Below are 288,358 nucleotides of genomic sequence, written 5' to 3' on the forward strand. Positions count from 1 at the left end.
TGATGAGGCAGTTAGCTCGCTTATTAAACACAAGCAAGCAGGGACTTTGAAAATGCATGGGCATTTGCATAGAGAGTTATTTTAAAATGATTTGGTCAAATTGACCTAATCATTCTATAAAAAAAATATTTGGAATAGGGAAACAAAATAGTGTTCAAAAGAATAGTATCATGTAAATCAACTCCAAATTAAATTAAAGACCAAGTAAAAAAGAACAAAATTACACCTCCAATTGGATGATTCTTATGCTGCTCAAAATTATGAGATCATTCCGTGATATTCTGGAAAAGCTTTCAATCTAAGGACTTCACAAAAATTAACGCAGCTGTATTTATATCAGCTGTGTTACTTTTTGTAATGTCTTTATTTAGTTTCACTTTTGTTTGAATTGATGAAATAGAAATATACCAAAACGATTGTTATCTGATCTGAATTGACATTGTTAACAAATGGGTCAATCAGTTACCAGGTTCTTTGGAAATGCTAGAACATATTACCCTAGCTGAGTTTGACCATTGCTGCTAAACCTTGGACAATTCAAACATCTGCAGGTTAAGTGTCTTTGTCTAATCCATAAAAAAATCCACAATTAAAACAGTGAAATTGTGAGAGGTCGGTTTATTAGATTGTAAAACATGTCTGAACATCTAGTTGTTGTAGTTAGAAATGTCTACAGCAGTAAGAACACTGCACACTGATTTCCTCTGACATGCCTGCAGTGTGACTTCTGTTTGTAAGTGAAAAACTGTATCTAGTTGAGTAAATGGAAAGCTTAGTGAAAATGGGCTAAGCCATCAAGCTGCCCACTGGACAGAGCCACAGGCAGGCAGAAGAAATAATGGGTGCAGTCAATAAATATGTGAAGTGTAGGTTTCACAAGTAAGTAGATAGATGGATGTGCAGAGAAGATAAATTGGGTTCTAAAAGAACATACATTCATAAAAAAAAAAGTTGGAATGTTTGCTTTCAACTTTAAGTAGGGTAATGCTTGTTAATAGTACTTCAGGGTGTGATTGAAGGTATATAAACATATTCAGATTACAATCTACAGAACATGCATAATTTCCCACTAGAACATAAAGCATACTTCAAAACTGAACTGCTTCATATAATGTTACTTTTACTCTGGTACTGTGCTCAATCAAAATTATTTTAGTTTACGGATCTTTATCAATCACAACTTACTTCTATAACTTTAATGCAATTTCAATCATTATTAAAAGTTGAGATTATCAGGCATTGATTTGATGCTGCAGATTTGTGAGATTGGAATGAAGTGTCAACATTGAATCTGTATGCCTGTTTCAAGAACATTATCTTAAAATATATCTATTATAAGAGCAATTCTAAGACCCATGCTGGAATTGTTCCATCAATTGATAGCAGTATAAGTAATCTTGCTGCGTATAATGAGTATATGTTAGAGAAACTTTGTCAGTCATCGGGAAAACGTTGAGTGGGTAAATTGTATTGGGCATAGATTTTAAACTTGCCATTAATGTTCAGCAATTCATGTGTCTATTAAAGTTAACCCTTGAAAGATATTTTCAAAATGTTAAAATGTAGTAAAATTGTACATCTCACATATGTAATAGATTGCCAAAGTTATCCATCACTATGTCTTGCGCAATTTGTTTGAGAGCTCAACATCCGTCACTATGGATTTTACCGTAAAATGCAGATCCGTCACTATTTAAAATCTACGATCTAATGCACCCGACCAAATGTACAAAAGTACAAAAGTACATGTTGCTCAAAATCCATGTGAAATGAATTATAGTCCATTTCAGTTGCTGAGGCAAGAGATGAATTGTGATTATTTGAAGAAAGGATGCATCAGTAATAGATTTATCTTATGACTTGGGGTAGTTCTGTCAATAGATGGTCAACTAGATAGTAGTCCTGCTTTTACATTTGGTGTTCCAAATACAATTTCTTAATGGAGCTGGATGCTTTGCAGGTTTTTCTTCTGCTGTTTTGTATATTTTATTTTTGTCCTTCTTGTTTTGTGTTTGTTTTAAGACAAAGAAACAACCTACTGATAACAGGAGCATTATATTGTTTTGTTACCATGACCTAAACACTCTTCCAAGTAGATATTGAGTTGAATCATTTCATTCAACTGTAGAGCAAGCAACTGCAAGTGCCACAATCCATAGCTAGTGAGGCAGTAGTATCTGGTTGTAACTTGTTGGTTGGTATTCCAACAACTTCTGTATATAAGAATTGTCACACTGGTCTCCATTTGCCATGTGATGGCAAATAAAGAGCACATCTTCTGCAGGCTCCTCCTCTCGCATCTTCAGGATGTGTCTGAAGAAGCGAAGTTGATCTTGTCATACTAGGATGATGAATCCTACATGTTCTGCAGCACCTACTGTTCTGGTCAATGTTTAATAAAAAATGCTTTAATACTTTTGATCTAAACTGATTTGTTATTGTGATTGTTAGCTATTCTTTCAAGATTTTTCAAGTCTGTGGTCTTTATTACTTTATTACTATCCTGATCCAAAAATGCTTGTTCTAAAGTATTGATTAGTCTCGTTCCCAGCCGGTTTGTGCACCTTTGTCACGAAATAAACCATCTGATAAGAAGCTGTAAGTACATCTTTTATGATTGGCCCAAACCGAACTCCAATTGATTTGGGTTGAATTGGCTGTCAATCAACCATGAAGGTCCTATTGCATATATTTCAAATTTAGTTGCAAATCTGGCGGTATATTGTTGAGAATGACTTATACACAAGTCACATCCTAATTCCACAGTTACATTAAGATAGATCCATAGCCAGTTGTAAACATTTTTATATGGATATTCATAAACCAATCAGTGATATTTATTTTGAGCTTGTTGCAAGATGGTTTGTTTTGTGACTTTTATCCTTCTATTTATTGCATTATTGTATTTCTTCCATCTCTCATTTATTTTGTCTGTACCAATTTGTTTTCCTCTGGGAGTTGTTCAAGTGTTTTAGCAATTGATTCATTTTTTTGCTCATCAGTATTGGATTCTGATAGGAAATATTTACTAACAGGTTAATAACTAGGCATCTGTTATTGGAGGGCATTGTAATGGTTACGGTTCGCTATTTCTAAGGACCGCTATCTCTAAGTTTCGCTATCTCTAAGGTTCGTTATCACTAATTACGAAAAAGGTCCACTATACCTAAGGTTCGATATCAAAAAATTGAACAGGCCAATATGGACTTACCAATTACAGTTCAAAATCATGCCATGTGCAAATATAGTGGTGGTGTGTGTGTGGGGGTGGGGGGGTGGGGGTGTGTGGGGGTTGTGTATATGATGTTTGTATGCGAAAGATGTCAATAACCTCCAACCCTGTGAACATATATCATCTAACAAACAATTTGATTGGGGCGCACATATGGGGTGAGACTTTTGATACCATAAAACGTGCAATATCTTTTGAAATTAATAGCTATCAAATTTATTTTCAAATATTTATACTAAGTAAACTTGCATAGTTAGGGCCACTTAGTTCAACTAGTAATAGGTCTGTCACACTACGACGGACTGGATTAACGTACATCGCCGAATACAAAAATATTTTATTCGGTGGAAAAATCACCAGTCCGCAGAAGATTCGTGGGATTTTGGGTCCGATTCGTTCGTCTCTCTATGCGTTGTGGCGCTAATAACCCTGCAGGCGTCTTATATCCGATCGTTCAACGTCCGACAAATGACCGGATATGGGGTCCGATTCCGTTCGTTTCTCTATGCGTTGTGGCGCTAATAATCCTGCAGGCGTCTTATATTCGATCGTTCAACGTCCGACAAATGACCGGATTTGGGGGTCAACGTCCGACAAATGTCCGGATTTTGGGATCCGATTCCCGTTCGTCTCTCTATGCGTTGTGGCCGCTAATAATCCTGCAGGCGTTTTATATTCAATCGTTCAACGTCCGACAAATAACGGCGAATCCGTGGCATGTGGCACCAACAGGGACGTCCACACTATCAGAAAAGTGGGGAGGAGAGGGTGTTTGAGAGGGTTTTTGACCCCTTAGAGGCAGTGACGTAGCAAGCACTTTTTCAGAGGGTGAACAAAGTGGGGAAAGACAACTTTAAGGGGAAAACTTTGTGAAAATGGCCAAATATTGGCTAATAAGTACAAAAGGGCTACAAATCTGATATATCAGGGCAACCAGCGTCATGGGGCAATAGAGGTGAAATACCTTTGGACAATGAGGGCCCAATTGAAGCCATTTGTCATTTTTTGGATCAATTTTAGCACTATTATTGGGTACTATTTTAGTTTGAAACAGCCACAAATTGGTGAAACGAAAGCCTAATTGAAGCCATTGAAAAGTTTTCACAATTATTGTATAATATAAACAATTGTTTTAAAAATAACACGTGGATGTCCATAGCAGAAGCAAAAAGGAAGACTTGTCCATTTTTCAAAATAAAGTCAGTAATTGACCTAAGTCCGTCTTAAATACTGATTTTGGTGACAAAATGTCACGGGCCCTACATATCGACAGGCCGGCAGTAATTTTCACAGGCTTTTGGGCCAAGGAACGACATTTAAAGCACTGCCTATAATAATCACAGGCCTATACTAGGCTTACTATATACTATCCTGGGCCTACTCAATAACGTACAATTTAACCTTTTCCATGTTTTCTCTTCTTTTTTCTTTCTTGTCAATCACTAAAACTGGTAGGAATTTGATATTGCGTCCTCTACCCTTCAGAAAGTGCCCCTCCCTCAACATGCTCAATACTACTTACATGCATAGACCTACTAAATTACGTGCAATTTAACTTTTCTCTTCTCTTCTCTCTTCAATTTTTCTCACTTTCTTTTCTTTTTCTCTCCTTTCCCCTTTTTTCTACTTGTCAGTCACTAAAGTACTGGGGAAATATGATATTGCGTCACACACCCTTCAGAAAATCCCCCACCCCATGATTGATGCACATGTTCGCCATAGGCCTACATCGGCACAAGCGCCTGCGAAACATTGCAAACACCTGCGGTAAATAAACAAAAGAATAACGAACAAACCCAGGGTATATATACAGAACTGTACGAACACACATCGGACAACTTCCGAACATGTGTATTCGGCACAGTCCATTTCAAAACTTGAAACGTATTGTCGACGGACTAAACAAACATCGCCTAACGCGAAACGCATTTGGCGGATAATAGCAGGACATATGAAGAACATAAAACGAACATTGACGAACACTAACGGATTTGCTAAAATACCACCCGTTTCTTATACGGAAGACCGATCCGTGTAGTGTGACACTAACACGGTCTGGGTCAGCGTACATCACCGAATGGAAAAATTTGCTTTCCGGTGGTGAATGCCTCACAGGAACGTATTTGCAGCGAACACGGGCGAGTGCAGCGAACAAAGAACGAACATGAGCGAAAGGAGAGCGAACAAACTCCGGCAATATTCAGCACCATACGAGCACACATCGGATAAATACCGAACATGTGTATTCGGTACACTCCGTTTCAAGTTTTGTGCATGCCGACGGACTTAACGAACATCACCTAACACGAAACGCATTTGGCGGATGATAGCAGGACATAAAAAGAACATAAAGCGATCATTGACGAACAACAACGGATTTACTAAAATACCATCCGTTTCTTGTACGGAAGACCTATTCGGTGTAGTGTGACAGAAGCATAAAGCATTACAGGTATGGTGTTTTAGATAGATATGAGTGACAATTTCTTAATGGGATTGTATTGATTAGATTTGCCTTATATGATTCCCAGTGCATGTTCATACACACACCTTGAAATCAGTTTGCAATTATTGAGGAATCATATATGTGGTTGAATTAACACAAATATTATAGCAGGTATCAAATCAATTGTCATCCAGGGTTGTCATATTCACCCACTATGCATGTAATGGAAAATAAAGTGCCTTAAAGCCTTATGCTATTTAGTCATATGGCTATTTTGTTTTAGTTTATTTTGAAGTTGTATGGGTTGTACAGTGTAAGGGCATTTATTATACTACTACAGTGATTCAGCACCATTTGATTTTCAACTAAGCTGTAAAGAAAGAATAAATTTTCACTAAAGATTTGTTCACTTGACAGTTCTTAGATCAAAATGCCAATCTTGGTATACTTAGTAGCTGGCAAAGCATTCTAGGCAAGTCATATTGAACTTGACACATACATGTTCTTGGTTATTACAGAGAGATTCTGCCTGCCTTGAAAAAAGGAATTGAACTGATGTCCTCTTCCTTTTATAATCCTTGTCATTTATGTTGTATGGAATCTTTCCAACCTTGAATAGAGGCTGTCAGCGTGGCGTCATATGCCGCCATCTTGTGGGTACTGCGCTGCGATGGTCGATTCGATCTTCATGCGTGAACAGCAAAATCACCGCATTGGTGCGTGATAACAGCTGCGTGGCAAGCTGCGCGTAGTGTCCGACGCATGAACACGCAGATCATTTATTTGTACCCACAAGATGGCGAAAGGCTGACGGCCTCTATACCTCAGCTTTGTGCCGTGGCTGCATTCTGGACTAAAGGTAGAGCTATTATGGATTCATAATCATCAGATTGTGAGTTCAAGATAAATACATAACTACATCCAGTATTATAAGCAATATGTCATTTGCAATTAATAATTGCCATTTCCCAAGCAAACACATGGACTCTGTATATCCTACTTTGAAATATTGAGCTTTTTTTTTAAATAGAAATAATTAAATGCTAATCTAATCTGATAAGGTGAATGAATATGTGTGCTATCAACAGTTCAAAGATTTAAGTTTGTCTTGAAGCAAGTATGTTGTTTTCATGTGTTGAGTCTGCTGTTCATGAAATTTCAAGTTCATCAGGTCATCATCCCACAGAAATACTAGCGTCTATAGTGTGATTAATAAAGGGTGCCTTGAAGTCTCTGATTTTATCTCTATTGTATGCAATGTGCGATTGCTATGGCAGTAGGTAAGGGGTGATTTAGTGTTAATGACAAAAATGCCAATCTTGATGCTTTCTATAATGGGCTGCTTATTACACGAGAGACTTAATCAAGAGACCTAATGATAGTTTTGGTAGGTGCAGACATATTGGAACAAATAATGGATTAATATGATTGATGTTAAATAACCTTTTTTTTCATAGAAAAATGTTTTTACATGTCCTTCACTCGATCTCATAACTCCAATGTCATACAAAATCATACATCCTTACTAGGATAGGAAATGACTCATAGTCATGTGCAGCTTTTGACAAAATAACTGAGCTTTTTCATCCACTATTTCTTACATTGTTGTTGCTGTTTTTAAGAAGCCAATTATGTGTCAGTATCATTTACTTTTTTATGTATAATATATATTTGTAAGTGAATTTTGGTAAAGCCCATGTAAAGATTGAATGTTTGTAATCAGCAGTTTCAAAGTGATTTATTTCAGTGTCAAAAACAATCAATCATTATTCATGATAGAAAATTTAATCTTCATAATTATTTGAATATTTATGTTTTATCTAAAAAACAATCACGTATATACCATGCCTGTAAGCAGTGAGAAATCGATTGAGTCTGCTTGGATTTAATCAAAAGTGTGTGGAGATGATATTATTGGGACGACGCTTGTAATTACACAAGTATGAATTGAAATCAATTAGTTGTTGTAAACACTGATATCACTCTTGCATTATTAATTTCATTTCATAATTTTACATTTGTGACCGTCACGGCGAATGAGCCGTAAATTCCTCCCCCGGTCAATTTTGTTTTATTTCGTGTTTAAAAAATAAACATCATAAACTTAATAATGGTATATCATTTGACTTCAAACGATATCCAGAAGCGGGGTTATGGTTTGTTAAACTTTGCTCCTTCAACAAAATTATAGCTTTTTACGTTTTTACATGTGTCTCTTTTTCCACATTGTGGGCAATAAATATGAAACAGTCATAATTGGCGGTCATTTCAAATCATCCCCAAGTCAACGAGGTTTAAGAAAGTTCTCTCATTGTTAATTGTTGGTTATGCATACCTGTACAAAATACACTGCCTGGTAACCCACCACTTGAACAGGATTTAGCAATATAAGCAAACAAAGACCAGAGCTATTAAAAGTTCTATAGCCATCTAAGGTAGAAGCTTATTATCCACTTCAACAATAGGATTATTGATTAGTTTTTGACTATCGAAATGAGACGGATGTCGGGCCAGCTTAAGTTACCGATGAATATGACCTTCGTACACATTTTACACCGTAACTGAGAATACAATTTAGGGAATTTACGGCTCATTTGTGCTGCCGGGTCACATTTCAAAGAGCAAGCTTTATAGCCATCAAGGAATATATTAAGCAGATTTCAACAATTGCCGTGAAAATACCTTGTCAATGCAAGGATGTTTCAAAAATTGACAGGCACTTGATATAAAGGCTTTAGTTTGGCTTGTGTGCAGACATCATCTCGACAATGGGATATAGGCCTACTAATTATATTGGGTATATTTACAGGTGATTGTGGGTATAACACCAAAATAAGAGAAGGATATCTTATTTGCACTTTAATTAGAGAATAAAGGATAGGAAATGTTGTTTTTACTATCCTCTACCATGTGATAGATGACAGGCAGGTCCAATATTTTGAGTAGTGGATACTGGTGCTGACAACAACTCATTCTTAGTCAATTAAATATTATTTTAATAACTAAAACACTGTTTTATTTAGCCAAAAATAAGTCATGAAAACTTCCTTATTCTGAAATGAACGAAACTTGTTTACCGTTTTAGTTACATACTCGCCCTTCGACAAGTGTCTTCCGCAAAGATGTGGTTGCTGCCGTCTACCATGTGATAGACGGCATGCAGAAACCAATGAAATTCAGTGCTAACAAGAGCCACAGAGTTGCCCAGAATTTATTTATATCGTAAATATATTGGTGTATTTTTTAAATAGCTTTCACAGAAAAATCAATGATTGTCCCCCAGACACAACAGGAAGCATAATTACATGCCATGGAGTTGATAGAAATCAATATTGGGACTATAATTGAAAAATTGGTCTTGAATATTGAATGATATTTAAAACATTCTGGTAATATAATTTTTATCACTCCTAATTACCGTATATGCATGTGAGAGGGTCATAGGCATTTATAGTTATTTCAACATGTAGATGGGTTGGAATAGTTTCATGTGGTCTAAAGAATTTAATGTCTGACAATTTTGCTAAAGTCTTTCTGTGGAAGTCAAGTGGTATGTTAACTTTACAAACATTACATTTAAGAGGTTTCTGTTTTGGAAGTGTCAAGGTAACTACATAAGGTGGTTTCAGGTGGTTTCTGCAAGTGTCTTGGTTGCAACTGTATCATTCCAGCCACAAGGATGCTATTCAAGATGTTTCTGCAAGTGTAAAGTAACATTCCAGCCACAAAGTTCCATTCAAGATTGTGACTAAAATTGAAAATTTGGTCTTGAATATTGAATGATATTTAAAGCATTCTGGTAATATAATTTTTATCACTCCTAATTACCGTATATGCATGTGAGAGGGTCATAGGCACTTACAGTTATTTCAACATGTAGATGGGTTTGAATAGTTTCATGTTGTCAAAAGAATTGTATTTTAATGTCTGACAATTTTGCTAAAGTCTTTCTGTGTACAAAAAAGTCTTTCATCAACTGTGGCATCCTATTAAACATTGATAAATAAAAATGCTAATAGAGAATGGCAACTTTGTAGCAACAAATGTGTTCATTAAAGAATTATCTCTAAAATCTTGGAAACAAAGATGCCCTTTGAAAGGGTGTTTAAAACAGTGTGGTCAAATTGACCTGGTTATTGGTTGAAAACATCCTAGCTAGAAGCAATATTCATCTTCATTCAAGACATCATTGGAAGTCAAGTGGTATGTTAACTTTACAAACATTACATTTAAGAGGTTTCTGTTTTGGAAGTGTCAAGGTAACTACATAAGGTAGTTTCAGGTGGTTTCTGGAAGTGTCAAGGTTGCAATAGTAACATTCCAGCCACAAGGATGATGTTGAAGTTGTTTCTGCAAGTGTAAAGTAACATTCCAGCCACAAAGCTCCATTCAAGAGGCTTCTGCAAGTATCGAGGTAACTACAGAGGTTTCTCTTCTGGAAGTGTCAAGGTTGCAATAGTAACATTCCAGCCACAAGGATGATGTTGAAGTTGTTTCTGCAAGTGTAAAGTAACATTCCAGCCACAAAGCTCCATTCAAGAGGTTTCTGCAAGTGTCAAGGTTGCAATAGTAACATTCCAGCCACAAGGATGATGTTGAAGTTGTTTCTGCAAGTGTAAAGTAACATTCCAACCACAAAGCTCCATTCAAGAGGTTTCTGCAAGTGTCAAGGTCGCAATAGTAACATTCCAGCCACAAGGATGATGTTGAAGTTGTTTCTGCAAGTGTAAAGTAGCATTTCAACCACAAAGCTCCATTCAAGAGGTTTCTGCAAGTGTCAAGGTCGCAATAGTAACATTCCAGCCACAAGGATGATGTTGAAGTTGTTTCTGCATGTGTAAAGTAACATTTCAACCACAAAACTCCATTCAAGAGGTTTCTGCAAGTGTCAAGGTCATAATAGTAACATTCCAGCCACAAGGATGATGTTGAAGTTGTTTCTGCAAGTGTGAAGTAACATTCCAGCTACAAAGCTCCATTCAAGAGGTTTCTGCAAGTATCGAGGTAACTACAGAGGTTTCTCTTCTGGAAGTGTCAAGGTTGCAATAGTAACATTCCAGCCACAAGGATGATGTTGAAGTTGTTTCTGCAAGTGTAAAGTAACATTCCAACCACAAAGCTCCATTCAAGAGGTTTCTGGAAGTGTCAAGGTCGCAATAGTAACATTCCAGCCACAAGGATGATGTTGAAGTTGTTTCTGCAAGTGTAAAGTAACATTCCAACCACAAAGCTCCATTCAAGAGGTTTCTGCAAGTGTCAAGGTCATAATAGTAACATTCCAGCCACAAGGATGATGTTGAAGTTGTTTCTGCATGTGTAAAGTAGCATTTCAACCACAAAACTCCATTCAAGAGGTTTCTGCAAGTGTCAAGGTCGCAATAGTAACATTCCAGCCACAAGGATGATGTTGAAGTTGTTTCTGCAAGTGTGAAGTAACATTTCAGCTACAAAGCTCCATTCAAGAGGTTTCTGCAAGTATCGAGGTAGCTACAGTAACATTCTAGCTACACGGATGCTATACAAGATGTTTCTTCAAGTGTAAAGTAATATTCCATCCACAAAACTGCATTCAAAGTAACTACAGTAACATTCTAGCCACAAGATACATCCAAGATGTTTCTTCAGGTGTAAAATAATATTCAAACCACAAAGATCCATTCAAGAGGTTTCTGTAAGTGTCAAGGAAACTATAGTAACTTACCAACCCCAAGTATGCAGCTGTAGTATTTTTTTGCAAAAACATTTCAGCAATCAAAATTCTTATTAATGGGACTGTGCACTCTCAGAAATACATTAATTATTCATATAATCAATATATATATAAAAGTATACATTTTGGGAAAGAAAATTAGTCAAGGAATCTAAATATAAACACAGATTTGGTGATTTTCTCCAAAATGTGTTTTTACACCAAATCTGTGTTTTAGATTGATTTTCCGACTAATTTCAATTCCAAATATGTATACTTTTATATATCTTACATGAAGAAGTTACAGCACTTTTAATAACACATTTCTGAGGGTGCACAGCCATGTTAAGTGGTTTACATTAGTAAAAATCATTGCAAGACACTATTCAGCACATAAATGTTCCAAATGTTTCCAGCATGTTGAAAGTAAATTTATAAACATTTAACAACAAGAATGCTCATTCAAGTGGCTTGTTGTGATTGTGGCATGTTGAAAGTCTACTTAATCATGTTTCAGCAATGAATGTGCTCATTAATGAGGTTGTTCTAAGTGACATGTTCTTAAATGAAACATTCCAGTAACACACATTGTAGCTTAAAGGGTTTGCTGGAATTTGAAAAGTCGGCTATTCTAGTTGAAATGCATACACAATGTATGGAGGACATAACCTTCATCTTCCACATAGGGAGTATAAATTTCAAATGGGTTACCTGAATGAGTGACTCCATTTGAAATCTACACCCCTTGTTTTTGGAGATTAATGTAATGTCTTCCTAAGGGATTATGGAATTGCATCTTGAGTGGAAATTCAATTCTTTCAAAGCATTTCAGTAACGAAGGTGCTCATTAAGAAATCATGTGGTTATCTTTAATATGAAACATTTCATCTACAAAGGTGGTCATTTAATGGTTTGCTGGATATTATCAAATTAATTGTAAATATGTTTAAGGGGGTACTACACCCCTGGCCAATTTTGTGCATATTTTTGCATTTTTTCTCAAAAATTATAACAGATTGGTGACAAGTAAGATATGTATATTATTGGGGCAAGGACTACAACTACTGCACTGAAAATTCAGCAACTTAAGGCAAGCAGTTATTGATTTATTGATCAAATAATGGTTTTCCCTCATTTTTGACTGTAACTCCACAACTGTTGTCAGTGCTGAAATAAAATTTCCAGTGCAGTAGTTGTAGTTCTTGCCCTTATAATATACATATCTTACTTGTCACGAATGCGCTATAATTTTTGAGAAAAATGCAAAAATAGGCACAAAATTGGGCAGGGGTGTAGTACCCCCTTAACTCATTTAAAATGTGAACAACCCAGAAATGGAAAATCTGCTTTAAGCATCAAAACTGCCCATAAGGCGATGAAAAAAAATCACCCTGTTCTATTGGGCCAGACTGACTCAGAGTTTCTGTTTTTGAGTTTAAAAAATAATTGCTATATGCATGTAAAATCAGCCTTTTTTGGCCAAAAAGTTTTGGCCAAATGGAATATTCCTGTGTAACATCAGCTGTTTTGGGCAAAAAGGAGATTTATTTTGACTGGAAGAAAATGTGTGCAAGGTGACAGAATTTTTTAGTTTTTTTAAATGCAATTATTTATTTACAGATTTTGGTGATTCTTAGAGTCACTTGCTACAAAAAAACCCCCAAAACTAACTGACCCTACTTCAAAGGTCCATTTGCCAGTAGAACAGGTTTTTTTTTCATTGCCGTAAAGCCATTTGTAACATTTGCTGAGGTGGATGCCCTCAATATTTTTCACAATTCTTTTTTACACGATTGTTATGTACTTTATTACACTAACATACCCTGCAAAAATCAAGACTTTCGGTGCTGTAGTTTTGTTAAAATCCGAGATTTTGAATAAAGCACAGGAACTGATGTTTAATTATTACGATGGAAATATAAGATGGAACACATGCACAATGTTCATAATACAGTGCATACATGGTGTGTGGGATGGTCATACACACATCAAGGGACCATGCATTGCATAACCCACAGAGTGACATGCATTGGCAATTGGCGCTGGTAGTAAACTCTAATTTTCTTTGCATTACCTCAGTTGTTCAGCTAAAAATTAAAAGGGGACATATCTGACAGTAAAAGCTAACATTTTATTGAAAAGAAATACAGCAAATGGGAAAATAAGTCATAGTGTTAGGTGAAATGAATCAATTACTATTGTAAAAGAATTCAAGTTGTTGGTTTTTATATTTGAAGCAACTCAACAGTCATTAAAAACATGATAATTTCCCCCTGAGCTATTAACAAACTGCAATTTAACAGTGGCACCAGTTATTGACTACACCATCTTCAAGTAAGGGAATTAGGTCAATATTATTTTTGAAAATAGTTGACAGAAATTAGGTTATGGTAATATATATATGCCATATATTCCATCATAAATGGTATCACACCTGATTGATACCCATATGTAATGTTGACACAGATTCCTAACTTTGTTTGTGGACCTGTTTGATTCAATTATGTACTAAGCATCAGCACATCTGTAGATTGAGGGCATGCATGTTGAAGCTCACTGTATCAAAACTGGTGCAATGATTTTGCCATGACTACATTAAGATTGTGTAAAAAGAAGTTAACAGTGGGATGGTCTGCCTGCAGTGTGACAGCAAAGGCAGCTGATAAGACATTCCAGGATGGGACTATACTATTTTGAAAGAAGAAGGAGAACTACTTTGATTTCTTCTTTTGGAAGAAAAAGAAAAAATACTTTGATTTCTTCTCTTTCCTAAAAAGAAACCCCTATGCAAATAATTGTTACAGCTTATCGATTTTGTTTGATGGTGGCAAACCAATAACAAATACGTTCTTTTTTATTAAAGGAGGATTTCGTTATCATAGCATCTTCTTTTTATGACATGTTTCAGTAGATATCCACAAAAAAAGCTTACTCCCAAAATTTCAGTTGATTCCGATTTATCGTTTGTGAGTTATGAATGATTGTGTGTATTACACTGCTCCATAGACAATGTGCTGTAATTTCGTTCTGGTATACCAGAACAAAATTCAAATTTTTGCTAAACGAATTAATCTGCAAGAAATTATGTAGCCAGAGCTTTCCAGTGGTATAAAAATCTCAACTTTTTTTGAGAAAAGTGGGGGGATGAGGCTGTGGATCATGAAATGCCCTTTTAAAAAGGTGCATTGAAGTTTGTAATCAGATCTGAGAACAATATGAAACAACCATGACAAATTTTGCACAGAGAAATGTAAATAATAATGAAATCCAATAATGTTTTTTGTTCAAAGGTAGTGACATTTAGGGTTTTGTTATCAATCTCAAATGCCACTTCTTTTCTCCCCCAATTCAATTCTTTCCCACAAATGCCCTGACACATGCTGACTTTTTGTTAATCACTATTGTGGGACAGATATTAGTCATATTAGAGTATGCTCACCTATCAAATTACAAATATCCTGATAAGAACACCTCCATACATGCGTGTCCACACGCTTTGAAAAGAAGGCCATTTCCTGCTCCCTGTCAAGACACCCCATTCATTGATCAACCTGGTTGAAGGCAATTTTTTTTTTTTCTAACCGGTTCAATTAAGAATGTGGAGTAGAACGATTTGTTATACAAAGGTAGAATCTACATTGTATATTGTAATATTGTATTCTGATGCAAATGTCATTTTATAAAGTTTTGGAAACCTTTTCCCTTGTACCTTAACATCAAGTGTAAAATCTTCAAATCTGTTGGTGCTAATTGTGTCAACTATGCACAATGATACCATTTATATGCTTTTTAATAACACATCTCTTTTTCAAAATAAGATATGTGTTCTGATTGTATGGATTGACTTATTCCACTGTTTCCATGCATTATTCAATCAAATTACCATTTTACTAACGAGTATTCTCATGTGATATGACTAGACGGATTAACAAACTAATTACAATGCACCTGCTTTGTCTTACACCATGCTTCATCTACTATTTCAGTATAATTTGTGTTTTTTCTATGACTTCAAAATATTGACACTGTCTCTGTATTATATGTTTTTTGTTTGAATGCTAAATAGCATATTAATTGAATATTCATACTGGAGCTGTGTATTGTGTTCCTGAATCTGTGTTAATATTTATAGATTAACGATTGGGTGATACTTGCTGTATGTACTTTGTCGAACAACTGAAAGAGGAGCATAATCCAGCATTGTTTGTACTCAAATATTGAGACAAATAAAGGCGAAACACTTGAGAACTGATATTGGTTCTAAAATGGAGATCCCAAGGCTTGATTTAAGCGATATCATTTCCATCCAATGCATGATTTTTCTCGGGAGTGGGAAGACACCCCATTGTTATTGTTGCTTACAGGTGAAATATACTCATACATACTTACAAGGTTAGAAATGAATGTGTCACTTCATATAATATTGTGATTTATTTTGGCTCCTTCATAGACTTTCTGGTTGGCTACTCATTGTATTCTCAGTACAAGCTGTGGGTCCTGTCTTTTGCTTCTGTTTTGTCATTTCACCAGTGCAGCTACAATCATAAAAAAATACCAGCACACTTTGTCTGATCCTAATCCTAACCCTAAAACCTAACTAAAGTCCCACATCACTATCTCTTAATCCTAACCATAATCTCAACCCAAATCCCAATCCTAACCCTAAAACCTAACCAAAGTCTTACATCACTATCTCTTAATCCTAACCATAATCTCAACCCAAATCCTAATCCTAACCCTAAAACCTAACTAAAGTCTTTCATCACTATCTCTTAATCCTAACCATAATATCAACCCAACCATAATCTAAACTCTGATCCTAACCCTAACACTAAACCCTAACCCAAGTCTTATATCACAATATCTTAATCCCAACCATTATCTCAACCATAATCCTAATGCTAAACCCTAACCCAAGTACCACAGTACAATATCTTAATCCCAACCATAATAATCTCAACCCAAATCATAATCCTAATGCTAAACCCTAACCCAAGTCCCACATCACAATATCTTAATCCCAACCATATTCTCAACCCAAATCCTAATCCTAACACTAAACCCTAACCCAAGTCCCACATCACAATATCTTAATCCTAACCATAATCTCAACCCAACCGTGATTATTTCAATCACAAAATATGTGTTTGTCTTATATTGAATGTGGCTTTAGAAGTGTATATGAAATATTGCTTTTTTTTTGGTAGATATGATTGATGTGTTTCCACTCTGCAAATATTTTGAACCATTATTTACCTGATGTAAGGGTTTGTTCCGATTGAATCGTTTGGCTTCATTTTCAGTTGTTTTAAAAACATTCTAATGAGAAATGAATAATCATGTCTCAAAGTAATCAGAAATTTACCCGTTTGTTGTCTAGTATTCTCAAGTAGCTTGAGACATCAACAGGATGCTATTATAAGTGTGTTTTACAGTCATCTACTGCAAGTAGATTTTACTTATTTCAATGTATAATCGTGTCAATTGTATAAAGTGCTTGCATGCTTAAACTCTTTTATTCTTAGTTTTGAATTAAATCAAGTTGAATTTTAAATCTGTTTGATATCAATTAAAATGTAAATTTGGATTGTTCCATAACCGCAGTCCTTTTATAAAGTCATGAATGATAAATGTGTTTTGTTTTGAAATTACTTGGTACTCTAGGACAGTAAACAAGGGCAGGATTTAGTATTTTCCTAGAGAAGTCCTTGTGTCAAAGTAAAAAATAAACATATTATAAAGTGCAAGTAAATATAGTAGGGTGTGACAAGAAGTTTGATTGAAAACCATGAACATGATGGAACAGGACAATGCACGTGAGCTTTGAGACCAAATGAGACAATTGAGCAAAATACAAACACAATGGATTTGGTCGTTTGCAATTAACTTTAATTTGGGACATGTGTAAACATTACTTTAGAAGCTCTTTGCAAATCATGCATGTATACTAATACATTCATCAGCTAAGAAGAAAAGGAAATGATATCAGTATAGTTCATAGGCATTGATCCCAGGGGGGATGGGGGATAAATCCCCCAATATTTTGCCAGGGGGGGATGGTCCATATAATCATCCCCCCCAATGTTGATGCCTGAATGTGGGTTTTTGACTAAATTAACCTCATTTTTGGCCATTTTAGCCCAAAAAGTGCCCATTTTTGTGTGCTACGCGCGAATATATTCAACTTTTGCACCATATTTCATCGTTTTAGCTCGAATATATCATTTTCAGTCCCACAGCATATACTGATATCATTTCCTTGTCATTTCTTCTTAGCTGATGAATGTATTATTAGTATACATGCATGATTTGCAAAGAGCTTCTAAAGTAACGTTTACACATGTCCCAAAGTGCTGGATTCACTATACTTCAAGAAAAATTTTCCACACCCCCCCCCCCTCATGTCAAAAAGAAATCTACGCCACTGGGTATAGCTGTCTTTTTACAGCTCTAGTGCCTTCTAATCTGAGATAAACCTTTGCAACTTATGTCCAATTGTGTCTATTGGGTTTTATTGTTTTGTCAACATTAAAATCTGACAGATTTAGACTAGTAAACAAGAATGAAAGCAATACATATGATAACTTGTTTCTTTTCATTTAGATGTTTTCATTTGTCTTCTTCAGTTTCGTTGCATAACTGTGGCAAGATTGCAGATGTAAAGGGACATAAAGAGATTGATTGATTAGGGCTGGTATATACATCAATCATAAATCCTATGTCAAATTTCATTGTCATCAACATCAATATTTGATTTCAAATTAATGGAAGGTCTATAGAAAAACTATATCTAATTAATACGATGATTTTGAATATTAGACACAATATCAAATATTGACAAAGGAAGTCATATTTAAGGAACAGAGTGTGTACACTATTAATAGGACTGGGTGATGCATGCAAAGGCATGGAACTACTTGTTTGTAGGCCATTTAAAACACCTGCCTTAAAATCACAGAATAATACCAGCAAAAAGTATGCATTTTAGTGATTAATGCTCTGAAATGGTATGTTTTTTCTTATCACTTTTCATCCTCACTGCATCGGGTTTGCACCCATGCCCCTTTTCTCCCCTGAAATTGAGGGCATACAGCCATTTTAAGGTAGTTAAGGTCCAGCTTTTTTTAACAAGAAAATTGTCAGGTTAAGAAATATTCAAGAAGTGAATATGATATGAAGTATTATGTCATGCAAAATTAATTCAAGAGAATATCTGAATTACAATATTATTTGTATACCAATGTAACGGGTATCATTACATGGAAGTTGTCCAGTTTAATGTTGGGCTCAAATCAATCCTGCTCATTGAATGACCATTAGTTTATTTCATTCAACAAGCTGTATGCATGTACTTGAATATGCTTGTACACATTATGCTGCACCCCAGACCGGATGGCAAACATGAAAAAGCTAAACAGTCCACTATATGCAAGGTTTAGAGCAGGCAATAACCCAAGGATACATAAGCCAGAGGTACCATGTTGTCTCTTTTGTAGTTCTGGCTTAAAAGCTCTTTGCAAATCATGTTACATGTCTGCTTCATGTTGCTGCATTAAGGTGTAGAAGTCTCATATAGCATTCGCTAGGATTCTGTCATCTTTAGGGGATGTATGTAAGCATTACATGCACCAGGTAGAAAAAAAGGGAATGATACCAGTATATAGCTGTCTTTGATTGAGCAAGAAGCAACACTAGCTCTGCCTTCCGAATATAAGTATAGCTCACATATTGGCATTTCCCATTTAAAGGAGTATTTTGTGATCCTAGCATCCTCTTTTTATGACATTTTTCAGTAGACATCCATGTAAAAAGCTTATTCCCAAAGTTTCAGTTGATTCTGATTTTGCATTTACGAGTTATTCATGATTATGTGTATTACACTGCTCCATATACAATGTGTTGTAATTGCATTCTGGTGTTCAAGAACGTAACGCAAATTTGTATATGCAAAAAACAAGTTAGACCAGTTTAGACCTGGTCTAATTATGGAGATCAGTTCTATGGAGAAAAAACTTTTGGTATTTACACACTTATTGTAGATTATTTTATATTTGATAGATATATTTGACAACATAGATTGTATGTTACTGTAGATCAGGCCTTCTCAAAGGGCGGCCCGTGGGCCAAATCCGGCGGCCCGCGGCGCCTTAAAATTGGCCCGCGGCAGGGCACTGATTTAAAAAAAATAATTTAAAAAAAAATGTATATGTTTTTTCATGCAAAATTTGTGTTAAAAATAAGTTCAACCTCTCAGCTCTGGACCCCCGCCTTCGCTATACTCTATTGATTTTTTTGGCTCTTCAGCATTCTTGTTCAACACAATTTGGCCCTTGAAACAAATTAATTGAGAACCCCTGTTGTAGATCCTACTAAGGGTAAGTACATGTAGCTTAATATTAGATGACTGCAATTTAATTTGTGGACCTTGCTTGGAGTAAAGAAGGGAAAGAAAATATTAAAGAAAGGGAAAGGTATACCAGGTCTAAAGTTAGACCTGGTCTAATTTGTTATGTACATACAGACCTTTAATAGTTGGTTCATCTGTCAAATGGGTATGCCTTATCTAAAATTGATTTATTCTAATAGTTCAAAAGGTTCATTTTACCAAATCCGGAATATTATTTTTAAACCTCTGATAAGAACAGTTTTGCACTTAATCCAAGTACTTCTTCATGCTGAATAACCAGCTTTTCTGCTGCTCAGAGGCTTCTTTCCACTAATATATTGGCAACATCAAATCATTCTCAGTATGTTAATTATGGTTTCTATAAAGAAAGTAGGCAGAACAGGGCAAGATGAATTGAAAAAAAAACCAGTGGATTTGTATATAGGGGTGAAAAAAAAGAAAACATTTCATATGATAACTATTTTGTTCCATATGGTTGTTTTCATTTGCCTTGTAAAGATTAATTTTTGACTGTGTTCAGATTGCAAGGCAGATGTAAAGAGACGTAAAGAGATTGATTGATTGGCTCTGATGTAAATATCAATCATTTTTATGCATTGCCATCAACATCAATATTTGATATCAATTGGCAGGCTTGGAAAAGTTTGTTTAATTAATATGATGTTTTTAAACATTTAGATAACATATAAAACACTGACATTGCATAAGCATTTCAGCTATGTTACAAATATTCAATATTTGATATCACAAGTATTTACTTTTTATTAATGCAGTTTTATTTAGCTTGTCTAAATAAACTGGCTTCAAAAAGAAACTTATAATTTTTCACAAGGTCATATCTTAAAATCCTATCTATAAAAATGAACAAAAATTACACACAGGATTACTTCAATACTCTAAATACATGTCAGTAACCAAACAGTTGTCCAACTGACACAACAGCAAAATGCACTGACATGGAACACCTTCCTGGACCACATTCACAGCCAAACAGATTTCTTTTGCTGTGTTCCAATTATTCGCCTGTGAATGTGGTCCCGGAAGCTGTTCCGTGTCAGTGCATTTTACTGTTGTGTCAGTTGGACAACTGCTTGGTTACTGACTTGTGTTTAGAGTAGAGTATTGAAGTAATCCTGTGTGTAATTTTTGTTCATGTACAGGCGAATCATTGTAACCCAGCCAAAGAAATCTGTTGGGCTGTGAATGTGGTCCCGGAAGCTGTTCCGTGTCAGTGCATTTTACTGTTGTGCCAGTTGGACAACTGTTTGGTTACTGACCAGTGTTTAGAGTAGAGTATTGCAGTAATCCAGTGTGCAATTTTTGTTCATTTTTATAGACAGGATTTTAAGATATGACTTGTGAAAAATTATAAGTTTCTTTTTGAAGCCAGTTTAGAACCAATTTACATCAGCAGAGAATGGTTGAGCCCATTGTTATGGTATTGTTTTCAATGCCAAATTGGCCTCATCTGTTCATCCAATGGGAGTTCTCCTCTTTGTTGGTGCACTGTGATGTTGGTTGTCGGGTTCATTTGAATTGTCACTTGTTTGTCTGCAATTGCTCAGAGTGGATCGAGATGAATTTTCCCTCCCACTCAACCCTAAGGTAAAAAATTTACTTCCTTAAAGGCGGTTTATTTATCTTTATACTATTTCTTAATCATGTTAATGATATCAATTCTGATCAAATGGCCTAATAATAAATATTAGGTTAACTTAATAGATATTATGTTTTGGTAAATTAGCATTCAGTGGTAGTTTTAGTGGAATGTAGTTGCTATGGGTATGGTTTGCTCTCCAATTTACTCGGGTCCAAATATATTTTATATACAGTTAATTAGCTTTTAATGGTATGTTTACCGGGAAGTGGTGGCTATGGGTATGGTTTGCTCTCCAATTTACTTAGGCCCTAATATTATATATTATTATATATTATATATATTTAATTAGCTTCTAGTGGTAGGTTTACCAGGAAGTAATCTCTACGGGTATTGTTACTAGGGCCTATGTTATACGCACAGGCACAACGCCTAGACGTTGATCCACAAGCCTCAGCACACTTTACAGGGTGTCGCTGATCACTATAGCCCCACATCATTCCATAAACCATTAAACAACAATTCAGGAACTTTGTTGCTTCAAGAGTGCACACCCTAGACATTCCACAATTCCACAAATTAGCAGTGAGTTCCTTGTCCAGGGGAATTTCAAGCATACTAGGCACGGCCAGGGTTTGAACTTGCAACCTCTCACACCATAGTTGAATGCCTTCGATTGAGCTAACTTGACTGCTAACCTAATGGGTATGTTTGATTTTGTTTATTTTTGATACAGACATTGATGAGTGTGCAAGTTTCCCTTGTAATAATGGAGGGCGATGTATCAATCTGGAGGACATGTACCTGTGTGAGTGTCCCATCAGCTGGATTGGTGCCCATTGTGAAACAAGTAAGTCACTTATCTTTTGTCATTATTAACATGATCAATTGGAAAATAAAAGTACAATATTTCTGTATCTTGTAATAAAGAATATCAACTAACAAACTCAGTGGACTTTATAGCACAATAATGTAAGATTATCATGCTTTACAAAAAGGTAAAATGAACAAACTAAATTTAAACAACATGGATAAAAAATGAATACTAAAGAGAAGCGCAAGATAAAACTACCAAGGAATATGTGACACAATCTGGTCCATGGAGACCAAAGGAGGCATTGAGTTACTATAATTATTACCTTATACAAACATTAAGCTATCATATACTGAAAACACCAAAGGTCTTCTGAAGTTCTGTGATATCTATTTTCTTATGTATTTTATTGTTTTGTTACTCCATATTTTTGCCTTTATCCTCCATGGACCAGATTGTGTCGCATATATAAACTGGTAGTAGGATATGAGTAAAATGAAATAAAAATAACACATGGTGTGCTGCAAGAACTCGAAAAGATAATAGCATTTTTGCTTCAAAGTGGGATGAAAATCCACATATCCTATTAGCATGAATCCTTAAAAAATTCACATGTAAAATATAGGAGAAGGATTTAGAAATGCATACTTTTTGTCAAATTTCAAGGTGTATTTACTATATCATAGGTTGGCTTCAAATTTGATTTGGCACTTTTGGAGATATCTTGTTGACCTCTCCTCTATGTTGTTGATGATGCCCTCTAGACCACCTTCACCAAGTTTCTGACTAAGAGTAAAAACACTTGCTAGGGTCTGCATTCTCCCTCTCTCTGTTCAATAGAGCTTTGCAAGCAATACAATCAGCGCAAGGCCAGGGCTCTGTTTTGAAATACAGAGTGAGTAAAAAAAGTGCAATACACAATTGTTGAAAGTGTCTTTAAATGCTACACTCCACTCAATAGCCACCTTGTGTGAAAAATAAAGAGAATCACATCTACCATTTTAGTTTCACAAGTCTTTATTTCTTTGTTACCGGCGACGGCCTAGTGGTTAGAGCGTCCGCCTCACGATAGGGAGGTCGCGCGTTCGAATCCCGGCCGGTCCATACCAGAGGCTTTAAAAATGGTACCTACTGCCTTCTTGCCAGGCGTTCGGCATTGAAAGAATGGAGTAGGGAAAGTTAAACACATGGCTACCAGTGAACTAACCCCCTGCTGTAGCTTTTCTGCTTGCAGACATATGGCCTAGGGTTATGAAACGGAGATAGGCGCCGCCCAATGGGCTGAAAGGCTTGGGAAGGATTTAACTTTTTTAACTTTTTTATACTGCTATACCCAATTAAAATTTTGTCCACAAGGTACCATGTATTTTTGATGAGAGCACACAATGTGCAATAAAGACACAAGATCTGAAACTGACTATAACTTTGATTTTGATTAACATTGATATTTTCATTTGTTCTGTTCTTGTTTTGGTTCAAACAAACCTTCTAACGTTACTTAAGTCATTCATACGTCACATGATTCCAAATCCGTTTTCTATGCCCAATATAAATGTCCAACTTGCTGGATATTTTGTAATGCACTCTACTTCAATTTGCTCACATTTCCTTTCAACATTTAAAAAAAAACACCCACCAAAATGTATGTTTCTTCACTCAGTTATTTCAACTTCATAGAGAATAAACAGCTTAAAAACAAAGGTAGGTGTGAAAAAACAACAACAAGCAATGTTGCTTCCACTTAAACAAAAGCAGGGGCAATAACACTGGGAGTATTTTCATTCCACTTCAGTGCCAATATGGCACTTACTCCAAATCTACATTACATAAAGTGTGTTACACATTAAAATTTAAGATGCCTTGTGGACAAAAATTTAAATTGGGTATTGCTTTAAAATGCATCATAAAACAAAATGGTAAATGCTAATTACTTTTTTTTCACACAAGGTCACTAATGAATGTAGCATTTGAAAATAATTTTAAATATAAAAAATTAACCTGGTTAAAAAAACCAACATGGATTCTTGACCGTATTGCACTTATTTGACTCACCCTGTATATCCAACTTCTCATTTAATGTTTATTCAGTTACTTGCTTATCTTGATACTGAAAAACATGTTTTTATTCAGTCTCAAGGTAGTAAACCATACAAAGCAGTGTGTCCAAGCTCAACAAAAGAAGTAACCCATTGGATGCATTTTCTAGAAATAAGGAAATGCTTTGAGCATGTTTTACACAGTTTAATTGAGTAGGGTAAAGTACACTGATCAATATGCCTTTTGTTTGAAGCAAATCGGACATACGGTTTCTATACTACATCAAATTATATTTTCTGTGTATCTTATTGTTTTTATCAATAATCAATATAGTTAATGAGCTAAAAGGACTGTAAAGGCTCATTAATATGTAATTTTTGCCAATATTTTGCTAAAAATCAATGCATAAATGTTCATGGTACTTTTATTTTGCATACTTTTGCCCTGAAACTTGGTCAAAGTGTTTCTAATATGTTCTAATGTATTATATAGTGAAGCCGCCCCCTCATTTGCATATTTGCATAATTAATGAGCTAATTTGCATAAATGCTAATGAATTATGCAAATTAGGGCGGCTAGCTCATTAATTATGCATAAATTATCTGGAAGTCATTAGGAACACTTTGACCAAGTTTGAAACCAATATTCTGTTAAATAAAAATGTTATGAACATTTATGCATTGATTTTAGCAAAATATTGGCAAAATTACATATTAATGAGCACTTTCAAGTCATATTAGCTCATTAACTGTATTGATTATTGATAAAAACAATACAATACAAAGACATTTAAAATGTATGTATTATGAAAACCGTATGTCCGATTAGCTTCAAACAAAAGGCATATGGATCAGTGTTCTCTGCCCTACTCAATTAATATGTTTAAAACATAAATAGAGCACTTCCAAAATGGGTCCAGAACCACCTTAATGGTTCAAGAATGACATTTGCTTAGAATCATCACTTTGTTTGAAATAACAAGACATCTTTGGTATGAGTTCCTTCTAACACCTGCTAACTTCTTACCAAAGGAAGTGACATTCTCATCATGTAGGATAGGCGGCCATTATGCTTTGACCATCTCATCTAATGTATAGACCTTCATGACACTTTAATGTTTACTTATATTCAACACCTGCATGTTCAAAATCTTGTGGTTGTTTAGTTAACCGCAATATTCTACAAAAGTGTTGAACACTTTGTATTCTAGGGTAATGACCCACCATTCTCATGGTTAATGTTGAGGTCCTGCACACTTAGTAGTAACTAACATTGATTGGTGGGGAAGGTTAGGAGGTAGGGAAGTGTTTAGGCATGCGGCATTTCAGTAGTTTAAAATAACAGAAAATAAGGTCATAATATAGTGCAATTTTCCATGGACCCTAGTGTGTGTGTGTTCCTTATGGACCAACTTAGGTAAATTTACTGTATCAAACAATTTTTGTTTAGTATTGTAGATAATTTCCATGTTATATTTATTCCAGTAGCAGATGTTCCATAACTTTTATAAGCTATTGTGTATAGTAGCCATTTTGTTTAATTTAATATCTTTAGCATTGTATAGTCATCCCAAAAAGGGATTTTTTTAAATTTGTTTCTTGAAAATCCATCTAATTTCTCTTGTTGAATTATGGTGTATAGGATTTTCCATTTGTCAATTGGTATGTTGTTGTTTTCACACAATTAATCTCATTATAATATACCATTGCATATTACCTGTAACTCAAAAATAGATGGGCAATAATTGAATTTGTTGCAATTAAGGGGGAAACTACTTGATGAATAAAGATCAGCTGCACAATTAAAAGGGCATTTCGTGATCCACAGCCTCATCCCCCCACTTTTATACCACTGGAAACCTCTGGCTACGTAATGTTTATGTACCAAAGATTTCTTGCAGATTAATTCTTTAGCAAAAATATCGTCAAATTTGAATTTCGTTCTGGTATACCAGAACGAAATTACAACAGTGGTATATGGAGCAGTGTAATACACATAATCATGCATATTTTGCAAACGCAAAATCGGAATCAACTGAAATTTTGGGAATAAGCTTTTTTCGTGGATATCTTCTGAACAGTGCCATAAAAAGGGGATTCTAGGATCACAAAATCCTCCTTTAACATATTTTGTTTTAATTTTGGCATATACAAATTCAATTTGAATCAATTAAGATAAATATCAATGTTGCATTCTACTGCAAATTGTTTGAATACACTGTCCCACCCAGTACTTTCATCCATGCATTGGATATGAACAAGACGGGAAATTGGCACTCACATTTTATGGAAGTGAACATTGAATTGAGAATCCATTGTTTTTGTTTGGTGATTAATTGTATCATTGCAACATTTTGTAATTTGTAAAATTTGCAATAAAAATTGGTAATGAAGATTAAATATTTTGATAATGATCTCAGAAATTCATAATATCCTCTTGAGTCACAAATTATTTGGAAATGATATTTTAATTCTTTAAATGGTATTGATAGAAGCAGCTGTCTCTTTGTATCATATTATTCTCACATAATATGCAATATTACCTTTGTAGCTCTCTCCTGAGTTACTAGGAATTATTATGGAATATGTACATGTCAGTTTTACTTAGGGAACCCCCAACTGATGTAACATACTCTTAATAAGGGAATGTGGCTTGGGTGTAAGATAGCCTCATTTGTGTGTAATGGAGAACCGTTTTCATCTAAATCAGTTTTTATTTTGGAATTTATTGAAATACCTACAGGAAATAGATGGAATGTGTATAAATATATAAAATCTCATCAACCAGGATATTTAGAAAGTGGTATATTAAATCAAATACACACAAATCTCATTAACCTAATCTAATTAAAATGCTAATTAAATATTTGTGTGTGGGCATGCTTATAATAATTAAGTAAGCTTTTTACTAGATATCATCATGAGTTATTTAGCTGCCAATGTTTGGGTTTTTCTCTAACATGTAATTTGTATAATTATCTTTAGTTTGTACTGCCAAAAGTGTAGATTATGAGAAAATTGATCTGCCATGATGATTAATTTTGCAATATTAGCTTCTGTTTTCTTGTTAAACACCTGTGAGCAACACAGGAGGCAATGACTATAGAAGTTTCCTCAGTATCATGAGTATGGGTTAAGAGTATGCAACTTTCTAAATGAGTTAAATACTGCTTGCTTTTATGGTCATAAGTTTTAACCCAATTAATACCAATAGAATAGATGTGGAAGTATGCTAATGTTTAATACTAAAGAATATTGTTAACGTTAGATTGATACCTCATTTTAAGAAATTATCAAATATAGGAATGAAATTTGATGGCTGCTTTCTTCTTCTCCTTGCTTTCAATCTCCACGAGGTCTTCACCACATCAGCAGTGGCGTAGCCAGTGGGTGGGGGGCAGGGGGCCGGTGCCCACCTCGTCATGGCTGTCGGTTCATGTAAGGTAGACAGAAGGCGATGGTGAAAAAAAAATTGGGTTAACAGGGCTGCCAACTAGTACGGATTTTCCGTATTTCAAACGGAAATTGGTAAAGAATACGGGAGTCACGGATTTTTGTCCTAAAATACGTTTTTCAAAAAGTTTGTTATATGTATTAAAAGTAAGGCCATTTGTTATGTGAAAATAAAATACATTAAAAATTGTTTGTGTTTCGTGTTTCAGAAAATCAATCTATTCCCCTGCTATTAAGGTCCTGATGAGGTATCATTTACATTGACCTCGCTTATGTGAGCGTATAATTGTGTTTTGTTGAAGAGGTGATTGATTTATACCACGGGCTATAATATATCACGGACTGTTATTAGCCATGATTGCCAGACGTACCGCGTGCAAATGAAAACTTTTCGGTGGACTATTTTGAGTTTTGCGACAGAAAGATAATTTGAAGTGCAGTTTTCACCCGATTTTTTTATGTTTGAAATATAAATATGGCATCGATTGGAAAGAAAATTAGCAGCAGCAGTGCCAGGAAGCAAGAATTTAGGCCTGACTACATCAAAAGATGGAACTTCGTGATTCCAAGCGGGAGGGATAAACACCATGCACGGTCACGGTGTACGGTTTGCAACACACGAACAGCGATTTCAGCATGGGGCACGGGGGTGCAAATGATATCACATCGCATCTTAAATCGAAGAAACACAAGGGAAGCATGGATGCCAAGTCTAGCACTCGGCCAATAACAAGTTTTGCACAACCAACGGATTATTCGATGATAAAAGCCGAGACTCTAATGACTCAGTTTTTCATCGAACATAACATACCCTTACTAGCATGCTAGCTTTGCAGCAGCAGATCATTTCACAAATTTGGTGAAACAGATTATCAAAATGCATTGGCTTTTGATATACATGTATCAGCTGTGTTGAATGCAAAAAGCAACAATCAAAGGTAATTCCTTATGTAGTGAGCATCTACGATTATATATATTATTTGTGATAGTACTTTAGTTAAAACATTACATTTACCTCTTCAAAATAAGACGTGACTATACACATATTTTAGGGCGTCGGCGTCTTTTCAAAATACTGATTTTGTAAGGAAAATACTGATTTTGAGGTCTAAGAATACTGAAAAGTGTTTTTCAAAGTTGGCAGCCCTGGGTTAACAAAATAATAGACTATTTTTTACCCAGGGTGACGGTGACAGAAGAAAGGTTAGAATTGTAAAACAAAATGATGAAAAATTGTGAATGAAATTGAATTTTACATAAATATTTGTGTTTTTATGATGGTACCGCCTATAATTTTTTTTTTTTTTTTTTTGCTCTTCACTTTTTCAAACCATGCAAAAAATTTTGGGTCAACAAATCACAACTTCCGTCAGCAAAAAATATTTCCGTTGGTATATTTACAAATTGTGCCCCCTCGGTTCCAAAATCCTGGCTACGCCACTGCACATCAGTGTTACATAGAGGCAACCTATACATCTTCAGCTACATGGGGTGGATTTGCTTAAAACAAGTGTTTTTCAAACATATTTTGTACTCATAAATGGAATATTTTATACAACATGATCTGATCCCATCAGACCAAAGTCAGCAATAATGCAATTGAGATAGTGAAAAGTTTTTAAGACCCTCATATAGTGAATTTTTTGTTGAAATGTTGACTATTCCACTCTGTTGCTACACATTTCCTTGATTGCTATGTAAGAAATGTTGTCTAGAGACCCAGAGATCTCATATATCATATTATTGGTACAATGTCTGATATTGGATGAAATTAAACTGAACTGAGTTGAGGATGATTTTTTTCATTTTGCATCCAAGATGAAAAAGGTTGAATGTTTCTTTTTAGGACAGTTTCTGACTCAAACAGTGTGGTATAACTTGTCAGAGGAGCTCAGACACTCACAGAAATTTGTTTCCATTATGTAAGCAAATAAATTAGCTTGAATCACTTCGCTAATGTGTGTAAGTACATACATTTAACTTATATTATCGGTGATCATTTTGATATATTTGACAAAGAGCCCTATAAGTTATCTCTTGATTGATTATATTGTCATTTGGTACTTCATTCATCACTAGAGGATACAAAAACAACCAGGACTAAGTCTGAATTAGCAAAGTTAGATTAGGTTATAAATCTTTTCAACTGGACTTACTGTTTTTGTTGACTACAGTATCACGTCATATCTCTGACGCTTCATCAGGCCTAGTGATGTGAATTGGCTCTGTGTTATTGACCTGTGACGTCACGGTGGTATGAGTGACGTCACACTGGAGTCGCTGAGGAATTTTCCTGATGGTTGGTTCATAGCTGTGAGACAAGTTATGGCGTAGTCCCACTCCGCTGTACGTTCAATGTTGGTTCCTCCCTGTGAACATATATTGCTTCCTTGACCCCTCTTTCGAGCCACCTATGTTCTTTGTCGAGCACAATAATGTCTTTATCCTCAAAAGTATGCTTGGCTGCTTTGAGGTGCGTATAAACAGACACATCGTTTAACCCTGTTGAGCTGGGGCAACTATGTTGGTACATGTAGCGTCAGAGATATGACGTGATACTGTAGTCAACAAAAGCAGTAAGTCCAGTTGAAAAGATTTATAACCTAATCTAACTTTATTCAACTACCTGGATGATTGAGAATATTCATAGATATATCTGAATTAGCAAGCATGATTTGATGTGCAATATGCGTAGGAGATATCCTGCACCCTATCTTGCCCTAATTACTTGTTTGGATACATTACAGAAATCACAACTACTAAAGATGAACTAATGCAGGCTATAATATATTTCACATTCATTTGGAATTGGGAACCTGTATTTTTGTGCAGGTTGTCTTTTTAATTGAGGAGTTCCTTAACTTCACATTAAGCAGGTATGATGTGGAGTGATCAATAATAATTTTAAATAAGTAATGGTAGAGGTCCAATGCCCAAAACTCCAATATAATATGGAATTTATCATAGATGCAAGTATAAATCATAAAGCCAAAGAGACAAGACTCCACCATATTTGGGTGTGACTTATGGAGGGGGAATAGTGAACCTCCAGATTATTCTCCATGCACCCAGTAAACTTAGATTTAAAGTGTATAGGGATGTTTTCAATCTGTGTAAACAGTTAACATGCGTTAAGCACTACATGCACAAACCTTTAAACTCATAAGCTTTAGGATGCCAGTAATCATTTTGATTTTGGGCTTTAGCCAGAGGTGCACTATGTTGTCCTGCATTGTTGACAACCAGTATGGCGGATTTACCATAGCCTTACATGTGGGGCTATTTTGAGTTGGTACTCTCAGGTCTAATCTCTTAAATAAATCTGGATATGGAACTCAAGGAAGAACAGATGATTAATTGTGTTTTCAACTGATTGAGTGTCCCAGGTTAAAGAAGAAATAAAACAAACAAAACAAAACAAACAAACATTGTGTAGATTACCTGATTGTTACTTGCATTTAAGGCAAAGATTAACCTACATCGATTACTTGGGAGAAACAGGAAACTGTTTTTTACATCCTTGAAATAGATGGCAAACATTTGTACTGCTAACTATACATAATATGAGACGTGTATCCTCAAAATGAGAGGAAAGTTGCAAACTTTCATCTTGAGTTATGTCCTGATTCATATTTTCATAAGCTTTAGAATGATATACAACTTGTCAGGGTTGCTCCCTCACTTGGTCTTCAAAAGATAATAGTTTCATGTGAATCAGAATCAGATCTGATCATGTCTGTACTTATTTGTGTATACCCAAACATCACCAGGTGTGACAGCAACAGATTAACACACTCTTCTCTTTCAAAATTGAATGTGAGATATATGTAGAGTACAGGTGTGGCACTATGGGACCACAGGCTTAACATCCCCTCTGAAGGTTGGCATACTCTCATTGTTTATTGTGGAAGAGCAAATATCTTAATTTAATCTACAGAATTAAATTAAATTAATTCTATTTTCCCAAGTCAATATCTGAGCAAGTAAATTTCCACTGCTTGTAATTGAACCCAGGACCTCATGTAGCAGAAGCGAATATTCTAATTACTGAGTCACACTCTCATTATACCACAAATACCTCGAATCATTCATTATGAGACCTGTTTTCACAATATGAGCAGAAAGTTACCAGGGAAGAAAGTGAGAAATGGATTGTCAGAAAACAATAGAAAACATAAGATTTCTTAATTGAAATATTGTCTTTTGAAGACCAAGTGAGGGAACAATCCTGACAAGTAATATATGTATATCATGACTGGGCGCTGGCTTTGTGGCTACAGTGTATGGTGCATGTTGGTGAAAGGTGTTGCCCAATATTCACTTTTGCCACCCACCTAACACTAAAAGTTAGATGAAAAACTGTGACATTTTACTGCATTTGTGTTCAAAAATACCCATTGCTTTTAGATAAAACACTAAAAGTCCTCAAACATCAGTCAACTATGTGAGGGCGGAACCCTGACAAGTTATATGACTTGGCTATGTGGCTACAGTGTATGGTGCATGGTGGTGAAAGGTGTTGCCCAATATTCACTTTTGCCACCTACGTAACACTGAAAAGTTAGATGATAAAGTGTGCCATTTTACTGCATTTGGGCAAAAATACCCATTGCTTTTCGATAAAACACTAAAAGTCCTCAAACATCAGTCAACTATGTGAGGGTACAACCCTGACAAGTTATATGACTGGGCTATGTGGCTACAGTGTATGGTGGGTGTTGCCCACTATTCACTTTTGCCACCCACCTAACACTAAAAGTTAGATGAAAACCGTGACATTTTACTGTATTTGTGTTCAAAAATTCCCATTGCTTTTGGATAAAATACTAAAAGTGTTCAAACATCAACCAACTATACATCTTAGAATGCATTTCATCATGATTATATACTAACATGTATAAAGAGCAAAGAACATTTCTATTTCAATATCCTACAAGGTCACCAGTTTTCTAAAGCTACATTGAAACTTTGGCCCTTGGCTGGTTGCACTAGCTGTGAAGATTTTCTTTCAAAAGAAGGATCAGAAATCAATCATCATTGTGGCGATGCAATAAAATATTTCTAAGAATTCTATCCACCTCTCTGCCGATCCAGTAATTGCTTCAAGAATTTTGTGCACTATGATATGTTTGCCCTTGTGGTATCCAAATCTTATATTAAATATTGTCAAAACATACAGTTGACTTAGAAAAAGTTTGTGAGAGGTATCGCAAATCACCTCAAATACATCTGACTTTTTGTGAGTTGTTTGCAAACCATGCGGGTAGGGAAATCATCTGCACAAGGGAGTTGATGATCTTCATTCACACCTAGACTTTAACATGTTACAGAAAAGGCAAAATCGCTGTAATCCAGCAGGGGACACTAAACCTTGAAATTGACAGGGATCTGCAGCCAGCAATAAGCCGATTTGGTAAATCAGAACTTATAGTGCATTGTGGGAAAATATGAGATGCGTTACAGGATACAATAGCACAATCTTCCCATAGATGCCTGTGTGAATGAACTATTGACTGATATTGACTGTGAAAAGAAAGATACTCTTCACATGATTCTTAAAAGAAGTAAAAGAAGAGAAGAAAACAGATGCAGTGGTTGCCTATATGTCTGAACATACACCAAGTGTTAAACAGTACTTGGCAGCCATATTGCATTGAGAAACCCAAACAAAAACATAATATTAATAATACAATATCAAGAAGATCTGGAGTCACATATTATTTGTGAAGAGTATTTCAAATCTTTAAGTTAATTGATAGGTGGCAATGTCTGTAGAAGTTTTCTCGCATGTTTAAAGTATACAACTTTCTAAATACTGCTTGCTTTTATGGTCATAAGTTTTAACCCAATTAATTCCAACAGAATAGATGTGGAAGTATGCTCAAGTTTAATAGTGAAGAATATTGTTAACTGTAGATTGATACCTCACTAAAACAAAGAAATTATGAGATTTAAGCATGAAAGTTGATGGCTGCTTTCTTTTTCTTCCTGCCTTTGTACTTTAAGTATGCTTCTTGATTTTGTATTATTAATATTATGTTTTTGTTCAGGTTTCTCAATGCTATATGGCTGCCAAGCATTGAGAAACCCGAACAAAAATATAATAAACTGAGCTCAAAAAGAAACTTATAATTTTTCACAAGGTCATATCTTGAAATCCTGTCCATCCAATTGAACCAAAATTACACACAGATTTACTTCAATACTCTACTCTTAACACATGTCAGTAACCAAGCAGTTATCAAACTGACACAACAGCAAAATGCACTGACATGGGACAGCTTCCTGGACCACATTCACAGCCCAGCCCTGTTTCAAAAAAAAAGTGTATGAAAAGCAGAAAGCAGCACCGTTTTATCATCTGTGCAAGGATCTTGTGTGCATTCTCACAGATTTTTTGTCCTGGGTGCCAAATGTTGGGCTGTGAAAGTGAAGGAAGTCCAGGAAGCTGTCCCATGACAGTGCATTTTGCTGTTGTGTCAGTTGGACAACTGCTTGGTTACTGACATGTGTTTTGAGTAGAGTATTCAGGTAATCCTGTGTGTAATTTTGGTTCATTTTGATTGACAGTATTTTAAGATATGACCTTGTGATTCACAAGTTGTAAAAAATTATAAGTTTCTTTTTGAGCTCAGTTTTTTAATAATACAAAATGAAGAAGATCATACACCATGAATGTATTTGTCTTGCAAGCATACAGGTTCACACTATGTGGCACTTTGTATAATGTGCACTCAGATTACATGAAAGTCAATTATGGTGTGCTATTGCAGTATACAAGTAATCTCTTAGCTAATGACGAATTAGATGTTGCACAATCTGTTATGATGGTAACAATTCAACAATTACTACTACCATACTGTTGAATTACCTGTTGAAAAAAGTATACTTCTATTACATAACACATCATTCAAACAGGATTAATATTTCAAGCAGCATTTTTATGGTTCATGGAGGATATGCCAATTTCAGCAAACCCATAGGCCTATCTTAAAGACAGACTTCATGCCACAAAAATCATAAGCATTACTTAAGCACTGTTTCTCAAACATTTGGAAAAATGGAATGCAGGAAGCTGATTCAGCTGTATAAGACACATAAGCTGTATAAGGTTTGGTGTCATATTGTATGATTTATTGTAATGCCTGTTGTAAATTGTGGGATAGGCTTTTACGACGGGAATTAGTGGGTTTTTAGCGGGTTCGCCGTCGGACAAGTTTAGACAAGCTTGACAGTTGTCCGACGGCGAACCCGCTAAAAACCCACTAATTGTAATGCCTGTATCATAGATATGTTAACTGTACCAAAAATATGGAAGTTATGCACACAGTTCTTAGATATTTACCAAGCAAACAAACTTATAAGACATCAATACCGCATAAGGTTCTAATGAGATGTGGGAAGTGAAGAAAAATATCTCAAATGTCACTGGAACTGTGACCTGATCACACACTCTCTTAACTTTTTCCATGGTGACTATAAGCAAGTTGTGGGGATTTTGGAATAAAGTTGTTTGAAGACACCCATCCATCCGGACACACATACCCTGTACTTGTAACCGCCAACAGCTGTGGACAGGAACACTAAGTTTTATTGCCTTACCATGAACATTCATAGTTGAGAGGGGTTTTGTTACTTTACAGCAGATCAAAATTGAAATTACACACTCTGGCACACCTTACCCTTTTCCGCTCACTTCCAGAAATGGAGAGAGAACACGTCAAACAGGTTCCTTGACATTGAGTGATGAACTTGGGGTAGTCTTATCTGTTACACATATTCATTTCATTTCATAACAACTTAAATCAATGCAATATTGATCAATATGATCTTTACAATTATGTTGTAAGATTCAGGCAACAGGTTGTAAGAATGCACTCTGTAGGAGGAAATGTGTGATATTGTGGAATTTGTCCTCTAAGCATACCAATCACTTTCATCAAATGTAATAAAAAAGTTTGTGAGATCAGTCCACTCTACAGATATTTGGGTTGGCAAATTTTGCGCAAAATTGCGGAAAAAAGTGGCAATTTTTATACTTTTAGGTTTTTACTGGGGGGGGCAACAGTGGGGGGCAAGAGTTCTGACTGGAGAGGGCATTTGCCACTGTTGAAAAACATAGGCCATGTACTACTGGAGAAACAAATCATTTGCAGTAAGGAATCATGCTTTTCATATTCTTAATCCTTTATCATTATCATAAGTAAAAAGAAAAAGGAAAGTAAAAAAGTTAGGAAGGAATTGGGATCTGTTAGTATGATCTGAAAGTGATGTTTTTTTACACCTTAGGCAGATTCTGTTTTGTGTCATGAGCGTTTCTTGTCACCATATGGGTTTATAAACCAAGCTTGCAGTTAATATCAGTGTCTGACCACTCAAACCACCTGGCTTATTAGGTGGCACAGGTCAAGCAGAGGTCAGGTAAAAAATACAGTATTATGCTGCTTCTACAAATTACTCCGCATTCCCACTTAATTAGTGCATATATATTGGCTATAATAGCTATTATACACAGGTTGAATATGAAAGAGTTCTATTCCCAGAAACAATGATTTAGGATTCTAAACGGGCCTGCACAAGAAAACTTGTTTGCTTTACTAAAGTAACTGAATAGTCTGTTTCACATGCTATTTGAATTTGATTGAAGCAAACAAGACACTTTTCGATTCATACCACTGATTGTAATAGCTCTATAAGTATATCAGTATCAATAACTGTAGACACCTCTGCATGTTACAATTATAATTATGTTGAATGTTTATTAAAGTTATGTTGGCTTGGTAGTTGAAATTCCTGTCTGCCATTTCTGTACTTTAAAAGATGACAATGCCTGAAAATATTATATACAATTCCAGTTATGGCTTAAAAGAGTATTTGCATTCCAATTAAGTCCTCCCCCCTCTATTCAAAATGTGTTACATAATATCCAGGAGTAGATAGTAGTTACTTATCAGTGTTGGACACCTTTATGCCCATCTACCTGCATGGATAAGCACAAGTAGCCTCAATGGACATCTAGAAGAATGACATGTTGATAGGAGCAAAGTCTCTAAGTGAATTTAATTGCATAGATAAATGCATTAGTTGTTAACAAATGACATCAATTCTAAAGGTTAAAGACATGAGGGATTTGATGTAAATTTGGTTCATGTCTGTCAATGTTAAATCCTATGAAGACATTCGTGTTGTCCATTAAGTAAAAATTTGATTGTGTTTTATATGGAATGCTTAGATTTGTTTTGTAAAGATCTAGGGATTAGGATGATAAGACAAGGTATGATTAAAGTATTAAAAGAATCTCCAAACATGGGACTAAAATTTGAGGTACTTTTCTGCCCTCAAAGAGGATCGTTTAATCATATACCAATAATAATAACACATATAACAGGACCTGAGTAACTGTACCCATAGTCACAACCTTCAGGTAAAAAGACATACCTACTTACGAAGGCTAATTTAACATAATGTAATTTATAATATATATATTAGAACTACAGTAAACCATTCCTTAGAGATTACTTCCTGGTAAACCTGCCACTAAAAGCTAATTAACAGTACAAAATATATATTAGGACCTGAGTAACTCGGAGAGCAAACCATACCCATAGCCACTACTTCCTGGTAAACATACCACTGAAAGCTAGTTAATTGTGCATATAATATCTATATTAGGGTCAGAGTAAAATTGGAGAGCAAACCATACCCATAGCCACTACTTCCTGGTAAACATACCACTGAAAGCTAGTTAATTGCATTATAATATCTATATTAGGGTCAGAGTAAAATCGGAGAGCAAACCATACCCATAGCCACTACTTCCTGGTAAATTTACCACTGAAAGCTAGTTAATTGTACATATAATATCTATATTAGGGTCAGAGTAAAATCGGAGAGCAAACCATACCCTTAGCCACTACTTCCTGGTAAACTTACCACTGAAAGCTAATTACTGTACATAATAAATATTAGGACCAGAATAAATCGGAAAGCAAACCATATATACCCTTATCCACTACTTTCCGGTATAAACTATCACTGATTAAAGCTAATTCAACATATTTATTATTAAGCCATATGATCAGAATTTATATGGGGAAAAACGATTGGCATTGTAAACAACACCTTAAAAACCAAAGGACCAACCATTTTCTGCTGAGGTAAATTGGTTCTATTTAGACAAGCTAAATAAAACCTTATTTGAAGTTATGAATAGTAAATTGCGTTTTTCCAGTTAAGTAAAATTTATATACAACATGTAATGTGCTTTACTCATAACTAGAGACATCTTCAGCAGGAAATGAACACATTTGTCTGAAAATTGGCATATCGAATAAATTAAATTAAATGAGACAAATGGAAGTGTTCATATCACTATTCACCCATTGCACGGTTCCACCATATGCAAGGAGAGCCTCGATCTGGCAGCATGCATGAATGGGAATTGAACCAGTCATATAACATTGCGTAAAGTGACGTAATACTTCCTTTCATGTCTATTGCCAGTTTGAGGCTCTCCTCGCATATGGCGGAACCGTGCAATAGGCGAATTGTATTACTATTATTATACATTTGCCCTTTTATAAACCATGCATTGTTTATTTCTTATCAACATACACTGAACCATTTATTAAATTTCACACTGTTCTTACATCAATAATAAAATCTTGTGATCGGTTTGACAGTATATTCATGCATGTCAGTCGATATTTAATAACATTTAATATGTGAAAACCTCTATTCTATTGTCAACATTACAACCTTAAATGTACATTTATTTGCCTTTCTTTGTTTTTTCTTTATTTCACTCTCTCTCTTCTTTCTTTTTCTTTGTCTCTTTCTTTCTTTTTCCTTTTTATTTCTTTCTTTTCTTTTGTTTGTGAAAACTTTTGGGTCTGTCGGGCCTGTAAAATAGGCGGTGGGGTTTGGTCATTATGGTATTATTCTTACATTTAGAACAATTATGGTCATTATTTAAATTGTATAATTGAATAAAAAAGAGCTAAGATACGGAAATCTAATTATTTATTGAAATGTGAACCTATAATCAAGAAAAAAATATTTTGTACAACAAATAAAAATCCCTGTTCTATGGATGGACAAACTTGCCAAGTAGGATGGATTAAGTCCGATCTTCAGTTAAAAATCAGCTGTTGAATTGCATATAGCTAAAAAGATAATCCAAAATCTGGGTCAGGCAGGCCTGTAGAACAGTGTTTGTCTCCTTATTGCAAATTTGCATTTACATTTGCAGACATGTATCGCATTTGGCTGTGTTGAATAACATATCAGTATTGGTTAACAGTTGAGGTGCTAAGTAACACCAATATGATTTCATATTCACTAATCAACCTTAACCATTAGCAGGGGTCGCATTTAAGGAGTTTGCGCGTCCAGGGACTCCTTATTTTTTTATTTTGGCCATTTTGGACTCCTTAAATCACAAGTTGAAAGCGACCAAAGGGTCCGATAAAAACTGTATGGACTCCTTAGTTTTACGATGCACGGAGGCGTAAATCAGTATAAGAATCGTCGATAAAAGTATAAAAATAACAAGATCAGTAAATCTTCCAAATCACCATAGGCCAACGACACTAATAATTTCACTGTAATATTTGACAAGTTGCAAAGTTTAGAATTTCGGACAGGTCGACTCCTTAAATTCTCATTGGACCCCTTAAATGTTGGTTTTGCAGGTACCAAAGGGTCCAGAAAAATTAAATTTGACCCGTTGATTTTTTGTGCTCGCACTACCCCTGACCATTAGGATTTATTTCCTGTGCATATTTCACATTACAACAAAATCATCTGCTGTAAATTGTTTTGGATGTTCATTGTTCACCTGTATTTTTACCCTCTTATACACAAGATGCTATTTTATGTGGGGAAATTGTCACTCAAGTTGATGGAAATAAACCATTGAATTCAAACCAAACAACTAACAAAAATGAAAAGTATAGTTCGTGTTAGGTAAGTAATTGTATCAAAGTCTAATTGTTAACATTTTCGGTAAAAATTGGTTCTGAAAATAAAGCACTTGATAGTTATCATAGAAATTCACAATATCCTCTGGAGTCACATATTATTTGGGAAGAGTATTTCAAATCTTTAAATTAATTGATAGAATTCACCTGTCTCCTTGTATCAGAATTTCTACATATAAAGCAATATTACCTTTGTGGCTCTCTCCTAAGTAATGTTGTATATCCTTAGGTCTGGGAATTATTATAGAATATGTACATGTCAGTTTTACTTATGGAACTCAAGCTGATGTAACATACTACTTAATAAGGGATTATGGCTTCGGTGTAAGGTAGCCTCATTTGTGTGTGATTCAGAAGCGTTTTCATGTAATTCACATGTGATTGAGAAGAGATTTCATCGAAATCAGTTTTTATGTTGGAATTTATTGAAATACCTACAGGAAAAAGATGGAATGGTATAAATATATAAAGTTTCATCAACCAGGATATTTTGAAACTGGTATATTAAATCAAATACACGCAAATCTCATTAGTCTATATCAAATAATCTAATTAAAATGCAAATTAAATAATGTGTGTAGGGTGCATATAATGAGTTAAGTAAGCTTATTGCTATATAGATTTCATGAGTTATTTCGCTGCCAATGTTTAAGTTTTTCTGTAGCATGTCATTTGTGTAATTATCTTTAGTTTGTACTGCCAAAAGAGTATATTATGAGGAAATTGATCTGCCAAGATGATTAATTTTGCAATATTAGGTTCTGTTTCCATGTTAAATAGCTGTGAGCAACACAGGAGGCAATGTCTGTAGAAGTTTCCTCGGTATGTGTTTAAAGTATACAACTTTCTAAAATGTGACACGATCAAGGGGAATGAGTCGGATGTCGCTAACATTGATTTTGAGATATTGGCAAAGAAAATTCTTTTCTTTTCTTTTCTTTTCAGCGATTAATAATGTGATGTAACTTCGCAAAGAAAAGTTGTATCAACTTGGGGTTTTCAGTGTCTGAAAGCTCTAAATATCCTCTTTAGAAACATGTGTAAAACTCATTTTCGACCAGGGTCGACATGTGACTCATTCCCCTTGATCATGTCACAAATGAGGCTGCTTGCTTTTATGGTCATAAGTTTTAACCCAATTAATTCCAACAGAATAGATGTGGAAGTATGCTAAAGTTTAATAGTGAAGAATAGAGTTAACTGTAGATTGATACCTCACTAAAACAAAGAAATGTTTTAAAGTAATTATCAGATGTAACTCTCTCCACGCGGGTGTCGACTGTAGATGACAAGTTTCAAATTTTATTTGAATTTTTCAAAATTTCAGAATTGTAAATTTTCATGACCATATTTGAAATCAGGATGAAAAATGCATTAAAATGAGTACAAACAAGCCTAGTATTGGTTCAGTGGTTCTTAAAATAGCTCTTGATATTTTGAGAAAATTTCTCAAAACTTGGTCTTTTTATGTTGAAGCTTATGACTAGCACGCAGAGCATTAAGCATGAAAGTTATTGGCTGCTTTCTTCTTTCCTTTCCACCAGCAGCAGCACATTGATGCAAAGTAATTCCATCTTCAGCTACATTCACCCACTAAACAGGGATTTTATTGCACCATATCCCATAATGCAAATTATTAATTCAGGTGATCTTCAGGAGCAGGTGGTATAAACTTTATGCAGAGTAAGTGCAAAGTCCTAGTGCATGTATGATGGGATATTATCTGAGATTGAGATTTCTTGCTATGTTGTAGGTATGATGTTACAACTATGCCACAGACTTTGTCCATTATTATGTTTTGATAAATCCAAGTGTGTGAAAATCTTGGATCCAAAACATTATAACACGAAATACAAAATTACAAAATCATACAAAACAACAATGATTATGGTGGAGTGACTGTCTCTGAAAATAAAACTAAACATTACTTTGTGAAACTTGGGAAGTTCCAGTCACCGTTGAATGTAGCTCTCCAATAAAGGCAATACAAAACTTGCATGTAAGAGATTGGGGGGACTGAATGAACAAATGGCTAGGAAATGCAAGCTGGTTACATACCATAATTCCACCATCATACAAGGCACTAAAACAGCGCTCATCTACATGTGATTTACATTTAATGAGTTAGTATTAATCTAGATGTCAGAATATACATATCTTTTTATCTTCCATTTCTTTTTCAAAACAAATAATGTTTAAATATCAGACCTTGTCTTCAGTAATTCTTTAATATTTTTTAATAAAACAAGAAACACCGAATTTCATCAAATGTATAGTTTCTATATCCAGCTATTTTTAATATATTTTGCTCAAGGCTTTCTTTGTTAAATTGACTGGACAGACCTATTGATAGCACTGGTAGATTGTTGTAATATTCTGGAGATGATAGAAATAAGCTTTGAACTAAGTGTGTCACATTGATGTAATTGCAAATGTTACAATGCAGGATCTAACAATAAAAGTTATTTAAGGTCCTCCTATAGAGAGAACAGTTGAAAGAGACAATTTTGATATGTTGACTATTCTACTCTGATGCCGCACATTTGTTTTGTTGCTTGGTTTGTTTAGAGCTGTTGTCTAGATACCCTGAAGTCCCAGGTTAAAATCCCAGTTCAGGATGTTTTTTCATTCCGTTGCCAACACAAGGAAAACATAATTTGGATATTTTACCTTTAACCACATAGTAACCAATTTGAAAAAAAAAAAGTCTAATGTTTCTATCTAAGGACAGATTCACACACTCAAAGACATTTGTTTCCATTATATAAGCAAATAAAATAGCTTGAATCACTTCACTAATGTTTGTAAGTACATACATTAACTTATACTATCAGTGATAATGTTGATATATTTGACAAGAGCCCTACAAGTTATCTCTTGATTGATGATCTTGTCATTTGGCACTTAATTCATTACTAGAGGATACGAACCAAGCCAAAATAAATAGATAAATAGATAAATAGATAAATAAATAAATGAATAAATGAATAAATGAATAAATGAATAAATGAATAAATAAATCTGAATTAACAAGTGTGATATGATGTGCAATCTAATTGTTCTCAGCACTACTTGTTTGGATGAATTACAGAAACCAGGCAAACATTAAAAGTTTTAAACATTTTAAAATTTTGGTTTTGGTAAAAAATTATGTTTAAATAACATTTAATGTTGGGTTATGTGAATGTAATAAAAATATTAAAAACATGTTAAAGGAGAGAAAACGGCAATAATATTTCGAAAATGTCAGAATGTTATTGAATGATATTTTTAGCCATTATTTCATTTTTTCAAGACTAAAATAGCATGTTAGAAAGTTTTACAGGAAATTTTCACTAATGTTTTTGAATGTTGTTATTAAAATGTTTTACAACCTTTAGATGAATTGACATTTAATTGTTTGTTTTTCTTTCTTTCATAGTTTATTCCCTGTACTTGGGTTTGATGTGGGAAAAACATACAAAATAAACCATCAAACCCTACACACATAACAAGCAAGATACGTACATACATGTAATCAGTAAAGCACTTTATAATATAAAGGAAACAAACTTTAACTATAGACTGTATTCATAAAATATAATTACAAATCAAGAGTTTCATAATTCATACAACATACGAGGGGCTGTCAGTATGTTTTAAGAGTTGACTCGTGACATCATTTGTGGATCGTTTTCATGGCATTTCTCAATGATTACATAAACACTGTACCTTTGTCTTTCAAACAACACATGTAAAAATTCTATCACACACATGATTACGTAACAGCATTAGCATAAAATCAATGGTCTAGAGTCACCTGGTGAAATTGAGGCGTTTTTGTTAAGGGAAATAAGAGGCTGAAATGAGGTATTGTTGTATTTTCTATATTTTCACGGGAATTAAAGAATGGAGAATGCTGCCTTTTGGAACAGTAATAGAACACAAACTACCAGTTCATTAAACCATGTTTGTTGGGCTGTAAAGGTTTTAGTTTATTTAAAATGTGTGGTCAAATATGTCTTATTTTGACAAAAACAAGGCTTTTCTTTCTTTAAAAATCTTGATATTGCCAAAAATAGCAAACGTGGAAATATAATTTTTTTTGCCAGTTCTGTTGACATTAAAACGGGAGTTTCCCTAGAAAATATTTGAAACCGTGATTAAAAATATAACTGTTATTGTACCATTGTTACATTTATACAAAAAGTAGTGGTACAAAAGAGAGGCCATCGTTTGAATGAGAAATTTATTTTAAAACTTTTCTGTTCATTTCAGGTTGAGATCATCCATAAAAATTCATATGAATATTTAAATTACAATTTTCATAGCATTTTGTAATATTTTAGGCCCTATTTACATGGAATTTAGCAATATTTATGCATTTCCACCGTGTTGTATCGGTCATCCCACCTGCGCATGCGCAGATTGTTGTTTCATTTGCACCAGTTATCATCGCACTGAGTACCAGCTCTCACACGTGACCAGTCATTATATTTTAGTCTGTTTCATTTTGGAGATAATTAATGTCATTTGTAATAACTGCTTTTTCATTTTCGCCATTTTGCAGAATAATTTTGCTTCCATTCAAGCCCTAAAGTTGTTGAAGTTTCCAGACGTCCCATTTCCACCAAAGTTAAATGGCAAGTCTCATATTTTACCAAATGCAAACGGAGGACCTAGTGTTTATTCCTGCCCAAAACTAGCCATATGCACCTTGTACTTTTGCTGTGTTCGGACATTGTAAACATGTGTTTTTTCTGTAATTTAAAAGGCCCGCCTTTTTGCGTGATTTGTCAGTGTCCCTAGTATATTGATTTTATGCTAATGATGTTACGTAATCATGTGTATGATATAATTTTTACATGTGTTGTTTGAAAGACAAAGGTACAGTGTTTATGTAATCATTGAGAAATGCCATGAAAACAATCCACATATGACGTCACGAGTCAACTCTTAAAACATACTGACTGCCCCTCTTACAAACGTACATGTACCTTGCAACAAAAAAAACACAACACATGAAAAAAAAAAAAAATAATAATTTTAATTGTTTTTGACCATCTTCCTAATCATTTGGAAATGTTTTCTAAAATGTTTGAGTTTGCTGTGACAACTTGTTAACCATGAATAGACAGAAGCAGAAGGGAATGAATCTGGATTTAGAGCATTGTGTAGATTGTCTCATTGTTACTTGCATAGGGCATGGATTAACCCACTTAGATTACTTGGGAGAAACAGGAAAATGTTTTGTACAAACATCCTATAATCATGTGACAAATATTTGTACTGCTAATTATACATAATATGGTAAAACAGGGATTCTGTAAAAACTGATATTTGTAAAAACATTGTTATAAACCAGAGGCCATCCACAACATTTATTTAATGCCCCAATTATTTTTACAAAATGTAGGAACATTATTCTTTATCTATGCTGAAAATAAATGGAAGGAAGGGGCTGTTACATCACTTGGCTTTTTTAATGGTTATGGTGTGTGGTGCAATTTGGTGAATGGTTTTGCCACCCAACTAACACTCAAAATCAGATGAAAATGTGTGACATTTGATTGTATTTTGACAAAAATACCAATTTCTTCTTGAATACTAAATATCTTGAAATTGCACCCAGTACACAAACATTAGCTAACTATACAACTCAGATTGTATTTCATACACACATGAAGCACAAAGCACATTTGTATTCCATTTTGGCAACAATTCTTCAATATCACCAGTTTCCTATAGCTATGTTGATACTTTGCCCCAGAAATCAATCATCAACATGGAGATGATATAAAATATTTCCAAATATTCTAACCACCTCTCTGCCGATCCAGTAATTGCTTCAAGAATTTTGTGTACTATGGTATGTTTGCCCTTCTGGTATCCAAATCTTATAGGAAATATTGTCAAAACATACAGTTGACTTAGAAAAAGTTTGTGAGAGGTATCTCAAATCACCTCAAATACATCTGACTTTCTTCATTGAGTTTTAGCAGACAATGTGGTAAGGGTAAAATCTTATACACATGGGGTTGTATGATCTTTAAATTCAGACATAGACTTACAGCAATTTGAATGTTCTACACAACTCCTCTAGAATGGATGGAGGGTTAAATGGTGAGACTCATACAATTTTGATGGCATTTACAGTGCATAATGTTAACAATTTCATTTTGAGAAAGAAGTATCTAAAAGAAAAATTTAACTGTTAAAATTTGACTAAAATAATTTGGAAGTTATCAATTTAAGCAACTAATGGGATCATTCAGTTCAGATTAATTTAGTCAAGGTTTATAAACAGTACAGTTATAATTGTTAACTTAATGTTATTCTAAGCTAAGGTAAACTTCCTCCTTGATTAAAGAAGTGTTAGGACCTGATAAGATTTCCTTTTCAATTGTATGTCTAACTTGCAAGAAATGTCCAGTGGCAAAGCATTCTGGATCATGAATTGCATGAAGGACATTTCTCTGGAGATGTTAATACCTTCATAGGATTACAAGATTAAAAGCAATTGCTGCCACATGTATTTTGTTCATTTTGTGACAAACCTGTATCAACAAGATTGCAAAGAGACTAGCAAAAACACTGATTTAAAATAACACAAGTAATATGTTTAGAAGAAGTGTAAGTTATTGACAAAAAAAAAAAAGAAGGTTTTATTTCAAACTCTAATGGCGACCCGCAGGTCAAATTGCTAGAATTGTACATTAAACACACCTAAACAGAAACAATGCAATTTGCAGGCAGCAGCTTAATCAGCGCCAATATTGCAACATTGAAACAAACAACTATACAAACATCCAATCCAACCCAACCCCATCCCTCAGTATAGGCAATGAGGATAAAGTGCCTTGCCCAAGGACATAACACGTTGGCACGAGCGGGGCTCGAACTCCACAAAGGAAGAAGGAAGATCATGTTGGAACTTAAAGATCAGGGAAGCCATATTGATCAAGACACACAAACCTACACTCAACTAGGATGACAACCTGCCTGCTATTCTGGAAAGAAGGATACTCTTCATGCGATTCTTAAAAGAATTGAAATAAGAGAAGAAAACAAACATAATTGTTGTCTACATTTCAACAACAAAATTCTAAACAGTACTTGGCAGCCATTGCATTGAGAAATCTGAACAAAAACACATTAATACATAATCAAGAAGATCATACACCATGAATGTATTTGTCTTGCAGGCATACAGGTTCACACTATGTGACACTTTGTATAATGTGCACTCAGATTACATGAAAGTCAATTGCTGCCACATGTATTTTGTTCATTTTGTGACAAACCTGTATCAAAAAAGATTGCAAAGAGACTAGCAAAACACTGATTTAAAATAACACAAGTAATATGTTTAGAAGAAGTGTAAGTTATTGACAAAAAAAAAAAAAAAAAAAGAAGGTTTTATTTCAAACTCTAATGGCGACCGCAGGTCAAATTGCTAGAATTGTACATTAAACACACCTAAACAGAAACAATGCAATTTGCAGGCAGCAGCTTAATCAGCGCCAATATTGCAACATTGAAACAAACAACTATACAAACATCCAATCCAACCCAACCCCATCCCTCAGTATAGGCAATGAGGATAAAGTGCCTTGCCCAAGGACATAACACGTTGGCACGAGCGGGGCTCGAACTCCACAAAGGAAGAAGGAAGATCATGTTGGAACTTAAAGATCAAGGAAGCCATATTGATCAAGACACACAAACCTACACTCAACTAGGATGACAACCTGCCTGCTATTCTGGAAAGAAGGATACTCTTCATGCGATTCTTAAAAGAATTGAAATAAGAGAAGAAAACAAACATAATTGTTGTCTGCATTTCAACAACAAAATTCTAAACAGTACTTGGCAGCCATTGCATTGAGAAATCTGAACAAAAACACATTAATACATAATCAAGAAGATCATACACCATGAATGTATTTGTCTTGCAGGCATACAGGTTCACACTATGTGACACTTTGTATAATGTGCACTCAGATTACATGAAAGTCAAAGAAGTATCTAAAAGAAAAATTTAACTGTTAAAATTGGACTAAAATAATTTGGAAGTTATCAATTTAAGCAACTAATGGGATCATTCAGTTCAGATTAATTTAGTCAAGGTTTATAAACAGTACAGTTATAATTGTTAACTTAATGTTATTCTAAGCTAAGGTAAACTTCCTCCTTGATTAAAGAAGTGTTAGGACCTGATAAGATTTCCTTTTCAATTGTATGTCTAACTTGCAAGAAATGTCCAGTGGCAAAGCATTCTGGATAATGAATTGCATGAAGGACATTTCTCTGGAGATGTTAATACCTTCATAGGATTACAAGATTAAAAGCAATTGCTGCCACATGTATTTTGTTCATTTTGTGACAAACCTGTATCAAAAAGATTGCAAAGAGACTAGCTAAAACACTGATTTAAAATAACACAAGTAATATGTTTAGAAGAAGTGTAAGTTATTGACAAAAAAAAAAAAAAAAGAAGGTTTTATTTCAAACTCTAATGGCGACCCGCAGGTCAAATTGCTAGAATTGTACATTAAACACACCTAAACAGAAACAATGCAATTTGCAGGCAGCAGCTTAATCAGCGCCAATATTGCAACATTGAAACAAACAACTATACAAACATCCAATCCAACCCAACCCCATCCCTCAGTATAGGCAATGAGGATAAAGTGCCTTGCCCAAGGACATAACACGTTGGCACGAGCGGGGCTCGAACTCCACAAAGGAAGAAGGAAGATCATGTTGGAACTTAAAGATCAGGGAAGCCATATTGATCAAGACACACAAACCTACACTCAACTAGGATGACAACCTGCCTGCTATTCTGGAAAGAAGGATACTCTTCATGCGATTCTTAAAAGAATTGAAATAAGAGAAGAAAACAAACATAATTGTTGTCTACATTTCAACAACAAAATTCTAAACAGTACTTGGCAGCCATTGCATTGAGAAATCTGAACAAAAACACATTAATACATAATCAAGAAGATCATACACCATGAATGTATTTGTCTTGCAGGCATACAGGTTCACACTATGTGACACTTTGTATAATGTGCACTCAGATTACATGAAAGTCAATTGCTGCCACATGTATTTTGTTCATTTTGTGACAAACCTGTATCAAAAAGATTGCAAAGAGACTAGCAAAAACACTGATTTAAAATAACACAAGTAATATGTTTAGAAGAAGTGTAAGTTATTGACAAAAAAAGAAAAAAGAAGGTTTTATTTCAAACTCTAATGGCGACCCGCAGGTCAAATTGCTAGAATTGTACATTAAACACACCTAAACAGAAACAATGCAATTTGCAGGCAGCAGCTTAATCAGCGCCAATATTGCAACATTGAAACAAACAACTATACAAACATCCAATCCAACCCAACCCCATCCCTCAGTATAGGCAATGAGGATAAAGTGCCTTGCCGAAGGACATAACACGTTGGCACGAAAGCGGGGCTCGAACTCCACAAAGGAAGAAGGAAGATCATGTTGGAACTTAAAGATCAAGGAAGCCATATTGATCAAGACACACAAACCTACACTCAACTAGGATGACAACCTGCCTGCTATTCTGGAAAGAAGGATACTCTTCATGCGATTCTTAAAAGAATTGAAATAAGAGAAGAAAACAAACATAATTGTTGTCTACATTTCAACAACAAAATTCTAAACAGTACTTGGCAGCCATTGCATTGAGAAATCTGAACAAAAACACATTAATACATAATCAAGAAGATCATACACCATGAATGTATTTGTCTTGCAGGCATACAGGTTCACACTATGTGACACTTTGTATAATGTGCACTCAGATTACATGAAAGTCAAAGAAGTATCTAAAAGAAAAATTTAACTGTTAAAATTGGACTAAAATAATTTGGAAGTTATCAATTTAAGCAACTAATGGGATCATTCAGTTCAGATTAATTTAGTCAAGGTTTATAAACAGTACAGTTATAATTGTTAACTTAATGTTATTCTAAGCTAAGGTAAACTTCCTCCTTGATTAAAGAAGTGTTAGGACCTGATAAGATTTCCTTTTCAATTGTATGTCTAACTTGCAAGAAATGTCCAGTGGCAAAGCATTCTGGATAATGAATTGCATCAAATGTACAAAGAGATTTTCCATACAGTCAAGAGTGTCAGATATTGTGAGGACATTTCTCTGGAGATGTTAATACCTTCATAGGATTACAAGATTAAAAGCAATTGCTGCCACATGTATTTTGTTCATTTTGTGACAAACCTGTATCAAAAAGATTGCAAAGAGACTAGCAAAAACACTGATTTAAAATAACACAAGTAATATGTTTAGAAGAAGTGTAAGTTATTGACAAAAAAAAAAAAAAAGAAGGTTTTATTTCAAACTCTAATGGCGATGCAATTTGCAGGCAGCAGCTTAATCAGCGCCAATATTGCAACATTGAAACAAACAACTATACAAACATCCAATCCAACCCAACCCCATCCCTCAGTATAGGCAATGAGGATAAAGTGCCTTGCCCAAGGACATAACACGTTGGCACGAGCGGGGCTCGAACTCCACAAAGGAAGAAGGAAGATCATGTTGGAACTTAAAGATCAGGGAAGCCATATTGATCAAGACACACAAACCTACACTCAACTAGGATGACAACCTGCCTGCTATTCTGGAAAGAAGGATACTCTTCATGCGATTCTTAAAAGAATTGAAATAAGAGAAGAAAACAAACATAATTGTTGTCTACATTTCAACAACAAAATTCTAAACAGTACTTGGCAGCCATTGCATTGAGAAATCTGAACAAAAACACATTAATACATAATCAAGAAGATCATACACCATGAATGTATTTGTCTTGCAGGCATACAGGTTCACACTATGTGACACTTTGTATAATGTGCACTCAGATTACATGAAAGTCAATAATAGTGTGCTATTGCAGTATACAAGTAATCTTGAAGTTCATAATGAATTCGATGTTACACAAGCTGTTATTGAAGACTATAGACAATAATGAATAGTGATTGATATTAATACGGGTATGGTGGTAACAATTCATCCTACTGAATTACTCCCATAATAGTTATGCACGTTGAATTACCTGTTGAAAAAGCATACTTCTATTACGTGACACATCTTTTAAACAGGATCAAAATTTCAAACAACAATATTTATAGTGGTTCATTCCAAGTAGGATGTGACAATTTCAACAACCTATGTTTAAAGACAATCTTCAAGGCCAATACGTTTTCTTTGCTTTTTCATGGAGTCTTACACAAGCATTGCTTTTAAAATCACTTTTTGTATGCGTTTTGGTAAAATATAAGCAGGAAACTGATTCAATGGAGTAAGACATTGTGTCTGTATGATATGTTGACATTACCAATATACTTTTCATCTTGCAAATTATGCATAGTTTTTAGCTATTCACCAAGCAGTTATAAGTCTACATTTCAACAACAAAATTCTAAACAGTACTTGGCAGCCATTGCATTGAGAAATCTGAACAAAAACACATTAATACATAATCAAGAAGATCATACACCATGAATGTATTTGTCTTGCAGGCATACAGGTTCACACACTATGTGCCACTTTGTATAATGTGCACTCAGATTACATGAAAGTCAATTATGGTGTGCTATTGCAGTATATCTTGAAGTTAATAATGAATTTGATGTTTCACAAGCTGTTATTGTAGACTATAGACAATAATGAATAGTGATTGATATTAATACGGGTATGGTGGTAACAATTCATACTACTGAATTACTCCCATAATAGTTATGCATGTTGAATTACCTGTTGAAAAAGCATACTTCTATACATGATCTTTTAAACAGGATTAAAATTTCAAACAACAATTTTTATAGTGGTTCATTTTAAGGCGGATATGACAAATTCAACAAGCATATGGTTCTTTTTATCTTTTCAGTTTTCATAAGGCCTAAAAAAGAAAATTGTTTGATTGGCGTAACATGAAAAAAAAAAAAAAAATAGGTAGGTCGATCGGCAATTTTTTTTTTTTTTAAATTTTTTTTACGTGCATTTTAAGCTAAAAATCATGAATTTTTTTTTTTTTTTTTAATTTAAATCTTTTTTGATTTTTTTATTAATTTTTTGCAAAAAAATAAGAAAAAAAGTCTAGGGTCGGGCCTATTTTTAGGGTCGGTCGGGTTACGCCAATCAAACAATTTTTTTTAGGCCTAAGTCTATTGTTTTTTGTCTAGATTAGCACCAACCCTCTCATCACAGGTTTTCATGTTAGAAATTAACATAACTTACCAAAGCGAAAACAGAAATTCACTTGCTTCAAATTATTAGTAACTAACAAAAGGCTAGAATAAAAGAATGGTCACACCTAGCAGGCTAACACTTCAGAATAACAATGACTTACGAAAATGAATACGGAAACAGAAACTAAACAGATAAAAGGACCCTATGTAAAAAATATACATGTAACCACCAGCAATTGGGGACAGGAACACTGAGGTTTATTGCCTTACCGTGAACATACATTACTTGAGAGGGCTTTTGTTACAGCAAAACAGCAAAGATCGAAATTGAAATTGCACACTGTGGCACACCTTATCCTTTTCTGCCTACTTCCACAAATTGAGAGAGGACACGTCAAACAGGTCCCTCGACATTGACTGATGAACTCGAGGTAGTCTTATCTTTTAGCTAAATTACACATATTCATTTCCTTTCATAACAACTAAAATCTGTATTTCAGGTGTCAAATCAATGCAATATTGATCAATATGATCTTTCCAATTGTTTTGTAAGAATGAAATCTTCAGGCAACAGGTTGTCAGAATGAACTCTAACGGCAGCAGGTACTAGTTGTATGAGATAAATCTGTATGTGGAAATGTATAATATTGTGGAATTTTACTCAAGATAGTTTTGTCTGTTAACTAAATTGCACATATTAAATTCCTTTCATAACAATTTAAATCTGCATTGCACATGTCAAATCAATGCAATATTGATTGATATAATCTTTAAAATTGTGTTGTAAAGATGACTCTTTAGGCAGCAGGTTGTAATAATGAACTCTTACAGCTGCAGGTATACTAGTTGTAGGAGATAAATCTGTAGGTGGAAATGTGTGATATTGTGGAATTTTATCTCTAAGCATACCAATCAATATTATCAAATGTAATCAAAAATGTTGTTTGTCATTGCAAATCTTGCTGAAAATCATAGGCTATCAGAGGCGGATCCAGGAATTTTCGGCCCACACAAAGTAAAAAAAAAAAAAAAAAGGAAGGTTTTATTTCAAACTCTAATGGTGACCCGCAGGTCAAATTGCTAGAATTGTACATTAAACACACCTAAACAGACAATGCAATTTGCAGGCAGTAGCTTAATCAGCGCCAATATTGCAACATTGAAACAAACAACAATACAAACATCCAATCCAACCCAACCCCATCCCCCAGTAGGCAATGAGGATAAAGTGCCTTGCCCAAGGACACAACACGTTGGCATGGCTTATGGATTATGAGTCGGGCGCCTTATCCACTCAGCCACACGTGCTCCCACAAAGTCAGGCGCCGCTCTGCAAAAATACACATAGTCAGCGCCGCACTGCAAAAATTACAGGGGCGCGTGCCGGGTGCGCCCCCCTCTCTAAATCCGCCCCTGGCTATGTCCCAATGGAGAAACAATTTCCTCTATTTTTTAATCATGTAAAGTCACGGTACTTTGGTAATCTTATCATCAGCACAATGAAATAAAAAGGAAAGAAGGGGCAAAAAGGTTCAAATCATATTATGTTCTGCACAAGTCACACTCAATGTATGTTTACCTTGGTCATCAGGCATCGTGGGGAAAATTTTGTTTTGTATCAATTCTTTTCTTCCAGCCACAGATGTCTTCAAATTTTGACAAAGCTTGCAAATAAATATCAGTGTTAATGATCGATGAGCTGTATCCGCATATGATGATGCTTTGATGAGTTCTTTTGCACTTTCTCAAATTGACTAATTAATTTCTGCACCTCAATGGCCAATTCTGGTTGGAGCTGATGTAGATGGCCCTGTAAGGTGTTGGTCATAAATATACAGAAGAAGATTTAACCCCTAGAACCCCCCGAATGGCCAATAGAGTCACATTTCTTTTTTTTTTATGATCAAGCAAACCCAGTGGGACCATTTGTACTTGTAAGTTGTAAGCATATTGCTATCTAGTCAAGATATATACACATTGCTATCTACTGAAGATAGCAAACTTAAGACCCTGTTATCTTAGCCATTTGTTTAAAAGCTTTTAAACTTTTATGTTGAGAAACCCACTACCTGAGCACACTTTGCACCAAACATCAAGCTCAACTATGCCATGTGATACCCAACAATTTAAATTCATGCCAGGCTGCTTCAATGTACCTGATTTTATTCAACACTGTTTGAGGTTAGGTAATTGTTGGATGTGACTGATGGATACAAAGGATTAGTCACAAACCCTTCAAGTATCAGTAAACAGGTGTGCAAGTATGTTGATGTAAATACTTTATGTAGTAATTCACTTTAACAGGTGCTTGTATGTTGACTATTATATGTCATCCTGGTGCCAGTCCTTCTGTTGAAGCACATTGGGCTATTGCAGTTGAAATCCATACATCCCCTATGGAAGACATGACCTTAATCTCCCACACAGGGGTGTAGATTTTAATTACAGCCACCCATTTTGGTAACCCCATTTTAAATTAATACTCCCTCTATGGAAGATTAAGGTCATGTCTTCCTTAGGAGATGTGTGGATTTCAACTAGAAGAGCTCATTGCGTAAGGCAAAGATTGATTGACATTAGATGACAAATTAGTCATTACTCGGCAAAGTGTATAGATTTTTTTTCCACAAGTTTCTTTCTTTAAACATGTCCATATCAGTGTGTGTTTATGGTCATTAACCTAGGAATATTGCTTCTTGTTTCTTTGCCTCTAGTAGCCTGCATGCTGCTACCTGCATTCACAGCAAACCATTATCTATTATGCCAAAAATTGCCTCCACTCAAGCAAGTTATTTAAGAAAGTGCTGAAAATGAGTGAATTAGTCGAGTCAGTTGCAAATTGATGCTTTAGCTTATATCTATTGATGGGCCTAGCTCCCTTAGGCCAAACATCGCATTAGGTTTCCTCTCATTTAACTTAAGTGTTCTATGAATACCGGCATGTGGTTGATTTCCATATCTAGCAGGGGGTATTCTAACCTTTTTAATCTAACCTCTGATGCCCATTTAGCACTTCCCTCCCTGTATCATTTTGATTGGTAAATCAACTCTTTCAGTATCATTTATATCCTTGGAGCTGTGTTTGGAGCCAGATTGCTTCAATATGTGCTTTTACCATCTATTAGTACACAAATAAGTTGCTTTTTTATTTTGTCATTGTTTCAGCAGTCAGAATTGATTTGAAGTAATAAATTTCACAGAACAGTCAACTGAACACATTTGATATCGCATTACTTTGTCTGTTGTTTAATTTCCTAGGGGTATATATTATCTTTCTTTTTAAACTATTTTTTCAAACAGTAAGCTGTAGATTATTTTATGTAAATCCTGATGGTAGGTACAAAATATATATTTGGTTAGCATCAGCTTTGATGTAGGTGGCAGATTTGAGTTGGAAATATTTTTTCTGAAGATAAACTTCTTTTTCTTGCCTTTAACAATGAATGTGTTTTTGTAGTTCAGTGTCATGCGCAGTCAGCTAAAGCTTTTAGATCATTGCAGATTGGCATAGAAGATTTCTTGATTGTTTTTTATTCTTCATAATGATTACAGTTATCATCAGTGGCATAGCCAGTGGGGGCAGTGCCCCCATCATTGCCGCCGGTTCATCTTAGGCCGTCGGTAGACAACAGGCCTTGGCTACAAAAAATTGGGGGTCAACAATAGACATTTATGTGTACACATGGTGAAGAAACCAAGAACATGTCACTCAAATACTTGAAATTTTTGATATGACTCTTCCTTTTTGGCTGTTAACATTAGCACATTGAATGATATTGATATATAACATAAACAGATAAAAACGCTGTGAAATTTTTTTGCACAATTTTGCCCTAACCTCCCACTTTTTAGATTTTCGAGGACCGCACTCGCCCAAAAAAATTGGGGTCAACAATTCACAACTTTGGTCGGCAAAAATATTTCCATCAGTACATTTACAAGTTGTGCCCCCTCGGTTTCGAAAACCTGGCTACGCCACTGGTTATTATTAGTTGAATTTGTTAATTATTATTAAAGTATCAAAGAAATAAATGTGCTAATATCAATGTGAATAAAATAAGCAGCATTGCTTGTTGGAATTACAGTGAAGTTGAATGTTCATAATTATACATGTGTTGCATATACATTTTGGACTTGTCCTTGAAACATGGAGAATATTAAAGTTATTCCAGTTATTTTGTAATAAAAGATTATAATTTTAATTGCATTCCATTGCAAAAACTCTCTACTGAAAATATTGTTGCATAACTTTCAGGAATTGAGAGTAGTTAAAGTAGGTACAGCCATGCCTAGTCTTCAGAGGTATGTGAGTGTGATCATCAGATGCCTATAATGATCACATGGAGTGTAATTTACATCAGTGTTGGACACCTTTATGCCAATCTACCTGCATGGATAAGCATAAGTAGCCTCAATGGACATCTAGAAGAATGACATGTTGATAGGAGCAAAGTCTCTAAGTGAATTTAATTGCATAGATAAATACATTAGTTGTCTACAAATGGCATCAATTCCAAAGGTTAAAGACATGAGGGATTTGATGTAAATTTGGTTCATGTCTGTCAATGTTAAATCCTATGAAGACAATCGTGTTGTCTTTTAAGTAAAAATTTGATTGTGTTTTATATGGAATGCTTAGATTTGTTTTGTAAAGATCTAGGGATTAGGACGGAATGCAAGGTATGATTAAAGTATAATAGCTTTCATCCTATTTACAGTTGATCTCAAATGGCCTTTGACCTCATTGTGTGATGACCTTGAACACCACCATTACATGAAAGTTCCTATAGTGTTACTATGGCCAAAGTTGGATTGCAATTGGATTTGAACTGCTCATGTGAAACTAGATGTGTCATTTCCAACCTATTTTATAAGTTGAACTCAAATGATTTTAAATCTTAGTATGCTACATTGATTGCCACCAATATATAAAGGTACCCATAATGCAGGTATGACACATGTTTGGTTGCAATAGGATTTTAACTGGTCACTAGAGCAAATTATAACCAAAAGCCTTACCTAAATGTTCACTTACAGACAGACAGACAGACAGACAGACAGACAGACTGACTGACACACAACTCATGATGCCATAAGGTCTTGTTCTTCGGATGACCTAAAATTGACTCTACCTTGTGAGGCTTGCACAAAATTGCAAGTTAACACTATTTTGCCCATAATTAAGTTGAATTTTTGTTTCAAATGGGCCAAAAACAAGATGCACATTGCAGTATTGGTGTAATTTCTGCCCGGTAGATCGAGCTGGCCAACCTGGTAAATGCCTGGTAACACTACTTTACACACCTTAATTAATGGGTGGCTATGTCTTTCCATATTATGGATAGTTTCTTTATCATGAATGGTGATGAAATTAAATTAAGATCCACTTAGTGTTTCTAGAAGTACTTTTTTCAAGATTCCTACTACTACGACTTAAAGGCCCTTTCAGTGATTTCACAGGAACATTAAAAAAAATGGAAATTTGTCAGAGTTGCTTAGAAATAAAGAATAAGTCTACAGAATTTCATTAAACCACTTTTTCCCTGAATACATCGACAAATTAGTCAAAAACAGAAGTTTTAGAAAGGTTTTCTACTTCAACTCAGATCGACTCGAGAAAATCGAGATTTTCGTACAGTCGCCACCAATCGACTGGAAAACTTCCTAGTCCAGTGTTTCTAACACGGGGAAGTAGAGTCTAAATTGATTTAAAACAGGCGCTTAATTTTTGTAGTAGAAAACAAAACCGAAACAAAATAAGCAATTAAACATGTTAAAGGTCACGAGGCAAACTAACGGTCAATTCAAATATGAAAAACAGTTAAAATTGTGTATTTTGTTTAAAATAGTAGCTACTGATGTAATAAGTAGTAGAAACAATACATAGCGCGTGTTAGTGCGATGGAAGTGAGCTTCTTTCGATCTCGAGTCGGACTTTTTGTACTGTCAGTATCAAAAGTCCAGAATCATGCAAATGCTTTATTTTGTCTAAAATACACGGCTTTCGACCGAACCACTAGCAGGCTATGTTAGCACATCTATGCCAATTACAAAGGTACCAAAATCTGAATTTTGATGATTTTTACGATCGTCCGGATGAGCAAATCACTGAATGGGCCTTTAAATACCATGCCCCTGGTTGTTCATGGGTTTCTATTGTGTCTTAATCCAATGGTCTCTGTTTGTTAAAACCAGAAAGAAAGGTTTGAAAATGGTAGTCACTCCCAATTCTAAAATTTTATAATAATTATTATGCTTGATGATTTTACAACTTTGCATTTTGTAAGAAATTCTTGAAATGTTTTTAATGATCTGCTCTTTCAAAAACCCTAACCCAAGTTAATAGTATAACATGCACAACCCATATACTGTTAGTGCAAAAGTCCCAACAACATCATGCTTTTGATCATTTATATGAGCACTTTAGCATGCTGAATAAAACACCAAGGATATTACATTCACTCTCACTCACAATTATTTATAAGCAGATAGTTTAGGTAGGCTTTTAGTTTGCATTAAAAACGTTACTTATTTATTGGAAGTCTAGACATTGACATAGCAGATAAGTGCATATTTTGTTTATCCAAGATCAGTTTTCTCTTTTCTTTATGATCAGTTTTCTCTTGTTTTATGATAACGAATGTGATTGAATTGCTTCCAAAGGAGAAGAAAAACACAAACTTAATTAGATAATAATGAAACAAAGTCATTATATTGCACAACATTACAAAATGCTTGAATGATCTACATCAATTCTGACAAAGAGGAGAACACATTGTTATTTTATTACCTTAGGAAAGGAAGAGAGAAACAGTTCAAGTTTTCAAGGAACTTGAAGAGTAATAATCTAATTTTTTGTCTTTTACTAGCTTTACTTAATTTATTTCTTTTACTTTTATTACCTTAGGAAAGGAAGAGAAACAGTTCAAGTTTTCAAGGATTTTGAAGAGTAACAATCTTAATTTTTGTCTTTTACTAGCTTTATTTAATATTTGTCTTTTACTTTTATTACCTTAGGAAAGGAAGAAAGAAACAGTTCAAGTTTTCAAGGAACTTGAAGAGTAACAATCTGAATTTTTGTCTTTTACTAACTTTACTTAATTTTTGTCTTTTACTTTTATTACCTTAGGAAAGGAAAAGAGAAACAGTTCAAGTTTTCAAGGAACTTGAAGAGTAACAATCTTAATTTGTGTCTTTTACTAGGTATTATACAATAACAACTGGAGGGAAATGTGGAAGTGTGGGAAGCAGCTAGCCACATTCTCTAGGACATGTTTGTGTAAGATGATTTTGATATAAACTTGAATTAGCAGCAAAGCCCTTGAAGGCATTATTTGTATCTATTACACGGAGATAAACAGTGTGAAAATAAGAGGTAAAAAGATCCAACTAGCTGCACAAAGCTAAGATAAATGTAGCACAATGTTTTAATGGCTCATCTGCTTGATAGCTCTTACTTCCTGTCAAAGGAACACACTTGTATTTTATCCTAAATTAGAAATCATTGAAGTGGTGTCATTCACTCCTACTGATCAACTCTTACTGTTACTGTAGTGTTGAGTTACTGCTAATGCTTAGCAATTAATGGTAAGACACGTTTGAAACATAGTCAAAAGACAGCTGTTACTTTGAATTAGATAATGACCATTCCATGTAACCAGACATTTGAGTTATACTTTTATCATTCAGTAGACATGAATAACGACATTTCATTGGTTAATAGCCAAATTATATAATTTCGTATTGTTCAGCGTTCATAAATTACCGTACAATATATAGCCGTATTATTCAGCTCTTAATCAGTACCGGCAATTAACGGGCCTACATACTCGCGTTGTATTGTACACTGTGCTGATCGCGTATGCGTGTAGAGCGTCAATTACGCGATACCTCGGCGTCGCGTGCTAAGTGTCGCGTGGCGTTGGCAATGGCGCTGTATTACACGGCCTGGTGGTAGTTGCATGACAGAAAAATGTAAAGCATGCATGGAAGAGTTTGGTGTAGGCCTATATTTTGATCATTTTATGATTGTGGTATTATTTATTATTATTTATTTATTTATTTATTTATTTATTTATTTATTTATTTATTTCTTTGTTTGTTTGTTTGTTTGTTTGTTTGTTTGTTTGTTTGTTTGTTTGTTTGTTTGTTTGTTTGTTTGTTTGTTCATTTAATATTTATTTAAATTCATGTCTACTGAATGATAAATTCGTAACCCCCTGTCTGTTCATATGCAATACGAAAAATATCACTGGTTTTGAGGTCGTATCACACTCGGCCTTGCCTCGTGTGATCGACCTCAAAGCCAATGATATTTAAATATTGCATGAACAAACAGAGGATAACTAATAGTATTTTGTCTATGTATTTGTTAGATGAACATGATGTGGAGCTTGGTTCTGATACAAAACAGCAAAAGCTTAATTGCTGTTGCTAATTCCCCAGTTTCTATCCATGCACACTCTTATAATAAAAATGCTCTATGGGTTCTACATGCAGGACAGCATAAGGCAAAAGGTTCTAACTCCGTAAAGGTTCTTTCTGGCCTTTCCAGAACATTTTTTCAGGTCTAACTAGTTCATTCTAGCCTTTCCATAACCATTTTTGGTTCTTCATAGAACCGTTTAAAGTTACAGATGCAGGCCAGCTCAATTACTTTAAACATAACATGCTGTGACTGCTAAAATCAAAGAGTGCTCTATATGTAATATATTATGTGAGAGCAAAACATTTGATACATATATTTTTCCCTGTTTGAGACCTTGTTATCATGCTAGTCTTTCTAACTGTAATGATCCAGGAGTTATTCAGGAAGAGGGGAAACCATGCCTTGGTGTGGACCTGTCTGTTAAAGGGGTTCTTCGGAAAAAAATTACGGGGATGTGCCATGCTGACTTTCGGTTGCTGACTTTCTCTATACCATATCCCAAAACCGTGGCACATCCCCATATACCTTCAACCAGGGAGAACCCCCTCCGGGGTTAAAGATAGGAAAGAGAGGCTGCAAAAAAAGGAGAAACTTTGTCTCCTTACATATTTAAACTGTACTTACCAAAATATTGTACACTTTTTATCAATATATTTATTAGTTCCATACTCTTACCCTCTTCTTTGTAAATTGTTGTTAAAATGATTTTATAACAGCAATTTGTGTTAGTTCACTTTATAACCCTGAACCAAAACATTAACAAAACATTGCAATCATTGATTTCATCTCTTTGCCTTTGTGTCATTCAATGTAGTAATTGCAAAATCAGACATCTTTTGTGTATTTGAGGCATGAAGTTAATCATGTATGAATATTTGAGTATATTAAAAACTAACTCATTAAGAAGATATATTTACACTTATGTATGAAGCAACCCAATTATCACAGACAACACCTGTTCTCAGAAGATGACATGTATGAAAAGAAAATATATATTTCAAAAAGAATGAGGTTAATCATACAAGTAATCTATTAAAACAAATATGTACTTTGTAATACCAAGTATTTATGAGTTGAGTTGTAATGATGTGCTACAGTAAAGAGCCATCAGTTTCAATTCTTAATCTAATCATTACCTTGATTTGTTATTGATTGCTTACATTATACACTGGTGTAATTCTTTGCAACACTTAGTGTATATTCATTTCAACACTAGGATGGAAAGTGCCAGATGGAATTTGAATTGTCTTTGGTTTGCCTAGCACAATTCTGTCATGGTACTGCATGTACCAGGTATGTTTCGTTAATGCTCATCCACACCCCTGTTGCAGCCTGTGACAGGTAACTTTCATGTCATTGGGTAGATAAATTTCGAAAAGTACCCATCCATGTGATAGACAGTATTAGACAAACCTGAATAATTCAAATGTCAGGCCCTAGTAATTTGTTAGTTGGACTGGTAACTTTGTAGAATTACTGAACAGCTGTTAGCAAATGTTTAGTACATCCCCGGGTACTTATAACCAGGATTGCTGATGAATTACTGGACAAATCAGCTAGTGTCAGCAAATATTAACCAGGATTGCCAATAAATTACTGGACAGATCAGCTAGTATCAGAATAATGTTATGGTATGTTCAGGGGTACATGTGATCAGGATTGCAGATGTATTATTAGACAGATCAACTAGCATCAGCAAAGTACTTTCAGAGGTACATGCAACCAGGATTGCAGATGAATTCTCGCTATTAGCATAATAAAGGCGCCGCCAGCGGATTTGCGATGTAATCGTGATGTATCATGGGAAAAGTCGACATCAAGTCCGCATAATCTGAATATTACCATGCTATTACATAGGAACACGTGACAATATTTTTTAGTTTGTCAAAATAAAGGTGTTACACGCGAATCGATACTCAATAATACTTAATAATGTGATTTGAAATGTGCACAATTAATTTTTTCTCTATCGATTTGCGTGTAATACCGATTATTTGACAAACTAAAAATATTGTCACATGTTCCTATGTAATAGCATGGTAATATGCGCGGACTTGATGTCGACCTTTTCCCATGATACATCACGATTTTCCCATGATACATCACGATTACATCGCTGGCCGCTGGCGGCCCTATTATTGCGAATAGCGAGAATTGCTTGACAGATCAGCTGGTGTCAACACATGTTATGGGTTCATTTACGGGTATTGGATAGATCAGCTAGTGTCAGCAAATGTTTAGGTACATTTAGCAGTACATGTTACCAGGATTTGTAAATGAAAATGTGGAACTAGAGCAACAAACGAAAAAGTGTATATTTTTTGTTCAATAGTGGAATCTCTGCAGAGTGCAGAAACTCCAAAGGTGAGTGTGTCCAAACATGCACCTTTTGGCAGTTCATTTTGCTTCTCTAAATTCTTAAACTTAACTCTAAAACTGGTTATGTGAAACTTCTGATTTTACATAGTGTTTGCTATATTATGCCTTTGGCCTGACAATGACAGCAATCCTGGCTGTTGTGCAGCCCTGTTGTGTACTAGTAGACTATAGCCGTGTTAATACCTCAATGCTGTATATGGCCATAACCCCTTTCAACACAAAATTAGAAACAATCCCCACCACTGAGCTATTGATAACTTGTTGTTCGTCTTTAGAATCAAAATATATGTAACTGTTACAACAAACTCTGAAAGGATGCTTACACAACATCTGGAAGCATCTTAAAGTCTTACCGGGGTTTTTCAGAGATTTTCTACTTAAATATTTTGTCCGACTGCATCACCAAATGATCAACAATAATAACTCTTGTTGGTCATAATATGTCTATTTTATAAAACTTTGCATAACTCAAGATGTAAAGTTTAAATTGCTCTCTCAGTGTCACTTGCTAGGATACAAATTTCCCTGATACAAAAAGTATGAGAGTACATTTATTTTGATGTCAGATTTTGTTGTTCACATTTGTCATTTGTCCACTTTATTAGCACATCTATGCTTGTTCCAAATTGCAAAAATCTTACTTTTGATGAATTTTAGGGTGGGCGAGTCTTTTTGATAATCCCTTTAAATTGATGTGATTTACTAGAACCACCTGCTATGTTTTATAAATAATGCTGTTCCCAAATCTATAGGCGGAAGTAAAAGTAAAAAAGAAAAAGGACAGTCATACCAGAAGCATAGCTTACACAGAAGTGCCCATCAATACTTCCATCTTATTGGGGATGAATTCTGAGTATAACTTAGAAGTGCATGGGGCTACTCCTCCCACACATTATACCTTATTTTCTGCACCTGGGTGGAGAGAGACAACATGGGAAAAGGGGTGTGTCTTAGGGCACAATACAACGGCATAACTACAATCTTGGAATCAGGAATCATACCCCTGTTCCACCACATAGGGAGACTATTATGTTGCTTAAGTATGATCAAAGAACATGTTGAGATACTGTGTCCTTCTTGGCATCAGTATAGACTGCTTTGCATTCCCTTTGTTAAACAATTCACACCAGTTGTGCCATTCTATAAAACACAGCACATCCCCAGTGACTGCTCTGCCCAGAGAAAAAGGGACTGCTGACTTTATGACCTTGTGACCCACCATATCTTAAAGCCTTATTCTTTATTCAAAATGTTGAAATAATATTAGTAATAACTGACGGTAAGGGTTGATGTCCATTTTAGGTCGAACTAACAAGGTAAAGTGAAAGCAACCCCACTGGTAATTTTGCTCTGTTGACCAACAATCCAGCAAACACAAAAACGTTTTAAAATCATTTTAAATAAGTTATATTTTGGCTTTTGGTTTAGGTAAAAACGTTTTAATAACATTAAAATGTCGGGTTATATAAAGGTCATGATAATGTTTTAAAACGTTTTTTATGAACACACACTACAACAATATTTTTAAATGTTTTCAAAAAATGTTATTGTAAATTATTTTTGCAAACATTTTTGCCAAATATTGTGTCAATACTTAAATAACATTATGTTAAAATATTTGAACCCAGCAAACACAGAAATGTTCTTAAAATGTTTTTTCAAAACCTTTTAATAACATTTAAATGTCGGAGTTATATAAAGGTCATGAAAACGTTTTTAAAAGCGTTATTGAAAATATTTTGGGCAAACATTTTTCTTAAAATATTTTTCAACCCCAAAATAACATTCTGTTTAGAATGTTTTGTATCAAGTTTTCAAGAATGTTTTTGGAATGTTATTAAAACATTTTTATACCCTTTATATAACCCGACATTTAAACGTTTTCTGTAAAACATTTTTGTTTGCTGAGCAGTAGATTATCAAAAAATGTTTTTTGAGGTTATTAAAACGTTTTATACTCTTAATATACCTTTTATATAACCCGACATTTAAACGTTTTCTGACAACCTTTTATAACCTTTTGCGAATGATGTCGAAAACGTTTTGTGTTTGCTGGGAAATTTGGCTGATTCCATTTAGGTGCAAGTTGGGACATGTGTAAACATTACAAATATGTAAAAAAGCAGGTTTGAAAAATTTAACCAATTTCATATTATAAGATCGTACATTATAGGTTTAAAGCCACACATAAAAATAATAGATGTGGAAATAAGAGTATAAACTGACCAGTAGATACCAGTTAGGTGATCTGTCACTGGGAAAAATGACATTCCAATATTCCCCTTTAACACATAGGCCAACCCCTGTTTTAGTTATTTTTAAGCACATTGAATGTGATGTTAAAAAAATATTGTAAACTGGAAGTATAAAACTGCTGAGAAATAGCTGGTTAGTTTAATCATCTAAATTAATCCAAACTAGTCCAAAATGTTAAGTCAACATCTGGCACAGCAGACATGTTCTAAACTTGCATTTGACTGTGCAAAGTCTGTCCATTAAATCACAACCACCTACCTAGAGTAACCAAAGTAGATTGCTATTTACTGACTCATTCCTGAAAATGTTTCATGATATGGATACAACAGCTTGTGCGGCTGTGTTCACATGAGCTAACAACTTGCGGTGTCATCACCAGACACGCAACACCCCAGGTGTGTCCAGTTTCAGCCACTGAATTTCAACCTCCTCCAAGTCATTGCTGCACTACTTGCAGGGATATAACTTATCGGGAAGTGTCCGGAATTTAGGAAATTGAGATACTTTTCCGGAAATCTTTTTTTTTTCAATTCAGGGCAATGATAATTTGAAATGTGGATTGTCAATTTGAACATTGTCTGTCATAGAATATAACAGTTTTGATTAATAAAATGTGCTGTTTATACAGAATTTGACCTTATCAGCACCCCTCCTCTAATAAGAATCTCCCTGCAGAATTTTTTGGGTGACATCTAACCCTCTTTTCTTCAATGCCATAAAATGTCTGAATAGCATTGTCTTTTAAACTTTATAGTTTAGGATTATGCTGATTTCATAATATTAATAAGTGCCCCCTTAAAATCACTAACTTAAGCACAGGTTGAGTAGTACATGTGGGATGTTTCTTACTTAACTCCTGCTGAATGCTCAATTGCCATAGATTTTCAGGAAATGGTCAAACAACTCAGTTACATGTATCATTGTACTTGGAGTGTGCACCGGAAGGAGACATACTGAAGTGCTGACCAGGCAAGTTGTAACAAATACTGCACATGTATACATTTTATAGATATTTTTGTTGATTTTGAATGAATCACTGCCATAGTTTTGATCATTTTGTGATTTAATTGACCGAGAAAAAAAACAACATATTAATTCGACCCAGGTCATCAGGTGGTGCTATATTGGTGTGCTGACAACGCAAGTAAAATGAAATGGGATGTCTGCACAGCACAAACCCAAGTGTTTCACTTCTGCAGTGAATTCTGAGTTTCCAGCTGACATGCCTCCAATTATGTTATGACACCCCAAATTTTCTTCGCAGATAGCAATTTTTTTGGTGGTGGTACTACACCTCTAATTTTCTTAGACAAATGACACTCCAAGTGTGTCCACATGGTTATAAACCTGAAATGACACCTCAAATGTTTTGTCAACCTAAATGTTCACTTTTGTGTGGACACAACTAATGTTACTAAAATTAGTCATGTTGTATGATAAAAAGGACCTGCTAGAATGACAGGTGCCTTTTGCAATCTTGCTTTTTTTAGTGTTATTAACTTGTCTTATTTGATGAAGTAACTCATTTGTATAATTGGTAAATCCATTTTCTTAATACCGTACTAGAAGTACACTATAAGAAAAAAAACTCATCAGTGGGCAATGTGCAAGTCACTAGGGCATGATTGTTGGATTTATTCTCAGATGGATGTTTTTGTGTCCCGATTCTCCTTTGTTCTTTGCCCTCTTAAGAGTTATTTGAGTAATTAATCTATCAAGCACCAGTTGCTTCACATAATTTTCTACAGTTCTTACAGATGAAAAAAACAAACAAACATGCAGATAATAAGTATGGTGACGGATGTGATCAGTGACCAACATTTCATGATAGATATTGTTTTTACAACCTTTACTTCTGGATTTGCAGGTTTAAGAGCTATTTTGAATGTTCTTTTCTGAGAATTGAAATATGTTATGTTATGTTTGTTAGATCAGTGTGAGTGCTTGTCCAGCCCTCGGCAGGATAGTACAAAGGCTTCTCATGCGGGATGTTTGAATCTAGTTCAATGTGGACTAGCTGTTAAGATGACCACACCATATGTGATTCATGCTCTATGTCCTGATTTTCATTGGATATACTCTGAACTTGTCCGCGTTTGTTTCTTGTTTAATAGAGGGTATGCAATACGACGTCACTCATGACAGAGTCATCCTAATTTAAATAAAATTCTGTCCTCCATTAAGGTACCACAGGGCAATTCGCATGATACTGCAATAAAACAGGTGATAGGTATGAATGGTTGTGGAATCGATCTAGAGACCTGTCCCTCTGCCATCTTAAGCTATCAAAGAACTGTCCTCCAGCATGGCTGCCATTTCAATTGTTATACCGGTCCGGTTGATTTATTGCATACACTCTATACTGTCTGTATGTATTGAGTGTGCAGAACCTTTATTCATGTAGAAATTGGTTCTTCAGTTGTTATGTCAGGTTTTTAAAAGGAACTTGTTCGCTACAAAAGGCTGCAGATCCTGTAATGGTTCTCTAAAAGGGTTGCAAATTTTCAGGAATGGATTTCCCCCAGAGGACACTTTAGAACACCATTTGAACCCTTTCTTCTTATACTGTTGACTTTTTAACATATGAAACATAAAGAGTGAGTGTTAAAAGAAATCTAAAATCTTTGGTTTCTTTTTCTTTCTTTTTTAACTATAGGGCTGTCAGGAACTATCAGGGAAGTATTTTAACAACACAAACTAAGGAGTGTTCAGAAATACTTTGGTGGGGGGGCTGGTAAAAAGGGAGGGGCCAAAAAGTTTTGGACCTTAAAAAAGGGGACCAAAAAGTTTTAGGTGGTAGGAAAGGGGGCCAAAAAGTTTTCCACTTTAAAACCAAAATATTTTTGCGTGCTTCTCGCGCATTGAGACCCTCTATATCACTTTTAACATGGGCAAGTTTTGCTTTTTAGTGCTTTTGTTTGAAAAAAGGATGGCACTTAGTGTACACATATATATATATTAATTAATAGAATTTTATATCTCTTCAAAGTAGGCTACAAACATGATTATGTACCATCTGATCAAAATACAACTAAATCAAGAAAATATTGCAAATAAATTGGATTTCTTTGCACGTAAACTGCACACTTCAGTTTACTATTTCTCATTGCAAATTTATTTGGTACACATATGCCCATGGATAGATTTACCGTGGCATAGGGCAGAGTGGGCATGGTCTTTGGGGGCCAAAACTGATGTGTACATTTGTGTGACCAAATTAATCTCATATTTGACCATTTTAGCTTTTTGCATAAATTAGTTCCAATTTTAACAATATTTGACCATTCAAGCTTCCATATGGCAAATTTTTTTTGAACGGTTTGCACGCATTTGTACTATCATAATAGCCATCCAAATTATATGCTGATGTGCCTATGAACCTCCAAATAAATCTTATATTTCATTTATCCCTGTAAAATCAGATAAACACCCTGATCATGCTGATTTTGGACAAATCTGAATTAAGTATAAAAAAATGAAAATTTTCTTGTGCTTGTATTTCATGCGCAACTGTCCCAACGGGAATGTTTCAAAAATTTGCCTCCCTCAATGACATGTGACCCAGATACCACACCACTGGAAACAACATTATTAAATATAATGTTTGTTATATATACGATAATGGGGGGGTCAAAAAGTTTTGTCTGTCAAAAAATCGAGGGGGGGTCAAAAAAAGTTTTTAAGCGAAAAATGTGAGGCAGACCAGCCCCCCTATCAAAGTATTAATGAACACTCCCTAACAATACTATCATTACACATGATTTTCCCCTTTCTCAAAATCATAGGGAGGGAGACCTGTACTGCAGATCCTGCCTATTATGAATTTGTGATGAAAAATATTAATGTTCATAGGTCAGAATCAATCTTGATTCAAAACACGGCATAATTATTGTAGCTTCACACACTTACAGTGTAGATGCAATAGAAAGAAAGTTTCCAACAAAATATAGATCAACCTTTTTACCGACCCATCCTATGGGAAGCTGTGAATGCTCTATTTGAAATCATTTAGCCTTGTATCAGCAAAACAGCTTTCAGGGATTGATTTGTAAAGATAAGTGGCTTTAAAGATGTGTCAATGTGAATTGTTTTAGCTACGGGCTACATGAACAACTGTAATAATTTATTGAAGGATAGTTTGGTCAGCTTTATGCTCTGTTTAACCTGTAAAAGTCAATTTGCTGCATGCCTGCTCACATGTTTTTCTAACTGAAGTGATAATTCCTGTTTTTGTTTTTACTACAACAACTAAAACATGCATTGTAATGAATTTTCAAACAACAAATCTTGTACTCACTGAAGGTTCTCAAACTTTAATAAAGACCAGCTAAAGAAGCGCTAATGGCAAATGGCATTAAAAGAGTTACTATTTGTAAACAATAGGCAGCCGTGCATAATACTTTTCTTCGTGCTGTATGATATTATTGCAAAGGAATAATCCGAGGCTGACTGACTGCAGTGGATCTATATTAAATTGTGTCAAGTAGACAGGTTTATGCTGATTGTGATTGATATGGAGACTTTCATGTGGATACAATACAAATATGACTTTTCAAATGGATTGATGTAATGTATTACAATCTCAAGATGCATTTGCTTGCAGTTTTACATATATCAGTATAACAATTGTAATTTTGTACGAGGGTCATTCAAAAAGTTCTCCTCCACTCTCATATATCAGCTGCTGCAAATAGCAGCCCGTTCATATTTTCCATGATGGTAACCTATGGTCTTATCTAGCCGATAAGAACGTTTTGTTGTAATATCTTTTTCCGTTTGTTGTAAATGAAGTAAAAATGAAAGCAGGATTCAGCATTGTGAAAAACTGCAAAAATCTGTACATACAAGGGTCAGTCAGTATGTTTTAAGAGTTGACTTGTGACGTCATATGTGGATTATTTTCATGGCATTTCTCAATGATTACATAAACACTTTACCTTTGTCTTTCAAACAACACATGTAAAAATTATATCACACACATAATTACGTAACAGCATTAGCATAAAATCAATGGTCTAGAGTCACCTACTGAAATTGAGTCGTTTTTGTTAAGGGAAATAAGAGGCTGAAATGAGGTATTGTTGTATTTTTTATATTTTCTCGGGAATTAAAGTATGGAGAATGCTGCCTTTTGGAACAGTAATAGAACACAAACTGCCAGTTCATTAAACCATGCTTGTTGGGCTGTAAAGGTTTTAGTTTATTTAAAATGCGTGGTCAAATATGTCTTAAAATGAGGCTTTTCTTTCTATAAAAATCTTGATATTGCCAAAAATAGCAAACATGGAACTTTAAGTTTTTTTGCCAGTTCTGTTGACTAATCTCCAAACATTAAAACGGGAGTCTCCCTAGAAAATATTTGAATCCGTGATTAAAATATAACTGTTATTCTACTATTGTTACATTTATACAAAAAGTAGTGGAACATAGAGAGAGGCCATCGTTTGAATGAGAAATTTATTTTTAAAACTTTTCTGTTCATTTCAGGTTGAGATCATCCATAAAATTTCATATGAATATTGAAATTAAAATTTTCATAGCATTTTGTAATATTTTAGGCCCTATTTACATGGAATTTTGCAATTTTCGTACATTTCCAGCATGTTGTATCGGTCATCCTACCTACGTATGCGCAGATTGTTGTTTGATTTGCACCAGTTGTCATCGCACTGCGTACCAGCTCTCACACGTGACCAGTCATTTTATTTTAATCTATTTCATTTTGGAGATAATTAATGTCATTTGTAATAACTGCTTTTTCATTTTCGCCATTTTTGCAGAATAATTTTGCTTCCATTCAAGCCCTAAAGTTGTTGAAGTTTCCAAACGTCCCATTTCCACCCAAGTTTAATGGCAAGTCCGATATTTTACCAAAAGCAAACTGAGGACCTAGTGTTTATTTCTGCCCAAAACTAGCCATATGTACCTTGTACTTTTGCTATTCTCTGACATTTTAAACATGTGTCTTTGCTGTAATTTAAAAGGACCGCCTTTTTGGCAGTGTCCCTAGTCTATTGATTTTACGCTAATGCTGTTACGTAATCATGTGTGTGATAAAATTTTTACATGTGTTGTTTGAAAGACAAAGGTACAGTGTTTATGTAATCATTGAGAAATGCCATGAAAACAATCCACATATGACGTCACATGTCAACTCTTAAAACATACTGACTGACCCTCGTATATCCACAAAAACACAAGCAGACCAAATTGAAGTTACCATAAAATATGATTTAGTCCCTTCAGATGGCTAAAATTGAAGCTAACATAAGGAAAATGATGTAAAAATGACAACAAATCTGCACCACTCCAACAAAAACTGTTGTTTTTTAGCAAAGAAAAGATAAGAGCAGATACGAACTGTAATAAAATTTATTGTTTTTCTTAAAAATGCCCAAAAGACATTTATGCAGAAATTGTCTGTAGGGCGGGCTGTAGGGCTAACTGGAATATTCAAATGTTAAAACCTGCTATGGAAATGGATGGCAATGTGGTCAAGGAAACTAATTTGAAAATAGCAAATGAAAAAAGTGGTTGGGTGTCTTTATTTTTAACTTTCAGCTCTCAGACAGAACTTAAAAGTCATTTCATACAGATAGTTGCTCTGAGAGACCATTAGATATAACAGTAGTAATTGGATGTTTTTAAAGATAAAAATGCAGTTTTATAACTGGTTATCTTGATATTTGGTTACACATTTGATGTTGTTTCAGTTATAATTTGCTAGCATAACACTTGCATATCGAGCTAATCTCGTAAGAGGGATACACACATATTTCCATTACAATATTTTACCGTTTCCAGTATATCAAATCTTATTTTGGTTCTGAGGTCACCTACAAATATCTGGAAGATATCAATGTACATTTGCAACCAAGTATAGGTGACATTCCATATATAATTATGCCAAGTTTGAAGAAGCTACCATTTGCAGAACCAATGTTAAAAGAGTGGAGGTAGAACTTTTTGAATGACACTGGATTCACATATGTGTAATCTGCCATGTGGTATAGAACAATGTCCAGGTAGAAGTGCTATGGGTGCAGTGATTAGATGGATTGGTTCCTGGTGACAAATATAAGCTTCTATTTTGTAAAAAAAAGGTCTGTAAAGAATACTGGCACTGACATATTTTTGAATTAATGAGATTCTGATTCTGTTTACTTTGTAATGTATTTCCATACATGCATTTAGGTATAGGCAAACATGAAACTTTAAACAAGCTTCATATGTACTTTGCTGGTAATAATTCTGACAAACAAGCCATTTTCAAGTAGAATGACATACATGTATATTGTATTATGTATGATTGAAATTTCAGACAACTGTGACAATTGTTTGCTTGATGTTCTATTAAGTATTAGATGTGAAATACTTTTTGTTTTTTCTTCAGTACATATCTCTTGGTTATGATTATGTGCATTAATGAATAAGTATCAGTTAGACATGTAAAGATAAAGGTAGATTTTCACTTATTGTAAGATGTCAACAGAATTGAAGAATTTCCGAAGTAGTTCTACAGATATGGGTCAAAATATCATTTAAAATATAACATTTTGATGTCAAATCAGTGAGTGTGACTGTAACATTATTCCACTGAATAGAATTTTTTTTTTAAACAAGTTTAAAAAACTTTCAATGGAAATATTAAGAAGTGCCTATTTCAAATATTGTGTGTAGGATTGGTGATTGACAAGAAATTTTTATGACTAAAACAGTGTTGTTTTTCTTGTTTTTGTGTGATTGAGATTAACATTATTTTTTGTGTGTAATTCAGTTCACTTACATTTAATGATGTTACAATATAAATATAAACCAATATAATATAAACTAATGAATTGAGATTACTAGTGGTCACCCATGTTTCGCGGTCACCGTCTTTCATGGTTGGTAAATGGTACTGATATGTTAGGTACAGGGTGTCCCAGAATGATCTATACCGGGAAAGTTGAATTTGTCTAGGTATGAAGGGCATTGTTAATGGTGGTATTGTTTTACATTCTAAAATCTACAAATATTTAGTTTTCTTGGAAATTTTAGATTTTTGAAATTGGATGTTTCTCATAGAAGTTACAGGACATTGCATAAAAATGGTGAATTTAGGGTGTTCACAAAACAACCTATTTAAAAAATCTGTAAAATTATTAACTGTTCAGCAAAATGTAATTGTAAAATGTTATACAGGTACTTTTGTCCTAAATTGCCTGAATAGTCGATATCTATCGATTATTTATGATGTTACGAAGTAATCCTTGTATGAAATAAAGGATTTGTTACGCATGAGCGACCTTATACTATATTGTTTCTTTGTTGGCAGTTTTGAAGATAATTATTGCAGTGTCTGAGTTTTATCATTTTAAATGCCGGCGAACATGGATTTGTCATGAAAGTATGGAGGATGTTTGTCCTTAGTGTCGTAGAATTTATTTATGTCCACAGTATATTGGCAAACCGACAACTACGTAATGGAGAAGATTAATATTGACTGTAGGGATCCTTGCGGAACTTATATTCTCTGTAATAATGACATTTTTGGGTAAAAATTGTGGTAAAAATTACATAAAAAGTATGTTTTTTAACCTAAATATCTGAAGTCATATTGAAATGTTTCACTATTCCATATCAAGAATTGTTCAGCTTTGTACGCTCTACATCTGTGCCAAATTTGATATTTCCTATAATAAAATGTAGGATTTCTACAACGGTTGGACGATGGTGATAAAGCATCCATGTGTTATGATGCCTTTGCACTGTAAATCACACAACTGTAGTTTTCGTCCATTTTCAGTAATATCAATGTCACGCCAAAATGCATCAAGCTATTTCCATGAAAATCACAGAATAAGTAGGCGACACATGTGTCATTGTATTGCACTCATCAAAATTAGATACACTGTTGACTATATATTTTAAAGATTTTTTTCAAACACGGTATAGATCATTCTGGGACACCCTGTATGTAAATGTTTTATTTCATGTGATTAGTGCTTTGAGAGGAGATAGAGAAGAAGGGGATTGTACTCATGTTGCAGATGAACTCAACTGTAATCCACATTTCCAAGCACCCAATTTGGAAACCTTAAATGAAGCTCACTTCAGGTGATATATTTGTTTCAATTTGTTTGCTTTAAAGGGAAAACAACACATCTGGATTATTTCATAAAGTGTTTTTAAAGCTCAACATTTTATGCCGAAACATAATCTGTGATAATGGAAGTGCCCAACTGTTCATGCTCTATACCAGTGTAAAAGAACATTGTGATCATGTAAGGACATGGTTATTGGTTATACCTGCCAAAATCTAGTCATTGCTGGTAATAGATACTGCACAAAAACAAATATTGGCTACAGAGTTGGCCTGGTCAACCATGCTTCCTTGTTAAGGGCTATCTCTGACCGCAGTCTATCAATTTGAAGAACATTACGCATGTATCATTTTACACAGTAAATTGATGTTGCAACTTTTTGAATAACACCATACTCCATTCAAACATCAATTTCTCGATTAGTCCGATATCATGTTACCCAAGTTACGTATCATACCACAGGTATGCAAAATTCTCCATATGTTCATATTTACTTTGCTGTTTTTAGCTTGTGCTTAAAGTTATACACCCTCAAAGTAGTAAGGAATTTCTTTGTAATCAAGTAAGTTGAATTTCTGCAAAAATAATCTTATGTATTTGGAATAGACATTCTACCATTAGTAGAAGCATTTGTTTGTCAAACAAGCCCTGAAAACTTGCACATGGCCAATGCATACCAATGATCATTTAGTGAACACCTTTGGGCCAATGCAGCATTCATTGAAAGACAATAGTTGATAAAGTAATAGATAACAACGATCTGGAGCATCGATCAATTTAACCATATGCCCAGCTACAGTACAAGTGTTAGCTAGCTAGCACCGAATACCAGAACAAGGTTACGTTAACAAGGTTTTCAAAATATTTAAAACGTTATTTCTTGGTTTCATATTTAAATAGTATTTGTAACTGAAAACAATGAATCAAATGTGACATAGATTTTGCAGCTATGATTACAAGGCATTGATAAAAAAGTGACATCTTTGGAAGTTGGTAAACTTGATAACCATGATAACCCCAAGCAGTATTTGATGCACAGGCAAAGAAATATAAAAGCTAGGGAAATGATGATTTCCGAAGCAATCCAGTGAAAGTGATGTGCTAACACTGATTACGATGGAAATCACAGAGTGCTATTTACAATACTCCATATTTAATCAATAGTGATTGCTTCAAGATCATGAAGTGAATTCATCACCATCAGTTGTACAAATAACGCTTGTGTAATCAACGTGATAATAAGTCGTGTATAGTCACACACAACTTGTAATCAGAGTATTAGATTCTTATCGGCTCATGGCATATTCATATGATCATGATCATATCTTTGTGGCCTAGTTATTAGATACATTTTAGTCATGTTCACACAGCAGTTACCCCTAGGTATAAAGCAAAGTGGAATTATAGAAAGTAGACCTAAACCTGTGAATTACACTTATTCTGATGATAACTGATTATGGTAATGATGAATATAGCTTGTAGATTACCTAGGGTTTTCTTTTTCTCTTTAGAGTATATTTGTTGAAGCGGTATTATATTGTAATCAATATTGCCAGAATTGAGGCAAGATTGAGGTAAAATGTATGTGGGTATTAATATAAATTACTGATTATAATTTGTTTCATTTTTGTACATTTTAAAAATTTTCATCCTATTTTACTAATAGTCAAGGAAAGGTAAACCTCACCAGTTTTTGCCTTGTGCCCAGCAAAAAATCATTCACACGATCAGCTATTCCTATGGACTAAGTACTCCTACCTAGATACTCGGAATTCAGGGTGGTGTAACTTCAATAAACTTACCCCAACCATCATTCAACCAACCATCAGAGTTATTCTGACCAGAGTTACTCTGACCAGAGGTACTCCAACATTTACACCTACCTCTATTCCTACTGTGTGAACACAACTGTTATTAAGCAAGAAATGATCATTTAAATTTGTTTTAGTAATTCATGTTTGCTCAAATAACATCTGAATTAAAGATTTTGCAATTTCTTACAAGCTTATCTCATGATCACAATGTCTTAGCATTAAAGATTTGTCAGTACACTATAAAAATTAATTACCTAATGTAACACCAATTTTATTAATTCCCCATTTACAAAGAAAAACAAAGTGTTCAAGGTAAATTATGACTAATGCAAAAGATGAAATGTACAAAATTACCTTACCTTACAATTATGAAATACTAAATAATGAATTAAAGACAAGGTTAACTTTTAAATATGTAAACACACAATCAGAGAACAAAAACATGCACTGCTAGTTTATTATAATATGTGACGTGTCATGTCAAAAGAAGACACTTTTGGGCAGGATCGTAAATGGAGAAATAGCCAAAAATCTGCCCGGGTGATTTTTTCACAATTTGGGTTTGTTGCGAATATGTGATGTTATTAATGTTAAATATATTGTCTGATAGTTTCACACCGGAATATAACTGGCATCTTGTATTTTTTGAGACATTTTTCAAGGTAATTCCTACTCTCAACATTGTTAATAATATTTTTAGAGGCCGATATCTCAATTTCCAATTTTATAATACCATAACTTACGAACTCATTATCTTCGCTTAGGAATGTCAGATTTCATTGGGGAAAATGGCGTTATGGAGTAAAATATCTCTATATTTAAGATATGTAAAAACCTCTAAATTTATAACCTGCCCAAAAGTGTCTGATTTTGACATGACACGTCACATATATTTTCACTTATTTATTAAAGCGGTAATCACAAAATCCTTCCTTCCAACATTCCAACAAGCTCTTTTCAAACAGATCTTACCACAAGTTTTTGAAGAAAAAATTACAGTGTTTTTTCTTACAACAAAGTTTGTAACCCACCTTTTTGTTTTCATGCAACATAAGAATCCCTAATAGAAAACTTCTGAAAGTAGAAGCATAGAAGTTTGTTACTGGGAAACAATTGTTGCTTTTCATTTGGGGAAAGTAAATTAATAGAGCTCAAATATCATTTGCTTTATGAAAACCAGGAAAGCTAAAGTTTACAAAGTAATTTTAAGATAAGTTTCAATTAAGTCAATTTTCATCAAGACAATTCATTCCCTAACTCTTCCAAGTACACACTAGACATCAGACATTCTGGTATATAATATTTAGTGTGGACAGTGGACATATGAAGTGGTGTTATTCTAAGCATAGACTCTTACTTTCTAGAGTCTATGTTCTAAGAATCATTGGTGCAACCTATTCCCTGCTTTGAAATGATTGTGCTTTAAGTAACAATCAATCAAAGTAATGCCTCAAGCAAGTAGAATGTTTGTAGAATGTTCAAAAAGCTGTGTCAAGTAAAGATATCATATCATAGTGTTTTGATAGGAAATATATAGATGGATTTGTAATTTTGGAAATGTATATACTGGTCTGCTAACAATAATAGGAAATCAAAACAAGTGAGATTTTGTTCTTGAATCTTTGTGTTACCGGGGAATATCTTGCTAGTTATATTCAAGATAAAAAAAAACCACTAGTGTTCATGTTGTGGATTCAATTCATTGTTAATAAGAATAAATTGGAAAAAGATAGTTTCTTTTTAATTTGGTTGGCATATTTTCAATATTCCAAGCACAACAAATCCTTCTCAAAGGAAATCATAAGAATTATTTACTGTCCTTTTTTGAACTCTATTTTTGTGTACTACGTTTTGTATTTGTATTTATTTAAGTAATTCTGTTTCAAACAAGAAAGTTCAACTGTTATTTTTTTAATTTAGATCAAAACCAAAATCAGAATAACAATACTGAAATTGTATTTGGCCTAATTTTAAGACAAATTTCTGACAATTCCTGACAATACTGATCTAGGTTTAACTAACTATATGCATATGGGAATACATACAAAGACCTGATGATAGCCCCATGATCCCAGGCATGATCCTCAAGAATGACATGATAACACTTCCAATGAAAGTGTTATACAATCCTAGACAGACTGTTTGAGGATACCTTCTGCTTGGAAATAGCTGATGAGTTATCTAAATATTGACAAAGGATTTGTATCTGTCTAGCCACTGTACATACTGATGATACTCAATTTTATTACCTTTATAAAGTGATAGCAAACTCACGTGACGGAGTACATTTTTGGAATTAAAAAAGTATTATTCTGTTTTGCCAGGATGAAATGTACCTGAAAATGTGGCTCAATCATAATCTGAAGTTTGATATAATTGGAAGTAAAACATAAAATGTTAATAATTAATATTTGCGTAGATTTATGAAAAAAGGGGCTAAAACATGTAATAGATAGGATTATTTCTATGCTGGAACGATCAAGTTCAAGGACATGTACTCATGTATATAATGCTAATTTCAGTCTTCAGGATTCTTATTTTTGTAAACATGTTTTCTATTATCTTTTTTGTGACCAATAATCAAACAATACATTCCAGCGCTGAAGTGTATGCAAATTGATATTAAAAATAGTAAATCCTACCTGATTGGTTGATTGATTGATCAATAGATCGATCGATGGATTGATTGATTGATTGATCGATTCAATGGAGATCATTGATCTGCTACAATCCTCTGAGAAATACATACATTTCCAATTGGTGATATTGGCTACACCTACATAATTATATATTCATTACCTCATCCAATGTTATTAAATTTCTATGAAGAAAAACAAGTTATTGTGTAGTTAGATGCTGTATATTGCAAAATGAAATACCAAAACTCAACAAAATTGTTTTACAGCAGCCTCTAACATTTCTTTTATACATAAGCTATTGGTTATACCTATTGTTGAAGTGCATGGCTATAAGGCAGAATAAAGTAAGACGTACAATTAAGAGACAATTAAGACAAAAGAATTCAAAGTTATAGGTTTGCCAATACTCTAGATTCTGTATGCTGGTGTCTTTGAATTTTGTAAGAAAACATGCAAAGATAATTTATTTATTTATTTATAACATTCGGCCGAAGCCAGGTTAATCCCAATAGTGCTCAGAGGCTACTAAATTCAAGGGATGTCATCCGGATATGACGGGACAGGGATATGGAAAGAGGTCCGATTTTAGATGCAGGAGGAAAACCGGAGCACCCGGAGAAAAACCTGCGAGGACGAGCATGGATCGGCAACCAAACTCACATGTGGCACCGCTGAGGAATTGAACCCGGCCACAGTGGTGAGAAGCAGTGAGAAGACCACTACACTAACCCGCCCTCCCATAATTGCATTGCTTGTTCATCCCCCAAAAAAAATCCAACAACAACAAATAATAATAAAATTACTATTACTGAGCTGGCCAAAACCAAAGAATAATTTTGATAATTAAGAAATTACTCTGTAAAAATCGGCTGGAATCAGGAGTATAGTACCATAGCTTGCAAAACTCGAGTAACACAATCAATGAAAAAAACCCATCTAGGTCATTTATTAAACCCCTCTATTAATTGCACAAGCAGTTGTTCTATTGCTGTCTACTTGGCAAGACTGCCCACCATCCGTTTTGTTAGATAACATCTATATTTTTGAAATTATACACCGTTGAGGATCCATGGTTAAAAATAACAATGTAACTTTTGCCTTTTGCATAATCTCAATAATACATCTAAAGATTAATATTTTATCTAGTGTATCAGGTCTCCAATATATTCTGTAATATTTTGTTAGTGGCATTAAGTGCAGTCTCCAATGTTTTATTTACGTCATTTGAGTAGAAACTTAGATCTCTTAATACATGTACATCTTGCCGCTGTGGAGCACAATGGGAAGGGCCTGTTAATCCCACAGTGCGTACCTGATGGTATTTAAATTCCAAATGTGATCGACAGAGATTTCCTTAACAATTTCCACAATTAGACAGCACCACTCATTGGGGAAACTCAACTAGTTTGGCGGATGATGTAAAATAGTCAATGCAGGGTTCTTGTGTTATTGTAGTCTTGTGAATGTGTTTATGTAAATAGAGACAAGCCCAGTTCAAGTGGGATCCTTATTATCAGCTTTGGTTGAACAAGGTTACATTATGTGAACTCTGGTGGAGAGCTGTTACTTTAAAGTTGAGATGATAATCCATTGTAGATGTATGTCAGGAATTCCCACTTGATATTTATCACACAGGGAACAGTATTTTGGTACTTTATATCAGCTGCAGGATTTTGTAGCGAATATTCATTATGTCCAGTATTAGGACATACAATTTACAAATGTTGATTGATGAGTGATATATTCACAGAAGATTTCGTCACTGGGCGGGAAAAACCTCATATGTACTTATGCCCTTGAACATGGATAAAGTAGGTGTAGACTTTATATTGAAGAGGTTGCTTCATCCATGTTCATAAAAGGGCCCAAAGTATACATGCAGACAACACCTCATTATTTACTTTTGGCCCTTGATCATGTTGATAATGGATAAAGCCATAGGCGTAGACTTTATATTGAATGGTTTGCTGCATCCATGTTCAAGGGCCAAAAGTACATGCAGACAACACCTCATTATTTGCTTTTGGCCCTTGATAATGGATAAAGCCTGGTAGGTGTAGACTTTATATTGAATGGTTTGCTGCATCCATGTTCAAGGGCAAAAAGTACATATGTGCCCATTCATTACAAACTGGTCGTAAAGTCGGCATTTTCCATTTTGAGATACAATCAAAAACACTAATTGGATTTCTATGTTGAATATACTAGGAATTTGACCTTTGATGAACTATAACTTCACTTCCAGATGTCCGATGAAGCTGGTTGAGGTGTCATTTTGAAGCTGAAAGTGAATTCTTTCAAAATCTGCAATAAACAGAAAATGGTCTAGAGCCGACTTTACTACGAAGTGGTAGATGGTCACATATGAGGTTTTCCCGCCCAGTGACGATTTACAATATAGCCCCAATAACAATAGTCGTGTTCAGACAGACTCATAGAATTCTTGAGGATAGACATACTCAAGGAATACGATTCCTAAGTCAATCCCTGAGTGTGTTCTTATACAGTTCAATATCCCTGGTGGGGAAGATGAACCGGGTAATTGAGTGCTCATAGATGCTAAGTTATTGGTAGTTTGTGTCTTGTGCTTTGAATTGTTTTGGATCTGCAATACTGACTCTGGAAACCTGTTCCACTCCTTTAAAGAGTTCTAGGCAGAAATGAGTTCTTTAGACTTGAAAATTCAATAAATGATTTACTGTGTGGGCAATGAGAAGTAGGGGTGACCAGGCATGTGTGTCCACATTACTCATTTGAAGCCTGGAATCATCGAGTTTCACAATACCTGATAACATCAGCTCTGGAATTACAACCAGAAGCTTACTGTGACCCATCTAGTGGCACGCCAAATTGAGCTGTATTGAATGTAATTAAACCAAGATCAGCTCAGCCGTTGAGAATCGCAAAATGTACCAAATGTTCACACAGTGGGGCCACTCAAGAATCACACAGGGAAAATGATATTGAAACATGTTAACAAACTACTGGAAAGAGGTTTGATTTCAGACAAATATGGATGTGTGTCCGGGATGTGTGTGTACTTCATCAACAATGCCTCATTTCAAATATATAGTTTTAGTTTTGGTTTTGGTTTTGGTCACGTGGTTTCCTATTGTCCTGCCTAACCACTTGAATCACAAGATATCGAACTCTTTGTTTCTACCTTTTGTTTAAAACTAAACATTTGTGACAGGTAGTTTCGGTTTTGGTTTCAGTTTCTTATAAGTGGTGTGACGAATAAAATTACAGGATTTTCGAGTTACCTGATCTAAGTATACAAAAGAAATGTTTAAATTTCGCAGTGCAATATTCACGAGCAGAGAAGTCGAACAAAACAGTCTACATTTGAAAGCATTGATTTAGTTTGAAAGCATTGGCTTGAGACTACGAAATAGCCTAAGCTGATTTCACTGTGAAAATATATAGCCCATCGAAATATTTGCATTCGACATTACAAAAGGGCCACTACTGTAATTGTATAGGTGCTATAAACAAAATCGATTCATGTCCTTAATCCCATGTACCAGAATCGATGGAAGGCCATTATATGACCTCTAATAACCTAATGACTTTTACTGAAGCAATTTTTACTGCAAAAAGTAGAAGATAGAGGGGAGAAGATTGGGGTGTGTGTGTGTGGGGGGGGTTGGAGGGCAAGGGGATATGGGCCGGAGAGAGAGAAACATATGAGAGAGAGCATTGGAAGTGAAAGAGAAGGGGAGGAGAGCTCGTGATGAAGATATCGAATGTAGGGGAGGAGGAGGGGGAAAGGGGTAATTTAGGAAAAAGGTGGTTATATAGGGAGGGGAGCCCCCTCTTAAAGAGGTATGGGTTGTGCTTCCGGGGATAATAAACTAATTCATAATCAAATCATCTCCATGCATCGTTTATGTTTCATACAAACAAACAAATTCCCCACCCCACCCCATCCTTCAGTATCTGCGCATGTATATGATTTCTAGGCCTAGAACTCGTGAGTGTAATATGCCACCTATACCTTCGACAGAGAGCATCAACTGTCGTCCGCGGGATAGATTTCCGATATCAATCATGATAATAATTATGTTAGCACAATAGGCTATTGTATACTTCTGGTTATATACTGTGTCCTCCCAGCATAATAGTGTTATGATTGCAGATCAGATCAGCTCTACTTTTTAATCCCTTGATTTTTGGTTTCTGAACAAAAGAGAAACCAAAACTATATATTTGAAATGAGGGAGAGATGAAGCAAGCTGCCAGACTTAGTTTTATGCCAGATTCATCTAATAGTACATCCCAGGGGGTACTCAATTTTTTTTTAGGTAGGGGTGTGCCTCCGAAGATTTTGAAGTAGGACCCATGTCTATACCACTTCAAACCTGATTTTTACTACCGATGCATATACCAAAATAGAATAGACACCCATGACTATACCAGTTGAAAAGACAAAAATACCACCCATTGATATACCAACCCCATGATAATGACCCATCCATATACCACTATCATGACTATACGTTTTAGAATACCGTAAAAAAATTTCAGATCATATTTTTTATTTCTTGTTTACTGTATTTTGTATTTTTTTATTTTAATTCATCAAGGGTCTATCATTTATTAATTATTTTGTTTGTTAGGGGCGTTAATTATGTGTACCCCGGGGTGGTGAATTATAGGGGGGACAAAGATTTTTTGGCAGGCCAAAAGGGGGGGGGGGGCGATTTTTGGCAAAACATTTTGAGAATTCACCACCCCGGGGACACCACCCCTTTTTACAAATCCAAAATATATTTATTGTTGTTTTGTTTTCTCAGTTTCCAAATTTATGTTCATTTGTCTTGTAGGGGCCAATATCTTGCCTAGTTTGTAAGTATTGTGTAGGGAAAGATGATTCTTGCACTTATTTCAATTTTATTTAACAACATAAAAACCACGAAAACAGTGGCGCAGCCAGTGTTCGACCCTCCCCGCTCATCATGGCCTTTGGTTCATGCAAGGCAGTCGATTGACGGAAGATGTCTTGTGAAAAAAAAATTGGATGAGCAATCATAATATTTGTACCCTGCATGGTGAAAGAATAACGAAAAAAAAAATGAAAAATTAATAGAAATTTTGAACATGAATTTTTATTTTTATTTTTTTGTACGGTACCTTTTTTCTTTCTGCTCATGATTTATTGAAATTTTAAACAAATTTAATATTCATGCATTTCTGTTCAATGCAATTATCATTGAATTATCGAACCAAAACAACATCAATTTGATCCATCTTGGCAGTGCTGTCGCGTGTCATGTCAGCTGAATTCGGCACCAAAAATAAAACTCAACTTTACACTAAAAACTTACCCGATTGTTGAAAAAACCTATTTATATGATTCGATGCATTTAAAAATCGGCAGTTAATTTACTTTAGTTTTGCGATCCCGAGTTCTGAGAGGCAAAACTGACTTAAAAAACAGCGATGAAAAAATTGCTGTTGCAACTTCGCTACCGATGTATTTCAGTGATTTATCAAAATTGGCCGGTGTAAACAGAAGTAGTGCTGGGCTCGCATATACTACACCGGAAGAGTGTCGCCATCTGTTTGCAATGACAACTAAACGTTTGCTAATCGGACTATCAATTGATTTGCCCAGCTCTGAATTTATGGTTCTAATTTGCCTTATTTGGATAGCGATGTACCTTTTTTGGACACGATCAGACAATTTATTTTCGTGAAATTTATGCAAGTGAGTTTAAAGATTTTCGACCCATTGATATACCAAAATCTGATTTAGACCCCATTTGAATACCAATTTCAACTTACTACCCATGCGTATACCACAAAAACGGAAAAAATAAGGGGTCATTGATATACCAGCCGGTCGAAAATGCGACCCATGTTTGTGGCACGTCCCCGTATGGTCATTTGTACTGAGTACCCCCCCCCGGGTAGTACATACATTTGTGCAAAATATATGTGTAGCAAACTCAAGGAGTGGAAATAACACCTGGTTGAATGTTGGCACTTTGCCAAGAATGAAGACTGTTACTCTTTCTGTGGAGTACTTGTGAAAGCCCCTGTACCAACAAATAAATAGGAAACTTTTTATAGTTTTTCATTGATTGATTAATAGACTTTTTAATTTATTATATGCCTAAGCTTTACATTTTAATTTTCTTAGACACAAAATTATAATAATATGAAGTTTATGGATATATCTATGATAATGGAGAAGTAATAGTCTTGAATTGTCTCAGCTTATTTGTACATTATAAACCCCAATTCGTCGTCCGTATTCCATAGTGGCGTATAGTGGGGCGCCGCGAATAAGCAACTTTTCGAGAAAATCGGGTTTGAAGAAATGCCAATTTAAAATCGAGTTGTGTAAATCAGACATTCATTATATTTTGTAAATGATGTGAAATTTCTGTAGTAAACTAAATAGATTTTATTGTCATATATTTTTCAAAAGAAATAAATACATACTATTGCTGGCAAACTGAAAATAAAACTATACGTCACTATGGAAAACAAACAAAACGCAATACCCTAACCTAACGTTAACCGCACGCCACCTCGGTCGCCGTGTAATCCCTATGGCGTTACTTTTCGTCGTTAAGTATTCCATAGTGGCGTATAGGTCCGATACGTGTACGCCGGCCCACTATGACATACGATGTTTTTCATTTTTGCCGATCGATATTTCATAATTATAAAATGTGTATAAAAAGTGGCGTATGGTCGATACGCCACAAAAAAAAAAAAAAAATGTCACTTTGTAACTATACGCCACATTTAATTAATTAATTACTAATTAATTAGCTAATTATGACTGATGAGACTTAGAAAAATGAAAGAGAACATCATTAAAAACATATGTGTCAATTTTCAAAAAAATGACCAAAAATCACTATACGCCACTATGGAATACAGCCGACGAATTACCATATCATTCTCACCATTCATGATAAGCCAATTATGTCCACACCCTTCCATAAAGTCTGTTATTAATGTACTCCGAAAGAAAGATATCCATTTATACATGTAGGCAGTTATTAAATAAAAATCAACAGTGTTACTGTTACTTATTTACTTGTAAACAACATTGATCTTACAATGATATAAAGATTTCATGTCCAAATTGCCTAGATTACAATCTTATATAAGATGTGTGTCTTCAATAATAAGTTCAATCTCAAGGACAATTAATAGAACCATTAGCTTAATATCTATTGATATGTACCTGACATAATGATGCTTGAGCATAATGAGCATGTGTCATTCTGGAATGATCAGAAATTATGTAAAGTGGTCATCTTAGGCCTCACATGATTAACATGGTGCATAATTATTTGATTTATGTGTCCCAAACTCTCTTCAAAGTTCAATGTTGATTAAAGCATATAAGTTAAATCAAATTCTGGAAATCAAATTTGCAACCTACATGCGACAGTTGCGTCCCAGCATGTTAAATTCAACATTACACTATTTTTCGCTTGCCTGGATTTTTGATCACCTGGTGTTTTTAGCTAACTTGACTAGAATTTTCGTTCAGCAGATAATGATGCTTTGATGCTATTTTCTTGTCTTCAGTCAGGATAGTCCTTTCTGTTTTCAATGTTCTTAAAGAAAATTATGTGTTGCTTCACACTCGCTATAGATAAGTCAGAGTTGTTTATTTGAAATTTTGAAAAACATCTCCTTCTTTAGCAATAAATGAGGAATTATAGAGATGGACTTCCTGTTAGATCTCTTAGATCTGATTGTCTTTGGCAAATTCTGTATTATTTCAATCATAACTGTGCAGGACATTCATTGCATTTCATTTCATTTTCAATTCAACAATCATAAAATTGAAAGTCTTGCTAAAGCGAGAATGAAAGAATATGGTCCACTTGTGGCTGGTGCTTTTCAGTACCAGTGTAGTACCATTGCTGGTATGTCATGTGCAGTAACAGCATTGGTACTGTGTAGGTACTCTCTGTGTACCAGTCATGTACCTTGGCGATGGTGTACCTGTGCAGGCGGCAAAAATAGGAATCCTGCAGTGTATGTGTAGGTACATATAACTATTTTCCATAAATTAGTAGGGGTAAGGGGCCAAAACAATATATAGATATGTTATTTGTGATTTTTTTTTATTCTTTCAAGAAGAGTATGAATACAATGCAGCAATTTTCAACATATTATTTCATTATTTGAGTAGCCAACTAGATGCTAATCTTAAGGTGTTCCCATGAACAAACAACCAGGACAGATTTGGACAGCTGGGATAAATACTCTTCTCTTTTTTTGAAATGACTGTGGTTACATGTATAGCTATACAGATGACTGATGGCTTAACATCCTCTCTGAAGGACGGAGCACTCGCATGATTCATTTACCAAAGTGCCAGCTGGTCACTGCTGGTAGGGGTTGAATCCATTTCCATGTGCACTAAAGGGAGTATCGAGCATAAAGACTGAAGACTGAATGTGCCACACTGTCATCATTTCATCAGCAGAATGAAAGAAAATCAGAAATTACAATGAAATACAGTGACACTTACTTTTTTTTTTTCTCATTTGACCAAAAAGATATTTGTTACTTTAAAGTCCCTATATATCTTACTTCCCAAGTCCCTGTAGCCCTCTTAATACATACAGGTACAGGTACAACTCTATCTCTAAATACAGCTTCGAATTTATACATTATTAAACTTCTTTCCTGAATGTATTATTAATCCATTCATAAATCTCTTAATCTTTTCTATAATATTGAAACATACAATTTTGCAATGTAGACCATATTGCCATTAATATTCTGATACAATTTTGGAATAACAATCCCTCTTGATCAGTGGTCATGATTAATAAAAATGGTTAATTTTAGTTTACAGGATGTGTTTGTATTCTCTGCAGAATCTTCTCATTGATATTCATTTATCAATGCGGCAACTGCGACTTAGTTCCTGGTAATTTCTGTAATAAGTTTATCATACTTCCATGGCTAAACATAAACTCAGCATTTGACAAAATGAGTTGAATTTTCTTTTAAGTGTGAAGAGAATTGAGGTTAAATTATCTTTGTGTATTTTATGTATTTTTTTAAAAGAGGGTAATTTAGTAATTTTAACAATATAGCCAAATACCTGGAGTCAAAAATCGAAACTTCTTCATTTTAAACTTTGCCATATTTTTATCCATGTTGATCGCCACAAGACACTAATATTATTTGATCTCAATCAGTAAAAAGATGATGTTGATATTAGGGAGTCATTGTTGTTACCTGGTGGTCTATTTTATATGTGTGTCCAATTTATTTCTGAAGTGGGTCACCTTAGATTGATGTTACTACAGATTGCATCCAATATAACCTATATGGACAAGTTGATTTGGTCATAATGTATTGCCTTTGATTCAAAATCACAACAAATCTGTTTTAAGATATGAGTTGTTGTATTTTTGTAATAAACATGACTATATAGTCTGACAGCCTAAAATAAGCTTCCGGTTGGAAAGCACTTAGTGCTTTCTGCGTCATTACAATACATGTGATCACTTCAGACCTCCTTCTGGCACTTTAAATAAAATGTGCCAACATTTCACGCACAAAATTGTAATGCTACGGCACATTTAAGTTGAATTTGTATGTTTTGAAATATTGCTTTGTTTGTATCAAGACTGGACTGTGCAACAATTTTGTTTTAAGGTGTATATTATTGGGCCATTCCAGCTGAAAGCTTAATCTTCCACACAGGGAGTGTGAATTTCAAATGGGGTTACCTGATTCAACTTTGTATATTTTAAGAAATCAATATCACTTTCACAAATATAAATTTCATTAAATCAATGAGTTTTTATCCAGCAATCTGTTGATAGCTTCAAAATAGGATTTGTGAGCACTTAAGCTATCAAGTTGTGCTACACCAAAGGGGAAAAGAAAACGTGGTCTTACTCCTGCAGATTAAGGTGAGAATGAAGATAATAGCAAGATGTAACATTACATCAGATACCTTAGCCACCAGGGAAATGGTTATTGGAGGCTTTATTTTCACATTACCTTAGGTCCCAATTTATTTGATAAAACAAGAATAATATGAACTGAATTTGAAATGTGTTGTAGCCTAAAGCTGGAAATTACTCATTGTGTTAGAATAATTGTGATTGCTAGAACTTAGGAGTTGGTGGCTACAATGGTATTCCCTGCAATCATTAAGTTTAAAAGCATGATTTGCCTTTTTAAGGAATACATATCATCACCATTTTCTGAGTGGGACTTAATCATGTAAATACTGCTGCTGACATGACATGATTGCATGAAAAGCCAATCAGCAAAATGGTGTCATATGATATAATTGCATTATGTTGCAGTTGCTTATGACCTTTGCAAATCAAAGTAGATCAAATCAGAGCATATCTTGTTTACCATGCAAGAAATACAAGGCATATCCTGTAAACATCAAGATATTTGCTATATATATACATATCAAGAAATAAATGGGAAATTGGATTTCAGTCAGAAATAAAGTTTTCTCTTTTGATTTTAATCTTTATTGAAGGGAATTATGGTCACTCTTCTTCTGACGTAGAAACTACTTAACTTAATACCTATCAAAATTTGGTTTGAGGTTTATTATGTGGCTGTGTCTATTTTGGTATGAATAAGCAAACAATATTACACAACCAATCACAGTGTATTACATCTGGAGAGTGCTGCCTTTGGGAAGGATTGTCCCAAACAAATTTAAAGCTCTGATGTACGAAAGTTTTAAGATGTTGTTTTGAAAAGCTGTCTCGTCAGCTTAAGATATTTGACAGTATGTTAGATGTGCTGCATTTAGCAATTGACAAACCATCCGTTTTCTTTTGTGGTACTTTGCAAAACAATGTAGGCCTAATGTTTGAAAATGCTACTTTGGAGACATACATGTGTACAGTACTTGGGCTTGGGCCAGTAAGTTTCACTGTCGGGCTACTAAACTTTCTGCCTCAATGTATTTCACCAGGCCAGTAGCTATTTGCACAACCAACTGCATAGTTTATGCTCTATTCCACTCTACAACCATGGCCAAAATGTGTTGGGACACTTATGGAAAACGTACACTATATTATGGCCTTATTTCTGTTATTTTTAACGTGATAAAGTGGTGTCAAGCCAAAACCCTTTCCTAACACCTCAACCCTCCCCCTTCCCACCAATCAATGTTGGGTGCCACCAGGCGCATGTCACTAAAAAGTAGGATTCAACATTGATCGGGGGGGGGGGGGGCTTTTTACATTTCACTATCAAAACCATCCCAACACTTTGGCCAGCATTATAGTTATAGAATTCAGTGCACATTTGCGACTACTGGTAAACAATATCCAATCCCGACATTGGTCTTGTGACCTTGTTGGTCACAGCAGTGAAGATGGTCACAGTAAATATTGAACTTGTCATATTTCAATATGGGATTAAGTAAACAATGGCCACTAAGGTGAATAATGATTTTTTATTGATTATCACATGCTCTTACTGTCTCAAAATTTATGAAACAAAAAGAATAATCCACCCAGCCTACCAATTTTCCTTCCATAGCTACTGAATGCTAGGCAACTGGATTTTTCTACAACTTTCAAATCTTGGGTTACTCTCATTTAAATGTGTGCTGCAACATCAATATTGCAACCATTGCAACAAATGAGGTGTTATAATGTGCAAATATAAATTCTGCTTCCAATGCTTTTCACAAATTTGGTACATGAGGACCCGTTTTGGAATAATAGTCATTAATTAAAGATGAAGTTACTTTTTTGATGAATTTATTTGTAAGCCATTGAATGTCTTTTTGTTGTCTTGGACTTTTATTTATAGAACATAAGATACTCTTGGCAAGGTCAATCTCCTGAAACTTCCTGACAATAGTCTTAAGGTAATGTAATAAAATGTCAAGAGAGACATGGTACAGGTTTTCATGAAATTCTAAAAATATCTATAGAGAAAGTGGAAGAAGTTTGTATATTTGAAATTTTCACCAGTACCAGGACATGCTAGCACGATTGAATCTGATGAAAATCTGTCATATAGAACTCTCTTTAATGCAGGTACGCTTCTTCAGTAGCACACCAAACCAATTTATTTTATACCTTACCCCAGGCACTGTAGTTCTCAGAAATTGACTTGACACATCATGTGAAATCTAAATAAATGACCACTGCTTTAACAGCACAGACACATTATTAAGTTCATGACTAGTCAGAATTCTACAACATGTAAATCAATATAATTCTAGAGTCTGTCTATAGATTGCCCAGACATTTGAACTTTTTATTACTTTTAATTTCCTATCGTAATACATGACCTAGTTTACAGGAAGTGGACAGGAAAAGGGAAATCCCTGTGTTCATCAGTTAAGACAAATTTGAATTTTTTATTATGGTATTTTGTCTTTTAATTTCCTTTATTGTTTGATAATAATAATTACAACATTCTAGGATATAGCATTTCCAGAAGTACCACAAAGATTTCAAAAGTTTGAAAATGTTGGTGTTCAAATAAAGTTATAAGAATGAAGGCATATGTTGTGATACAAATAAAATCTTCTTGCTGCACTTTATGCAATATTCTCATCGTATAGTAGCTAAAGTCAATAAAGTGTGAGGAACATCTTGTTTGACAACCTCTATCTGTGATTTTATAGAAAAAAAATTTATATTTATATCAGTTAAAATATAATAAAAGTGAGGTACTTTTCGCATAGTGCTATATATGTGTGATTTGAATACAATGAACTACTATAAAAGGAGAGTAGAAGCAACAAAGAGGACACAAAAACATGCAAAGAAAACAGTTTGAAGCTGATAGTGTTTTTGTACAGAACCTTTCAACAAAATGGTTCTGGCAAGCTAATAGCCTTTTTGTTACATATCCTTTTCACAAAATGGTTCTGACAAGTAGGCTTTGCAATAAGTTCTATAAAATGCATTTTGTGATCATTAAAGAACTTTTTAGTCTTCATAAAGAACCCAATTTGGCAGCTCAAGAATCTTTTGGTTTGTATAACCCCCCCCCCCAAAAAAAGCTCCTGAAAACAGAAGGAAAGATGCATTAAAAATGTTTTAACATTAGTTACATGAACTATCTTAAAATATAGTTCATGTAACTAAATTTATTTCATATAAATTAGTGTGTAAGGTTAAATTATCTACAGGGTGTAACAATAAAATTTGTACAATTGCATTTTGACTTCTCAGGCAAAAACTAAAAGAGTTATGGCACCAATTTTATATGCAATTTGATCAGTGATATCTTGGCTAAAAGAAGACGTTTAGTTGGTTTCTTTACTAGCTTGGGTTCAAAAGTTATGTCCAATTAATTAAATCATCCAGAAAACGTGTTGGGCCACTTTTGCTATGTTTGGGCATATCAAGTACAAAACAATGAAATTTTGAAATTAAGTTCAGCTGGGCTTTTAGCTGTTCTGGGGCGACCACTATTGCCAGCATTTTTGTTAACAAATTCTACATACTTCTCACAGTTATAATTGTAAGCCTTGATGGAAGATGTGAGTTTGGAAAATGAGCTATAAACAATCTTATGGCTTCTGCTTGACTCCATGTGCTACCGAATGTCACAACCATAAAAATACGGTCTTCTGACGTGAATTGGGGTTGAAGTTGCTTTTCTAGTAAATGAGGTTGTTATGTCAGTGCTTAGTTGTGACTTATGTAATCATTTTTACCACTTCGAATACCCCATTGTTTGAAACTACCTAAGATCACCGTCCAACTGGTCTATGGTTCAACTCTATTCAGTCACTTTTGTAACACTTAGACAAAAGTGGCCCAAGCGGTTTTAAGACTAGGTTACATAATTGGCGATATCTTCACTTGTATACCATGGATTTTATTGGAACAAAGCTTATCTGGTGGCTAAAGAAATGATCTTGATAGACATATAAATATCAAACCAAAAATTAAGCGGCATACTTGTGTCATTCTATTTTCAAAACTGTACAAATTTTATTGTTACACCCTGTATATGTTTTGAAGATTTAGTCATTTTAGCTGTACAGCAACATACTGTGAACCAGAATAAATAAACATGGTATCTTAAATGGTAATTCACCAAAAATATTTTTGAAACTACTAGCATAACTCCTCTTTCAAACCAATACACATAGCTTGCCATACAACATCCTATGTTTTTACACCTTGAACTTAAAGAGTAAAAATGTTAAAATTCAGGACTTTACACATCCTTGAACAAGAAGCAACCTACAAAACAAGAAGTGGAATGTTGAAATGTTACATACATGCATAGGCAAGGGACACATTCCCTCTTAATTTTGCCATGGGGAGTTGTCCTCCTAAAATCAGAATAAAATAAAACCAATTGTGCTGTTTTTAAATCGATTATGTGCATAAGGGTCGGTTCATAGTGAATATTCAAGGCGAATATTCGGCTTCAATACTTTTGTGACGTCAAAATATATACGCAACGAATAAAATATGATGACACGCCGAGTTGAATCGGATTAAATATCGCGCAACTGATAGCGAGATACTATTGATTTATATGAAATGCTCGAGGTCACCTGAATATCGTTCGACGAAAGATGATTTAAAAAATCCCCAATGAAAATTAACCTGCCCAGTTGTCAAATACGCCTGGATAGTTCCAAAATGGCTGATAACGAACTGAAAGAAAATGTTATGGGCGCAAGACTGCAAACCCGATTCTGCCATTTTTTAATTCATGGACCTATTTTCTCAATAATTATAAAATGCGACTTTTTGGTGACTCAAATTTATGTATAGGCTTTCCACTTTTATTTAAGCTATAATTCGTCACTCTTTCTGATTAATAAGTCTAAAGACCAGCCCAAAATACCTCAAATAGTTTCTGTATTTTACCGAACTCATTAGGGTTACACAAATGGCGCATTGATTTAGTGGTGTGCCCCCTTATTAGTGCGGTACAAGCGTACCCATTTTTATATGATATGAAAGTAAGGGACTATTAAGACGTCCAGGAAAAGGAAAATTCAGATTTATGCCTCCACCCCGGTTTTACATAAATAATGTTTGGCCCCAGTTCTAGGTCCCCATATGCATCTGCCCCTGGCAGAGGATGTGTGAGGGCCTGGGGTTATTGATATAAAAAAAACGGAGGTTCACCCATTTTTGTCATCTTTTCTGCACTAGCGGAATTCTTGACGTTTTTGGCACCTATAAACGATGTTATTTTGGACAGAATAAAGATGTAATGCGTTGTTATCAGTCAAATTCATAATTGAATACCTGAGTGGAAGAAGGGCCCAACTCCAATTTTTTTACAAAAATGAGTTAGACCCAGCATTTTATTGACTGTAGACTGTTCTTCCTTGTGTGTGAAAGATGAGCCAAAATCCACTCTCAAAATAGTCTTCCATGTACACTTAATCATGGTTTTCATGGAAGAAAGGCCCAACTCCATGGAGTTGGGCCCTTCTTCCACAAATATTGGGTTAAAGAGGAATTTTGTTCATCCGTGAAATCTGCTTTTCACTGCGATAAACTTTCTTGCTAAGGGTGAAATCAAAACTCGACCGGCGGTTGACCGCCGGTTCCGCTCGGTTCCGTCCGGTTACCTATGTTTAGAACAATAGCAACCGGGCGGAACGATTTGAGCCGGGCGGTCAACCGCCGTCGAAGTTTTGAATCTAACATATTACATGCTTCTACTTGTGCAATTAATGGATAATTATCAAATTTCTGTAGCTATTTTTAACATATCTGCTTACGGAACTGGCACTTGCAGTATGTTAGTGGAAGAAGGGCCCAACTCCAGCTCGTATTAAGACCTGTACCGTTGCCATGTAAACATTATATATAATTTCGAATGTATGTAATATTGTATGTTCATGTACTAAAGGTCCCCTGAAAATGAAAACATTCTGTCTATAAAACTTGTCCAAATATTAAGTTTTTCTTAATATCTCAAAAACAGTTTTGATGGAGTTGGGCCCTTCTTCCACTCAGATATTCAATTATAAGTAATAATTAAGAGGGCAAAATAAGTAACATGTAGGAATGGCTATATAGCGCTTTGCAATGAATATCTTCATAAACTATGCAGAACAACCAAAACCACGAGCGTTGGTACCCTATCATTGCGTGTTGTTTTAAAAAAAATTCTTGTTTATTTCTCAGGCATTAAAACACACTTAGGCCCTAGCAATGTAGGCCTACACAAGTTCGGAACGAGACTTTTTATCTTTTGACGCGTATTTCGGTGGAATGCCAAAATTGATTGCTCAATGAATCATGAAATGAGATCAATACTACTTTGATGATACCGATCTCAAGTGGATATCAGCCAATGAAAAAAGTATTCACCGGAAATATATTTGTGGGAGTTGAATTTTGTTGAACTCGACAGATATATATTTGGTGGGTCACCGTGGGTGGTCTCATATATAACACTTGTGAGGGCTGTCATATTTGTCGTCGCTTCAATCATATGTTATGATATTTTTATATTTATTTATTTATTTATTTATTTATTTATTTATTTATTTATTTATTTATTTATTTATTTATTTATTTATTTATTTATTTATTTATTTATTTATTTATTTATTTATTTATTTATTTATTTATTTATTTATTTATTTAATTAATTATGTATTTATTGACTTATTTTTTGACTTTATTTATTTTTTATTTATTTATTTATCTATTGACTCATTCATTTCTTGATTTGCTTTGCAGTTGAAACCTGCAAGAAGGTATGGGTCAACCTCCGCGCCCAGTTACAGGCAGGTCGTAAATGCCCTAAAAGCAAATCTTTTTGACTCCTATTCAGGTCAGGGCGTAACCAGACCTGACCTTCCGAGGGCAAGATTGAAAAGTTTCCCAATTTCTGATCAAAAGTTTTAGTATTTATGTTCGAGAGAAAGCTCGCTTGCCAGCAAGCGTTAAACGGGTGGAGTCGGTGGGGTCCAGGCGGGGGTCAAGGGGGCTGAGCGCCATGAAACTCCTGGTTTTTGGCATATTAGAAAATATCAGTTCAGAGTACAAATTTCACAATGAAAGTAATAGGCCTATTAGATCTTCTTCTCTCTTTCTTTCCTTTTCTCTTCTCCTTGAGTCCCTTCTCCTTTTATCTTCTCCTTCCCCCTTTTCTTCCCTCTTTTTTCGTTTCTTCTTTCCCTTTTCTCTTCCTCTTTCTTTCCCTTTTTCTCTTCTCCTTCCCCTTTTTCTCTTCTTTCCCTTTCTCTTCCCTCTTTTTCTTCCTTCTTTTCTCTCTTCCCCTTCCCAATTTTTACTCTTCTTCCAGGTTTTTGTGTCCGGGGGCAGCTTGCACCCCCGGCCCCCACTGGTTACGCCACTGCTCCTATTTAGATCCACAATACAGACATTAAATCATGACTAGTTCAATGGAGTTTACCTATTATGATTTTATTAACTCCGTTAAAAGAAATTCTCTAAATTTTGCTTACCTTGGTCAACGGGCAATACTTGTTAACAGTCGGGCAACACTGTGAATTGTAGAAATATATCTTTCTCCGGTTCATAGTTTTATATTCGAAGCCGCATATATTTTGGACTTAAAAGCGTATTGAAGTCGAATATTCGCCTTGAATATTCACTTTGAACCAGCCTTAAGAAATACAATTTTTAATGGTTTGAATTTTTATAGCAATTGTTCAAGTTGTCTCATGAATGCATCTAATAAGGTTTCTTCAATCTTACAATCTGGTTTATAATACTTCATTACTGTATGATTACAAGCAAGTGCATCTCTTTCATTAGTGACCATAAATATTAATATAATGTGACCCATCACATCAACACAATGTCTCCAAAATTAACTTTCAGATTTCTTAACAAAGTATTTGAGGCACAAAACTGATAATACTTTGTTAGTAGATAACTTTTCACAAAACTGTATGGAAAGTATGATAATTTTGTTGATAGGTTTTACCCATCTGTATACCAACAGTCCCCACAATGTTTTTCTCTTCCTCCAACTTGGAAGCATGTATTATTTCTTTTAACAAAAAACGTGACAAGACAAGCTTATAAAACGTTGAGAGCTTGATAATAGAATATTACTCTTACAACCTTCACTTCTGTAAAAATATAATTGCTGAATTAAATTCACATTTTTGTTATTGGAAATATGGTTAGCTGTCAGTTTTACTTATGATCAAGGCACTTCAGGTAAGTTTCACAATTGTATGTGATACATTGGCTATTGTGTTATTAAAGCAGTCATATAATTGATGTCAGATCTGAGAGTATTATGTCTTCTGGCAAGTTCCTGTAAATGTTACCCACTTATATTAGTTTCATTTCAAGGTCAGGGGTTTTGAGAAGCTTTGAATTTCTGTTGCTCCTTATAATAGACACCTGTTTTTTGTTACTTCCTTATTCTCTAGTTTTACCTCTTTCTCTCTCTCTCTCTCTCTATATATATATATTTCTGGAAAGTGTGAGTGGTTTGAGCACTCCCATCTGGTTCATGGGGGACCAGGTTCAATTCCTAGTAATGGTGTTTTTCTAGGGTATTGATTGCAAAAAGGTGTGAACATTTGATTATTTCTTTTGTTAATAAACCATGAATATAATATGGCAAGGAGCATTTTTGACAGCCATGAATGATTTGTATTAATGTACCAAAGTCACTGTTAAAGCCATGTATCCTTGCCTTATTTCACAGTGAATATTGAAAATAAGTATACATCTAACAGAAGCTGATGGGTTATTCATCTGCACTAGCACATGTATAGGTGACTTTTAGCGGCTGTATTTTATCTGTAGCTTGTCACTCTCTGCTACTGATGTTCTTCTAATCCTAAACCATTTTAGTGAATTAAAAAGTCTTGTTTTAATATTATTGTGAATGCTTAAAAGATGTTAAATTTGTGTGTCAATGTGGCCCTTTCACATTGATCAACTCAGTTGATGTTAAAGCCCTTGGGTAAAGCTTATGGTAGCTATCACACTTTGAACCATCTGGAATTCAGAATAAAATATCTGTACTTTTGTGTATCTAGAGGGCTTGCCTAGACAGCTTGATCTGATGTCATATCTTTGCTATTGTGTATCTCCAGGGTAAGTCAGATGTCTTATGTATATATTGTGTTGTGCCCCGTAGATGAATTTGAATGTGACAAAAGAACATTGTCATATTGAATTATCTCTGATAAGATTTCTAATGTGTTGTTTTCATAAGGCAAAGTTGTATTTAGGAAATGGAAATTTGAGGAGGAAGTGAAGAAAATGTGTCATTTTGTCATCCGAATGATTCTTTTCACATTTTGCAAACAGGCAAAACATGTAGATAAAGTAGTGGTGGGCTACTATAAAACTGTTTTTTTTCTGTTGAAATAGTCTTAGAAGCCACATTGGTATTAAAAAGATACGGATTTGATTTTATCATATGCTGTCATGATGTTTAGTGTGTTTCACAGGTGATAAGTAGCAAAGTTAGAGATCTAAGGAAAATCTGATGTTACAAAATGTATCTTTATCTCACCAGGACAATACTTGAAGCAGTTACTAGATATGAAATATGATATTCTCAACTGAATTGGTTGACAAATTTTAACACCTTTGACAGATGATTATTGACTTCTTTTCAATGACATACACAGTGGACTCAAGGTTTTATTCATCTATTGTGTCCAATTTGAGCGCTGATATGTTGGAAAATGTTACCAATCAATATTCATAAAGTTCACAAACCACTTTGGTTGCTGCCTTGGAATTACAAAGAAAGTTTGTGTGCTGGAGACCAAATTGGGTTAACTCAAGCACACCCATAGGCTGTGGTGTTCAAATAAACAATTTGAACAATTGTACCACTTTTCTCAATTGGTGCGATTACACATGACTTTGTTGTGGTCACATATTGATACTCGCCTACTGTGTAAAAAGCATTAACATGCCGCCGGATCAGTTACAAATTTAATGGCCGAAGCCTTTTGTTTGAAACGATGGTACCACTTTTATGAATAGCCTGTCGGTAAATCAATTTGCCATCAAATGTACAATGTGTGAGCTATTGTTTCCCCATGTTTATATAACCTCATTGGATGTACATACAAGATTAATTGCATTTTATACCTAAAATACAACACATTAAAACAATAAATTCACTGTGGTACGATCAGAAAGACAAACAGTATGTCACCTAGCTGTTATTGACTTCTTAATTTCTCCTCAATGTTTTAGTGACAGATGTTGTTGATGATAAAGAATATGAAAACCAAAAGTGCAGTTTATATCTTGTAATCAACAATGATGAATATTCACATCAATAAGTTACAAACATATTGCAACTGTCATGAACAGTTCTCACTGTTTGTTATACTGTGACACATGATGAAAGCCATACAGGTGTGTTAATTGATTTGGTGTGTAAGCTATAATGCTGTACCTCACCTGTAGTGAGCAGGTGGATTCAGTGAAATAAAGAGATAATGATGAGCTGGAGGTAGTGTATGTACTGATGGTGTGGCAGGTGCAGATTCAATGCTTCTAGGAGACAACTAAATTCAAGCAGTATTCATACTGCAATGAGAAAGATATGTATTAAAAAGACATGTCCTTCCAGTCTGTCTTGAACTTCCGAAGGTATTGAATGGATAGTTGTTGTTTTTTATTTCCATTAATGCAGATATATTGCTTCTTATTGATAATGAATGACAAATTACATATTTTGGCAGAGTATTTCTTATGGCCCCAAGTTTAGTATTTTCTTTTTTTCTATTTGTTTTCATCAAATCATGACTGATATTAAAATATTATATTTGCATAGACATTTCACTTGATAGCTATCCTTCTAGTGTACACCTCTCAGGTCAACCCATTCTGACTGCCTCCTGCCTTTCCGTCCTCTTGCACAGATCTCATACTTGGCCAGTTTTTTTCTTCTTAATCATTTCCAGAAGTCTTTCCTTCTCTGGCACTCCAATGGTTTCCCTAACTGTCTGCAGCTCACTCTCAGAACTCTTCTCCACAGCCTCAGTTCCAAGACTTGGCATCATTCTCTCTTTCTTCTTTCTCAGTGCCCAACTTTCACATCTGTATCACATTGCTAATTTCCCCTACAAATACAAACTCAAATCTTTGGACTTCCATACTTCCACAAGATCTGTTGTTGCTCATTCTCCTATTCCCAACCTGATCTTATTATCTGTCTGACCATCTCCCGCTGGTGTGATATAAGATCCAAGGAAGTTAAACTTTCCCTTTGAAGCAAGCTTCACAATTATAGAGCCTCCTTTTAATTAAAAAGTATATTGTTGATTGATTTTGAAACTTCATGTAATCAAGTAAAGAAGAGAATGAGAAAAAGTTCACATAAACTTTTTCTGATCATATTTCAAGAGGCAAACCATGTTATTAATTGGAACAATGCAAAGATACAGGACATGATGGAGTTCAGAAAGATGGGACAATGACCATGAATAGAGAAGAAGGCAGTTATTTCCTAAGGCATGTACAGGGTGTCCCAAAAAAGAGGCCCCTCATTTGCGCCCTCTTTTTCTCCTATTTCTGAAAAGTTGATCAAATATATATTGGTATGTAAAGAAACCTTGAGTCGTTAGCTTTAATAAACCAAAACAATTATATCAATCGGCTCACAACTTTTGAAGATATGCTCTTTTAAAGAAATGTACCCGTTTTTCACTCTGTCCACGGAGAAGGTTTGGCTACTTCAAATATTGAAAAGGAGTACACATACCATACATGAATATCAAACATTCCTCATGATAACTTTATAAAATAACTTTATTTATGGAATGGGCTTTACTGGTGGGCTTATGAGCAAAGGATTTTGTTAATAGTGTGGGTGAAATGGATGCCGAATGACTTCTTTTGCTTTACTTGCAATTACTTGTTTTTTCTTGGTTATTTATGCCTTTTTGTTTTATTATATTTCTTACTTTCTTACTTTGTTGTTTTTTTTTTTTTTATTTACAACATAAGTCATTTCTCTCCTTAGGATAAAAGGTAGCCCTAAAAGGCTGTTTGGTTTGTCTTTGGTTCTCCTGAAGTGAGTTTACTGTGCTGCTCTGCCCTCTACCTGGTTGCCTCCTTGGCGAATACAGGTTTCAGCTCTGGTCCTCATTGCATCAATTGCATTGCGTTCCATCCTTGTGCGCCGGATACTAGCGAATGCATTCAGTAATACTTTTGTGAAGATCTTGGATTTTGCCATAAAGGAAAAAATCAAGTGGTGTGAGGTCTGGTGATCGTGCAGGCCACTCCACAGCATGAGCCATCCCAACCACTCTGTTTGCTATCCGTGGACAGAGTGAAAAACGGGTACTTTTATTCAAAAGGGCATATCTTCAAAAGTTGTGAGCCGATTGAAATAATTGTTTTGGTTTATTAAAGCTAACGATTAAATGTTTCTTTACATACCAAAATATATTTAATCAACTTTTCAGAAATAGGAGAAAAAGAGGGCTCAATGAGGGGCCTCTTTTTTTTTGGACACCCTGCATATTACCCAATTTTGTAGACTGGAGAAAACACTACACACAACCACAAGCCATTTGGCTGGGAAAGTCACTCACTTACTCAGGTACCGTCCTTATTATGGGGGTGGGTTGCAGCCAGTCCAATTGCATCTCTCTCGTGCAGATTGGGTTGCAGTGTATGTGGTCATTCCTGTTCACGATCTCATGTTTGATTCGCACGATGTTCGTGGATATTATTTGCCTGAATATAAACATAATAACAAGAGAAATGAAAGGACAGTTCAGCCAAATCCCCAGAACCAAAAACAAAAATGTTCCACTTCAACATTTAATTCTAATTGAATGTACACCATTATTTTTATTGTAGTCAACTTTGGCATATATTTCTCATGTTGATCACCACAAGACTGACACACACTTGATTCCAATATTTGATCTCAATCAGTTAAAATCACTCTTGTTACCCAGTGGCCTATATTTTATTCTGTCCAATTTATTTCAGAGAACTGGGTCACCTCAGATTGTCAAAGCTCATAATTGGTGGGTCTTATTAAATATTGCACCCAATATAACCTATATCTACAAGCTATTATGCAATGTCTTTGATTGAAAATGACAACAAATCTGTTTTGAGATCGTTGTTGTTGTATTTTTGTAATAAACAGGATTCTAAGCATGAGTGTCTGACAGCCTAAAATAAGCTTCTGATCCCAAAGCACTTAGTGCTATCTGCATCATTACTGTCCATGACAACATGTGTGATCACTTCTGACCCCCTGGCACTTTCAATCAAATATGCCAACATTTCACACAATATTACAGCACATTTAAGATAAAAAGCAAGTTTTGAATTTGTTTTAAAATATTGTTTTGTTTGTTGGATTGTGCTTTGTTTGTTGGATTGTGCAGCGATTAGCAGATATACTGCCAACGGATGCTAAAGTGTATGTTAATCTCTGTGTTGCTTGTTGTTCTCAACATGAATAGGTTTGTTGGTAGAAGTGGTGTGAAAGGACCAGGCTTTAAACTATCTCTATAATCATGATGAAAAAAAACCCAGAAGATAAATAAAATAAGAAAAATAGGCTGCTCTCAACAATTGCGGTGGACTTCCTAGTTAGTTTTAATCTCAGCTGTTGCATAAAAAAATAGAAGAAATGCCAACCAAATTCACTTGCTACCCTTAAACACATGATTATTAAAAGTGTGTGCATCTGACCTAATGTGTAATCTTAATATCTCATAAAACACTTACTCTTTGTCATATGAAAGACACTACATACCTTCATTTTGACTGCTTTGTTAGTTCAATTTGACTTGCACACCTATACACAGGCCAATGTATTTATATTGCGGTGATCATGGTTCAAAGAGGATGTAATCTTAAACTAGGTTGCTAACGACTTTGTAAACAAGCTACTATTATAGCTGACAATCTATAATTTTTGACACAGCAGTAATCTGTCCACCATTCCTACTGTTATTGTGTCATTATGTACCACCCGTTATATCCATCACTATCATAGATTCAACTTTGTCTTGAAAGAAATCAATATCACTTCCACTGTTGCTAGCTTTAAACAAGAGTTGGTCAGCACTTAAGCTATCAAGTTGTGCTAGCCAAAGGGTGAGAAGAAAACATGGCCTTCTGCCGATTATTAAAGGTTAGAATAAAGAGTATAATGATCTTATATTACACTGTAACACATAATATATCTATTTGATAAAGAAATTGTGAACATAATTTGAAATGTGTTGTAGCTTAAAGCTGCACATTATTCACTTGAATGTGTGTGTGTGTGGGGGAGTGGGGGTGTGTGTGTGGAAAGTTGTGACTAATTGTAATTGTTATAATGAGTTTGTGACAAGGAATTGTACTTTCACTTTGCAGAGGTGCATATATGGTTCAAGTTCTACTAGTATGCTGTGATTGTTTATTCCCTTATATCTAAGACACATTGAAGTAAACTTACCTTTTCAACCTTATCTCATTTTGATACCAAGTGGGGTATCTACAGGCTCTACCTCGCAATCGGAGGGTTGCAAGTTCGAGCCCCGGCCGTGTGCCTGTGCACTTGGGCAAGGCACTTTACCTCACTTGCCTCTATCTACCCAGGGGTGAAATGGGGAGCTGTTAGGAATATGTCCACTGAGTGCTGCCCAAAGGTATGAGCATGCCTTGGGCATTGTATGGCAGCTGACATATTCTAATGATAGGCGAATAAATGTAAAGCACTTTGATACATGTGAAAGGCACTATATAAATGTCAACATTTTTTTTACTTTGGTTTAGGTGGCTACAATGGTATTCAAGCAATCATAAAGCTAAACCACATGATTTGTTTGTTTTTTGATGAATACATACTTGTCATCACCATATACCATCTAGGCAGGGCTAATATACTGCTGATGACATCAGTAGAGTGCATGAATAACCAATCAGCATGTCATATACTTGAATTATGCTTAGCCTGTAACAGAAAAAATGCCCCTTAGGATATGGACAAATCATATTTCACATAATATGTAGACCTAATGTTTGATAATGCTGTTGCAGAAACCATTTTCTTATGCATAAAAGTCAATGCATTAACTCATTCTGATCAGTGGCTGTGCCAAAATTTCCACTTTTTGCGCAAAATTTGTTGATTTTGCTCCCCCTGAAATTCACTTTTCCCCCCTAATTCCCCCCGATATAAGTTCTTGTAACATAATGTTGCAAATGACTGGCTTTCACATTTTGGCAGACAGACTGGTTGGTAGCAGATAATTTGATATGCCAATATTGTCATCATAATCTGCTTAAATTGACAGGTCCTGATTTGTGCCTTACATTAGGGAATCAAGTTCTGTTTATATTGAACATTCTAAAAAGGAGCCTTATGAAGATATTGGGAATTCCATCGAGCAGGAATTTGGATGTATCATATATGCTATAATTTTGTAGGAAGATAAATGCTAAATGACAGGTTATACAATGTGATAAATTTGGATTAATACAATATCATGATACATATTTTGTAAGGGGGAAATCTGCTTCAATTGGAGATGTATGGCAGCTGATTCAACTGAAAAGTGCCATCTACTCTTGATGAGTGTCTCATTGGGCTTGATCTCATCAAAGTATAATCAATTTACAGACTTAATTAACGTTGCTTCTAATTCAGAATTAAGTTATGTACACTATGGTATCATTTATGTTCAGTTTAATGTAGTAGTGTGGGATGACTATTAAATAATAATAAATATAAGTAATCAAATTTTATGTCATCATGGGAGTGATAGCATCTCAAATTAAATTTGTAAATGTATGATTCAATTTATTTTTTAAGCAGGCTTTCAAAATTATGGTGCCACAAAATAAATTCCTCAGACAAATCAAATTTTCTCATGAAATAATTTACAATTCTTTTGAGGAACTTGTGTTTCTTTCTTTATTTAAACACAAGTCTGTAGAGGACCATCATTGCGTCATAGTGGTATCTTATTATGGAAGCCGTGGGTTTTTAAGAAACACTTGAACCAAGACATTTTGACAAGTAACACAACAGTTTAAAGTTGTTTCTTGTCACTCCAAAATCATGAGCAATGAAGCAGTAATGAAGATATGATATAAAGATTATACTGGTATAGGTGGGTGTTATTTGTAATGATGCAATTATATTGTGGCATGTCTCTTTTATCTATTTGAGTCTGCATAATGTGCCCAGTGACCAAAGTAAGAACCACCAATTTCATAGCAAAGTTTCTTTGTTTTAGACAATGTCCATGGCAATAGATGTTATAATAGCTTCTGACACAGTTAATGATAAATTTCTTTATATACTTTTTAGAGGAAATACTAAGGGAAAGTGTGCAAGTTAAAACAATTTATTTATTTTATAACTATTTGTAAGCTATTCTATGTCTTTTTATTGTGTTGGACTATATAGAACATAAGAAACTGTTAGCAAGGTCAATCTCCTAATAATAGTCTTAAAGCCTTAATGTACGATTTCTGTCAAATTTTAATTTTGTTATTCTTTATTCAAAATGTTAAAATAATATATATATTTTTAAATATATATATCAGTAATAAATGATGGGAAGGGTTGATGTCCATTTGGAGTTGAAATAACAAGGTAAAGTGAAAGACACCCCACTGGTTATTTTGTCCATTTAACATGCAGTTCTATGGGAGGAAATATTATCATTTTTTAAATTATGATAATATGTCGAACTTTGCTCTGTTGACCTACAAAGATAACACATTTGGCCGATTCCATTTAGGTGCAAGTTGGGACATGTGTAAACATTACAAATATGCAAAAAAAAATCAGGTTTGAAAAAAAAAAAAAAAAAAATTTCATATTATAAGATCGTACATTATGACTTTAAGGTAATGCAATGAAACTTCCAATAGAGACATGGTACAATTATTAAATAAGGTCCGCTATCTATAAGGTTCGCTATCTCTAAGGTTCGCTATCACTAATTTGAAATAAGGTTCGCTATCTCTAATTTGAAATAAGGTTCGCTATCTCTAATTTCAAATAAGGTTCGCTATAGCGGTCCTTATTTAAAATTAGAGATAGCGGACCTTATTTAAGATTAGTGATAACGAACCTTAGGTATAGCGAACCTTAATCGAAATTAGTGATAACGAACCTTAGAGATAGCGAACCTTAATTAATTAGGGATAGCGAACCTGAAACAAAATTAGTGATAGCGAACCTTAGGTATAGCGGACCTTTATTGGAATTAGTGATAACGAACCTTAGAGATAGCGAACCTTCAATAAATTAGTGATAGCGGACCTTATTCAAAATTAGTGATAGTGAATCTTATTTTAAATTAGTGATAGCGAACCTTATTTATAATTAGTGATATCGAACCTTAGAACTAGCGAACCTTATTCTAAATTAGTGATATCGAACCTTAGAAGTAGCGGACCTTTTGTAAGGTATAGCGAGCCCTTTTCTCTATTAGAGATAGCAGGATTCTGATCTCCATAGACTTTACACGTTAGTGATAGCGAACCTTAGAGATAGCGAACCTTAGAGATAGCGAACCTTAGAGATAGCGGACCTTAGAGATAGCGGGATGTCACCTCATCAATAGGGTTCCAACTCAATTTATACCTTACCCCAGGCACTGTAGTTCACAGGAATTGACTTGACTTGACACATTGCAAGAGATGTGAAATCTAAATAAAATGACCATGCTTAAAAAAACACAGACACATTATTAAGTTCATGACTAGTAAGAATTCTACAACATATAAATCAATATAATTCTAGAGTCTGTCTATAGATTGCCCAGACATTTGAACTTTTATTACATTTAATTTCCTATCCTAATACATGACCTAGTTTACAGGAAGTCTAGAGATCCCTTGTGTTCAGTAAAGACAAACTCAACATTTTTATTTATGATGTTTTGTCTTTTAATTTCCTTTATTGTTTAATAATAAGAAATGCACCATGCTGTGACATAGTATTTCCAGAAATACCACACAAATGATCAAGTTAGACAATTTTGGTGTTCAAATAAAGTGGCAAGAATGAAGGTATTGTTGTGATACAAATATAATCTTCTTGCTACACTTCATGAAATCATATGGTATCAAAAAATGGAAAAAATGTCTTGTTTAACAACCCCTGTCTGTGATTTTATACAAAATATTTGTATTTAAATCAGTCACAATGGAGTGAGGAAGTACTATAAAAAGACATGTGATTTGAATAAAAAGAACTTCTATAAAATGAGAGTTGAAGCAACAAAGACATAACTTTCAAAGAAAAAAGTATTAAGCCAATAGTCTTTTTGGTGCAGAACCTTCTAAAAAATGGTTCTGCAAACAAGTTTGGCAAACAATTGAATACATGAATACAAAAGCCACCCAAGTCCATGGGAAGTGATTTTGAGAGAAAAACCGGTGTATCATTTTAATTCCTTCAGTTAGATTTACCTGGTCAATATGGTAAGTTTTACGTGCAAATGAGTGGATTAACCTGTATTAGCATTTCAGGGACTTTGTGGGGTTCATTTTAAATTTTGGACTTGGGTGTTTTTTTAATCATATACAAAGACAACAATGTTAGAATGAGATTACCACTAGTAAGATAATACAAAATAAAGCACACAGGTATGTATAATGTTGATAAGCATTCTACCATGTAATATAAACCACATACTTTCCTTTATTAAACCCTTTTTGTTTTTCAAAAGTCACTCACTGTTCTTTCATACATATGACAGGCCTATGTATAGCAACAATTTCCCATGCTTAACTCAATTTGGCCAAAGTATGGACTTGGGTGGCTTTTGTATTCATATATTCAATAATATAAAATGTGTTTTCTGAACATTTAAGAACTTTTTTTATTCTTTATATAGAGCACAATTTTAGCAGCTCAAGAGACTTTTGGTTTATATAACACCCTCCAAGATGTTCTCATGAGAACAGAAGAAAAAATGTTTTGTGACAAGAATAAAAGGAGCAACCAGGATCAGCTCACCAAGTTTCATATGGGTTATGATGAGACAATTAGCAGTAAGTTCATTGTCCAGGGGAATTTCAAGCTAACTCAATTTTTCCACAAAAGCGTACTAAACCATCGCCAGGGTTCAAACCATCAACCCACTACCTCTCGCACCATAGTCAAACACCTTATCGCTTGCGCTTGACTTGACATACATTGCCATATAATATCCTATGTTTTTATACTTTGAACACCCTTTGGTTCTGTACATGATAGTTTCTTTAAACTCAGCATGATTATACCTTGTAATGTCACCTACAAATGAGGCCAAATGTATATTGATACCTGTTCCAGAATTTTGTTGGTGACCTAAGGACCAAAATAAGATTTGAGACACCGGAAATGGCAAAAAAAAGTATGTGATCAACGAGATTCACTTGATATACAAGTGTTATGATTATGTTTTTTTGAGAGACCTTGAATACCTGTTGCTCCTTACAATAGACATTTTTCTAGTTCCTTCTTAGTCTCTCATTTTACCTCTCTAAATATATAAATACCGGTATATATAAACTCACCAAAAAGTTTGGTGCAGTGGTTAGAGAGGGACCAGGTTCATCCCTAGTATTGGTGACTTTCTGGGGTATTAATTGTAAAAAAGAGTGAACATTTTGATTACTTTTTTTTTCAATAAACCATGAAAGGAGCATTAGCCATGATTTGTGTTAATGTATCAAAATAATTTTAAGCCCTGTATCCTTGCCTTTAAGATATACGATACTCTCACAATGTGCAAGTCCACATTTTGCAGTGAATATTGAAAATAAATATGATGGTTGATGGTTTATTCATCTGCACTATAGCATAGGTATCGTAAAAAGTGACTTTTACCGGCTGTATTTTATCTTTAGTTTGCCTTGCCTTTACTGATGTTGGTCTAATCCTAAACCATATTAGTGAATTAAAAAGTCTTGTTTTAATATTACCGTGAATGCTTAAAAGGATTTAAATTTGTGTGTCAATGTGGCCCTTTCACATTCTTCTCAGTTGATGTTAAAGCCTTGGGGTAAAGCTTATATCACACTTTGAACCATCTGGAATTCAGAAGAAAATATCTGTACTTTTGTGTGTCTAGAGGGCTTGCCTAGACAGCTTGATCTGATGTCATATCTTTGCTATTGTGTATCTCCAGAGTAAGTCAGATGTCTTATGTATATATTGTGTTGTGCCCCGTAGATGTTTCTGTCTTAAAATCAATGAATTTGAATGTGACAAAAGAACATTGTCATATTGAATTTTCTCTGATAAGATTTCTAATGTGTTGTTGTCATTAGGCAGGAAGGTATTTTTAGGAAATGGAAATTTTGAGGAAGTGAAGAAAATCTGTCATTTTGTTATCTGAAGGATTCTTTTCACATCTTCTACATGTGCAAAATATGTGGATAAGATAAGAAATCACACTGCTATTAAAGGAGTATGATCCAATTTAATCATATACTGTTGTCACTTTCAGCGTGTTTCTATGGAACACCAGTTGATGAATGGTATATGATTAGAAGTTAGAGATATAAGGAAAATGAGGTGTTACAAATATATCGTATCTCACCAGGACAATACTACAAATGAGATTTGATATTATAAATTGAATTTCTTGACAACTTTGAATACATGTAACAGATGATTATTATTGACTTATTTTTGATAATAATGTACATGATTAATTGTATTCTATACATCAAATACAACCATTAAAAGAATAACTCTATAGGCAGGTGAAAAATCAGTGGTATGATAAGAAAGACAAGCAGTGAAAGACATTACTGAGATGTTATTGACTTCTGAAAAACTTTCTCCTTGACACTTAAACTGTCAGATATTGAACTGACAGATATTGTTGATGATGAAGAATTTGAAAACAAAAAGTGCATTTTATATCTTGAAATCAATGTTTCACAAATGGAGAGGTTTGTTTCAAAACCTCTTTCAACAAGGGCAGTTTTTGGCGGGATCGTATCCTACCCAAGCATCCGCCAAAAACTGCTTTTTTGCTAAACCCCATATGTCAGTGATTTTTTGATGATTTTTTTTATGTGTTCTCAAAAATGGGCAAGTGGATGTAAGGGTTCCTTTTTTCTACTTTCCAAGTTTTTTTTATCAAATCATGTCTGAAATTAAATAAATTCATTCTCTTAAGGGATCTAAAATGAGCGTTTATTGCGTTTCGACAGTATTATTTGTGGGACATGAGAGCACCTCAGACCTATCGAATTGCATTCTGACTACGAAGCATGTCTTTCTGATATCAAATAATTTTCATTTTTTGAAAATCACAATGTAATACAAATTTTATGACAAATTATAAAAATTTGATATTTTTCAAATTTTGATATATAACAGTCCTCGAAGTAAATTATATAAATCTAATGATATATTCTTAAAGTGTATGTAGCAGGGAGGAAAAGCCGACGGTCAATTGAAAATTTTGACCTTTCATATTGAAGATATGGATTTTTTCCCAAAAAGACATAATTTTTTTTGGTGTTTTGGGGAAAAAAATCCATATCTTCAATACGAAAGGTCAAAATTTTCAATTGATCGTCGCTTTTCATCCCACCTACATACACTTTAAGTATAAATCATCAGATTTACAAAGTTTACTCAAGTACTGTTAAATATCAAAATATCAATTTTAATGATTTGCCATAAAATGTGTATTAAATTGCGAATTTCAAAAATCAAAAATATTTGATATCAGAATGACATTCTTCGTATTCAGAATGCAATTCGATATGTCTGATGTGCTCTAGTGTCCCAAAATAAATACTGTCCAAACGTTCATACCCCAGCCCTTAAGCTACAATATTTAGTTTGCGAGAACTGTTATCAAGGTAATATTTTCATCACAAAGTTTGGTGTTTTTTTTCTCTGTTATACAAATCCCTGTACCTGTCAGAACATTGTCAGATGTTTTGACTTGCACGTTTCTCATATCAAATCATACTAATTGATCATTTCTCTGAAGTTTCAATATATTAATATGACTTGATGGTAACCAACACCTCACACAAGGCAGGTGCTTCACATATGAGACCAAGTCCTTAATTTTGGTCAGGTTTGTCCAAATAGATGCCTGTAGGAAGACCTTTACATGAATTTCTGGTTGAGTATCTGTAGCAATCAGTGAATTGTATTATATAATATGAGAGATAACTAGAGCGGTTCTCGGGTTGCGCGGTTTTCGGCATACGCGGTTGGTGTGTAAGGTTGTTGGGTGATGGTATGGTAGTGGTTGTGTTTAGATGTGAGTTTCTTTTCAGAACCCTGTATGGGCGAAGCCTGGATGGTGGATGGGGAGTGTGGGGTGATTAAAGAAGGAAATAATATGGAAATGTAATAGGCCGCACAGCTGTGTAATGTTTATGTTTTACAAGATGCCCAGAGCACGGGTTGGGATATGGGATATCCCCTCGTGGTGTCGAGTTCACAACAGGTGTTGTTATTGCTTTACCAAAACAACCCGAGCCGTGTGTTGGAAGTTTTTGTATGTATAGACAGTTTCCTAGCAATGTTGACTGTACCCACCAAGTTTCATGCCCATACGACAGATTTTAGTCATTTGACCTCAGATGACCCCTAAGTGACCTTGGATTACCCCCAAAATGACCTTCCAAACATTTGACTCTTAATGTTGACTGTACCCACCAAGTTTCGTGCCCATATAACAGTTTTAGTAATTTGACCTCAGATGCCCTGGGTGACCTCGGATGACCCCGAAATGACCTTCCAAAAATTTTACTCTTAAGTGTTGACTATACCCACCAAGTTTCGTGCCCATATGACAGTTTTTAGTTATTTGACCTCAGATGAACCATGGGTGACCTTGGATGACCCCGAAATCTATTCAGCTCTGTAAGAACATCAACTACAAATACAACTGACCAAGTTTAGGCGATACACCATGTTGTTAAAACCCCTGTAGACCCTATAAGGAACAAACCAAAAGATCGATGGCGTCCTATAAGCGTAACTAGTTTCATTTCTCAGCCGACCCCCTCCTCCCTGCCAGAAGCGTAATAATGAAATGTTGAAAATTTTGACATAATAATAATAATGACACATTCTTCAGACCGATGGTTTTGTACAAGCGTAATCCAGTATTTTTACCCCTAAGCCCTAAGCGAAACTTCGTTTATAGGGCGTCATTGATCTTTTGGTTTGTTCCCTAATACTCGGCATCATCGCACATGTTGACTTCCAAACTTCATCACAACATAAACTTCGACAATGATCCATTCATACTGTCCCATTTATTGATACCTTCTGTTTGTATCAATTGCCAGTGAGCAAAATACACGTGCTCTGTTCACTATACAGAGTGCACACCAGTAAATACAAGTCTCCTACACCCTGGGAGAAAAAAATCAAACGAGGAAACGTGCAATACGACTGAATTAAATCCATTAGAAAAGGCTTAAAACCCAACTATTAGGCCCCGATTCATATTTAATCCTCATTTAGGCCTGGGAAATAGATTGTCTGTGAAAAATGAGCAGGATCTGACTTTTTATTACAATTTGGCTAAACTTCCAAAATGTGTTACATTTCAGAAACACCAAGCTATTTGTAAGGTGGCGTACGCTGTATGGGCTATAGGGTGATCTAGTCGGCATTTTTCTGGAAAAAAATGCTGGACTCCGTATATAATTTCTACAATAGATGACTTCATCTGACCTTTGACTTGCAGAAAGGGTAAGTTTTGAAGAACTGAGTCGCTCTGAAGTCAAGAAAATGACGTTTTCCTGGACCCTGTTTGTACAGAAAGTCAATGGGAGCTATTTACTGGTGTGCACCCTACACAGCAAGGTATATGTAGCTATGTGCACGATATTACAACCTCTACCTTGCTGCATTTGATTTGCAGTTCTGACATCTGGCCTGCGCCGGTTTAACAACCAGGTCAAACCTTATAATAATTTATTACTTTTGGTAAACAAGGGTTGTCTGAGAAGAAAAAATGTGGAAAGGTGAAAAGCAAAATGAAAAAAAAGAGAAGAAAAACAGAAGGGGAAAATGGGGAGAAACAGGAGGAAATTATGATTTCCTTTCTCCATGCTCAAAATTAAATGTTGAGATTAAAGTTTTAATTTTTCGTTGGAAAGGGTGTGCCCGAGTGATTGCGTATTAAAACAAATGTTAACAAACAAAAACAAAATTCCCTAAATTGTTATGCCAAAATACAAAATTTAATCTTGTAAATTTTTGGCTCTATGTAAAGTTTGGAAGGATTTTTGTTTCTCAAAAAAGAAAAAAAATCTGGTGTCATAATGAGTCAAAAAATGTATGTTTTATACAGTAAATGAAGTAAAAATTATGATGCGCAGTGATTATGCCACGTTATTAAATTTCTAATCTTAATATTTCGTCTTTTTGTCAAAATTCAAAAAGTATGTGATAGCTGATTTATTGCTCAACCACACCAAGTATTTAGTTTTGTTTAGTTGTGGCGTTAAAATACCCAAACAATTAAGTTTCTGACGATACAGTTCTTTCAGGGACACCCTGTATATAGCATGTTTGTACTACAGTATCGATTTTATTGAAGGTCACTGGTAAACAAACACTTGATAGTCTGTGCCTCGGGCCAGACTGTATGTAACTATCACGATGTTTGTTTGGATCGCCCGACACAAATTGGCTGTGTAGGAGACTAGGTCTGTGCAAACAAATTAACGACTTTATAGCTTAACGAGTGTTTCCAAAAAGCAGCACAAAAGCAAACAAAAAAATACACCCATTGCCGCTATTTACCGCATCGAAATGAACGACTCTAATCATGTACCGCACGAAATGAACGACTCTAATCAGCTGCGGCAATTCCCCAATGGTGGATAGGCCTATACTATACACGTATTCTTATTCGTGCATTTGACGGACTTTTTGTTAAATAATCTCCTCTCCTGAACACATATTATTATAGAAAATCTATCTACTTCTTCATTCGATTACATACTATATACCCTGCAACTTTCAATCTACACAGTGGCTAGATAAACCCTTAAACGTGCGAACAAATATTGCAAAACAAAATTAAAGTATGGCTCTCCGCCTATGGCTCCGCCCATACAATCAATAATTCTTTAAGAGTTGGGGTGAATTGCATTTAATAGTATTGTAATGTGGAAACATAATGTTTACAAGATGTAGAGTGGTGCTTGAATTTGGTTATCTGAATCAGTAATATGATCTTTTATGATATTTTACAGGCCTTGCCATCTTTCCCCTAATTGGTATTGTATCCATTGGTGGAGGAATTTAGTGGGGGGGGGGAGCATATTTTGTCCCAGTTTAACTGGCCGCATGGGATTTTTTTTGCACACAAAAATTTTTAAAATTCAGACTATTTTAGCTCAAAATGAAGGTGGTTGGTATCCGATGGGACAATGTGTGCAAATTTTATGATACTTTTGACCAAAACATTGAGTTTGTTGGCTAAAAAAAACGGAAGATGCAGAGGTCAATTATTGTTTAACTAATTATTGCTTTTGCAAGAATTTGTTGGGGCTGGCCCTCCATGGAAAAATTTAGTGGGCTGAAGGTCTCCGTTCCCGCACTTCCGCTATACTTATGATATCCAATCCAGGTGTCTACTGTCTATCTTTTCCAGTATTTACGTTTGGAGTTGCACACTGAGCCGGTTACTCGCCATATGATCAAAATAGTATTTGGTGAACTTCAAATATATATTTTCGCTTTATTAAATCTCAGTCAAGTCCCGGCTGAATCGTGGTGCAAAAAGTAATGCAAGCAATTTGTAATAACGTGCCATGCATAAAGGCCTCAACGACTCGCAACAGCCGAGTGAAGAAAAAACCCAAAAACAGCTAACATATACATTATTCGTAATACTAGTTCTTGTTTTCAAAATACAATGGTTTTAAATTTTGTTGTTCTCGTATTTGATCAGTTTAAAGGTAGGTAGTCAGAATTTTTCATATTGTGTTTTGTACCTCGCATGGAGGCCTGTACCAAAATAATCCAATTCCCAAGTTTTGAGGTAAATTGCACTAGCCAATTTGATATTTTGATACATGTTTTAGAATGGCTCATATAACGGTGTGTGGTATACCACAATTGAGGAAGAGGCTAATACTTTTTCGTTCATAACATCTAAATGGAATATATTTTTCGGCCTACAATTTCACCAGGGTTATGAGAAAAATATGAGTTTACTTCTGATTCCAAAATCTCTATTTTGATAGGAAAAAGTGGGGGATGAGGCTGTCGATCAGGTCACCCATCTTTAAGTCTAGAAACTCTTCAAGCTGAAACACAATGAAGTCTTGAAAAAAATCGACACACAATTCATGAATTTAGGCTCTCAAATTGACACAGACTGGATGTGATCACATCTAAATCTCAAAGATTATTCATACCAGTATGAAACACAATAGCATTGTTGACACCTTCTCTTGTGTTTCTCGTGGTGAGGTTAACTTATTAGGATAAATCCAATGCATTTAATAAAAGTGCTGAAACTTGAATGTAAATTGGATTCATTATTGGGCGACTCGCAGGAAACAATATTAAGCATCTATGGCGAGTGGAAAATCACTCACTCTATTTATGTAATGGCTAGAAATTACTGTTTGGGTCAGTTTCATGTCTGGAGTTTTAGCATTACCTGGATTATCAGATATTTTATTAGATATGATTTAAGTTTAAGAGTGGCTGTAAGGTTAACAGTCTGGTCATCCAATGGTGTGTTTTGAAGTGGCAAGCTTTCTAAAAAGACACAAAAAGCAAATGGATGGGAAACAATAATTTTGATACAGCCAGTATAGATTAAACTCTATCAATTCTAATCCAATCTCTCTTCAATGAAGATAATATCCTAAACCAACCAAGTTGCTATAAAAAAGTGTAAATATAAAGATGAAAAGCAATTTTGAATTTGTTTTGAAATATTGTTTTCTTTTGTGTTTATCAATATTGGATTGTGTCGCAATTACCCGAGAATGATAAGGTGTATGTTAAGCTCTGTGTTGCTTGTTCTGAAGATGAATGGGTTTGCTGCTAGAATGGTGTGAAAGGACCAGGCTTGAAACTACCTCTATAATCATGATGGCCAAACTGGAAAGAAAATAAATGGAACAAGAAAAAGAGGCCATTCCCAACAACTGCAGTGAACTAGATTATTTTAATCTCAGTATTTGCATCGAAAGAAATGAAATACCTAACCAAATTCACTTTCTACCAGTGCAGTGTGTCTTTGTTTTTTAGACACATCTATGTATATTTGAAGAATATCAAAAGTGTGTACATCTGTTCTTGTTTTAAATCTTATATCTCTTAAAACAATCCAGTGTTATACTCTTTGTCATATGAAAGACACTAAATACCCTCATTGAACTGACTTGCTAGATCTATATGGTGAATCAACGAAAAGTGTACACGGCATGTTCAGGGCCATAACTTAAAAGTATTAATCAATTGGCATTCGTTTTTTGTATTGTGTTTATTCGCCTTGATCATATGCTTCACGCCATATATAATAAGACCCCCTTCTGTGAAAAACTTAGACACAGAGACACCAAAACATGCTATTTTTACCCATTTTTTCAAAATATTTCTTAAAGTATTTTTAAAACCATCTAAATCAGTTATGAAAAGAGGTCATTGGATTGAATCTAAATTGATTTCCTGAAAGGTGTGTATTCAAAGATTGCCTGTTCAATTTTTCACATATTTGTACATAATTATGAATTTTTGTGATAATTTTTTGAGTGGTATTTTTTTACATTACCTCTGAATACAATTTTTCATAGCACTAGATATATCTTTAAAAATGGAAATCACTAATAAATGCATAATTGATACAAGCTTTGATATGTCCAATACTGAAATGCATTGCATTCGGACATCTTTATTATTGTGTTTAGCTGCGAGAAATTGTAAATGGCACAAAGGTAGGTTTGGTAAAAAATATGCATTATATACCTCCGAATACATGTTAAAAGCTGTGTCATTTCCACAAAGTGAGAGAATAGTAAACAATAGTTAAGCAATAGGTGCAGGGTAATACACTCTTTATTTCTACCAAGTTTCAATAGCCTGCGTTTAAATATTTCTGAGATGTCAACAATAAAAGCAAGTATTCAGTAGGTAAATTTCGGTAACCGAATGAATTACCTACGAATACAATTTGACATCATGACAGTATTGTGAAACAACGCCATTCATGCCAATGCCCATATTGGTACATAACGAAGGCCTGTATGTTTGCTATCAAATCATATGTCAATGAAAGTTGCGAATTCACATACATGCCCATCATGCAAAAGTGAATATGGCTTAATTGTTGAAAAATATGTACTGAAATAGACGACGGTCTGCTCATTTGAAAGAAAAATCAGATTCAAAGAAGATTAGAAGGGATAAATACTTGGATTTGTCAACTATCATGTGTGCTTCATTTTAAATGTTTACCGACCTTCTGGATTCTGAGTAATTTGTGTCCAAATTGATTTATTCGAAGGTAACTTTTGACGTTTTCGCTAAGGTTACCTACGAATACCATGGAAAAACGACTGTTCTCATTGTCTTATGATCTAGACAACACAGTGATGGACCCTGGTATAAAGCTAATTGTAGTTGCCCTCAAACGAAAAGGCCACAAGACGTAACCTACTCAAAGATGGACTTCACAAGTCTGCAATAACGGTTTTAAGCGATTTGTGTGCAATTAAGCAAATTAAAGTCACTTTAGTGCCTTTGTTTCTTACTTCAATCCTCTTTCAACCGCTGTGAACCGACATTATTAATACATGATAGGGTCTAAAGTATCAATAAACGCACATAAAGATAATAATACATTCAAAGTGCTTTATAAAATGAAGTTTTGAATGCGATATCCACCAAAAGTCTAATTCTTACCTACAAATACTGAAATGTTACTTACGAATACAGCATAATACATGACATGTGTAATGAAGTGTCCCTACCAATGGAAATTAATTGTCAAAAACTTTAAGCGGTACCCCAGGACACTATTATTACCCATATAGGGATTCATTCAACAATTATTTAATTTGTAAAATTGCTGATTAACTACTTGTATATCAAAATGAAGTGGTCAAAATCTTGCTAAAAGCATCAAAAATTTTTGATCTAAGGTAATAGCATTTATTCATTTGGACGTACCATCTGAAAGAGATCTAAAAACTACCATTTTATTAATTCATTACCATAATAGCAAAATTTAAACCTCTAAACTCAATATAGATATTGTTAAATCGCTCATGTTACCTCTGAATACCGGGTTTCTTCACCTTTTCATTGTATAAAGCGTTAGGTGTATGCGTATAATTCCTAATATTCTTGAAAACATATATCCTACTCGTTCTTATACAATGTGTTAATTGATTCATACTCATTTGATAAATAAAATACAGAAACTGACCTAAACTTCATTTTCAAAAATAAACTAGCATAAATTGACTAAGATCATATTGATCGCGTTATAAAAATAAAAACAAATATTTTCTGGTTGAGTTAGCATTTTCCTGACACCCTGTGGTCTACATTACACGAAAAAAGCGTTAATGGGAATATTCCATTTGTTTTAGGTTGATTAGTATTGCGATAGTGAAAGCATCCTAGTGGTATTCAGTAGGTAACATTGGGTTTTGATATCACATTTACTATCACACGTCCTGGATTTATTTTTCAAGATTAGTAATGGCACTTTTGGTTCCTATAAGGCCAATATGTCATCAATCAATGGGCAAAAGGAAAAAATTGTGGAGACATTTTTATTTGGACTTTTATTTTTGGCCCGTGGACACTTTTGGTTGGATTCGACCATATACACTGTCATAGTGATTATGTAATACCTTAGTAGCTGCTTTGTTAAATCATGCTTTGACTTGCATATCTGTGCACAGGCCAATGCATTTGTGTTGTGGTGATTATTTTGAATACCGACGCGGACATACACATTGTGCCGACTTTGAAGGTACGCATACCTGCAGAAGAGACACAGTACTGCGCACTGTTTACGCAGCTGTATACGAGCGCGTTGTCACTTTGTGGACAAACTGTAAGTGGTGAAAGGCTCATCAGATGTTACCATGTAATTTCAAAAGCAAGCTACTATTATGGCTGGCAATCTATATTTTTGGACACAAGGAAAAGAGGCCATTCAGCAGTAATCTGACCTGTAATCTGTCCACCATTCCTGTTCTTATTGTGTCATGATGTACCACCTGTTACATCCATCACTGTCATAAATTCAGAGTGGTCTTTTTAAGAAATCAATATCACTCTCATTGAATCAATGAGTTTTATCCAACAATCTGTTGCTTACTTTAAAATAGAGTTGGTCAGCACTTAAGCTATCAAGTTGTGCTAGCCAAAGGGTGAGAAGAAAACATGGCCTTCTGCCGATTATTAAAGGTTTGAATGAAGATTGTACTGATCTTATAACATATTGTAACATATATCAGATGTCTTAGCAAGCCACCAGGGAAATAGTTAAGTCACATTGCTCTCAATTTATTTGATAACATAAGAATAAAATGAACATAATTTGGTAGCCAGGGAGATGTGCTTTTACATGGCTAAACATATTTCAACCTTATCTCATTCTGATATCAAATACTTAGGTTTTGGTGGCTACAATGAATTCAAGCGATCATTAAGTTAAGAAGCATGGTTTGCTTTTTTAAGGAATACACACTTGTCATTACCATTTACCAACTGAGTGGGGCTTAATCATGCAAATTCTGCTGCTGACATCAGCAGATTGCATGAATAGCCAATCAGCAGCACAAACAAGAATTATGACTAACAAGATTGTATCCTTCTGTAGTTGATGATGGCATTTGCAAATCAAAGATCAAATATAGGTACATCCTGTTTATCATGCAACAAACAATAGGCTAATTCTGTGAAGACTAAGATGTTCGCTACATGACATGGATATATAGAAACATAGCAAATTGGATTTCAGTCAGTTTTCTCTTTTGATTTTATCTGATTTTAATCTGGGTTGAAGGGAATTATCTTCATTCAGATAAAAAAAACTACTTAACTTAATAGCTATCAAAATTAAGTTTTGGGTTTATCATAGAAATCTGTGTCTATTTCAGTAAGAATAAGCAAACAATATTACACAACTAATTATGGTGTACTCACAAGGGTGCAGCCTCTGGGAAGTATTGTCCCAACCAAATTTGATGTACAAAAGTTCAAAGATGTTGTTTAGCTTTGAAGGGATGTCTTAAGTGCTTTGGATATTTGACATTATGTTGGATGTGCTGCAGCATTGGGTAATTGACAAACCATCTCTTTTGTTTTTGTGGTATTTTGCTGTTGCTATTTTTTGCTTATTTTGTTGTTGGTTTTTACAAATACTTAGTTTGTTGTATATAATTCATCCTTCTTTTTATTAGTTAAGTGAAATGATAACAGGTGTGCAAAAGTGAGGATAATTGAAGGTAAGAAGTTGATGGCATTTCCCATGTTATGTTTCTCAATATAAAGGGAAAACAGAAATTGTCTATGGCTTGTGTCTTTATCCCCAAAACACATCAATGATTGGGCCCCATGCACATCTCCACAGATGATAAGTGAACAAAAAAGGGCTCATGGTTTTCTTGTGTGAGGTAAATGTTTTTGCCTCTTTATTCCAAACAAACTCAACCCTCCTAGTATGGTATGTACCACTTCTTAGGGCTTAGTTAGAGCATGCATTACATTAGTAAACTGTCACTTACCAATTAACAAATATGTGTATGCCTCATGTTTGCAAAGTAATCAATGAATGAATATATATTCTGGTATAATTAATACCTTGTAACTTTAATAGGCGTGACATCCCGCTATCTCTAAGGACCGCTATCTCTAAGGTTCGCTATCTCTAAGGTTCACTATCACTAACGTGTAAAGTCTATGGAGATGAGAATCCCGCTATCTCTAATAGAGAAAAGGGTTCGCTATACCTAAAAAAAGGTCCGCTACTTCTAAGGTTTGATATCGCTAATTTGGAATAAGGTTCGCTAGTTCTAAGGTTCGATATCACTAATTTTAAATAAGGTTCGCTATCACTAATTTAAAATAAGGTTCGCTATCACTAATTTTGAATAAGGTCCGCTATCACTAATTTATCGAAGGTTCGCTATCTCTAAGGTTCGCTATCACTAATTGCAATAAAGGTCCGCTATACCTAAGGTTCGTTATCACTAATTTTGTTTAAGGTTCGCTATCCCTAATTAATCAAGATTCGCTATCTCTAAGGTTCGCTATCACTAATTTCGATTAAGGTTCGCTATACCCAAGGTTCGTTATCACTAATCTTAAATAAGGTCCACTATCTCTAATTTTAAATAAGGTCCGCTATCTCTAATTTCAAATAAGGTCCGCTATCTCTAATTTTAAATAAGGACCGCTATAGCGAACCTCATTTGAAATTAGAGATAGCGAACCTTATTTAAAATTAGAGATAGTGAACCTTATTTTAAATTAGTGATAGCGAACCTTAGAGATAGCGAACCTTCAATAAATTAGTGATAGTGGACCTTTTTTTAAATTAGAGATAGCGGTCCTTATTTAAAATTAGTGATATCGAACCTTAGAAATACCGAACCTTATTAAAAATTAGTGATATCTAACCTTAGGTATAGTGGACCTTTTTCGTAATTAGTGATAACGAACCTTAGGGATAGCGAACATTAGAGATAGCGGTCCTTAGAGATAGCGAACCGTCGCCTTAATAGGTGGCATCTTGACTTGGTCATATCGCGGCCTGAAGACAGTCTAGTCGGCAAATGGCAAACGCTGCCAAGTCTTGGATCAGACCATCTGTTGATTGACATTATTGTAAATTGTGCTAAACCTGTTCCTTCCAAAATTGTTTCCACTGTTAGGAACCTTAAATGCATGAATAGTGTTGCTGTCAAAGATGATCTTAAATCAAAGATTAATGATCTTGACCTCCATGAGGGCTGTGTTGATGAGGTGCTTGAGCGATTTGACACTTGCTTGAAAACTGTGTTAGATACTCATGCACCTTCTCAACAGCGTTCCGTAGTGTCAGATCTCGTTCACCTTGGTCTAGTGAAGAAATTAATGATGCCAGGCGTGACCGTGAGGCGTTATGAGCGTAAATGGCGTAAAACAAGATCTAATGATGATCATGATGCTTATGTTGAGCAATGTAGTGTTCTGAATAAACTCATTCATACTGCTAAGGAATTATACTACAAAGAAAAACTTGAGTCAGCAAATAGCAGGAACATGTATGTCATTTTTAACAAATTGTTGAACACAAATAATGTACATTTACCAGACTGTGATTCGTTAAATGACTTGAGTAATTCATTTGCCAAGTTTTTCACTGAGAAGGTTGCTAAAATCAGACGTGAGCTGGAAATGAATGGTAATGATAATGGTAATTTAAGTAGTAATGTATATATGTCCAACTCCGTTCCTCCGATGAGTAAGTTTTCCTTAGTCACTGCAACTGAAGTTCAAAAAATGATTGCTTCTGCTGCTAATAAGTTCTGTTCTCTGGACACGATTCCAATGAGTGTTTTAAAAGACAACCGTGATATCTTGGTTAATTCACTTACAGCTGTCATTAACAAGTCACTTGACAGTGGTGTTTTTCCCCTCTAAACTCAAGGAGGCGGTGGTTAGCCCCATTATTAAGAAACCAACTCTGGACAAAAACATCCTCAAGAACTTTCGTCCGGTATCTAACATCAACTACTGGTCCAAGTTCATTGAAAAAATTGTTTGCGCTCAAATTAAAGACCACCTTGAGTCAAATTGTCTGGTTGAAGATTTCCAGTCCGCTTACAGAGCATTACACAGCACGGAATCGGCCTTGCTCTGTGTTAAGTCTGACATCTTGAAAGCACTTGATGAAAACCTGGCGCTGTCGCGTTTGTCATGCTTTCGATCTATCAGCCGCATTCGACACCGTTGACCACGAAATTTTGTCGAATCGGCTGTTGACCACTTTCAGAATAACTGGTTCTGCCTTGAAGTGGATTAACTTTTCGTACCTCAGCAACCGTTCTTTTTCGTGTGTGTATTGGAAATGGTTCATCTATGTACAAAGCCTCAGCTATGGTCTTCCACAGGGTTCGGTCATCGGCCCGTTGTTCTTTGTTCTGTATACTTATGAAATTGGTGCTATTATTAAGTAAACATGACATTAGTTACCACATGTATGCTGACGACATACAACTTTATTTAACATTTGACCCGAAGGTTGATGGGGATAGAGTGAGAGTTGTGGCGAAGTTAGCATCGTGTATCAAAGAAATAAGTGACTGGATGTCTCGTAACAAGTTGAAACTTAATGATGATAAATCGGAATTTTTTATCGCGGCGTCGCCATATAACATGAAGTTAGTTGAAGACATCTATTTGGAAATTGGTGATACCCGTATTTTACGCTCTGACAAAATCAAAAACCTAGGTGTTACGTTTGACGCCACCATGTCTATGACGGACCATGTAAAAGCTACCATTAAATCTGTGAATTTCCATCTCAGGAATGTGTACCGTATTCGCCGCTTCATCACCATTGACAGCTGTCACCACCTTGTACGCACACTTATTTTGTCTAGACTCGATTCATAAATTCTCTTATGTTCGGTATTTCTTGAAGGACAGGAAAAAGCTTCAGCAACTTCAAAATCGTGCTGCGAGAATTGTCTTCAGGACTGATAGATACCATCCTTCAGCACCTCTCTTAGACAGACTCCATTGGCTTCCCGTTGAAAGCGAGTTGTTTACAAGGTGTTGTTACTCACTTTTAAGTGCCTCAATGGACTCGGCCCTTCATACCTCACTAACACTCTAGCATATTACTCACCTATCAGAACAAATCTCCGCTCTGAAAATAAACACCTCCTCCAAGTTCAGCGCACCCGTCGCACCTATGGCGACAATGCTTTTCGGGTAGCTGCACCCAGACTATGGAACTCTATCCCAACATCATTGCGCAAATGTAACTCTGTGTATGCTTTTAAAAACAACTCAAAACTTACTTATATCCATCTAAGTAATTCACCGCCTCCTTGCTGATATTTTATAGTGTTTTTGCCTAATTTTAGAAATGGTTTTTAGTGTATATCAGTTATGTTTCATAATAGTTTTTTTACTTCTGTACATTATATAAGGTTTATGTTTTAATGTTGGTATTATACATGTATCATGTTTTTAACTGTTTCTTTAATTATGCTATGTGTGTATTTTTAAGGTTTTGATTGTTTAAAAAAATGTTTTTTTTGTATTTCTTAAGGTTGTTTTGTTTTGTACAGCGCTTTGTCCTTTTGTAAAGGCGCTTTATAAATGCCGTTAATAATAATAATAATAATAATAATCTATATGTTAGAAATGACTGGCTTTCAAATGTTGGTAGGCAGACTGGTTGGTAGTAAATAATTTGATATGCCCATTATTGTCATCATAATCGGCTTATTGACAGGTTCTGATTTGCGTCTTACATTAGGGAATAGAGTTCTGTTTATACTGATAATTATACAAAACAAGCCTAATGAAGATATTGGGAATTCTCTAGAGTAGGTTAATTTTCAATTTGAAATCCAGCAGGAAATTGGATGTATCATATATGCTATGATTTGGTTCGAAGATGAATGCTAAATGACAGTTAATACAATGTGATAAATGGGGAGTAATACAATATTGCTGTACCTATTATTATGTAAGGGGAAAATCTGCTTCAATTGGAGATGTATTGCAGCTGATTCAACTGAAAAGTGCAATCTACTCTTGATGAATGTCTCATTGGGCTTGATCTCATCAAAGTATAATCAATTTACAGACTTAATTAATGTTGTTTCTAATTCGCAATTAAGTTATGTGCACTATGGTATCATTTATGTTCAGTTTAATGTAGTAGCGTGGGATGACTATAAAAATAATGATCCACTTAAGTGATCAAATGTTACTAATTTTGAGGTGTGTCATCATGGGAGTGATTGCATCTGAAATGTGTCAATGTAAATATTTGTCAAATTAGGCATTCAAGATGATGATGCTACAAAATAAATTCCTCAGACAAATCAAATTTTCTCTTGACGTAATTTACAATTCTTCTGACAAACTTGTGTTTGTTTGTTTAAACACAAATTTGTAGAGGGACCATTGCCTTATAGTGGTATCCAAAAGGTTTTTGATTTGATGAGTACTTGAACTAAGACATTTTGACAAGTTAACCACAGTTTATAGTTAAATCTGTTATTACAAATTCATGAGCAAGGGAGCATCAACGAAGATATGTTGTATATAAAATTTATTCTAGGCTGGGTGGGTGTAATTTTTTTTAATGATGCAATTACATTGTAACAGTTGTATGTACATGTAGTTTTAAGCTGGGTGGGTGTAATTTTTTTTAATGATGCAATTACATTGTAACAGTTGTATGTACATGTAGTTTTAAGTCTGCATATGTACGGTTTTCCTAATGACCAAAGATTTGTATTAGACAAAAACAGCAAAAACACACCAGAAAAGGAATTGGACTACAGACTGCCATTGGTAATAGAAGTTACTTAGTATCCTAAATAGGCAATGGTAAAATTATTACTTCAAAATCACACTGTGTAAGTTATTATTATTATTATTATTAAAACATTTCTATGGTGCTTTACAAAGCACAGAGCACCTTACAAGGAAACATACATAAAAGCAAAAATACAAAAACAAGTTAAAACCATAGTTGATAACTATTTGTAAGCCATTAAATCTATTTTTACTGTCTCTATATAGAACATACAAAACTATTAGCAAGGTCAACCTCCTGAAAATAGGCAAAGGTAATGCAATAAAACGTCCAATAGAGACATGTTACATTTATTGGTGAAATTCTAATAATACCTACAATCCCGGTCATAATTGTTCGAACACTTTAACATGGGTACCTCAAATATGCCCCCCATTCCCCCTGATCAATGTTGTTGGTTGTTTTTTGGTCATGAACCCTAGAAACATCCAACATTGATTGGTGGGGCAGGGGGGGGGTTGTAGTAGTAGGAAATGGTTCAGACTTCACGTCAAAGAAAGCGACATTTTAATATGTCAAGTATATCAGAAATACGGTCTCAAACAGTCCTACTTTGTCACAAGTGTTCGAACGACTTATGTCCGGGATTGTATTGGCGATGCCCAAAAAAAATCATCTAAAATTGGTTTTTGGCTCATATCTTTAAAACGGAAGCAGCTATTACAACCAAATTTGGCACGTTTTATCACAACAATATGTTCTCAGTTTTATAAAATGGGCAGTATTAAATATTGTAAATTAAGGAGCGGTCAATGAAAATGTATACGGACCATAAAAACCATGCAAATTCACATTCTAAGAAAATCTATGTGTAAATGCGCAGGAGATGTTTTCAAATTCATATCCTTGTAGGTCCTGGTGATCATAAGGATGAATACTAGTAAACATGGTAAATGTATAGTCCACGATTTGAGGATAATTCACAGGAAAATATGAATCATCTTCATGAAACAACATATTAACTTATAGCACAACAAACGGAGTATAGGAGAATCTGCCTGATATACTAAGAAGACACAATAAACTGCGCATAATAGTGGCATTTTGCATTTTAGTTGAAAAAATAAAAAGAGTTTGACAACAGTTGCTCTGCAAAGTTATTTGAAAGAAAATTTTCCTGAAATATTTATAACAATTAATAAAAAAAAAAAAAAAAAAAAAAAAAAACTTGGATTGATTCGAACCCGCCCGTTAACTGCATATCAAGAGCGCTCTAACCGATTGAGCTATTGAAGGCCAGTGGTTTTGGTTTGGTTTTGTGCATTGAGAAGTGTCATATTAATCATGTTATTTAAATTGACAAATTGCGCTAAAAAATTAATTTCTGAAATGATCATATCGGTAATCCATATTGTTGTGAAAATATTGTGTCGATTTGTACACCATAAACACATAAATTAACGATATACCACCATATTCATAGAATATTAGAAATCACTATGATCAAATCTTTAACAGTAGTGGATTATCGATGGTATGCATTGATTTGCGTGTGGTATACCGTTGGCTTATCGTCATGTGCGCATCCTAAAATGCAAAGCCCATACAGTATATTTAAATTTCACGATTAGACTTAGTTTTGGAACGAGACTGAATGAAGGACTTGCTGCATATAGTGATTGTGAAGGAATTCTTTATGATCGTTAACTCGCATATCTGGATTTGTTGTATGTTTGAATGATAGATAAATAAATAATTAAATAAATAAATAAATAATTACGTATGCCCAGACCTACGTATGATAATTATGTATATATGTATTTATAATGATGATGATGATGATGATGATGATGATGATGATGATGATGATGATGATGATGATGATGATGATGATGATGATGATGATGATGATGATGATGATGATGATGATGATGATGATGATGATGATGTGATTTCTGGTCTGTATGACAACTTACACTAGAGGAAGTTTTGGATGAGAAAACGGACATTTTGATGAGAAACGGCCAAAATGGTGAGAATTCAAATTTTCTCATTCTTTTGGATGAGAAAATAATAATGTTTATTTTGAGCTCAGCGGGGATTAGCAATTCTCACCATTTTTAATAAGACAATAATGATTGACACACAAACCAGGAAGATTCTCATCCAAAAGAATGAGAAAATTTAAATTCTCACCATTTTGGCCGTTTCTCATCAAAATGTCCGTTTTCTCATCCAAAACTTCCTCTAGTGTTAAACATTTTCATTATCGTCCCCTCTCATTTACACATTAAATTGCTTTGACACTGTTGAATAAAATAATCAAAAGTAAATGGATATATTTTTACAATTTTTCCATTCTTAATGATGAGTCATTAAGTAACTTTGTCTGAATAAGATGTATTAACATTTTGGATTTTGACATTTACATCAAATTTACATCAAATTCCTTGAAAATGCACGTTGATTGTTTTGTTTTTCACTTTAGGCTAATATTTGAATTGAGGATAAATTCCCAAAACACATTGCTCGGGTGTCGCCTCCATCTGTGAATCTCTGGCTTTCTGTTTATATGGGTCGAAATGATTGTACTCTACTGATCACGAACCAAAAGCGTACAGGTTGTGCAGTGGTTTGCTATCTACTGAAGATAAACCCTGCTATCTACTGAAGATAAATCTTGCCTTATGTAATTCGCTTCCAGTGGCTCAATCAGTGATCAATTTAGCACAAAGTTTGGCATTTAATATCGAATATTTATTAAATTGTACACAATTTAAATAGATTTGCAATGAAAATGATTTCTTTTTAACACTTAATATCAAAATGTGGTCTTTTCTCATAAAAAGTACCTAATTTACATTCAAAAAACCTATAATGTTCAATATTTATATTGACCGATCCCTAAAATATAAAGATTCCCCATAGAAAATATTATTGTGTATATAAAGTTCTTACTTTCAGGAATAATATCTGAAAAAATCATTAAATTCTACTAAATCATTTTAAATTGGCAGGCAAAACACTCTTGAAAATAGGACAGTTTTCACATAGGTTTACATGGTGTGCGACACATTTTCATTGACCGTTCCCTTAATTTAATCAATATCATGCTGTCCAACTCAGACTACATGACACATATCATTGTAATAATGTGTGCCAAATTTGGTTGTAATACCTACTTTGGTTTTAAAGATATGAGCCAAAAACCAAATTTAGATGTTATATTTTTGACATCGCAAATACAATCCCGGTCATAATTGTTCGAACACTTTAACATGGGTACCTCAAATATGCCCCCATTCCCCTGATCAATGTTGTTGGTTGTTTTTTGGTCATGAACCCTAGAAACATCCAACATTGATTGGTGGGGCAGGGGAGGTTGTAGTAGTAGGAAATGGTTCAGACTTCACGTCAAAGAAAGCGACATTTTAATATGTCAAGTATATCAGAAATACGGTCTCAAACAGTCCTACTTTGACACAAGTGTTCGAACGACTTATGTCCGGGATTGTAGAAGTTTGTATATTTGAAATTGTCTCCAGCTGTACCAGGACATGCTAGCACAATTTAATCTGGTGAAAATCCATCATAAAACTCAATTTTAACTCAGTCATGCTTTGTCACTAGTGTACCAACCCAATTTATACCTTACCTCAGGCACTGTAGTTCTCAGCAATTGATTTGACATGTCGTAAGAGAGTGAAATCTAAATAAAATGACCATGCTTAAAACAGCATGGTCACATTATTAAGTTCACGACTAGTCAGAATTCTGCAATATCTAAATCAATTGTGAGACTTTCTATAGATTACCTAGGCATTTGAACTTTTGTTTCTTTTAATTTCCTATCTAATACATGACCTAGTTTACAGGAAGCCGAGAGAAAAGGAAAATCCCTTGTGGTCAATTAAGAAAACCTCAAGATGAAATTTTTATTAATGGTTATTATCTTTATCTTTTAATTTCCTTTATCGTTTAGTAATGAGAAATACAACATACTGGAACATAGTATTTCTAGAAGTAACAATAATATTCTACAGAAACGTTCAAGTTAGACAAGGTTGCAAGTTGGTGTTCAAGTAAAGTGGCAAGGTATTGTTGTGATACAAATACAACAGAAACAATTTTCTTTTGCATAGAGTCAATAAATGAACACATTCTGATATACTTCCTTGTAAATTTAATAGGTGCCATCCATAATGTTGGAAATGACTTCCTTTCAAATGGTTGGCAGACAGACTGGGTGGTAGCCAAATAATGTGACATTATTGTCATCATAATCTGCTTATTGACAGGTTCTGATTTGTGTCTTACATTAGGGAATAGAGTTTCTGTTTATATTGATGATTATAAAAAAAGAAGCCTTACGATGATATTGGGAATTCTCTAGAGTAGGTTAATTTTCAATTTGAAATCCAGCAGGAAATTGGATGTATCATATATGCTATGATTTGGTTCGAAGATGAATGCTAAATGACAGTTTATACAATGTGATATATGGGGAGTAATACAATATTGCCGTACCTATTATTTTTTAAGGGGAAAATCTGCTTCAATTGGAGATGTTTTATATATTGCAGCTGATTCAACTGAAAAGTGCAATCTGCTCTTGATGAGTGTCTCATTGGGCTTGATCTCATCAAAGTATAATCAATTTACAGACTTAATTAACGTTGCTTCTAATTCAGAATTAAGTTATGTGCACTATGGTATCATTTATGTTCAGTTTAATGTAGTAGCGTGGGATGACTAAAAAAATAATGATCCACTTAAGTGATCAAATGTTACTAATTTTGAGGTGTGTCATCATGGGAGTGATTGCATCTGAAATGTGTCAATGTAAATATTTGTCAAATTTGGCATTCAAGATGATGATGCTACAAAATAAATTCCTCAGACAAATCAAAAATTCTCTTACAGTAATTTACAATTCTTCTGAGAAACTTGTGTTTGTTTGTTTAAACAAATTTGTAGAGGGACCATTGCCTTATAGTGGTATCCAAAGGTTTTTGATTTGATGAGTACTTGAACTAAGACATTTTGACAAGTTAACAATAATTTATAGTTGAATCTGTTATTACAAATTCATGAGCAAGGGAGCATCGATGAAGATATGTTGTATATAAAATGTATTCTAGGCTGGGTGGGTGTTATTTTTTAATGGTGCAATTAATTACATTGTAACAGTTTTTTGTAGTTGAGTCTGCATATGTACAGTTTTCCTAATGACAAAAGATTTGTTTTAGACAGAAACAGCAAAAATACACTAGAAAAGGAATTGGACTACAGACTGCCATTGGTAATAGAAGTTATTTAGCATCCAAAACAGGCAGTGATAAAAATTATTACGTCAATACCACACTTTAAGAGAAAATATCAAGGGAATTATTATTATTATTATTATTATTATTAAAACATTTCTATTGTTCTACAAAGCACAGAGCACCTTACAAGAAAACATATACATAATCAAACAAAATATACAAAGTAACAAATAATTATAGCAAAAATACATTAACAAGTTAAAACAAACTATTTGTAAGCCATTAAATGTATTTTTGTATAACATACAAAACCATTAGCAAGGTCAACCTCCTGAAAATAGGCAAAGGTAATGCAATAAAACAACCAATAGAGACATGTTACATTTATTGGTGAAATTCTAATAATACCTAGAAGTTTGTATATTTGAAATTGTCACCAGCTGTACCAGGACATGCTAGCACAATTTAATCTGGTGAAAATCCATCATAAAACTCACTTAAACTCAGTCATACTTCGTCACTAGCATACCAACCCAATTTATACCTTACCTCAGGCACTGTAGTTCTCAGCAAATGATTTGACATGTCTTAAGAGAGTGAAATCTAAATAAAATAAAATAGCATGGACACATTATTAAGTTCACGACTAGTCAGAATTCTGCAATATCTAAATCAATCTAAGACTTTCTATAGATTGCCTAGGCATTTGAACTTTTGTTTCTTTTAATTTCCTATCTAATACATGACCTAGTTTCCAGGAAGCCGAGAGAAAAGGAAAATCCCTTGTGTTCAATTAAGAAAACCTCAAGATGAAATTTTTATTAATGGGTATTATCTTTGTCTTTTAATTTCCTTTATTGTTCAGTAATGAGAAATACAACATACTGGAACATAGTATTTTAGTACCAATAATATTCTACAGAAATAAAATGTTAAAGATAGACAAGGTTGCAAGTTGGTGTTCAAATAAAGCAGCAAGAATTGAGGTACTGTTGTAATACAAATATAACCTTCTTGCTGCACTTTATGCAATATTCTCACATCGTAGCAAAACTTAAAATTTGACCAAATAAATTTCAAAAGTGAAATGGTGTTCTCATAGTACAAAGATAAACGATTTGAATACAAATGAACTGGTTAAATGGATAGTAATTAGAAAAAAATGTAAGATACACAACAGCACTCGTAGAAAAGAGTTTCAAGCCCGGTAGCATTTTAGGTACCTTTCCCTCAAATCGGGTTTAGCAAGAAAGGTTCTTAGCTTAAAGCTGTTGTAACAGAAAGTTCTATAAAAATATCAAAGTGTTTAGTGAATAGCATCTAAAGTTTGTGTGCGTCAAGAAAAATATGTGGGTGTAAGGCCAGCAGTGCAAAACTCTTCTTACAAACCAATACATACATTGCCATACAACATCCTATGTTTTGACACCTTGAACTTAAAAGTGCAAAATGGTTAATATTCAGGACTTTACACATCCTTGAACCAGAAACAACCTACAAAACAAGAAGGAGAGCATTGAAGTAGTTCTTACAAAGCAATATGAATATGTAGGAGACATGCAGACACTTAACAGTTGTGTTAGTTACCACATCAGGGGCCAAAACTAACAATGTTGCAAAATTTAAGCTTGCAAATCATCAATTTCCTTCATTCATCTGCGTAAGACATGTCCGTGAGAATTCACATACAGGAAGGGTATCACCATAATAAAATTTTATTATTTGCATATAAGAAATACAATTGTTAATGCGTGAATCCTTTTTGTTAATGCAGCAAAATCATTTTAAGCCCTGTGTCTCCCTACAGATATATGATACTTTTAATTGATCTACATGTCCATATTTCACATTGCATCTTGAAAACAAATATGTACATATACACGTAGCTGCAGCTTGTTGCTTGCAATGGAAATTTGCTTTTACCAGATGCATCTAATCTGTAGCTTCTTACTCCCTAGTTTTACTGGTGTTCTTTGAATACTTCACATTTTAGGAAATTAAAAAGGGTTGTTTTGATACTAATGTGAAAATGTGAATGCTTAAAACTATCTACCTGCAGATATATGATACTTTTAATTGATCTACATGTCCATATTTCACAGTGCATCTTGAAAACAAATGTACATAGAGTACGTAGCTGCAGCTTGTTGCTTGCAATGGAAATTTGCTTTTACCAGATGAATCTAATCTGTAATTTTACTGGTGTTCTTCTAATGCTTCCCATTTTAGGAAATTAAAAAGGGTTGTTTTGATACTAATGTGAAAATGTGGATTCTTAAAAGTTTTACCATTTTTGTTTCAATGTGGCCCTTCCACATTCTCTATACTGTTGATGGTAAAGCCCTGGGGTACAGCCCATAGTAGCTATCACACTTTGAACCATCTGGAATTCATAAGAAAATATCTGTACTTTTGTGTGTCTAGAGGGCTTGCCTAGACAGCTTGATCTGATGTCATATCTTTGCTATTGTGTATCTCCAGGGTAAGTCAGAGTTCTTATGTATATGTTGTGTTATGCCCCGTAGACGTTTCTGTCTTAAAATCAATGAATTTGAATGTGACAAAAGAACGTTGTCATATTGAATTATCACTGATAAGATTTCTGATGCATTGTTGTCATTAGGCAAAATTGTATTTAGGAAATGACATTTTAGGAGGAAGTGAAGAAAATGTGTCATTTTGTTATCTGAAGGATTCTTTTCACATCTTGGGCAAAATATGTAGATACGTACGGTAGCAATGGGCTTGTGAGCTATACAGTTTTGCTGTTGAAATCATTAAAGAAATCACACTGTTATTATAGAATAATCCGATGCTGCTGTCTGTCACCTTCTGTGTGTTTCTACAGTGAGTGCTACATTTTAGAGATCTAAGGCAAATCAGTTGTTACAAATATATCTTTACCTCACAGTACTACAAACTTGATGCATATTCTCTACTAAATTGGTTGGCAACTTTTTTGACAGATGATTATTGACTTATTTTCAATGATATACATGATTAATTGTATTATATACATCAAATACAAGACATCAAAACAATAACTCCATCATAGGCAGGTGAAAATCATCAGTGGTATCAGACAGGCAGTGTAATATCAATGAGATGTTATTGACTTCTAAGCAACTTTGTCATTAACACTCCACTGACAGATGTTGTTGATACAGAATATGAAAACACAAAGTGCAGTATATGTCTTGAAATCAACAAGTTTATACATCTCTTGTGACACATGATGATACAGGTGTGTTTATTGATTGGTATATTGAATGGCATACCTCACCTGTAGTAAACAGGTGGATTCAATGAGATAAATAAGATTATGATGAGCTGGAGGTAGTGTGCAGATGGTGACAGGTGCAGAGACCAGATTGAATGCTTCAAGGAGACACAACTCAAACAGTATTTATATTGTAATAGAATGAAAAGGCATATCCTTCCAGTTTAGCCCATGATACTCTGTATGAAATTACAGGCTTATATTTACAAACTGACATTTTTTTACACTTTACAGCCGGAGTGCCTTCTGTAAAACAAATTGTGATGTAAAAAGTTAACAAAAACAGTTCTTATTGTGTAAGCAGCAACTATGATTTCAGCAATTTGACATCTATGTACTTCATTTCTAGTCATCATGTTCTTTCATGTGATAAAAAATTTAATAGCTGTGTGGAGCACAACAAAAATCAACACAATATAAATGAGCATCTTGTGAATGTGCACCGAATCTATTGAATTAACTCGCTCCGGGTTTTCGACTAAGTTATAGCCTGTAGCTGTTTCAATATGTCCTGAGCTTATTTCCTAGAGTATTGAATTGATTTTTCTGTAAGATTATAGTCAATGCAATGCAGAAATATTGCCTCTTATTGGCAAAGAATGACAAACGAAGCCAGTCTTTTAAGCCCGGGGGCACTCAACTTAAATTTTGGTAGGGGTGTGCGGCGCAGAGCGCCAAACTTTGGGAACTAAGAACTGATTTTCGGGCAAAATAGGGGCTTGAAGAACTGAAATTAGGGCCAAATTATAGGCTGTTGAGCTAAAAATTTCTAAATTATTTCCAAATTTGAGCTTAAAGAGCTACAATTGTCAGAGTTTGAGGCTCAAAGAACTGGAGCCGATCCAAATGTGGGGCTTAAGGAACTGCCGGAGAGCCTGAAAAGGGGACCCTTGAGCGCCGCACATACCCGTACCACCTTAACATGTGAGTGCCCCCCCCCCCCCGGGCTTTTAAGCTGTAGCATATTTTGGCAGAAAATTTCCTTGTAACTGTGAATGGTAGTATTGTCTTATGTTCGCTCTTATATCCAAGGTTGTTTTCACATTTGTTATCAAATCATATCTAAAATATTACTTATCATTAGTTGATCAACATAATCAATTAACTTAAAGTGCAGCTTGATTTTATAAGCATTATGACTAAGCTAATATTTTCCACACACATTTTTTTCTGTTATACAAATCCATGAACCTGTCAAAATAGATATGTAGAACCATGTACACAAACACTTATTCTCTGTCAGCTGTTTTGTCGGGCATGTTTCTCATATCAAACATACTAATTGACAATTTCTCTGAAATTTCAATGTATTAATATGACTTGAAGGTAACCAACACCTCACATGAGGCAGGTGCTTCATAAATGAGATGTGTCCCCAATTTTGGTCACGTTTGTCCAAAAAGGTGCCTGTGGGAAGCCCTTCACATGCATGCATACATGCCATACTTAACTCTAAAATATTAACTTGAATGAATATAGGCAGGGTGGATATCAGTATCATGCTAGTAATATATATGAGTGAATTGTATATATAATATGAGAGATAATCAATACATTCTATAAGGGTTGGGGTGAATTGCACATAATATCAATGTAATGGGAAGATGATGTGCTTATGAGAAGTAGGCTGATGCATTAATTTAAACATTGAAACATATCTCAATTATTCATAGAAGTTCCTGTCAATACTCTTTATGCAACCTATTTTGTGGTACTTTTGTGGTATAGTTTTGAGTTAGTTTATGTTTACCATTAGTCAGGATTGCATTCTGATCGAGTTTGAGCTTTACCTTTACCTGGACTTGTCAAATCTTTAGTTCCAAGTAACCAAGTGTAATTTAATTTTGTTAGATGTAATTTAAAACCATAATGTCTAATTTTAGTTTTGTTATTCTTTACCCAAAATATTGAAACGTCACTGGCTATTTTGGCCATTGACGACGACTACTACTACTACGACTACGACTATGACTACTACTACTACTACTACTACTACTACTACTACAATATAAAACAAAAGAATTTAAACACTTTCCTTGCCAATATCTCAAAATCAATATTAGCGACATCCGACTCATTTCCCATGATCTGTCACATATATATTTATACAATTCAGATTCTGATTACATTTAGGTGTAAGTTGGGATATGTGTAAACAATACAAATATAGGAAAATATCAAGTTTGAAAAAATAACCAATTTTATATTATAAAATCATACCTTATGGCTTCAATGTTATGTTTAAAGTCTTTCAAGTGGACCATTTTTAAGTGGATCAAACTATACAGTATAGGTCTTCAGAACTATTTCAAAGGTTACAAGCCTGTTGCAAATTAATGTTATCATCCATTTGAAATAATAAGCATATTACCTTCAGTGGGAAACAAGCTAAACTGCGGCAACTGTTCCGTACAGCAAAAATGACTTTTAATAATATTCTTCAATGTAAAGAATATCATAACACATTTGAAAAAGTAACTATCCCTCTGTTAGGAGATAGGATTCTGAGACTAGAATACCTTAGAATTAGGTATTCTAGTCTCAGATAGAAACTAATATCAATGCATAAAATTTTTAAACTGAAACAGCAAAAAGAAGTCCAGTATGTTTTTCACATTTTGAAACCTTATTTGTGTCAATAGCCCTTTGAACAATTGCTATAATTTCAGAGTCCCAATGAAATGTTGTTTTCGTTGACCTGGTCACCATTGGTCATCTTTGACCAGTCATGTAATGTTACACTAATATGGGTAACCGTACATTGCAACTTTTGAATCCACATATTTCCATTTATTCTATTCAGACACATGAGCTTATTTCATTTATAAAACTTTATGCGTAGATATTGAGTTATTATTTCCTAATTAAGGAGTAGTTAGTTCTTGTGATAATTTATGTTTATTTTGAAGCAGAAGAATATATACATCAAGTTAAGATTTTGTTTTGTTTTGTTTTGTTTTATTTCTTCTTTAACCTGGGACACTCAAATCAATTGAAAACACAATTATTTATCTGTTCTTTCTTGAGGCCCATTTAATAAATGCTAACTGTTACTAACCTAAGTTCTGTATCACAGGTTATAAGCATATTTTAATAGTTATTTCTCTGTGGCTTTGTATAAAGCAAGCAGCTCACATATCCAAAACACTACAGCTACACGTTTAAGTAGCCACTCTATTGTCAACAAGTCCCAGACTAACCAAAGATTGTACAATGACCACTAATATTGGAAACCAAGTCAAATACTTGAAATCACTTGGAATTGACTTCATTTTTCCTGCAGATATTGACTGTGAAGCTCCAGCAGCATCTTCATTCCCTAATGGTCACTATGTGATTGATAGGTCAAGAGATGCCTCCAGTCTACCTGGACACTACGCACCAAACTCTTTCCCACGTTATGAGTGTAATGCAGGCTACAAATTGACTGGCAATCCCAACAGAGTATGTGAAGCTGGCGGTGGGTAGGGGACGTCCCTGTTTGTGGTAAGTGTTGCCCTGTAGTAATTTGAATCCCAGGGTACAGATTAAATTTGATACCATAGGCTTATATGAACTTTGCAGGGTAGTTTTAGATTACTGTAAGAAACGGTATCAAGATTATATGACTTGCATCATAGCTTTGTATATGTGATGGGGTGCACCCGTTTGTGTATATGGATCTTTTTATGTGCTTCATGTTGAGGGGGGGGGGGGCACCTGTGTATGTATCTGCCTCTAATAATGTGTGCATTGTGTATATCATAATATTGACAGTGGTGAAACTTCTTGCATTCTTGTAGATTGAACCCCATATCTTTCTCTGTGAGTGTGGGCTTTATTTTTCTCAATGTTTGAGCACAAATACTGCTAGTTCACACACCACTCCAACCTGCCTTGACAAAAGTATTTTATACAATGATGTTCCATGGAGTTGTTACACTACATTATTTTTATAGATTGGAAGAAGTTTATACAATGATGTTGCAGATACTGGTAAAAGTGCTTTGCTTATTTTAGACTAGATAAATTGTATGCAATGGAGCTTTTAAACTGCATTGTTTTATGTAGATTAGAAGAATAAATACTTTAAAATATATATTTAAATGTAGTGAATTTAATATTTACACCATCATCATTCAATACAGAACTGTTTCGTATAGGTGTTGTCACACCTACACTCCTCAGTTGAATGAGAGCACAAGTAAAATATACCTGGCCATGACCTGGCTGGGTGGGCCAAAAACACAGCATTGAACTAATTGAAGTGTATAAAAAGTCTGACATAAATTATGAGCGACTATAAAAGTCAATGATAAAGTGCTAATAAAAAGGCATAGGCCTTGGTTAAAGTCAAGGTATCAAATGTTACACAATAAGTACTTCTTCTTATGTCTACAAGCACTCACAAGTTCATTTCTATTATTAAGAGTTGAAATAAGTGGTTTACAAATGATATAATATTTTTCAGTCAAGCACAAATTACATCTCTTTGTATTTGGAGAGAAGGCTTTGGCACGTGTGATTATTCTCCATGCAATTGAGTAATTAATATTCTTGTCCTTTAAAGACCATATATATTGGCTGAGAGTGGTGGCGTTACGTTGTTTTTCATTCTTGAATGAGCTGGTATGGCAGTTAAAATATATGTAGTAAAAAGTATAAAAACCATAGTTCCAATAATTTGCAATGTTCATGTTTACTCAACTAAAATGCATATTGTATTTTAAGCATCATTAATAGTTCAATATGGTTCAACAACATGCATTTGCAGACACAACCATATACAATGTGTTAAACCTAACATAAATGAATAAAAAACAATAATAGGTTAATCTTGCTTACAGGAATATAATGCTTGTACATGACAATGTGATGGAAAATCTTACCCCTCAAGTTATTTGCATTGGCAGGCATAATTGCATACATATAATTGTAGTACAGTCAGTCGGGAGGATTTTCGGTAGAAATATCTGAGGTGTTCTGCAGTTTTTGCAAAACATGATTTATGGTGATTAGTAATTTATATCAGTCCCTCCGGTTGTTTGGTATGCACTTGGGAAGCATTATCAGAAACACTATCTGCTTAATCAGAAATGTAGGAAAAATAGAATATAGTACAGCTTTTCACAGTAAGGTGTTCTTTCTGCCATTTTATACCTATGTAACAAGTTAACAAGAGATATATTTAGTATTTTCAGTTTTTGTGAAATGGCTAAAATTACATGAATGTTTAAAGTTGTGTGAACAGTTAAAGGAAGGTACTAAATGTGGTTAAATACTTTGTGGTTATGTAAGTGTTTGCTTGTGTATTATGTCTGTGTTTATGTAGTGATGTGTATTTGTGTTGGGGTGTAGTTACGTGAGGTAGACATAAACATAATAAAGGAGACAAGTAGAAAGAATGATTCCACCGGGAATCAAACCCAGGACCTCAGGTTTATGAGACTTGTGCCTTAACTACTCGGCCTTGGGAGCTTCATGATTAGGCAGGGTTGCAATTCAACCTTATAAGCAGCACTTATCTCTCCCTGCAAATGGTCTATAAGTAGTAACCTAGTGAAAAATTATGTTTATTATTTAATTGCTGTGGATCATGCCACTGTTTTTCCATGAGTTAGACATGTATCAAGCAAATTGTATGAGATCTTAGCACTATTGTGTAGTAGAACATAAAGTAGTTTGCATTTACCACATGTAATTCTGAATGTTGACATAATAAAAAAAAATAAAAGTCATAATAATGCTATATTTTATCTTGAATATTTGTATAACTTGTTTGTTTTAATCATCTGTATAAGAATTTGTTTATATTAAAATTTTTGTTAGGCTTAGTTCTGTTTGTAAGCATTACAATGTGTGCCAGTAGAGGATTAAACCTGCTGTATTGTAAGTAATAGGAGAAATTACCACCATACTATCTTGATAAAATCTGTTTTGTACCGGAAATCAAGCCCTAAGAGACCTGATTTAGAAAAATAGTATACAGTGACCTGTTGTTATAGAGATAAAAGTACAAAAACCTGATTGGCTTTATATAAAAAACCTGTTTATGTAGTCTAACAATTGTAAATTTTACATCTTTGAAATCAGCGAATAGCATTGCATGTAATGTTGTCAACATGAAATGAACAGTAGCACACTTGTTGGATTTCAAGTGGCCTGATATTTTATATTTTTATAACTTGATTAAAATAGAATCCATTAGTATAACCCATGTTATTAGGATGGGCCGAGGCTGTGTGTTTTACATCAAGGCAGAAAATGATGTGAAAAACTTGTAATTGAAAATTGCCGACATGTGACTCATTCCCCTAATGATCAAGTCACACAATTGACTAACACATCAAACACTGATCAAATTATCAAAATAGGTATTGCCAGGTAGTAGTCATTGTTTTTTGGCAAATAAGAATGACTTACTTAACTGTAAGACAAATGTTATTATACATTGTCTCTTGAGATGGATAGAATGTTAAGGACATCCCTTACCAAAAAAACTAGCAATAATTAAGCAATAACATAAGCAATCAACAAGGCTCTGATTGCTTAATTAGAGTACTCCATGCAAATTTTAAGCAATATATTGCTTATTATTGCTTATAAGCAATAAATAAGCAATACCTAAGCATGTTATATGGGAGAAATATTTAAATGAGCTAAGCAATTTATTGCTTAAAGAAGGAATCACTGATGGCTCATATTAAGCCAACATTGATTGCTTAACAAGGCATAGCTGATTGCTTAAAATAAGGCTTCACGGATGGCTTATATTAAGCAATCGAGGCAATATATTGCTTATAAGCAATACCTAAGCATGTTATATGGGCAAAATATTTAAATGAGCTAAGCAATATATTGCTTAAATAAGGCATCATTGATGGCTTAAATAAGACATCATTGATGGCTTAAATAAGACATCATTGATTGCTAGGTGACAAATCGCTATTCCTTTCATGTTATTATGACTTATATAGTGTGATTGAATATATTACTACAACTGGATGACTGAAACATTCATCAATTTGATTTAATTCCAAACTTCATATTTTGGTTGTGTGTTAATGTCTATCTGTATATGAATGTGCATGTGGGCACATCATAGTCCGCTGAAATTCCCATGTATTTATAAAGTGCTTGATACCTGTCATGTAATATCAGTCTAGCAAGATGAAAATCATGTAAAGTTGTTTACCAATCAAGCTACTTTCTGCTTATCCCCATATTAACTCACACCATAGTAGCGAGCCTATCATCAGTCATGTTTTCAATAGCCATAGACAGTGAGGCCATCATATCAAGCCTTAAGGATCCCACTGGCAATGCACATATATGATTTGCAGTAGATAACAGCCTCCTGGAGGCAATCAAATGTCATGTTTCACAACAACTTCCCTTGTCATGCTTGATGACTGTACACTCTTATTTGACAAGGTAACTGATATTTATTGCCGAGTATTGAATCTGTGTTGGACATATAGATCAGGATGACCACCTGAATTCATGCGCTAAATGTTTGAAGTTTTGATAAGCTAAGTGAAATAATTCGCTTACAGTAGGGACTTAACATTTTAAAAAAGAAACTGAAATAAGTGTTTTTCATCTGATTTAGGCCAAAGAAAATTAATATCAAATATATTATTTTATCAAATTTATTTATTATGAACAAAGTCTGTGTGTATTGTTTATCACTGCATAAAATAATTTACAAACTACCACAATCATAATATCATGTAACATGAAAATGATGCTAGATGCAGGGGTGTGAGAGTTCAGATGAAAATCTGAATTCAGATATTTTTATATCTTAGCTTTTCTGCACTTCCTCTGTACAAAAGTATAGGAGCTTTCTAAATTTCAGACTTTTTCAGATTCTTTTTATCTGTGGTCACTCACACCCCTGTAGATGTTTAATTTCTTTGTAGTTTTTACTGTTTTCATCTTTATCTTGCTATCAACCTAAGTATTAAATTCTAAGTAATGTATGTCTTACTTGTGAGTAATATCGAAGTGCATCCATTGGAATGTCTTTCTCATGCCAAAAGATACCAACAGCAAAGTTCTCTACATTTATTCTAAATTTGGTGAGTTGGCCAAATATATTTCAATAAATAAACTCTCATCTTCTCTGATATGGATGTCAATTATGCAATTGTATGTGCTAATAAGTAGAAATATTAAAAAATTCTTTCAGAAATCAGTAGATGCCATATGGTATAGTACTGTTTTTACATTTAAATGTAGTATGATATCTGTGTTTGTCATTTAGTTTACTTTCTATTAAATAAAAATGATAGAAGGCAAGAGAATTCAAGGTATAAATTCAGCACAAAATTACTGGAAAACTAACCTCTACTTCACCACTTATTTTTCAAAAATTGCTAATTTATAGATATCGTATGTTATTTTGATCAATATTGTAAATAGCTTTCAGATATGATTGGTTTGATATGTATAGTGTGTAAGCTTTCATGTGTGATTACGGAACATTTTACATCATATCTTATGTTGTGTGACATCACTTAAATTTGATGTTTTCCCCTAAGGGTGTTCCTTGTAGAAAACAACTAGGCTGTCTGTCTTGGAGCCCTTGTAGTAGTAGTTAAAGCTGCAGCATTAACTGCTATTGGCAGCACATTTTGAAGCAGGAAATGCATGTTATCATGTTGAGATGACACATGATTTAAGTAACGAAGGGAGCTCTTGAAATATCTTCTTGTAATGTTGATATGCATTATTTATATGTGACCTTGACAAATTCTTGGGATTTTTTATATCATGTTGATTACTGAAATATCCAATGTTTTACGAAATTGCTCATATAAGTAAAAAATCCAAAAAGATCATTGTCGCAGTTCTAACCTTGACAATGTTCACATTTTCAGCAGATAAAACGAGTGATAGATTCAGCTACTATCCCAGATCTCCCTGTCATCTGAATAATCTGACAGCTGCTCAAGGGTGGTTAAGTGTTACGATATATTTGTATGGGTTTGCCAATCAATCAAATTCTTGTACATCAATATATTATTGATGACTCACAAGATGCATATTACCACCATAATCATACGTTACATAAGCGTAATAATTTATCAACATTTTATTTTTTTTTTCATCTTTCAGTGATGCAAGGATGTGACGTGCCAACCTACGTACCTCATGCCACTTACTCGCCCACCATACTCCAAACACCAGTACAAGCTGGTACTACCATACAATATAGCTGTGACAATGGCTATGTGCTGCAAGGTAGACAGACAATTCAATGTCATTCATCAGGAATGTGGCTCCCATCTACGCCACCTGTGTGTATACCAATAGAGAGACATACAGGTAAGAACTAGTAAGATTTTACGGTATCGATCTCACAAGGTAATATGTAAAATAGCTGCCCTATGATCATCTACACCCACACAAAATGAGAGTGGTAGGAACTTTGGTGTCGCATGGGGAAATTTATAAGAGCTTGTTTCCAAACCAAGTCCACAAATACTGTTTCTGATTTACCTATGGGATAATGGGTTGTGATGCTATAGGTATAGTAATTTCAGTTGGATGCACCATTACAAGGCAAACAGTGGATGGAAGCACAATAACAATACTGGGTGAGGCCTTTGGTTCCCAAATGAGAACAATAGTCTGCATATTGTTAAGTTGCATTTGTTGTGGTAAGTTGATGGCTTGTTGATGGTACAACACATTGTTGCTAATGTCAAACTTGTCAAAGTAATTGTGATTGTATCACACAAGTAAGTGAGAAACATGTGGTTGTGGACTTAACATGGTTTGGAAACAAGCTCTTCATATATACATACGTGAACACTACATCTAAAAGAAATATCACAGCCCTTAACAAAATGAAAATGATGCTCACTACAAATGCACCTGATCTACTGGGTAGCCATGAGAATTTCCCTGTATACAGTTTTGCTTAAAAATAAGAGGTTACAAGATGGAAGTTGTACTTTGTGCAAATGCTATTTCAAGTTTTGTAGCTTTATTCAGAAATAGACAGCTAACTGATTTTGTTATTTTGATACCGTTCTGTGATGTTAAAGAAGACAACAAATAAACGTAAATTCCAACTGGCACACAACCCAAAAAAAGCAAGGGAATGTGCCGGCATGGGATTCGAACCTATGACCTTCTGCTCTTTAGATGGACGCTCTATCCATTAGGCTACCAACTCCCACTGATAAACAGTGGTTAAAAGTGGGTCTAATGTAAGCAGTTGAGGTATACAATACATACAAATAAATATTACTTAAGTACACATGTACAGGAGATCATTACTGATGCTTAATCGTTTCTCCATCATAATACAAGTAAAGTAGGTAATGGGGATGTATACGCATCCTGCACAAGAACAAATAAACACAATGGGGAACAACTGCTCAAGAGGAAACTGAATATAAATAATGAGAAAGAATGAACAATTTACCAACCCAAAATGATAAAATTAAACAAGACAACAATGCGCTTGTTTCACAGTTCATTTCTTTGGCTTGCATCATATATCTTCTGATCCTCGCATATATTAATTGTGTCTCACATTGTCTTATATGCCCTGTTAGGGTGAATCAAATAGGCCTCTTATTTCTTCATTTGTAACTAAATGTTAAGATTTAGTACATACCAGTCCTTCATGTTATGACAAGTATATGTGACGTGTCATGTCAAAAGCAGACACTTTTGGGCAGGTTATCAATTTTGAGGTTTTTACATATCTTACATAATAGAGATATTTTGCTCCACAATGCCGTTTTCCCCAATGAAATCGGACATTCCTAAGCGAAGATATCAAGTTCGAAAGTTATGGTATTATAAAATTGGAAATTGAGATATCGGCCTTTTAAAATATTATTGACAATGCTGAGAGTAGGAATTACCTTGAAAAATGTCTCAAAAAATAGAAGATGCCAGTTATATTCGGTCTGAAACTATCAGACAATATTTTTAACATTAATAACATCACAAATTCAGTAACAAACTCAAATTGTGAAAAAATCACCCCCGGGCAGATTTGTGGCTATTTCTCCATTTACAATCCTGCTCAAAAGTGTCTGCTTTTGACATGACACGTCACATATAAGGCAGCTATTGCATTGCATCTACCTTGCATTCACACCTTGGGGATAGCTGCAAAGCATATCCATCTGTTATTCATAGGTTTGCTGCATGGCTCCATTTCATTCCCTGTTAAATTGTTATATTTAGAAATTAAAAGACCTTAAAACTTGTTTTATTATGATAAGCAGTAACTAGGTCAAATTCAGTAACAACTTAAATATTGAAAAGTTACCACCTTTTTTGAGTCTTTAAATTCAAACCATTTTTTACCACACACGTCTTAAATATTAATCTAGTAATGTAAATCATGAACTCATACAGTCTTTTCTTGAATATGGAAAGCCACAGGAATACAAATTCCAGTAGAATGCTGCTAGGCAAAATTGGCACTTAAGATTTGCAGCTATTTCATGTATTAGTCCTAACACTCCATTATTGGCAGTGCTTTGCTAACCAGAAAATCATTAGTGCTTGAAAAGTTCCTGTAGTATTTCCATGAATTGTTATTTTATGACTGCTTGCTTGATAAGTCTGGTGCTCTACTTTCCTCCCACTCTGACCTTAGGTTTTCAGATTTTATGCCCTGACTGTCACCCACAGACTTATGTTATTGACAGGTATTGACCCACTATTGGAATTCCCGTATTGTGGTGACAAAATGCGTACTTTGCTTACCCATTTCTGGCGAGGATTATCAAGGTATTTGTGAATGTTATTCCTGACGCTACAATTCTTCCCTTTTTAGTTATCGCAGATGGAGAGGTATTTTTGTAGCTATTTCGGAATGAAAATTTTGCATGCATGCTACAAAGGGAAATAGTGATTTTAAGTCCATATATTTTACAATAAAAATGGCAGATTTGATGCAAACTTTTGTTGCAAATTATCAAAACAAGTCACACGTACATGCTGAGTTTAGCGAATTCACCTATATTATATTTCAACTTGCATTCTATCATGTTTGTAAGTTTAATGAAGCCATTAAAAAGGGAAATATTTGAAATTTTCTTAAATATATAATTTTTTGTAAAGCCAATAATTATTACAATCTTATTATTGACTGTCATCTATTTCAAATTTCACTGTTCAACCATGATATGAACTATAATTCCCATTGAACCAGGGTGTTAAATTTGCAGGGCTGAGAGACTGACATTGATGTTTTCTGTTGGTACTTTATCTTAGGTCATTTGTATTGTTACGTACAGTTTTGATACAATTAAGCATTAGGTTTTAGGTTGAGAGTTAGGATTTACGTTATGGTAGGTGCTCAAGTTGGTTTTTAGATTAGGCAAAAAAAAAAATTGTTTGCTTGTCCTTGTCTGACCAAACCCGACCATAGAACTTTTCTTACAATTTTCCAAAAAAAGTCATGAACTTTTTGTCTGCAAAACTGAAGATATAAAAGAAATGTTGAAATATACCACTACCTGCATGCTTTCCCATGTCCAGTCGGCCATGGATGATGGTTTCCTATATTTCATTTAATCATTCTAAGCGTCTACACAAGTAAAATATTGGTGAACTTAAAAATGTAGTATTTTAAGTCTGCCAGGCATGTTCATATCAAATATAGTATGGTTTACCCTTGAACTTGTCTTTGGTGGAAATTCTGTGGTCAGTGAGTGTTTTAGATACAAACAAGTACTTATATAAGATATAAGAAAACAAAGGATAAAAACCTTTTCCCGACCGACTGACCCAACTTCTGAAAGTGATCTATGGACAAGCAAACAATTAATTTTTTGCCCTTAGGAGGAGCTGAATTTAGTGGCAGCAGACCAAACCTGCTTGCAGCATTTCATTTAGGCATTTCACTTCATTTGCTAAAACTTCACAAGTTACAACCTTTAAAATATTCCCAGTACTTATTACTTGCATGATAAAAGAAGAACTTTCAAATGTCACAATGCCATTTCCGGCTAGCTTTTATGGAAAAGCATGAAAAGCAGGACAAGAATGTTGTAGTTCAGACAATTAGCTCATGGCTGAAATAGGTAGAAGTAAATGTGTGCCAGTGATCGTGATATGTGAGTAGCACTGTACTCTTAATGCACTGGCTAATGACACAAACTCCTACCATGATACCCTATAAAATACACAAGGATGCTGACTCACATTATTGTATCTGACATGCTACGGTATGAGAAAAAACACTTAATAATGGTTATCCTACTACATACTCTATGCGGAACTTAATTGTGAGGTTTAATTTACGTAGATGAAAAGTGTATTGATGTCAAATTTTGCCACAAGACAACAAAGAATCAATGGGTTAGCGTTAGGCTTGAAAACACCTATTTTTGGAATCTTGATATAGAAAAAAATCATTTCATAATGAACTGCAAATTTACTGACTAACTATAATTGTATTGCTTTGCACTCTTTTTTAAATATATTCTGTAATAATCGATGGTTCGCAGATGTATCAATGTTTTGTTTCCAATTCGTTTTTTAGGCGAGTTGGAGCCTTCAGGCCATATTTTTCCAGTTTGTGTAATTTTGCTTTGCGTAAATAATACAGTCTGTTTCTGTAGGATAATACATTGATCTTATAGAAAATGAGTCAAGGAAGTCTGCCAGGCATGTACATATCGAATAAAGTATGGTTTACCTTGAACTTGTCTTTGGTGGAAATTCTGTGGTCAGTGAGTGTTTTAGATACAACAGGTACTTTTTGTACTTGAAAAAAAAAAGATATAAGGAAAAAAAGGGAAAAAACTTTTCCCAACTGACTGACTCAACTTCTGAAAGTGATCTATGGACAAGCAAACAATTAATTTTTTGCCCTAAAAGGAGCTGAATTTAGTGGCAGCAGACCAAAACTGCTTGCAGCATTTCATTTAGGCATTTCACTTCATTTGTTAAAACTTCACAAGTTACAACCTTTAAAATATTCCCTATACTTATTACTTGCATGATAAAAGAAGAACTTTCAAATGTCACAATGCCATTTCCGGCTAGCTTTTATTGAAAAGCATGAAAAGCAGGACAAGAATGTTGTAGTTCAGACAATTAGCTCATGGCTGAAATAGGTAGAAGTAAATGTGTGCCAGTGATCGTGATATGTGAGTAGCACTGTACTCTTAATGCACTGGCTAATGACACAAACTCCTACCATGATACCCTATAAAATACACAAGGCTGCCGACTCGCATTATTGTATCTGACATGCTACGGTATGAGAAAAAACACTTAGTAATGGTTATCCTACTACATACTCTATGCGGAACTTGTGAGGTTTAATTTATGTAGTTAAGTGTATTGATGTCAGATATTGTCACAAGACAACAAAGAATCAATGCGTTAGCGTTAGGCTTAAAAACACCTATTTTTGGAATCTTGATATGGAAAAAAATCATTTCATTATGAACTGCAAATTTACTGACTAACTATAATTGTATTGCTTTGCACTTTTTTAAATATATTCTTTGATAATCGATGGTTCGCAGATGTATCAATATTTTGTTTCCAATTTGTTTTTTAGGCAAGTTGGAGCTTTCAGGCCATGTTTTTCCAGTTTGTGTAATTTTGCTTTGCGTAAATAATACAGTCTGTTTCAGCAGGATAATACATTGATCTTATAGAAAATGAGTCAAGGAAGTCTGCCAGGCATGTACATATCGAATAAAGTATGGTTTACCTTGAACTTGTCTTCGGTGGAAATTCTGTGGTCAGTGAGTGTTTTAGATACAACAGGTCCTTTTTGTACTTGAAAAAAAGGGAAAAAACTTTTCCCAACTGACTGACTCAACTTCTGAAAGTGATCTATGGACAACCAAACATTATACGGTATGAGAAAATACTTAATAATGGTTATCCTACTACATACTCTATGCGGAACTTGTGAGGTTTAATTTACGTAGATGAAAAGTATATTGATGTCAGATTTTGCCACAAGACAACAAAGAATCAATGGGTTAGCATTAGGCTTGAAAAAACCCAATTTTTGGAATCTTGATATGAAAAAAAAATCATTTCATATATAATGGACTGCAAATTTACTGACTAACTATAATTGTATTGGTTTGCATTTGTTTTGTATATATTCATTGATAATCAATGCTTTGCAGATGTATTATCAATGTATTGTTTCCATTTCATTTTTAAGGTGAGTTGGAGACTTCAGGCCATATTTTCCAGTTTGTGTACGCTTTGCGTATATAATACAGTCTGTTTCTGCAGGATAATACAATGATCTTATAGGAAATGATTCAAAGAAGCCACTGGTCATATTTATATTCCCATGTGTTGCAGTTATTGAGTTTTGACAAATAATAGGCCAAAACAAAGGTTTTTGCTATTTCCCCCCCTCCCAGGAAAAATCAAGTACATGGAGGGAAAATAAAATCCATTACAATGAGCCTTTAGATCTCATATATTGAGCCTATATCTTTCCCTGTGAGTATGGGCTTCATTTTTCTCAATATTTAAGCACAAACGCTGCTAGCTCAGGCATCTCTCCAACTCTTCTTTAAACTCTAGAAATGTAGAGGCAATTCAATGTTCAATGTTATTTTGTATCAGAAATTGTATGAACAAGTAAATTTATTTGTTGGCTATTAAAATAGACTGTCAAAATCTTCAGCAAGAACTTTGCAGTAGACAGTAAATTTAGTATTTTTGTCTCTAAATGCTACTAAATGGTATGTTGTTTTCTCTTAACCAATTATGCAAATAAATGTATTAAGCAAAGGGATTTCAAATTTCATACCACCTTGAGACAGGAAAAAGTCTTAATTTTTGTTTCTTTTTGAGTGGATCCACTAAACATCAACAACTTAGAAGAGTAATGAGAGAGGTATGCCAATCAGAAGGTGTCATTGTCTATTGAGCCAAGTGGCAACAATAAACACCAGGTATAATAGATGATCTTACTCTGTGTTGTTACATGACACATTTCATCAACAAATCTGACAATTATACATCCATTAGCTTGCTTTTAAAGAGAGCAACGCCATAAGCTTAACACAATTTCTGCTTTATACTTGTGAATGACTCACTGATTTCTTCCTTTACTTTGAACCAATTCATTGCATTATCAAATTATCTCCTTTTGATTTCAAATTGAGTTAAGGGGTTCATTATACCATACTATATTGCATTGTTTGGCTTTGCTCTTTTGCATTTTCAAATAGTGGTTTGTCTGTGCATTTGTGTGGCAGATCCTTTGAGGTATAATTCCATCTACTAATTGGTTACAAGTATTCTACTCCATGAATACAATTTGCTGATTGGTTACAAGAAGGTTATTATGATTTATTGAGCCAATCAGCAACATGGTAAGAATGGTGGTAGGGCTGAAGAGGATTGAGCATGAATATTGGTCACTCAGATAAATATATGACATAATTAACCAATCATAAACCCTGTAAGAGAGCCAAAGAACTTTGCAGTAGACAGTAAATTTACTATTTTTATCTCTACATGCTACTAAATGGTATGTTGTTTTCTCTTAACCAATTATGCAAATGAATGTATTAAGGGGGTACTACACCCCTGCCCAATTTTGTGCCTATTTTAGCATTTTTCTCAAAAATTATAGAGCATTGATGACAAGTAAGATATGTATATTATAGGGGCAAGGACTACAACTACTGCACTGAAAATTTTATTTCATCACAGACAACAGTTGTGAAGTTACACTCAAAAATGAGGGAAAACCAATATTTGATCAATAAATCAATAACTACTTGCCTTGAGTTGCTGAATTTTCAGTGCAGTAGCTGTAGTCCTTGCCCTATAATATACATATCTTACTTGTCACCAATGCGCTATAATTTTGAGAAAAATGCAAAAATAGGCACAAAATTGGCCAGGGGTGTAGTACCCCTTAAGCAAAGGGATTTCAGATTTGTAATTTCATACCACCTTGAGACAGGAAAAGGTTTTAATTTTTGTTTCTTTTTGAGTGGATCCACTAAACATCAACAACTTAGAAGAGTAATGAGAGAGGTATGCCAATCAGAAGGTGTCATTGTCTATTGAGCCAAGTGGCAACAATAAACACCACATATAATAGATGATCTTACTCTGTGTTGTTACATGACACATTTCATCAACAAATCTGACAATTATACATCCATTAGCTTGCTTTTAAAGAGAGCAACGCCATAAGCTTAACACAATTTCTGCTTATACTTGTGAATGACTCACTGAGTTCTTCCTTTACTTTGAACCAATTCATTGCATTATCAAATTATCTCCTTTTGATTTCAAATTGAGTTAAGGGGGTTATTAAACCATTTTATATTGGATAATTTGGGTTTGCTCTTTTGCATTTTTAAATAGTGGTTTGTCTGTGCATTTGTGTTGTATATCCTTTTGAGATATAATTCCATCTACTAATTGCTCACAAGAATGCTACTCCATGAACACTATGTGCTGATTGGTTACAAGAAGGTTATTATTTATTTATTGAGCTAATCAGCAACATGGTAAGAATGGTGGTAGGGCTGAAGAGGATTGAGCATGAATATTAAGAAGCTATATTGTAATTGGTCACTCGGATGAATATACAACAAAATTAACCAATCATAAACGCTGTAAGAGAGCCAGTAGTTTCTAAGGGGTTAAATGTTGTCTGCAAATTCATTCTGAAATATCATGATCATCATGTCACATCATTGATTGACACTCAGCATATGAATTAATTCATTATCACTCAAATTCTCTTACTTATTCAGAGTAATAGGGTATTAGAATATTTCTTTTACATAGTTTAATGAAATAAATAATACTTTACTACCTTCAAGTTTTGATGCTTTGGCAATATTGAAGGATAATATCAAAAATGTATGAAAAATTACATCATTACCAACACACACAGTTGTTGCCACACATACATGACCATGATCCATTGTAGCTGTACATCCTACCTGAAGCATATGGTTGCAAAAGGTATAATTATATATATATATATATGTATAAAAAAACAACCTGTCGGTTTGGATGACTATCCTCATGTGCTACTGTACTTTGTAGTTTCAGGGGATAAAATAAGATATTATGATATTCCTGTCCTTGCTAAAGTATATTCATGTTTTTATTTCTCCGGATTGCTTGGAGAATTGCGCACAGAATACCTAACAGAAATTCCCTTTCCTGAGATCAACAGAGAAGAAGATTTTGCTTTTTGGAAGTTGCAATAAATTATTGTGTCTAATCCCTGCAGACATATTTCACTGGTAACAAAGTATCTGAAATAATATTTTGCCCATTTCAGAGTTGTAATGTAAAAAAAGAATTTTGAACTTGGAAAGGAATAGCCCCTTGAAGTTTCCTGAAGGTATTCAATATTGTTCCGACAATGTAAGGAAACTAGCGTGTGAGGATATTCAGAGCAAAGTAACTTGAAAGAAATGGATGAAGCAGGGGACGGAAGTAAACCAAGAGATATATTTTGAAACTGGAATTTTGATGTAGTGTTTTTGTGGTTTTTTGTGACAAGGCTAGATTACACCTTCGCACTCAGAGGATGAGTTTAGTTTGAGTGTGTGATTTAGATGTGTTGGTTTACTTCTTATCTTCCATAATCTTAATTTTTTGCCCCCACACATATGTGGGGCTTATGTTATCACCCAGATGATTCTTTTTGTGGTTGTTTGGCTGTCCGGTTGTTTGTGCGGGCGGGAGCAACACCATTAATCCATTGTGCAGATGCAGCACAATAACCGATCAACTTCAAACTTGGTATGGTGATAGGATATGGTGACCTGATGTGCTGTATATTTTTGTGTCATGTTATTTGCATGTTTATGAATATTAATGAGCTTATTTGCATATTGCATATTATTTGTATTTACAAACCTTTGTTATTTACACACCTCTGTTTGGGGGCCACCTTAATTACTAACCTCGTAATCCTAGTTCTTTCTAAAATAAAATTTTTAAAATGGCAGTTTAGCAGCATCTTAGTCACATACTGTGAACTACATACATGCAGGTATGCCAGATATAGGTAGTGATGTCAAAATCTCTATCAAATCCTAAGGGACAAGATTCCCTTTGAATTCTTTTGTGTTTCACTCCTTGAACACATTACCTCAAATGACACGCACATTTGCTTGCACTATTATCAAGGGTGAAAGTACGGTAAATAAAAGTGTCACATAAAAGACTGCAGCTTCTTCTTATTTCTCTTTTGATTCTTTGATGTCCTACAGTGTTTTGCGATGATCCAGGGAAACCAGAGCATGGGAGACGATGCTGCCAGAAGGTTTTCTACCCATCAATGAAGTTAAATTACTACTGTGATGAAGGGTATTACCTAAGGGGGAGTGAGGAGAGAATGTGTCAAACTGACAGCTCTTGGACGGGGGTGCAACCAATTTGTGTGCCAGGTAATATACTATTAAACAAGCTAAGTTTACAGGCAGTTGCATTTTTTGCAAAATTTTGCCAAATTTAATCGTTGTGAATGGTTTAAATTGTAATTAGTGCATTCATACAATAAGCTGATGTTATTTGTCACTAGAAAGTAAGGTATTTATCTCAATATTCTTTAAGATGATTATTACAAAAAAGTGTAATGTAAAAACAAACACTTATAAACCACTGAGAAGTGTTTTAAAATACTAATCACTTTGTAAGTTAATACTCGGCACAGCTTAATTCATGTAAAATTTGCTTTGTTCTGAATGAACCAAATTCTACATTTATAAGGGCTGCCTCAAGAAATAAATTACCATAATTTGTTCTAACTTTCCCCACTACCATTTCTATGTTGATTTCAAATATTGCCATAATATGATTCTGATATATTTTTTTATATCTGAATTGGCATAGGCCAGTGGTGATACTCTCCCATTTCAAAATTGCAAGAGCTCTGGACTGAAGACACCTTTTTTCAGTCCAGAGCTCTTGCTCATGATTAGAGCTCTGCTGATCACACCCAAAGACCTTTGGGTGTGATCAGCATGATTACACCCAAAGGTCTTTTATTTTGTGAAGACATCTGAGAATTTATCACAAAGAAAACTTCTGCTGAAAATGAAACAGAAACACACAACCCTAAAAATGATCTATTTTGGCCAAAGTGACCTTAAATTAACCCAAATGTGGTGAAAACAATTAAATTTGCTGTCAAAATTATATTTCTGTGATCCTCAAATTAACATTTCATCTGACTGGCCCTTCCCCTCTTTTCCCTCATTTTGCTGTGGTACACATGAGATAGCCCATAAAATACTTTCTTGTTGGGCAGGAAAAACCTCCTATGTGTCATTGGCCCATGAACATGTTTAAAGCAAAACTTCCTATGTAACCTCTTGGCAGTTTGTATTAAAAGGGCGTTTAAGTGATCCACAGCCTCATCCCCCACTTTTCCCTCAAAAGTTGAGATTTTTATACCACTGGATACCTCTGGCTACATAATGTTTATGTTCCAAATATTTCTTGCAGATTAATTCGTTTAGCAAAAATATCGCCAAATTTGAATTTCGTTCTGGTATACCAGAGCGGAATTGCAAGACAGTGGCCTATGGAGCAGTGAAATACACATAATCATGCATAACTCGCAAATGCAAAATCGGAATCAACTGAAATTTTGGGAATAAGCTTTTTTCGTGGATATCTACTGAAAAATGTCATAAAAAGAGGATCACAAAATACTCCTTTAAACAAGGTCCAGGGCCCTAAGTACATAGGACATTTTTCCTGCCCATAAATGCAGTTAGTTGTATTCCCTATTTGGGCTTTACTGGTCAAAAAGGTGACAATTAATTGTCACAATAGCAACCATTAAAAACAAAACTCTGTTGGATGTGCACGTTTCTTTGGAGTAAAATCAGTGGAAGCACCATGTAAATTGATGTCCTTAATTTTTAAATAGGTTAGAGATTAATGAAGATGATACTGCTTCTTGAATAGTTAAAATGTGTGATCTTATTAAGTATTTTCCATCCACTCCTGGAGCTAGAGAAACACTAAAAGAACATAGCTTGCGGGTGCTATTATCCACCACTTACATGATATGATGAGCCAGCCAGGCAGCCAGCAAGGCTAGGCCTGATTGATTCATAGTCAGATATATATGGTGCTACACACCTGTAGCATCTCCTTACCAATATGACAGTGTGAATTTGAATGTGTTCATTAATAAATTAATCTTAATTACATACATGTAAATTCATTCACTCACATTTAGCCTGAAATGGGTAATGTAAGTACTTAAAAGATCTAATTTCAGGCTTAAAATGTGTTTCCTGTTTATGGTTGAATCAAATAGATATCAAGATCAAGGACTTTAAAACAGTAATGAAAATATTTACCTAACAGGGAAAAACCTAACAGTGGTGAAAACAAAATTATATTTCTGTGATCCTCAAATTAACATTTCACCTGACTGGCCCCTTCCCCCTCTTTTCCCACATTTTGCTGTGGTACACATGAGATAGCCCATAAAATATTTTCTTGTTGGACAGGAAAAACCTCGTATGTGTCATTGGCCCATGAACATGTTTAAAGCAAAACTTCCTATGTAACTTCTTGGCAGTTTGTATTAAACAAGGTCCAGGGCCCTAAGTACATAGGACATTTTTCCTGCCCATAAATGCAGTTAGTTGTATTCCCTATTTGGTCTTTACTGGTCTAAAAGGTGACAAAAAGGTGACAATTAATTGCCACAATAGCAATCATTGAAAACAAAACTCTGTTGGATGTACGCGTTTCTGTGGAGTAAAATCAGTGGAAGCACTTATTGATGTCCTTAATTTTAAATAGGTTAGAGATTAATGAAGATGATACTGCTTCTTGAATAGTTCAAATGTGTGATCTTATTACCTATTTTCCATCCACTCCTGGAGCTAGAGAAACACTAAAAGAACATAGCTTGCGGGTGCTATTATCCACCACTCACATGATATGATGAGCCAACAAGGCTAGGCTTGATTGATTCATAGTCAGATATATATGGTACTACACACCTGTAGCATCTACTTAACAATATGAGAGTGTAATTTGAATGTGTTCATTAATAAATGAATCTTAATTACATGTGTGTAAACATGTAAATTCATTCACTCACATTATGCCTGAAATGGGTAATGTAAGTACTTAACAGATCCAATTTCAGGCTTAAAATGTGTTTCCTGTTTATGGTTGAATACATTAGATATCAAGATCAAGGACTTTAAAACAGTAATGAAAATATTTACCTAATAGGGAAAAAATGCCTAAATGTTGAAGGAGATTGTTTCAAACTTGACTTTATGAATGCATGATCAATGACTTAAATACATATTAGACATATTTATGAGCAAGAAGTGAAACTTAAGCAAATGTTATTGAATTATTTATCATACTATTGTATTAATAACCTGGATAATGAGTAAAGATTACAGTATTTTAAGTAATGCTTGGTGTAGTATCCTTACAGATATTTATGTGTTTATAATATGTTGAATATGTAAATTGTGAAACACTTTGTTAAGTCTTTATAGAAAGCTGGAATGACACCAATCAATTTCCTTATGTATACCAATCAATTTCCTTATGTATACACTTTGCTACTATACTGCACCAATAAAGTATCCTTACACTTGGAAAAATAATCACAATTTCCAAACTAAACAATATTGGTGTAATTTTGATTTTTTAATAGATGCACATCTCATCCTGCACATTATGACACCACATTGAATCAAATGTGACTTCAAGAAGCAAAGTTACAAGCATTTGATTTAACGAAGGTCCGGTTTTAAAAGTGACAAACTGGCCTATTCAAAAATCCACAGACTAGACATCTGGTTTGAGAGTGGTGAATGGCTAATTTATGTGTTTGACTTTAATTTAAAATAAAAGGAACAAAAGAAAACTGAAACAAAAGAACTGACAAATAAAATGAAAGTTAATGAAAAGTATAGAGAAGTAAAAACTGAAATAAAAACTGCTTTAAATAACGCTTCATTGAAGAAACTGTGTTGTCTCTTTGTTGCGCTTATTGGAATCTTTTTGCGCCTTGTATAGGCCGGTTTGTCACTTTTAAAACTGGACCTTCGACTATTCAATTGCTTGTAACTTTACTTCTTGAGGCATCATAATGTGCAGGATTAGATAGTGCATCTATTAAAAAAACAAATTTACCCCAATATGGTTCAGTTTTGAAACTGTGATTATTTTTCCGAGTGCAAGGATACTTTATTGGCGCAGTATATATTATTCCCTTTACATAATTGTCACAAAATCAGAATAAGGTGACAATCAATGAACAGCATTACAGTTGCATGAGTCTTATGTAGATATGATTACTCTTTGCAGTACAAATCTGTTATAGTTTTGTAGTGTAAACTTATGCAACTCCAAAGAAGAAAAGGAATTATACATATTTTTAAACTTTAAATGGAAATATTCAGTTGTAACATCACATAATATTGGCCTAGACAAGATTACGACTTTAAAAACTTTAGACAAGATTCAGACTTTATCTGAAAAGGGGCAATTTTACACATTTTACACATTTTATTACAGAATTTAGAGTATATTCTAAGATATTTTTCTTAAGTACCATATGTTCAATTTTATTATATAGCTCATACAAAGTATTGTAATTTGGTTGGCTTATTATTATTTATCATTTTGTTATTTTAGCATCAGCTGCAAAAAGACTTTTGTTCTCCGCACCAGTGCAATAGTAAATTTTGTTATTTTAACTCATGTACAGCTACCATGGCAATGTTGACACACGCGTGCATTGAGCACACATGGTGACCACCTTGATTTGCCAATTATAGATGTGGGTGTTGCTTCTCAAAAAAATAGAGTTTAGATATTTTTTAATTTTTGTTTTCCTGGTGATTTATAATATTAAGTGGACAAAATGGTTATATAAAAAGTTCAAATATTGAATGTCAATGGAAAGAATATCTTCATTTAGTGAATATGAATTATTCCGTTCAACTGTGCAAAGCCTCATTGAATGGAACGGTCCCTATTTCATCTCATGAAAATATTACTCATACCATTGTACTCATAAACATTTAATATTTGTGTAATAGTTGGTTTTGAAATAGAATGGAAAATGTGTTATTTCCAGTAAAGGATGAGGACCAATAAATGTGCTGGCCAGAAACTGTCACTAGTGGAAATTTTGGATGAGAAAACGGACATTTTGATGAGAAACGGCCAAAATGGCTAGAATTTAAATTTTCTCATCCTTTTGGATGAGAAACTTCTTGGTGTGTGTGTCAATCATTATTGTCTTATTAAAACTGGTGAGAATTGCTAATCCCCGCTGAGCTCAAATAAACATTATTATTTCCTCATCCAAAAGAATCAGAAAATTAAATTCTAGCCATTTTGGCCGTTTCTCATCAAAATCTGATGTCCGTTTTCTCATCCAAAACTTCCACTAGTGTGTGTTTGCCAAAAATTAGAGTACATAGACTGATATTAGATTTTGTACAAGTCTTAGGCTTGATTGTCTCCACAGAGATAAAAACTGAAAAAACATGTCGAATTTTGGCTCTTATTTCCAAACATTTGCCAAATATTAAAATGTGACTTTTATTGTCAGTTAGTTCCAACTAAAGGATTAACCTAAAGAGTTGAAGCCAGAGTTTGAAACAATTTGTTCGCCAAAAATTTGTTGCGATACAACTTCCAAAGTGTGGTGCAAAATTGTGATGCCACGTTTCACTGCACTGGTTAAAAATATTTTGTGGTGTGCAGAACTTCAAAGAGCAAATAAGAAAAATTAAAACAAAGGAAAAGAGTTGATAATTTGCACATAATTATGTTGTCCATTTTCAGTTATTTTTCATTTGATGTGAACACACTTCCAGTTTCATATGGTGTCTAGTCCTGTTATCTTTCTTTGACTTTCAAGAAATGATGAAAGAAGATTTTACATGGCCAGTTATCCATTTTCTTTATATTTGTATTAATTTTTTTTGTGTAGAGTAAGAGTGCTATGTACTGTGTTATTTGTACATCATACATGTAGTTTTCTGCTCTCCAGAATCTTCATGTATGTATAAGATCTAAAGCTGAAGAAGACAAATACAGACAAGACTGTACAAATTGAAACAAAACACTGAAATTCATTTTTCATTTTTACTGTATGTGTGTTACCTTTCATAGGCTTAGCCGGAGAGGTCACTGAAGTATAAAAGTGCTACCCATCATCCCTTAAAACAGGCCCTAAATGAAGATATTCAAGATTTAAAAAAGATACCCTAAACATCGTAATATATTCCAAAATGTACCCCTAGACATTGATGTAGCCAAAACTGGACCCCTTAATGTTGTTGAATTTGGGGACCAACGTGAGGTAGAAAATGCTACAGTAAATATCGAGGTTAAAAAAGGCAACCCTAAACATCAATAGGCTATTGCCAAATTTTTTTAAATTGAAGTAGACAAAACTGAACCCTAATCGTCAACAATGTTACTTTTATGCTCAAATCTGGCCCTTTTTTGACATTTTTATCAATGCGGATGCGTAGTGCTGTCATGCCTAGTGACCCCCAGATATTTAGGCTTATGTTACACATAAAGTGTCCTATATAATTGTATTTTGATTGTTTGAGACTGCACTTCAAATTGCTCTGTATCAGATGCAACTTTCAAAATGGGGTGCAATTTTGCTCACCAAGGTAAAAAAAATTGATTTGATCACTGGGTTACTATATTATATTTTACAAAATAGGGTTATGTAAAGTGTGCTGAGGCTTGTGAATCAATGTCTAGATGTGGTGCCTGTGCCATAGCACACTAAATCATTGCGCTTTTTTGTAGATCTGCATTTTTTCTTCAAGAGCAAAAATGTGATCTCCAAATAAAAGAGCAGTATTAGATTTTAATAATGTACTGATACTGAGTTTTTACCTGTGAGGGCAGAATATTTTACACAAACTACGTCGGTAATTCATGCATTTCTTGATGCAAAAATGCTATGCAACTTTTCTTATGTAAGACTGAAGTCTTAAAATACAATTCACCTTATAATAAATGGCCACACTTTTGCCACAAAACAATGCTCAAGTTGAACTGACCCATATTGTCAGTTGAGAACACAGTAAGATTTATCTTCATCACCTACATTTGTATCACTGCTCACTTACGTCATTTGAATGGATTATGAAAGGGAGACAGGATGTATCAAATATTCATTACCTCATTTCTATATTCTGTATTCTAAGTTATGCATTTTGAGTGCATTTATTACAAAAATGTCTATGTGATATATGGATCAATTTAGGAGTAATATGAAACCTGATCCACATTCATCATTACAGATTTCAGTTGTACCAACTTTGTAATGATAAAAAGAATAGCAATTTGAGGTGGTGTAGAGGAAGGCAAATAGGAAAGATAAAACTTGCCTTGAGTAAATTTAACACAACACATGGTATGTGATATGCCATATTAATTATAGTGCAGTAATAGTAGTAATTGTCTGCCTCTATAAGTTGACTCAGTACAAGTGTCCCAAAAGACTAGCTGTTTTAAGACAATGTCATGATCGAAAGAGTGACAATAATTACTGGAAATATACCTTGAAAGAAAGTCTGATCTGATACATGAAGAACAATTAGGTTGAAAAGTACATAAAAAAGACATCGCACATGTTCGTATAACTATGTTACAAGTATGAATTCACAGTCTATTGTTAATAAAAAAAGGAAACTTAAATTTGAATTGATAAATGTAAATGATACTACATGTATTTCTGTACATACTCTAATTGGAAAAGTTGTTAATTACGCATGATGATAAGGCATTTCCATTGCGGTTTTTGTCTCATCATTTCATCAGTTGCCCAAAATAGCTCTAATTAAAGTTCTAATAAACTAGCATATTAACATAGGCATTGAATTAGTTATATTATCAAGACTTGTTGCTATTCAAGCAACCACATGGGTAATTTAATACCAGAAGTACTCTTTCTGCTGCAGTGGACCTGATATTTGATACTTGAAGAAATGAAACAATTAATGATTTGTTTTTGTACTATGACTATGAGGTACTAGATATGTTTTCAAGTGTAGTATGAAAATATTATTACAATAATGGCAATGGTTTGAAGCATAGGATGCATTGATTATATTCAAAATGTTAAACAAACAAGAACTAGGACTATTCCTTATCCTTACTAAGTAATGTTACATTTCTCATAACCATGTTACTGAGTGACTCAGGATATGGATAACTGTACCTTCCAATAGCTTCAATAAGCTTGCCCAAGGGATGACTTTCACTAAAAGGGCTCTACCACAGGCCCCCTGTCATGGGTTGCTCTACCCTGGAGCCCATAAAATTAGCACAGGTCAGTTTTTTTTAAATCACTTTTTTGTTCCTAAAATGGGGGTTATAGTGCCCTCAACAGGCACTCTCTCCATAGGGCAACATGTAAAGACCAGTTATAGAAAAATGGCCCTAAAATAAAAATGCTTCATTCATTTTCCTCAAATTTTGCATATGATGTAGATTTAACATCTTGAACGTAATGCAAGTGGTGTCGTTGCTGCTCTTCTAAATTCATTTATAAAATGTCCGCCCCAGACCAAGGTGGCGCCCCAATACTAATTTTTTCCCCTCTTGCCATTCACCCTTACTCTTTCCCAGGTGTGTTTTAATAGGTCCATATACTAGTTCTTCAGATAATCCATGGAAATCTTTGCATTCACTATCATTGCAATGTGTAATGTATGTGAACAAGTTAACTATCGTGCTCACATTTTGATTATCATCATTGGAGCAAAGGATCCATATAGAGAAAAGAGCATTAGAGACTTAGAGACTCTACAATATATATAATCAAACCTTTTAGAAAGAAATGTCTAATTACAATCATGTTTTAATTTGTCTGTTATTTTGTTTGTTATATTGCATTTTACAGTTGGAACAAGCACTCCCGACATCCCTGATGGTGACAGTCAATTTTGGAACAATGACACAATGACCATTGTTACAGCTACCATAGGGTCAATCCTAGGTGTGCTCATTGTCACCGTCATCCTAACCAGCCGTCATTGCCAGTCACGCCGTAACCATGCCTACCACAGAGTGCTACGAGCTAGACTTTCACGCATGCCAGAAGCAGACACAGCAGCACTGTTAGCAGTAGCTGAGAATATTAATGTAGTATTACCATCATATGAAGAGGCTACTGCTAGTAACACATCCGCACGTCCACCACCGCCTTTTGATGATACCTCAAATCCTACTACTAATCCATCTAGACTTGCACAAAGAACTGTAAGAGATCCAATGCATGGAAGACCTCTTCCCCCTGTTCCTTCTGACGATTCAATCACCTCATCATCAAGAGGAAGCCAGAATGCATCACAGCAGACTATGTCAGTTAACACAGAACAACAAACAGAAGATGCTGCATTATTACAGAGCAGTCAGAGGGCTGATATGGGTGTAGGGACTGAGGATTCTGAAATGCAAGAGATGATGACTACCAGAACAGGTGACGGATCTGCATCTGATACAGTGGCAAATGCCTCAGAGACACAAGAAATGGGTACCAGACCAAGTACCACAGAGGCACCTGTGTCCTCTTCAGCACAGACTGGTATAGAAGCTTCTGATATGCAAGAAATGAGTACCAGGCCAACTGAAACTGAAGCATCTGCATTTTTGTCAGCACAGGTGGAGCAGGGATGTGATAGTGGCTCACTAGATGTCTCTAATGAAGGTAATGTCACGTTTCATTAACAGTTGTGTCACTTCACAGAATTTTGCACATATATGCATCAAAAAACTTCAGAGCCAATTACTTAATATAGGTTTACTGTATTTAAGATATCTTAACCTTCCCATAATCCTTTGCAACATGATACGTCACCTCATTTCATCAAATGGCACTCCTATTACAGGTTCCTAAAGTTGTTTTTATTTTGAGAATAGCTGGCTATAAAGAATATTTTGCAAAATCTGGATGTGCTCTGTTCATCGAGGTACGAAGATATCTTATTTGGGTATAATGTGTGCTCTTGATAACAATACTTTGTCAGCAGCTTTACCTTCCTACACCTTATTCATATTTTCCCTGATGCCATTTTATGTGGTGTGTTGTGTTGTGCTCTGCTTTGCTCTGGTGTTGTTTTTAACCACCTCCGTATTGACCAATATGTTAAGGCATTTGAACTGTTTAAATCCATCAATTTTGAATGTAACTATGCAATGAAATCAATGAAAACGGTTTGGTAAGGTAGAAAAGGTAGATTTGGAGAGGTGACCAAAATAATAGCTTTTTGTTTTTATCATGTCAGTCTTGAAATGTCACCTTAAATTTATAATATTGTTTTAGTTATGTTGACAGGACTCAATCCCTATAACACTACATCCAGAAAACAGTGCAAACAAATAAAACTACAAGGACTTCATTTGAGATGACACATATAAAACTCTTATCCATAGTTTCTGAATTTGTAACAAAATCTGAATTCAATGATGTTATCCCATTCAAATTGAGACATCCGTATCACTTTCAGCCGTTCCATGGTGTGAAGATCTGTCTCGTGGCAAGGTCTTATTGACAGGACATGATAACAATATTTTTCCTATAATATTCAACTATACAAAGACTAAAATTTTGCTATTCAATCAGTGAAATCTTACAGTGTACACTAAGGCAGATGGGTTCAAGAAAGCTCACAAATTATACTTCACCAGCCTTTTAAAAATATTAGCAATATTCTGTATAGTATTACATCAGAGGTAAGTCATATTTGCTGCATACTACCATCCCATGAATATCTTTGCCAGGGACCAGCTGTCCTGTAATTTCATATCAAAACAGAATTCTTGTATTTTTGTAGTTTGTTATTTCAAAAGAAAGCTGTAACCTGGTATTTTTTCTGTAAAAAATTCTGCTTAAGCACTGAGACATTACATTGTCCACCCCCATTCTTTGATTCAAAGTAATTTTGTACAAATTGTGTGGATGTGTGCTCATCTGTGTGCATTTGTATATGCGCACATGCATTCATCTATATGTGTGTATGGTAAGTCAGTCCATGGTGTGTCTTCAACAGGAAATGGACCAAATTACCTGACATGTTCAGCAAACACAAGGTTCTATCTGCAACCCACCTTGCAGCTGTAAAAGTGACCCATCATAGGCAATTTAAGTATTTACTTATTGAAATGTTTGGTTTGGGACTTTCTACAAATTGCATGCAAATTTGCAATTGTGACTCCTTGGGGGTCAAAGTAAAACTTTTGAACTAAAGACACACACATGCATACCATCACCAAAAAGAAATGATAATGGAAAAGGTTTTAAATTGAATCAAAAAATTACAAATGCAGTGTATCTGGATGTGAGGCATGAGATAGATGCTTTCATTTCAAATTTAACATTTGTGACCGTCCACGGCGAATGAGCCGTAAATTCCTCCCCGGTCAATTTTGTTTTATTTCGTGTTTAAAAAATAATCATCATAAACTTAAAAATGGTATATCATTTGACTTCAAACGATATCCAGAAGCGGGGTTATGGTTTGTTAAACTTTGCTCCTTCAACAAAATTATAGCTTTTTACGTTTTTACATGTGTCTCTTTTTCCACATTGTTGGCAATAAATATCAAACAGTCATAATTGGCGGTCATTTCAAATCATCCCCAAGTCAACGAGGTTTAAGAAAGTTCTCTCATTGTTAATTGTTGGTTATGCATACCTGTACAAAATACAATGCCTGGTAACCCACCACTTGAACAGGATTTAGCAATATAAGCAAACAAAGACCAGAGCTATTAAAAGTTCTATAGCCATCTAAGGTAGAAGCGTATTATCCACTTCAACAATAGGATTATTGATTAGTTTTTGACTATCGAAATGAGACGGATGTCGGGCCAGCTTAAGTTACCGATGAATATGACCTTCGTACACATTTTACACCATAACTCAGAATACAATTTAGGGAATTTACGTCTCATTTGTGCTGCCGGGTCACATTTTAATCACCATTTATAAGTTTTGGCCCAGTCATACATGTATAATAATGTATCATATTGTTGGTAAAAGGTCAACTAATGCCTTCTTTAAGTCTACCATATTTACCATGTTTGAAGTAAACCAATAAGAATGGACTTTGTTGAGGAACATGTCTACCCATACTTAAGGCTTTAAGTCATCACCAAAGTAATATTCTCCTTTTTCAGTACATTTCTTTCAAATCTAATAAGACATGGCAGACCTAATTGAGTCAATTAAGTACTCATTTACTAAATCAATATCGAGGGCATGATTAACCATCAATGACTGCAATTTGATTTAGAAATTTATATTTGAAAAATTTAACAAGTATCACGTTTGACTGTTATTTTGTACATGTTGTGCCAGATACCTAATTGATGTGATAAAGTTGTAATTAATGGCACTATATTTATGCAATCAAATTTTGTAAGTAGTATTTCACTGTGCAAGGCACATGCATTAGGTATTTTACACTCAGTAAATATAGGTCAGCCTTTCATTTCTAATTTTATCAAGAAAATTGATGGGGTTATTTAAGATGAAATGCAAAGTGCAGGTCTTTGACTTATAAATAATTATAGTAAGTACTTTCAATAACATCCTGAAAAGATCGCAATGAAAGAAATAATTGTGTGATGTTGGAATTAGAAAGGTTATATCAGAGCAAAAACAAAATAAAAGAAACCATGAGAGCACTCATATTCTAAAGCAACATATAGAGATCTTTGACACACTTTACCCTTCTTAACTCCCTTTCAGCCATATAGAGGTCTTTAACATCCTTTCCCCTTCTTAACTCCCTTTCAGACATACAGAGATCTGTAACATCCTTTCCCCTTCTTAACTCCCTTTCAGCCATACAGAGATCTTTAACATCCTTTCCCCTTTTTAACTCCCTTTCAGCCATACAGAGATCTTTAACATCCTTTACCCTTCTTAACGTCCTTTCAGCCATACAGAGATCTTTAACATCCTTTACCCTTCTTAACTCCCTTTTAGCCATACAGAGATCTTTAACATCCATTACCCTTCTTAACTCCCCTTTCAGCCATACAGAGATCTTTAACATCCTTTACCCTTCTTAACTCCCTTTCAGCCATACAGAGATCTTTAACACCCTTTAACCTTCTTAACTACCTTTCAGACATACAGAGATCTGTAACATCCTTTCCCCTTCTTAACTCCCTTTCAGCCATACAGAGATCTGTAACATCCTTTACCCTTCTTAACTCCCTTTCAGCCATACAGAGATCTTTAACATCCTTTACCCTTCTTAACTCCCTTTCAGCCATACAGAGACCTTTAACATCCTTTACCCTTCTTAACTCCCCTTCAGCCATACAGAGACCTTTAACATCCTTTACCCTTCTTAACTCCCTTTCAGCCATATAGAGGTCTTTAACATCCTTTCCCCTTCTTAACTCCCTTTCAGACATACAGAGATCTGTAACATCCTTTCCCCTTCTTAACTCCCTTTTAGCCATACAGAGATCTTTAACATCCATTGCCCTTCTTAACTCCCTTTCAGCCATACAGAGATCTTTAACATCCTTTACCCTTCTTAACTCCCTTTCAGCCATACAGAGATCTTTAACATCCTTTACCCTTCTTAACTCCCCTTCAGCCATACAGAGATCTTTAACATCCTTTCCCCTTCTTAACTCCCTTTCAGCCATACAGAGATCTTTAACATCCTAACTATAGCTTTTGAGATCAGTAAAATGTTAGAATATTTAGTAAAATATGTGTTTTTATGTGTGTGATTCAGTGATGGTTATAATTGCTCAATATACTCCCAGATTTGCTGATTTTATTGATAAATGTAAATATTTTCACTAAGTGACCCTAATAATTTGTCAATTCTCATTGAATGACTCTCTTTTTGTTTTCTATGTGGGGTTTGCATGCAGATCTAGACTTAGCGGTTGGTTGCCTGTTCTAGTCCCGGCAGTGGTGCTATTATGGTATGCCCTTAGACATGGCTCGACTTGACCTCTATCGTTTCTCTCCACCCAGGTGTATAAAAAGGTACTGGCTTTTGCTGGGATGGTATGCAGACTCATTGTGCAAGAAGAGTGACAGACCCCACAACAACATTATTTTCAGATAATTACCAAAATCACTTGGAAAGAGAGATGGGCCTGTAAAATACAGACCTGAACCTTTACATCATGAATTGTTTAGAGTGGCATTTGACTTTCCTATCTGCCCTTCAAGTGACTGCCTTTCTGTGTTGTTGCATATCTTATGTGTTTCTGTGGCTGAGTTAGTGTTCTGCACAAAAATAAATATTTTTTCTACTTTAATTTTCACTTGTTTTTATTTTCTCTGTTTTTATCACATGTTGATTTTCAGCATTTTCAATATCATATATCTCTCACTCTTTCTCTCTTTTTCACGTCTGTACTTTTTTGTTATATCTCTTGAAATGTAGTTTTAGTTTATAAAACCAAAATGCACAGAAAATGCATCATTTGCACATTCATGAAGTACTTGAAAGAAATGAGACTTGCTATGTATTGCATTTCATCAATGGATCTAATTCAGTTCGGGGGCACTGCTAATTCAAAGACGTCTCTGATATCAAAGACGGGTCAGTGATTTCACATACGGGGTCTGTGATATCACATACGTCGTATTTTTTTTACAGTTTGGGGCTAGATGCAGCATATCGGAAAGAAGGTGACTGTATCGGAATATGCTTTCCTATGTTTAGCAAATATCTGCCTGTGCAAACATCATATCTATCTGTGCAAATTCTGACAAATGGTCCCAGAAAACACTTAGATTGGCAAAATCGAGCCATATCCAACGTTTTGAAGTAACAAAAATCCCAAGTCATGGGAGGAGTGAATATTTTGGCAAGGCAAAAAGGAGGGAACAATGAATTTTTGGCCAGTGAACGAGGGGGGAGGGGAGCGATTTTTGGCATGAATTATGGCGGCAACTTTTCAAAAATATATTCAAAAATGACTTGAAAAATGGTTGGCCCCTACGGAAACGTTCAGGCCTAACCTCGTGGCCTGACTCTTGCACACGTGCATGGGATGAATTCGGAGAAATATGGACACTTGTATTTTAGTGATAGGGGTAGGGTTATGTTATGATTAGGTGGCTCAAAATAGATCAACAAATTACGGTAAACCAGGCGCGTGCCCCAGGGAGTGGGGCTTTGGGGCCTGCAGCCCTGGGTCTTAAAAAAAAATGAGGGAGAAAGAGAGAAGGGAGAGGGAGGGAGAGGAAGGGGAGTGATAGAGCAGTGGCATAGCCAGGCCCGTTTTTTTGCGGGGTGCTGATTTTGAAAAAGTGTATCTTTTTTTTCCAGGGGCGATTTTGTAAAAAGTGGACCTTCTTCACAAACTTTGGACCTTTTTTTGACTAAAAAAGCATAAAAAACATATTTTTTTGCTCACTACGGTCGTAAATTAGGATTTTTTTGAGGACTTTTGCCCCACCGCACGGCCCACTCTGCGTACGGGCCTGGGCATAGCCAGTGGGGCAGTATAGTGCCCCTACAAAAATTGAAGGGCGGAAAAGGGAGGGAAAAGAAAAAGGAATACTTTTTCGGTCTGATTACCCAAAAATAGAAAGAAATAACCCGACAACTGAAAACATATATAAAATAACTGCCAATACCGAAACGAAAATGTTACAAAAATCAGGACAAAATATTAACAAAACTGGGTTGAAAATTTTGTTTTGCCACAGCCACCCAGGCTCATTTCAATATCCGGGATTTTAGGCAAGCGAAAGGGGGGAAAGTGGAAAGAAAACAAGGAAGAAAACAAGAAGAAACGAGGAAGAGTAGGCATACGTTCTGAGTCATTGCGCATCATAATTATGTTCATGCTTGAAATTTGTGACGGGAAGTCGCATCCACTGGAAATCCATTCTAAAATACATATTATGCATTATCATGACATAGTTATATGGCCTATAGGCTATGCTTAATCATGATGGTCGGAAAAATAAGTTAATAATAGGGGCCTAATGCAAAATGATGCACCAATTGGCTTTTAGTTTGAGGATAATATTCCCCTCACAAGTCGGGTCCGTTGAAATCTGTTATGCCCAAAATAATACGAATAATAAGTGTAAACTTTGACACCAAATGACTTTATTGTGCCTTTCATAACTTTTTGAAAATAATTCTCCAACTTCTGAGGGAGCACATCCCCCTCAGGCACCCTTCTCCATCAAAAAAGAAAAGGCTAACTTGCATTTATCCATATAGGCCTAATTGAGCAGGTTCATACCCATGCAGGTCCGCAGGAAATATGTTAGGAATTATAGGCCTATCTTTCATAGATATAATGACTATAGGCCTATTATAGTACATCCCCCTCAAGCAAAACAGAAAAGCCTAAACTTAGGCTGAATTGAAGGAATTATTGAGCACGAGTGTTAAATATAGGCGGAGACTGGGGTAATTGTGGCCCGGGGTAATTGTGGCCCCTTTGTCTTTATCAGGGTGTCTTTATACTAAGCATTGGTCTAGGTGACTTAACTTTGTATTGTATGAAAGAGTGGTCTTTATGTTACTGTTTGGTGAAAAAATATTCAAATAGCATTAAATTTTTTATGAGGGGGCCTAATTAGTGAAGCGACATCGCAAATGGCTCTAAAAAAGTGGCAAGTCCACTTTTTATTCATAGGGGTGGTACTTATTGGTTGTATCACTGACTATTTTGTATGTGTTTGACATGAAAGGTAATCATAACAGTTCCCATTGATATAACAATTTGATAAATAATTGTTTATTTAATTAGCTAAATTTGCATATTATGTAATACCGGGCTTGGGGTAAATGTGGCCCCTGTTCATGTCTTAAGCAAATTACTTGCACTGACCCTAAAAAGCTATTTTGGTCATTAATCTGTTATATGTTAATCAAATTAGCCATTTGGGGTCATTATTGAAACAAAAAAGACATGTTTAGTATGTTTTCAAGCAAAACAAGGAAGTATAATGAACAGTCAGATCCGGCCGCAGTTTCGGAATGCAAAAATTAGCATAATAACAAGTATTTTACAAAATGCCTTAAAATGCCTTTTTCTGGTAAATAAACCAGTCCAAATGGCCTAGAATTATCGCAATGACTATAAAACATGTTATTAATAGTTATCAGGAAGAACTGGATTCACAATACTCTTTAAATTCTTTATTTTGTACAGGGCCACAATTACCCGCTTGGGGTAATTGTGGCCCCTAAAACATTATGTTAATTATTATGCAAATTGCAATATATTTATGATTATATTTATCACATCTTATAGGTACCCATTGCCTCTATCCACTCATGCAGAAATTTTAGTTCTCCAGTTCATACTTAAAGAATTACATGGTAAAAATGCAAAAGGGGCCACAATTACCCCAGTTTCCCTAAGCCTAAAACTAAAATTCAGCGGCTCAGTTGGAAATCTGTAAAAAATATATGCTCGAAAATAACCAATAAACAGTTTTGATGTGTCCGGAGAATTGAAAGTCTGCAAAATGTCGTCGAGGAGCAAAGTTATTCTGCAGCATTTAAGCTCAATTATGAAAAAGAGCAACATTTTTTTAGCATTCTCCGATTTCTCACGTTCACTTGAAAGAGTGTATCCCGAGCCCGCGATTTAATTCATAAATTGGATAGTAAAATTAGCAGGAGTTAGCAGGCACTTGGGCTAGCTACAACCCTGATCATGCTGATTAGGCCTACTCGCAAAATTATTCCCGTTGCACCAGTTCACGTTCACAATATCGTTTGCGGCTGGGTTTTGAGACTAGGGAGTATGTGATTTATGAGGCGTCTTTGAATTATGATACTGTCAGGTGACTCGGCACTGAAGAGTCTTTGATATCAGAGACGTCTTTGAATTAGCAGTGCCCCCGAACTGAATTACAAGTCATGATGTATCAACATACACAAAGGAAATTATAATTCTATAATCTGTGGAGGAAGTTTTAGTTTTGCATTATTAATACTCCATGCTTTGAGCAAGAAATACATGATGGTACTGCTGCCATGGGTAATATGAAATTCACATTTCTAATAGTAATACATGCATAGCATAAAATTAAAGAATCCAGGTAATAGTTTCTTTGAAATAGCTTAACAGTGAATTCATTAGGTATTTTTTGTCACATGAAAAAAATGGCAAAAAGAAGAAAATGGCATTGTTGATCAATCAAACACATATACCAGCTACAATCACTATGAAATTTTTACACTGAAAATCACACTGATATCTGTAATGAACACTGAAAATTTAACACAATGAACAGCACCACTAAAAATAACACTGAAATAGTTCTTTTGTTATTCTGTATGCAAATAACCATTGTCCAACCACACTGAAAAATGGACTGAAACTTCTCTGAAAATCATTGGCCAGTCATTAATCCCACTGAAATGGATTTAATCCCACTGAAATGGATTTAATCACACTGAAATGAGCTGCCCTGTTCTATTGTTGTGGAAATTAGTGCCCTAGATCATTGCTCATTATAGCAGACAATAACCACTTGATATACCACTGAAAAATACACTGAAATACCACTGAAAACAATTTCAGTCTAAAAATTTGTTTGTTCTGATGATTTTCAGTGTTACCCTGTCATTTTCAGTGTGATTTTCAGTGTAAAAATTTCATAGTGAATTACAGTGTCCGTACCGACAAACTCCCATTAAAATATTGACCAAAATGTGACATTTTATTCTGTAGGTTCTGTTTGATCCACTCCCATTCAGGGAATTTTAGCACACACATTCTCTTTACAAATGTTCAAAATCCTGTTTCTTGATGAATTTCATTTAAGATTTTCTGATTCCGTAAAACAAGCATTTAATGTAATTTTCCATCATATCCAACAATCTGACAGAAAACAGGTTAACATTGTCAGTCTTGATATGACATAACATCTTATTAAAACAAATCTGTAACATATATTCCATGGCAACGTCCAGCATCACTAATAGTTTGTTCCAGCTTTCACTGCACATATCAATATTACCCATTAAGGCGGGTTGGAAGGGAGCATGTCCTTGAGGTGTTTGCATGCTATACTTTGATCAGCTCGTAATCGGCGGGAATTTTAACATCGCGGATTAATATCAATATATTTTATTTAGAGAATTGTCTTGTGACACCTCGCCAAAAAAATCAAAAATTATTAATGCAAGTCCTATACTTGTCTACTTTCTTTAACCGTGCACATTGTAGATCTTCCAGATGCACAATATCACTCTTAACGTGGATCTACTTTTTCGGCGTAGTGGTAAAAGCCTAACAATTCTCGCCGATTACGAGCTGATCAAAGTATAGGCTGAAACACAAGAAGAATGGTATGGGTTCTATAAAGGAGATCCCAAGCCTTGATTTGATATAAAGGGTTTATGATTTTTCTCAGGAGGGTGAAAACCAGAGAAGATATCTTGCCCTTCCCATACTGTAAAAGTGGACATTTTCGCATTACTTTAATTTTCGCTAGCACAACACAGCTACTACAAAAATAAAAACACTAATATGTTCTTTTAATGTATAGGTATATGTAAGAAAACTCAAAATCGTGAAATTAAATTCAAAGCACAAAAAATTACACACACAAAAATTACCACTTTTACAGAATTGCATTTCACCCATTTCAATTTTATGTACTGATTTGCTCAGTACAATGTGGATTAATAGTGATGAAAAGTAACCTAAATCAACAGAGCACATCCAGATCTTGCAAAATATGTTTATATCTTTACTATCAACCCATGTTTATTGTTTAACTTGTCTATTCTCAAATTGAAAACAAAGGGAAACTGTACAAAGTAATTGGAGTGTCATTTGATAAAGTGAGGATTCTGGGCACGGTTGTTTCATGTGACCATTTGTTAATTTTTTGTACAAAACATATGTTCAATTCTAGACATGTACAATATACCAACAGCTATCACACTAAAATACACATACATTTTTGAGATATTTTTAACATGGATTTTCGTTTGTATATCACATTATTCATTATTTATGCTTTTTTGAGGTAATATTCTATAAATTTACATTTGTGTGCAAACTGAGGGCGCTATTTACATATGTTTTAAATTTGAACTAGCCAAATAATACGACTTATTCCTTACATTTCATGATATAAAGTTTTTCCTTGCCATTTGTATGTCCTTTTTTCTGATGTTCTAATACCATTATACAAGTGTCTACCCCTATTAAAGATGTAAACAAGATTTCAGATAAATAGTGCCATCATTGTTCAACTTTTCTTAAAAATAACTCAGTTTTACATGGCATCAAACAACTGTGTGGGGGGAGGTAAGATATTTTCTGTAGGTGAAAACATTCAAAACTTTTATTATGATACACAGCCTTACAACCCAAGAAATGCAATTATTAGCATTAATCAATGCATTAATGTTCAGAAGTACACTACAGTTTTTTGTTAAATATCTTAAAGTGCACAAATATGGGTCCAACCATCCTACTCGCCTTAACTTAGTTTGTGTACCTAGGTATAATACAAAGTGGGCCACCAGTACTTGCTCACGTACATGTCAACATGAATTTTCCATTTGAAATAGACTGAAAATCACTAAGTGATACATAAATACAGCACAAATTTTTCTGTCAAAAATAATAATTTCAATGGTACAATTTTTTTTCTCATATAAACGTCAAGAAATTGAGCAGTTAAATCAAGTATAGCATGACTAGAAGAGGGTCAAATATCTGAAATTGAAGTAGCGTGGTATATGATTGTACTGTGCATTGACAGCCAATTGGCATGTCAAAACACTCAAACTTGTCAGTCTTGCCTGACTTTCTATATAAACATTGCATTTTCATTGACAAGTAAAACAGTATATGGAGACAAATTTGTGGGAGATCATAAGGGACTTAATAAATTGCATATTGTTTCATTGACATATTATAAAGGGAAAGGACATCTTTGTATTTTTTAAATCGGGATTTGATGGGTAGCAGGCATTCTTGGTGCACAGAAGTGAAAAAACTGATGAAGTACTGAGAAATTTCAGGTTTTTTGGTTTTCTCATCGTTTTCTCTCTTCCTCTCCTTTGCTGGCTTTCTTGACATTTTCTTTCTGTTTTTACTCAGAAGCAATAAGGCAACTTCATTATTGCCTGTATGTAGCTAGGCTCCTGTTTTGGTGATGAGATGTGTATTCCACATTCAAACCAACATTTGCTATTCATTTTCAAGGACTATTTCTGTCTTTTGAATCAAGAACTTTGAGTGAGCAACAAGCATTCCAAGTGCATAGCACATACATTCAGATGTAAGGCTTTCACTTGATAGTTCGCTATATCATCCATCAGTCACTTGCTGGCCCATAACAATACTAGTTTACATTGTAATAGATTGCTTCTAAACTATATAGATGGCCGGATTTTAAAAAAAAGAGTTTGTATTATATTTTAGTTTGTTTGTTTAAGACCAGTTGAAAGTGGCGGGAACAAAAAAAAGGGATGTTTCAATGACCATTCTCCTCCATGGTTGTGAATTCTGTGTGTTTTCACAGGACATGGAAGGCAAAGTCAACACTTTTGCTACTTCCTGTTTTAGGATTATGCTAAAAATTAAACAGAGAGTTCATGTCTCTAAGACAAGTATATATGCCATGACCAAACCTGAGCTTATCCACTGCATAAAGAATCACCAACAGAGATTCCTGGGGAACATCCTTTGTCCTCCAGAGGAGGAGCCTGCTAGATGATATGTTTATAAAAAAGTTGGATCCTGCTAATTTTTTCGTAGGCATTCTAATACATTCTAATAAAAGAGTAACTAACAACCCCCTTAAATAATGACTATTATTAAAAAATGGGCGATTGTATTACAAATCTGTAAAATGATTTGGAAGCAGAATTTATTTCTGCACATTGTGACACCTCATTTGTAGCAATTGACTAAATATTGACGTCACAGCGTACATTTAAATCAATGTAACCCAACATTTGAAAGTTGCAATAAATTGTATTGATTTTGTATTCAGTATACGCTGGCGAAGTTACGTAATAATCGGATTAACTACCATAGAAATAGGTGAAAACAATTTTTGAATATACCGCGCTGCACTGATATGTTCACGCGGTACCTGTTCATTGAACCATATCATGTTGATCACTCGCACCTGTAAGATTAGTATCTTTGAAAAGACCAGTATTGTTTTACAATCTATGATTGCAGACATACACAGGTGATGAGTGTAACCTGCTTGTAGTGCAGCGATATGTTCAAAATTGTTTTCACCTATTGCTATGGTAATTAATCCGATTAATTACGTAACTTCGCCAGCGATAATGGAAGGAAATCTGTGTAATGATATCTGAGTGTTTTTGTATTGTATGTAAGTGCAACTTTCAAATCTGGCCCTCACTACATTAAATTGACCGGTGTTTTATTGTTTTCTGGGCTATCGTATCAAATGAGGTGTTAAAATGCACAGAAATAAATTCTGCTTCCAACACATTTTACACATTTGTAATACAATAGTCCTTTTTGAATAATGGCCATTATTAAAGGGGGTTAGTTACTTTTTTTTTAGATGTTTATTTTAAACCATATCACAATCTCTGTATAAAAATTATGAGAAAAAGAAAGTAGTGAAAACACACCAAGGTGATAGAACCTAAGAATTAATTGCCGAAGGCAATTGCATCCAACAGCTTCCTATGACGTAGTGTTGATGTTTTCTTTTTTTTTGTCCTGTTTAGTTTGTAATCCTAGCTAAATTATTACAAGAGTTATAATTCCTAAAAACATGAGACATTTAATCACCCATGTTGATACTTAGGATAGGCCCTGTTGAAGCAGTGACGTGCCACAAATATAATATGATAGTTCAGATCAATAGCTTTATATTACAGTTAAAGAAACATTATTTCAGCTGAAGGGAGCACTGTACTCTGCAATCCAAAAATCAAAATGTTCTCTAGGAAGCATCAGGGAATAGATATTTGGAACAAGTGAATGTAACATGATCAGGCAACATGAGTTGTATGTCAGGAATAAGGTGATATGTAATAGGTTGCTTTGTAGTCTGATGTTGACTCAAATTAAATCACACATTTTTTTATGTTTCTAGCACTAGGAAGTTTTTAGCTTGATTTGACTGAAAATTGCATGTTTCTATCATCTATTGTGTTTTTGAAGCTCACCATCACCATCACAAAAACAAATACAGATACATTTCTCCCCATAACTGCAAACTAGAATTTTCAACTGAGCCATCTGAGGGGGAAGGGACACTGTGCATGGCTGTAAGCATTTCCCACTTTATCCTTGAAAACTGGTGTAACCTGCCACTCTTTGTGGTATGAACAAAAATATGGTGGCACACCAACCCTGAAGTCCTGTACTGTTAATTCTATGTGCTGCTGTGATGTACTTTTGTGCATCTAGGATCCAAAAGGCGGGATCAACTAAAAAATTAAATTAGAATATTTGTATGTTTGCCACAATGTGATGTAAAAAAACATGTGTTACACAATCAAACTGCCCACATTGAAGCATAACAATACTCTGTGTGTCCAATTTATTTTGCAAGCTGGAATAGAGGAGTGTTGAATGAAATCTGTACTAAACATACTGACTTTGGTGTAAAAACACTTAGCATAGTTGAACATATAACTAGGAAATATGTAAATTGAAATGGAGAGGATGCTAAAACAACATGATTCAATTGATATTGTAATTTGCAATTGAAATTGGAAACTGTGGTATTAATGACATTTTTCCATTGCATATTGAAACAGATCAATTTTTGACACAGTTTGTCGGGTTTCAAATTTAATTGTGTTAACCAAGACAAACATTGCACACCTACATACATACCAAAAAGCACCTTCATAATAATGACAACAATCTTCTTCACAGAATCTGAACAACGAATCAGCATTTTTTTAGGAAAGAACAACAAAACAGATATCAATCAATCACTGTATGACAGCTACTTAATGATCCTTGAGTTGGCAACTGTTGTTTTAGAGGAGATATACTGTAACTTGAGAATCCTTACCTTGAAACTGATTATTTTCTTAGTATATTCCATTTGATGTTTTACTTTGGTCAACTTGAACATAGTTTTTCATTAATTTTAATCCTTTAAATTATTCACCTGTGATATTTTGATAGTGTCACCTGTATGTTCTGATAAATATTTGTTTAGTATTGTTTAGAAACGTTTCCATCAAGACAAAATTAAAGGTCAATAAGTTTAATGTCATTCTCATTGATGTATTCAGAAAGTTTACTAATTACACAATAATTCAAATCAGTTGCAAGAATTGTATGCCTTTGAAATGATGAAAAACTTCTGAGGCATCATTTCAATGTGTTCATGTGTTGTGGTAGAGAAAAATACAGCCAAGTCATTTCCTTATGCTCAAATTCGTCTTGATGCTTTGCTACTTTTTGTTTTTTTACTTTGTTCTGTTTTTTTCTTTATCACAATAGCTTGCAATTGGTGAATAAAATGACAGGGATATATTTAAAACACCAAATCACTTTTGAATGAAAAAAATGTGAGTCAAGTAGGCAAAAAGTCTTTTTATGGATTATTATGACTTTAGACATTGTTTTAGGGTTATTTGACATAAACACCATATACCTGACCGACCAACCCTACTTGAAAGGTCCCTCCACCTTCCATTTTTTCCATTTTGTTACACAAGCTCCTGTAATATGTAATCCTGGATATATGTGAATGGACTTCCTGTTAGAAACTATATCACACCTTCCATCTACACTGGTAAATTTTAATTTCCTACACTGAGGGAGATAAGACTGTAACCAAAGAATAGTCTGTTGATTATTTTTTTCCCAGTTCCTGTCCGATATCGGTGTTTGGTCATATTTCATTGATAATGGGCTCTAGCTAAGACTGCTGATGAGAGTAGGTGATTTGAAACGTTTGAAATGTTTTTCTTTGTCCCTGTATCTCTTGTCGCTAAAAACATGCTGTTATACAAGTGTAAAAATGTAATATCATCATTTTAACAATGTTTGTTTTTCATTTCAGATCCTTCCCAAGAGGACTAAACAAGGACAGATCAATAAAGGCAAACATAGATGTCTCTTCTTTCAAACTTGAGGAGCAGATTCATCAAAAAATTAGACTTTCTCCAGAATTAGGAAACTAGAGCACATTACGTGTAAAAGGACAAATATTGTGAAATCAATTCCTCAAAACTCATGTCATCAATGCAAAAGTTTACAAGGGTATGATATGAATAGAAACTGTACAAACTTTGTCTCTAAGATGAGAATGGGGATGAAATTAATGGGCACTGTCAGAAGAAAATAGGAATAAGGTGATGTTTAAGTGTTTGAGATAACATTAAACAGACTACATAATTTCTTATTTAACAAAATCCTCAGAAAAAAATCTAATCAGGGTATGTACAGTTTCAAGTGTTTTCCCCTAGTTTAAGTTTAAATACAGGACGATGATCATGAATATGAGACAATGCCTTAGTGCTTGTATAATATTCAATGTACATTCTGAATTTCTGTACCTGCACACATGGAGACTGCTGTAGATGTCTGAGGTCCTGACAAACACCTGTTGCCAGAGATGAACTCAAGATCTCCTCAGGTTGTTATAGAGTCATGTGAAATATAGCTTGCATTCATTTAAAGCCATAATATGTGATTTGCTCCACAGTGATGCCCTCAATTTATACTTTTTGCATGATTGTAATATTGAACTAAAATACCCAAAAAAGCCTGAAGTGCTTTAATTACAGTAAAATTAAAGTTTTTATATTAAATCTGGAGATCTCCAGTTTTGTTCTGAGTTCACCGATCAAGTGATTGCTAACACATATCATGCATGTCCAGTGCCATTCATGTGTATCATTGAATCGGTGACATATAAACTGTGTGCATATCGCTATTTGTCTTATTTCTTATATGTCCCAAGTCCGTGAAGCCCTGTTCAACGCATTGTAGGTGCTGGAATGAAATAGCAATTTTTCAAGGGATCGAAATTAAAAGTCGAAAATGGGATCAGTGAAAACTAGTATTTAAAAAGTAATCTATTCTTTATGTAAATCACATATTTTTGCTTTAAATTACCCATATTTGTGTGTGACATTACTGACAAATATACCAAAAACAGTCATATATCAGAAACAATCATACATATTAATAAAGATTAAACTACATACATCTTAATATTTTGTGATATGACCTTGCAGGCTTTTTGTGACATGATACAGGGCGGCCAAAATTATATTGACAAGTACTGTACTATAATTGAAGACCGAATTAAAAGGACTAATTTGCATCTGGCCTCGGGGCAAAGGCACAGCGTGATTGGTTGCTGACCTGCGCAGTACAGCATTTTTAGTCTAGTTGACAGGACGTCATATGCAAACTTTTTTTTTAGAATTCAGTCTTCAATTATATTTGATTTATTTTGATATTTTATATAATTGCATAATGTTGTTGTTAAAGTTTGTAACATACTTATACTTATGCTAGTACCTAAGTAAATTACCTGAAAGATGATTGTATATAATATACACATTGTATTTCTGTATGCAACTCACCATTATTGATTTTGTGATTATTCTGAAAGTTTGGAATTGGAGATATTTTGGATTCCCTTGCTTACTTGCAAGGATAAATATCCACATTGAAACTCAGAAACACAAAATATAAAGCTTTACCAATAGTTTCATTTTTAAATCATCAAATTTAGTTACGTTATTTAAGAAATACAGAGATTTTCCGAAAATTCATGATACTGAGTTTTGTCTACAGATTCTTTGTCTGTAGTGTCCCTATATAATATGAACTTGAAGGAGTATTTTGTCATGTTTGTGATTTTAACATCCTCCATATATGATATGTTTGAGCAGATATCCTCAAAAATAGTTTATTCCAATGTTGCGTTTGCGAGTTATGCATGATTATGTATATTATATTGCTCCATTGTGCTGTACTGTAATTTTGTTTTGTTAACAGAACATAATACAAATTTGACAATTGCTATTTAAGCAAATGAATCTGCAAGAAATTATTTGCACATAAAAAATATGAACGGTGGTATATCAACTTTTTTTTTGAGAAAAGTGGAGGATGTGGCTATGTAGTTATGGGGAAATCACTGTATTTGCTAAAAACATAAGTAACTTTGATGATTTAAAAAGGATACCATTGGTAAAATCCCATACTTTACTTTCTGAGTTCCAATATTTAATCCAATAAAGGAACCACAGAAGCTACAGTACTAATCTTACAGAAACACTCTGTAGTGTATCAATTTTGCATTGCATTGTGCTTAATAAAATGAAGAAAGGAATAGCATTGGAATTGAATGTGCTTAAGTATATGGGTAGCAATGACACGTAAGCAAGAGCCTATGAATTGGTTTTAACATGTGTTAACACCATATCATAAGCATAATTTTATCTTCAGCACAGAATAGGAAGGATGGCCAGTGGAAAAGAAAATTACTGATCTTTGAAGATATTTTGACTTTTGAGAGTTTGAATATTGGAGCATAAATGTGGAGCCAGCTTGGTTGGCAGATTATGTTTTCTCACTGGGTTATTATTCATGTGTTGTGTGATGACAGGATCAGATTATGTTAAGTTAGGGATTATGTCATAATAATACTATAAAGAGTGCATGGCCTTTTGACTCAACCAGTCTTGATAAGTGAAATCTTTTTGCTCTCAAGCAAGCAAACTCAGACAGAAAGTATTTGGTTTGATAAGAATCAGTTCATGTTCATTATCAGATTGGTTTAGAGGTCATAATCAATATTAAGAGATTTTATGTTGAAAGTAGAATACTTTGAAGAGGTCTCATTCTCAGTGTCCCTTTGTGCACTCATCATTTGAACTTTCTAAAGATAAAGTCTCTTTATATTTTCTGAATATAGTAGAATTGTTTATTCATAACTAAGAGACACATAATATTTAATTGTTTGTTAGTGGGAATCATCTGACTAGAGATATACCTGATCAAAATACCATAAATCTTGGAAGGTTATTAAGCTTCAATCAATCAGATTTTAACAACTCAGTTGGTCTAATGGTCTAGTTGTACTAATTAGTTGAAAAAATATTCTGGATTAGCCTAAATGAATTATTCTTTTTATAATTTCAAAGTGAGCAGATGAGTATTCAGTTTTGTATTAAATTGTTAAAATGCACTTGCATTTTATTAGAATACACTGAAATAAATAAAGTAACCAACTTTATTATATATTGGACTTAATGGATAGATTTTGATATGTATTCATTTTGATATGTTGCTGGGTGTTTCTGAAAGTTTGCATTGGGACCTATTTTGGATTCTCTTGCTTACTTGCAAGGATATATGTCCAGTTTTTTTGTCCACATTGAAACTCAGAAACACAAGATATAAAGTTTTACCAATAGTATCCTTTTTAAATCATCAAATTTACTTACAAATAAATACAGTGATTTCCCGAAAATTCATGATACTGAGTTTTGTCCACAGATTCTTTATTGGTAGTGTCCTTGTATAATATGAACTTAAAGGAGTATTTTGTGATTCTAGCATCCTCTTTTTATGGTATGTTTGAGCAGATATCCTCAAAAAAGTTTATTCCCAAAATTCCAATGCTGCGTTGTGAGTTATATGCATAATTATGTATATTCCATTGCTCCATTGTGCTGTACTGTAATTTTGATCTGTTAACAGAATGTAAATACAAATTTAACAATATTTTTTGCTATAAGCGAATGAATCTGCAAGAATTATTTTGCATACAAAACTTATGTAGCCAGCAGTTTCCGATGGTATAAAAATCTCAACTTTTTTTGAGAAAAGTGGAGGATGAGCTATGAAGTTTTTGGGAAATCACTGTATTTCCTAAACAACTTCAGTAACTTTGTTGATTTAAAAAGGATACCATTGGTAAAACGCCAGATACTTTACTAACTGAGTTGCAATATTTATCCTTGTAAGTAAGCAAAGGAACCACAGAAGCTGCAGTATCTTACAGAAACACCCTATAGTGTATCAATTTTGCATTGCATTATGCTTAACAAAATGAAGAAAGGAATAGCATATGAATTGAATGTGCATAAGTATATGGATAACAATGACACATAAGCAAGAGCCTATGAATTGAATATGCTTAAGGGATGGGGTATGAGCGTTTGGACAGTATTTTTGTGGGAGATGAGAGCACACCAGAGATATCGAATTGCATTCTGAATACAAAGAATGTGTTTCTGATATCAAATAATTTTTAAAATTTGCAATGTAATATACATTTTATGGTAAATAATCAAAAATTGATATTTTTGATATTTAACAGTCCTCAAGTAAACTTTATTAATGTGATGATATGTACTCAAAGTGTATGTAGCTGGGATGAAAAGCTGATGATCAATTGAAAATTTTGACCTTTTTGTATTGAAGATATGGATTTTTTCCCCAAAACACACAAAAAAGAAGTCAAAATTTTCAATTGATCATCAGCTTTTCCTCCCAGCTACATACGCTTTAAGTACATATCATTAGATTTTTAAAGTTTACTTCAAGGACTGTTATATATCAAAAATTTTAAAAATATCAAATTTTAATAATTTGTCATAAAATTTGTGTTGTTTCGCGAATTTCAAAAAATTATTTGTTATCAGAAGGACTTTCTTCATATTCAGAATGCAGTTCGATATGTCTGATGTGCTCTCATGTCCCACAAAAAGTGCTGTCGAAATGCTCATTCCACATCCCTTAAGCATATTGTTAACATCATAACATGCAGTACAGAATAGGAAGGATAGCCAGTGGAAAAGAAAATCACTGATCTTTGAAGATATTTTGACTTTTAGAGTTTGAATATTGGAGCATAAAGATGGGGCCAGCTTGGTTGGCAGATTATGTTTTCTCACTGGGTTATTATTCATATTGTGTTGTGTGATGACAGGATCAGATTTTGTTAAGTTAGGGATTATGCCATAATAATACTATAAAGAGTGCATGGCCTTTTGACTCAACCAGTCTTGATAAGTGAACTCTTTTTACTCTCAAGCAAGCAAACTAAGACAGAAAATACTCGGTTTGAACCAGCTGATAATCCCCAAAATCCTATCAAACATGCAAGATGAAGGTATATTTAGAATAGTTGTGTTTCTGTGGGGTATTATGTTTAGGGGAGGAATTCTTCATATTTTTGTAATACAATATTTAAGCTTTGCTCAATTATGAAATATGTATATTATGTTTATAGGCATTTGTATATATCATAATACAAGCTTTTATAGTAGATTTGTAAATGATTAAAAAGGTACAATAACTGTTATTTTAGATGAAATAAAACATAAACCAAGCTCATTTCATTATTTCTTCATTTATTCAAATATTTCATTATTCGATGTATAATAGTTCTTGTTCACCAAGTCAACAATTGCCTTTTAGAAATTGTCTGCCACATAATTGTCATTTGAAAAAGTGGTTTACAACACCAAGAAAAATGGATTCCAAATTACAAATTTTGTTTGTATATTTTTTCAGTAGTTGGGCAATTTTGGGTATTCCTCATTGCCAATAAATTTGTACTATACAAAAAGAGGTCCCTTTCTGTGGTGATTTTTGCATGTAGTCTCCAGATGGACCTTTTTGTCTCACCTGAACATGTTCAAAAAGAGACTATGTAAGCATTATTTTTGTCTGAATGTGTATGCATCTAGAGGTGTGTATTGTAAACTGGCCTCAAAAAGAAACTTATAATTTTTCACAAGGTCATATCTTACTCTCCATAAAAGTGAACAAAAATTGCACACAGGATTACTTCAATACTCTACTCTAAACACATGTCAGTAACCAAGCAGGTGTCCCACTGACACAACAGTAAAATGCACTGATATGGAACACCTTCCTGGACCAAAATTCACAGCCCAACATTTTTCTTTTGTTGGGTTCCAATTATTCGCCTGTGAATGTGGTCCAGGAAGCTGTTCTGTGTCAGTGCATTTTACTGTTGTGTCAGTTGGACAACTGCTTGGTTCCTGTGTGCAATTTTTGTTCATGTACAGGCGAATAATTGGAACCCAACAAAAGAAATCTACGAAAGTAGAGTATTGAAGTAATCCTATGTGCAATTTTTGTTCATTTTTATGGAGAAAATTTTAAGATATGACCTTGTGAAAAATTATAAGTTTCTTTTTGAGGCCAGTTTATGTATGTACAAATTTATGTTTCACTAAATAGATGCTATTCAAAATGTAGCACAGCTAGTGGACTCAAACCTGGTAGCAATGGACATGGGGGGATAATAGTGGGCGTAAAGATGCTTAGGTCCATGGTAATCTCAGGTCGATTGAGGTCAATGTTCACAAAATACTAAAAATCTTATTTTTTCCTTGTTAGTATTAGATCTTTAGGTTGGTCAAATTACTTCTTATGTGAGGGTCAATGTTCACAAAATACTAAAAATCTTATTTTTTCCTTGTTAGTATTAGATCTTTAGGTTGGTCAAATTACTTCTTATGTGAAGGGTCACATGGGGTGTCAATGTCAAAGGTCACCTAGGGGTCAGATAAATGTTATCTTTAAAACTGTTAGCAATTGGCTCTTGATTCAGCACTTGAAATAAATTTGAATGTGTAGGAGATGTTTTTTAAAAACAACCAGAGGTACTCCAATGGCAAAGGTCATCTGGAGGTTAAATTGTAAATTGCTCACTCCACTTTGACGGAAACTTTGTGGAAAATATGAATATATGAATACAAAACCCACCCAAGTCCATACTTTGGCCAAATCGAGTTGAGCATGGGAAATTGTTGCTATACATAGGCCTGTCATATGTATGAAAGAACAACTCAAATTCATCATCTGTGTCTATTGAGCATGTGAAAAATAGCTTGTATGAAAGAACCACCCAAGTCCATGATATGAGTCTTGTAACACATTGATTGAAATCCAGTATGTATAAAAGTCCATTTGTAACACATTCATTGCTGGAGAGTGACTTTTGAAAAAGAAAATGGGTTTAATAAAGGAAAGTGTGGTTTATATTACATGGCAGAATGCTTATCAACATTATACATACCTGTGTGCTTTATTTTGTATTATCTTACTAGTGGTAATCTCATTCCAACATTGTTGTCTTTGTATATGATTCAAAAAACCACCCAAGTCCAGCATTTAAAATGAACCCCACGAAGTCCCTGAAATGCTAATCGTCATACCTAATACAGTTTAACCCACTCATTTGCACGTAAAACTTACCATATTGACCAGGTAAATCTAACTGAAGGAATTAAAATGATACAACGTTTTTTTCTCAAAATCACTTCCCATGGACTTGGGGTTCTGAATTCACGTATTCATATGCATGTCACACTTTGGCTCCCTAAGTAAAATAATCACCCTTTTGCAATCATGAATGCTCAATTCAAGCCACGGTTGTTTGATGTGATGATTTATTAATTTTTCTAACAAAACACATTAAAAATGGTCAATTCTAAACTGGGACAAATTATACAACAGTTTATACACATATATTTAAAAGTTATTTTTAAGATAGATTTTCGTTTCTATATGAAATCATTCATTATTTTCTGCTTTTTTGTGCTAATTTTTATTCTATAAACTGTACATTTGTGTGAAAATTGAGGGCGCTATTTACATATATTCTAAATTTAAATTGGCCAAATAATATGACTTATTCCTTACATTTCATGACAAAAGGTTTTTTGAAAAATTCCTTGCCATTTGTTAGTGTTTTTTCTGATGTTCTAATACCATTATACAAGTGTCCATCCCTTGTAAAGATGCAAACAAGATTTAAAATAAATAGCACGGTCATTTCAACTTTACTTTAAAATGACCCAGTTTTACATTACATCAAACAACCGTGAAGCGAGGATAAAACCATTGGTGCTCTTGTATGAAATACTTGGTAAAAATAAAATGATGTGACAGGTATTTTCAGCTAAAATGGGTGTGATTCTCATTAGGCTACAGTCCAGTGGCAAAAACACCGAATTCCGCGATTTTTTGTGCGTGGTTTTAAATACTAAATTCCGTGATTCCGTGTTCACATTCCGTAATTAAAAATCACATTTCACAAATCGAAATTAATAAGTGTATGTCTACTCACCAATTTATCACCATTCATTTTCATTATTTTTACCTCACATTCGCATAATTTTTTCTCCATTTTTATTTTTCTCAAGGAAAAACAAGTTTTCCGTGAATTTCTGTGTTTTCTGTTTTTTTCTTAAATTCTGTAGATTTGTCCGTTTTTCCGTGATACGGAAAACTTGCCACTTTAGGCTACAGCTGCCTGAAACAACTCCTATCAACATTGTTAGCTGCAAAAGGTGATAATAACTTGTTTAACCATTCTGTGGCCAAAACATGCATCTGATGTAATCGATTCCACATCTGTGTCTTATATTACCCTTAACTACATTTCAGGAAACAGTGAAATAATTCCTGTAGGAATTCAGGCTGTCAAGAAGTGACCTGTAGCCTATGCGCTGATTGCTCTATACTATGAATGGCCAAGTGGTTCAAAACATGTGTAAGATAAACGTGTAAAGTTACATGTGTAAGATTGCATCTTACATGTGTAAGATTGCATATGTGTAAGAATGAAGCAGGATTCTTAAATTGATGAATGAGAGAGTAAGAAATGACAAACACATATAAGATGCAACCTTACATGTTAAAGATGCCATATTACACGTGTAAGGTTACACGTATAATCTTACACGTTTTTTGGTCCACTTGGCCATTCACACTATACTGAATGACAGGTGTGGATATATAGTACCTATAATGCTCACAATAGATGAGTGACCATGTGGTACCCTAATGCGCTGATTGTCCTATACTGTATGACATGTGTGGATATGGTACCTTCAATGACCATATATAATGATATAATACCTAAAATGCCCACAATAGATGAGTGACTTATGTGGTACCCTAATACGCTAATTGTCCTATACTGTATGACAGGCGTGTGAATATAGTACCCATAATAGATGAGTGACCATGTGGTAACCTAATGCGCTAATTGTCCTATACTGTATGACATGTGTGGATATAGTGCCTACAATGCCCACAATAGATGAGTGACCATGTGGTAGCTTAATCCCCTGATTGTCCTTGACAGGTGTGGATATAGTACCTACAATGCCCACAATAGACAAGTGACCATGTGGTAGCTTAATGCACTGATACTGTATGACATGTGTGCATATTATAGTCTGTATATCTACCTTAATTTGAGTCACTAGCTGTGAAGTTCAGCATGTTCTACGTTAGCTTAGCGTTACTTGGTGCGTGTATATACTTTTACATGCGCGATCAACGTGCCGCATATGTACACGCAAAAACCTACGCTAAGCCAACGCAGCACACGCTGAACTTCAATGCTAGCGCCGGTGACTCGAGGTAGATATACTGTTACGAGTCGTACTTGACTCAAGGCCAAAATCACCTTTTACCCGAACTCGCACGAATGCACAACACAAATACACTGTTTGATTAAAAGTTAACAAAATCTAAGTCTTTAATTGAAAGCATGTTATTATTGATACAATATATGACAACAAATGCACATACACAATAATCAAATATAATCACTCTTTAACTATTTAGTACTTAGCCAGCATTCTTCATCTTGGTGATCATAAAGTTCTTGAAATGTTCTGGACGACTGATGTAATATATCCTTATTCACTTGTCCTGCGAAAATCAGCGAAGTCCAGTGAACACTTGCGTTTATAAATCCTTGCGTATAAAATCCACACACGAAAATGGTGCTGCTTTCTCCCAAATACTAAACGCTTTGCGTCATTCCCCTATACTAAACTCCTTGCGCAGTTCTCCAAATCTCTTTACTCCCTGCGCCGTTCTCCTATACTAAACTCCTTGCGCTGCTTTCTCCAAACTTGGTGCTATTTCCACCTTTCACACAATATCTTCAGGAAGCAGGACTGCGATGCAGTTGTCCCCACTTATTTTGACAGTTGCGTTGAATCAAAAACCCATACTTCAGCAAGTCGACAGAAGAATATACATTCCTTTCTTGGAAGAAGTACATTCTTTGACGTATTCTAGATCTTCTCCGACAACACTGGCAAATAGTAGTACTTTGACTACATAAAATAATTCTGGTTTGCAATTTCCTTTCTTTGAAGGAATTGGACTAGTAAGCATATTAGCTAGCTAGCCCAGATCAACACTATAAACTGTGAAGAAATATGTTTACCTTTTCTTATATACCAAGCAGTTGGAAATCCCCAAATATTAATAGTGATTAAATGTGATTGTGGGAATTCCCAAGCCTTAATTATAACATTAACCTTTCGCATTACATCACTTCCTGAGGGGAAATCCCATTACATCACTTCCTGAGGGGAATCCCATATATGATGTCATCTTCACTTTACAACCTCAGGGGGTTTCCAAATATTCCAAATTAGATATGATTCAACTTGTTTTGCTCAATTTGAGAGGGGAATTCTCCCAAAATGTCATCACTCATGTAACTTTGTAAACAAAGATAAATCATCAAATTAAATTACTCAGGGCACATCACAATACATACAGACTATATAGTACATACAATGTCCACAATAGATGAGTGACCATGTAGTAACCTAATGCACTGAGTGCCCTATACCCGGGGCCCTATACTATATGACATGTGTGGATATAATACCTACAACTTATGCCCACAATAGATGAGTGACTATGTGGTACCCTAATGCGCTGATTGTCCTATACTGTATGACCATGACATGTGTGGATATAATACATACAATGCCCACAATAGATGAGTGACCATGTGGTATTTAAAATAATGTAATTTGACTGATACTACATCAGCATTTCACTGGTCATAGCTCAATCATTTGACACATCTGAAATTGAAAGTAAGAATATCTGAGACTAAAGCGTGGGAGAATTATAAAGAACTAATTGCTAAATGTATTGAAACATTGACTGGTGGGGAACATTAATTGATCACTCCAAGTATTGGATTACAGTGTAGAGTTACATACTTTCGTGCATTTAATTGGGAAACTCACTCCCACATTGCAATTCAAAATCTATTTTTAGTTATTATCTGATTTGCTGTTGCACACTGTGCAAGCTATAAAAGCTAGAAAATTATCCCCCTTAAGAATTGGACTTACGTCACTAATTCTTTGAATAGTAGGCCCTACTGAAAACTATCAACTTGCAGAAATTACAATAGAATAATTCTTTGGGTTTTTTATTGGTTTGAATCTCAACTCAGGTCATATTAGTGACTAACAAAATAACATATAAAATTAAATCATGATACATTCTGAAGAGATATCCATCCACACGGGATATCCATTTCAGTGTTTCAAGAAGTGAAAAAGAATGAGTCATTTACACTTACTAGTTGATCTAATGATTGAGCCATTTATATTAATTAGTGCCCTGTGGGGCAACCCAAAATTACAATAACCCCTGCCTGATTTGAACCGATACATAAAAAATTATGGGTCTGGACGGATTGGGGAATATTATATCAAGGGGTTAGGCCAGATCGTTGTTGAGTTCTTACCAAGTTCAAAGATAGGGGTTCTTTGTTCAACTCTGGGTAGGGATCGGGTCATGTTGGTATCATTTGGGGAATGCCAGGATCAAGATGGGAAAATATCTTTTCCTGCAGGGCACTTAAGTTCAATCCATATAAAAGGATTTACCATTTTATGTTGTTTGTTTTTTATTTTATTTTACATCCTGAAAAGGATTAAATCTCTAACCAACCTAGTTATTCACATCTGACTCTCTTATTACACTTGAGATACCACCTAACCAGACTACGCAAGTCTGATAAAATGCAACTGTGAGGTATGTCCATTGAAATGATATACAAAGTAGCTACATTCTTGTGATATTTTTTTTTGTCATAAAGTTTATTTAGGCATTGGCTATTTCTGATTCCAGATAGAAGTACTACTTTTTCTGATTTGTAAAGATATGAGAGGATGATTGTTTCCACAGTAGTGCCCAATCTAAATAATATGTGTGATATACTAATTAGTGGTGTTGATAAACAACATTTACGTGTTTGGGTTTTTGTTTTAGGCCAAAAAAGGTCTGAATGTCTAATGACATATCAAATATGATTGAGGGAGGTCCCGGGGGGTCGCTCACTTCTTGACTTGCTACGCACACGCGTCCAAGAAAAACGTCTAAAAGGGTATGTTTTTCACCACACAACATCATTGACGTCTTTTTGAAAAAGGGGTACTTTTTCATAAGGCATTGCCATTTAGGGGTCCTTTTTCAACCACATCCTTAGACGTTTAGGGTTAGTAATATTGTTTGAGTTTGCACTAATTGGATAAAAATCACCACTTTTAATTGATTCTTGTTACCTTTGTGCATGTTTTCTTTAGTATCTATAGGTCTGCAACATCAAAAAGACACCTTGGGCATCAAATTACCTAATTTTCCTGTTTACGCCACTTAGGGTATAAATTAGATATATAAATTAGATATTTCTCAGTTGACGCCATTTAGGGTATGGTTTTTGCATGTGCTATGCCATTTAGGATAGGATTTTGCGTGTGTTTCGCCATTAAGGGGTTCAATTTGGTTATGTGAAAATTCGCCATTAAGGGTGCATTTCAGAAGACTTTCAGAGGTGGTCGGACGCGGGTGGGTAGCACTTTTGTGTGAGAGTGACCCCCCGAGGGAGGTTAGCCATCTTCAGAACTCCATCCACTCAAACCCTGTCCAGAAGGTTTACTGGATGAAGAATCATGAGGAAACATTTTGTTTTAATATAAAAGTTAAGAGCTGTTAAGGCTATTGACTGAATTTCACCCGTGCAAGGTCAGATAAACAAACGTCCTTATTTGATTCTGCTGACCACCTTAAGCATGTCAGATTTGTTCTGCTACTGGAATAAATACAAGCTTTCACAAACACTGATATGAAATTCACGCCATCATGTTGTTTTGTACAATCTAAGAAACTACTTTTTTATTTGCAAATTTTTCAATGCTGTCCAATCACACTTTAATCAGCCATGTCCGGCACTCAAATAAAGCCCAGATATATATCAAATTCCTCCAAGACAAACAATATTTCTACTAATGGTGTCACTGGACGTGTAGATTTGATGAATTAATATTTTGATGGAAGTGTAATTCACATGGTAAGCCTATGATTTAGTTTACTGCACAATCAATTTATATAAAAATATCAACATTTACTTTATATGGGGCTTGTAAGTGTATTTGTTAATACAGAGTTTTTGGTTTTTTTTCGTGAACAGTTGTCAAAGAAATCGTGACGTTAGAATCATAATCTACATTACAAGTGACAGATAGACTTATTAGTATGTAAAACATGCAGAACATTCCCTGAAACGATCTCTAGCTGAATGCTTTTAAAACAGATTTTCAACTAAATTCTGGTCACAAACAGTGGAATCCTTAATTGCAAATAATTTAACGTAATCAAGTGACGAGGCTACTGTGGAGGCTTGTAGATTTGGAAGATTAACACACCCTGAACCACTGTGTATCCATATTGTATTAGAAGCGAGAAAGAATGGCGATCTTCACTCTCTGTTTAAAAAATAACACATAGAAAATGCTAATATATTTCGAAGTAAAACACAGTGCCCACAGAAACATATGCTAAATGATGTCCCTGTCACTACTAGTTATTGCATTAATAATCTGAATTTCTCTAGTTGACATCGCTGCTGTGGGAATGAATCCAGTGCTATACTGGGTCTGGAATCGGGAATGGAAAATTAATATCAAAAGTTACTGAATGCTTCGCAGTATTAGACATGCATGAAATAGATACCTACCTGAAGCAGAACAAGACAAGGGAGCTGGCTGGAGGCGTCACAAAATGTAGATCTAAGTTCATCAACAGGAGAAGTAGAAATATGTTTAATAAAAAAATAATATATTGAATGGATTAGGCGTACTTGTTAGCACTGACCTATTTGTACATGTTGAGCAAAGGAGCTGAACAAAGTACATTGTTAAGTGTAACATTATGATTAAAGGAGCATTATGATGAAGAAAAATATACTTGTAGTATTGCTCTTTGTAATATCCACATTAGCTCACATTGGTGTATGGGATCTAAATACAAATGTATATTGCATGTTTACCAGAATCGTATTCATGTACCCAACCTCTTTTGCCCTACTTTCTTAATGTCATTGTCCTCTCAAACAATGGCCTTCCCCTGTCAAAACAATAATCTACTAACAGAGATTTGATTACTTAATACTTGGATGGAATTGTATATCTGAAGATAAACCTACTGTCTGTTCAATTAGCTTAGATTCTTGAAATGTTAAGATATTTAAAATAATAAAAAATTGTGGTCAAAGTCATCAAAGAAAAGTGTTAGCACAGCCTTAGACCTAACGTGATTGATACTTTTCAAATTCTAAAGTACAATTTAAAACCCCATTTCTTTTCAATTTTGGTCTTTTCCCGCGATATTTTTATAAAAAGCCGTAGAACGTCGGGTACCATAAACTTTTTGGAATCAATCCATTTAGAGCAATGGGGACGACTGTCACAATGCGCAGAGATGGTATTTATTCGACCATCCGCATCAGGAAGTATTGTCCAGCAAAATATTTGCCAGTATGCCTAATATGTGTTGAAACCCTACTGTCGAAACATTACGTTATTATTTATGGGAACTAAGGTTTTCTAAAATAGGCCCAGCTTATATATATAAATACATTCCTTGTGTATCTATTTATTTATTCATTTATTTATTTATTTATTTATTTATTTATTTATTTATTTATTTATTTATTTATTTATTTATTTATTTTGCGAATGGGTCTGAGAATGGGTCTGAGAAGGTGTAGGCCTATAGGCCTATTATAAAACTACACATTTATTTTCAATTTGTTATTTCGTTTTGTTTGTTGAATACAAACTGAAAAAACTGTGAAACAAAAGAACTTTTATACAAGAAAATATTATTTAAAACAAGCAGGTTACAGAAAACATTTCTTGTAAAGTTACTGTATCTGAAAATGTCAAGCGAATGCTGATATTCTTGGGAAGGAATGGTGGTATTAAACAAAACTTAATTTACATTGTAAGCCAGTTGAAATGAGAACGAAATCCATAATTTTAATGTCCTTGTTTAGGAAAAAATAATGTTCAGAATAATGTTATGCATAAAACGTACTCGCGCCATATAATTTCGTGTAACAAAAACCGGTGGACCATCATCACTTATAGAACCTATCCAATAACCGGAACGGTATAACAATTGAAATGGCAGGACAGATTGGTGGACAGATTGTTTTGCTCAATTGGATAGGGTCTATGCCCTAAGTTGAGAATGGACCGTCCCACTCGATTTGTAAAAAGGTCGCGAACCCTTTCGGTGGACCCAAGTAACTGCCCAAAATGAGGCAAAATTGAAAAGAAATGGGGTTTTAAATTGAACTTGGGAATTTGAAAAGTATAAATCACGTTAGGTCTAAGGCTGTGCTAACACTTTTCTTTGATGACTTTGGCCACAAGTTTTTATTTTTTCAAATATCTTAAAAATTCAAGAATCTAAGCTAATTGAACAGACAGGATTTTGCTTGCAGTACTACATACGTACTGCAATTTCTGACTGAAATGTGTACCTTTGTTTTGTCCATTTATTTTGTTACACGTTCAGGACTATTTGATATCAGGTACAAGTATTTTTGTCATGAACAATTGTCAAAGAAATCATAATGCTAGCACCACTAAGTACATTGGTTGTGACATATACACTTATTAGTATGTAAAACATGCAAACATCCCCAGAAACCATCTGTAGCTGAATGCTTTGAAACAGATTTTTGTCAAGTCAATGATTTGAATGGAATTCCATATAATATATGAATATCAGTGTTTTCTTTAATTATAATGTAGCCTACAAACCCTTGACTGGGCTATACTCAAGTTGGTTCCAGCAGAGTGTAAAGATACAAGATAAGATATATAAACCCTGAACCACCGTGCATCAAAAAATTAGGGATATAAACTCGTAGAGGTAGAATAATTATGCTAATGAATGTCAAAGTAAATAACACATGCTTAGAAAAACATTTTCTAAATGATGTCCCTGTCACAACTAGTTACGACATTAATAATAAGTTACACTGTGTAAGACATCTTTGTACCATTGAGAATGTACAAAGTTTATATTGCAACACTGTGCGAGATTTGGTCTGGAATCCGAATTGAAAATTATTATCAGAAGTTACCGAATGCCTTGCAGTAGTGGACATGCATGAAATAAAGACTTCACAAAAAGTAACACAGCCGCTATAAATTCGCCTATAGCTTCAGACTTACTAATCGTATTCACAATACAATATAGAAGGAAAGGTGGTGTATGTACGCGCATTTTGATACCCAATTCGACCAATTTCGTTCAATATTAGCAACACAGAAGTATTTTGAAGAAACAAAGAACCGAATTTAAAAGTTGCAGTAAATTGTATTGATTTGAATTCAGCGCGAAGATAATGGCGGGTTTTACACCGGGGGGGCACTTCAATATGAAATGGATATAGGTGTAGGGCTGGCGCTTTCGCACTAAAGGGCCATCAAGTGAGAGCAAAATGTAAAAAATATGGGGTCATTGGGTGAGAGCATGATTTTTGGCATTCGGTGAGAGCAAAATGTTAAAAATATGGGGTCATTGGGTGAGAACATGACCTTTTTTTAAATGGAATCTTTGGGTGAGAGCCGAAACAGCGTCGCAAAAACCTCGAAAATCGAATTTGTAGTTCTAAATGGCTTCAAATTTCATTGTTTTTCAAAATAAGTAACAAAATCTAAATGAAAGTTGCTGTTCAAATTGAACTTGTAAGGGTCTTTGGGTGACAGATCAAATGGAAAAATAGGGGTCTTCGGGTGACAGAACATGTGTTCGTAAAAAAATATGGCTTCAAATTTCATTGTTTTTTCAAAATAAGTAACAAAATCAGTGATAAATGAAAGTTGCTGTTCAAATTGAACTTGTAAGGGTATTTGGGTGACAGATCAAATGGAAAAATAGGGGGTCTTCGGGTGACAGAACATGTGTTCGTAAAAAATATGGGATCTTTGGGTGACAGCGATGCTGAAAAAGGTGGTCTTAACAGCCCTACATACGCGGCCCCTCCAAAGTTGGGGTGCCCCCCCCCCCCCCCGGGGTTTTACATGCTACAATGCTTGTGTTTAATAACAATTGATCGCAGTAAGTGCTTTTAAATTTGTTTTTTTTCCTTTAAAATACTGCTGGGTTGTTAATATGTTAATATTAAACGGAATTGGGCGAAAAAGGTATCAAAATGCGCATACATAAACCATCTTAATACTTTTGAAGCTGAAGGCGAATTTGTAACGGCTGCATTACTTGTTGTGAAGACTTAAGATATACGTCGTACCTCCCTGGAGCAGGACGTGACAAGGGAGCTGGCTGGATGCGTCACAAAACTCTAAGGTCGTCAAAATAAAATATATTGAATACAGATTAGGCGTACCTAGCTGCGACCCATTTGCGCATGTTCAGCAATAAACGAAGACAATTACGATGAAGAATAATTTACTTACATGCTGTGGTAAAGTCTATAATTGGCACAGATGTAGCACAATACGACTGATGTGTATTGTTTGTTTACCAGAGAATCCAATTGATATAATGCTCACCGCTTCCCCTTCTGCCTCCCTCCCCAGGCCCATAGCCAAGATTTATTTGGGGTACTGGGCCTTAAAAAGTGGATCTTTGATGAATTTCCTTTCAAAAAGGGTTGATTGTAAGGTTTTTACAGACTGAAAAAGTGGACCATTCTTTTGTGAATGTTCCTTCATAAATGGCCTGATTTTCAAAACATTTTACAGAAAAAAGCGGTTTTTTTTTCTGATTTGAATTTGCGTGGTCGTGCCTGCTGCCTGCCCTCACCTTCCCTTCTCTATCTCTCCTCTCTCTCCATTACTATTATTTCTCAACTTTATTTACAATATATGTTTGAAATGAACTTATTGCATGTATTTGTACCGACAGGAATGCTCTTTGTGAAAGATGAGACCATTTTAAAGAGTTCAGTTTGCTTTGTCTGTCTGCGTTTGAACTTGTGAAGGAAATTAAACATTATAGTGAAGACCGTTGTATTTATAACATTAAACGTACAACAAATATGCAGACGACCCTAGAGATAAAAACGAATATTATCACCACCAGCTACAATGTTCCCAAAAGACAATTATGTTTCAGTCCTAGATACCAATACATACTACAGCAATATGAGGGTAAAGATATACAGTCCGACCTAAGAATCCATTTAGTATGCTGCACTGCCATTATGCTATATCCTCCCATAAATCATACACAAAACATAATTATCAAATATTCATAAACCACATTAGTATATGAGATAGTTTTATATTTCTTTGACAGAGTATAATCTGGTTCATCCATTTATTTCCACCCATCTTGTGTCATTAGTGTGTAAGATGATTGGCCACAGAAGTACGTCAATCTAAAAGTTGAATGTGGAATTGCGTAGTTTTAATACCTTTGATGATTTAAATTCTATCATAATATCGTCGTTTTATGGTTCCGGTCCCATTTGCAGAACACTTAAAATATTCATTGCTTTTTGTGGATTAGTTAAATTGTAGCAGTTTTACACTTCATTCAACTAGCGGTAATCCATAACGGAAATGGATACTATAGTCGTGGACTTTAAGCTAGAAGTTTCACTTTTTGTTTCAAGTAAACATATTAAACTGGCCTCAAAAAGAAACATGAACAAAAATTACACACAGGATTACTTGTCCAACTGACACAACAGTAAAATTCCCTGACACGGAACAGCTTCCGGGACCACATTCACAGGCGAATAATTGGAACACAGCCAAAGAAGTCTGTTGGGCTGTTAATGTGGTCCAGGAAGGTTGTTCCATGTCAGTGCATTTTGCTGTTGTGTCAGTTGGACAACTGTTTGGTTACTGACCAAAGTACGTCAATCTAAAGTTGAATGTGGAATTGCGTAGTTTTAATACCTTTGATGATTTAAATTCTATCATAATATCGTCGTTTTATGGTTCCTGTCCCATTTGCAGAACACTTAAAATATTCATTGCTTTTTGTGGATTAGTTAAATTGTAGCAGTTTTACACTTCATTCAACTAGCGGTAATCCATAACGGAAATGGATACTAGTCGTGGACTTTAAGCTAGAAGTTTCACTTTTTGTTTCAAGTAAACATAAACTGGCCTCAAAAAGAAACATGAACAAAAATTACACACAGGATTACTTGTCCAACTGACACAACAGTAAAATGCCCTGACACGGAACAGCTTCCGGGACCACATTCACAGGCGAATAATTGGAACACAGCCAAAGAAGTCTGTTGGGCTGTTAATGTGGTCCAGGAAGGTTGTTCCATGTCAGTGCATTTTGCTGTTGTGTCAGTTGGACAACTGTTTGGTTACTGACCAGTGTTTAGAGTAGAGTATTGAAGTAATCCTGTGTGTTTGTTTTTTTCATTTTTATGGAGAGGATTTTAAGATATGACCTTGTGAAAAATTATAAGATTCTTTTTGAGGCCAGTTTATAATTAAAAACGGTAAAGCGTTATTTGTGTTTAATTGTCATTCAAGGAACTTTCGAACTAGAAATTGTGAAAGATGTGGATGTTATAGGACTGCTATTTAACATTTAAAACCTGACAGTTCTAAACTTGTCCGACGGCGAACCCGCTAAAAACCCACTAATTGTTATGAATTCCCGTCGTAAAAGCCTATCCCACAATTTAAAACCTGATTTGATGACATTTATGTATAACTTGATAATACCGATATTAACCGTCGTTTTATCTTTTCAGTTTCTGTTTCCGTTCTTTTGTAATTCTTTTGTATTGCATTTCAATATTATACATGATTACCAAATCGCCACTTGTACGCGCCTCATTGGGAGATATTTAGCTATTTCAGACGCTCGTTTCATCGCCAATATGAAAGACCTTTGCTTATAACTTGGCAACATGGTATAGTATCCCGGGGGGTCACTCTCATTGTGGCCTGTACACCATCCGCGATAATCAACTTTTGAAAATCACCCTAAACAAGGATTTAACCCTTGGCTAAAACGATACACTAAACAGGTAACACGCGCATGTTTCACACCCTAAACAGGGATTAGTATATATTTCCGGGGTTAGTATATATTTCAATGCTAGACTATTTTTACGAGCCACTCGCGCCTAGGCGTAAGTGCATATACACCAAACGCAAGTCAATTGAAGCCGTACAACTTCCCGCGAATTTAGGACCGTAAAATTTAGACTCTTCTTTTGTCTAGATTAGCACCAACCCTCTCATCTCAAGGTTTCATGTCAGAAATTAACATAACTTACCAAAACGAAAACTGAAATTCACTTCATTCAAATTATTAGTAACTAACAAAAGGCTAGAATAAAAGATTGGTCACACCTGGGAGGCTTCCACTTCAGAATGACAATGACTTACGAATACGGAAACAGAAACTGAAAAGATAAAACGACGGTAAGTCGTCAATAGTACAGACGTGAATGACTCTGTTTGATATGGCCTTCGTACCAGCCAAAGCAGGTGACTTTTAGCAAGCCATTAGAGGTCATATCTCATGTTCTAAGAGCAACAGTTCGTAAAGGAAAAGCTGCCTTCTGTCTATGTCTGTTGTAAAACTCTGCTGCATGTTTGATTTATTCTGGGTAAGATGGTATTAAATTATTGTCTTACGCTATGGAATAGAATAAAATAGTAGATGCACTGTTGTGTGTTTTATATTTAAAAAAAATTGTAGCTGTTAATATGTGATGCGATCAAGCAAAATCTGAACTTGGAATATTACATTTTCAGTTTCTTATATGATAGTAAAAAGCATTTACAAATCTTGAATTTTGCAGAAAACCCCATTGAAATTGAACAATCAGTTTCAAAGATATGAGCAATTAAAGAGTTTCCAAAACAAGAGGAAACAAAAGGAAATATTTCCTTTGTATGGCTATATCTCAAAATCAATATTTCCGAGTTCCGACTAATTTTGCTTGATCGCATCACATTATGTGTTTCTTGTTGTAATCATTTTGGTTAATAATTTTATTTTATTTAAGTTTAAAAACACATTTGACTCATAAATATTTAACTCTTATTTAACTAGACAAATAAGATTATCCAATCAACAAATCACAGTATTGACGTTCCACAAACAAAAGACTTCCCATTGTCCAATACAAGAGATGAGTGCACCAGCATACCTATTATGCATATTATTTCTTATCAGAATAAAAATTCCTTTAAAAGGAATAGGGTGGGCAAATGAAAAATTGTCAAGAGAAATGAAAGAATGAGTAAGTCAAGTTCACAATTAAAAACAGGGAAAATATGACACAACATCGATTTCCAATAGGGGAATAACACAAAACGTACAAACAAAGTTAAAAGAGTTTTTAACTTTATACGTTTATACGTTTGTTATTCCCCATTGAGGTTGTGTCATATTTTCCCCTGATTTTAATCTGATCTATTGCTTATCCTTTGTTCTCTGCTGGTCAGTTGGAACAGATTTTCCCTGTTTTTATATTAACCCTTCACATCATAACACAAGACGTTTTATGTTAACATTTTATATAAAACATGGTTATAAAACTTTTGTAGATAATATTTATTTAAAACATTTTCGTAATCATACCTAGAGGTTTTTTTTATCATCAGATAGAAAGACATCTGCTCATCTTCCCTGGTGAGACAACAGGGCTGGGGTATCTTTCCATATCAAAGTTTAAAAATCTGTCATATCAATTTCCTCAATATGTTGTATTGCAACTTATGAGGGGAAATGTTTGATTTTACAATATTTCGATATTATTTTTTAACTTTGTAACTTTATTATGATTAACATAACTGTACTTCAAAGCGTCAAACTATATCATTATTTTGTCCCAACAAAAATAATCCAGGGAATAAAATATTCATTCATATGTTTATTTATTTTATTCAACCTGGGCCATTTCTACTGGTGCACATGCATTCTAATAATTTGTCTATAATACCTTATACAAGCATCACCAAGCACTATTTGTCACAAGATTTGAAAAGTAAATAGCCTATGTACACACTGAACACAGTGCACATACAAGCTGTATTTAAGTACATGTCGAAGCTGTCAGTATAAAATGATATATATGACCTTCACGATGCTATTAATTTAGCCCAAAGATTAGGAAACTAGCAAAACTGGTGAACTGGTACTGTTCAAATAAAAACATCTGCAAATCTTGCTGCAATTTCCAAATAGTATTTCTATTACTTAAATAATTATTTTTGTTATTTCTTTTAATACAAACACATTACTGCCTATGACGACTTATCGTATTACTTACATATCAAAATCAAGTAATAATTACAAAACTCGCCGTAAACTATCACCTCTGTGGGTGTTTGGGATATAACCGGCACGAATATTTTCTCAACACTGCGGCATGTGAAAAAGTAGGTCAATAGTCAGAGAATACAGGGTGGGTGCGGCACGCCGCACCCACCCAAAAAAGGAAGAAGCTGAAACTATGAATTTTGATATAACCATGGTTCATGAGAAAATCAGGAGGTGAGAAAACTCGTATCTTAATGCTGAAGGTTTCATGCCATTATATGCTCTGTACACTTGGTTGAGTAGTCTGTGTGTATGTACAGTCACGCGTGAATGGAAAATGTCCTAGTTTTCACAATATGTTTTTAACAGCTAAGAATACAAGGGTATAGGAATAAGAAAGGGGTACAGACAGTCAAGTTGCAACCTTAGGAAATATCGCAGTAGGATCGAGGTTAGGGTGTTCCTAATAATAGACATACCAAGCTAGCGGTGGCTCAGGAATAATAAGATTTGCCAAAATAATATATAAATATAAAACTTCCCCATTACACAAAATAATCACCCAAGCTACCCATATCCTGCCAATACAAACCGCGCAACATAGCGTCGCGCAAGCCAGTGATCTCCTTCCAATACAAACCGTGCAAAATAGCGTAAGACACGTTAGGCGGTCTACCTATTTTGATATATAGTTTGTTGCCTTACAAGCAACAATAACAATGAATGGTTCAATAGATTGACAAAACTTAAGGCCCCGTATCCATAGGCTGTTCCCTTGTGGCATGTGCCCTTGTTCCGTGTTCACTTGTTCCCATGTGACCTGCCACACAGACAACCTATGGATACGGCCCTAGCAAAACAAAGGTTCGTTGTCTGTGTGGCAGGTCACATGGGAACAAGTGAACACGGAACAAGGGCACACGCCACAAGGGAACAGCCTATGGATACGGGGCCTAGAATAGCAGTTTGCAGTTCATTTTAATGAACATAATTTCATGAATTACGAAAATGTTTGAAAGACTTCCCTCGGCTTCAACGAAGAACATGTGATTAATTGTGTTTTCAACTGATTGAGTGTCCCAGACAACTGATTGAGTGTCCCAGAAGAAATAAAAAAACGAAAAAACACAAAAGGTGCATGATATTATTCCTATTTGACATACAGTACTTTCTTTCATTTGCTCAACACACAGCAGCCATGATACTTGCACTTAACCATGTTAACTACCTTCTTACAGTCACTCGATACTCTTCTATATCTGTATTTGATATTTCCTATTTGAAGTTGAGACGGATTGAATGTTTTGGTGCAATAAGTATGTTCATCTATAAATGTGACGTCCTGAATGTAATTGAGAGAAAGGTACGCGGTAATATCTTGAATTCAATATACACTGCCTTTTCAACCAATTCACCTGGTTATTTATTTGGCTCTAAGATTTACGTCTCAAATCGTATCTAGTCGATGAACGTCCATTAAATTTAATTCACTGAAAGATATTGGTTATTGTGCATCAAATTTATGCATATTTCAAGGCTGGCAATCTTTGCTATTCCACAAATTCCACCGGTATCAGGAAAAGACATTCTAATGCTCGTTCTAGTACGTAAACAATTGGTAAACATAATCAATACTGTCGGGACCGGCGAAATCGACTGTAAATGGAGATAAAAGAGATCTGAAGAGGTTGTTGACTGTATAATTGAGGAAACTTATTCAAGTACTAAGTATCCCCACAAGCGTTTAATTAAAACTGATAAGACAATTATACAACCTCCGAAATAAATTCCCTGGTTAGGCCTGAATTCGTCTCAGGTTAGGCCACTACGGGCCGGTTCCTCGAAGCATGGCTAGTGGTCAGGCTTCCTAAGCCACAAGGCTTAAGCCCAATTAGTCCCATATACCAGTGCTTACAATTTCATATCGTACATCACCTACAAAGTTAACCAATAAAATGGATCCACATTGGTAGGGCTGGCCTGCTGGCTTAGGAAGCCTGACCACTAGCCACGCTTTGAGAAATTGGACCATAGAATATTGGACAATATCAGCGATAGCGCTTGAAGTGGTAAAAGTACATGATCAAATATTTGAGACAATGCGACATTACATTGCTTAAGAAAAGAAGGTGATGGAGATTTGTTAATTTTTTTAAACATTGTATAACACAAAATTGCAGTGGCATAGCTAGACCTTTTTCAAAGGGTAGGGGCATAGCAACTTGCAAGACGGCAAATATTTGACGAAAATGGTCATGAATAGGCTAAAAAGTACATATAAGGCCTACAAATCAGGGCGGATAGCATCACACAGGAGAGAGGGCAGGACCCCTCCTTGGCCACGCCACTGCAAAAGTGCACCCCTTCATATATCGCGCGATGTGGTAAAACTAAATTAGTGCAGCATAAGATTATCATATATGTGACATTCCACCACTAACCAGCCGTAAAGTCGGCCCCGGTCAATTTTCTTTTATTTCATGTTTAGGTAATATAAAATTTATATCACAAGCTTTAAAATGATATATCATTTGACTTCAAACGATATCCAGAAGCGGGGTTATGGTTTGCTGAACTTTGTTCTTTCAACAAAATGGTATCTTATTTCGGCTCTACATATGTCTCTTTTTCCACATTGCTGGTAATAAATATCAAACAATCATAATTGGCGGTCATTTCAAGTCATCCCCAAGTTCAGGAATGTCCTCTCATTGTTAATTGTTGGTTATACATACCTAGACAAAATAAAATGCTTTGTAATCCACCACTTGAACAGGATTTAGCCAAAGCAAACAAAGACTAGATCTATTTAAGAATTCTATAGACATAGGTAGAAGCTTATTATCCTCTTCAACAATAGGATTATTGATTGGTTTAAAATGTGTTTGACTGGCGCTAGCAAAATGAGATGCATGTTGCACCAACTTGAGGTACCAATGAATACGACATTCATGCACATTTTACACTGTAACTCAGAATACAATTTGCCGACTTTACGGCTGGTTTCTGGTGGACGGTCACATATCACTGTATTATTATAATTGTTTACGATACATAGGTCTATCGTTCAGGTTCAGTTTGGATATTTTAAATTCCAAACTTGTAAAAGGAATCAATTAGCATACGTAATCTTTTTTGTATCCGCAAGAATGTGCCAACAATAAAACGGATGCACCGTTCACGGAGTCAAGGAAATAAACCATCAAAAATCTTTGAAAAAACATCAAAATGGTTTGACGTTGTCCTTATCTTGCTATTTAATATTGACACACCATAGGACTTGTGCTGAAATTGTCCTTTGTGTTTCTGAAAATGTCTTGTTTTTTGTTTGTTTTTTGTTTGTTTTTTTCTTTAATATAAAAAATTACAAAAGTAATATAGATGGAAGAACAACACATCATACTCTTTCTCATCAACTTACTCCCTGGTGTAAAACTTAAAAACACTACAGAAATGCGGGTACTCTTCTCTCCCTATAGTACTCGTTGTACCCGTTTGTACTTAAAGATTGTTGATCTGCTCAGCCTCGCTAACAACAATACAGTCAAAGTGGTTTACATTTCTGATTATCTGTTATAGACACACGCTTACTGTGGATATTCACCGGTGAGATGTCCGTAAGCAAACAAATATCCTATCCGTCTGATTTCTGTATTTCAAGGTCATTTTGTCCTTACAATGAATAGTCCATAGCAAAATAAAATCGACATATTATTGCATAATGAAAAAAGAGAGGGTTGCTCTGTAATGAACACCTATTATTCTGAAACTCTGTCTTTCTCTTAAACTCTGTCAGTTCGAGTTTGGACGGGTTAAAATTCACACACAAGGTTTCTTTCCAGCTGGCTCGACTTCAAGTCTCAGTGGCTAGCTATTCCTCACTCGTTTCACACTGGACCTAAATCTTGTCATCTTTTGCATCATACAGTATTAAAGGAACTATACTAAACCAATCATCACTTTCGGTAAGAGTGATTCCATTCTCATCATTTATAACAACCATTCATGGGGTCCACAATTACACTTCTTTTGGATTTAGTTTTTCTTATCCTCCTTAACACTTTTGGAGACCTCTATGTTTAATCGTGCCTATTCTACCTTTCCTCTATCTGCCATTGGTCTCTTCCTGTCATGCCTGTCATCAGCTACGTTTAAGGTCTGGTTAGAGATCCAGTTTCCGTTTCTTCTTTATCGGGATGTATATCTTTACAGTGCTCTGGACTGCTTCTTTCATTACTTCCCATTGTTCATTGGGGTCTGCTCCTGTGCATTAGCTTTCAGTTACTTGTCAAACTTGTTCTTCACCTCTACTGGTAGTTTTATATACTTTGGCTACTACTGATACAAGTAGCTGATGGTCGCTACCACATTCAGCGCCCAGTCGTGTCTTGACATTTTGGAGTGATGTTTCCACCTCTTCCTGGTAATCAATCTGGTTTCTTGCTCTCACAAACATAGTACTTGCATTGGAATGAATATATCCAAGAACATATTAAACAGGAAAATGTGATACATCTTGTGCCTTGTAGCAGGAATTAATACAAACTCAGAAATGACAATGACCGATTAGTAAGACAGATATAACTGTCATGTTATATCGGTATTCTAGCCATCTAAATGTAGAAAACTTGGATACTGAAACTAGACTGTTTTGGATAAATTTATTTATTGCAGACTTTAATTAAGGTAATTTAGACTCTGACAGTAAAACATAAAAACATTCTCTCAAAATAAGTGGTATGTAAGTGCATAAGTGCACATGTCAAATAGCGTGTAATATTACCTAGCGATGGTGTGGATTCTCCCAAGATAATGATCCTAGCTTTCAGTAAACTAGGGTATTTAATGTTATTGGCGTCCGATATGTGGCGGAAGGGGGCATGGGGCAGTTCACACAAAGAAACGTTGGCTTCCCCCAGTATTCGCTGCCCCAGCAGCCATGGTAGCGTAGTCAGTGAAATGATGGAAAAAGTGCCCCACTAACAAGAAATGAAAGAGAAAATCAGGAAGGCAAAGGAAAAGCAAAGGGGAAAGGATCCCGTTTCCCACAAAAACTCGATCGGTCATGGGCCAACATCTCGATCGATCATGGGCCAAAATAGTGTCAAATACCAAATTTGTGCGATGCGCTATGCGCGCACATTGTCCCAATAAAGCCCTGTGTGAAAGCTCGAGCACTTTACATGTACGACTCTCTCAAAACAACCCGTTATCATGGTTATATCCCACCGACAATACCTGGTCTAAATGATGCAACCCGTGTTTCGTCTTTGCGCATTGCCATATTGTTTTATTTTGCCCCCTGACCAAGAAAGTTAGCTACGCCCATGCCCTGCCCCGTCTTTTCATTTTGGACGGCGTAATCTAATCTATAGAATATAAAATATCGGACCATTTCTGACCAATACTCAAGACATGTCACGGTTGTTTGATGTGATCATTTATTAGTTTTTCAAACAAAACATCACGTACAACCCAATTTTAGGCTTAAACAACTTAAAGCGGTATCATGCTAATGTTTACAGATGCTTTTGAGTCATTTTTAACTTTAATTTCCCCTTATTTACAACATCAGTCACTTTCACAGCATTTTTTCAAGCTTTTTCTGATATAAAATGTATCTATTTATGACAAGATTGGTGGCGCTATTTAGATACTGGAAATTACTCTTTCAGGCTTTTAATACAAATAATTCCTTTTATTTTTTGATGAAATATGTTCATAAAATTTCTTTGATGCTTATTTCACCTATTTCACCTGAGTAAATGGCAGTATTGATTACCTAAACCTTGCAAATTAAGAAATATGATTTATGATCATCGCCACCTATAGTTTGCATTTACTTAATAATGAAGCCAATTCTATATACATCAAACAACCGTGACATATAACCAATTGAACCATATAACTAACTTGATCAAAGGACTTTATAAAAAATACAAATATATACGAAACAGAATACCTGAATCTTTAAACATTATATATTATATATTACAGCAGCAATTAGCACAGGTGAGCTTTTAGGATACTCTAATTTTTCAAGGGATGAATTGCAAATATATCTTGCAATCATTTTTACATCCGAGATCATATTTTCGAAACATTTTGATCCAATGAACTCGGGTTTTCTACAAATTATTGCTAAAATATTTGACTTTCACATTTTAAATTACCTCCATATTTGTTGGAACCCGCGTTTTACGGGACACCCGATACAGCAGTTTGTAGAGAATTTAAATTTGATCGTTTTGATCTCATTTACCATCCAACATCTTCAGACGGATTAGGAGGAATAATTGCAGAGGAACTTAATGTAGTTGTAAAGTTATCATCATCACATTGCACCCCAATCTATGTGGCAGGATACTGAAGTATGATTCAATAGGTCATACTGCACCAATGCTGAGTAATTATGCACTTCAGTGGATCTATGGAGACCTATTTTGGGAATATGTGAACAGAGAAATAACCACGCCATCGCCACAGCGTGCAGATTTCAACATGTCACTGTACTGACATCATTAGACAGCAGTTGCTTATATGACGACTTGAAAACAGCCGAATAAAATTCTTCTGGAAATCGGATAAGTGTACCTGGGAATTAATATTATTTAACTACAAAGATCATGTGTCCGCAAATCAAATTAAATAGATATGTTATCCATTGCGTGTTCGAGTTTCGATAGCTTTCTAATAAATTAGTAGGTTAAGGGGGTACTACACCCCTGGCCAATTTTGTGCCTTGTTTTGCATTTTTCTCAAAAATTATACCGCATTGGTGACAAGTAAGATATGTATATTATAGGGGCAAGGATTACAACTACTGCACTGAAAATTCAGCAACTCAAGGCAAGTAGTTATTGATTTATTGATCAAATATTGGTTTTCCTCATTTTTGACTGTAACTCCACAACTGTTGTCTGTGCTGAAATAAAATTTCCAGTGCAGTAGTTGTAGTCCTTGCCCCTATTATATACATATCTTACTTGTCACCAATACTTTCTGAGAAAAATGCAAAAATAGGTACAAAATTAGGCAGGGGTGTAGTACCCCCTTAAACTGATTAAATGTATCACTAACATTGTTTGGAAATGAACACATAAAAGAAGGTCATTGAAAACAACTATTAAAAATCATTGCGCCATTAATAAGTCCCTTTGCCTTTTGTTTGCTGGTTTGGATAAAGAATATATTTTTTGTACTGACGTTCGCTTGTACCTGCCAATGGACCCGCTCATGAAGCTAGTAAAACTCATTCATTTCCTAAGTATTAGAAAAGGTGCTCTTAAACAAACATGACTTTGTTTTTGCAAGGTGATGTTACTTAAGAAAACGACACACGATATGTTACAGTTCCCGTTAAGTAAAAGAACTAAATGCGCAGTCAATAGACTACAGACTACGTGTGCCAATTGCACTGAGAAATGTTAGTGACTGAAAATTCACAGAATACAAATGGAGGGCGTGCGTTATTGCATTTGTACGGTATGTTGCTACTAGCTCACATTCACTTGGTGGTGAAATGGCTAAGAAATTATACGATATGTATATTCCGTTTAATGAAACTTTGGAAACACAGTAGTTACAGCCGCACAATATATAGATGACGTACGAAAATTGATATGAAAAGGTTGATGATTTTGAGACCTAAGGTAATAACGTATTTTGAGTAAGATAAACTGAGTGGGTGCATAGCATAATACCCCCGTGTGTGTTAGGGTGTGGGGTGGTTGTGCATTCGGTTTATTAGAGTAAATTAAGTAATTCTTGGCCAAGCTGGAACATGCGCGTTGCGTTCATGTAGCGTACCAAACGTGTATGGCGCGTGTATGGTGTCTTCTGTATCTGCAAGTGTGTTTATCGCGGAGCCACTGGCGTTCATAATGTTCGCGCTTGGCCAAGAATAATTTACACGTAGTGTATCCGATTTCTGGAAAAACTACTCTCGAGGCAACATTGTCATAATGCATGTTAATGTAGATATACCAAATACAAATAGCATATGATAGATTCTTTGGTTACTGTGAGGGGGGGTTTGGGTGTATAGACAATAAGAATCCAATTATGATCAATTAGCGATTGTGGTGTATGACCTTCGTTATCTTCAATCACACAGTTACTTTATATTGTAAATAGTGCAAGCTGTTCTTTTTTGGAATCCCGTTAGGTAGATTAACACTTTCCTACAAATTTTCCTACGACATTCGGAGCAGCTTTAATTTTTAACCCCTTTATACAAGGTGTCCCATAAAAAGGTTACATGTAGAAAATGAACCGTATTTTGTGATGGTAAAACAAAACAATGTCATTTTTTCAGATATTATTTATTGATCCTTCTTGTAACTGTTTGCCAAGTTTCAATTCCGTATCTTAAAAGCAGCTTAACTTATAAGCGTAAGATGACAGGGGTGTCAAGAGTTGCTAACCATCAAAAAATCGCTGCTGTTTGTTTTTATATTTCTCACTGAACTCTTGAAATAAAACTGAACAAGTTTTATTCTTTGTTTATCAGAAGAAAATACTGCATCTGCCATGCTAAGGCAGGGTCTACTCAAGTGTCCCGCCAGATGCACGGTGGCTGTGACGGTGGTATAATGAACCTCGTGTTGCATTATATCATGTAAAGAACTTGCTCAGGAATGCGTGGAATGCGGATTAAATACTTCTTAGAAATAAAATGATGTGACAAGATAGGCGTGATTTTATTTAGACTACAGACTACTTGAAATAACTCCTATTAGACCAACGTTTTATCAGACAAAAAGTTTGTACAGGGTGAGTAAAAAAAAAGTGCAATAGAGCAAAGAATCGATATTTATGTAAAAACCGCGTTGAACTTTCCCATTAATGAACATTTCTATAAATGCCATACTCAATAGTCACCTTCTGTGAAAAAATGAAGTGAATCACAATTACCGTTTAATTTTTATGAGTCCTTTTGCTGCGATACCCAATTTTATTATTTGTCCACGAGGTACCATGTATTTTGAATGAGAGCACACAAATGCACGATAAAAGCACCAGCTGTGAAACTGACTTTAACTTAAGGGCTGGGGTATGAACGTTTGGACAGTATTTATTGTGGGACATTAGAGCACATCAGACATATCGAATTGCATTCTGAATACGAAGAATGTCATTCTGATATCAAATAATTTTGATTTTTTGAAATTCGCAATTTAATACACATTTTATGGCAAATCATTAAAAATTGATATTTTTGATATTTAACAGTACTTGAAGTAAACTTTATAAATCTGATGATTTATACTTAATGTATGTAGATGGGATGAAAAACCGACGATCAATTGAAAATTTTGACCTTTCGTATTGAAGATATGGATTTTTTTCCCCAAAACACCAAAAAAAAATAGGTCTTTTGGGAAAAAAATCCATATCTTCAATATGAAAGGTCAAAATTTTCAATTGACCGTCGGCTTTTCCTCCCTGCTACATACACTTTAAGAATATGTCATTAGATTTATATAATTTACTTCGAGGACTGTTATATATCAAAAATTGAAAAATATCAAATTTTTATAATTTGTCATAAAATTTGTATTATATTGTGATTTTCAAAAATGAAAATTATTTGATATCAGAAAGACATGCTTCGTATTCAGAATGCAATTCGATACGTCTGAGGTGCTCTCATGTCCCTCAAAAAATACTGTCGAAACGCAATAAACGCTCATTTTAGATCCCTTAAATAAGGTTGATTTTTGCGTTATTTTAATTTCCTTTTTCTGTTCAAACAAACTTTCTAATATTACTCTAAGTCCTCCATACCTCACTCGATTCCAACTGCAGTTTTTTTTAACTTATTGGATATTTTATAATTCATTCCACTTCAATTTGCTCGCATTTCATTTCGACATTTGAAAAAATCCGCCTACAAATTTGTATGTTTTGATAGAGAATAAACATCTTTAAAGTAAAGGTAAAATGAAAATAACGACAAATAATGTTTCTTCTCCTTAAAGAAGACCAAGGGCAATAACACTTTGGGTGCTCCATTTTATTTCAATGCCAATGAGGTAAAGAAAATGGCAGTTGTTCCAAATCTACATTACACAGAGTGGGCTGACATTCAAATTTTAGATGTCTCTTGGACAAACATTCAAATTGGGTATCGCTATAAAATGTGTCATAAAACAAAACGATAAATGCCAATTTCTTAATTTTTTCACACAAGGTTACTAATGGATATATCATTTATAAACTGTTTTAAAACTTAAAAGGTTCAACTCGGTACTTAAATAAAAATGGATTCTTTTCTCTATTGCACTTTTTTTGACTCACCCTATTCACTTTTACAAACGGCCTGGATTTCACAATCGAATGCCTCCAATAAAGGTCACTTTCTGGAAAGCTGGACTGAGCAAGGTCATCTGATGTAATTATTTCCCCAGCTGTGTCATATAATTAACAAACTGGTTAGCTGATCATTTCAGGAACAGGGAATGAAATCCTGTAGGAACTCAAGCTGTCAAAAAGAAGTTGTGAAAACTTTAAGGTCCGATTTCTCTAAGCTTGGCTAGTGCTCAGTCTTCCTAAGCCAGCAGGCTAGTCCTACCAATGTGGATCCATTTGATTGATTTATCATTGTAAGTGATTGTAAATTGTAAGCACTGGTATATATGAATATTAAATGGGGCTTAAGCCTGATGGCTTAGGAAGCCTGACCAATAGCCATGCTTCGAGAAACTGGCCCTTAGTGACATGTCGCCCAATGCGCTGATTGTCCTATACATGTATACTATATGACATGTGTGGATATAGTACCTACAATGCACGCAATAGATGAGTGACCCTCTGGTATCTTAAAATAATGTAATTTGACTGATACTACATCAGCATTTCACTGGTCATAGAGCAATCATTTGATACATCCGAGATGGAAAGTAAGAATATCTGAGACTAGGCGTGGGAGCATTATTAAGAACTAAATTGCTAAATGTATTGAAACATTAACTGGTGGGAGAAACATTAGCTGATCTCTCCACGTATTGGATTGCAGTGTAGAGTTACATACTTTCGTGCATTTTATGAGAGACTCACTCCCGCATTCTGTGTTTCTTCATTATACAAGTCCCGTGTCACGCAAAATCTATTTTTAGGTAATATCTAATATGCTTTTGGACATTGTGCAAGCTATGAAATGTTACACAATTAACCACCTTTAAAATTGGACTTGAGATATAATCGTTTGCATGTGATTGTTGCTGAAAACAATCTTGAAGAAATTGCAACTAATTTAGGTTTTATTGGTTTGAATCTTAACTCATGTCATATTAGTGACTAACAACACCAGTTGGCTTGATAAAAATCACATGTCGATTTATACAAAGTTCTTTCTGGATTTCGTCTCTCCCAAATAGACACACAGTATTTTGTTTATTACCTGAGAGGTATGAATGATACAAGTTGGACATGTTTTATATCTTGCTATTTCAGCTGTGACAAGTTGGCGATCTTTGACATTGTATATGTCAAGACATTGTTCATTTAAGCTGAAATTCTGATTTGGTGAAAATGGGTTTGGCGTTTGCAATTGAGCCAGCATCATTTTGTTAAAATAGTCATAAAAAATAAAATCATGATCCATGCCAAAAAGACATCCATTTCATTCTTTCAAAAAGTGAAAAAGAATGGGCCATTTACACTTGCTAGTCGATCTTATGATTGAGCCATTTATTGATTTACCATTTTATATCGTTGTATGTTTTTATTGTTATTTACACCCTGAGAAGGATTAAATCTCCAACCTAGTCATTCACATTCAACATAGCAACACTCAGGGGCGTAGCCAGCTTTCTTGGTCGGGGGGGGGGGTAAAATAAAATTTCGGGGGCACAGACGAAAAAATTGCAGTTGCATCATACGATACATAGAGACTGTATGTCTTCGAGCTTTTCGAAAAAGGCTTTATCATTGGGATGATGTGCTCGCGCAGCACGAAACAAAATGGTATTTTACACTATTTTCGCTCATCATCCGGCTGAAAAGGGCTTTATTCTTACAATGTGCGCTCGTAGCGCGGAATTATTTTGTATTTTACACTATTTTGGCCCTGAATTTTGCTAGAAAAGGGGCTCCTTGCCCTTTTTCTTTTCCTTTGCCCTCCTGATTTTCTCTTTCATTTTTTGTCAGAGGGACACTTTTTCTTTCATTTTTTGTCAGGGGGGCACTCTGCCCCACCTGCCCCACCGCTGGCTACGCTACTGGCAACACTTACAGAAATTACAACTGAGGCTATTATTGAGATACCAACCAATATAGCCAGCGTACTTAAGTTTGATCAAATGCAACTATGACCTATGTCTAGTATTGATATGATATGGATTGATTACAAAGTAGCCATATTTTTGTGATATTTTAAAGTGTCAAAAGTTTATAAATGCATTTAATCTTTCTGATTCCAGATAAAAGTACTACAATTTCCAATTTGTAAAGATATGACAAGATGACTATTTTTACAGTAGTGTCCAATCTAAACACTATTTGCAATACTAATTTGTTGATGAACAGCGTTTGAGTGTTTTTGTTTTGGGCTGTAAAAGGTGTGAATGTCCAATAAGATAGCAGGTCGACTCAACCATCTTTCCTACCCAGGAGTTTCATAGGAGAAGGAAGTATGACATGTATAGGGAAACATTTTGTTATTCCTTATTTTCTAAAAAAATATATAAAATTACTGGAATATACAAGCTTTCACAAACACTAATAAGTTTAAACCATGTTCCCAGCAAATACAAAACTTTTTACAGAAAAGCTTTACATGTCGGGTTATATATTTTTAATATTTATGTCAATGACCTCCATCTTCACCTCTGCTCCAAGATTTTTCAATACGCTGATGATACCTTTTTATTTCGCACAATTACCAATGATTCTGATATTGAAATTCTTCAGAATGATCTTACTACACTTCACTGGTGGTCAGAGAATAATGCTCTCCAACTAAATCCCCAAAAGTGTCAGGTTATGTGTATTACCCGTCGTAAAAATAAGCCTTCTCCAATTTATCTTGTGTCAAATACTAAGCTTTCTCAAGCTAACAGTCTTCGTCTTCTTGGGGTTCAGATTTCTTCTGACCTCACATGGAATGTACATGTATCTTATGTAACCAAAAAGTGCAATAGATTGTTAGGTTTTCTTAGAACTGTGGTTGGAAATCAAAATCAAAATATCCTCCTTACGCTGTATCGTTCCCTTGTTTTACCTATTATTGATTTCTGTTCCCCAGTTTGGTTTGTTTATCGCAAAAATCACATTAGCACCCTGGAAACTATTCAACGTCGTGCCACCAGGTTCATATTGGGTCAACGGCAGGGGGATCAATCATATGGGGAACGTCTCAAACAACTCAACATCATGGATCTTAACAACAGAAGGAAATATTTGTCTATCTGTTTTGCCTGTACTTGTATATTAAATTGTAACGCTTTTGGTTTCAGCAATTGGTCTGTAAACACACGTCACTCAGACAACTTAGTTTTTAATCATAATATCACACCCAAAACTGACAGTTTCAAATTTACCATTGCTGTAAATTTCCCTCGCCTGTGGGCTGGTTTGCCAAATTCTGTAAAGGATCATTTTATCTTGTACATGGGCACAAAGTCTTTTAAAAAACATTTGAAAACTTATTTAGTAAATAATAGTACTGAAGAGCAGGACTCTTAAATTTTGTTGTCTCGGTTTTCTGCTCAGTGACCTACTTTATCCGTCTTCATGGCCTGTGTTGGTCTGGTGGGTGGGAGTGGGGTGTTGCTGGGTGGGTTGGTTGGGTTCAGGTGGGCCGGGGAGGAGGGGGGGTAAATCCATGTGTCTGATAGGTAGGGGTCACTGAGCAGATTTCCATCTTGTAATAATGTAATAATGTGTACATCCATATCGGGAGGGTGGGCTTGTCAGCTGCTGCATGTGTCTCCTTCATTTGTTGGCCTTGGGTGGATGCCGGACTCGTCCGGGGTCCCGGTCGCTTGGGGTCGTCCCCGGGTTGCCTGGTTTGGGAATGTTTTCTGTATTTCTTCATGTAGGCAATGTGGCTTGGGGATGATTTGGAGTGGCCTCCACGTGGCATGGGTCTGGTTTTTGTTCCTGGCTGGTAGGTGGGGGAGACACGTGTGATGGCTGGCGGGTGCATCCTCGTGATGTGGATGCACACACAATGTGTTTAAACAGTGCAATAGTATATCTTTTTATGTAATTGCCCCAATGGGTTGGAGGAGTCACACCTTTTGGTGACAGTGTCTTGATGCTTCTGACTCTTCCTGGCTAGCCCATTGGGTCTATTTTATTTTTGTTTCCTTTTGTATGTATTGCGTAATTTTACTTTGCTTTTTGATGTATTTTAGCCGAATTCGTAAAATAAAATAAAATAAAATAAATAAAAACGTTTTAATAACATTCATAAAACATTTTTGAAGACGTGATGCAAAACATTCTAACAAAATGTTATTATTGACAAAATATTTTGCAAAAATGTTTGCCCAAAACATTTCACAATAACGTTTTAAAAACGTACCCATGATCTTTATATAACCCGACATTTAAATGGTATTAAAACATTTTGAAAAAACGTTACAGAAATTACAACATTTCCAATTCAGTCTTATTATACTTTTAAGGGTACCAATAGATGATTTACGACAGGTTACTCATTTCGGAATGCAATCATGCAATAGAGAAAAAGTTTCTGCGGCGTCAATGGGACTCGAACTAGCGATCCGGTACTTTGTTGTTTGTGAATCCAGGTCTTTACCGCTAGGCCACGGAGGCAGTTGGACGGACTCTTACGTCCATGGTATAATATAAAACATAAATCTCATAAGCCTTTTGTTTACATAAAAATAACACATTTTGTAAAGTTGGAATGACCGTTTTACGTAATAAATAGCACGAACGTTTGGAGAAGGTCATTTTTTATAATGATAGAGTGAATCCCCTGGCCCTCTATAGTTACGCAGAAATGATCCTGCCGCCTTAATCAATCATGTCCAGTGCTCAAACAAAGCCTCAATTTACGTCCAAATCCTCCCACACAAACAATATTTTTGCTAATGGTTTCATTGAGCGTGCAGATTTGATGACTTAATATTTTGATGGAATTGTAATTCACATGCTAAGCCTAGGATTTACTAGTTTGTTGTACAATCAACTTATAAATACGAAAATGTCAACAACAAAAAACAATTCTGGGGCTTGTAAGTGTATTTGTTTTGTTACTTACGGCGGTAAATGAAGACCTATTTGAAATCATGCACAAGTATTTTTTTCATGAACAATTGTCAAAGATATCATGACGCTAGCATCATAATCTACATTACAAGTGACAGAGGGGCTTATTAGTATGTAAAACATGCAGAACATTCCCTGAAACGATCTCTAGCTGAATGATTTAAAAACAGATTTTCAATTACATTCTGGTCACAAAGAATGGAATCCTTACCTAATTAAGGGTTTTCATTTTATTACATAATGGATTAACGGTTGTCATGTTTTTGGTTCTTTCTGACTACCGTGACTTGCATGTAGGTTTGGGAAATTAACAAACCCTAAACCACTATTTATCCAGACTTTAATTAGAAGCAGGAAAGAATGGAGTTCTTCACTCTCTGATTAAAAAAAATGTAGAAAATGTTAACAAATTCAAAGTAAAATAAAGGTCCACAGAAACGTTTTTTAAATGTTGTTCCTGTCAGTCACTACTAGTTATTACATTAATAGTCTGAATTTCACTGCTAGTTGACACATCTCTGCCATGGCAATGATTCCAGTGCAAGACTGGGTCTGGAATCGGAAAATTAATATCAAAAGTTACTGAATACTTCACAGTATAAGACATGCATGAAATAGATACCTACCTGAATCAGAACATGACAAGGGACCTGACTGGAGGCGTCATAAAATGTAGATCTAAGTTCATCAACAGGAGAAGTAGAAATATGTTAAATAATATATTGAATGGATTAGGCATACTTGTGAGCACCGACCTATTTGTACATGTTCAGCTAGGTACAACGTTCCAATTAAAGGACCATCATGAAGAAAAGTATACTTGCAGTATAGACCAAAATCTCTTACACAGATCTATGTTCTGCATCGCTCCGTAACTGCATCACTCGTGTATTTAATAATTGCATAATTAGTAACATCGATGGCCTTTACGATAATCCGCATATATGGAATCAGTATGCCCATATTAAGACAAAATAATTGCAAAGGCCTGGCAAAGACCATCGGATGCACACGATCTGAGGTTGATGAACTACGTCATACGCCCCTGGAATAGTGCATTGTGGGATAGAGGGAAAAAGGTCAATTGCACTTATATAATTGGCGCATATGACAATACGAGAGATGTATATTGCATATTTACAGCAATCTTATTGATTCGCCCCGTGTCAAAACAATATTTTTACTAATGGAGATTTGATTACTTTATATTTTGATATGAGGTACAAGTATTTTTGTCATGAACAATTGTCAAAGAACTCACGATGCTAGCACCACGAAGTACATGTCCTTGTCCTCTGGAACAATGGAGATTTGATGACTTAATTTTGGGATGGAATTGTAATTGTATATCTGAAGATCACCCTTCGGGAACTTAAAAACACGCCCTCACTGCTTGTCGGCGAGATATTCTACAAAGAACCTTGGCAAACGTGGTCGAGGGAATGTCACGTCGCGTACATGACCTTGAGCTTGTATGGGGTGGACACGCCAAATATTGAGTTGTGTTTTCTCAAGCAAGAGACTTATCTGAACATGTCACAGTGAGAGTTTTAATTTTTGTTTAAACAATAAAATTTGCTAGTGTCTTCAATCTCATTTTGTGATACAAAGAGACTGCCAAAAAGTATTGTGATTGCGTTATCCTTCCATTGTAATGCGTTTCTTCAGGTAATTCTTTGTTTAAATGACAGACCGTGTGATGTAAACACCAAAGGACTTTGTATATTTCAATTAAATTCAGCTGCGCACTACTCCAGAACAATAAACCTGTTTCTAATATGATTGAAAACTGCATTTGATACAAAAATAAAAAAATATTCCAAACTTTTGTCCATGACTGTATAAAGTTTACTTTGACTGTGAAATATCAAAAATATCAATTTTTAATCATTTGCCATAAAATGTGTATTATATCGCTAATTTCATAAAATCTAAATTATTTGATATCAGAAGGACATACTTTGTATTCAGAATGCAATTCGATATGTCTGATGTGCTTTCATGACCAACAAAAAATACTGCCCAAACGCTCATATCAGAGCCCGTAAGTTGAACATTATTCTAAAAATTCATGTTTGAAATTAAGTTTAATTTGCAATGTATTTGCATCGACAGAAATGCTCTTTGTAAAAGATGACTCCTGGACCAGTTAAAGATAATTTTAACGAATTTCATGATTTAAATTCAATCGTACTGTCGTTGTTTTATAGCTCCATCTAAAATATTCATTGGTTTTATAGATTCGTTAAATTGTAGCAATTTTACACTACATTCACACTATGGACCACAGTGGCCTCATCTCAATGGCATATTTCAATAACCTCAATTAAACAATCATAGGGTTAAATCTGACCTCAAGTTGCAGAGTATGAATTTTAGTACCCATATTTTCAAAGGTCGTTCAATGAATGTACAAATGTATTGGCGTTAAAGAACTGTGCCTTGATAGATGAGCATGTTGTGGATCCTAGTGTCAACTAGCGGTAATCCTGAACGGAAATGGATACTAATCGTAAACATAGGCTACACTAGAACTTCTAGTAGAAGTAACCTTTTTCTAGTAAAAAATAGAATTAAACATGGTAAGACGGGTTTTTTTGTTTAATTATCATTCAAGGAATTTTCAAACTAGTCTTATACAGTATAAAAGGCGTGGATGTTAGAGGACTAGTACTCGAAATTTAAAACCTTGTTTTGTTGACATGTCTGTATAAGTGTTTAATACCAATAATAAGTCGTTAATATATAGTACAGACGTGAATGATTTTGTTTAATGTGGCTTTCGTACCAAAGCTGGTGGCTTTACCAGCCAATAGAGGCTATATCTCAGTTTCTAAGAGCAAATGTTCGTTAAGGTATAGCTGCCTTTTGTCTGTGTCTTGTAAATCTTTGCTCTATCTTTGATTTATTTTGGTAAGATAATATCATATTGATCTAATTTATATTTGGTGCATTGCAACCCACAATAACAATGAATGGTTCAAGTGCACAATGCAAGTAAGATTATATTTGCACAGGTTCCCGAAATTTACAGAATACATCGTATAGCAGTAAGCGCAAAAGAGTAGTTTGCAGTTCTAATTTTAATGAACATAATTTCAAGAATTACGAAAATATTTGACAGACTTTCAAACTCTTAATTTTGTTCCCTATACTTTCTTTCTTTTCCTCAACACACAGCAGCCATGATACATGTGATACTTGGACTTAACTACCCTGTTAGAGGCACTTATTTCGCCGCAAAAGTAATGATGTGACAGGATTAATTACCACTGATAGCAATGGGTTTACACTTGAATGTATTGCCCTTCACTATTGTTACACCGTGTATCTTCATTGCGTATAATTACCAAGAACATGGATAAAAACCTGGATCGCAATTCTATCAAATTCATTATGCTGATAACTCCCACATGTAAGATTAATGTCTTTGAAAAGAGCGGTATGGTAGTTAATCTATCATTGTACACATACACAGGTGCACGCCCACATGTGATTAGTGCGTCCTGCTTGTAATGCCGGGCAGGATTAATTATCATTGCTATGGTAATTAATCCTGTTACATCACTATTTCTACGAATACTCTTCTATCTATTCGTATTTGATATTTCCTATTTGAAGAAGAAGAGACGGATTGAATGTTATTATGCAATGTGACGTCCTGAATGTAACTGAGAGCAAGGTACGCGGCAATAGTTTGAATTCAATATGCTCTGCCTTTTCATCCAATTTACCTATGATATAGCTATTTACATAGTTTGATATGCGAATATGTTATTTATTAGGCTGTAAGAGCTACGTCCAAAATCGTGTTTAACCGATGAACATCCATTTAATCCACTGAATGATAATGGTTATTATGCATAAAAATTATGCAACAAGTTGTTGGGATCTTTGCTATTCCACAAATTCCTGAAGTATCAGGAAGAGACATTCTAATCATCGAGCTAACCAATCCTTTTGAGACCAGCGAAATTGTCTGTGGATGGAGATAAGGGAGAAATTCCAGGAGGTTGTTGACTATCTAAATGAGTAAACTCGTCCAAGGTAAAATTCAAGTACTAAGTAGGTAAACTGATAAGACAATTGTACAACCTCCGAGATAAATACTTTGCATGTCTCACAATGTTAAATGTATAAAAAAGTCAAATACATTTAGAAAACTATATACGGTATATAATAACGTTGAGTCCGTACAATAAATAAGAAAGTAACTATCCCTGGTTAAGTAGAGTATTGGTCGATATTCGGCGACAGCGCTTGAAGTGGTAAAAATACATTGATCATATAGTTGAGAAAAGAAGATTATTTTTCCGCAGAAGTAGAAATGCGCATTGATTGCGATTTCATAAGGGGGTACTACACCCATGTTTGCATTGTTCGCTTACATGCTTTTAAAGGTAGAAGCCAAAAAGTGGTACATCAGTGATGTACCACTTTTTAGCTTCTACCTGCCACCAATAGAACGAGAAGATTTACCCCTTCATTTTGGATACCACTTTGTCCAATTTTGTGCAAAAATGAAAAAAAAAACCGCGAACTTCAACGTAAACGCCACTTTAATCAGTTCAAAATTATTCCGCTGCCGTTCAAAACCACTCTACTAACAATGACTGTATTTGGAATTGAGTCAACTGATGATGGAGATTTGTTAATTTGTAAAACATTATGGTATAACACTAGGTCACAATAGCAAATTGTTAGAATATTTTAGGATTAATTATCTGAAACGCAAGGCGTCAAATTGGGACAAAAATGGTCATAAATAGGCTACAAATCGTAAATGTGTACTACTGTCACCCATAATTAGGGAGAACAATTTGACTATGTTATCGAATGGCTATCCAACAAAATAAGATATATATATAAACACACAAAAGCAAACTTTAATATTTTTTCACAAAAAAATACATTTACAGAATATATTTAGAATACAAGATTATTGAAACGTGGATCCGGATTATTTAAACTCCTAGAGTGATATAATGCTTCTGATATAACCATATAAGGTAGAACTCGACAATTATTCTCGTATTCGCATGACTACTATTTTCAGTGCTGCTGTCCTGCTCTACTCTGTGCCTTTTGCTCATATATACTACATACTCATTACCTCTTCTGTCTCCCAAGACCATTGACCTTGAACCATCTTATCTAGAAATGGACTGCCGTTTCATAATAAATTCACATACCTTTGGGTGAACTTCTGCAGGATTTGTACTTGTTTGCACCTTCTTTCCAACATCAAGTTTATCATTACCTGTAACATTTCGTGTGTACTGTACCTTTCTCTTGACTTTGGATCTAGTGTCACTTTGTTCACTTACTGCTGACCTATGAGTACCCACCTTACTTTCACCTTCAGACTTACCCCAATTAGGATCTGGATCTGTATCTTCTCTAGCACCTGGAATATTACTACCAACTCACAAATAGGATCCTCACAGTAGAATGCTCTTACAGCTCCCACGTAATATGGAGTGTCTATACATACAGATTAGCAGCTGGGTAGTATTTGACTGTACCATCAATTAAATGGTTCAATGGTTCCAGTCTTCTGATAAGATTGCACATACTTTGACTTTACCATCACACAATTGCATCCACTATCACGCATAACTTGAACTCTATGTTTACCAACCTTACCTTTACCGACATTCCAAGACTATCTAAATTGTAACAAGCTGATGACACAACAGGAAGTTGGGGACCACAATTCAACGTAATCATACCTCCGGCAATATCATTCAGAGTATTCAAATCGCAGTGACTTTGTTGCCGAGATGCAAGATGCTGTTTAACTGATTGAAGTTCAGAAGACATTCCTTCCATCATCTGTGACATAGCTGCTTTGTTTTTGTCTACAGTTATTTGCATAATGACCAAGTTTCCCACAAACGAAACAGACACCAGAACGCTTATTAATTGTACTTTGACCTGACTGGGAGAACTTACCATTGTTGGACCCTTTGCTCTTTTCACTATTCTTATCTGTGTGAGAGTTACTACTTGTATTCGGCTTACCGGACTCGACATTCTTATTCTTAGAATTACCTGGATTCCAACCACCACGCGCCTCTATATACTGATTGGCATATTTGGCCATTTCATCCAAAGTTTTCGGTTTTCTCTCTTTCAAGAAAGTTGACAGATCTTTGGTACAACGTACAACAATTTAAAAACTGTTCTCTTAACATCATATCCTGCAATTGTTCAAAATTCTCTATCTTATCAAGTTCCATCCAGCGTCCTAAATAGTTCTGTAGTCGAACAGCAAATCTATCGCCCATTTCATCTTCCAAAGGCCTTACCTCACGGAACTTTTTCTTAAATCCGTATTCAGTCAATTTATATGCTCTTAAGATGGCCGTTTTAACGTTGTCGTAATCCAGTGCATCTTCTTGTGATAATGAAGAGTATTCAAACAATCCCTTACCTTGTAACAATGCGGAAAAACTTGTTGCCCATTGGGTAGCCTTGTTCCAGCTTTGAGATGTTGCATATAATTCAAACCTATGCAAATACGCATCAATATCATCTTTATCCTGATTGAACGGGTTTAACTTTGGGGTCCTGGCTTTACTACCTTGCGTATTATCACCACTATGACCATTCCCCGACTCATTCTTAACCTTCTCTATTTCAAGCTGTAATTAAAGTTGTTTAGACCTTTCTATTTCGAATGTCACTTTAGCATCATTTTCCTGAGATTTTGCATGTGCTTCAGCTACCTTAGCCTGCGCTTGCGCCTGTGCTTCCTCAGCTTTCGCCTTCGCTTCCTCAATTTTTGCCTGCGCTTCTTCAGCTTTTGCCTTAGCTTCTAGCTCTCTTTCTTTAGCTCGCTCATCGCGTTCAGTATCGCGTTGCTGCTTTAAACGCTCCCTTTCATGACTAACAAATTCTTTAAGTTCAGTGCCTTGCAAACCCAACTCCTTGCCCGCGAATATAAGCTTTTCAACCTCCAATTGACTAGCGGCCATGATTGATGAACAGTGATACAACAGTAACCAAAACTCTGAACCCTCAGCTATGGATTTACTGCAAATTTACACGCAGTGATCAATTACACACTCTGTTTCAAGAAACTAAAGCAAACAATTGGGACTCAAATGACACAAAAATGAATAACTCTGGCAACACAGTAATGGTGACAGCTTTAAACTACAGTAGCTTACCAGACACCACTACGTTAGAGTAGTGCCTACATCTGACTTGGACAGAATCCGAGAGAAACAGGAATGTGGGGACACTCTCGACCAGCTCACCTGCCACAGCACAGTAGTGTCGCCTGTGAATGCAAAGTAATACAATAGTAAGAATATGTACACAATATAGTTTAGCTTAACTACCAAAATTAATTTGGAAATTGTTGGATAGAATTCCCGGACAAGCCCCCATTAATTGTCGCCCAAAATTTGAGAGAACAATTTGACTATGTTATCTAATGGCTATCCAACAAAATAAGATGCAAAAACAAAGATATATATATAAACACACATAAGCAAACTTTAATACTTTTTAAAGTCTTTCTTCACAACAAATACATAAACAAGGATATATTTAGAATACAAGATTATTGAAACGTGGATCCGGATTATTTAAACTCCTAGATTGATATGTTTTTCATAACCATATAAAGTAGAACTCAACCATTATTCTCAGTATGTTTTAAAACATCCAAAAGTGACATACCTGATATTGATGAACTATATAATTTATACTTTTACCATTATATGAATATCAGATCATTAAAAAGAATCCATTGAGTTTTAAAGTTCATATAGTAAAAGTTGATTTTTCCATTGCTGTTTTACGGATGAAGTTATACACTCTGGTCTTCAGTTGTATACGCTTCATATATGCAGACGATCTTGGCATCAGTGCACAACACACCGACTTCACTGTTGTGGAACGGTTCCACAGACTATGGAACACCTGTTGGTCTGTCCACAGATGGGGCAACATTGCACACATGAGGACCTAGCTGAATTCAACGATTCTGCTCGTCACTGCGTCAGCTATTGGCTCGGGCGCATTTGACCCTGCGCTTGGACACGCTAAGAAGAAGAAGTTGTATACGGTGAAATCCAACGAAAAATCCAAACCAAAGAAAAAGGTGGCACTGTATTGGGGACAAATAGAAATAGAAAAACAACCTAACAATATTTGTCCACAGTCCACAAGCACACAATGCAAAACAAAGTTATTAAAATTAATAAGATGTGATTTTAATAGCATGAAGACGCCTTTTATTTCGATGCCATAAAATTTCACATATCCAAATATCCCTAAATCTAAAAATGCAAAACTATAATTCAAAGACCATATAGAAAACACCCATAATTATAGGCCTTTAACCTTGATAAACAACGCACAATCCATTCATGACAAATGCACCGAATGTTTTCTTGAAGAAAATATGACAGTGATTTCTTTTCTAAATGACAAATCACACAATCAAATATTTTGACCTACTCTAAACATAGTCCGAATAATCAGACCCAGAACAAAATATTAATTTCTGACATAATCGTGTACTGGGTCTGAACTGTTTCCATATGAAATCTTGATGGCAAATTTGACAATAGAAGCACATGGTTCTACGTGACAGCTTTTTAATCCCTATTCAGGTTACGTGAATCACGCTATTGTGGACCATCCTTCTGATACTTGAGTGTTTGGACAAGCGGGACGGTTTTTTGTCTACCTCTCTGTTTGTAAACAAACCAGGAGGTCGAAATCGTCCTCCTCGCCGAATACGAAAGTCAGCGTAATAGTACGGCACTACTCTAAACACAAATATAAACTGCTCAAATAAAGAAAGTCCGCAGTCATGTAACCCGCACTACACCAAAATCTGATCTTGTTATGACAATTTGATTGATACGGGCGTGTGCAGAAGTTTGTTAGCTCCAATTTGATACCAAATTTGCTACCAAACACTCAAAGGTGACAAAGATTGATACCAGTTTATGGCATTTGGTGCATTTTCAAAAGTTGCAAATCAAAACGAAGCACGCGGTCGAAATTGCATAGCGTGGCAATAATGGTCAAGCTTGCTTGCCCACGATGGGCCCCTGTCGACTATCCCAAGTGCGCGCTTTATTCAATTGTTAATTTAAAACGCATGGATTGCTACAGTGCTTTACTGATGAATACTAGGGCACGATGCGATCGATATGACCCAGCGGTTGTTTCGGGCTATGTCAATGGTCGCGCTCTGCCATTCACCTCTACATGTCTGCGTGGTCCGTTTTAATTTGCAACTTTTGAAAATGCACCAAATTTCATAAACTGGTATCAATCTCTGTGAATTTAGAGTTTTCGGTATCAAATTTGGTATCAAATTGCAGCTAACAAGATTCTGCACACGACCTTTCAATCAAATTGTCATAACAAGATCAGGTTTTGGTGTAGGATGGGTTACATGACTGCGGACTTTCTTTATTTGATGTGTTTATATACATTACATTTACCACCTAAATAAAACTAGCACAAATTTGTATGATAATGCCAAAATGCCCTATAATAAACTTAATGAAATTCCAAACATGATTTTTTAGAAACAAGCATTTGAAAGTATCCAAAATTTACAGAAAAAATAAATTAATGTACTTACAATGTGTTGCAAAAACTACATCTCAAGTCACTGGCGATTATCGAGGAATCCCTCCCCGGCAAACCAAAATAACTGATGTCCAGTCCTACGCGACACGGACGCCACAGTACCAATTGCCAGAGTTATACTTTTAAAATCTGGCCCACTAGAAGACATCAACCGAAGTCGAAGTGAAGCTAAATGGCCTATAGACCAACAGGTCTATTTCACAATAAAATTTTGAAGGAAATGCATGTGAAATCTTGAGGCAGTTCTGCAATGACTCAACATCATGATGATAAGGGACGGAGTGACTTCTAACTGAGATACACCCCACTCCCTCAGATCCCGCACAAACACAAACAAAGCATTGACTACCATTGTATCCCCGGATTGTATCACTGAACACTCATCAATTCACTACAACTCAAACTCAGGTGCACAGCGCAAAAGAAAAGTTATGAAAAGATCCTAACAAAAAAGAATTGACCACCCAAAAACTTTTCAATCAATAGAGGCCCTGCATGAAATTATCGATTGGCTCCAAACAAAGGATTTGAGCCGGTGTCCTTCACCGTAGTTATGGCGGAGTGCAGTCCATTCAAACAAATGTTGTCATCAACCTATTTGATCGTAGTGCAGGGTTATGTGTGTGAGACGGGATGATACGTCACATGCAAGGCCTCTATGGTCTTAGTCAACCATTAATGCCTAAACAGGGTGAATGGCCAAACAGGGCAGTGACTACACAAGACCTGATACGACCTATTATAACCTTTAGGCTACAAGAAATGCTTTTAAAAAGACGTGATGACGCGCAATTATATCAAACTCAAATGAAAATACTAAATTAATTACTAGCCTACAATTCTAATGTGACAACTACGCCATTGCAAAAGTGCACCCTTAAATAAAGTTCATAAATTATCGCACCATGTTGTAAAACTATTATCATTATCATTGTATTATAATATAGTTACCGATACATAGGTCTGTCGGTCAGGTTCAATTAATTTGGTGTATGAAATCTCAGTTCACGTAATTATTATTTCAAATAAGATTTAAAATTCCACAGCGGTTCATATGGAATGATCGCGACATCCAGTTTTTTCAATACTTCAAAGACGTTTCAAGTTCTACACCAGTTTTTACTTGCCTGGCCAACAGATGTATTATTTTGATACCCTCCATGGTTTGATCTGGCATCAGCTAGAAAGGAAACCTGCGTGTGCATTTTAACTCGACCAAAGTCGAATTGATTATGGTAAGTATGATCCAATTGAACCTAAACCTAAATACAACTGTGTATTCACTTCTGTATAAAAATACAAGTATTGTCCAAAACGCGAATATCTTTAGGGCTGTCATTTTCTTTGCAAGGAGAGGGGTCCCAAATTATATCAGTGAGTGGAGTCCATTTTTTGTAACTTTTATCTGAAGATGAAAATATTTATGAGCCCCTTTGTGCACATCAACCAAATGCAAAATAAAGCGCGTTATAGGATGGAGCTCCTGAAAGGTTTTTAAATCTCCGGCAATCACAACATTATTCCTTATATGTTAGAAAAATAATTATCAAGCACGAATCACATGGTTTTATTTAAAACAAACTCATAGTGACCATAAAAACGAATAAAAACATCCGTTTCTCAACACGCGATATTCAAAATTCCCGGGCGCCGAGTGCAATGACGTCCCAGTAATACAATGAAGGCTGACGACAATTGAACACAAATAACCATTACGTCATTGCACTTAGACAATTTCGGCACGGGAATTTTGAATATCGCGTGTTGAGAGCCGATTGTTTTTATTCGTTTTTATGGTCAATATGAGTTTGTTTTAAATAAAACAATGTGATTCGTGCTTGATAATTATTTTTTTAACATATAAGGCATAATGTTATGATTGCCGGAGTCCCCCTTTAAGAAAAAGACAGCTTTCAGAATCGAGGATCTATGTACTAATCACGCTGATACAAAATTGCCACGGTATTAAACCAGTGCAGTGAAAATGTACAGGGTGCGCGGGGTGTTTGTGTGTATGGGATGGGTGCTGGGTGTGGTTGAGAAGGTTCCTCACCCAGAAATATATAGTCTCCAATTATGTTCTCTGTCAAGCACTATTGAAGAATCCTGTCCTCAAAAATAATGGTTGAAAACACATTTTAAAATGTCGCCATAATTGTTTGACACTTTTATGGGACACACTGTGTACAATCAAATGAATTGAATTTATTTCAATTTTAAGCAAAGGAGTGCACTTTTACAGTGGGGTAGCCAAGGAGGAGTCCTACTCTCCTTTGTGGATGCTGGCCGCCCTGATATTTAAGATTGGTAGGCCTTTTATGTACTTTGTAGCCTATTTATGAACAATTTCATCCAAAATTTGCGGTCTTATGAGATATCCCTTGCTACAGTGTGTTCTTCATTCCCCTGATGATAATCTTGAGAAGCACTTTACCTGTGTGGCAATTCAGTTTGATGGTCCGGTGATTGATGCACTCTCTGCAATTTTCCTTATTCGAAAGTGCAATAAATACTACTCTGCACCAGTCTCTTGTCCATTCTTTTTTTGTCTCAGATGGGACAACACAAACGTCACATTGGGTCTATCCTTTCTTTTCCAGTGGTCTTCCACTGAAGCTACATTATCAATGCCAGGTGACTTATTTTATTTGCTCTATAACAAGTTCGACTTCTGGTCTCAGTAGAGGAGGCCCTTCGTCACACTGGACATACACCTTGTCATCTTGTACCTCATACAGCGGGGAATTATACTGAACCTCACGATGTCTTCACTTTCGGTAAGCATGGTAAGAGTGATATCATTCTCATCATTTATAACATCCATCCTGTTGGTACATTTCTGTTTAATAGTTATTTGGCAATACCAAGAGCTATTTTAGAGTTACCCTTAGGCTAATGGAACTCGATTGTTAGTTTCCTATTGACCTCCCGCATCATCTTTTCAATTTGACCAAAACTTTCATTATTTTTATTAAAAAGTCAATTATCTGAAAATTGAGATGGAACTAATCAAAATTGAAACTCTCAAAATGTCTGACATACCCTGCTGATCATAATCAGCAGTTTTTCTTAGTTGTGTGGGTAGAGGATGTGGTAAATAATGGAAATTTACGGATTACCTCATCGTGTTTCTGGTGATTACAAAAATTGCAAATTTCTTTTCATTTTAATTTAAAAAAATTAAATCTTTTCTCAATCTGTTGCAAAATGTCTGTAATGATGATCTAAGCATTAATACTTGTTTTGAAATGGTCTTTTATCAACAATATATAGGGGGCCTACTTTGGTTGTGGTGGGGTACCTAAATTTGGAGAAAGCTGTCCATAAAATCATTGATTTTGTTGACATAATGGATAATGAAAAGAGACCGAATAATGAATAATGAAATAGCGACCTCGTCCTTTTTTTCAAACATCCAATCGGAAACTAATAATCGAGTTCCATTGGCCTTACATCTTTCCATTTCCTCACACTTCTTTTGGATTTAGTTTTTCTTATCCTCCTTAACACTTTTGGAGACCTCTATGTTTAATCGTGCTCATTCTACCTTTCCTCCATCTGCCATTGCTCTCTTCCTTTCATCAGCTACGTTTAAGGTCTGGTTAGAGATCCAGTTTCCGTTTCTTCTTTATCGGGATGTATTTCTTTACAGTGATCGGGACTACCTCTTTCAATACTTCCCATTATTCATTAGGGTCTGCTCCTGTGCACTAGTTTTCAGTAACTTGCCAAACTTGTTCTTCACCTCTACGTAGTTGATGCAGTCTCACTTTCACTTTGACTACAACTGATACAAATAGCTAATGGTCACTACCACAGTCAACGCCCGGTTGTGTCTTGAAGCTTCTTGACATTTTGGAGCGATGTCTCCACCTCTTCCTGACCATTATGTAATCAATCTGGTTTCTTGCTCTCTCAAACATAGTACTTACATTGGAATGAATATATCCAAGAACATATTAAACAGGAAAATGTGATACATCTTGTGCCTTGTAGCTGAAAATAATACAAACTCAGAAATGACAATGACCGATTAGTAAGAAAGATATAACTGTCATGTTATATCGGTATTCTAATCTAAGCAATCTAAATGTAAAAACCTTGGATACTGAAACTATGCTGTTCATTGAGACAGAGTGATTGAGACGCAGACAGTAAAACATACAAACATTCAAAAGATGTGGTAGGCCTATGTTGAAGGCATAAAGTGCACATATCGAATAGGGTAGGATATTATATGTCGATGGTTTGGATTCTCCCACGATATTAATAATCGTTTTGTAAATATTGCAAATCGGTCTTAAATCTCAGTGTACTAGGGTATTCAATGCTATTGGCCTCCGATATGTGCATGACTCGGATGCAGCAAGCAGTTGTGGCGCCAGAGGGCATGGGGCAGTTAACCTCCAAAACACTTTGGCTTCCCCCGGTTGCCCCTGCCCCTGTAGCGAAGCAAGAGGGGTGGACAGAGTGCCCTCTGAAAAAAAAAATGATCAGTACAGGTGAGCTTTTAGGTTACTCTTGAAACTATCTACAGTAGGGGATACTCTTATGTTTCGAGGGATGTTGTTCCACAACTTGGGACCATGTACATTGAAACATCTATCACCAATTAATGTGCTACTAATGAGGACAACTAAGCGTAATCCCCCTCTAGTTGGGATATATGTCTTCAAGCAATCAGACAGGTAGATTGGTGATAGATCACTCAGTGACTTTTAGATGTAAAGAGGATTTTGAACATGATACGTTTTTCGATGGGAAGCCAATAGAACGAGTCAAGAAGCTCGGACTCGTTATAGTTATTTATTTATTAGGCCTACTCGTTTGTTGACTCGCTATCGTCAACTCCCTCTCATTAGAAGAGCCAATGTTTGCTCCTTTTCAAATAATCTCGAAGAACCAAAATAAATCATTTCCTCACTGAATTATTCATTATTCTATTTGTTTAAAATTGAAATAAATTCATTTCATTTGATTTTGTACAGTGTGTCCCATAAAGCTGTCAAACGAATAATTAGCGCTTTTCTTTTTGCTATAATTTGCAAGACACCGGAGTTCTTTTCATAAAACAGTTTGAAGATATGACTTCGAATGTAAATGGCTGCAGGACCAATTTTGATCTTTCCTACGGGTGTGAGCTACATGCATCCATCCGTCACTATTATTTTATTACTTTTTTGTGTGTAAAAAGTAATATAAATTATGCATTGTATAGAGACATTTGTCAGAATTTCACAATTACTGTCACATTGTAATAAGTATGTTAGTTAGGTTATGGGCCGAAATAGAGAACTTAGAGAACTTGTATATTTTTACATGTCATTGTGACATTCTCAGAATATTTCCTTTAAGAAGAAGCATGTGTCACTTTGTACGAAAAAGATTTGATTTCTGAGAAAAATTAGACAAATTGAACCTTCATATTCATTGCGTGCGACTTGAAGTCAACAGAAAATTGCAAATATCCTGTAATCATTTTTACGTCTGAGATCATATCTTCAAAACAGTTTAATCAAATGAGCTCTGGTTTTCTGCAAATTATAGCTAAACGATATGATTTTCACATTTTAAAATATCACACCACATTCGTTGGAACCGCGTTTTATGGGACACCCGATGCAGCAGTTTGAAGAGAATTTATATTTGATCGTTTCGATCTCATTTACCATCCATCATCTTCAGACAGATTAGGAGGGAATAATTGCAGAGGAACTTAATGTAGTTCCTTGAAGTTGTAAAGTTATCATCATCACATTGCACCCCAATATATGTAGCAGGATACTGAAGTATGATTCAATAGGTCATACTGCACCAAAGCTGAGTAATTGGGCAATTCAGTGCATCTGTGGAGACCTATTTTGGGAATATGTGAATAGAGAAACAACCACGCCATCGCCACAGCGTGCAGATTTCAACATGTCACTGTACTTGACATTATTAGAGAGCAGTTGCTTGTATGACGACTTGAAAACATCCGAATAAAATTCTTCTGGAAATCGGATAAGTATACCTTGGAATTAATATTACTTAACGACAATAATCATATGCCTGCAAATCAAATTAAATGGATCTGTTATCGTTGCGTGTTTGAGCAGAATCATCGGCCCGAACTTTCGATATCCTTCTGGATAATGTTTTTAATAAATTAATAGGTTAAACTAAATGTATCACAAACATTGATTGGTAATGAAAACATAAAACCTGAAAGTAAGAAGGTCATTGAACAATGTTGAAATTAAGCAACTATTAAAAAGCATCGCGCCATTAAAAAATAAAGTCATTTCCCCTTAATGCTATGACTGCCGTTTAGGCTTAAGAATTATTTTGGATTGACGTTCGCTTTTACCTGCCAATAGACCCACTCCTGAAGCTAGTAAACCTCATGCATTTCTCAAGTATTAGAAAAGGTGCTCTTACACCAACGTGATTTTATTTTTGCAAGGTGATGTTACCTAAGAAAAAAACGACACACAGTATGTTGCAATTCACCATGTTCACGTTAGGTAATACAACGAAATGCGCAGTACAGAATTAACAGCAGTTGCACCAGGGATGTGTGCATTGAGCAATGTCGGTGACTGAAAATCACAGAATACAAACTGAGGGCGTTTGGTATTGCATTTGCACATGGTCCTTTTTTGACCTTTTTTGAATGTAGATAATTCTTGAAGGGTCTTCCTAGAATGTCATTTGTTGAAACACTTCCTGGAAATAAAATGATGTGACAAGTGACTTTCAGCCAATATAGGTGTGATTCTTCTCAGACTACAGGCTGCTTAAAATAAGTCCTCAACATTTTATCAGACAAATGGTTGTAATAACTCATTTAACCATGCAATTGCCAAGATGTGCTTTCAGCGTTACGCCTGTCACCAACTGTCATAATTTCACAACCATATACCTCCAATAAACGTCACTTTCTGGAAAGCTGGACAGAGCAAGGTCATTTGATATAACCATGGCAACTGATTCCCCAACTGTGTCATATAATTGGAAGTGGCTGTATGACAAACTGGGGTGAACTCAAGCTGTCAAGAAGAAGTGGTGAAAACATTAAGCGACCCGGAAGCGACCTGTAGGGTGCACACCAGTAAATAGCCCCCATTGACTTTGTGTACGAACAGGGTCCGGGAAAACATCATTTTCTTGACTCCAGAGCGACGCAGTTCTTCAAAACTTACCATTTCTGCAAGTCGAAGGTCAGATGAAGACATCCATTGTAGAAATTATATTCGGAGTCCAGCATTTTTTCGCAGAAAAATGCCGACTAGATCACCCTATAGCCCACACAGCTTACGCCATCTAACGAATAGCTTGGTGTTTCTGAAATGTAACACATTTTGAAAGTTTAGCCAAATTGTCATAAAAAGTCAGATCCTGCTCATTTTCACAGACAATCTATTTCCCAGGCCTAAATGAGGATTAAATATGAATCAGGGCCTAATAGTTGGGTTTTAAGCCTTTTCTAATGTATTAAATTAAGTCGTGTTGCACGTTTCCTCGTTTGAAACACTGAGTTTTTCCTCCCAGGGTGTAGGAGACTTACTGGTGTGCACTCTAAAGCCTAATGCGTTGATTGTCCTATACTGTGTGACAGCTGCGGAAGTACCTACAATGCCCAGAATAGATGAGTCACCATATGGTAGCCAAATGCGCTGATTGTCCTATATAAGTGTGGATTTAGTACCTTTAATTTGACATTCTAATAGATGAGGGACCATGTGGTATTTTAAAATAATGTAATTTGACTGATACTACATCAGCATTTCACTGGTCATAGCTCAATCATTTGATACCTTTTGATGGAGAGTAAGAATATCTGAGACTAAGCGTGGGAGTATTATTAAGAACTAATTTATTGCTAAACGTAATGAAACATTAACTGGTGGGGGAACATTAATTGATCTCTCCAAGTATTGGATTGCAGTGTAGAGTTACAAACTTTCGTGCCTTTTATTGGGAGATTCACTCCCACATCCGTGATGCATTGCAATACACATCCCGTGTCACGTAAATTTATCTATTTTGCTTTAGGACATTGTGCAAGCTATGTAATGTCACAAAAGTAACCCCCTTTACAATTAAATGATGCTAGTCGCTTGCATGTTGCTGAAAACCATCAACTTGAAGAAAGTGCAAATGATTACTTATTTGGGATTTTATTGGTTTGAATAAAAATCATATTTCACTTTTCACTGGTGCAAGATAACATTTTATGCAATAGAGGTTTAAGTTGTTAAAGTAGTTGTAAAAATAAAATCACGATACCTGCTAAGAAGATATCCATTTCATTCTTCCATAAAGTGAAGAAGAATGAGCCACTTACACTTGCTAGTTGATCTAATGATTGAGCCATTTTGTCAATTCAGATAAGAAAATTTTAATATTTATAACTTGCTAGACTTGAGTCCAGTCCTCGTTTACGGAGTTTAGGGTTAGGGTTTAGGGTTCGGGTAGTGCAGTCTTGTAATAAGACTAGTAGAGTTGCACCCTATTCGGCAATCGCTCCCAATCAACATAGCAACACTTACTGTGCTTGCGACTGACGCTCTTATTACACTTGAGATACCAACAACGACGGGAGGTCAATAAGTTCGCAGAACAAGTTACTTGAAAGAGTACTAGCAATCTCACTCTGTAACACTTTAACATGGTCACTGCATACTTAAATGCTCCCATCTCAATTTTTCTTGAAACCTTCTATCTCAACAAAATGGAAGTCTTCCGATTACTCCATGAGCCACTCTTCAGTGACGGCTACCAGCATTGATCCCCAGCAAACCTGATATTATAAAGGTAGAACTTAAAATTCTGAAATAGGTTTCGCTAACTGGACCATGCTGGATCCCAATCTGGTTGCGTTAGTTATCTGATCCCTCTGTCGTGAATGGCAGCTTGACAAACTGAGAATAGTGTACAGCACTCAATCCGAGAACAATCCCATTCCTACCACCAATTTTCTTCACTTGATGGCTTGCTATCAAAATTGTATGATATGTTCCTATGATTGTACTTTAATATGACAAATGATCTGTCATCAAGACTCTCCCTGAATCCCAGAAAATAGCGATGAAAACCTTGACCTTTAGTGACCGAGTGATGATCTTCTTCATTATTAGTAATGACATGAAGCCTTAAAAACATATTCTAGGAATTTGTAAGCGTGCTAATCAGAGGAATGGAATGATCAAAAGATGCTTTTGTAATTTCACCGAGGAAGTCCTCACATTATACACGTCTATTATTAGACCCATCTTGGAATACGCCTCGGTCGTATGGAATCCGAGAACTAAACGAGATATTGATAGACTACAAAAGGTACAGAAGAGGTGTCTGCGACTCTGTCCACTGGAAATTCATCTCCCTACATTAGAACTAAGAAGACAGGAAAGTGACTTAATTGAGATCTTCAAATACATGACAGGAAGGTACAAGACACCTGCTGATACGTTCTTTCAACTCCCCCATAGAGAGTGCTTGAGAGGTCACTCTCACAAAATTTTCAAGCAGGAGGCAAGGACGGAAGTCTCTAAGCAGTTTTTTGGAAATAAAGTTGAGGGCTCTTCCGTCTGGAACTAGGAGTCTACCTACCAAGTAACCAAGCAAGTAAGTAGGTAGGTCATGTTGAAGTTGCGATTATATGTTCAAATAAGTTTCAAGATGTATACCAACAAGTCAGCCAGCCAAGCGGTCTAAATGAGGGGGAATTATTTGTCAAACTATCAAATAGTGGCGCTTCGTTGAAGACATTTGCCCCTGATTTGTCCAAGGACCAAAATGTAAAAGAAATTCTGATGTAATCATAGGGGGATTATTTGTCAAAATACACGAAAAATACCAAATTGATGGCGCTATACCCTTCGAAGCAGCTCGGGGCTGTGTCATGGTATGAGCGGGTATTGTATAGGTAAGCCTTCAACAGGCTCCGAAACACTAAATGATAAACAATTCAATACATCTATACAGATACTCAGTTCATAAACAGTGTGTTTAATCTTTTGTAGGAGCAATGTGTTGCTGCTGGGCCAACCACCTAGCCTGCACCAGAGGACCAGGACTTTTTTACTTGCACCTGTATATATTTGCACCAATATAAGGTTGCGTCACAAACTAGTTCCGCGCATGTGCGCTTCCGCAATGCGAATTATCTTCATCCAGATGAAGCAGCACTTTACCGGAAGAAGAAGATGTAATCATTTGCATGCAGCTTTAATTTGCCGATATCTTATATGCACCTTTGCGTCACTTAAGTTGCAGAATTTACAGAAATCTTTTGAGAATATTTAACAATATCTGCCACTCTGTGACATTTTATGAAATTGTAGGTGCCTGTGTGCATTTTATGTAATTTCGCAGAGTTCGTATACGATTTTGTATTCTGATTAAACATTTTAAACATAATACCGTTTAACTTGATATCAGTAAATAAGCTGTGTACTTTCATCGAGCTGCAGCTAGGTAAAAACCCCGTCAATCTCATGTATTGACGTTTTAAATAAAAACCTAACCTTCTAGATGAATCCATTTAACAAAGATTGTAATTATATGACATTGTAGGCACTAGCGTACTTTTTATACAATATTGCAGAGTTCTATTAGTTTTTACATTCTGATTAATACTTTTAAACATAATACCGTTTAAATTAAATGGATTATATTTTGAATGAAACCTACCCTTCTAAATAACTCCAAACAATTTCTTTTCTGATTAACATTAAAACATAATACAATTCGTGAACCAGATGTGTACTTTCATGGAGCTGTAGCTAGGCTCAAAATGACAATAAAAATAAAGTCATATGCATTTTCAAAACCTGTAGCTATTTAGTTATGGCAGAAGAAATTATGAGAATGGTGGTCTAACGAGCCGTTTGGTTAACATGTTTATTATTTGCAATCGTGTGACCAATCGTATAAAATATTCTTAAAGTTGTCCTTACGATGAGATTACGCCAATATCTGAAAAAATGTAAGAAGTTTAATTTTGCTTTCTTAAAGATAATAATAATCTGTTATTAATTTTGAAGTTCAAAAGTCCAAGATTTAAAATATAAGTTGTAGTGTACCCCAGAGATAAATTCTTGTACCCCTATTATTTATTGAAGTCCAGTTGAAGTGTTAATGTGTAAAATGTAGTTCTTCAAGTTACCAGAGGTCGCTAGTTACGTTTCACTGTGAGCCAATTTTGAATATACAACTGCCTATGTATAAAGCAAGTTTAAAAAATAGAACGACTGATAAAGAATAATAAACAGATGCACCGTGGGACTATATTTACACGTAACATGACACTATTGTTCGATAGTATTTTTCGATAGCTACAAAATATAACTAAAATCATGCTAAATCTTATTTACTGTCCCAATTCATTGGTTTGATGATATATACTGCTCCAAGAAAGTATCCTTACACTTGGAAAAATAATCACAATTTCAAAACTGAAACATATTGGGGTAACTTTGTATTTGTAATAGATGCCCTATCTAATCCGGCACATTTTGACACCCCATTGAATCCAATGTGAATTCAAGAAGCAAAGTTACAAGCATTTGATTAGACGAAGGTCCAGTTTTAAAAGTGACACACTGGTCTATTCAAAACTCCACGGACTAGACATCTGGTTTGAGAGTGATAAATGGCTAATTTGTGTGTGCCTTTAATTTAAAACAAAAAGAACAAAAGAAAACTGAAACAAAAGAGCTGGCAAATCTAATGCAAGTTATGAAAAGTACAGAGAAGTAAAAACTGAAAGAAATACTGCTTTAAATAAGGCCCCATTGAAGAAACTAACTGTGTACTCTCTTTGCACGGTCTCTTTGTTGCGCTTGTTGGAATCTTTTTGCACCTTGTATAGGCCAATTTGTCACTTTTAAAACTGGACCTTCGTCTATTCAATTGCTTGTAACTTTACTTTTTGAGGTCACGTTGGATTCAATGTGGTGTCATAATGTGCAGGATTAGATAGTGCATCTATTAAAAAAACAAATTTACCCCAGTGTGGTTCAGTTTTGAAATTGTAATTATTTTTCCAAGTGTAAGGATACTTTCTTGGCGCAGTATACAACCTTTCTTACTTCATTTCACGCGGTGTTTCATAACCAAAATTAGTGGCAATAATACTGATATCCAGAATTTTTGAACACGACTACAGCTCTACCTAGGAATCATTTACTTTCTCACATTCACTTTCAAATAATACCCTAGCATTTCCTTTGATACCCCATTCGGACAGAAATGAAGGTTTTTTACAATTCTTTTATTCTTTCCGGACCACAGCATACATTCATATTACTAAATACTCCATTTCCCCATCTAATTTCAAGCAGCTGCCCGTGACAAAGTGGTTAAAGCGTTCGTTTCCTAATCCATTTCTGATTTTTTTGCTCCGGTTCAAACCCGAGCATAACCTGATATTTTCAATGTTTTATTAACCAATTTATTGCCTTAAGGGGTTTGAGCATTAAGGTAGCGTTCTCCAAAAAGTTTTTCGATAAATTCATTTTAACAAGTTTAACAAACGCAGTTTAACAAATAACGGTTAAAATGAAAGCCATTATTGGGGGCATAATTATCGTATCATTATAATAGGTCTGACACCAATTAAAACATGTGTTGTGATGTCCCAAGTTCATAGTTTTTTACAGATGGCCTCGAATTTTATAATTAGGTTTGTCCGATTGCCTAAAATTAATTATGATATATTCCTGAAAAGCATTTCTGATTGGAATATTTTTATTCGACAATTTTCGATGTCTTATACATACGATAAAGGCCGCATGCGAAAATCCCGCTATTTTTAACAGTATCGGTTTTGTCAACTAAAGAACCATCTACATATGTACCCTATCAAAACCACAGATACCAAAATAAAGGCTGTGCTACTTATAGATTTTAAATGAGAGCCACAAGTGTCAGCATAATCCATGTAAAAATGGACCTTCGTAGGATATCGCGTTATTTTAAGAAGTTCCATTTTTGTCAACGTTTTCAATGTTTGGGCAACAAGAATATTGTTGACATTAATTTACTGAGTCTAAAAAGTGAAAGTTCTTTTGTATCGACAGAAATACTCTTTGTGAAAGATGAATAGTTTTAATGAGTTCAGTTTGTTTTGTCTGTCTGCGTTTGAACTTTTAGGAAGGAAGTGAAACATTATAGAGAAGATCATTATAACCTAAATGTACAACAACCATGCAGACGACCCGATCGACAAGAACGGAATATTGTCTCTGACTTCCAGCTACAATGTTCCCAAAAGATAAACGATGTTTCAGTCCTAGAGGCTCCTATACGAATACATAGTTACATACTACAGCTATATGTGGGTTAAGGCTATACTGTCCAATCATAAGAATCCATTTGGTATGCTACACTGCCATAATCCTATATCCTCCCATAAATCATACACAAAATATAAATATTAAATATTCATAGACCACATTAGTATATGAGATCGTTTTATGTTTCTTTGACATATATAATCTGGTTCATCCATTTAAAAATGTCTGGTGCCATTTACAGAACATCTAAAACATTCATTGGTTCTTATAGATTCGTTGAAGGAAGTCTCCGGCAAATAAAAATATTATGCCTTATATGTAAGAAAAATAATTATCAAGCACGAATCACGTGGTTTTATTTAAAACAAACTCGTAGTGACAATGACCAAATCAAATAAAACCGCGTAATTCAGGCTTGATAATTATTTTTCTAACATATAAGACATAATGTTATACTTGCCGGGTATTCCCTTTAAATTGTAGCAGTTTGACATTTCATTCAAGTAGCGGTAATCCATAACGGAAGTAAATACCAGTCAACATACGTTCGAAGTTAAGTAACAAAATTAAAATAAACATGGCAAAACGTTGTTTTTGTTTAATTTATATCATTCAAGGAATTTTCAAACTAGTCTTAAAGGTGTAGTGGATGTTATAGGACAAGTATTCGAAATTTAAAACCCTGTTTGTTGAAATGTATGTATAACTTTATAATACCAATAAGTCGTCAATAGTACAGACGTGAATGACTTTGTTTTATATGGCCTTCGTACCAAAGCAGGTGGCTTTTACCAAGCCAATAGAGGCTATACTATAGTATCTCATTTTCTAAGAGAAAAGGTTCCTTAAGGAAAAGCTGCCTTTTATCTATGTCTATTGTACAACTTTGATGCATCTTCAATTTATTCTGGGTAAGATAGTATCATATTTAGTAGCCAACAATAACAATACATTAATGGTTCAATAGTTTGACTTGTCAAGTGCACAATGTAACTAAGAAAACATTTCCACTGGCTCCTGAAATTTACAGAATGCATCGTACAGCAGTAACCTCTCTAAAACGCAAAAGAGCTGTATGCAGTTTTAGTGAACATAGTTTCATGACTAACAAAACTGCTTGAAAGACTTTCAAAGCCACACAGTTGTATCCCGTATTTGACATATACTTTCTTCCTTTTCCTCAACACACAGCAGCCATGATATTTGCATTTAACTACCCTTTTACAGTCACTCGATACTCTTCTATCTTTGTATTTGATATTTCCTATTTAAGGAAGAAGAGACGGATTGAATGTTATTGTGCAATAAGTATGTTCATCTCGAAATGTGACGTCGTTAATGTAACCGAGAGAAAAGTACACAAGCCGTACGCGGTAATAGCTTGAAATCAATATACACTGCCTTTTCAACCAATTCACCTGGCTACAATGATAAAGCTATTTTCATAGTTTGATATGCGAATATGTTATTTATTTGGCTGTAAAAATACGTCTAAACTTGTATTTAGCCGATGAATATCCATTCAATTCACTGAATGATTATGGTTGTGTATAAAATTTATGCATATTTTAAGATTACCGATGTTTACTATTCTGCCAATTCCAGCAATATCAGGAAGAGACATTCTAATGCTCTTTCTAATACGTAAACAATTTGGTAAACACAATCAATACTATCGAGACCAGCGAAATTGACTGTAAATGGAGTATACGGGAGATCTTAAGGAGGTTGTTGACTGTATAATTGAGGAAATTTGTCCTGGGCTAAAATTCAAGTAGTAAGTATCCCCACAAGCGTTTAAATATTGGTAAACTGATATCAAATACAATTGTACAACCTCCGAGATAAATACTTTACATTCCTCACAACTTATAATGTATAAAATTAAATACATTAAATACCGATAGCGTAATTTCAATTCAGTAAAAGTGTACAATGAATAAGAAAGTATTAAACTATCCTGGTTTAGTAGAGTATTAGACAATATTCAGCGACAGCGCTTGAAGTGGTAAAAGTACATTGATCAGATAGTTGAGAAAATGCAAAACTACTTTGTTTAAGGGATGGGGTATGAACGTTTGGACAGTATTTATTGTGGGACATTAGAGCACATCAGACATATCGAATTGCATTCTGAATACGAAGAATGTCCTTCTGATATCAAATAATTTTGATTTTTTGAAATTCGCAATGTACGTAATACAAATTTTATGGCAAATGATTAAAAATTGATATTTTTGATATTTAACAGTACTCGAAGTAAACTTAATAAATCTGATAATATGTACTTAAAGTGTATGTAGGTGGGATGAAAAGCCGACGATCAATTGAAAATTTTGACTTTTCGTATTGAAGATATGGATTTTTTCCCCAAAACACCAAAAAAATTAGGTCTTTTTGGGAAAAAAATACATATCTTCAATATGAAAGGTCAACATTTTCAATTGATCGTCGGCTTTTCCACCCAGCTACATGCACTTTAAGAATATATCATTAGAATTATAAAATTTACTTCGAGGTCTGTTATATATCAAAAATGTGAAAAATACCAAATTTTAATAATTTGTCATCAAAGTTGTATTATATCGTGAATTTCAAAAAATGAAAATTATTTGATATCAGAAAGACATTCTTCGTATTGAGAATGCAATTCGATATGTCTGATGTGCTCTTATGTCCCACAAAAAATACTGTCAAAACGCTCATTCCAGATCCCTTAAGAAAAGAAGATTATATTTCCGCTGAAGTGCTCATGCTATTTAGTAGAATGCTAATTGTTTGCGTAGTGTTTGTAATAATTTATTTCACATGATGCAGTGTATTGTGGTATTGTTTAAAAAGGAAATAATATTGCAAACGATGAATATTTAGTTAGTTTATATACTTCAAGAAGTGCTAAAACTATAGTTGACAGATTGCGATTTCTTAACACAAGCGTCACTTAAAATCAGTTCAATTATGATAATAACTATAACAAAATCTGTATCCAAACGACGTCTCAAGTGGTTCGGCCATATTGTGGATGCCTAACAATAGATTTTCAAACGAAGTCTATCACCCAGAATTTCACTCTACCAAGAGGAAAAGGCCGGCCACCACAGCTTTGGAAGGACCAAATACAACAGAATTCCCAGCCCCCAGTCGGCAAAGCAGAACAAGGCTGTATGATATGAAATGTCTGACACTATTTACAGTGCAGTGGCGTAGTCAGAACTCGTTCTGGGGATGGGAGAGAGGAGGGGGCAAGGTAACTTGCAAGTGACATCATCTCTCAGGGGGGAAGAGGCAGGGCAGAACTTCTCACTTGTTCCCCTTAGCCTGAATCCTTCTGGCCTCTAATGACGGCGCCTTTTATTTATCCACAATCCTTCACGTTGCCTTATTCACCAACAGCACAACCCGATGACCGTGCGTAGTTGTTGAAAGACTGAAGGATCCAGTCTACGTGTTCACAGAAGATGATGGCTGTCGCAACGGGAGATTTGCAAATTGCACCGTAAATGGTATTTTGAGTAGATAAAAAACAAACAAACAAATGCAGGTCATAAGTGGGCTCGCGCGTGTTCACAGAAGATGATGGATGTCGCAACGGGTGATTTGCAACTTGCACCGTAAATGGTATCTTGAGTAGATAAAAAAAAACCCCAAAAAAAAAAACCCAAAAAAAACAGACAGACAGACAAAAATGAACTATAAAAAAAATACCAAAATGATCTTTCTGACTCGTTTCATGCTAAGTCTTATGATTTCCTTCTTTTTTGTATTATTTGATTAGGTTTAAAATTGCTATCATCAGTAGATAGGCCTAACAAAATATAATTATTCAACCTTTCTCAATTTCTTTGTATTTTACAAACAAACAAGCAGACAAACAAACAAACATGAAATATAAAAAAAAATATACCAAATGATCTTCCTGACTCGTCTCATGCTAATTCTTATGATTTCCTTCTTTTTTGTATTATTTGATTAGGTTTAAAATTGCTATCATCAGTAGATAGGCCTAACAAAATATAATTATTCAACCTTTCTCAATTTCTTTGTATTTTACAAACAAACAAGCAGACAAACAAACAAACATGAAATATAAAAAAAAAAATACCAAATGATCTTCCTGACTCGTCTCATGCTAATTCTTATGATTTCCTTCTTTTTTGTATTATTTCATTAGGTTTAAAAATGCTATCATCAGTAGATAGGCCTAACAAAATATAATTATTCAACCTTTCTCAATTTTTTTGAATTTTACAAATAAATACTATCTTGAGTAGATAGCGGAAAAGCTAACAAGCAAACAAATAAACAGACAAACAAAAAACATCAAAATAAACTTTCCTAACAGACGTTTTCTTAATATTTTCTGTTGTTTTATTAGGCCCGCAAAGCTATCTTCAGAAGATAGCCGTTTGCGAGCGCGTTGCGAGAAAATGATGCAGATCGTAAATGATGCAGGTCGTAAGTGGGATCGCGCGTGTTCACAGAAGATGATGGATGTCGCAACGGGTGATTTGCAAATTGCACCATAAATGGTATCTTGAGTAGATAAAAAAAAAAAAAAACAGACAGACAAACAAACATGAAATATAAAAATATATACCAAATGATCTTTCTGACTCGTTTCATGCTAAGTCTTATGATTTCCTTCTTTTTTGTATTATTTCATTAGGTTTAAAAATGCTATCATCAGTATATAGGCCTAACAAAATATAATTATTCAACCTTTCTCAATTTCTTTGTATTTTACAAATAAATACTATTTTGAGTAGATAGCGGAAAAAATAACAAGCAAACAAAAAACATCAAAACAAACTTTCCTAACAGACGTTTTCTTAATATTTTCTGTTGTTTTATTAGGCCCGCAATGCTATCTTCAGAAGATAGCCGTTTGCGAGCGCGTTACGAGAAAATGATGCAGATCGTAAATGATGCAGGTCGTAAGTGGGCTCGCGCGGGTTCACAGAAGATGATGGATGTCGCAACGGGTGATTTGCAAATTGCACCATAAATGATATCTTGAGTTGATAAAACAAACAAACAAAGAGACAGACAGACAGACACACACACAAACAAACATGAAATATAAAAAATATACCAAATGATCTTTCTGACTCGTCTCATGCTAAGTCTTATGATTTCCGTCTTTTTTGTATTATTTCATTAGGTTTGAAAATGCTATCATCAGTAGATAGGCCTAACAAAGTATTCAATCTTTCTCAATTTCTTTGTATTTTACAAATAAATATTATCTTGAGTAGATAGCGGAAAAACTAACAAGCAAACAAATAAACAGACAAACAAAAAACATCAAAACAAACTTATTCCTAACAGACGTTTTCTTAATATTTTCTGTTATTTTATTAGGCCCGCAATGCTCTCTTCAGAAGATAGCCTTTTGCGAGCGCGTTGCGAGAAAATGATGCAGATATCGTAAATGATGCAGGTCGTAAGTGGGATCGCGCGTGTTCACAGAAGATGATGGATGTCGCAACGGGTGATTTGCAAATTGCACCATAAATGGTATCTTGAGTAGATAAAAAAACAAACAAACAAACAAACAAACAGACAGACAGACAGACAGACAAACAAACATGAAATATTAAAAAAAATGCAAACAAAAAACATCAAAATAAACTTGCCTAACAGACGTTTTCTTAATATTTTCTGTTATTTTATTAGGCCCCAATGCTATCTTCAGAAGATAGCCTTGCGAGCGCGTTGCGAGAAAATGATGCACATCATAAATGATGCAGGTCGTAAGTGGGCTCGCGCGTGTTCACAGAAGATGATGGATGTCGCAACTGGTGATTTGCAAATTGCACCGTAAATGGTATCTTAAGTAGATAAAAAACAAACAAACAAACAAACAAACAAACAAACAAACAGACAGACAGACAGACAGACAAACAAACATGAACTATAAAAAAATTATAACAAATGATCTTTCTGACTCGTTTCATGCTAAGTCTTATGATTTCCTTCTTTTTTGTATTATTTGATTATCAGTAGATAGGCCTAACAAAATATAATTATTAAACCTTTCTCAATTTCTTTGTATTTTACAAATAAATACTATTTTGAGTAGATAGCTGAAAAACTAACAAACAAACAAAAACATCAAAACAAACTTTCCTAACAGACGTTTTCTTAATATTTTCTGTTGTTTTATTAGGCCCGCAATGCTATCTTCAGGAGATAGCCGTTTGCGAGCGCGTTGAGAGAAAATGATGCAGATCGTAAATGATGCATGTCGTAAGTGGGCTCGCGCGTGTTCACAGAAGATGATGGATGTCGCAATGGGTGATTTGCAAATTGCACCGTAAATGGTATCTTGAGTAGATAAACAAACAAACAAACAAACAGACAGACAAACAAACATCAATTATAAAAGAATATACCGCATACTCTTTCTGACTCGTCTCATGCTAAGTCTTATGATTTCCTTCTTTTTGCATTATTTCATTAGGTTTAAAAATGCTATCATCAGTAGATAGGCCTAACAAAATATAATTATTCAACCTTTCTCAATTTCTTTGTATTTTACAAACAAACAAGCAGACAAACAAACAAACATGAAATATAAAAAAAAAAATACCAAATGATCTTCCTGACTCGTCTCATGCTAATTCTTATGATTTCCTTCTTTTTGTATTATTTCATTAGGTTTAAAAATGCTATCATCAGTAGATAGGCCTAACAAAATATAATTATTCAACCTTTCTCAATTTTTTTGAATTTTACAAATAAATACTATCTTGAGTAGATAGCGGAAAAGCTAACAAGCAAACAAATAAACAGACAAACAAAAAACATCAAAATAAACTTTCCTAACAGACGTTTTCTTAATATTTTCTGTTGTTTTATTAGGCCCGCAAAGCTATCTTCAGAAGATAGCCGTTTGCGAGCGCGTTGCGAGAAAATGATGCAGATCGTAAATGATGCAGGTCGTAAGTGGGATCGCGCGTGTTCACAGAAGATGATGGATGTCGCAACGGGTGATTTGCAAATTGCACCATAAATGGTATCTTGAGTAGATAAAAAAAAAAACAGACAGACAAACAAACATGAAATATAAAAATATATACCAAATGATCTTTCTGACTCGTCTCATGCTAAGTCTTATGATTTCCTTCTTTTTTGTATTATTTCATTAGGTTTAAAATGCTATCATCAGTATATAGGCCTAACAAAATATAATTATTCAACCTTTCTCAATTTCTTTGTATTTTACAAATAAATACTATTTTGAGTAGATAGCGGAAAAAATAACAAGCAAACAAAAAACATCAAAACAAACTTTCCTAACAGACGTTTTCTTAATATTTTCTGTTGTTTTATTAGGCCCGCAATGCTATCTTCAGAAGATAGCCGTTTGCGAGCGCGTTACGAGAAAATGATGCAGATCGTAAATGATGCAGGTCGTAAGTGGGCTCGCGCGGGTTCACAGAAGATGATGGATGTCGCAACGGGTGATTTGCAAATTGCACCATAAATGATATCTTGAGTTGATAAAACAAACAAACAAAGAGACAGACAGACAGACACACACACAAACAAACATGAAATATAAAAAATATACCAAATGATCTTTCTGACTCGTCTCATGCTAAGTCTTATGATTTCCGTCTTTTTTGTATTATTTCATTAGGTTTGAAAATGCTATCATCAGTAGATAGGCCTAACAAAGTATTCAATCTTTCTCAATTTCTTTGTATTTTACAAATAAATATTATCTTGAGTAGATAGCGGAAAAACTAACAAGCAAACAAATAACATCAAAACAAACTTATTCCTAACAGACGTTTTCTTAATATTTTCTGTTATTTTATTAGGCCCGCAATGCTCTCTTCAGAAGATAGCCTTTTGCGAGCGCGTTGCGAGAAAATGATGCAGATATCGTAAATGATGCAGGTCGTAAGTGGGATCGCGCGTGTTCACAGAAGATGATGGATGTCGCAACGGGTGATTTGCAAATTGCACCATAAATGGTATCTTGAGTAGATAAAAAAAAAACAAACAAACAAACAAACAAACAGACAGACAGACAGACAGACAAACAAACATGAAATATTAAAAAAAATGCAAACAAAAAACATCAAAATAAACTTGCCTAACAGACGTTTTCTTAATATTTTCTGTTATTTTATTAGGCCCCCAATGCTATCTTCAGAAGATAGCCTTTTGCGAGCGCGTTGCGAGAAAATGATGCACATCATAAATGATGCAGGTCGTAAGTGGGCTCGCGCGTGTTCACAGAAGATGATGGATGTCGCAACTGGTGATTTGCAAATTGCACCGTAAATGGTATCTTAAGTAGATAAAAACAAACAAGCAAACAAACAAACAAACAAACAAACAGACAGACAGACAAACAAACATGAACTATAAAAAAATATACCAAATGATCTTTCTGACTCGTTTCATGCTAAGTCTTATGATTTCCTTCTTTTTTGTATTATTTGATTATCAGTAGATAGGCCTAACAAAATATAATTATTAAACCTTTCTCAATTTCTTTGTATTTTACAAATAAATACTATTTTGAGTAGATAGCTGAAAAACTAACAAACAAACAAAAAACAAAAAACATCAAAACAAACTTTCCTAACAGACGTTTTCTTAATATTTTCTGTTGTTTTATTAGGCCCGCAATGCTATCTTCAGGAGATAGCCGTTTGCGAGCGCGTTGAGAGAAAATGATGCAGATCGTAAATGATGCATGTCGTAAGTGGGCTCGCGCGTGTTCACAGAAGATGATGGATGTCGCAATGGGTGATTTGCAAATTGCACCGTAAATGGTATCTTGAGTAGATAAACAAACAAACAAACAAACAGACAGACAAACAAACATGAAATATAAAAAAATATACCAAATGATCTTTCTGACTCGTCTCATGCTAAGTCTTATGATTTCCTTCTTTTTTGCATTATTTCATTAGGTTTAAAAATGCTATCATCAGTAGATAGGCCTAACAAAATATAATTATTCAACCTTTCTCAATTTCTTTGTATTTTACAAATAAATACTATTTTGAGTAGATAGCGGAAACAACTAACAAGCAAACAAAAAACATCAAAACAAACTATCCTAACAGACGTTTTCTTAATATTTTCTGTTGTTTTATTCGGCCCGCAATGCTATCTTCAGAAGATAGCCTTGCGAGCGCGTTGTGAGAAAATGATGCAGATCGTAAATGATGCAGGTCGTAAGTGGGCTCGCGCGTGTTCACAGAAGATGATGGCTGTCGCAACGGGTGATTTGCAAATTGCACCGTAAATGGTATCTTGAGTAGATAAAAAACCATACAAACAGACAAACAAACATGAAATATAAAAAAATATACCAAATGATCTTTCTGACTCGTCTCATGCTAAGTCTTATGATTTCCTTCTTTTTTTTCGTATTATTTCGTTAGGTTTAAAAATGCTATCATCAGTAGATAGGCCTAACAAAGTATAATTATTCAACCTTTCTCAATTTCTTTGAATTTTACAAATAAATACTATTTTGAGTAGATAGCGGAAAAGCTAACAAGCAAACAAATAAACAGACAAACAAAAAACATCAAAACAAACTTTCCTAACAGACATTTTCTTAATATTTTCTGTTGTTTAATTAGGCCCGCAATGCTATCTTCAGAAGATAGCCGTTTGCGAGCGCGTTGCGAGAATATGATGCAGATCGTAAATGATACAGGTCGTAAGTGGGATCGCGCGTGTTCACAGAAGATGATGGATGTCACAACGGGTGATTTGCAAATTGCACCGTAAATGGTATCTTGAGTAGATAAAAAACCAAACAAACAGACAAACAAACTGGAAATATAAAAAAATATACCAAATGATCTTTCTGACTCGTCTCATGCTAAGTCTTATGATTTCCTTCTTTTTTTCGTATTATTTCGTTAGGTTTAAAAATGCTATCATCAGTAGATAGGCCTAACAAAATATAATTATTCAACCTTTCTCAATTTCTTTGTATTTTACAAATAAATACTATTTTGAGTAGATAGCGGAAAAAATAACAAGCAAACAAAAAACATCAAAACAAACTTTCCTAACAGACGTTTTCTTAATATTTTCTGTTGTTTTATTAGGCCCGCAATGCTATCTTCAGGAGATAGCCGTTTGCGAGCGCGTTGAGAGAAAATGATGCAGATCGTAAATGATGCATGTCGTAAGTGGGCTCGCGCGTGTTCACAGAATATGATGGATGTCGCAATGGGTGATTTGCAAATTGCACCGTAAATGGTATCTTGAGTAGATAAAAAAACCAAACAAACAAACAAACAGACAAATCAACATGAAATATTAAAAAAAATATACCAAATGATCTTTCTGACTCGTCTCATGCTAAGTCTATTAGAGTAGACTAAGTGGGCTCGCGCGTGTTCACAGAAGATGATGGATGTCGCAACTGGTGATTTGCAAATTGCACCGTAAATGGTATCTTGAGTAGATAAAAAACAAACAAACAAACAGACAGACAACACCAGGTATTCTCCATATTCCCCATTTAACTGATATAAAATCTATCCGTCAAGTGTACCTTGAAGCTCATTCTGCTGCCTATATGTCATCAAGGCTCAAAGGTGATGAAAAGGTTATTAATGCATTAGATTCCAAGCTTGCTAGAGAATCTGAATGGTCCAGGAAGTTTTCTGTCACTTGCTATGCTGAAAGTAAGTTTGAGGTATGTAATGAAAGTACTGGCATGTCATCTCACAAAAAGAAAAAAAGATGTCTTAATCAAGTCTATCAAAGATGAGATCAATGAAACCTGGATCAACCAACTTAAAGATCTTGTTGTCCAGGGTGACATGTTGCGCGTTTCCATCCTTGAAAAGGCAGATCATATTTGGAAGTCTTTCATTTTTAATATGCCCAAAGGTGTCATGAAATTCATGGTCAACTCTTTTCTGGACACCCTCCCAACAAAAAATAACCTCAGCCGTTGGGGCAAAAAATTGTCCACAAACTGTAATTTATGTTTTAAAAAAGAAACTCTTCACCATGTTTTAAACCACTGCCAGATTATGCTCGAACAAGGCAGGTATACTTGGCGCCATGACTCTGTCCTTCGTATCATCCATGACACTCTTCAGGAAATAGCTGCCCCATCATGGACCTTCTATTGTGACCTAGCTGGTACAACCAAAGTTGCGGGGACCACTATCCCTCCTGATATTTTGGCAACTCAACAGAGACCAGACCTGGTCCTCGTCAACCGCGACTCAAAAAAGATCATTGTCTTCGAGCTAACTATTCCGTTCGAACAAAACATCAGAAATTCTCACGACCGCAAGGTAAACAAATACTCAAGTTTGATCATGGATCTTCAGGGACAGAGTTATGACGCCAAGTTATTTTGTATTGAAATTGGCAGCAGAGGCCTCATTACTGACGACAATAAGTGCAATATTCAAAACATTTTCACCTCTGTTTCATTGGGTAATAAACCCCACAAAATACTGTGCAAGAAATTTCAAGCCAACCTCAGTAAACGTGCAATACTGGCTTCATATGCAATCTTTTACTCCAAATATGACCAGGACTGGTCAATCTCCTAGGTGCTTTTGTAATCTGTACATATCTTGAAATGTTTATTGTTTTTAATATATTTTGTTTACTGTCTTTCATCCATTTTACTCCTGCAGAGATATGGCAACTGAATTCTTTCTGATGCCATACTCTTGTCTGGATTTGTATGTCTACTTTTCGATCTGTTTTGATGTAATTGTATATAATAAAGATTGAAATGAATAAATAAATATATGAACTATAAAAAAATTATAACAAATGATCTTTCTGACTCGTCTCATGCTAAGTCTTATGATTTCCTTCTTTTTTTGTATTATTTCGTTAGGTTTAAAAATGCTATCATCAGTAGATAGGCCTAACAAAATATAATTATTAAACCTTTCTCAATTCTTTGTATTTTACAAATAAATACTATTTTGAGTAGATAGCGGAAAAACTAACAAACAAACAAACAAAAAACATCAAAACAAACTTTCCTAGCAGACATTTTCTTAATATTTTCTGTTGTTTTATTAGGCCCGCAATGCTATCTTCAGGAGATAGCCGTTTGCGAGCGCGTTGAGAGAAAATGATGCAGATCGTAAATGATGCATGTCGTAAGTGGGCTCGCGCGTGTTCACAGAAGGTGATGGATGTCGCAATGGGTGATTTGCAAATTGCACCGTAAATGGTATCTTGAGTAGATAAACAAACAAACAAACAAACAAACAAACAAACAAACAAACAAACAAACAAACAAACAGACAGACAAACAAACATGAAATATAAAAAAATATGCCAAATGATCTTTCTGACTCGTCTCATGCTAAGTCTTATGATTTCCTTCTTTTTTGTATTATTTCATTAGGTTTAAAAATGCTATCATCAGTAGATAGGCCTAACAAAATATAATTATTCAACCTTTCTCAATTTCTTTGTATTTTACAAATAAATACTATTTTGAGTAGATAGCGGAAAGACTAACAAGGAAACAAAAAACATCAAAACAAACTTTCCTAACAGACGTTTTCTTAATATTTTCTGTTGTTTTATTCGGCCCGCAATGCTATCTTCAGAAGATAGCCTTGCGAGCGCGTTGCGAGAAAATGATGCATATCGTAAATGATGCAGGTCGTAAGTGGGCTCGCGCGTGTTCACAGAAGATGATGGATGTCGCAACGGGTGATTTGCAAATTGCACCGTAAATGGTATCTTGAGTAGATAAAAAACCAAACAAACAAACAAACAGACAAATCAACATGAAATATAAAAAAAATATACCAAATGATCTTTCTGACTCGTCTCATGCTAAGTCTATTAGAGTAGACTAAGTGGGCTCGCGCGTGTTCACAGAAGATGATGGATGTCGCAACTGGTGATTTGCAAATTGCACCGTAAATGGTATCCTGAGTAGATAAAAAAACCAAACAAACAGACAAACAAACATGAAATATAAAAAAATATACCAAATGATCTTTCTGACTCGTCTCATGCTAAGTCTTATGATTTCCTTCTTTTTTTCCCGTATTATTTCGTTAGGTTTAAAAATGCTATCATCAGTAGATAGGCCTAACAAAATATAATTATTCAACCTTTCTCAATTTCTTTGAATTTTACAAATAAATACTATCTTGAGTAGATAGCGGAAAAGCTAACAAGCAAACAAATAAACAGACAAACAAAAAACATCAAAACAAACTTTCCTAACAGACATGTTCTTAATATTTTCTGTTGTTTTATTAGGCCCGCAATGCTATCTTCAGAAGATAGCCGTTTGCGAGCGCGTTGCGAGAATATAATGCAGATCGTAAATGATGCAGGTCGTAAGTGGGATCGCGCGTGTTCACAGAAGATGATGGATGTCGCAACGGGTGATTTGCAAATTGCACCGTAAATGGTATCTTGAGTAGATAAAAAAACACCAAACAAACAAACAGACAGACAAACAAACATGAAATATAAAAATATATACCAAATGATCTTTCTGACTCGTCTCATGCTAAGTCTTATGATTTCCTTCTTTTTTTGTATTATTTCATTAGGTTTAAAAATGCTATCATCAGTAGATAGGCCTAACAAAATATAATTGTTCAACCTTTCTCAATTTCTTTGTATTTTACAAATAAATACTAATTTGAGTAGATAGCCAAAAAATAACAAGCAAACAAAAACATCAAAACAAACTTTCCTAACAGACGTTTTCTTAATATTTTCTGTTGTTTTATTAGGCCCGCAATGCTATCTTCAGGAGATAGCCGTTTGCGAAACACGTTGAGAGAAAATGATGCAGATCGTAAATGATGCATGTCGTAAGTGGGCTCGCGCGTGTTCATAGAAGATGATGGATGTCGCAATGGGTGATTTGCAAATTGCACCGTAAATGGTATATTGAGTAGATAAAAACAAACAAACAAACAGACAAACAAACATGAAATATAAAACATATACCAAATGATCTATCTGACTCGTCTCATGCTAAGTCTTATGATTTCCTTCTTTTTTTGTATTATTTCGTTAGGTTTAAAAATGCTATCATCAGTAGATAGGCCTAACAAAATATAATTATTCAACCTTTCTCAATTTCTTTGTATTTTACAAATAAATACTATTTTGAGTAGAAAGCGAAAAAACTAACAAGCAAACAAAAAACATCAAAACAAACTTTCCTAACAGACGTTTTCTTAATATTTTCTGTTGTTTTATTCGGCCCGCAATGCTATCTTCAGAAGATAGCCTTGCGAGCGCGTTGCGAGAAAATGATGCAGATCGTAAATGATGCAGGTCGTAAGTGGGCTCGCGCGTGTTCACAGAAGATGATGGCTGTCGCAACGGGTGATTTGCAAATTGCACCGTAAATGGTATCTTGAGTAGATCAAACAAACAGACAAACAAACATGAAATATAAAAAATATACCAAATGATCTTTCTGACTCGTCTCATGCTAAGTCTTATGATTTCCTTCTTTTTTTCGTATTATTTCGTTAGGTTTAAAAATGCTATCATCAGTAGATAGGCCTAACAAAATATAATTATTCAACCTTTCTCAATTTCTTTGAATTTTACAAATAAATACTATCTTGAGTAGAGGGCGGAAAAGCTAACAAGCAAACAAATAAACAGAAAAACAAAAAACATCAAAACAAACTTTCCTAACAGACATTTTCTTAATATTTTCTGTTGTTTTATTAGGCCCGCAATGCTATCTTCAGAAGATAGCCGTTTGCGAGCGCGTTGCGAGAATATGATGCAGATCGTAAATGATGCAGGTCGTAAGTGGGATCGCGCGTGTTCACAGAAGATGATGGATGTCGCAACGGGTGATTTGCAAATTGCACCGTAAATGGTATCTTGAGTAGATAAAAAACGCCAAACAAACAAACAGACAGACAAACAAACATGAAATATAAAAATATATACCAAATGATCTTTCTGACTCGTCTCATGCTAAGTCTTATGATTTCCTTCTTTTTTGTATTATTTCATTAGGTTTAAAAATGCTATCATCAGTAGATAGGCCTAACAAAATATAATTATTCAACCTTTCTCAATTTCTTTGTATTTTACAAATAAATACCATTTTGAGTAGATAGCAAAAAAAATAACAAGCAAACAAAAAACATCAAAACAAACTTTCCTAACAGACGTTTTCTTAATATTTTCTGTTGTTTTATTAGGCCCGCAATGCTATCTTCAGGAGATAGCCGTTTGCGAGCACGTTGAGAGAAAATGATGCAGATCGTAAATGATGCATGTCGTAAGTGGGCTCGCGCGTGTTCACAGATGATGGATGTCGAAACGGGGGATTTGCAAATTGCACCGTAAATGGTATATTGAGTAGATAAAAACAAACAAACAAACAAACAGACAAACAAACATGAAATATAAAACATATACCAAATGATCTATCTGACTCGTCTCATGCTAAGTCTTATGATTTCCTTCTTTTTTTGTATTATTTCGTTAGGTTTAAAAATGCTATCATCAGTAGATAGGCCTAACAAAATATAATTATTCAACCTTTCTCAATTTCTTTGAATTTTACAAATAAATACTATCTTGAGTAGATAGCGGAAAAGCTAACAAGCAAACAAATAAACAGACAAACAAAAAACATCAAAACAAACTTTCCTAACAGACATGTTCTTAATATTTTCTGTTGTTTTATTAGGCCCGCAATGCTATCTTCAGAAGATAGCCGTTTGCGAGCGCGTTGCGAGAATATAATGCAGATCGTAAATGATGCAGGTCGTAAGTGGGATCGCGCGTGTTCACAGAAGATGATGGATGTCGCAACGGGTGATTTGCAAATTGCACCGTAAATGGTATCTTGAGTAGATAAAAAACACCAAACAAACAAACAGACAGACAAACAAACATGAAATATAAAAATATATACCAAATGATCTTTCTGACTCGTCTCATGCTAAGTCTTATGATTTCCTTCTTTTTTGTATTATTTCATTAGGTTTAAAAATGCTATCATCAGTAGATAGGCCTAACAAAATATAATTATTCAACCTTTCTCAATTTCTTTGTATTTTACAAATAAATACTAATTTGAGTAGATAGCCAAAAAAATAACAAGCAAACAAAAAACATCAAAACAAACTTTCCTAACAGACGTTTTCTTAATATTTTCTGTTGTTTTATTAGGCCCGCAATGCTATCTTCAGGAGATAGCCGTTTGCGAGCACGTTGAGAGAAAATGATGCAGATCGTAAATGATGCATGTCGTAAGTGGGCTCGCGCGTGTTCACAGATGATGGATGTCGAAACGGGGATTTGCAAATTGCACCGTAAATGGTATATTGAGTAGATAAAACAAACAAACAAACAGACAAACAAACATGAAATATAAAACATATACCAAATGATCTATCTGACTCGTCTCATGCTAAGTCTTTTGATTTCCTTCTTTTTTGTATTATTTCGTTAGGTTTAAAAATGCTATCATCAGTAGATAGGCCTAACAAAATATAATTATTCAACCTTTCCCAATTTCTTTTGTATTTTACAAAATATAAATACTATTTTGAGTAGATAGCAAAAAAAAAAATAACAAGCAAACAAAAACATCAAAACAAACTTTCCTAACAGACGTTTTCTTAATATTTTCTGTTGTTTTATTAGGCCCGCAATGCTATCTTCAGGAGATAGCCGTTTGCGAGCACGTTGAGAGAAAATGATGCAGATCGTAAATGATGCATGTCGTAAGTGGGCTCGCGCGTGTTCACAGATGATGGATGTCGAAACGGGTGATATGCAAATTGCACCGTAAATGGTATATAAGAAAAAACAAACAAACAAACAGACAAACAAACATGAAATATAAAACATATACCAAATGATCTATCTGACTCGTCTCAAGCTAAGTCTTATGATTTCCTTCTTTTTTTGTATTATTTCGTTAGGTTTAAAAATGCTATCATCAGTAGATAGGCCTAACAAAATATAATTATTCAACCTTTCTCAATTTCTTTGTATTTTACAAATAAATACTATTTTGAGTAAAAAGCGAAAAAACTAACAAGCAAACAAAAACATCAAAACAAACTTTCCTAACAGACGTTTTCTTAATATTTTCTGTTGTTTTATTCGGCCCGCAATGCTATCTTCAGAAGATAGCCTTGCGAGCGCGTTGCGAGAAAATGATGCAGATCGTAAATGATGCAGGTCGTAAGTGGGCTCGCGCGTGTTCACAGAAGATGATGGCTGTCGCAACGGGTGATTTGCAAATTGCACCGTAAATGGTATCTTGAGTAGATAAAACAACCAAACAAACAGACAAACAAACATGAAATATAAAAAAATATACCAAATGATCTTTCTGACTCGTCTCATGCTAAGTCTTATGATTTCCTTCTTTTTTCGTATTATTTCGTTAGGTTTAAAAATGCTATCATCAGTAGATAGGCCTAACAAAATATAATTATTCAACCTTTCTCAATTTCTTTGAATTTTACAAATAAATACTATCTTGAGTAGATAGCGGAAAAGCTAACAAGCAAACAAATAAACAGACAAACAAAAAACATCAAAACAAACTTTCCTAACAGACATTTTCTTAATATTTTCTGTTGTTTTATTAGGCCCGCAATGCTATCTTCAGAAGATAGCCGTTTGCGAGCGCGTTGCGAGAATATAATGCAGATCGTAAATGATGCAGGTCGTAAGTGGGATCGCGCGTGTTCACAGAAGATGATGGATGTCGCAACGGGTGATTTGCAAATTGCACCGTAAATGGTATCTTGAGTAGATCAAAAACACGAAACAATCAATCAGACAGACAAACAAAAATGAAATATAAAAATATATACCAAATGATCTTTCTGACTCGTCTCATGCTAAGTCTTATGATTTCCTTCTTTTTTGTATTATTTCATTAGGTTTAAAAATGCTATCATCAGTAGATAGGCCTAACAAAATATAATTATTCAACCTTTCTCAATTTCTTTGTATTTTACAAATAAATACTATTTTGAGTAGATAGCGGAAAAAATAACAAGCAAACAAAAAACATCAAAACAAATTTTCCTAACAGACGTATTCTTAATATTTTCTGTTGTTTTTATATCTTCAGGAGATAGCCGTTTGCGAGCACGTTGAGAGAAAATGATGCAGATCGTAAATGATGCATGTCGTAAGTGGGCTCGCGCGTGTTCACAGATGATGGATGTCGAAACGGGGGATTTGCAAATTGCACCGTAAATGGTATCTTGAGTAGATAAAAACAAACAAACAAACAGACAAACAAACATGAAATATAAAACATATACCAAATGATCTATCTGACTCGTCTCATGCTAAGTCTTATGATTTCCTTCTTTTTTTTTTTTATTTCGTTAGGTTTAAAAATGCTATCATCAGTAGATAGGCCTAACAAAATATAATTATTCAACCTTTCTCAATTTCTTTGTATTTTACAAATAAATACTATTTTGAGTAGAAAGCGAAAAAACTAACAAGCAAACAAAAACATCAAAACAAACTTTCCTAACAGACGTTTTCTTAATATTTTCTGTTGTTTTATTCGGCCCGCAATGCTATCTTCAGAAGATAGCCTTGCGAGCGCGTTGAGAGAAAATGATGCAGATCGTAAATGATGCAGGTCGTAAGTGGGCTCGCGCATGTTCACAGAAGATGATGGCTGTCGCAACGGGTGATTTGCAAATTGCACCGTAAATGGTATCTTGAGTAGATAAAACAACCAAACAAACAGACAAACAAACATGAAATATAAAAAATATACCAAATGATCTTTCTGACTCGTCTCATGCTAAGTCTTATGATTTCCTTCTTTTTTCGTATTATTTCGTTAGGTTTAAAATGCTATCATCAGTAGATAGGCCTAACAAAATATAATTATTCAACCTTTCTCAATTTCTTTGAATTTTACAAATAAATACTATCTTGAGTAGATAGCGGAAAAGCTAACAAGCAAACAAATAAACAGAAAAACAAAAAACATCAAAACAAACTTTCCTAACAGACATTTTCTTAATATTTTCTGTTATTTTATTAGGCCCGCAATGCTATCTTCAGAAGATAGCCGTTTGCGAGCGCGTTGCGAGAATATGATGCAGATCGTAAATGATGCAGGTCGTAAGTGGGATCGCGCGTGTTCACAGAAGATGATGGATGTCGCAACGGGTGATTTGCAAATTGCACCGTAAATGGTATTTTGAGTAGATAAAAAAACACCAAACAAACAAACAGACAGACAAACAAACATGAAATATAAAAATATATACCAAATGATCTTTCTGACTCGTCTCATGCTAAGTCTTATGATTTCCTTCTTTTTGTATTATTTCATTAGGTTTAAAAATGCTATCATCAGTAGATAGGCCTAACAAAATATAATTATTCAACCTTAATTTCTTTGTATTTTACAAATAAATACTATTTTGAGTAGATAGTGGAAAAAATAAAAAAACAAACAAAAAAACATCAAAACAAACTTTCCTAACAGACGTTTTCTTAATATTTTCTGTTGTTTTATTAGGCCCGCAATGCTATCTTCAGGAGATAGCCGTTTGCGAGCACGTTGAGAGAAAATGATGCAGATCGTAAATGATGCATGTCGTAAGTGGGCTCGCGCGTGTTCACAGATGATGGATGTCGAAACGGGGGATTTGCAAATTGCACCGTAAATGGTATATTGAGTAGATAAAAACAAACAAACAAACAGACAAACAAACATGAAATATAAAACATATACCAAATGATCTATCTGACTCGTCTCATGCTAAGTCTTTTGATTTCCTTCTTTTTTTGTATTATTTCGTTAGGTTTAAAAATGCTATCATCAGTAGATAGGCCTAACAAAATATAATTATTCAACCTTTCCCAATTTCTTTGTATTTTACAAAATATAAATACTATTTTGAGTAGATAGCAAAAAAAATAACAAGCAAACAAAAAACATCAAAACAAACTTTCCTAACAGACGTTTTCTTAATATTTTCTGTTGTTTTATTAGGCCCGCAATGCTATCTTCAGGAGATAGCCGTTTGCGAGCACGTTGAGAGAAAATGATGCAGATCGTAAATGATGCATGTCGTAAGAGAGCTCGCGCGTGTTCACAGATGATGGATGTCGAAACGGGGGATTTGCAAATTGCACCGTAAATGGTATATTGAGTAGAAAAAACAAACAAACAAACAGACAAACAAACATGAAATATAAAACATATACCAAATGATCTATCTGACTCGTCTCAAGCTAAGTCTTATGATTTCCTTCTTTTTTTGTATTATTTCGTTAGGTTTAAAAATGCTATCATCAGTAGATAGGCCTAACAAAATATAATTATTCAACCTTTCTCAATTTCTTTGTATTTTACAAATAAATACTATTTTGAGTAAAAAGCGAAAAAACTAACAAGCAAACAAAAAACATCAAAACAAACTTTCCTAACAGACGTTTTCTTAATATTTTCTGTTGTTTTATTCGGCCCGCAATGCTATCTTCAGAAGATAGCCTTGCGAGCGCGTTGCGAGAAAATGATGCAGATCGTAAATGATGCAGGTCGTAAGTGGGCTCGCGCGTGTTCACAGAAGATGATGGCTGTCGCAACGGGTGATTTGCAAATTGCACCGTAAATGGTATCTTGAGTAGATAAAACAACCAAACAAACAGACAAACAAACATGAAATATAAAAAATATACCAAATGATCTTTCTGACTCGTCTCATGCTAAGTCTTATGATTTCCTTCTTTTTTCGTATTATTTCGTTAGGTTTAAAAATGCTATCATCAGTAGATAGGCCTAACAAAATATAATTATTCAACCTTTCTCAATTTCTTTGAATTTTACAAATAAATACTATCTTGAGTAGATAGCGGAAAAGCTAACAAGCAAACAAATAAACAGACAAACAAAAAACATCAAAACAAACTTTCCTAACAGACATTTTCTTAATATTTTCTGTTGTTTTATTAGGCCCGCAATGCTATCTTCAGAAGATAGCCGTTTGCGAGCGCGTTGCGAGAATATAATGCAGATCGTAAATGATGCAGGTCGTAAGTGGGATCGCGCGTGTTCACAGAAGATGATGGATGTCGCAACGGGTGATTTGCAAATTGCACCGTAAATGGTATCTTGAGTAGATCAAAAAACACCAAACAAACAAACAGACAGACAAACAAACATGAAATATAAAAATATATACCAAATGATCTTTCTGACTCGTCTCATGCTAAGTCTTATGATTTCCTTCTTTTTTGTATTATTTCATTAGGTTTAAAAATGCTATCATCAGTAGATAGGCCTAACAAAATATAATTATTCAACCTTTCTCAATTTCTTTGTATTTTACAAATAAATACTATTTTGAGTAGATAGCGGAAAAAATAACAAGCAAACAAAAAACATCAAAACAAACTTTCCTAACAGACGTATTCTTAATATTTTCTGTTGTTTTATATCTTCAGGAGATAGCCGTTTGCGAGCACGTTGAGAGAAAATGATGCAGATCGTAAATGATGCATGTCGTAAGTGGGCTCGCGCGTGTTCACAGATGATGGATGTCGAAACGGGGGATTTGCAAATTGCACCGTAAATGGTATCTTGAGTAGATAAAAAAACAAACAAACAGACAGACAAACAAACATGAAATATAAAAAATATACCAAATGATCTTTCTGACTCGTCTCATGCTAAGTCTTATGATTTCCTTCTTTTTTGTATTATATCATTAGGTTTAAAATGCTATCATCAGTAGATAGGCCTAACAAAATATAATTATTCAACCTTTCTCAATTTCTTTGTATTTTACAAATAAATACTATTTTGAGTAGATGGCGGAAAAACTAACAAGCAAACAAAAAACATCAAAACAAACTTTCCTAACAGACGTTTTCTTAATATTTTCTGTTGTTTTATTCGGCCCGCAATGCTATCTTCAGAAGATAGCCTTGCGAGCGCGTTGAGAGAAAATGATGCAGATCGTAAATGATGCAGGTCGTAAGTGGGCTCGCGCATGTTCACAGAAGATGATGGCTGTCGCAACGGGTGATTTGCAAATTGCACCGTAAATGGTATCTTGAGTAGATAAAACAACCAAACAAACAGACAAACAAACATGAAATATAAAAAATATACCAAATGATCTTTCTGACTCGTCTCATGCTAAGTCTTATGATTTCCTTCTTTTTTTCGTATTATTTCGTTAGGTTTAAAAATGCTATCATCAGTAGATAGGCCTAACAAAATATAATTATTCAACCTTTCTCAATTTCTTTGAATTTTACAAATAAATACTATCTTGAGTAGATAGCGGAAAAGCTAACAAGCAAACAAATAAACAGAAAAACAAAAAACATCAAAACAAACTTTCCTAACAGACATTTTCTTAATATTTTCTGTTATTTTATTAGGCCCGCAATGCTATCTTCAGAAGATAGCCGTTTGCGAGCGCGTTGCGAGAATATGATGCAGATCGTAAATGATGCAGGTCGTAAGTGGGATCGCGCGTGTTCACAGAAGATGATGGATGTCGCAACGGGTGATTTGCAAATTGCACCGTAAATGGTATTTTGAGTAGATAAAAAAACACCAAACAAACAAACAGACAGACAAACAAACATGAAATATAAAAATATATACCAAATGATCTTTCTGACTCGTCTCATGCTAAGTCTTATGATTTCCTTCTTTTTTGTATTATTTCATTAGGTTTAAAAATGCTATCATCAGTAGATAGGCCTAACAAAATATAATTATTCAACCTTAATTTCTTTGTATTTTACAAATAAATACTATTTTGAGTAGATAGCGGAAAAAATAACAAGCAAACAAAAACATCAAAACAAACTTTCCTAACAGACGTTTTCTTAATATTTTCTGTTGTTTTATTAGGCCCGCAATGCTATCTTCAGGAGATAGCCGTTTGCGAGCACGTTGAGAGAAAATGATGCAGATCGTAAATGATGCATGTCGTAAGTGGGCTCGCGCGTGTTCACAGATGATGGATGTCGAAACGGGGGATTTGCAATTGCACCGTAAATGGTATATTGAGTAGATAAAACAAACAAACAAACAGACAAACAAACATGAAATATAAAACATATACCAAATGATCTTTCTGACTCGTCTCATGTTAAGTCTTATGATTTCCTTCTTTTTTTGTATTATTTCATCAGGTTTAAAAATGCTATCATCAGTAGATAGGCCTAACAAAATATAATTATTCAACCTTTCTCAATTTCTTTGTATTTTACAAATAAATACTATTTTGAGTAGATAGCGGAAAAATAACAAGCAATCAAATAACAACAAAAAAAACTTTCCTAACAGACGTTTTCTTAATATTTTCTGTTGTTTTATTAGGCCCGCAATGCTATCTTCAGGAGATAGCCGTTTGCGAGCACGTTGAGAGAAAATGATGCAGATCGTAAATGATGCATGTCGTAAGTGGGCTCGCGCGTGTTCACAGAAGATGATGGATGTCGCAACGGGTGATTTGCAAATTGCACCGTAAATGGTATCTTGAGTAGATAAAAAAAACCAAACAAACAAACAAACAGACAAACAAACATGAAATATAAAGAAAATATACCAAATGATCTTTCTGACTCGTCTCATGCTAAGTCTTATGATTTCCTTCTTTTTTTGTATTATTTCGTTAGGTTTAAAAATGCTATCATCAGTAGATAGGCCTAACAAAATATAATTATTCAACCTTTCTCAATTTCTTTGAATTTTACAAATAAATACTATCTTGAGTAGATAGCGGAAAAGCTAACAAGCAAGCAAATAAACAGACAAACAAAAAACATCAAAACAAACTTTCCTAACAGACATTTTCTTAATATTTTCTGTTGTTTTATTAGGCCTGCAATGCTATATTCAGAAGATAGCCGTTTGCGAGCGCGTTACGAGAAAATGACGCAGATCGTAAATGATGCAGGTCGTAAGTGGGCTCGCGCGGGTTCACAGAAGATGATGCAGGTCGTAAGTGGGCTCGCGCGTGTTCACAGAAGATGATGGATGTCGCAACTGGTGATTTGCAAATTGCACCGTAAATGGTATCTTGAGTAGATAAAAAACAAACAAACAAACAAACAAACAGACAGACAAACAAACAAACATGAACTATAAAAAAAATTATAACAAATGATCTTTCTGACTCGTTTCATGCTAAGTCTTATGATTTCCTTCTTTTTTGTATTATTTGATTAGGTTTAAAAATGCTATTATCAGTAGATAGGCCTAACAAAATATAATTATTCAACCTTTCTCAATTTCTTTGAATTTTACAAATAAATACTATCTTGAGTAGGGGCCTAGATAACGGAAAAGCTAACAAGCAAACAAATAAACAGACAAACAAAAAACGTCAAAACAAACTTTCCTAACAGACGTTTTCTTAATATTTTCTGTTGTTTAATTAGGCCCGCAATGCTATCTTCAGAAGATAGCCTTTTGCGAGCGCGTTGCGAGAAAATGATGCAGATCGTAAATGATGCAGGTCGTAAGTGGGCTCGCGCGTGTTCACAGAAGATGATGGATGTCGCAACTGGTGATTTGCAAATTGCACCGTAAATGGTATCTTGAGTAGATAAAAAACAAACAAACAAACAAACAAACAAACAGACAGACAAACAAACAAACATGAACTATAAAAAAAATTATAACAAATGATCTTTCTGACTCGTTTCATGCTAAGTCTTATGATCTCCTTCTTTTTTATATTATTTGATTAGGTTTAAAAATGCTATTATCAGTAGATAGGCCTAACAAAATATAATTATTAAACCTTTCTCAATTTCTTTGTATTTTACAAATAAATATTATCTTGAGTAGACAGCGGAAAAACGAACAAGCAAACAAATAAACAGACAAACAAAAAACATCAAAACAAACTTATTCCTAACAGACGTTTTCTTAATATTTTCTGTTGTTTTATTAGGCCCGCAATGCTATCTTCAGAAGATAGCCTTTTGCGAGCGCGTTGCGACAAAATCATGCAGATCGTAAATGATGCAGGTCGTAAGTGGGATCGCGAGTGTTCACAGATGATGGATGTCGCAACGGGGGATTTGCAAATTGCACCGTAAATGGTATCTTGAGTAGATAAAAACAAACAAACAAACAAAAAGACAAACAAACATGAAATATAAAACATATACCAAATGATCTTTCTGACTCGTCTCATGCTAAGTCTTATGATTTCCTTCTTGTTTTGTATTATTTCGTTAGGTTTAAAAATGCTATCATCAGTAGATAGGCATAACAAAATATAATTATTCAACCTTTCTCAATTTCTTTGTATTTTACAAATAAATACTATTTTGAGTAGATAGCGGAAAAACTAACAAGCAAAGCAAAAAACATCAAAACAAACTTTCCTAACAGACGTTTTCTTAATATTTTCTGTTGTTTTATTCGGCCCGCAATGCTATCTTCAGAAGACAGCCTTGCGAGCGCGTTGCGAGAAAATGATGCAGATCGTAAATGATGCAGGTCGTAAGTGGGCTCGCGCGTGTTCACAGAAGATGATGGATGTCGCAACGGGTGATTTGCAAATTGCACCGTAAATGGTATCTTGAGTAGATAAAAAAACCCAAACAAACAAACAGACAAACAAACATGAAATATAAAAAATATACCAAATGATCTTTCTGACTCGTCTCATGCTAAGTCTTATGATTTCCTTCTTTTTTGTATTATTTCGTTAGGTTTAAAAATGCTATCATCAGTAGATAGGCCTAACAAAATATAATTATTCAACCTTTCTCAATTTCTTTGAATTTTACAAATAAATACTATCTTGAGTAGATAGCGGAAAAGCTAACAAGCAAACAAATAAACAGACAAACAAAAAACATCAAAATAAACTTTCCTAACAGACGTTTTCTTAAAATTTTCTGTTGTTTTATTAGGCCCGCAAAGCTATCTTCAGAAGATAGCCGTTTGCGAGCGCGTTGCGAGAAAATGATGCAGATCGTAAATGATGCAGATCGTAAGTGGGATCGCGCGTGTTCACAGAAGATGATGGATGTCGCAACGGGTGATTTGCAAATTGCACCGTAAATGGTATCTTGAGTAGATAAAAACAAACAAACAAACAGACAGACAAACAAACATGAAATATAAAAATATATACTAAATGATCTTTCTGACTCGTCTCATGCTAAGTCTTATGATTTCCTTCTTTTTTTGTATTATTTCATCAGGTTTAAAAATGCTATCATCAGTATATAGGCCTAACAAAATATAATTATTCAACCTTTCTCAATTTCTTTGTTTTTTACAAATAAATACTATTTTGAGTAGATAGCGGAAAAAATAACAAGCAAACAAAAACATCAAAACAAACTTTCCTAACAGACGTTTTCTTAATATTTTCTGTTGTTTTATTCGGCCCGCAATGCTATCTTCAGAAGACAGCCTTGCGAGCGCGTTGCGAGAAAATGATGCAGATCGTAAATGATGCAGGTCATAAGTTGGCTCGTGCGTGTTCACAGAAGATGATGGATGTCGCAACGGGTGATTTACAAATTGCACCATAAATGGTATCTTGAGTTGATAAAACAAACAAACAAAGAGACAGACAGACAGACAGACACACAAACAAACATGAAATATAAAAATATACCAAATGATCTTTCTGACTCGTCTCATGCTAAGTCTTATGATTTCCGTCCTTTTTGTATTATTTCATTAGGTTTGAAAATGCTATCATCAGTAGATAGGCCTAACAAAGTATTCAATCTTTCTCAATTTCTTTGTATTTTACAAATAAATATTATCTTGAGTAGATAGCGGAAAAACTAACAAGCAAACAAATAAACAGACAAACAAAAAACATCAAAACAAACTTATTCCTAACAGACGTTTCTTAATATTTTCTGTTATTTTATTAGGCCCGCAATGCTCTCTTCAGAAGATAGCCTTTTGCGAGCGCGTTGCGAGAAAATGATGCAGATATCGTAAATGATGCAGGTCGTAAGTGGAATCGCGCGTGTTCACAGAAGATGATGGATGTCGCAACGGGTGATTTGCAAATTGCACCATAAATGGTATCTTGAGTAGATAAAAAAACAAACAAACAAACAAACAGACAGACAGACAGACAAACAAACAAACATGAAATATAAAAAAAAATGCAAACAAAAAACATCAAAATAAACTTGCCTAACAGACGTTTTCTTAATATTTTCTGTTATTTTATTAGGCCCCCAATGCTATCTTCAGAAGATAGCCTTTTGCGAGCGCATTGCGAGAAAATGATGCACATCATAAATGATGCAGGTCGTAAGTGGGCTCGCGCGTGTTCACAGAAGATGATGGATGTCGCAACTGGCGATTTGCAAACTGCACCGTAAATGGTATCTTGAGTAGATAAAAAACAAACAAACAAACAAACAGACAGACAAACAAACATGAACTATAAAAAAAAAATTACAAATGATCTTTCTGACTCGTTTCATGCTAAGTCTTATGATTTCCTTCTTTTTTGTATTATTTGATTAGGTTTAAAAATGCTATCATCAGTAGATAGGCCTAACAAAATATAATTATTAAACCTCTCTCAATTTCTTTGTATTTTACAAATAAATACTATTTTGAGTAGATAGCTGAAAAACTAACAAACAAACAAAAACATCAAAACAAACTTTCCTAACAGACGTTTTCTTAATATTTTCTGTTGTTTTATTAGGCCCGCAATGCTATCTTCAGGAGATAGCCGTTTGCGAGCGCGTTGAGAGAAAATGATGCAGATCGTAAATGATGCATGTCGTAAGTGGGCTCGCGCGTGTTCATAGAAGATGATGGATGTCGCAATGGGTGATTTGCAAATTGCACCGTAAATGGTATCTTGAGTAGATTAACAAACAAACAAACAAACAAACAAACAAACAAACAGACAGACAAACAAACATGAAATATAAAAAAATATACCAAATGATCTTTCTGACTCGTCTCATGCTAAGTCTTATGATTTCCTTCTTTTTGCATTATTTCATTAAGTTTAAAAATGCTATCATCAGTAGATAGGCCTAACAAAATATAATTATTCAACCTTTCTCAATTTCTTTGTATTTTACAAATAAATACTATTTTGAGTAGATAGCGGAAAAAACTAACAAGCAAACAAAAAACATCAAAACAAACTATCCTAACAGATGTTTTCTTAATATTTTCTGTTGTTTTATTCGGCCCGCAATGCTATCTTCAGAAGATAGCCTTGAGAGCGCGTTGCGAGAAAATGATGCAGATCGTAAATGATGCAGGTCGTAAGTGGGCTCGCGCGTGTTCACAGAAGATGATGGCTGTCGCAACGGGTGATTTGCAAATTGCACCGTAAATGGTATCTTGTGTAGATAAAAAAACCAACCAAACAGACAAACAAACATGAAATATAAAAAATATTCCAAATGATCTTTCTGACTCGTCTCATGCTAAGTCTTATGATTTCCTTCTTTCTTTTCGTATTATTTCGTTAGGTTTAAAAATGCTATCATCAGTAGATAGGCCTGACAAAGTATAATTATTCAACCTTTCTCAATTTCTTTGAATTTTACAAATAAATACTATTTTGAGTAGATAGCGGAAAAGCTAACAAGCAAACAAATAAACAGACAAACAAAAAACATCAAAACAAACTTTCCTAACAGACATTTTCTTAATATTTTCTGTTGTTTTATTAGGTCCGCAATGCTATCTTCAGAAGATAGCCGTTTGCGAGCGCGTTGCGAGAATATGATGCAGATCGTAAATGATGCAGGTCGTAAGTGGGATCGCGCGTGTTCACAGAAGATGATGGATGTCGCAACGGGTGATTTGCAAATTGCACCGTAAATGGTATTTTGAGTAGATAAAAAAACACCAAACAAACAAACAGACAGACAAACAAACATGAAATATAAAAATATATACCAAATGATCTTTCTGACTCGTCTCATGCTAAGTCTTGTGATTTCCTTCTTTTTTGTATTATTTCATTAGGTTTAAATATGCTATCATCAGTAGATAGGCCTAACAAAATATAATTATTCAACCTTTCTCAATTTCTTTGAATTTTACATATAAATACTATCTTGAGTAGATAGCGGAAAGCTAACAAGCAAACAAATAAACAGACAAACAAAAACATCAAAACAAACTTTCCTAACAGACGTTTTCTTAATATTTTCTGTTGTTTTATTAGGCCCGCAATGCTATCTTCAGGAGATAACCGTTTGCGAGCGCGTTGAGAGAAAATGATGCAGATCGTAAATGATGCAGGTCGTAAGTGGGCTCGCGCGTGTTCATGTTCACAGAAGATGATGGCTGTCGCAACGGGTGATTTGCAAATTGCACCGTAAATGGTATCTTGAGTAGATAAAAAAACCAAACAAACAGACAAACAAACATGAAATATAAAAAAATATACCAAATGATCTTTCTGACTCGTCTCATGCTAAGTCTTATGATTTCCTTCAAGCAAACAAATAAACAGACAAACAAAAAACATCAAAACAAACTTTCCTAACAGACACTTTCTTAATATTTTCTGTTGTTTTATTAGGCCCGCAATGCTATCTTCAGAAGATAGCCGTTTGCGAGCGCGTTGCGAGAAAATGATGCAGATCGTAAATGATGCAGGTCGTAAGTGGGATCGCGCGTGTTCACAGAAGATGATGGATGTCGCAACGGGTGATTTGCAAATTGCACCGTAAATGGTATCTTGAGTAGATAAAAAACCAAACAAACAAACATGAAATATAAAAAAATATACCAAATGGTCTTTCTGACTCGTCTCATGCTAAGTCTTATGATTTCCTTCTTTTTTTGTATTATTTCGTTAGGTTTAAAAATGCTATCATCAGTAGATAGGCCTAACAAAATATAATTATTCAACCTTTCTCAATTTCTTTGAATTTTACAAATAAATACTATCTTGAGTAGGGGCCTAGATAACGGAAAAGCTAACAAGCAAACAAATAAACAGACAAACAAAAACATCAAAACAAACTTTCCTAACAGACGTTTTCTTAATATTTTCTGTTGTTTAATTAGGCCCGCAATGCTATCTTCAGAAGATAGCCTTTTGCGAGCGCGTTGCGAGAAAATGATGCAAATCGTAAATGATGCAGGTCGTAAGTGGGATCGCGCGTGTTCACAGAGGATGGATGTTGCAACGGGGATTTGCAAATTGCACCGTAAATGGTATCTTGAGTAGATAAAAAAAACCCCAAACAAACAAACAAACAGACAAACAAACATGAAATATAAAACAATATACCAAATGATCTTTCTGACTCGTCTCATGCTAAGTCTTATGATTTCCTTCTTTTTTTGTATTATTTCGTTAGGTTTAAAAATGCTATCATCAGTAGATAGGCCTAACAAAATATAATTATTCAACCTTTCTCAATTTCTTTGAATTTTACAAATAAATACTATCTTGAGTAGGTAGCGGAAAAGCTAACAAGCAAACAAATAAACAGACAAATAAAAAACATCAAAACAAACTTTCCTAACAGACATTTTCTTAATATTTTCTGTTGTTTTATTAGGCCCGCAATGCTATCTTCAGAAGATAGCCGTTGGCGAGCGCGTTACGAGAAAATGATGCAGATCGTAAATGATGCAGGTCGTAAGTGGGCTCGCGCGGGTTCACAGAAGATGATGGATGTCGCAACGGGTGATTTGCAAATTGCACCATAAATGGTATCTTGAGTTGATAAAACAAACAAACAAAGAGACAGACAGACAGACAGACACACAAACAAACATGAAATATAAAAAATATACCAAATGATCTTTCTGACTCGTCTCATGCTAAGTCTTATGATTTCCGTCCTTTTTGTATTATTTCATTAGGTTTGAAAATGCTATCATCAGTAGATAGGCCTAACAAAGTATTCATTCTTTCTCAATTTCTTTGTATTTTACAAATAAATATTATCTTGAGTAGATAGCGGAAAAACTAACAAGCAAACAAATAAACAGACAAACAAAAAACATCAAAACAAACTTATTCCTAACAGACGTTTTCTTAATATTTTCTGTTATTTTATTAGGCCCGCAATGCTCTCTTCAGAAGATAGCCTTTTGCGAGCGCGTTGCGAGAAAATGATGCAGATATCGTAAATGATACAGGTCGTAAGTGGGCTGGCGCGTGTTCACAGAAGATGATGGATGTCGCAATGGGTGATTTGCAAATTGCACCGTAAATGGTATCTTGAGTAGATAAACAAACAAACAAACAAACAAACAAACAAACAAACAGACAGACAAACAAACATGAAATATAAAAAAATATACCAAATGATCTTTGTGACTCGTCTCATGCTAAGTCTTATGATTTCCTTCTTTTTTGTATTATTTCATTAGGTTTAAAAATGCTATCATCAGTAGATAGGCCTAACAAAATATAATTATTCAACCTTTCTCAATTTCTTTGTATTTTACAAATAAATACTATTTTGAGTAGATAGCGGAAAAAACTAACAAGCAAACGAAGAACATCAAAACAAACTTTCCTAACAGACGTTTTCTTAATATTTTCTGTTGTTTTATTCGGCCCGCAATGCTATCTTCAGAAGATAGCCTTGCGAGTGCGTTGCGAGAAAATGATGCAGATCGTAAATGATGCAGGTCGTAAGTGGGATCGCGCGTGTTCACAGAAGATGATGGCTGTCGCAATGGGTGATTTGCAAATTGCACCGTAAATGGTATCTTGAGTAGATAAAAAAAACCCAAACAAACAGACAAACAAACATGAAATATAAAAAATATACCAAATGATCTTTCTGACTCGTCTCATGCTAAGTCTTATGATTTCCTTCTTTTTTTTGTATTATTTCGTTAGGTTTAAAAATGCTATCATCAGTAGATAGGCCTAACAAAATATAATTATTCAACCTTTCTCAATTTCTTTGAATTTTACAAATAAATACTATCTTGAGTAGATAGCGGAAAAGCTAACAAGCAAACAAATAAACAGACAAACAAAAACATCAAAACAAACTTTCCTAACAGACGTTTTCTTAATATTTTCTGTTGTTTAATTAGGCCCGCAATGCTATCTTCAGAAGATAGCCTTTTGCGAGCGCGTTGCGAGAAAATGATGCAGATCGTAAATGATGCAGGTCGTAAGTGGGATCGCGCGTGTTCACAGAGGATGGATGTTGCAACGGGGGATTTGCAAATTGCACCGTAAATGGTATCTTGAGTAGATAAAAAACAAACAAACAAACAAACAAACAGACAGACAAACAAACAAACATGAACTATAAAAAAAAAAACACCAAATGATCTTTCTGACTCGTCTCATGCTAAGTCTTATGATTTCCTTCTTTTTGTATTATTTGATTAGGTTTTAAAATGCTATTATCAGTAGATAGGCCTAACAAAATATAATTATTAAACCTTTCTCAATTTCTTTGTATTTTACAAATAAATATTATCTTGAGCAGACAGCGGAAAAACGAACAAGCAAACAAATAAACAGACAAACAAAAAACATCAAAACAAACTTATTCCTAACAGACGTTTTCTTAATATTTTCTGTTGTTTTATTAGGCCCGCAATGCTATCTTCAGAAGATAGCCTTTTGCGAGCGCGTTGCGAGAAAATGATGCAGATCGTAAATGATGCAGGTCGTAAGTGGGATCGCGCGTGTTCACAGAGGATGGATGTTGCAACGGGGGATTTGCAAATTGCACCGTAAATGGTATCTTGAGTAGATAAAAAACAAACAAACAGACAGACAAACAAACAAACATGAACTATAAAAAAAATTATAACAAATGATCTTTCTGACTCGTTTCATGCTAAGTCTTATGATTTCCTTCTTTTTTGTATTATTTGATTAGGTTTAAAAATGCTATTATCAGTAGATAGGCCTAACAAAATATAATTATTAAACCTTTCTCAATTTCTTTGTATTTTACAAATAAATATTATCTTGAGCAGACAGCGGAAAAACGAACAAGCAAACAAATAAACAGACAAACAAAAACATCAAAACAAACTTTCCTAACAGACGTTTTCTTAATATTTTCTGTTGTTTTATTAGGCCCGCAATGCTATCTTCAGAAGATAGCCTTTTGCGAGCTCGTTGCGAGAAAATCATGCAGATCGTAAATGATGCAGGTCGTAAGTGGGATCGCGAGTGTTCACAGATGATGGATGTCGCAACGGGGGATTTGCAAATTGCACCGTAAATGGTATCTTGAGTAGATAAAAACAAACAAACAAACAAAAAGACAAACAAACATGAAATATAAAACATATACCAAATGATCTTTCTGACTCGTCTCATGCTAAGTCTTATGATTTCCTTCTTGTTTTGTATTATTTCGTTAGGTTTAAAAATGCTATCATCAGTAGATAGGCCTAACAAAATATAATTATTCAACCTTTCTCAATTTCTTTGTATTTTACAAATAAATACTATTTTGAGTAGATGGCGGAAAAACTAACAAGCAAACAAAAACATCAAAACAAACTTTCCTAACAGACGTTTTCTTAATATTTTCTGTTGTTTTATTCGGCCCGCAATGCTATCTTCAGAAGACAGCCTTGCGAGCGCGTTGTGAGAAAATGATGCAGATCGTAAATGATGCAGGTCGTAAGTGGGCTCGCGCGTGTTCACAGAAGATGATGGATGTCGCAACGGGTGATTTGCAAATTGCACCGCAAATGGTATCTTGAGTAGATAAAAAAAACCAGACAAACAGACAAACAAACATGAAATATAAAAAAATATACCAAATGATCTTTCTGACTCGTCTCATGCTAAGTCTTATGATTTCCTTCTTTTTTGTATTATTTCGTTAGGTTTAAAAATGCTATCATCAGTAGATAGGCCTAACAAAATATAATTATTCAACCTTTCTCAATTTCTTTGTATTTTACAAATAAATACTATTTTGAGTAGATAGCGAAAAAACTAACAAGCAAGCAAAAACATCAAAACAAACTTTCCTAACAGACGTTTTCTTAATATTTTCTGTTGTTTTATTAGGCCCGCAATGCTATCTTCAGGAGATAGCCGTTTGCGAGCGCGTTGAGAGAAAATGATGCAGATCGTAAATGATGCATGTCGTAAGTGGGCTCGCGCGTGTTCACAGAAGATGATGGATGTCGCAATTGGTGATTTGCATATTGCACCGTAAATGGTATCTTGAGTAGATAAACAAACAAACAAACAAACAAACAAACAAACAGACAGACAAACAAACATGAAATATAAAAAATATACCAAATGATCTTTCTGACTCGTCTCATGCTAAGTCTTATGATTTCCTTCTTTTTTGTATTTTTCATTAGGTTTAAAAATGCTATCATCAGTAGATAGGCCTAACAAAATATAATTATTCAACCTTTCTCAATTTCTTTGTATTCTACAAATAAATACTATTTTGAGTAGATAGCGGAAAAAGCTAACAAGCAAACAAAAACATCAAAACAAATTTCCTAACAGACGTTTTCTTAATATTTTCTGTTGTTTTATTCGGCCCGCAATGCTATCTTCAGAAGATAGCCTTGCGAGTGCGTTGCGAGAAAATGATGCAGATCATAAATGATGCAGGTCGTAAGTGGGCTCGCGCGTGTTCACAGAAGATGATGGCTGTCGCAACGGGTGATTTGCAAATTGCACCGTAAATGGTATCTTGAGTAGATAAAAAAAACCAAACAAACAGACAAACAAACATGAAATATAAAAAAATATACCAAATGATCTTTCTGACTCGTCTTATGCTAAGTCTTATGATTTCCTTCTTTTTTTTTCGTATTATTTCGTTAGGTTTAAAATGCTATCATCAGTAGATAGGCCTAACAAAATATAATTATTCAACCTTTCTCAATTTCTTTGAATTTTACAAATAAATACTATCTTGAGTAGATAGCGGAAAAGCTAACAAGCAAACAAATAAACAGACAAACAAAAAACATCAAAACAAACTTTCCTAACAGACATTTTCTTAATATTTTCTGTTGTTTTATTAGGCCCGCAATGCTATCTTCAGAAGATAGCCGTTTGCGAGCGCGTTGCGAGAAAATGATGCAGATCGTAAATGATGCAGGTCGTAAGTGGGATCGCGCGTGTTCACAGAAGATGATGGATGTCACAACGGGTGATTTGCAAATTGCACCGTAAATGGTATCTTGAGTGGATAAAAAAAACAAACAAACAAACAGACAGACAAACAAACATGAAATATAAAAAAATATACCAAATGATCTTTCTGACTCGTCTCATGCTAAGTCTTATGATTTCCTTCTTTTTTGTATTATTTCGTTAGGTTTAAAAATGCTATCATCAGTAGATAGGCCTAACAAAATATAATTATTCAACCTTTCTCAATTTCTTTGTATTTTACAAATAAATACTATTTTGAGTAGATAGCGGAAAAACTAACAAGCAAACGAAAAACATCAAAACAAACTTTCCTAACAGACGTTTTCTTAATATTTTCTGTTGTTTTATTCGGCCCGCAATGCTATCTTCAGAAGATAGCCTTGCGAGCGCGTTGCGAGAAAATGATGCAGATCGTAAATGATGCAGGTCGTAAGTGGGATCGCGCGTGTTCACAGAAGATGATGGCTGTCGCAATGGGTGATTTGCAAATTGCACCGTAAATGGTATCTTGAGTAGATAAAAAAAACCAAACAAACAGACAAACAAACATGAAATATAAAAAAATATACCAAATGATCTTTCTGACTCGTCTCATGCTAAGTCTTATGATTTCCTTCTTTTTTTGTATTATTTCGTTAGGTTTAAAAATGCTATCATCAGTAGATAGGCCTAACAAAATATAATTATTCAACCTTTCTCAATTTCTTTGAATTTTACAAATAAATACTATCTTGAGTAGATAGCGGAAAAGCTAACAAGCAAACAAATAAACAGACAAACAAAAAACATCAAAACAAACTTTCCTAACAGACGTTTTCTTAATATTTTCTGTTGTTTAATTAGGCCCGCAATGCTATCTTCAGAAGATAGCCTTTTGCGAGCGCGTTGCGAGAAAATGATGCAGATCGTAAATGATGCAGGTCGTAAGTGGGATCGCGCGTGTTCACAGAGGATGGATGTTGCAACGGGTGATTTGCAAATTGCACCGTAAATGGTATCTTGAGTAGATAAAAACAAACAAACAAACAAACAAACAGACAGACAAACAAACAAACATGAACTATAAAAAAAATTATAACAAATGATCTTTCTGACTCGTTTCATGCTAAGTCTTATGATTTCCTTCTTTTTTGTATTATTTGATTAGGTTTAAAATGCTATTATCAGTAGATAGGCCTAACAAAATATAATTATTAAACCTTTCTCAATTTCTTTGTATTTTACAAATAAATATTATCTTGAGCAGACAGCGGAAAAACGAACAAGCAAACAAATAAACAGACAAACAAAAAACATCAAAACAAACTTATTCCTAACAGACGTTTTCTTAATATTTTCTGTTGTTTTATTAGGCCCGCAATGCTATCTTCAGAAGATAGCCTTTTGCGAGCGCGTTGCGAGAAAATGATGCAGATCGTAAATGATGCAGGTCGTAAGTGGGATCGCGCGTGTTCACAGAGGATGGATGTTGCAACGGGGGATTTGCAAATTGCACCGTAAATGGTATCTTAAGTAAATAAAAAACAAACAAACAGACAGACAAACAAACAAACAAAAAAAATAAAAAAAATTATAACAAATGATCTTTCTGACTCGTTTCATGCTAAGTCTTATGATTTCCTTCTTTTTTGTATTATTTGATTAGGTTTAAAAATGCTATTATCAGTAGATAGGCCTAACAAAATATAATTATTAAACCTTTCTCAATTTCTTTGTATTTTACAAATAAATATTATCTTGAGCAGACAGCGGAAAAACGAACAAGCAAACAAATAAACAGACAAACAAAAAACATCAAAACAAACTTTCCTAACAGACGTTTTCTTAATATTTTCTGTTGTTTTATTAGGCCCGCAATGCTATCTTCAGAAGATAGCCTTTTGCGAGCTCGTTGCGAGAAAATCATGCAGATCGTAAATGATGCAGGTCGTAAGTGGGATCGCGAGTGTTCACAGATGATGGATGTCGCAACGGGGATTTGCAAATTGCACCGTAAATGGTATCTTGAGTAGATAAAACAAACAAACAAACAAAAAGACAAACAAACATGAAATATAAAACATATACCAAATGATCTTTCTGACTCGTCTCATGCTAAGTCTTATGATTTCCTTCTTGTTTTGTATTATTTCGTTAGGTTTAAAAATGCTATCATCAGTAGATAGGCCTAACAAAATATAATTATTCAACCTTTCTCAATTTCTTTGTATTTTACAAATAAATACTATTTTGAGTAGATGGCGGAAAAACTAACAAGCAAACAAAAAACATCAAAACAAACTTTCCTAACAGACGTTTTCTTAATATTTTCTGTTGTTTTATTCGGCCCGCAATGCTATCTTCAGAAGACAGCCTTGCGAGCGCGTTGTGAGAAAATGATGCAGATCGTAAATGATGCAGGTCGTAAGTGGGCTCGCGCGTGTTCACAGAAGATGATGGATGTCGCAACGGGTGATTTGCAAATTGCACCGCAAATGGTATCTTGAGTAGATAAAAAAAACCAAAAACAGACAAACAGACAAACAAACATGAAATATAAAAAAATATACCAAATGATCTTTCTGACTCGTCTCATGCTAAGTCTTATGATTTCCTTCTTTTTTTCCCGTATTATTTCGTTAGGTTTAAAAATGCTATCATCAGTAGATAGGCCTAACAAAATATAATTATTCAACCTTTCTCAATTTCTTTGTATTTTACAAATAAATACTATTTTGAGTAGATAGCGAAAAAACTAACAAGCAAGCAAAAACATCAAAACAAACTTTCCTAACAGACGTTTTCTTAATATTTTCTGTTGTTTTATTAGGCCCGCAATGCTATCTTCAGGAGATAGCCGTTTGCGAGCGCGTTGAGAGAAAATGATGCAGATCGTAAATGATGCATGTCGTAAGTGGGCTCGCGCGTGTTCACAGAAGATGATGGATGTCGCAATTGGTGATTTGCATATTGCACCGTAAATGGTATCTTGAGTAGATAAACAAACAAACAAACAAACAAACAAACAAACAGACAGACAAACAAACATGAAATATAAAAAAATATACCAAATGATCTTTCTGACTCGTCTCATGCTAAGTCTTATGATTTCCTTCTTTTTTGTATTTTTCATTAGGTTTAAAAATGCTATCATCAGTAGATAGGCCTAACAAAATATAATTATTCAACCTTTCTCAATTTCTTTGTATTCTACAAATAAATACTATTTTGAGTAGATAGCGGAAAAAGCTAACAAGCAAACAAAAAACATCAAAACAAATTTCCTAACAGACGTTTTCTTAATATTTTCTGTTGTTTTATTCGGCCCGCAATGCTATCTTCAGAAGATAGCCTTGCGTATGCGTTTCGAGAAAATGATGCAGATCATAAATGATGCAGGTCGTAAGTGGGCTCGCGCGTGTTCACAGAAGATGATGGCTGTCGCAACGGGTGATTTGCAAATTGCACCGTAAATGGTATCTTGAGTAGATAAAAAAACCAAACAAACAGACAAACAAACATGAAATATAAAAAAAAATATACCAAATGATCTTTCTGACTCGTCTTATGCTAAGTCTTATGATTTCCTTCTTTTTTTTCGTATTATTTCGTTAGGTTTAAAAATGCTATCATCAGTAGATAGGCCTAACAAAATATAATTATTCAACCTTTCTCAATTTCTTTGAATTTTACAAATAAATAATATCTTGAGTAGATAGCGGAAAAGCTAACAAGCAAACAAATAAACAGACAAACAAAAACATCAAAACAAACTTTCCTAACAGACATTTTCTTAATATTTTCTGTTGTTTTATTAGGCCCGCAATGCTATCTTCAGAAGATAGCCGTTTGCGAGCGCGTTGCGAGAAAATGATGCAGATCGTAAATGATGCAGGTCGTAAGTGGGATCGCGCGTGTTCACAGAAGATGATGGATGTCGCAACGGGTGATTTGCAAATTGCACCGTAAATGGTATTTTGAGTAGATAAAAAAACACCAAACAAACAAACAGACAGACAAACAAACATGAAATATAAAAATATATACCAAATGATCTTTCTGACTCGTCTCATGCTAAGTCTTATGATTTCCTTCTTTTTTTTATTATTTCATTAGGTTTAAAAATGCTATCATCAGTAGATAGGCCTAACAAAATATAATTATTCAACCTTTCTCAATTTCTTTGTATTTTACAAATAAATACTATTTTGAGTAGATAGCGGAAAAAATAACAAGCAAACAAAAAACATCAAAACAAACTTTCCTAACAGACGTTTTCTTAATATTTTCTGTTGTTTTATTAGGCCCGCAATGCTATCTTCAGGAGATAGCCTTTTGCGAGCGCGTTGCGAGAAAATGATGCAGATCGTAAATGATGCAGGTCGTAAGTGGGATCGCGCGTGTTCACAGATGATGGATGTCTAAACGGGGGATTTGCAAATTGCACCGTAAATGGTATATTGAGTAGATAAAAACAAACAAACAAACAGACAGACAAACAAACATGAAATATAAAACATATACCAAATGATCTTTCTGACTCGTCTCATGATAAGTCTTATGATTTCCTTCTTTTTTTTGTATTATTTCGTTAGGTTTAAAAATGCTATCATCAGTAGATAGGCCTAACAAAATATAATTATTCAACCTTTCTCAATTTCTTTGTATTTTACAAATAAATATTATTTTGAGTAGATAGCGAAAAAACTAACAAGCAAGCGAAAACATCAAAACAAACTTTCCTAACAGACGTTTTCTTAATATTTTCTGTTGTTTTATTAGGCCCGCAATGCTATCTTCAGGAGATATCCGTTTGCGAGCGCGTTGAGAAAAAATGATGCAGATCGTAAATGATGCATGTCGTAAGTGGGCTCGTGCGTGTTCACAGAAGATGATGGATGTCGCAATTGGTGATTTGCAAATTGCACCGTAAATGGTATCTTGAGTAGATAAACAAACAAACAAACAAACAGACAGACAAACAAACATGAAATATAAAAAAATATACCAAATGATCTTTCTGACTCGTCTCATGCTAAGTCTTATGATTTCCTTCTTTTTTGTATTATTTCATTAGGTTTAAAAAATGCTATCATCAGTAGATAGGCCTAACAAAATATAATTATTCAACCTTTCTCAATTTCTTTGTATTTTACAAATAAATACTATTTTGAGTAGATAGCGGAAAAACTAACAAGCAAACAAAAAACATCAAAACAAACTTTCCTAACAGACGTTTTCTTAATATTTTCTGTTGTTTTATTCGGCCCGCAATGCTATCTTCAGAAGATAGCCTTGCGAGTGCGTTGCGAGAAAATGATGCAGATCGTAAATGATGCAGGTCGTAAGTGGGCTCGCGCGTGTTCACAGAAGATGATGGCTGTCGCAACGGGTGATTTGCAAATTGCACCGTAAATGGTATCTTGAGTAGATAAAAAAACCCAAACAAACAGACAAACAAACATGAAATATAAAAAATATACCAAATGATCTTTCTGACTCGTCTCATGCTAAGTCTTATGATTTCCTTCTTTTTTTTTCCGTATTATTTCGTTAGGTTTAAAAATGCTATCATCAGTAGATAGGCCTAGCAAAATATAATTATTCAACCTTTCTCAATTTCTTTGAATTTTACAAATAAATACTATCTTGAGTAGATAGCGGAAAAGCTAACAAGCAAACAAATAAACAGACAAACAAAAAACATCAAAACAAACTTTCCTAACAGACATTTTCTTAATATTTTCTGTTGTTTTATTAGGCCCGCAATGCTATCTTCAGAAGATAGCCGTTTGCGAGCGCGTTACGAGAAAATGATGCAGATCGTAAATGATGCAGGTCGTAAGTGGGCTCGCGCGGGTTCACAGAAGATGATGGATGTCGCAACGGGTGATTTACAAATTGCACCATAAATGGTATCTTGAGTTGATAAAACAAACAAACAAAGAGACAGACAGACACACAAACAAACATTTAATATAAAAAATATACCAAATGATCTTTCTGACTCGTCTCATGCTAAGTCTTATGATTTCCGTCTTTTTTGTATTATTTCATTATGTTTGAAAATGCTATCATCAGTAGATAGGCCTAACAAAGTATTCAATCTTTCTCAATTTCTTTGTATTTTACAAATAAATATTATCTTGAGTAGATAGCGGAAAAACTAACAAGCAAACAAATAAACAGACAAACAAAAAACATCAAAACAAACTTATTCCTAACAGACGTTTTCTTAATATTTTCTGTTATTTTATTAGGCCCGCAATGCTCTCTTCAGAAGATAGCCTTTTGCGAGCGCGTTGCGAGAAAATGATGCAGATATCGTAAATGATGCAGGTCGTAAGTGGAATCGCGCGTGTTCACAGAAGATGATGGATGTCGCAACGGGTGATTTGTAAATTGCACCATAAATGGTATCTTGAGTAGATAAAAAAAACAAGCAAACAAACAAACAGACAGACAGACAGACAAACAAACATGAAATATAAAAAAAAATGCAAACAAAAAACATCAAAATAAACTTGCCTAACAGACGTTTTCTTAATATTTTCTGTTATTTTATTAGGCCCCCAATGCTATCTTCAGAAGATAGCCTTTTGCGAGCGCATTGCGAGAAAATGATGCACATCATAAATGATGCAGGTCGTAAGTGGGCTCGCGCGTGTTCACAGAAGATGATGGATGTCGCAACTGGTGATTTGCAAATTGCACCGTAAATGGTATCTTGAGTAGATAAAAAACAAACAAACAAACAAACAAACAAACAGACAGACAAACAAACATGAAATATAAAAAAATATACCAAATGATCTTTCTGACTCGTCTCATGCTAAGTCTTATGATTTCTTTCTTTTTTGCATTATTTCATTAAGTTTAAAAATGCTATCATCAGTAGATAGGCCTAACAAAATATAATTATTCAACCTTTCTCAATTTCTTTGTATTTTACAAATAAATACTATTTTGAGTAGATAGCGGAAAAACTAACAAGCAAACAAAAAACATCAAAACAAACTATCCTAACAGACGTTTTCTTAATATTTTCTGTTGTTTTATTCGGCCCGCAATGCTATCTTCAGAAGATAGCCTTGCGAGTGCGTTGCGAGAAAATGATGCAGATCGTAAATGATGCAGGTCGTAAGTGGGCTCGCGCGTGTTCACAGAAGATGATGGCTGTCGCAACGGGTGATTTGCAAATTGCACCGTAAATGGTATCTTGAGTAGATAAAAAAACCCAAACAAACAGACAAACAAACATGAAATATAAAAAAATATACCAAATGATCTTTCTGACTCGTCTCATGCTAAGTCTTATGATTTCCTTCTTTTTTTCCGTATTATTTCGTTAGGTTTAAAATGCTATCATCAGTAGATAGGCCTAACAAAATATAATTATTCAACCTTTCTCAATTTCTTTGAATTTTACAAATAAATACTATCTTGAGTAGATAGCGGAAAAGCTAACAAGCAAACAAATAAACAGACAAACAAAAAACATCAAAACAAACTTTCCTAACAGACATTTTCTTAATATTTTCTGTTGTTTTATTAGGCCCGCAATGCTATCTTCAGAAGATAGCCGTTTGCGAGCGCGTTACGAGAAAATGATGCAGATCGTAAATGATGCAGGTCGTAAGTGGGCTCGCGCGGGTTCACAGAAGATGATGGATGTCGCAACGGGTGATTTACAAATTGCACCATAAATGGTATCTTGAGTTGATAAAACAAACAAACAAAGAGACAGACAGACACACAAACAAACATTTAATATAAAAAATATACCAAATGATCTTTCTGACTCGTCTCATGCTAAGTCTTATGATTTCCGTCTTTTTTGTATTATTTCATTATGTTTGAAAATGCTATCATCAGTAGATAGGCCTAACAAAGTATTCAATCTTTCTCAATTTCTTTGTATTTTACAAATAAATATTATCTTGAGTAGATAGCGGAAAAACTAACAAGCAAACAAATAAACAGACAAACAAAAAACATCAAAACAAACTTATTCCTAACAGACGTTTTCTTAATATTTTCTGTTATTTTATTAGGCCCGCAATGCTCTCTTCAGAAGATAGCCTTTTGCGAGCGCGTTGCGAGAAAATGATGCAGATATCGTAAATGATGCAGGTCGTAAGTGGAATCGCGCGTGTTCACAGAAGATGATGGATGTCGCAACGGGTGATTTGTAAATTGCACCATAAATGGTATCTTGAGTAGATAAAAAAAACAAGCAAACAAACAAACAGACAGACAGACAGACAAAAAAAAATGAAATATAAAAAAATGCAAACAAAAAACATCAAAATAAACTTGCCTAACAGACGTTTTCTTAATATTTTCTGTTATTTTATTAGGCCCCCAATGCTATCTTCAGAAGATAGCCTTTTGCGAGCGCATTGCGAGAAAATGATGCACATCATAAATGATGCAGGTCGTAAGTGGGCTCGCGCGTGTTCACAGAAGATGATGGATGTCGCAACTGGTGATTTGCAAATTGCACCGTAAATGGTATCTTGAGTAGATAAAAAACAAACAAACAAACAAACAAACAAACAAACAGACAGACAAACAAACATGAAATATATAAAAAAATATACCAAATGATCTTTCTGACTCGTCTCATGCTAAGTCTTATGATTTCTTTCTTTTTGCATTATTTCATTAAGTTTAAAAATGCTATCATCAGTAGATAGGCCTAACAAAATATAATTATTCAACCTTTCTCAATTTCTTTGTATTTTACAAATAAATACTATTTTGAGTAGATAGCGGAAAAAACTAACAAGCAAACAAAAAACATCAAAACAAACTTTCCTAACAGACGTTTTCTTAATATTTTCTGTTGTTTTATTCGGCCCGCAATGCTATCTTCAGAAGATAGCCTTGCGAGCGCGTTGCTAGAAAATGATGCAGATTGTAAATGATGCAGGTCGTAAGTGGGCTCGCGCGTGTTCACAGAAGATGATGGCTGTCGGAACGGGTGATTTGCAAATTGCACCGTAAATGGTATCTTGTGTAGATAAAAAAACCAAACAAACAGACAAACAAACATGAAATATAAAAAAATATACCAAATGATCTTTCTGACTCGTCTCATGCTAAGTCTTATGATTTCCTTCTTTCTTTTCGTATTATTTCGTTAAATTTAAAAATGCTATCATCAGTAGATAGGCCTAACAAAGTATAATTATTAAACCTTTCTCAATTTCTTTGAATTTTACAAATAAATACTATTTTGAGTAGATAGCGGAAAAGCTAACAAGCAAACAAATAAACAGACAAACAAAAAACATCAAAACAAACTTTCCTAACAGACATTTTCTTAATATTTTCTGTTGTTTTATTAGGTCCGCAATGCTATCTTCAGAAGATAGCCGTTTGTGAGCGCGTTGCGAGAATATGATGCAGATCATAAATGATGCAGGTCGTAAGTGGGATCGCGCGTGTTCACAGAAGATGATGGATGTCGCAACGGGTGATTTGCAAATTGCACCGTAAATGGTATTTTGAGTAGATAAAAAAACACCAAACAAACAAACAGACAGACAAACAAATATGAAATATAAAAAAATATACCAAATGATCTTTCTGACTCGTCTCATGCTAAGTCTTATGATTTCCTTCTTTTTTGTATTATTTCATTAGGTTTAAAAATGCTATCATCAGTAGATAGATAGGCCTAACAAAATATAATTATTCAACCTTTCTCAATTTCTTTGAATTTTACATATAAATACTATCTTGAGCAGATAGCGGAAAGCTAACAAGCAAACAAATAAACAGACAAACAAAAAACATCAAAACAAACTTTCCTAACAGACGTTTTCTTAATATTTTCTGTTGTTTTATTAGGCCCGCAATGCTATCTTCAGAAGATAGCCTTGCGAGCGCGTTGCGAGAAAATGATGCAGATTGTAAATGATGCAGGTCGTAAGTGGGCTCGCGCGTGTTCACAGAAGATGATGGCTGTCGGAACGGGTGATTTGCAAATTGCACCGTAAATGGTATCTTGTGTAGATAAAAAAACCAAACAAACAGACAAACAAACATGAAATATAAAAAAATATACCAAATGATCTTTCTGACTCGTCTCATGCTAAGTCTTATGATTTCCTTCTTTCTTTTCGTATTATTTCGTTAGGTTTAAAAATGCTATCATCAGTAGATAGGCCTAACAAAGTATAATTATTAAACCTTTCTCAATTTCTTTGAATTTTACAAATAAATACTATTTTGAGTAGATAGCGGAAAAGCTAACAAGCAAACAAATAAACAGACAAACAAAAAACATCAAAACAAACTTTCCTAACAGACATTTTCTTAATATTTTCTGTTGTTTTATTAGGTCCGCAATGCTATCTTCAGAAGATAGCCGTTTGTGAGCGCGTTGCGAGAATATGATGCAGATCGTAAATGATGCAGGTCGTAAGTGGGATCGCGCGTGTTCACAGAAGATGATGGATGTCGCAACGGGTGATTTGCAAATTGCACCGTAAATGGTATTTTGAGTAGATAAAAAAACACCAAATAAACAAACAGACAGACAAACAAACATGAAATATAAAAAAAATATACCAAATGATCTTTCTGACTCGTCTCATGCTAAGTCTTATGATTTCCTTCTTTTTTTTATTTTTTCATTAGGTTTAAAAATGCTATCATCAGTAGATAGATAGGCCTAACAAAATATAATTATTCAACCTTTCTCAATTTCTTTGAATTTTACATATAAATACTATCTTGAGCAGATAGCGGAAAGCTAACAAGCAAACAAATAAACAGACAAACAAAAAACATCAAAACAAACTTTCCTAACAGACGTTTTCTTAATATTTTCTGTTGTTTTATTAGGCCCGCAATGCTATCTTCAGGAGATAACCGTTTGCGAGCGCGTTGAGAGAAAATGATGCAGATCGTAAATGATGCAGGTCGTAAGTGGGCTCGCGCGTGTTCACAGAACATGATGGCTGTCGCAACGGGTGATTTGCAAATTGCACCGTAAATGGTATCTTGAGTAGATAAAAAAACCAAACAAACAGACAAACAAACATGAAATATAAAAAAATATACCAAATGATCTTTCAGACTCGTCTCATGCTAAGTCTTATGATTTCCTTCTTTTTTTTCCGTATTATTTCGTTAGGTTTAAAAATGCTATCATCAGTAGATAGGCCTAACAAAATATAATTATTCAAGCTTTCTCAATTTCTTTGAAATTTACAAAGAAATACTATCTTGAGTAGATAGCGGAAAAGCTAACAAGCAAACAAATAAACAGACAAAAAAAAACATCAAAACAAACTTTCCTAACAGACATTTTCTTAATATTTTCTGTTGTTTTATTAGGCCCGCAATGCTATCTTCAGAAGATAGCCGTTTGCGAGCGCGTTGCGAGAATATGATGCAGATCGTAAATGATGCAGGTCGTAAGTGGGATCGCGCGTGTTCACAGAAGATGATGGATGTCGCAACGGGTGATTTGCAAATTGCACCGTAAATGGTATTTTGAGTAGATAAAAAAACACCAAACAAACAAACAGACAGACAAACAAACATGAAATATAAAAATATATACCAAATGATCTTTCTGACTCGTCTCATGCTAAGTCTTATGATTTCCTTCTTTTATGTATTATTTCATTAGGTTTAAAAATGCTATCATCAGTAGATAGGCCTAACAAAATATAATTATTCAACCTTTCTCAGTTTCTTTGTATTTTACAAATAAATACTATTTTGAGTAGATAGCAAAAAAAATAACAAGCAAACAAAAAACATCAAAACAAACTTTCCGAACAGATGTTTTCTTAATATTTTCTGTTGTTTTATTAGGCCCGCAATGCTATCTTCAGGAGATAGCCGTTTGCGAGCACGTTGAGAGAAAATGATGCAGATCGTAAATAATGCATGTCGTAAGTGGGCTCGCGCGTGTTCACAGATGATGGATGTCGAAACGGGGATTTGCAAATTGCACCGTAAATGGTATATTGAGTAGATAAAACAAACAAACAAACAGACAAACAAACATGAAATATAAAACATATACCAAATGATCTTTCTGACTCGTCTCATGCTAAGTCTTATGATTTCCTTCTTTTTTGTATTATTTCGTTAGGTTTAAAAATGCTATCATCAGTAGATAGGCCTAACAAAATATAATTATTCAACCTTTCTCAATTTCTTTGTATTTTACAAATAAATACTATTTTGAGTAGATACGGAAAAACTAACAAGCAAACAAAAAACATCAAAACAAACTTTCGTAACAGACGTTTTCTTAATATTTTCTGTTGTTTTATTCGGCCCGCAATGCTATCTTCAGAAGATAGCCTTACGAGCGCGTTGCGAGAAAATGATGCAGATCGTAAATGATGCAGGTCGTAAGTGGGCTCGCGCGTGTTCACAGAAGATGATGGATGTCGCAACGGGTGATTTGCAAATTGGAATGTAAATGGTATCTTGAGTAGATAAAAAACCAAACAAACAAACATGAAATATAAAAAAATATACCAAATGATCTTTCTGACTCGTCTCATGCTAAGTCTTATGATTTCCTTCTTTTTTGTATTATTTCGTTAGGTTTAAAAATGATATCATCAGTAGATAGGCCTAACAAAATATAATTATTCAACCTTTCTCAATTTCTTTGAATTTTACAAATAAATACTATCTTGAGTAGGGGCCTAGAAAACGGAAAAGCTAACAAGCAAACAAATAAACAGACAAACAAAAAACATCAAAACAAATTTTCCTAACAGACGTTTTCTTAATATTTTCTGTTGTTTTATTAGGCCCGCAATGCTATCTTCAGAAGATAGCCGTTTGCGAGCGCGATGCAGATCGTAAATGATGCAGGTCGTAAGTGGGATCGCGCGTGTTCACAGAAGATGGTGTATGTCGCAACGGGGGATTTGCAAATTGCACCGTAAATGGTATCTTGAGTAGATAAAAAAAACAAAAAAAAACAATCAAACAGACAGACAAACAAACATGAAATATAAAAATATATACCAAATGATCTTTCTGACTCCTCTCATGCTAAGTCTTATGATTTCCTTCTTTTTTGTATTATTTCATTAGGTTTAAAAATGCTATCATCAGTAGATAGGCCTAACAAAATATAATTATTCAACCTTTCTCAATTTCTTTGTATTTTACAAATAAATACTATTTTGAGTAGATAGCGGAAAAACTAACAAACCAACAAAAAACATCAAAACAAACTTTCCTAACAGACGTTTTCTTAATATTTTCTGTTGTTTTATTAGGCCCGCAATGCTATCTTCAGGAGATAGCCGTTTGCGAGCGCGTTGAGAGAAAATGATGCAGATCGTAAATGATGCATGTCGTAAGTGGGCTCGCGCGTGTTCACAGAAGATGATGGATGTCGCAATGGGTGATTTGCAAATCGCACCGTAAATGGTATCTTGAGTAGATAAAAAACAAACAAACAAACAAACAAACAAACAAACAGACAGACAAACAAACATGAACTATAAAAAAATTATAACAAATGATCTTTCTGACTCGTTTCATGCTAAGTCTTATGATTTCCTTCTTTTTTGTATTATTTGATTAGGTTTAAAAATGCTATCATCAGTAGATAGGCCTAACAAAATATAATTATTAAACCTTTCTCAATTTCTTTGTATTTTACAAATAAATACTATTTTGAGTAGATAGCGGAAAAACTAACAAACAAACAAAAAACATCAAAACAAACTTTCCTAACAGACGTTTTCTTAATATTTTCTGTTGTTTTATTAGGCCCGCAATGCTATCTTCAGGAGATAGCATTTTGCGAGCGCGTTGAGAGAAAATGATGCAGATCGTAAATGATGCATGTCGTAAGTGGGCTCGCGCGTGTTCACAGAAGATGATGGATGTCGCAATGGGTGATTTGCAAATTGCACCGTAAATGGTATCTTGAGTAGATAAACAAACAAACAAACAAACAAACAAACAAACAAACAAACAAACAAACAAACAAACAAACAAACAGACAGACAAACAAACGTGAAATATAAAAAAGAGTATGGGCTGTCAAATGTCCTTTCTGACTCGTCTCATGCTAAGTCTTATGATTTCCTTCTTTTTTGTATTATTTCATTAGGTTTAAAAATGCTATCATCAGTAGATAGGCCTAACAAAATATAATTATTCAACCTTTCTCAATTTCTTTGTATTTTACAAATAAATACTATTTTGAGTAGATAGCGGAAAAAACTAACAAGCAAACGAAAAAACATCAAAACAAACTTTCCTAACAGACGTTTTCTTAATATTTTCTGTTGTTTTATTCGGCCCGCAATGCTATCTTCAGAAGATAGCCTTGCGAGCGCGTTGCGAGAAAATGATGCAGATCGTAAATGATGCAGGTCGTAAGTGGGCTCGCGCGTATTCACAGAAGATGATGGCTGTCGCAACGGGTGATTTGCAAATTGCACCGTAAATGGTATCTTGAGTAGATAAAAAACCAAACAAACAGACAAACAAACATGAAATATAAAAAAATATACCAAATGATCTTTCTGACTCGTCTCATGCTAAGTCTTATGATTTCCTTCTTTTTTTTCGTATTATTTCGTTAGGTTTAAAAATGCTATCATCAATAGATATGCCTAACAAAATATAATTATTCAACCTTTCTCGATTTCTTTGTATTTTACAAATAAATACTATCTTGAGTAGATAGCGGAAAAGCTAACAAGCAAACAAATAAACAGACAAACAAAAAACATCAAAACAAACTTTCCTAACAGACATTTTCTTAATATTTTCTGTTGTTTTATTAGGCCCGCAATGCTATCTTCAGAAGATAGCCGTTTGTGAGCGCGTTGAGAGAAAATGATGCAGATCATAAATGATGCAGGTCGTAAGTGGGATCGCGCGTGTTCACAGAAGATGATGGATGTCGCAACGGGTGACAAACAGACAAACAAACGTGAAATATAAAAAATATACCAAATGATCTTTCTGACTCGTCTCATGCTAAGTCTTATGATTTCTTCTTTTTTTGTATTATTTCATTAGGTTTAAAAATGCTATCATCAGTAGATAGGCCTAACAAAATATGATTATTCAACCTTTCTCAATTTCTTTGTATTTTACAAATAAATACTATTTTGAGTAGATAGCGGAAAAACTAACAAGCAAACAAAAACATCAAAACAAACTTTCCTAACAGACGTTTTCTTAATATTTTCTGTTGTTTTATTCGGCCCGCAATGCTATCTTCAGAAGATAGCCGTTTGCGAGGGCGTTACGAGAAAATGATGCAGATCGTAAATGATGCAGGTCGTAAG

General features: G+C 34.7%; 1 protein-coding gene across 1 annotated transcript; it reads left to right on the forward strand.

Moving 5' to 3' along the window:
- The first annotated feature begins 22,104 nt into the window (after positions 1–22,104).
- LOC140153422 (uncharacterized) lies at positions 22,105–178,367 on the forward strand. Its single transcript, XM_072176176.1, has 6 exons — positions 22,105–22,221; positions 136,725–136,927; positions 142,544–142,753; positions 152,656–152,832; positions 161,331–162,137; positions 177,447–178,367. Exons 3-6 carry the CDS (start codon positions 142,546–142,548, stop codon positions 177,464–177,466), a joined length of 1,212 nt encoding a protein of 403 aa, XP_072032277.1. The 5' UTR covers positions 22,105–22,221; positions 136,725–136,927; positions 142,544–142,545; the 3' UTR covers positions 177,467–178,367.
- Positions 178,368–288,358: the final 109,991 nt, after the last annotated feature.

Source organism: Amphiura filiformis, chromosome 5 (genome assembly GCF_039555335.1).
Source record: "Amphiura filiformis chromosome 5, Afil_fr2py, whole genome shotgun sequence".
NCBI classification, from domain to species: Eukaryota; Metazoa; Echinodermata; class Ophiuroidea; order Amphilepidida; family Amphiuridae; genus Amphiura; species Amphiura filiformis.

Bases quoted from the DNA above. Each gene is read 5' to 3' on its own strand.
- LOC140153422 (XM_072176176.1), top strand. From the start codon at position 142,546: ATGCAAGGATGTGACGTGCCAACCTACGTACCTCATGCCACTTACTCG. The intron at 142,754-152,655 runs GTAAGAACTAGT...GATGTCCTACAG, and splicing joins ACCAATAGAGAGACATACAG to TGTTTTGCGATGATCCAGGG. The intron at 152,833-161,330 runs GTAATATACTAT...TGCATTTTACAG, and splicing joins GCAACCAATTTGTGTGCCAG to TTGGAACAAGCACTCCCGAC.